Here is a 263,293-nt window from a genome sequence, read left to right as displayed (position 1 = left end):
TGCAACATTATGCCCAATGATTGCAGGGTAGGGGCATTTAGGAAGATGTGTATATATAATAGTAATAGCTATGTAATGCTGCAGTCACCGCGTGGTTCAAAATGTCACCGATATGATAAATGCCTTTAGTTTGTCTCACGCAAAATCGCCGCTATCGACCCAAGAGAAAGACTTAGGGCATGGTTCAGAGGCGAACGCAATGCCGGTGTTCACGCAGCTGAGAAAATGCACAAAAATGTATATAAACTACTATGGCGCATGTGGTACACAGTGTACACACAAAGGCGCTGCCGTGTATAAGAGACAGGTGGTATCAGGTTGTGAAAAAGTGCTGGATGTCGTTGGGTGGTGACTGGGCGGTGGCTGGAAACAATGGCGTATCTATAATGGGTGCAGTGTGTACGGTGCACACGGGCCCCCATACCGCACAGCCTGCACCTTTTTAAATACTCACCTCTCCGGTGTCCCCCGCAGGCGGCAGCATCTCTCAGCAAATCTTCGGTAAATGGCGCTGCGGCCACTTTCCTGAGAATTGCGCAGTAAGGACATCTCTGGGAAAATGGCCACCACGCCATTTCCCCTGGAAATTTGCGCATGTGCAATGGTGTCTTTGTCCCCCTGGTGCTCAGACTTTACTGCGCTGGCTACAGCCTCTTTCCCCAGCACTGCTTAGGGATGGCCATTGGTGGGTTATCCATTGACAGTCACCATCGATGGTATGAAACCCACCAATGGTTATCCCTTCTTTACTATGGAGTGGGCTGCCGGCCAATCAGTGACTTAGGGCAGGGCTTTGCGGATGTCAGGGGTGGAGCTATGATCCGTATCCCAATAATATGTAGATGGGGAAAAAATCTGGTTGGTCTTTACCATTAATGGCAGGAAGCCATCTTGCTCTCCCCATCAATGGCTAAAGTATTCCACGTCGACCATATACCATCGATGATTTTCAATCATCTATGGCCAGCCCTAGACCTGTTGTGTGCTGGACTGTGCTGGGTCCAGGGAGGTTGTTCCTGCTGGGTTTAGCTGCAGTCTCCTCTGATTACCCCATGACATGTTGGGGGGGGGGGACAGGTGTTAGTGACCCCCCCCCCCCCTTCCCGTGCAGATTGTGCATGCGCAGACAGGGGCCACCTGACATCGGTTCACTATCGATGGTAAAACCATGTACAATCGTTGTCAGGCCATCAGGACACCTGCCCCCCTTCTTCACACAATGTCACGATTTTGGTGACTTATACGGCACTACTATAGTAAATACCATGATATCCGTGTCTGTTTATTATTGACCTTTTTATCCAGATAGATTGATTTGAGTCGGCAATAGCAAATGTATTTATTTTTTGTTGTAAAGTTTGCTTATTACAGTCTGTGAAATACAGTAATACATCCTGAGCTCACAGGCCTGGTTCAGAGACTTGCGTCAAGCCGATATTTCTGTAAATGTCCGATGTTTAATGATCAGGAGCCATACAACGCCTGTGCAGATCTGCTCCTGCGACGTCACTCTCAGAGTCCCAAATGCAGCAGCATGATGCTGGCATTTGGGGGCAAGCAATGGGGAGTATTTCAGAAAATGGGAGGGCGTCGACCCCATTTTCTGGGAGTGTCGAAGACAGTGGCTGCGTCCAGGGCCGGTTCCGGGGCTTCTTGCGCCCCGGGCGGCATTAGGGGGCGTGGCTTCATACAGGGGGCGTGGTCAGTTACGCCCCTTGTACTGTAGTAGGATGTGCGGTGCGCTATGACGTCATCGCGCACCGCACAGCAAAGGTCCTCTCCACGAAGGAAAACTAGACGCTAAGAGTCTAGTTCCCTTTGTGGAGAGGACCTTTGCTGTGCGGTGCGCGATGACGTCAACGCGCACCGCACATCATTACAGTAAAGGTCCTCTCCACGAAGGGAAACTAGACACGGGCAGCTGACGAAGGGAAACTAGACGCATAGCGTCTAGTTTCCCTTCACAGCGGGCAGCGGGACAGCAGGCAGCAGCAGCGGGGGGCACAGCAGCAGCGGAAGGCAGCGCCCCGGGCAAAAGTCCTGCTTGCCCGTGGCAAGATCCGCTACTGGCTGCGTCCTTGGGAGAAACCAGCAATGGGTATGCTATAGCGTCCACCTATAAATCAGCACTCATATCTTGAGCAAGGGCTGGCATCATCAAATGCTCCAGATCCTAGTCTACCGTAAAACTGGGATTTCCCAGAGACAGACTTGAGTTTCTGTGAATGACAGCCACGCGGCTGCGGCAATGACGGGCGTGGTTTTGGCAGAACTCCACATGGTTGAGACCGGTCTGGGGTTCTCCTACAGGAATGGCGGCCAGCGTACTAGTGCCCCCATTTATCAAGTCTTGGAGAGTGATAAATTGCACTGTGATAAAGTACCAGCCAATCAGCTCCTAACTGTCACGTTACAGGCTGTGTTTGAAAAATGACGGTTAGGAGCTGATTGGTTGGTACTTTATCACCGTGCAATTTATCACTCTCCAAAGCTTGATAAATCTGGGCCTAGGTTTATACCTAGAAGGCTGTGGCAGGTTGACATTCTCTCCACATGAGACACATTTACAGAAGAGAACGACACAAGTCATAGGGCCTAATTCAGAACTGATCGCAGCAGCAAATTTGATAGCTAATGGGCAAAACCATGTGTACTGCAGGCGGGGCAGATGTAACATTTGCAGAGTGAGTTAGATTTGGGTGGGTTATTCTGTTTCTGTGCAGGGTAAATACTGGCTGCTTTATTTTTACACTGCAATTTAGATTTCAGTTTGAACGCACCTCACCCAAATCTAACTCTCTGCACATGTTACATCTGCCCCCCTGCAGCGCACATGATTTTGCCCATTAGCTAACAAATTTGCTGCTGCCATCAGGTCTCAATTACCCCCCTAAATACAACTTCAAGCGTAAAAAAAATTAAATAAAACTTTTCATACAAAACAGACAGCTACAGAAACTGGAATAATTCTCTAGAAAGAAATCAATCATTGTGCACCGAGAGTGCCAGGTAGACGAGAAAGGGAATGATGTCTTATATAAGAAGTACGTGAATCACACAGTGCTAATACATTATGACAGGTGACCTTATAATCATATTTTAAGGATGTAATCCTCTAATCCGTGTGGGTTAATCACGGTAATCCTGTGTCATATTTCATAAGGGACATTCACCAGGCCTGGTGTTCCTATGCGACTGTGCATCTGGCAGAGCTGACAATTGTCTGGAGGGTGAAAGATGGAGTAAAATAACCTGAAAGCAGAGATAAAGGGGCCCATTTATCAACGAGTGAGAAAACTCGTGGTGGATGATAAATGGTGCCTCAGCCAATCAGCTCCCAGCTGTCTTTTTTTTTTTAAACACATGAAAGTTATGTGCTGATTGGCTGATTACGTTTTATCATCCACAATCAGTTTTATCACTCATTGATAAATGAGCCCCAAAGACATACAGATGTGTCTCCATACACCTAGGGTTAGATTTACCAGAGCTTCTAAAACAGACAGTTGGTGAAGTTGCCCACTGCACCCAATCACAGTCTGTCAATCATTTTGTAGGATGTAGAGAATTGATAGCTGCAATCTGATTGGCTGCTATGCACAACGCCTCCACTTTTCATTGTTAGAAACTGCCCCCTAGTCTCAATACGTCATGCAAAGCGCAAGATGCATGGCGCAATGGACCGGCACTGAACGGTGTAGTGTAGCGTCTCTTGCTTTACATGTAGCATCTTATTCGTATTGCAGCCACAGAAAAACACCATTCGCAGTCACGGACAGACTGAGGCTATGAAACACATCTGAATTAGGCACTTTGAGCGAACAAGATGCGCGGTTCGGCCAAGTAGCCCAGGATTTGGCGCTGACAGGTGCTGTTTGACGCGACTGAAGCCACAGTATATGAGAACACATCTGTAGTGTAGTAACCACACTTAGTTGTTGGAGTCACATTGTATTTGCACACCATAATATGCCAGGCTGTGCCCTCAGGCCATGCCACACCTCTCACGCAGGGCATAAACACACAGCACAAGTGTTGTGACATGAATGGAATATCAGGATCTAACTAGGAAGCGCCGGATTCCCAAAACAGCCACTTTCCAGTTCATCCCTCCTGCATAACTTTGCCGACTCCAAGGCTCTGTGACTGTCAGATTTATCCTTCACACACTTCCTTGTGGCCTGTGATTGGCTGAGGAGGGGGTTTATGTAAATCTGTCACCCTCCTGTGTCACTGTATATATATATATCAGCTGCCTCCTGCAATGATATACAACACTAAACTCTGTGTCTACAGGTACAGCCCCATGTATATACAGTAATCATAAGCCCAGGCTGTCTGCAAATTACACAATAAGTGGCATAAACGTATCAGTGCGACACAAGAGTATAAATATAACTGCAACATTACTATGCAGGCAATATCAGCTATATAAAGGCAGCCACATGTGAAAGACACATAACTCTTAGCTAATCTATAATTCATTATATATCCGATCTGCCTTTAACAGAGCCAGGCAGTACATATACTTCAGGTGCTTCCAGATTTACATAGCTGACCTGGCAATGCACTACAACCTAGGATAGGGATTTGCTTAGAACAAACTATTTCCCCAGCACATTGCAATAAGCCAGCAAACTAGACATGTAGCCTATTATAATAGTAATGCAGCGATCTCAGTTGCATACATTTGCAAACACATCGATCACTGTCCTTGGATAACTATCGCTGTCTCAGGATGGCAATGAGGAGGGGGCAGTGCAGGTACTACAAATACATAGAACAAACTATTTCCCCAGCACATTGCAATAAGCCAGCAAAATAGACATACAGCCTATGATAATAGTAATGCAGAGATCTCAGTTGCATACATTTGCAAACACACGTTAAGCAATCATCCTGGAATTTTTTCCAGCAGTAAACAAATGTAGAAAAAAAATTCTTATTGATTGATTTTCCATAAAAGTGGAGCTGGAAGCCGAATCTATTCTTCGTTTCCACTGGCCCCTGGGGGTATATTTACTAAAGGTCGATTTTTATGTTTTTGTTCGATGTTAGATCTATTTTAATCAATGTTGGTCTTCCATGGTTAAAACACACATTAACTAACATTTAAAAATGAATATTAAAAAATCATCTGCTAGTAAATGTGTGTTTTAACCCTGGAAGCCCCAAATCGATTAAAATCGATATAACATCGAAAAAATAATAATCAAACTTTAGTAAATATACCCCCAGAATTGACTGGTGAAGCGGTAAGAGTCCTCCTACCTCTGCCAGCCAGTACCACCGGGAAGCTGAGCATCACTCATTTCATCAATAAATTGGGGCGACAGAGAATTTTCTATTGCCAGTGTTTGATAAGCTGGCTGCCGTGTTTCATGCAATTAGTCGCATACAATCACACCCGGCCGCAGCAGTGTGTCTTTTCATTAATCACAAGATATTTATATGTGGGACTAAAATTCACCTGTGCAGCTCTCTCAGTATTAATACAATAAAGACGCCATATACTGTTCTAACTTCACAACATTAAACTGTAATTAACATCATAGTGACCTAAGGAACTCATCTAGCCACATACGTTTAAACACAGAGGGCCTGATTATGACTCACACGCAGCAGCGAATATTGGTGGTTGCTCATCTGAGACTTTATGCAAATACTGCTATAAACTCCTTCCCCTGTTTACGTTTATTTGCCCAAATGTGCAAGGACTTAGAAGACCACTTATATAATCTGTGCACGATTTAACACCAATTAGCGCATCCTTGCACGCCACCAACAAAGCTTGCAACAGCCCTATGGCAGATAAAGTTTCTCCGTCTGACCATGACCTTCTATGTCTGCGGCTGGGCATCTGAGAATGCAGCCACTTACACTTACTCGCTTGCGGCATTCCCATAACACACCCAGTGACCAAACCATTTGTGCATGCACTACTGGCCGCCTGCCAGTTACCACCCAGGAACACCCATTTGCAGAAGACTGAAATCCTTTGTAGAGGTTCAGAATGCTCTTCGTCTCACACCCCACTCGTTTAGGCTTCATTTTTGTCACTTTCTCTATTCACTCCCTAACAACGTGGGCCCTGTGGGACTCTCACCCCTGTTAAAACCCTTTGTTTGGCAAGTGGCCCCGCCCAACACTACCAATTGTGTAATGAGCCACCCTCCACCCAGAGGCGTAACTAGGGTTTTTGGAGCCCAGGGCAAGATAAATAATGCCGCCCCCCCAAAAAAAATAAAAAAAACAACAACTACCGGCATGCATTGAAAAAAATGTCCACTGTGTATAAAGATGTCAGGATGTATACATGTAGGTGCAGTGGTCAAAGTGGAATTTTTTAAGTGGGGGTATGGAAAGGTAAAGGGTGCAATTATGTGCGCGCTCCGGAAAAGGGGGCGTGGCCACTCTAAAGGGGCGTGTCCTTCAGTGTAGTAGGACCCCTTATACTATCTAGTACTGGTGCCCCTTTAACATTATAGCACACGGTATGAGCCGAAATTCACATACTAGCACACGGTATCAGCCAAAATTCACATTACAGCACATAGAATGAACCGAAATACACATTACAGTGTGAGGGGATCCTACCCCCTTAATTAACAAGGCCTGCGGGGCACTGTGGTGAGGGGAGCCTACCCCCTTAATTAACTAATCCTGTGGGGCACTGTGGTGAGGGGAGCCTACCCCCTTCATTGACTAATTGCAGAGTTTTGCAGCGGAAGGGTAACAGCAATTTGTCACCCCCAGCTGTGGCGCTTTTGCCACCTCCAACACTCCACGTCTTCGGCGCCACCCGGGATGCAGAGTACTGAACCGGAGATGCACCCTTTTCAGTGTGGTCTGCTGCGCTGCGAAGGGGGATCTTCTCTCCAGCTGCAGGATCCCGATCTGCGCCATCCTCCCCGCTGTTCCACGCCATCTTTTTTAAGCCAGCCGGGGTCTTCTGCGGGTCCTTGCTCTGGTAAGCGGGTGTCCTCCGCAATGCCGATGCTCCCGTCGCTGGTCACTCTCCTCCCTTGCTGCAGGGTCCCGGTCCGCTGAAGGTTGGATGTCCTTCCCCGGTCCTGCAGCTGGATGGACTCCTCTTCTGCGGCGTCTTCTCCACTCAGCGCGGACGGCTCTGGTTGCTCCGGTGACAGGTGTGGGCACCTCCTCCCTGGCGTTGGTCTTCTCCTGGTCCTGCGGCTCGCTCCCTCGCATCTCTTCAGCCGGTGCGCAGGTCTCAGCTCCTCCTTCGGTATTGGGTGTGACCCAGCACTGTTTTCCCGCCGCGAAGTTCACTCCCGGGGTGCGCGGCCAACTCCTTCTTCCAGGGTGAGTCCTCCAGGACCTCCGGACTCCTTCCTATGTGCTGCTGCTGTCTGCACACTGCTAATTAAAAAAAAATATTTATATATATATATATATATATATATATATACACACACACTTCCGGGTCTGTGGAGTAGTGCCGGTATGCCATAGCGCAGCATACCGGCCCACTTCGACCACTGTGTATATATATATATATATATATATATATATAAAACGAGTTTTATGGCAAGAACTTACCTTTGTTAAAACTCTTTCTGCGAGGTACACTGGGCTCCACAAGGATAGACATAGGGGTGTAGAGTAGGATCTTGATCCGAAGCACCAACAGGCTCAAAAGCTTTGACCTTCTTCCCAAGATGCATAGCGCCACCTCCTATATCACCCCGCCTCCGTGCACAGGAGCTCAGTTTTGTTAACCAGCCCAATGCAGTAGCAAGTAAAAGAGACGACAACTGCCAGTTGCCACAAACACCACACTCTCCCGACAGGAGAAGTGTCAGCGGCTAATGCCATACCAACCCAAAGAAGCTAAGTGCGTCAGGGTGGGCGCCTTGTGGAGCTCAGTGTACCTCGCAGAAAGAGTTTTAACAAAGGTAAGTTCTTACCATAAAACTCGTTTTCTGCTGCGGCTCCACTAGGATAGACATAGGGGATGTCCTAAAGCAGTTCATTATGGGAGGGGAAGCACTGTAGCGGGAACAAGAACCCTGCGTCCAAAGGAAGCATCCTGGGAAGCGGCAGTATCGAAGGCATAGAACCTTATGAACGTGTTCACAGAGGACCACGTAGCTGCCTTGCACAATTGTTCAAGGGTCGCACCACGTTGGGCCGCCCAAGAAGGTCCAACAGACCAAGTAGAATGGGCCTTAATGTGATCAGGAGCAGAGAGACCAGCCTTCACATAAGCATGTGCAATCACCATTCTAATCCATCTGGCCAGAGTTTGCTTGTGAGCAGGCCAGCCCCGTTTGTGAAACCCAAACACAACAAAAAGAGAATCAGATTTCCTAATAGGAGCAGTTCTCTTCACATAGATACGGAGAGCCCGTACCACATCCAAAGACCGCTCTTTGGGAGACAGATCAGGAGAAACAAGTGCCGGAACTACAATCTCATGATTAAGGTGGAACGAAGAAACCACCTTAGGTAGATAGCCGGGACGAGTCCTAAGAACCGCCCGGTCACGGTGAAATATCAGATATGGGGAACTACAGGACAAGGCACCCAAATCCGACACTCTTCTGGCTGAAGCAATAGCCAGCAGAAACACCACCTTAAGGGAAAATCACTTAAGGTCAGCTAAACCAAGAGGTTCAAACGGAGACTCTTGTAACGCCTCCAAAACCACCGACAAGTCCCAAGGAGCCATAGGCGGGACATAGGGAGGTTGGATACGCAACACGCCCTGAGTAAAGGTATGCACATCAGGTAAGGTCGCAATCTTTCTCTGAAACCACACCGACAAGGCAGATATTTGAACTTTGAGGGAGGCCAGACGCAGGCCTAAGTCCAGGCCCTGCTGAAGAAAAACCAACAACTTGGCTATACTAAACTTGGAAGCGTCATAATCGTTAGATGCGCACCAAACAAAGTAAGAATGCCAGACCCTATAGTAAATCCGAGCAGAAGCCGGTTTCCGGGCCCACAACGTAGTTTGAATGACCGCCTCAGAAAACACTTTAGCCCTTAAGACGGAAGCTTCAAGAGCCACGCCGTCAAAGACAGCCGGGCTAGGTCCTGGTAGACACAGGGGCCCTGAACGAGGAGGTCTGGGCGTTGTGGAAGTAAAATTGGATGCTCTGACGAGAGGCCTTGCAGGTCTGAGAACCAGTGCCGTCTGGGCCACGCTGGAGCTATGAGAAGCAGAATTCCTTTTTCTTGCTTGAACTTCCGAATTACCCTGGGCAGGAGTGAAACCGGAGAGAACATGTACGGCAGCTGAAACCTCCATGGTACCGCCAGCGCATCCACGAATGCTGCTTGAGGATCCCTTGTCCTTGCTCCGAAGACCGGAACCTTGTGATTGTGTTGAGACGCCATCAGATCTACGCCTGGAAGGCCCCACCTTTCCACTAGGAGTTGAAACACTTCTGGATGGAGGCCCCACTCGTCAGCATGCACGTCCTCACGACTGAGAAAGTCCGCTTCCCAATTCAGGACTCCCGGAATGAATATTGCCGATATGGCCGGTAGATGGTGTTCTGCCCACTGTAGAATCCGTGAGACTTCCTTCATTGCTAGGCGGCTTTGAGTGCCGCCTTGATGCTTTATGTAAGCCACTGTGGTGGCGTTGTCTGACTGTACTTGAACAGGACGGTTCTGAATTAAATGCTGGGCTAGGTTCAAGGCATTGAAGACCGCCCGCAACTCCAGAATATTGATGGAGAGGAGGGACTTCTCCTTTGTCCACCGCCCCTGAAGGGAGTGTTGCTCTAGCACCGCGCCCCAACCTCCTAGACTGGCATCTGTTGTCAACAGGACCCAGTCGGATATCCAGAACGGACGGACCCTGCACAGTTGCTGGTCCCGGAGCCACCAGAGCAGCGACAGACGGACCTCCGGAGTCAATGAGATCATTTGAGACCTGATCCGGTGAGGCAGGCCGTCCCATTTGGCTAGAATCAGCCTCTGGAGAGGGCAAGAATGAAACTGAGCGTACTCCACCATGTCGAATGCTGACACCATGAGGCCCAGCACCTGCATCGCCGAATGTATCGACACTTGCGGACGAGATAGGAAGCAACGAATCCTGTCCTGAAGTTTCAGGACTTTCTCCTGAGACAGGAACAACCGCTGGTTGTGAGTGTCCAATAGTGCTCCCAGATGCACCATGCTCTGAGCAGGGATCAGGAATGACTTCTTCCAGTTGATGTGCCACCCGTGGGCTTGCAGAAACTGGACCGTCACATCTAGATGACGCAGGAGAAGTTCTGGGGAATTTGCCAGGATTAACAAGTCGTCCAAATACGGCAGTATCCTGACCCCTTGACGGCGGAGTACCACCGTCATCACCGCCATGACTTTTGTAAAGACTCGCGGAGCCGTTGTTAAACCAAAAGGTAACGCCCGAAACTGGTAATGGCAGTTGCCAATCGCAAATCTCAGGTATTGCTGATGAGACACTGCTATAGGAATATGCAGGTAAGCATCCTGTATATCCAGGGAGACCATGTAGTCCCCAGGTTCCAAGGCCAGAACTATAGAGCAAAGGGTTTCCTCTAGAAGCCGGCCCCCCACCCTGGGATCCCCCAGAGGGAGGCCCGCCCCCCGTCATGCGGCAAGCTTATCTGTCTTGGAAGCTGGCTGACGGGCCGCCCAGGCTCTTTTGGGCTTAGGCTTACCAGGTTTGGAAGTGCGGGCCTGCTTGTTGTATGCTTGACCTTTTGCTTTACCTGAAGGATGAAAGGGGCGAAAGGAAGTACCTTTAGCCTTCGACACAGAAGGAGCAGTACTTGGCAGACAGGCAGTAGCCAAGTCAGCCACAATCTTATTTAAATCCTCCCCAAACAGAATATCTCCCTTAAAAGGGAGTACCTCCAGGGTTTTTCTAGAGTCCAGATCCACAGACCAGGATCTCAGCCACAATATCCAGCAAGCCAGGACTGACGTAGTAGAGGCCTTGGCTGCCAGGATACCGGCATCAGAAGCCGCCTCTTTAATACAATGAGAAGCTGTGACAATATAAGACAAGCATTGTCTAGCATGGTCAGAGGAGATTTCAGCATCTAACTCCAAGGCCCATGCTTCAATGGCCTCTGCAGCCCAAGTAGCTGCAATAGCGGGCCTTTGTGCAGCACCCGTGAGGGTGTAAATCTCTTTCAGACAACCCTCCACACGTTTATCCGTAGGCTCTTTTAGAGACGTGACGGTGGTGACCGGTAGAAATGAGGAAACCACCATCCTAGCCACATGTGAGTCCACTGGAGGAGGCGTTTCCCAATTCTTAGACAGCTCCGGCGTACCTGGGTTTTCCCAGGGTTCCTGACGTATATCAATTAGGTGGTCAGAGTGAGGTAAATCTTGTTTAATCACCTTCTCACGCTTGAACCTATCTGGTTTCTTAGGAGGAACGGATGGCTCGGGATCATCCGTAATCTGTAAAATTAATTTAATAGCCTCCAAAAGATCAGGAACATCCACATGTGAACCACCCTCCCCCATCAGCCGTATCTGAGTCAGAACCTGTGGGGTCAGTGTAAGTGCCGTCTTCATCCGACGAGGTGTCAGTGACAGCAGTGGATTGTGAGGAGACAAGCGCTCGCTTAGAGGACCACTTGGACGTAGGCGAGCGACGGTCAGACTTTTTAGTAGTCAGGGACTGGTTCAACTTCTTTATTTGAGCAGATAAATCGTCCGCACATGGCGGGTTAGCTGCAGGGACCACAAACGGTTGCACCGGCATTGGGGATCCCATAGGGGGTGTTAGTTTATGAACTAGCGTATGCAGAAGCGTGAAAAAAGCGGCCCACAGCGGGTCATTATTTTACCCCATTGCCACCGTCCCACTGGGGGGCAAGGAGGACCCAGAGCCCAAAGCTGCTATATTCTCCTCATAGGTATCTGTGGCTTCAGCAACACCGGCAGTGTGTTCAGCCCCAGAACCGTTACCCTCAGAAGCAGACATGATATAACTTGCAGTATCAGGTAACACAGTACAATTTGCCAGCAGCACCAGCAGAGATAAAGGAGAGATATGGTGACTAAATCACAGAGAAAAATACATAATACAGTATATCTTTGTGAAAATACTATATCAGATAAAACCTGACGCACCAAGCCCCCTCAGGTTATAGAATATAGGGATAGCAGGATGAGTGAAAGACACGAAATGGACACCACTCAGCTATCAAATGCACACACAAATAGTCACAGTCTGTACAATGCAGTGGTTATTACTAACAATAATACTGCACTGGACTAGCTTACACAGCTATATAACAGTAGATATCACAGTACACAGTAAGAACTGGATGTATATCACAGGGTAATTGTACTAAGTGCACTCTTTCTTAACCAACACTGACTAAAAAAGGCAGGTAGAATACTTAAGTGTCTTGTAAAGTCACAGCACTGACAACCAGGCGGCTTTACATAGGAGGATTTGCCAAAGCATTCCCAGGAACAGTGAGCTGAGGGATAATGGTGCTGCAGACACTGCCACAGAGTGAGGGAGAGACAGATATGCAGCTCCAGGGCGGGAACATTTGCGGGAAATGGCGCCCTGGGGCTGGGGGAGGGGCTCCAGGTCTAAGCCTTATTCCCTCTGCTGGCAAAACCACCGGGTACTGCGGGCTACTTGTAAAAAAAGGTTTCGCGAGAAAACCTGACCTGCACCCATGCCCTGGTGATCTAGTGGGATCGCCTGTACTGCCACAGTGTCCACCGCCAGCGCGCACGGCCTGCCTCCCACCGGCCGCGCCGGATCGCGATAAAGTGCGGGTCCTGCGAGCGGGACCCACTTACCTCCTCCCGAAGTGCAGCCACGCGATCCCGGAGAGCCCCAGCCGTTTGTTACTAACTTGGAAGAAAACCGGAGCCTCCTGCTGTAGGTACCCGGCAACCAGGGCACGGGAGTGTACAGCGCCGTTGGGGGAGAGATGGAGCTGCAGCAGGCAATGTCTACTGACATCCAGCACAATCTGTGCCTCTGCTGCAGCCCTTGTAGTCTTCATTTTTCCTCAGAAAAAGCTTTTTCTAGAGCTGCTGTGAGCAGCTCTTCCTGTTACATGCTTGCACTGCAAGCACCAACTACAAACTGAGCTCCTGTGCACGGAGGCGGGGTGATATAGGAGGCGGCGCTATGCATCTTGGGAAGAAGGTCAAAGCTTTTGAGCCTGTTGGTGCTTCGGATCAAGATCCTACTCTACACCCCTATGTCTATCCTTGTGGAGCCCAGTGTACCCCGCAGCAGAAATACATATACATACATACATACATATACACACACACACAGCCACAGAACACATACACTTACTTATACACACACATAGAGTACATACATGGAACACATACACACACACAAATACACAATTATACACATACACACTGAACACACACACACATAAATATACACACAGATAGAAGAAAATCTACACACACGTAGAAGACATACACACAAACATTATGTAGACAAACACACACTTACACTGTCACTGACACCTGAACGAGGCTGAGGTATGCTGCAGGAGATCACTGGCAGTGCTGTGCTGACTGGAGGCTCGGGCAGGACCAAGGGAACGCTCATCTCTAGGCTCCGCCCCCTCACGGCCGGTTGCTGCAATTTGCGGGTCAGTGGGAGGAGGGGCAGGGCCAATATGACACCCTTCAATGAGAAACGTCATGTTGGCTCCACCACTCACCGACCCGCGAATCGCAGCATATAGCCGTGAGGGGGCAGGGCTCCAATCTCTGGCGGCTGCCTGGACCCTGACGCAACTGTGGGCGGAGGTTGGCTCATGGGGCAAGCGGGCCGTGCAGGTGGTGCCCTCCTCTACTGGGGCTGCCACAGCACCCAGGGCACGTGCCCTGCTCACCCTGTGCTAGTTACGCCTCTGCCTCCACCTCCACCTCCTTACCAGGTGTTGCCACCACATGGTGCAAAGAACTGAATGCTGATATTATGTAAGGGAACTACAGCATTATTGTGTGGGACCCCCTAGAGCCAGTGAGAGGGTCTTCTGTCTATAACAGTCCCGCTTTGTTCCTTTAGTGTATAATGTACACACCGATGCTTAGGTTGCCACCAGGAATTAAACCTCTAGCAGTAAGGGCTTACACAATAGGCTGGAGATCTCAGGATTATTGACTGGAGTAATTCGTAACAATGGAACCGACAAGACTGGAACTCAGAGGGTTAGGACAGGATTCAGTGTGGGCAGAGGAGGCACTGTGAGGTGGAATACACTGTGCAGGTGGTAATACTCTTGCAAGCTGAATTATAGTTAATACACTAAGGAGGAGGACAATGGGTAAACAGAGCTGGAACAAGGCAGGGGCACAAGTTAGGCAAAAGGGCAAGACTTCTGGCAGGCAGATAATCCGGCAGACGGATAGAGTGTCCACAGGACAGGCGGGGTATTCTCTGGAAGGGCAGAGTATCCACAGGATCCTGAGACAGGGACCAGCGACTTACAAGCGGTACAAGCTATAAATGGCAGGGCTTGCTGGTCTGATTGCCTTTTAAAGAGACCAAGACCAATCAGCAGCACTGGAGGGGAGAGCACCTCTAAGGACTAACCTTGTGCAGCTGCTGCGCTGCACTTCTCCCAGGATCCTGTCTGACAGTGGAGACAGCCGCAGAATCCCCTGCAAATCTCGTGCATCCTCATTGCCTAGCGATCGGCTGGGATCACCAGACAGAAATGACATGACTTCTTGTTTGCCTAGCGACGGCCGAGACCTGCAGGAGGAACGAGCTGTGGCAGCGGCTCATAAGATATTGATGAAGTCCAATAGTGTTCCATGTTTCAGTTTATCCATGCCAGTTCCACCTCTGCACAAATTGTAGAGATGCAATATAAAATTTTCTCCAGGTGGTTCCTATGTCCGACCCTTTCCAATAAGATATCCCTAGGCCTTTGTAACGGGTTTAGTTTGAAATACCTACAATAAAAATCCCAAAGGTCAAAATCCCGACAACTATTGACCGACGGTCAAAATCCCGACAAGGTCAAAATACCGACATTTAATTTGTCGACAGGTCAAAAAGTCTAAATGCTTTTTTCAAGATTTTTCAATTGAAACCGACTTGTTCATACTTTACCATCCCAGTGGACCTGGAAGGGGAATATAATAGTGTGCCGGGTGCAGCGAGGCACCGTGCCCGAAGCATGACGAGTGCAGTGGCACACTTATACGGGGTCCATGTCGACTTATGTCGATATACACACACAAAAAATAATAATGAAAGACTTGTGTTGACTTTTTGACCTGTTGACATTTTAAATGTCAGTATTTTGACCTTGTCGGTATTTTAAATGTCGGTATTATGACCTGATCGGTATTTTGACCTTGTCAGGATTTTGACCGTCTGTCAATGGTTGTCAGTATTTTGACGGTCGGGATTTTGATTGTAGGTAAATTGACTGCATCCCTTTCTAACTTGTGTTGGAGATGCAATGTAGCCCCAGGCTCTCCTCTTCATATTTGGTGGCCCTATTCAGCCCCTCTCAGGCTGTAGCCCCCTTCCGTTCACACACGAATTCTGGCTTTTAATCGAATGGATTTACCTCTGTCTACGTTTAAAAAGTTACTCCTCAGGTATCTCTTGAATGAAGCTAAAGCTTGTCACCCTATTTGTCTGTAGATTGTCAACTCCTCCTTCCCTCTCTCATGGGGTTTTGAAGGATAGAACTTTATATTAATAAGGAGGACCTCACTTATTCGATCTTTAACAAAACGTTAGAATACACAGCTGGTTGGTATGACTGGTAAACATTTACAGAATCTGTCTATAAATTGCATGTCTTATCATCCTTTAAGGATGTTCCTTTTTTTTCAAGCTGTGATCCCCAAATTTCTATAATGTTCCATGCTAGTAAATCGCCCTTTATATTCTTACACCTAGAATCACCTTGTTGTCCTTTCTTACACGTTTCCCTCTAAACTTCAGTTCTTCTTTCCCACATACCCCCCCCCCCCCCATCTCTCTTCTGTCATCTCATTTTTTTCCTTCTTTTTCCTTTTCCCTCTTCTCTCTCCTTATTTCTCTCTCTTCCCTTCCATTTGTTTAACTTTCTGCTGCTTTATATTGCAGTTTACTTGCATCAAGTTTCATGGCCTCCCACTTCCCGTGATGCCACTTTTGAGTCCAAATTCTTCATTTCTATTTAATTACTTATTTCTTTAATTATTTAATTTAATATTTGTTTTTATTGTCTGTTTTAGACGCACTTGATGTCATGGTGACGTCAGCTGTTGTTTGTGAACTATATTTTGTCATTGTGCAAAAGAAACGAAATACCAAGGTAATTCGTCCGGCGCTGTCAAGAGAAATTGCTAATCCTTTAAGCTGCTGTATAGAGGGATAGTTAGTCCCTGGTGAGACAATAAGGTAAAAGTGTATAAACAGCGCTAAGAAAAACTGGATATGGAAAATTAATAATCACAATTTATTATAAAAATTGTTGCAACACATTAAAACCTTCAATTCATGTATACATATGAATATATTAATGAAATAAATTTGATAAAAAGATGTCAAGTAGGGCAAGCACAGCACGTTTGTTTTGGTGTATTACCACATGAGGATGCCGGACATGATACGCTGATGATAAACCTTGGAATTATGCCACAGTCCTGGGTGCACTTTGCAATGCTGGCAGATAAACGTCCCAAGAGTTGGATGAACCTTAGTTGCTTGGTACCTTGAGAAAGCTGTGGATACAGCGAAACGCGTTGGTTTGGAGGAGCCGTGTACCCCTAAAATCATCACTTACACCTGGAATAAGCCTAGAAGTCCACCAGCAATTGGGAAACCTGCAGAAGTCCTTACAAGCACCAGAGATCCAGTTATAAATAGGACTACATCTGGTTTGGAACCAAGCAACTAAGGTTTGATTTTTATCAAATTTATTTCATTAATATATTCATATGTATACATGAATTGAAGGTTTTAATGTGTTGCAACAATTTTTATAATAAATTGTTATTATTAATTTTCCATATCCAGTTTTTCTTAGCGCTGTTTATACACTTTTACCTTATATTTTGTCATTGTTTAATAAAAACAGATTGCATAAAAAATAAAAAAATAAAATCATTTGTTGACTTAGCATCACAAGACCTAGACAAGCAAAGTGATCTGCTGTAAAGAACAAAAAGAGCCCTAGAAAAAAGAAGGAAATGAACATAATTTAGAAAGTACATTTATGGCTTGATTTAATAAAAAAAAACCCACTGACAAAGGCAAAAACATTGTTTTGAGGCTCAAGGATACAACTCTATCGGCGAGATATAAAACCTGTTATACACAACCTTCAACCCTAAGATTAATTTTATACAGATTCACCACAACACGACAAAAGAAGCATATAGGTAAGGATTCATCACAAAAGAGGATTATGTATATTTATGCGCAGAATATCTCTTTCCATGCTCTCCCTAAAATACCTTAAACTTGTCATGCACAAAGACAGTAACGGCATACTTGCTGACTTTGCTGCCCCCTCTTCCGGGAGGGGGCAGTCTGGTCGGCGAGCAGGGGGAGTGTCCGGTGGTAAGGGGGCATGTCCGTGGGCGTGGTGGCACGTAAAAACGTCACTGTGGCCCTGCCCCCCACTATCCAGTGCCATCGGATTCGGATCCTCCTCGTACCGTCCACTGGTGCTCCGTTGTGGGAAACCAGGGGGAGGTGTGGGGGCTGGCGTTGGATGCGGAACATTTACTGACCTTTCCGGGAGAGCGGGAGTGCCATCCGATTTTCAGGAGCCTCTTGGCCGTTCCGGGAGGGTAAGCAAGCATGAGTAATGGCTTCCGGTGGCTTTGCAGTACGTGTTGCTCGCTGAATTTCTGCTAGCAGCCCTTGGAGGTGCGAACAGACATCAGCTACCGTGATTACGCTTATGTGCACTGTGCGAGCTGCTGGTAGCGCCTAGCATTTCATGGAGTCTGCCTCACAATTTCTGGGATAAAGGGGGCCATTCCGACTTGATCGCTCGCTAGCAACTTTTTGCAGCCGTGCAAACGCATAGTCGCCGCCCACAGGGGAGTGTATTTTAGCTTTGCAAGTGTGCGAACGCTTTTGCAGCCGAGCACTACAAAAACAGTTTGTGCAGTTTCTGAGTAGGTCCGAATTTACTCAGCCGCTGCGATCACTTCAGCCTGTTCTTGCCCGGAATTGACGTCAGACACCCTCCCTGCAAACACTTGGACACGCCTCGTTTTTCCAAACACTCCCTGAAAATGGTCATTTGTCACCCATAAACGCCTTCTTCCCGTCAATCTCCTTGCGATCGGCTGTGCGAATGGATTCTTTGTTAAATCCATCGCTCAGCAACGATCCACTTTGTACCCATATGATGCGCCTGCGCATTGCGGTGCATACGCATGCGCAGTTTTGATGAGTTTTGACCTGATCGCAGCGCTGCAAAAAGTTGCTAGCGAGCGATAAACTCAGAATGACCCCCAAAATCTCAATTTATGCACATTTGTAACCACTTTACCCTCCTATGTAAAAGCCAAATTGGGCAAAATTTAATAGCCCGCGAGTGACAAGCTGTGCGGGACTTTTTTTTTTTTTTTATGTCATTTTTATTAAGTAAGGCAGAAAAAAAGTTACACCAAATGGATCAGACATCATAGAAAAAGGGACCTCAAGCAAAACAATATTGGCAAGTATAAAGTTGGAGTCGAGGCCTAGTGGATATAAATAAAGATCAGTAAAGGCGTAACTGACATATCAAAATAGTGAAACATAATATAACATTTTGTCTATATGAAGAAGAATAAACTGGTAATAACAACCTGAAAAGTATATAACGGAAAAAGAAAGGTTACATACAAAACTTTTAGGGATGTTCAAGTAAAGAAATAAGAGAAGAAAGAGAATATGAAGAGGGGAAGGGGGAGGGTGGGAAGGAGAATATAGAGTTATAGCCAGTCGAGGTTTTTGCGCTACATCAGTGTAATTTAGTAATCTGCAAAGTGAGATTAAATGGTTGCCAAGGGAGGTTCGGCCTCATTGTAGGTGGTCCAAGGTGACCAAACTCGAGTAAATTGAGTCGGCGTATCATGAATAACTGAGGAGATTTGCTCCAGTCTGTAAGTCTACCATATAGCATTGATAGTAGCAGGGGAGGGGGGAGGGCGGTAGACTTCCAATGTGCTGCAATTTGACATTTAGCTGTATTGAGTATATGGTTGAGCAATTTGTGTGTGGGTCGTGGAAGGTGGGCAATTGGCCTAGCTAAAAGCGAGTAGAAAGGTGAAGGGGGAATATCAAAATCAGTAATATTTTTGATTAATCTATGCAGTTCCTTCCAATATTGACTTATACTACGGCATGTCCACCAAACGTGCAATAAAGTCCATTTCTGGCCACATTGGCGCCAACAGAGATCCGACGCATTAGGGTAAATAACACGGAGTCGAGTTGGAACTAGATACCAGCGAGCATAGAGCTTATAAGCATTTTCTTTAATACGTACTGATATCGAGCATTTCAATATTGCCAGCTTAATTTGAGACCATTCGTCAGGAGTGAGGTCCTCCCCTATATCGTTTTCCCAGGCCAGCTCATGAGCTTCTTTAGGGGGCTGGTTGTTGTAACGATTTCTAGAGTTCTCTGTGTGTGCGTGCTTGGAAAGATGTCAGCTGAAGCCAGGTGAAAATTAAGTAAAGTTTATTGTGGAAAAAGTGGTGGTAAAAATAAATATAAACTGGATGCTTGATTACATGGAACAAAACACGATAAATGGAATATTTCAGGTTAAACATAGATGCAAAATAAACATGAAGAAATCCGGGTTTAAATCAAGCAGGGGAAAAATAACATACCAAAAATGAAGTGATCAGGCAGGAATGGAAACAAACTGCAAATAATAGTCCAGAAATGTAGATGTTGAACTGGCAGGGTAAGAAGTCCAGAAGCAAGGCACATGCGTTTTAGCAAACTGCAGGGAAGTCTCCAAGAAGCAAATAAGGCAGAATCTGGACAGGGTTACTGGAGAGAGCCCAGTCTCACTCCATACGGAACCGCAATGATCTGCAACTAAGTGCCTGTGAGCTGGAGTTAAATAGCAGCAGGGTGTTGGGCTCCAGGTGCACACAATCAGGTAATTACCCTGCAGAGGCAGTGTGCAACTGCCATTCAGACCTGAGGCAACAAGTGAGACCCCTAGAGGCAGGAATGAGGTAATGCAAGGCAAAACAAAACACAAATATTCCTAACATTATCCCCCCCTTAAACAGGCGGATTCCAGACGCCTCAAAGTTCACCTTCTCTTCTTTTTTCCTTTTTTCTTTCTGGGTTGCCTAACCCTATTTGAAGGTGTCACAAAGACACTATTAGGCAATACAGGTCCATCAAAAACGAGTATCGGATCATCCAGAAGCTCACTCTCAGAGTCGGAGCCACCACCCAGCGGTAGAACTGACCTCTTATTTTCCTGGATGGAATCAAGAGCGGATGGTAAACTTGTAGATGTTAAACTTGCCGAGCAATCTGCGTGAACACCTAGAGATACCTGCCCACATCTGAAAAACTGAGGGTGCTCCCCAGACTGCAAAGGCAGGTTCTCAGAGGGGCACACCTTAGTAGATTCATCTAGGAGCGTGAGGACAGTTGGTGGACTGAATCTTTCGGTCACAGCCTTGAGGAAACCGGGCAAATCTTGTAACACTGGATCTCCCTTATCTATAAGACCATTTACCCACTTCAAGGCCCTCCCTCTGAATCTCATACATACGTTAGCAATGATATCAATAGGGGACAAGTCATCAAAACTCAGATAATATCTGAAGAGAGCTAAACAGTGAGAGATATTTCCATAAAAGTAAGGCAGATCCTCGGGCAAATCTTGGATCTCGGGCATGGCAGGCACCTCTATCTGGTGTTGGACAGGCGGAACCCCCTCCTGGGGCTGGGCAGGCAGAACCCCCTCCTGGGGCTGGGCAGGCGGAACCCCCTCCTGGGGCTGGGCAGGCGGAACCCCCTCCTGGGGCTGGGCAGGCGGAACCCCCTCCTGGGGCTGGGCAGGCGGAACCCCCTCCTGGGGCTGGGCAGGCGGAACCCCCTCCTGGGGCTGGACAGGCGGGACCCCCTCCTGGGGCTGGACAGGCGGAACCCCCTCCTGGGGCTGGACAGGCAGAACCCCCTCCTGGGGCTGGACAGGCAGAACCCCCTCCTGGGGCTGGACAGGCAGAACCCCCTCCTGGGGCTGGACAGGCAGAACCCCCTCCTGGGGCTGGACAGGCAGAGCCCCCTCCTGGGGCTGGACAGGCAGAGCCCCCTCCTGGGGCTGGACAGGCCTTGGCCGGACCTCTGGCAAGGTGGACACCTCTCGGACCTCTGGCAAGGCGTGGACCTCTGGCAAGGCGGGCACCTCTCGGACCTCTGGCAAGGCGAGCACCTCTCGGACCTCTGGCAAGGCGTGGACCTCTGGCAAGGCGGGCACCTCTCGGACCTCTGGCAAGGCGGGCACCTCTCGGACCTCTGGCGAAGCGGGCACCTCTCGGACCTCTGGCGAAGCGGGCACCTCTCGGACCTCTGGCGAAGCGGGCACCTCTCGGACCTCTGGCGAAGCGGGCACCTCTCGGACCTCTGGCGAAGCGGGCACCTCTCGGTCCTCATGCCGTGAGGCAAGGGCAACGGGGACCTCATGCCGTGAGGCAAGGGCAACGGGGACCTCATGCCGTGAGGCAAGGGCAACGGGGACCTCATGCCGTGAGGCAAGGGCAACGGGGACCTCATGCCGTGAGGCAAGGGCAGCGGGGACCTCATGCCGTGAGGCAAGGGCAGCAGGGACCTCATGCCGTGAGGCAAGGGCAGCAGGGACCTCATGCCGTGAGGCAAGGGCAGCAGGGACCTCATGCCCAAAGGCAAGGGCAGCAGGGACCTCATGCCCGAAGGCAAGGGCAGCAGGGACCGACACCCCTCCTGGGGTCGCAGGGCCGGACACCCCTCCTGGGGTCGCAGGGCCGGACACCCCTCCTGGGGTCGCAGGGCCGGACACCCCTCCTGGGGTCGCAGGGCCGGACACCCCTCCTGGGGTCGCAGGGCCGGACACCCCTCCTGGGGTCGCAGGGCCGGACACCCCTCCTGGGGTCGCAGGGCCGGACACCCCTCCTGGGGTCGCAGGGCCGGACACCCCTCCTGGGGTCGCTGGGCCGGACACCCCTCCTGGGGTCGCTGGGCCGGACACCCCTCCTGGGGTCGCTGGGCCGGACACCCCTCCTGGGGTCGCTGGGCCGGACACCCCTCCTGGGGTCGCTTGGCCGGACACCCCTCCTGGGGTCGTTTGGCCGGACACCCCTCCTGGGGTCGCTTGGCCGTACACCCCTCCTTTCGAAATTTGAGCACCACAGTGGCATAACTGAGCAGAATTTGGCACTATGGCAGAATGAGGAAAGCTCTTTTTATGTTTGCGAGCAGGACATAACTGAATAAAATGTCCTGACCTGCCGCAATAAAAACAGAGCTTCTTATCCCTTCTATGTCTCCTTTCTTCCTCAGAGAGACTGGGTCGTGGAAAACTCCAAAACTTGCCTTTGCTTACGCTAGAAAAACAGCAGCCAGAATTGAGAGTACCAGACTGATCTTTTCCCCTTTTTTCCTGCGTCTCCTTAAAGGGAGCAGGTAACCTTACTGAATCTTCAGGCAGAGCAGACAGTATCTCTGAAGATAGGATTTGAATACCCTCCAGTTTCTCTCTGAAATCCACCAGCAATGCAGAACTCAAAAACGGCAAAAACTTGAGAGGCAGGGAACCTTTCTGAAGTGAAGCCATTTTATGAGATTCAGCTGAATCAAAACAAAACTCCTGCACACGTTTATTTTGGCAGATCATTCTGTAACGATTTCTAGAGTTCTCTGTGTGTGCGTGCTTGGAAAGATGTCAGCTGAAGCCAGGTGAAAATTAAGTAAAGTTTATTGTGGAAAAAGTGGTGGTAAAAATAAATATAAACTGGATGCTTGATTACATGGAACAAAACACGATAAATGGAATATTTCAGGTTAAACATAGATGCAAAATAAACATGAAGAAATCCGGGTTTAAATCAAGCAGGGGAAAAATAACATACCAAAAATGAAGTGATCAGGCAGGAATGGAAACAAACTGCAAATAATAGTCCAGAAATGTAGATGTTGAACTGGCAGGGTAAGAAGTCCAGAAGCAAGGCACATGCGTTTTAGCAAACTGCAGGGAAGTCTCCAAGAAGCAAATAAGGCAGAATCTGGACAGGGTTACTGGAGAGAGCCCAGTCTCACTCCATACGGAACCGCAATGATCTGCAACTAAGTGCCTGTGAGCTGGAGTTAAATAGCAGCAGGGTGTTGGGCTCCAGGTGCACACAATCAGGTAATTACCCTGCAGAGGCAGTGTGCAACTGCCATTCAGACCTGAGGCAACAAGTGAGACCCCTAGAGGCAGGAATGAGGTAATGCAAGGCAAAACAAAACACAAATATTCCTAACAGTTGTGGGATAACAGAATTTGATATATTGATGTTATGAGCCCTTCAGACGATGGGTGGGAATGACAGAGGGATTTAATAGCTGAAATGGGTGTACCCGGGGTGGGGCGTTCAAGTGAGTGGTAAAAATGTTGGATTTGCAAAAACTGGTAGAAGACTCTATGAGGGAGATTAAAGTGAGATTGAATGCTAGCAAAGTTTGGAAAGGTGTGTAGGGGGGTTATGTCCAAAGGAAATAAGAGCTTATGGGTAGTCCATAGTTGAAATTGACGGTGATCCATACCAGGGATGAAGGCAGGATTGTTCCAGAGAGGGACTAGAAGGGGGTGAAGCGAGCAAAGTTTATAGAAACGCATACATAAGTCCCAGGTGGATAATGAGAAACGTATCATAGGAAGGAGGGAGGTAGTCGGTGGGTGATGTGCACGGGAGCACCATAAGAGGAGAATAGACTGACAGTGTGTGGGCATCAATATAAGTCCTCACTTTCTGATTTGGAGGGGCATGCCAATGAATACAGGGGGTTAATTGAACAGCTCGATAATATTTAATAAGATCAGGGATGCCCACTCCCCCAGAAGTGTGATGTTTCTGTAATATTCGCATTTTAACTATCGGTTTCTTATCTGCCCATATGAAATTCGAAATTTATCGTTGTAGATTCTTCAGGATTGATGTGGGAATATGAATTGGGAGTGTCTGCCATATATACAATAAGCGGGGTAGAACGTTCATTTCAACCGCCGCCGTGCGACCGAACCATGATATAAAATGTTTGTTCCAGGCTGATAGGTCCGATTTGATAAAGGCCAGCAAACTCGGGAAATTAGCAGCATATAGCTGGTGATATGATTTAGTGAGATAAACACCCAAATATTTAAGTTTTTCGGGTTGTCAACGAAAAGGATATTCAGTTTGTAGCAGTGAGAGATCTGAGTGTGGAATATTGATATCTAAAAATTCCGTTTTAACTGCGTTGATGTTGTAATTTGAGTAATGTCCGTATGTGCGAGCTTCATCGAACAGAGTCAGAAGGGAACTAATAGGATTGGTTAGTGTCAATATCACATCGTCCGCGTATAATGCTATCTTATGGTCCGAGTGTCCCACCGTGATACCCGTAATATTGTTATTAAGTCTAAGCTTCACGGCTAGAGGTTCATGACGAGGGCAAACAAAAGTGGAGAAAGGGGACAACCTTGTCGGGTACCGTTATTATTTGGAAGGGTTCGGTGGAGAGGCCATTTACCAGTATGCAGGCTGATGGGTTATGATAAAGAGAGTTAATCCCATGGAGGAAGGGACCCTGAAATCCCATAGTACATAGGGTTTGTTGCAAAAATGGCCAGGCAACCCTGTCAAAGGCCTTTTCAGCATCAAGCGCCAGCACCAGGGCCGACAGTGAGCGGGTCGTCACTATGTGGATGAGGTTTATTAACCGTCTCGTGTTGTCGGAGGCTTGTCTATTGAGGATGAAGCCCAGCTGATCCGGATGGACCAAGGATGGTAGTATAGGGGTTAATCGCATGGCAAGAATTTTAGCAAAGAGTTTCAAATCAACGTTTAGAAGAGAGATTGGCCTGTAATTTCCCATCTCCAAAGGGTCCCTCTGTGGTTTTGGGATAACGATAATGTTGGCCCTGGTGGTGGCGTCATCGAGCGAACCGCCCTCAAATAGTGAGTTGAAAAGGGGGCGAAGCATGAGAAGCAGTGAGTTAGTAAATTTTTTATAGTAAAGGGCAGTGAAGCCGTCAGGGCCTGGTGCTGCAGAGCGGTGTAAAGATTTTATAGCTGTTCTAATTTCCTCATCAGTGATCGCTGAAATAAGGGTTTAAAGTTGAGTCGTGGATAATTTAGGCACAGAGCAGGAATCTAGGTAACGGGTAAGAGAGGCAAGATCTGGGAGCGAGGTAGTGGGGTTATGATAGAGATTGTAGAGAGACTTGTAAAACTGACGGAACTGTTGAGTCATTACCTGAGGATCATCGGTGGTAACGCCGTTGAGGCATTTCAGTGTGTGGATACGATTGCAAGTGCGTTTAGCGCGGAGCTTACGGGCTAGTAGGGTATCAGCTTTATCAGATTTTTCATAAAAAGATTGTCGAACCCAAAAAAGGGTCTGCGCTTCCTTTTTTGACAAAATTTGCAAAAATTGTCCCTTGACAGCGAGGATTTTTAAATGAGTACGTCTGTTAGGGTGTCTGTGGTGGAGATCTGTTAAGAAGGCCAGATAAGTTTCAAGCTCCAATATTCGAGCCATTCTGCCTTTTTAGACAATGCTGCTAAACTGATAAGGGTACCTAGAAGAGTAGCCTTATGAGCTTCCCACAGGGTGGGTGGAGGAATACCAGGGGTGGCATTGAAGGTAAAGAAGTCTGTGAGAGCTGTAGTAAGAGCCTCAACATTGGATTGTTTTAAGAGGAGGGATTCGTTGAGTCACCAGTGATGGGCAGAGCGCGGGCCTATGTGAGCGGAGATTTCCTGTTCAACGGCCATATGATCAGACCATATTCAATAGAATTCAATAGAAGAATTAATATTCATCGAAGGGTGAGAAACTGTAGGTTAGAACAGTGTGTCCTATATACTATGAGGGCAAGGGTGCTCCAATAGGGGAGCCAAATATGTGATTAGAGTGCGTCAAAACTGCCTAAATTGATAACACTAAAAAAAAGAGCAAAGTATAACTTTCCGTAACAGCAAAACAGTTAGGCCGTGGACCAGTCTCGGGAAGGTGCCACGGGTTTGTGTGCTGGAGCAGTCAGTTGTCGGCATATTTCTGGAATGTCGTTTAGGACACCAAACAACTTCAGCAGGTCATAACCTTGGGCTGGAGTCTTAACAGCGTGAGTTGTACCATTTCTAGTAACCAAAAGCTGGAAAGGGAAGCACCACTTATATTTGATAGAGTGGGTTCTCAGAGTCTTGGTGACATTCAGTAGATCTCTTCGTTTCTTAAGTGTCGATGGGGCCAAATCCTGGAACAATTGGAGTTGGGACCCAGAGTAGGAGACAGTTGAAAGTCCTCTAACTGCGGCCATGACCTGGTCTTTTGCTTTAAAGTAATGAAAGTGGAGGATGACGTCCGTGGAGGTTGAGTCGAGGGTGGTTTGGGACGGAGAGCTCTATAAGCTCAGTCCAGATGTAGAAGATCAACAGAAATGTCAGGAGCTAGCTGAAGGAAAAGGCCCTCTATGTAGGTAGGCAGAGAGTCGGCAGCTTACGTTTCCAGGATATTGCAAATGCGGATATTGTTCCGCCTATTTCGATTTTCAATGTCCTCAAGATTATCCTTGTATGACTCTATGTCAGCCCGAAGATCCGTGAATTCTTGGTCCATTACGCTCTGATATTGGCAAATTTCATCTACTTTCTGTTCGAGAGTGTCCGTTCTGGAGCCAAGAACAGCAAGCTCAGACTTGAAGTCTGCAAGGGCTGACCTCATCTCTGATTTAATAATTTTGGTGACTATAGAAATCACATCATTAGCCGACAGAGGGGGATCGGCAGATGATACGCCGACCATGGTTAAGGTACCTTCTTCTGCAGGCAGTTGTTTTGGGAGAGAACCGACTTTTTCCCACGCTCTGATGATACTGGGTTTGGATGGAGCAGGGGTCTTCCGGCGCTTCTGTGGCATACCGTGCAAAGGACCATACACTAGAGCAAAGAGTCTAAAAGTAGCAGGACAAAACAGATAATATGACGCTTCCCTTAATAAAAAGGTAGAGTAGTCACGGTCACACGAGTACAATCGTAATGGAAGCAATAGACAACAGCTATAAAGACGTGCAGTTAGGCCCTTGATCGGGTTCAGGTCATCTCGTGAGTTAAAGGAGAAACATCATCATCATGCGGGCTGGAGGGAGCACATGAAGCGAGGAAACATCAACTGAGGTATAGGTGTGGAGAACGTAGGTGATCAGTACAAGATGGAGGTGAAAAAGGGTGTGACGGTAACCCTAATCGGCAGTGTTCAGTATCTATCGGTGAGTCAGCCAGGGCCCTGGGAATCGTATCCGATCAGGTGAGGCGCCTCCTGTGCGCCAGTCCAGTAGTACACTGTGGCTGAGTTAGGGATAGAACAGGGCCTTCGACTGCACTAGGTGAGAGAGGCAATAAGGCCAGACAGCAATGTTTCCCTACTGTGCAGGTCCGGCTCCCCCCAGGTTACAGAACGGCCACCGGTTATTGGGTAACAGGGAGTCTTTGCCAGGTTGGCAAGGGAGTTTATAGGGATTTGCTGGGAGTGAAATTGGGTCAGGGACTCCAGGTCGACAACAAAAAGGTCGACACACCTTATGTCAACACCAATTGGTCGGCACACCTTAGTTCGTCATGGACAAAAGGTCGACATGAATAAGGTCGACATGAAAAAAGGTCGACATGAGTTTTTATGTTTTTTTTTGTGTCGTTTTCTTCGTAGAGTGACCGGAACCCCAATTAGTGCACCATGTTCGCTCGCCATGGTTCCAATCGTAGTCCACGTGGATCGTTAAGTATGAAATGGTTCCAAAAAAGAAAAAAAAAATCGTGAAAAACTCATGTCGACATTTTCCACGTCGACCTTGTTCATGTTGACCTTTTGTCCATGTCGACCTAAGGTGTGTCGACATTTTTGTTGTCGACCTGGAGTCCGGATACCGTGAAATTTAAACTGAAACACGGGGCACAGAAAAAAATCAATAATAAAGAATGGGAGCAGGTCCCATCTCGTGATCACTCACCAGCCCAGTGGAGCTGTAAAGGACCAGAAATGCAGCTTGCGGGGTCCACAAGAGTGAGCAGCTCTGGGGAGGCAGATGGTGTGGGTCCCGCAGTATTGGCTCGAAAGCCTGACCAGCCGTCTCTTCCGTACAGGCAGCAGCAGCGTGCTGTGTGCGGTGGGCGCCGGGCTCCTTCTAAAATGGCCGCCGGACGTCTTCTGCCCCGGGTGTTTGGTACAGCTCCGGCGGAGCAGGTGAGCAAAGGCAGCGGTGGAGGCCATAGCAAAGGGTCCGGCAGCGGTCAGATCGCTCGGGGCTGGTAGAGTCGCCTCCCCGTAGCGTGCAGGGTGCCAGAGGTGCGCGCCGGTCCAGGTACAAAATTGAGGCCCCGGTCTGAAGTACACGGATAGGCCGCAGTCCGCGGGAGCTCCGAAAAGTTGCTCCCCGACTCCGCGGCAGCTATCCGACCACCCCAGTGGGTACTATAGGGTCAAGGCTGGAGGTAGAGACGGTTAATGGGCTGAGGGAGGAAGGATAAAGGCAGTTAATTCCCCTGGGAGTTTCAGCACAGAATAATCGTGACCTTTCCTCACAGCAGCTGGGCCACGCCCCCGTCTGTGCGGGACTTTGTGCAGGTCTGCCCGTATTATTAAAGTGGCAGTCATTTAGAAGGCAAAACCAGGTTGGTTTTGATGCGTGATTGATTGCCGCTTTAAAAATACTGGCAGGCTCCCACAAAGTCCCACACAGCCTGAAGATTGCAGGCTATTAAATTTCACCCCATTGAATGTTTTAGCTAGAATTAAAGCTGTATTGGTAGGCCCTATTATACCCCTTTTCCACTACCTCAAAAAACACGGGTAAATGCACGGGGGCGCGCATTTACCCGTGTTTTTTGCAAGTGGAAAAGGGTAAACCCGGATCAAGTGACCCGTGAATCCTACCCGGCTATTTACCTGGGTAGGACACGGGAATGATCCGGGTAGGGTTGTAGTGTAAACGGGAGCCGTGTCGATGCGACACGGCTCCCATTTACACTGTATGGAAGGGCGGCGCTGGGAGATCATGTGATCTCCCTGCGCCGCCCCTGCCGCGTCACTAGAAGCGTCACCAACCCGGCATATGCCGGGTTGTGACTGCTGATGGGAAAGGGACCGAGCACGGGTCGCAGCAGGGGGCAGCTCCCGTGTCAGGCTCCCGGCTGCGACCCGTGCTCGTAAGTGGAAAAGGGGTATTACTTGGCATGGAACATGAGATGTAGAAAGCCCATACACAAGTATTAACCATGAAAAGGGCAGGAAATCAGTGAAGTACTTCTTAGACATAGGGGCTAAAGAGAAGATAAACACCTTCCTTTTGAAACTAATCAGGGAGGTACTTTCAAAAGACTATTATGCATTCACTAAGATAATCTCCAGATAAGGGGAACAGCAATAGGGGCAACTTGTGGCCCCGCATATGCTAACCTTTATCTGTGGTGGAGGAAACGTGAACATTTTTTTTTTTTTTAAGTAAAGTGATATTGTGGCAGGGGCAGCAGGATTTCCCTTTTTAAGTATGTAACAGGAGTTGAACATGGATCCAGTTTAAGTTTTCGTTGATTAGTACACACAAATATCAGCGCTTAATTATTTTTAAGTTGATTAGTTGCACCTGTTAGCTGCCTTTTAAGAATGTTGTCTGTACGGGTGTGGTTCATCAAATCGACAGTGTCTAGGTCGACAATGTTTAGGTCAACCACTATAGGTCGACAGTCACTAGGTCGACATGGATGGAAGGTCGACAGGGTTTCTAGGTCGACATGTGCTAGGTCGACAGGTCTGAACGTCGACATGAGGATTTTTTTTTTTGTGTGTGTTGTTTTCTTCGTAGAGTGACCGGGATCCCAAATTAGTGCACCGCTTCGCTCGCCATGCTTCGGGCATGGTGCCTTCGCTCGCCATGCTTCGGGCATGGTGCCTTCGCTCCGCTACCGCATCGCTCGGCACACTTTACCGTTCCAATCGTAGTCCACGTGGATCGTTAAGTATGAAAAAATTCAAAAAAAGAAAAAAAATGTGAAAAACTCATGTCGACCTTTAGACCTGTCGACGTAGCACATGTCGACCTAGAAACACTGTCGACCTTCCATCCATGTCGACCTAGTGACTGTCGACCTATAGTGGTCGACCTAAACATTGTCGACCTAGACACTGTCGATCTTCAGACCGGATCCCGTCTGTACACAGGGATAATGCTCCTGATGCTGGACAAGCTGGCCAGGTGATAGGTTGGGGGTTTGTGGATACATTAGGAGCCATTGGAGTTTGATCCATTTTGATTCTCAGAACGTGGAATGTTATGCTGTAACCTGCTGTGAACTGATGTTATACCATGTGAATGACCAACTGCTGGAGAATGAATAAAATCTGCTGTTTGTATTTTACCTGGTGTATGTGATCCTTGTCACAATACTTATATATACATCAAATATATCATTATGGCTGAGGTACACAGATGATGTCCTGATAATATGTGAATGAGAGAGAAAGCATTTAAGGAATCTATTGCCAAACTAAACAAGATTGATTTCAGAACTCAGTCAGGAACAGGTAAACTTCCTGGATCTCACTATTAAGATCAGATCGGATGGCTCTCTGTCAACAAATATACATACAGAAGAATGGCCACGAAAAGCAAGCTCCTCTTTGAAAGCTCATACTGTACTTTCCACAAACTAAAAAGAGAACCGAAGTACCAAAACGAGGATTCCAAACGTAACTGCTTAGAAAAAGATATATACCATAAAACAAAGTATAATTGAGCTAAAGACTCCCTGCAAGGGGGTACATCACAAGGACTATTGTCAATGTCTACAACAAGACAATCACTTGTATTCCTATTACATGAAACAAAGTCCATGGAGAATGAAGTAAGCTTGATTGGCCACTATTGAACAGTACGGAGGGAAATAACAATATTCCTTGAAAAATGTAGACAAGTCCACTGCACGCCCAGTCCCAGATTCGCAACATTATATAACTGGGGCAGTTGTCCAGAGGCTCCCACACACAACTACATCACCAGTGTGGGGGGCACTGTGGTATAATGTGCACTGGGAGTTCTGTATGCTATAATGTAAACTGGGGGTTCTAGCTAAGAGAGTACTTATAAAATAACACTACTTCATGGAGACATACAATCGATCACAGTATTGGAGCAACATTCTTTGCAACCATATGTGTTCTGCACTGACACTATAGTCTCATCACACCTTACTGTCCCCTGCTTAGACCTAATGAGTGCTGGTGCTGCATGCATAGAGGTGCACAGTAGGTTCCTCTGAAAGGAACCTAGCAGCAATCAGATAAGTATACCCAAATATGTGCGAGAGGCCGGGCTATTGAGCAAATGTAGTGATATAGCACACATCGTATTAATACAGAATGCTATATCCATTCCCACTGCTGTGCCGCAGTTCGCTTTGTGCATTATTTCCAAATCGAAGAATGATTTGGGCAGTGCCCATGCCTTCTGAATAAGAAATCTGAGCACATTAAGCAGGGGATGCATTGTCTCAGAAAGGATGGAAACAGAGAGGCTAATGCAAGGCAGCAGAAACGACTCCAACACTGAGAACGTGGAACTAAGGGCATAATTCAGACCTGATCACTCGCTAGGGTTTGCACTGCTGCGATCAGATAGTCGCCGCACATAGGGGAGTGTATTTTCACTTTGCAAGTGTGCGAACGCTTGTGTAGCAGAGCTGTACAAACAGATTTTGTGCAGTCTCTGCGCAGCTCAGGACTGACTCAGCCGCTGCGATCACTTTAGCCTGTCTGGGACCGGAATTAACGTCAGGAACCCTCCCTGCAAACGCTTGGACACGTCTGCGTTTTTCCAACCACTCCCAGAAAACGGTCAGTTACCACCCACAAATGGCTTCTTCCAGTCAATCTCCTTGCGATCGCCCATGCGAATGGATTCTTCGCACAAACCTATCGCTGAGCGGCGATCCGCTTTATAGCCATGTGACACGCCTACACATTGCAGTGCATACGCATGTGCAGTTCTGACCTGATCGCAGCGTTGCAAAAAACGCCAGCGAGCGATCAGGTTTGAATTATCCCCTAAATGCGCATATTCACCCGAACGCTGAGCTGTACACATCTGATGCGTTGACTCGCGCCATATGCTTGGTTTCGTAGCTTGTATCAGTGTCGGTGCACACGTGCACTGACACCTATCCTTGATGCATGAGATACAGCTAAAAATGTGTGTAGTTATGCACACGCGCATCTCTGCATACAGGTGTAGCCACACATCTAATGCGGCTCCATCGCAAATGTGCACTCCCGGCGCAGCTAGGTGATCCGGCGCATAGCCACGCTACGGGAGTGCACAGAGATGCTCCCATTGCACTGAATGAGACGCGTGCTCGTCCCACACGCACGCACGTCCCAGACGATGCAATAGGCGCGCTTGGGCGGGCACGCCCCGGCGCAGGCGGAGCCACGATTAGCGTGGCTCTTTTTTTTATCTAGCAATTCCAACACACCCTTACCATACCTACCACACAATTATGCCTCTTCAGCTGCAAGAGGTGATGGGACACTCAGCTCCGGAGCATGGGCAAAAACACGGACTATGCATTCGCACAACTGCTTAGTGTATTGCCCTCCATCAGCCACAGAATATCTAATGATGCCAGCAAATTATGAATGTGTGTTACATTGCATCAAGGCTCTAACATACAGTGTACCCAGAAAGTATTCACAGAGCTTCACTTTTTCCACATTTTGTTATATTACAGCCTTATTCCAAACTGGAATAAATTCATTTTTCCCCTCAAAATTCTACACACAATACCCCATTAATGACAACGTGAAAAAAGTGTTTTTGAGATGTTTGAAAATGTATTAAAAATCAAAAACTAAGAAATCACATGTACATAAGTATTCACAGCCTTTGCTCAATACTTTGTTGATGGCAGCAATTACAGCCTCAAGTCTTTTTGAATCTGATGCCACAAGCTTGGCACACCTATCTTTGGGCAGTTTCGCCCATTCCTCTTTGCAGCACCTCTCAAGCTCCATCAGGTTGGATGGGAAGTGTCGGTGCACAGCCATTTTCAGATCTCTCCAGAGATGTTCAATCGGATTCAGGTCTGGGTCACTCAAGGACATTCAGAGTTGTTCTGAAGCAACTCCTTTGATATCTTGGCTGTGTGCTTAGGGTCGTTGTCCTGCTGAAAGATGAACCGTCGCCCCAGTCTGAGGTCAAGAGCGCTCTGGAGCAGGTTTTCATCCAGGATGTCTCTGTATATTGCTGCATTCATCTTTCCCTCTATCCTGACTAGTCTCCCAGTTCCTGACACTGAAAAACATACCCACAGCATGATGCTGCCACCACCATGCTTCACTGTTGGGATGATATTGGCCTGGTAATGAGCGGTGCCTGGTTCCCTCCAAACATGATGCCTGACATTCACGCCAAAGAGTTCAATCTTTGTCTCATAAGACCAGAGACTTTCATTTATCATGGTCTGAGAGTCCTTCGGGTGCATTTTGGCAAACTCCAGGTGGGCTGACATGTGCTTTTTACTAAGGAGAGGCTTCCGTCTGGCCACTCTACCATACAGGCCTGATTTGTGGATTGCTGCAGAGATGATTGTCCTTCGGTTCTCCTCTCCCCAAAGAGGAATGCTGTAGCTCTGACAGAGTGACCATCGAGTTCTTGGTCACCTCCCTGACTAGGGCCTTTCTCCGCCAATCACTCAGTTTAAATGGCCGACCAGCTCTAGGAAGAGTCCTGGTGGTTCTGAACTTCTTCCATTTACGGATGAGGGAGGCCACTGTGCTCATTAGGACCTTCAAAGCAGCAGATATTTTTCTGTACCCTTCCTCAGATTTGTGCCTCGAGACAATCCAAACTCGGAGGTCTACAGACAATTCCTTTGACTTCATGCTTGGTTTGTGCTCAAACATGCACTGTCAAGTGTGGGACCTTATAAAGACAGGTGTGTGCCTTTCCAAAACATGTCCAATCAACTGAATTTACCACAGGTGGACTCCAATTAAGCTGTAGGAACATCTCAAGGATGATCAGTGGAAACAGGATGCACCTGAGCTCAATTTTGAGCTTCATGACAAAGGGTGTGAATACTTTTTTCACATTGTCATTATGTGGTATTGTGTGTAGAATTTGGAGGGAAAAAATAAATGTATTTAATTTTGGAATAACGCTGTAACATAACAAAATGTGGAAAAAGTGAAGCGCTGTAAATACTTTCCAGATGCATTGTATATTCATCTAATTGTAGCAGCCATAAGATATGTTGGGCAGATGTCTTAAGCCTGGAGAAGTGATAAAGTGGAAGGTGATAACACACCAGCCAACTGTCATGTTACAGGCTGGGTTTGAAAAATGACAGTTTGGGGCTGATTGGCTGGTGTGTAATCACGTTCCACTTCATCACTTCTCCAGGCTTAATATATCTGCCCTATTATTGTTCCTACCACAGCTTCCGCAGTCATGGCACATGTAACTGCAAGTGACGGGAGAAATAAAAGCACAGAAGTAATATATATAGAAGATCTGTTCCCAATGGGATCCGGTCAAGATGTCGGTTGTCGGAATACTGAGACCGGAATCTTGACACACCTCAGAATACAGACGCCGAGAATAACAGGAGGGTTAGGTTTAGGCTGTGGGAGGGGAGAGGTTAGGGTTAGGCAGCGGGGAGGGGTTAGGGTTAGGCACTACCGGTAGAAGGTTAGGTTTAGGCACAAGGGGGGAGGGTTAGGTTAAGGCTGCGGGAAAGGGGAGCTTTAGGTAACAACGGGGGGAGGCTAAGCTGCGGGAAGGGAGGGTTAGGGGGTAGGAGAGAGAGGAGAACATAGGTAGCTCACCCCTGTCAGGATTTCAATTGTCGGAAGGCCGGCTTCGGTATACTGAACGCCGGCATCTCAAACGCCGGTAACTCACACTCAACCCGTTCCGAATAAGATCTCCATGAGATCTCTGTAGTTCCTTGTTCTAGAGCAGACATGTCAAACTCGCAGCCCGCCCCACGATCCATACTTTTGTGGCCCAAGCTTACTTGTTTAAAAACAATGGAATGCAGCCCGCCACATTATTGTGGTCCCGTCTGCTGTGCTCAGAGTTTAGCTATGATCGGGCAGCATTCACCGCTCGGCACATGCGCAAGAACATATTGATAGAGATGGAGAAATGTCACACCCTGTATGTGTGTGTACCCGATTGCCCTGTATACCCGGCTGCCCTAATTGCAGGATGATTCTTCAGGAATCTGGATAGAAAAATGTCGACCAACGAAGTAGGTAAATTGGAGGGGTCTGGCACAGGGGTTGGAGGTTGAATAGACATAGGAGGCACAGAGGACTGGAGGGGACACAAGGTGCATGAGGGGATGCCAGGGGGCATGTGGCTGGACTGGAGGGACAGAGCGGGGCTGGTAGTGACACATTTTAGTAGCTCACAATGATATGTATTATAGGGGAGAGGAGACTGCGCAGTGATACGTATTATAGGGGAGAGGAGACTGCGCAGTGATACGTATTATAGGGGAGAGGAGACTGCACAGTGATATGTATTATAGGGGAGAGGAGACTGCACAGTGATATGTATTATAGGGGAGAGGAGACTGCACAGTGATATGTATTATAGGGGAGAGGAGACTGCACAGTGATATGTATTATAGGGGAGAGGAGACTGCGCAGTGATATGTATTATAGGGGAGAGGAGACTGCGCAGTGATATGTATTATACGGGAGAGGAGACTGCGCAGTGATATGTATTATAGGGGAGAGGAGACTGCGCAGTGATATGTATTATAGGGGAGAGGAGACTGCGCAGTGATATGTATTATAGGGGAGAGGAGACTGCACAGTGATATGTATTATAGGGGAGAGGAGACTGCGCAGTGATATGTATTATAGGGGAGAGGAGACTGAGCAGTGATATGTATTATAGGGGAGAGGAGACTGCACAGTTATATGTATTATAGGGGAGAGGAGACTGCGCAGTGATACGTATTATAGGGGAGAGGAGACTGAGCAGTGATATGTATTATAGGGGAGAGGAGACTGCGCAGTGATATGTATTATAGGGGAGAGGAGACTGAGCAGTGATATGTATTATAGGGGAGAGGAGACTGCGCAGTGATACGTATTATACGGGAGAGGAGACTGCACAGTGATATGTATTATAGGGGAGAGGAGACTGAGCAGTGATATGTATTATAGGGGAGAGGAGACTGCACAGTGATATGTATTATAGGGGAGAGGAGACTGAGCAGTGATATGTATTATAGGGGAGAGGAGACTGCGCAGTGATACGTATTATACGGGAGAGGAGACTGAGCAGTGATATGTATTATAGGGGAGAGGAGACTGCACAGTGATATGTATTATAGGGGAGAGGAGACTGCGCAGTGATATGTATTATAGGGGAGAGGAGACTGAGCAGTGATATGTATTATAGGGGAGAGGAGACTGCGCAGTGATACGTATTATACGGGAGAGGAGACTGCACAGTGATATGTATTATAGGGGAGAGGAGACTGAGCAGTGATACGTATTATAGGGGAGAGGAGACTGCGCAGTGATACGTATTATACGGGAGAGGAGACTGAGCAGTGATATGTATTATAGGGGAGAGGAGACTGCACAGTGATATGTATTATAGGGGAGAGGAGACTGCGCAGTGATATGTATTATAGGGGAGAGGAGACTGAGCAGTGATATGTATTATAGGGGAGAGGAGACTGCACAGTTATATGTATTATAGGGGAGAGGAGACTGCGCAGTGATACGTATTATAGGGGAGAGGAGACTGAGCAGTGATATGTATTATAGGGGAGAGGAGACTGCGCAGTGATATGTATTATAGGGGAGAGGAGACTGAGCAGTGATATGTATTATAGGGGAGAGGAGACTGCGCAGTGATACGTATTATACGGGAGAGGAGACTGCACAGTGATATGTATTATAGGGGAGAGGAGACTGAGCAGTGATAAGTGATATGTATTATAGGGGAGAGGAGACTGCACAGTGATATGTATTATAGGGGAGAGGAGACTGAGCAGTGATATGTATTATAGGGGAGAGGAGACTGCACAGTGATACGTATTATACGGGAGAGGAGACTGAGCAGTGATATGTATTATAGGGGAGAGGAGACTGCACAGTGATATGTATAATAGGGGAGAGGAGACTGAGCAGTGATATGTATTATAGGGGAGAGGAGACTGCGCAGTGATACGTATTATACGGGAGAGGAGACTGCGCAGTGATATGTATTATAGGGGAGAGGAGACTGCGCAGTGATACGTATTATAGGGGAGAGGAGACTGCGCAGTGATACGTATTATAGTGGAGAGGAGACTGCGCAGTGATACGTATCCCCTAGGGAGAGGAGACTGCGCAGTGATACGTATTATAGGGGAGAGGAGACTGCACAGTGATATGTATTATAGGGGAGAGGAGACTGCGCAGTGATATGTATTATAGGGGAGAGGAGACTGCGCAGTGATACGTATTATAGGGGAGAGGAGACTGCGCAGTGATACGTATTATAGTGGAGAGGAGACTGCGCAGTGATACGTATTATAGGGGAGAGGAGACTGCACAATGATACGTATTATAGTGGAGAGGAGACTGCACAGTGATACATATTATAGGGGAGAGGAGACTGCGCAGTGATACGTATTATAGGGAAGAGGAGACTGCGCAGTGATACGTATTATAAGGGAGAGGAGACTGCACAGTGATACGTATTATAGGGGAGAGGAGACTGCACAGTGATATGTATTATAGGGGAGAGGAGACTGCACAGTGATATGTATTATAGGGGAGAGGAGACTGCGCAGTAATATGTATTATAGGGAGAGGAGACTGCACAGTGATATGTATTATAGGGGAGAGGAGACTGAGCAGTGATATGTATTATAGGGGAGAGGAGATTGAGCAGTGATATGTATTATAGGGGAGAGGAGACTGCACAGTGATATGTATTATAGTGGAGAGGAGACTGCACAGTGATACATATTATAGGGGAGAGGAGACTGCGCAGTGATACGTATTATAGGGAAGAGGAGACTGCGCAGTGATACGTATTATAAGGGAGAGGAGACTGCACAGTGATACGTATTATAGGGGAGAGGAGACTGCACAGTGATATGTATTATAGGGGAGAGGAGACTGCACAGTGATATGTATTATAGGGGAGAGGAGACTGCGCAGTAATATGTATTATAGGGAGAGGAGACTGCACAGTGATATGTATTATAGGGGAGAGGAGACTGAGCAGTGATATGTATTATAGGGGAGAGGAGATTGAGCAGTGATATGTATTATAGGGGAGAGGAGACTGCGCAGTGATATGTATTATAGGGGAGAGGAGACTGCGCAGTGATATGTATTATATGGGAGAGGAGACTGCACAGTGATATGTATTATAGGGAGGGGAGACTGAGCAGTGATATGTATTATAGGGGAGAGGAGACTGAGCAGTGATATGTATTATAGGGGAGAGGAGACTGCACAGTGATATGTATTATAGGGGAGAGGAGACTGCGCAGTGATATGTATTATAGGGGAGAGGAGACTGCGCAGTGATATGTATTATAGGGGAGAGGAGACTGCGCAGTGATACGTATTATTCGGGAGAGGAGACTGCGCAGTGATATGTATTATAGGGGAGAGGAGACTGCGCAGTGATATGTATTATAGGGGAGAGGAGACTGAGCAGTGATATGTATTATAGGGGAGAGGAGACTGCACAGTGATACAGGTTGAGTATCCCATATCCAAATATTCCGAAATACGGAATATTCCGAAATACGGACTTTTTTGAGTGAGAGTGAGATAGTGAAACCTTTGTTTTTTGATGACTCAATGTACACAAACTTTGTTTAATACACAAAGTTATTAAAAATATTGTATTAAATGACCCCCAGGCTGTGTGTATAAGGGCCCTCATTCCGAGTTGATCGGTCGCAAGGCGAATTTAGCAGAGTTACACACGCTAAGCCGCCGCCTACTGGGAGTGAATCTTAGCTTCTTAAAATTGCGACCGATGTATTCGCAATATTGCGATTACTAACTACTTAGCAGTTTCAGAGTAGCTTCAGACTTACTCTGCCTGTGCGATCAGTTCAGTGCTTGTCGTTCCTGGTTGACGTCACAAACACACCCAGCGTTCGCCCAGGCACTCCCACCGTTTCTCCGGCCACTCCTGCGTTTTTTCCGGAAACGGTAGCGTTTTCAGCCACACGCCCCTGAAACGCCGTGTTTCCGCCCAGTAACACCCATTTCCTGTCAATCACATTACGATCGCCGGAGCGAAGAAAAAGCCGTGAGTAAAAATACTTTCTTCATAGTAAAGTTACTTGGCGCAGTCGCAGTGCGAACATTGCGCATGCGTACTAGGCGGATTTTCACTGCGATGCGATGAAAAAGAACGAGCGAACAACTCGGAATGAGGGCCAAGGTGTATATGAAACATAAATGCATTCTGTGCTTATATTTAGGTCCCATCACCATGATATCTCATTATGGTATGCAATTATTCCAAAACACGGAAAAATCCGATATCCAAAATACCTCTGGTCCCAAGCATTTTGGATAAGGGATACTCAACCTGTATGTATTATAGGTGAGAGGAGACTGCACAGTGATATGTATTATAGGGGAGAGGAGACTGCGCAGTGATATGTATTATAGGGGAGAGGAGACTGCGCAGTGATATGTATTATAGGGGAGAGGAGACTGCACAGTGATATGTATTATAGGGGAGAGGAGACTGCACAGTGATATGTATTATAGGGGAGAGGAGACTGCACAGTGATATGTATTATAGGGGAGAGGAGACTGCACAGTGATATGTATTATAGGGGAGAGGAGACTGCGCAGTGATATGTATTATAGGGGAAAGGAGACTGCACAGTGATATGTATTATAGGGGAGAGGAGACTGCGCAGTGATATGTATTATAGGGGAGAGGAGACTGCGTAGTGATATGTATTATACGGGAGAGGAGACTGCGCAGTGATATGTATTATATGGGAGAGGAGACTGCGCAGTGATATGTATTATAGGGGAGAGGAGACTGCGCAGTGATATGTATTATAGGGGAGAGGAGACTGCGTAGTGATATGTATTATAGGGGAGAGGAGACTGCGCAGTGATATGTATTATAGGGGAGAGGAGACTGCACAGTGATATGTATTATAGGGGAGAGAAGACTGCGCAGTGATATGTATTATAGGGGAGAGGAGACTGCGTAGTGATATGTATTATACGGGAGAGGAGACTGCGCAGTGATATGTATTATATGGGAGAGGAGACTGCGCAGTGATATGTATTATAGGGGAGAGGAGACTGCGCAGTGATATGTATTATAGGGGAGAGGAGACTGCACAGTGATATGTATTATATGGGATAGGAGACTGCGCAGTGATATGTATTATATGGGAGAGGAGACTGCACAGTGATATGTATTATATGGGAGAGGAGACTGCGCAGTGATATGTATTATAGGGGAGAGAAGACTGCGCAGTGATATGTATTATAGGGGAGAGGAGACTGAGCAGTGATATGTATTATAGGGAAGAGGAGACTGCGCAGTGATATGTATTATAGGGGAGAGGAGACTGCGCAGTGATATGTATTATAGGGGAGAGGAGACTGCACAGTGATATGTATTATAGGGGAGAGGAGACTGCGCAGTGATATGTATTATAGGGGAGAGGAGACTGCGCAGTGATATGTATTATAGGGGAGAGAAGACTGCGCAGTGATACGTATTATTCGGGAGAGGAGACTGCGCAGTGATATGTATTATAGGGGAGAGGAGACTGCGCAGTGATATGTATTATAGGGAAGAGAAGACTGCGCAGTGATACGTATTATAGGGGAGAGGAGACTGCACAGTGATATGTATTATAGGGGAGAGAAGACTGAGCAGTGATATGTATTATAGGGGAGAGGAGACTGCGCAGTTATACGTATTATAGGGGAGAGGAGACTGCACAGTGATATGTATTATAGGGGAGAGAAGACTGCGCAGTGATATGTATTATAGGGGAGAGGAGACTGCACAGTGATATGTATTATAGGGGAGAGGAGACTGCACAGTGATATGTATTATAGGGGAGAGGAGACTGCGCAGTGATATGTATTATAGGGGAGAGGAGACTGCACAGTGATATGTATTATAGGGGAGAGGAGACTGCACAGTGATATGTATTATAGGGGAGAGGAGACTGCACAGTGATATGTATTATAGGGGAGAGGAGACTGCACAGTGATATGTATTATAGGGGAGAGGAGACTGCACAGTGATATGTATTATAGGGGAGAGAAGACTGCGCAGTGATACGTATTATAGGGGAGAGGAGACTGCACAGTGATATGTATTATATGGGATAGGAGACTGCGCAGTGATACGTATTATAGGGGAGAGGAGACTGCACAGTGATATGTATTATATGGGATAGGAGACTGCGCAGTGATATGTATTATAGGGGAGAGGAGACTGCACAGTGATATGTATTATAGGGGAGAGGAGACTGCGCAGTGATATGTATTATAGGGGAGAGGAGACTGCACAGTGATATGTATTATAGAGGAGAGAAGACTGCGCAGTGATACGTATTATTCGGGAGAGGAGACTGCGCAGTGATATGTATTATAGGGGAGAGGAGACTGCGCAGTGATACGTATTATAGGGGAGAGGAGACTGCACAGTGATATGTATTATATGGGATAGGAGACTGCGCAGTGATATGTATTATAGGGGAGAGGAGACTGCACAGTGATATGTATTATAGGGGAGAGGAGACTGCGCAGTGATATGTATTATAGGGGAGAGGAGACTGCACAGTGATATGTATTATAGAGGAGAGAAGACTGCGCAGTGATACGTATTATTCGGGAGAGGAGACTGCGCAGTGATATGTATTATAGGGGAGAGGAGACTGCGCAGTGATACGTATTATAGGGGAGAGGAGACTGCGCAGTGATACGTATTATAGGGGAGAGGAGACTGCGCAGTGATATGTATTATAGGGGAGAGGAGACTGCACAGTGATATGTATTATATGGGATAGGAGACTGCGCAGTGATATGTATTATATGGGAGAGGAGACTGCACAGTGATATGTATTATATGGGAGAGGAGACTGCGCAGTGATATGTATTATAGGGGAGAGAAGACTGCGCAGTGATATGTATTATAGGGGAGAGGAGACTGCACAGTGATATGTATTATAGGGGAGAGGAGACTGCGCAGTGATACGTATTATAGGGGAGAGGAGACTGCGCAGTGATACGTATTATAGGGGAGAGGAGACTGCGCAGTGATATATCAGTGCTTACCTATCTAATTACATCCTCTCTGTACAGTACACATAACATCGCATATCTTGTCTTTCTTTACTCTCACACCCTCCTGACACATGGCCAACATTGCTGGGTGATCATATCATACAACCCATTAAGAACCTAGCAATCTGGGGAACCATTATGTAACAGGTAGCATCTATCCCTGTGTATCAATGCCTATTTCCCTATAGATTGTAAGCTTGCGAGCAGGGCCTTCCTACCTCTATGTCTGTCTGTCTTTGCCCAGTTTTGTTCTATAACTGTTGTTCTAATAGTAAAGCGCAACGGAATATGCTGCGCTATATAAGAAACTGCTAATAAATAACAATAATAATAATGAGGGGGATAACACAGCTCACACTGTTACAGTTATTTTCTTCCTGATACTTCACATCTCTTTGATTATACTTTATTGTTGGTTTTTCTAATAAGCCTTTCAAAGTTGCATATAAGACTTTTTCTTTTTTTGCGGACCACACAAGACTTAGATCTTGATTATTCGGCCCAGGTGGAATTTTGAGTTTGACATGCCTGTCCTAGAGACTAATTGGTACTCGTAGGTGGAGGATTTATATCCCACCCTTCCCGAGACAACTTTATTCTCAATATAAGAGGGAAACTGGTCAGAAGTGCTTAGAACTGAACAATATGGAACGAACAACTAGGAATGGATATCAGAGAGCAGTAACATTCATTAGTAAAAATCCTAACTATAGGAGCGTTACATACAGCAGCAACATGGTGCACAGTTTATATACACACACTGGGGTGTATTTACTATGCTCGTCAGTCACAGTTCTGGGCCCAGGATTTAAAAGGTCAATAACATTATATACAAAACATGTCCTTCAAATCTTCTGTCCAGAACGGTCGACAAGAGGCCACTTTCAAATATACAGATGGAACCACGATCATCTTGGCTTCTCTGCTGCACCTAGGTGCACCATGGTTTATTAGCATAAGCCTTTCATCTATTGTTCTCAGCTGCAACACAATACAGAGAGAACAATACATCAGGGGATTAAGGGGGTCATTCTGACCCGTTCGATCGCTGCGTTTTAACGCAGCAGAGCAAACGGGACCCTGCTGCAACATGCGCCGGTGCCTTAGTGCGCCAGCGCATGCCAGACGGCCGAAGGCCGTAGCAGGGATGCGATCGCCTCTGCCTGATTGACAGGCAGATACGATCGCTGGGCGGGAGGGGGAGGAACAGCGGCGTTTGGACGCCGTTTCGTGGGTTTGGTCCAGCCAACGCAGGTGTGGCCGGACCGAACGGGGGGCGGGCCCCAGCGGCTGCGTGACGTCACACGCAGCCGCTGCGGGCCGGGGAGCAATGAGTAGCTCCCGGCCAGCACGCTAAAGCTGCGCTGGCCGGGAGCTACTCTTGAAGTGCAAAGGCATCACCGCTGTGCGATGCCTTTGCACTTCTGCGAGGGGGGGGCGGCACTGACATGCGGGGCGGGCTAGCCCTGTGCTGGGTGTCACCCCGCATGTTAGGGAAGAAGATCGTAGCTGTGCTAAATTTAGCACAGCTACGATCAACTCGGAATGACCCCCTAAGTCATTACAGCAGGAGATTAAGATGGTCATTCCGAGTTGATCGCAGCCAGCAACTTTTTGCTGCTGCTGCGATCAACTAGTACACGCCTATGGGGGAGTGTATTTTATCTTAGCAGGGCTGCGATCGCTTGTTCAGCCCTGTTAAGCTAAAACATTTTCATGCAGAACAAGACTAGCCCTGGACATACTTACCCTGTGCGACGATCTCTGCGATGCTGGGGCCGGCTTTGATGTCAGACATCCGTTCTCCTGGACACGCCTGCGTTTTCTTCACCACTCCCCGAAAACGGCAGGCAACGGTCTGGTGACGCCCAGGAACGCCTTCTTTCTGTCAATCTTCTTGCGGTCCCCTCTGCGACCGCTTTCTTCATTGTCCGCAACGTAACCCGACGCGCGTGCACAGTGCGGCCGTCGCGCATGCGCATTCCAGACCCGTTCTAACCGCAGCGACAAACCACTGCGTGCAAACGGGTCGGAATGACCCCCTAAATCCGACTACACAGGCTCAATTAATCCTATTAAAGGCCAAGATAAAGATGGCTCCATCTGTACCCCAATATCTTTCTTTTCTTCACATTCTTTATATTTTGAAACATTTTCCTGCCACTATAATTCAAATGAAAATCAATAAAAAAAAAAAAGATTTTAAACCTACCGGTAAATCTTTTTCTCCTAGTCCGTAGAGGATGCTGGGGACTCCGCAAGGACCATGGGGTATAGACGGGCTCCACAGGAGATGTGGGCACTATAAAGAACTTTTAGTATGGGTGTGCACTGGCTCCTCCCTCTATGCCCCTCCTCCAGACCTCAGTTAGAGAACTGTGCCCAGAAGAGATGGACAATACGAGGAAAGGATTTTGTTAATCTTAGGGCAAGATTCATACCAGCCCACACCAATCATACCATATAACCTGGAATATACGCAACCAGTTAACAGTATGAACAAAAACAGTATCGGTCAAAGACCGATTCCAACTGTAACATAACCCTTATGTAAGCAACATACATAGTCTTACAGATTTAGACCGCACTGGGACGGGCGCCCAGCATCCTCTACGGACTAGGAGAAAAAGATTTACCGGTAGGTTTAAAATCTTATTTTCTCTTACGTCCTAGAGGATGCTGGGGACTCCGTAAGGACCATGGGGATTATACCAAAGCTCCAGACCGGGCGGGAGAGAGCAGATGACTCTGCAGCACCGACTGAGCAAACGCGAGGTCCTCATCAGCCAGGTTATCAAACTTGTAAAATTTTGCAAAAGTGTTTGAACCCGACCAAGTAGCTGCTCGGCAAAGCTGTAATGCTGAGACGCCTCGGGAAGCCGCCCAAGAAGAGCCCACCTTCCTAGTGGAATGGGCCTTTACTGAATTAAGTAACGGCAATCCAGCCGTAGAATGAGCCTGCTGAATCGTGTTACAGATCCAGCGAGCAATAGTCTGCTTAGAAGCAGGAGCGCCAACCTTGTTGGCTGCATACAGGACAAACAGATCCTCTGTTTTCCGAACCCTAGCCGTCCTGGCTACATAAATCTTTAAGGCCCTGACCACATCCAGGGACTTGGAGTCCTCCCAGTCCCCCGTAGCCACAGGCACCACAATAGGTTGGTTCCTATGAAATGAAGAAACCACCTTAGGTAAAAATTGAGGACGAGTCCTCAACTCAGCTCTATCCACATGGAAAATCAAATAGGGGCTCTTGTGGGACAAGGCCGCCAATTCGGACACCCGCCTTGCAGATGCCAAGGCCAATAACATGACCACCTTCCACGTGAGAAATTTTAATTCAACCGTTTGAAGAGGCTCAAACCAGTGAGATTTCAGGAAACTTAACACCACGTTAAGGTCCCACGGTGCCACTGGGGGCACATAGGGGGGCTGGATGTGCAGCACTCCCGTCACAAAAGTCTGGACTTCTGGGAAAGAAGCCAATTCCCTCTGAAAGAATATAGATAGGGCCGAAATCTGTACCTTAATGGAGTCTAACTTCAGGCCCATATCCACTCCTGTCTGTAGAAAGTGGAGAAACCGGCCCAGATGGAAATCTTCCGTAGGAGCATTCTTGGCTTCACACCAAGATACATACTTCCTCCAGATACGGTGTTAATGCTTTGCCGTCACCTCCTTCCTAGCCTTTATCAGAGTAGGGATGACTTCCTCCGGAATAACTTTCCCAGCTAGGATTCGGTGTTCAACCGTCATGCCGTCAAACGTAACCACGGTATGTCTTGGAACACGCAGGGCCCCTGCTGCAACAGGTCCTCCCTGAGAGGAAGAGGCCACGGATCTTCTGTGAGCATTTCCTGAAGATATGAGTACCAGGCCCTTCGAGTCCAATCTGGAACAATGTGTACTGTCTGTACTCTTTTTCGTCTTATGATTCTCAATATTTTTGTGATGAGAGGAAGAGGAGGAAACACATAGACCGAATGAAACACCCGTGGTGTCACCAGGGCGTCTACTGCTACTGCCTGAGGGTCCCGTGACCTGGCACAATACCTCCGAAGCTTCTTGTTGAGGCGTGATGCCATCATGTCTATTTGAGGAATTCCCCAGAGACTTGTTATCTCTGCAAAAACTTCTTGATGAAGTCCCCACTCTCCTGGATGGAGATCGTGTCTGCTGAGGAAGTCTGCTTCCCAGTTGTCCACTCCCGGAATGAAGACAGCTGACAGAGCGCTTACGTGATTTTCCGCCCAGTGAAGAATCCTGGTGGCTTCCGCCATCGCCATTCTGCTCCTTGTCCCGCCTTGGCAGTTTACATGAGCCACGGCTGTGACGTTGTCTGATTGAATCGGAATCGGTAGGTCGCGAAGAAGATTCTCCACTTGTCGTAGGCCGTTGTATATGGCCCTCAATTCCAGTATGTTGATGTATAGACAAGCCTCCTGGCTTGACCATAGTCCCTGAAAATTTATTCCTTGTGTGACTGCTCCCCATCCTCGGAGGCTCGCGTCCGTGGTCACCAGAGCCCAGTCCTGAATGCCGAACCTCCGACTCTCTATAAGGTGAGCACTCTGCAGCCACCACAGGAGAGACACCCTGGGGGACAGGGTTATTTTCCGATGTATTTGTAGATGGGACCCAGACCACTTGTCCAGAAGGTCCCAAAGAAAAGTCCTCGCATGAAACCTGCCGAAGGGGATGGCCTCGTAGGCTGCCACCATCTTTCCCAGAACAGACACTCTTTTTGGTTTTAGCAGGTCTCTGACCATGTTCTGGAGATCCTGGGCTTTTTCCAATGGGAGAAAAACCCTCTTTTGTTCTGTGTCCAGAATCATGCCTAGGAATGATAGTCGAGTCGTTGGAACCAATTGTGACTTTGGCGGATTGAGGATCCAACCGTGCTGTTGCAGCACTCTCAGGGAGAGCGACACGATCTTGAGCAATTGATCCCTCGATCTCGCCTTTATCAGGAGATCGTCCAAGAATGGGATAATTGTGACTCCCTGCCTGCGCAGGAGCACCATCATCTCCGCCATTACCTTGGTGAAAATCCTCGGGGCCGTGGAAAGCCCAAACGGCAATGTCTGAAACTGGTAATGACAGTCATGTACAGCGAATCTCAGGTACTCCTGATGAGGGGGATATATGGGGACATGAAGGTATGCATCCTTTATGTCTAGTGACACCATAAAATCCCTCCCTTCCAGGCTGGATATTACAGCTCGGAGCGATTCCATCTTGAATTTGAACTTTTTCAAGTACAGGTTTAGGGATTTTAGATTTAAAATGGGTCTGACCGAACCATCCGGCTTCGGGACCACGAACAGGGTTGAATAATACCCTTTTCCCTGTTGGACCAGGGGAACCTTGACAATCACTGGCTCATGACACAGCTTTTGAATTGCAGCTAACACTATTTCCCTCTCCGGGAGTGAAGCTGGCAAGGCCAACTTGAAAAATCGGCGAGGGGGCACCTCTTCTAATTCCAGTTTGTAGCCTTGGGAAACAATTTCCATCGCCCAAGGATCCACGTCTGAAAGAACCCAGATCTGGCTGAAAAGTCGAAGGCGTGCCCCCAGTGGTGCGGACTCCCTTAGGGAAGCCCCAGCGTCATGCGATGGATTTTGTAGAAGCCGGGGAGGGCTTCTGCTCCTGGGAACTGGCCGAAGCCGGTGTTCTCTTTCCTCTACCCTTACCTCTGGCAAGGAAGGAGGAGCCCCGACCTCTTCTGGACTTATGCGACCGAAAGGACTGCATCTGATATTGTGGAGTTTTCTTTTGCTGTTGGTAAAAAGGTAGATTTACCCGCGGTAGCTGTGGAAACCAGGTCCGCGAACCCATCCCCAAACAACACTTCACCCATGTAAGGTAAAACCTCCATATGCTTCTTTGAGTCTGCATCACCCATCCATTGGCGGGTCCATAGAGTTCGTCTCGCACAAATAGCCATGGCATTGGCTCTGGAACCCAGCAGCACCACGTCTCTTTGAGCGTCCCTCATATATAAGACTGCGTCTTTAATGTGGGCTAAGGTTAATAAAATAGTATCCCTGTCCAGGGTATCCAGGTCAGCTGACAAGGTATCTGTCCACGCTGCAACTGCGCTACATACCCATGCCGATGCTATTGCCGGTCTGAGCAAAGCACCTGTATGCACATAAATAGACTTTAAAGTAGTCTCCTGTCTGCGATCAGCAGGATCCTTGAGGGCTGCCGTGTCCGGAGATGGTAGCGCCACCTTCTTGGACAGGCGCGTTAAAGCCTTGTCCATCCTGGGAGAGGATTCCCAACGTACCCTGTCCTGTGCAGGGAAAGGATACGCCATAAGAACCCTTTTGGGAATCTGCCGTTTTTTATCTGGAGTTTCCCAAGCTTTTTCAAATAACTCGTTAAGCTCATGGGATGGGGGAAAGGTTACCTCAGGTTTCTTTTCCTTAAACATGCATACCCTCGTGTCAGGGACAGAGGAGTCATCAGTGATATGCAAAATATCTTTTATTGCGATAATCATACACTGAATACTTTTTGCCACCCTTGGGTGTAATTTTGCATCATCGTAGTCGACACTGGAGTCAGAATCCGTGTCGGTACCAGTGTCTACTATTTGGGATAGGGGACGTTTTTGAGACCCAGAAGGGCCCTGTGACCCAGTCCCATCCGTGGATTGACTCCCTGCTTTCTCCCTGGATTCTGCTTTGTCCAGTCTCTTATGTAATGAGGCCACACTTGCATTTAACATATGCCGCATGTCCATCCAATCATGAGTCGGCGTTGCCGACGGAGACACACCACTCATCTGCTCCACCTCCTCCTTGGACGAGCCTTCCGCTTTAGACATGCCAACACGCACGTACCGACACCCCCACACACACAGGGATATAACTATAAGGGGACAATTCCCCAACAAGGCCCTTTGGAGAGACAGAGAGAGAGTATGCCAGCACACACCCAGCGCCAACTGACACTGGAATAAAACCCAGATAGTGCTTTTATATATATATATCAATGTGTATACACTCACTGCGCCAATAAATGTGCCCCCCCCCCCCTCTTTCCAGCCCTCTGTCACCGAGTTCAGTAGGGGAGAGTCCGGGGAGCCAGCTTCTCTGCAGCGTTCTGTGGAGAAAATGGCGCTGTTAGTGCTGAGGGATCAAGCTCCGCCCCCACCAGCGGCAGGCTTCGGTCCTGCTTCAATATTCAAAAAATGGCGGGGAATATCTGTATTTACTGCCTCCGCAGCCTAATTTGCCCATAAATGCCAGTCCAGAGGTTTATTGCTGCACAGGGCGTCCCCCCTGCGCCCTGCACCCATCAGTGCCTGTCTGTGTGTGTAATGTGTGGGAGCAATGGCGCGCCACGTTACCGCTGCGTGCTTACCTCAGTGAAGATCTGAAGTCTTCTGCCGCCTTTGAAGTCTTCTTTTCTTCTTATACTCACCTGGCTTCTATCTTCCGGCTCTGTGAGGAGGACGGCGGCGCGGCTCCAGGACGAACGGCGGGATGAGACCTGCGTTCCGACTCCCTCTGGAGCTAATGGTGTCCAGTAGCCTAAGAAGCAGAGCCTATCATTTAAGTAGGTCTGCTTCTCTCTCCTCAGTCCCATGATGCAGGGAGCCTGTTGCCAGCAGTGCTCCCTGAAAATAAAAAACCTAACAAAATTCTTTTATCAGAGAAACTCAGTAGAGCTCCCCTGTAGAGCACCCATTCTCCTCTGGGCACAGAATCTAACTGAGGTCTGGAGGAGGGGCATAGAGGGAGGAGCCAGTGCACACCCATACTAAAAGATCTTTATAGTGCCCATGTCTCCTGCGGAGCCCGTCTATACCCCATGGTCCTTACGGAGTCCCCAGCATCCTCTAGGACGTAAGAGAAAATGTATTCTTATTTTGTGTATATCTACCTAAAAGTAATGAGCCGGCTTTGGTTTCCTCTAGCAGGGAATAGATGTGGTAGCAGCCCTGACATTCTGTAAAAATGATATTCACAAAGTTTCTGCCAATAAAACGTCTAAGAATAACTCTGTTTAGAGCAGCTTTCTGTGTGGATGGACCCCCCTTAAGGCAAGGCCCTTATAAATAGGCATACACTCCTCAAATGGAATTTTGTGCCATGGAAATGGCCTTTGCAAATGAAAGCATTGCAATCACTGTTCGGAAATGATCCTCATGAAACTGCTGGATTGCAGTTTATAAAACAACAGCACATAAAAACAGTGCTAAGAACTGCCAGTCCCACATTAGTCCACGAGCTTCTGTCTCAGTCACTTCTGCAGGGTGTCATAGAAGGGTAACTGGGGGTCATTCCGAGTTGATCATAGCTGTGCTAAATTTAGCACAGCTACGATCATTCACACTGACATGCGGGGGGACACCCATCACAGGGCTAGTCCACCCCCACCCCCCAGCAGAAGTGCAAAGGCATCGCACAGCGGCGATGCCTGTGCACTTAAAGAGTAGCTCCCGGCCAGTGCAGCTTTAGCGTGCTGGCCAAGAGCTACTCGTCGCCCCCCCGGCCCGCAACGGCTGCATGTGACATCATGCAGCCGAAGCGGCCTGCCCCCCGTTCGGTCCAACCACGCTTGCGTTGGCCGGACCGCACCAACGAAACGGCGGCCAAATGCTGCCGTTCCGCCCCCTCCCGCCCAGCGATCGCATCTGCCTGTCAGTCAGGCAGAGGCGATCGCGTCCCTGCTACGGCCTTCGGCCGTCTGCCATGCACCGGTGCACTACGGCGCTGGTGTAGTAGGGACCCATTCACTCTGCTGCGTTAAAAAGCAGCGAGCGAACGGGTCAGAATGACCCCCATTGTTCCTCCTAGTAGTGATTTCAGATGGTGCCCAAATCTAGCATTAACCCCCGAAACCCCATGAACACTGGTACTGTAGAAGTGTAATGCATGTCACCTACAGTCCACAGGTTCTCAAACTCTGTCCTCAGGAACCCACGCAGGTCATGTTTTCCAAGTCACCTGTGATCGGAAAAACGTGACAGTTGGTGATACACAGTGCAGCTGCCGGGAGACCTGGAAAACATGAACTGTGCGGTGGTCTGAGGACCGAGTTTGAGTATCACTGGCTTACACCATTCAGTCAAGAAAGTGAATTGCCACAAAGAAATTGTATTTCATGTTCTCAGTGTAATAAATGATGTGCAATTACATATTACACACAGATCGATATGACATATTCATTAAAAAAAAAATATGGTATGAGTTCTGTCTTGCGCCCTGCCTTGGCCACTGCACTTTGGCCCTGCTTATGTGCACTGGATGCCTATTGTCATGGTATATTATTATTGTCTTTTTTATGTCTGTGAATTTAAGATCTCAATAAAGTTTACATGCAAATTAAAATCTGATTTACCCCCCATGAAAATGAACATTCCTTGTCATCACGTATCACAATAAAAGCTGCCACTTTACATCCGAGTTCAGACCCAGCCGCGTAACTGCGCATGCACAGCCATCCAGTCGCACATGTACGAAGCAAAGGACTTGTGCTTGCAATAGTCACTCCAACCCAGAGGAGAAGGATTGCAAGATCCCGCTGCGGCGGCTCCCCCCACAGGGCACAGCAGGCAAAAGCAATCCTAAATTGGCGAAGCCATTCGGAAGCTTGCTAATAGGCCCTACACACTGAGCGATATTACTCAAAGATACGAATGATCTCGTTCATTAATGAATGAGATACCGTGCATATCTTTGAGTGTGGAGGCACCAGCGATGAACGATGCGCGGCCCCGCACTCAGTCATCGCTGGTGCCCCGTCGGCTGCATGCAGGCCAATATGGACGATCTCGTCCATATTTGCCTGCAGTTCTATGGAGCCGTGTGACGGGGGGAGTGAAGGAACTTCACTCCCCCCCGTCACTACCTCCCCCCTCCCCCCGCGGGGTCGCCCATCGGCCGTATAGCTCGGCGGCGGATCACTTAACGTGTAGGGCCCTTAAGTCGCTGTCCCCATAGAAAGCTATGAGGATGGCTGTTGTGAGCAGTTTCCTCTTCGATATCTCCTGCTTTATAGCTCATATAAATGTTACAACCTTATTTAGTTTAATGAAGAGCTGATAAGACAGATACGCTGACCTGTACGTTACCTTAAATCCGGGACATGTAAGAATTACACAGGTTCTGTGGCTGGCTGAACTCAAAACTATATTTCACCTGGTTTTAGCCACAAAACCTGTGTCGTTCATATGTGTCTATATATCATAGGCCTGCCTGCTATATAATGGGTGCAAAGAGTGCGGTGCACACGGTCCCCTGGGTCCGGGGGGGGCCACACCACCCACCCTGCACCCATGTAATTATACTTACGCGTCTGGAGTTCCATGGAGGCCGGCAGGGACGGATTGGCATGCCGGGACGCCGGACCAGATTCCGTTTGGCTGGTCCGGTCGTCCCCCTCAGTGGCTGCCTCTGCCTGTCATCCCCCACGCCAGCTGGCTGCCGCGATGTGTTCTGTGTGCTGCATGTAGTGTGTGCTGTCTGCTTCCGCCATGTGTACTGGGCTGTACGTAGTGTATCCCCCCTGGAGCCGCCATGTATGTAGTGTGTGCCCCCTACTGCCGCCATGTGTGTAGTATATTGTATGTAGTGTGTGCCCTCTGCTGCCGCCATGTGTGTAGTATATTGTATGTAGTGTGTGCACTCTGTTGCCGCTATGTGTGTAGTGTGCTGTATGTAGTATTTCCCCTCTGTCGCCATGTGCGTAGTATGATATACGTAGTGTGTGCTCCCTTCTGCCACCATGTGTGTAGTGTGCTGTATGTAGTGTGTGCCCCTTGCTGCCGCCATGTATGTAGTGTGCTGTATTTAGTGTGTGTCCCCTGCCACCATATGTGTAGTGTGCTGTATGTAGTGTGTGCCCCTTGCTGCCGCCATGTATGTAGTGTGCTGTATTTAGTGTGTGTCCCCTGCCGCCATGTGTGTAGTGTGCTGTATGTAGTGTGTGCCCCTTGCTGCCGCCATGTATGTAGTGTGCTGTATTTAGTGTGTGTCCCCTGCCGCCATGTGTGTAGTGTGCCCCTTGCTGCCGCCATGTATGTAGTGTGCTGTATGCAGTGTGTGCCCCTTGCTGCCGCCATGTATGTAGTGTGCTGTATGCAGTGTGTGCCCCTTGCTGCCACCATGTATGTAGTGTGCTGTATGTAGTGTGTGCCCCTTGCTGCCGCCATGTATGTAGTGTGCTGTATTTAGTGTGTGTCCCCTGCCGCCATGTGTGTAGTGTGTGCCCCTTGCTGCCGCCATGTATGTAGTATGCTGTATGTAGTGTGTGCCCCTTGCTGCCGCCATGTATGTAGTGTGCTGTATGTAGTGTGTGCCCCTTGCTGCCGCCATGTATGTAGTGTGCTGTATTTAGTGTGTGTCCCCTGCCGCCATGTGTGTAGTGTGCTGTATGTAGTGTGTGCCCCTTGCTGCCGCCATGTATGTAGTGTGCTGTATTTAGTGTGTGTCCCCTGCCGCCATGTGTGTAGTGTGTGCCCCTTGCTGCCGCCATGTATGTAGTGTGCTGTATGCAGTGTGTGCCCCTTGCTGCCGCCATGTATGTAGTGTGCTGTATGCAGTGTGTGCCCCTTGCTGCCACCATGTATGTAGTGTGCTATATGTAGTGTGTGCCCCTTGCTGCCGCCATGTATGTAGTGTGCTGTATTTAGTGTGTGTCCCCTGCCGCCATGTGTGTAGTGTGTGCCCCTTGCTGCCGCCATGTATGTAGTATGCTGTATGTAGTGTGTGCCCCTTGCTGCCGCCATGTATGTAGTGTGCTGTATGTAGTGTGTGCCCCTTGCTGCCGCCATGTATGTAGTGTGCTGTATGTAGTGTGTGCCCCTTGCTGCCGCCATGTATGTAGTGTGCTGTATGTAGTGTGTGCCCCTTGCTGCCGCCATGTATGTAGTGTGCTGTATGTAGTGTGTGCCCCTTGCTGCCGCCATGTATGAAGTGTGCTGTATGTAGTGTGTGCCCCTTGCTGCCGCCATGTATGTAGTGTGCTGTATGTAGTGTGTGCCCCTTGCTGCTGCCATGTATGTAGTGTGCTGTATGCAGTGTGTGCCCCTTGCTGCTGCCATGTATGTAGTGTGCTGTATGCAGTGTGTGCCCCTTGCTGCCGCCATGTATGTAGTGTGCTGTTTGCAGTGTGTGCCCCTTGCTGCTGCCATGTATGTAGTGTGCTGTATGTAGTGTGTGCCCCTTGCTGCTGCCATGTATGTAGTGTGCTGTATGCAGTGTGTGTCCCTTGCTGCCGCCATTTATGTAGTGTGCTGTATTTAGTGTGTGTCCCCTGCCGCCATGTGTGTAGTGTGTGCCCCTTGCTGCCGCCATGTATGTAGTGTGCTGTATGCAGTGTGTGCCCCTTGCTGCCGCCATGTATATAGTGTGCTGTATTTAGTGTGTGTCCCCTGCCGCCATGTATGTAGTGTGCTGTATGTAGTGTGTGCCCCTTGCTGCTGCCATGTATGTAGTGTGCTGTATGCAGTGTGTGCCCCTTGCTGCCGCCATGTATGTAGTGTGCTGTATTTAGTGTGTGTCCCCTGCCGCCATGTGTGTAGTGTGCTGTATGTAGTGTGTGCCCCTTGCTGCCGCCATGTATGTAGTATGCTGTATGTAGTGAATGCCCCTTGCTGCCGCCATATATGTAGTGTGCTGTATTTAGTGTGTGTCCCCTGCCGCCATGTGTGTAGTGTGTGCCCCTTGCTGCCGCCATGTATGTAGTATGCTGTATGTAGTGTGTGCCCCTTGCTGCCGCCATATATGTAGTGTGCTGTATTTAGTGTGTGTCCCCTGCCGCCATGTGTGTAGTGTGTGCCCCTTGCTGCCGCCATGTATGTAGTATGCTGTATGTAGTGTGTGCCCCTTGCTGCCGCCATGTATGTAGTGTGCTGTATGTAGTGTGTGCCCCTTGCTGCCGCCATGTATGTAGTGTGCTGTATGTAGTGTGTGCCCCTTGCTGCCGCCATGTATGTAGTGTGCTGTATGTAGTGTGTGCCCCTTGCTGCTGCCATGTATGTAGTGTGCTGTATGCAGTGTGTGCCCCTTGCTGCCGCCATGTATGTAGTGTGCTGTATTTAGTGTGTGTCCCCTGCCGCCATGTGTGTAGTGTGCTTTAAGAGTTTGGTTTTTCCCTGTGTGGGCCATTGTGTATAATTTTCTACTGTTTGAGGCCAATGTGTTTTTGTTTTATTTTCCTCAGACGCCTGATCTGGGCCTAGCATAGGGCTGGTGCAGGTTACAATTGCATGACCGATGGTGGCGTCTAAAGACGCACAAACTGCAACTATATACACCGACAGAGGCATCTCAGTCCTTGCACAATCCTTGTCAGGTGTATGGATGTACACCAGAGAAGGGCTATATAGTGGCACTAGCAATAAGTTGCAGACACAACTGCACAAAAGAAGCAAGGAGGCCGCAACTGTGTACAACTCAAAATCAGGCCATTTAAGCAGTGATCTTGACAGACTCCACCCCCTCAGACCCCACCCACATTAGGACTGCTTCCATAAATTTCCCGGGCTGGTTTTCAATCCCAAGCCGCCCCTGGCGACCGGTACTGCATACATAAATCACTGAGAAAATGGCTGCCGCGTCCATTCTCTCTGTGATTCGTGCATGCGCAATAGAGATGTACCTGGGAACAAGACACGGGTGCCATGTTCCTGGAGACCTGCTCACATGCAGCAGACTGGCACAAAGCCAGCGCCTACTCGCTACCAAAGAGGAGATGACCCACACTGAGCCTGTACATGGGCCCTCTCCTCTCTTAAACACACCTGTGATATATAAACTGCTCAAAAAAATAAAGGGAACACTTAAACACAATGTAACTCCAAGTCAAGCACACTTCTGTGAAATCAAACTGTCCACTTAGGAAGCAACACTGATTGACAATCAATTTCACATGCTGTTGTGCAAATGGAATAGACAACAGGTGGAAATTATAGGCAATTAGCAAGACACCCCCAATAAAGGAGTTGTTCTGCAGGTAGTGACCACAGACCACTTCTCAGCTCTTATGCTTTATGGCTGATGTTTTGGTCACTTTTGAAAGCTGGCGGTGCTTTCACTTTAGTGGTAGCATGAGACGGAGTCTACAACCCACACAAGTGGTTCAGGTAGTGCAGCTCATCCAGAATGGCACATCAATGCGAGCTGTGGCAACAAGGTTTTCTGTGTCTGTCAGCGTAGTGTCCAGAGCATGGAGGCGCTACCAGGAGACAGGCCAGTACATCAGTAGACGTGGAGGAGGCCGTAGGAGGGCAACAACCCAGCAGCAGGACCGCTACCTCCGCCTTTGTGCAAGGAGGAACAGGAGGAGCACTGCCAGAGCCCTGCAAAAATGACCTCCAGCAAGCCACAAATGTGCAGGTGTCTACTCAAACGATCAGAAACAGACTTCATGAGGGTGGTATGAGGGCCCGACGTCCACAGGTGGGGGTTGTGCTAACAGCCCAACACCGTGCAGGGCGTTTGGCATTTGCCAGAGAACACCAAGATTGGCAAATTCGCCACTGACGCCCTGTGCTCTTCACAGATAAAAGCAGGTACTCACTGAGCACATGTGACAGACGTGACAGAGTCTGGAGACGCCAAGGAGAACGTTCTGCTGCCTGCAACATCCTCCAGCATGACCGGTTTGGCAGTGGGTCAGTAATGGTGTGAGGTGGCATTTCTTTGGGGGGCCGCACAGCCCTCTATGTGCTCACCAGAGGTAGCCTGACTGCCATTAGGTACCGAGATGAGATCCTCAGACCCCTTGTGAGACCATATGCTGGTGCGGTTGGCCCTGGGTTCCTCCTAATGCAAGACAATGCTAGACCTCATGTGGCTGGAGTGTGTCAGCAGTTCCTGCAAGACGAAGGCATTGATGCTATGGACTGGCCCGCCCGTTCCCCAGACCTGAATCCAATTGAGCACATCTGGGACATCATGTCTCCCTCCATCCACCAACGCCACGTTTCTCCACAGACTGTCCAGGAGTAGGCGGATGCTTTAGTCCAGGTCTGGGAGGAGATCCCTCAGGAGACCATTCGCCACCTCATCAGGAGCATGCCCAGGCGTTGTAGGGAGGTCATACAAGCACGTGGAGGCCACACACTACTGAGCCTCATTTTGACTTGTTTTAAGGACATTACATCAAAGTTGGATCAGCCTGTAGTGTGTTCCACTTTAAATTTGAGTGTGACTTCAAATCCAGACCTCCATGGGTTAATACATTTGATTTCCATTGATAATTTTTGTGTGATTTTGTTGTCCGCACATTCAACTATGTAAAGAACAAAGTATTTAATAAGAATATTTCATTCATTTAGATCTAGGATGTGTTATTTTAGTGTTCCCTTTATTTTTTGAGCAATATATGACATTATATTATTATTGGATGGAGCACCTGAGCCTGTTTGCTTTGAGTACCGGCTGCTTGTGGAGGCTATCTATCTATCTATCTATCTATCTATCTATATATATATATATATATATATATATATATATATATATATATATATATATATATATATATACACACACACACCTGCAGCCTCTTATATAATTACCTGAGCCCTAGAAATTAGGAATAAGGCAGGAAAAGCAGAGGAGCATTCGTACAAGCACCCTGTGAGGCTGCCATCATCACCTGCTCTAAGGTGCATGCATAATACGCTGCATGCAGGTAGGTACTTGTGTGTTACCACACCGCGACAGATATGTATAGCAGCCATAACAACAGGGCCACACAGGTGAGCTGCCGGAAGTGACGCGCTTCCGTACAGGTGCGTTACCCGGAAGTGCTGTGCGGGCTCCGTACACACAGGTGACGCGCAGGGTGTACCCGGAAGTGGCTGTGGCGCTCAGGTGCGAGGGCGGAGGAGGGAGGGAGGTCACATGACTAAGCGGCCGTGTGGGCGGAGCCGGCTAGTTTCGGCCAGGTAAGAAGCGTCCTGGATGAAATAGGTGCCTGTGTGTGGATGAGTATCGCCCACAGGGACAGGTGAGCAGCGTCCTGCTGGGGGTAAACCGGGTGTAATGCTATATAATGTGTATAATATACATATATATGTATATGTACCTAGTGCTTGATAGCAGGTGCAGTATTTCCCACCTTGTACACAGGTGGATACAGCAGCTGCAGTGTAATATACTGACCTGTTCTTCCTCAGCACCTGCACCTCCGGCGCCGTCTGTGTCCTCACCTGCGTGACTGATGGATCTGTCTGTGTTACTGGCGCTACTCACCACTACGCTCTCCAGCCTGTCACTGGTCTTGGGTGAGTATTCGCACTACTGTATTATTACTATTATATTGTGTTATTATATCATCCCTGGGACAGTAATCCTTGGCGTCTTGGTTCTCCGCTAACATAGTATTGCAGTAACCCCTGCGCTCGCGTGCGTTGTTACCCCTACAGAATGCCGCAATACGGAATCTTTTGATAGTGACTGTTATAGTGACACCTTTTGCTTTCTGATGTACAAAATGATTACAAATATTGTATAAAATGACCTTCAAGCTGTGTGTATGTGAAATATAAATGCATTCTGTGTTCAGACTTGGGTCCAACACATACAAACGTACCTGTAGTGTTGTATGCTATGTGTGTACTTCACAGCCGCCAAACGGCACTCGGCATGTCCTTCCGGTAGATGCTAGAATCAAGTGGGCTAAGGGACCTTTTCCATTTGGGGGAGGAGTTACGACACAAGTGGGAGGAGCTACGCCAGCGGGATAGTTCCTCTACTGTCCACGCCACCAACTATTACCTTTAGTAATTAGGTGGTGAGCGAAGCGGAGCGAGCCACCGTGCCCGAAGCGTGGCGAGCGAAGCGAGCCCGCGAGGGTACTTTTTGGGTACCCTGTTCGCCCGTAGCTCCTCCCCCTGGTGACGTAGCTCCTCCCCTAGATACGTCACAAGGTCCCTTCAGCCACTCCAAAATAGAACCAACCATGTCCTTCCTGTATAGCCGTCCTCCCAGACTCCCATTGGCTGGTTTTGCAGGTGTCTGGGGGTGGGCTTATATAGGAGGGAGGAGCTGAGTGCTGCGACTGTGAAACACACAGACGGCGCTTATATCCGTGGTCAGGCAGCCAGCACAGATATTACATACAGCATTACAGGTATGTTTCTATGTGTTGACCGCCCCAAACTGCCACTGCTTGGGTCCCATTCCCGAGATTCCTCATCATGGTATGCAGATATTCCAAAATACAGAAAAGTCCGATATCCAAAATAGTTTTAAGTCCCATGCATTTTATATATGGGAGACTTTGCCTGTATTTCCTTTACCCAGCTCCTAAGTGTAATACTAACTATGTAACGTCGTATTATGCTAAGCCAGTTCACGGGTGCTTTAATGGGTTCCAGTCCACAATCATAATGTTGACATTTTTTATGATGGTGGTTTAGATGGAGCTAAGACCCGGGTAGTGGTGCAGAGCCCTTGCTAATGTGGAGCAAAGGGTATAAATACACATTAGCAAATAACAAACATATAAATGGAGAAAATCATAGGGCTGTTGTAGGGAGAGATTTATTGAAACAGAATTGTATACTGTATGTATTGATCTCATGGCACCTGTCCAGGTGAGTGTGAGGACGTAGGAACCCAGTGAGTATGTGCCAATATCCAGCTGTAAGCAGCAGAGATGCTCCTGCTGGGGCCAGTCCTGGTGTTCTCCTGCCTTCCACCACAGCCCAGACCGATGTTCTTCCCCTGGTTTCCTGCTCACCCAGAGGGCTGGAGTCAGAGCTAGTGCTGGGGCTGGTCCCACTGTTCTCCCTCCTCTGGGGTTATTCCTGATGTTCTTCTCCTTCACTCAGAAAAGGGGTAGCTGCCCCCTTGCCAGATGGGTAGACTCACAGGGTCCTGACATCATCCAGTGGCCGATGCTGGCTATCTGTCTTAGCGGGTTCAGTATATAAAGCCAGCGTCGGGATGCCGGCGGTAAGTATACAGATGCCGGCATCCCAATCGCGGCTATGCCGACAAGGGTGCCTAACCCTAAACCCACCCCTCCTCTCTCTCTGCAGCCTATCCCTAACTCCCCCACCCCCAGAGTGTGCCGAACCCTAACCCCCCTCCCGCTGCCTAAACCTAACTCAGCAGTTCATACTTACCTTCGGGATCCTGTTTTCTTCGGGATGCCGCCGTCTGTTTTCTGCCGGCTGGCAGGGTTCCCATACCTGTATTATGGCCGCTGGAATCCCACCAGCCGGGACCCTGAATGCATACCGTCTCAGCCATGCCCAGGCAGTGTAGGTGGAGGGAGCACAGGCCCTGGCAGATGTGGCCGGAGATTGTATGCTTCCCATCCAATCACTGCATGGAAGCCACGTCAGGAAGATGATGTCAGGCGTTCATCATAACCCCAGGGAGTCTCCGCACCAGTTGGAACTCATTGGGGAAGTACTTCCCCCTTGTAGACAGAGCTGGTCCAGCTTGGCCACTGCGCCATGAAGCCGCAGATCACCCGGTATAATTTGGTTCTATTGTAGTAGCCCTTAGGTTGCTGCATGGCTTTTTTGATCAATGTAAGGTTGAGGCTGCCTAAGGTATGTGCATAAGGACAGCCTGCACACCCTGGGCATGGTTGGCTCACCCCGTGCACGCAGTAGTAACAATGTTCACACATACAAATAGGTGTAGGGGGGTTAGGTAGTCAGGATGCCAGTGGTCTGAATACCCATTCCGGCATCCTGCCTGCTTGAAATCCAGACAGGTGCACCGAGGTAAAGGCATACCTCCCAACTGTTCCAATTTTCGTGGAACTGTCCCTCCTGCGGGACACAGTGTCCCGTGGGAGGGGCAGTTGGGGGGCTTCTCTGCCACTCGCTGCGGTGAAAAGACGCTGTGTGCATGCGCAGGTGTGGCAGGCTGTTCCGGCATCCCTGCAAAGCCACACCCATTTTACTGAGGCCACACCCCTTTCCCCTTTTTCTACTGCGAGCGGCTCCGCCACGTAGAGCAGCCCCGGCTGGGACATCGTAAAAGTTTGGAGGTATGGTAAAGGTACTCTAACCCTCCCCTGCATACTTGCGTTCGGAATTCTGGCATCGGCATTTTGACGGCTATTGGGATTCTGTGCCGGCATTCTGATCCCGAACGCCGGGATGCCAACTACATCCCCTAAAATAATACTGTTGACATTCTGAAAATGTTTACATTTTGAAGATTGTGAATGTCGACATATTGAATATCGACCTTCTGCATGTCAACGTATCATACACCACTCGCCTTATTTCCCCTATATCCTCTTGTTACAGGGATCTAGCTGCAGAGGGGATCCGGTCTGAAGATCGACAGTATCTAGGTCGACAATGTTTAGGTCGACCACTATAGGTCGACAGTCACTAGGTCGACATGGATGGAAGGTCGACAGGGTTTCTAGGTCGACAGGTCTAAAGGTCGACATGAGTTTTTCACATTTTTTTTTTTTATTTTTTTGAATTTTTTCATACTTAACGATCCATGTGGACTACGATTGAAACGGTAAAGTGTGCCGAGCGAAGCGGTAGCGGAGCGAAGGCACCATGCCCGAAGCATGGCGAGCGAAGCGAGCCATGCACTAATTTGGGATCCCGGTCACTCTACGAAGACACCAAAAAAACACAAAAAACCTCATGTCGACCTTTAGACCTGTCGACCTAGCACATGTCGACCTAGAAACCCTGTCGACCTTCCATCCATGTCGACCTAGTGACTGTCGACCTAAACATTGTCGACCTAGATACTGTCGATTTGATGAACCATATCCCTGCAGAGTGCCGTATTACCCCAGTAACATCTTATTACAGTAACCCAGCTCCTGAGTGTCTTATTACCCGTGAAATGGGTGTAGTACTGGTGACCGGCGGTCTCTTGACCGCCGGTCACCTTACCGACGCCGGGATCCCGACATCATACCGACGCCGGGATCCCGGCGGGGAGGGGCGAGTGCAGCAAGCCCCTTGCGGGCTCGCTGCGCTCGCCACGCTGCGCTCGCCACGCTGCGGGCTCGGTGGCGACCTGCGGTCGCCACAGGTTCTATTCCCACTCTATGGGTGTCGTGGACACCCACGAGTGGAAATAGTCCCTGTTGGTCGGCATGCCGACCATTGGGATAGTGAGCCGTCGGGCTCACGGAGGAGGTCATGTGACTGTCGGTCAGCTGACCGGCGGTCACATGAATACCACCCCCGTGAAACACCTACATATAGTAATTCTGCTAATACATTAGTTTGCTGTATTATCCTTTAATATCTATTTGCCCCTGATATGATGGGCACTGCATGTGGATTATTGCTGTGCATCATTTGTTGACCATGTAATATTATATTTCCGTTACATAACTATTTGTTTTTGTTGGGTGCAATAACTGCAGCCTTATAAATCCTCATAAACCAAGGATGCGTGGAAAATTTCAGATAAAACCTAGTAATTCATTGTCCTGAGGTGGTCATATTACATGAGGTCCTAATTAGTATTACCCTTGTACCGTGCTACAGCAGTCACCTATCCCCTTGGTGGCTTTTGCAGTTGTGACTTCCCTCTTGTCACATCCTCTTCCCCCCTCCTCCTCCTCCTCCTCCTCCTCCTCCTAAAGGCCCATACACACTGGGCGATTTTGAGCTGAGAGCAGGTCACTTTTGGTGTGTTGAGCTGCTTTCAGCTCAAAGCCGCCCAGTGTGTATGGCCACACAATGAGCGGTGATGCGCGCTCCCGCTTCATCGCTGGGAGCCGCCGTTCATCTGCTGGTATTACCAGTAGATGAATGGCGCGGTGAGCGGCTTTCCATAGCGTACTGCTATGGAAAGCCGCTGACATCGCTGGGCAGCGGGGAAAAGCGCTTAGTGTGTATGCACTGAGCGCTTTTCAGCCCAGCGGTGTCGGCGATCATCGCTGTTCATACACTCTAGGCAAAAACGCCCAGTGTGTATGGACCTTAACAGTTTTTCTGTGCAATACAGGAAAAAGAAAATGCAGGTGCACAGTCTAAGCACTAAGAATACTGATGATCTAAATAATTATAATAAACTCTACAGTTTAACATGGAGTAAAATTGAGGTTCTTAGCACAATTTTGGTCAAGTATGTGGGCCCACCTACCATGTCACGGTGACCTCATCAGGTGGGTCCCTAACACTGACATATTATATAAATATATCCATGTTAAATTGTAGAGTTTATTGTAATTATTTAGATTATTAGTATTCTTAGTGTTTAGAGTGCAACTGTATATTTTTTTTTTTCCTGTATGGCACTACAAGCCTCAGCAAGATAGTACTTATGTTTTAAATTGGAATTTGTAGTGTAAGGTTTGTGATTTGCCTGTGAGTCACCCAGGCTGTCGGGGAGGGTGACGGCACAGGTGTAACCCTTCGCTGCTACATAATGTGTAGGTGACAAGTCTGAGTGCTGCTGTTGCCTGTTACAGCCCCTCCGACGGGCTGTGCCGTGGTGCACTCTGTTTTGGTGTTGTTGCTCGGCACATGATGTGGAACAAGTGTAATCATTTGTGTCTCCAAGTGTCAGGCGGTTCATTATTAATGAACATAAACTATGACGCTGTCCTCTAGCCTGCTGCATGAGCAATGAAAGCATTTCCAGGCAGACATTCCATGTGGGACCGCCTGCCAAGCTGCACAGCTGGCCTTTACAAAGCTCTCTGTTCACGCTGCCATTAAATAACCCTGTTATAGGTCCGTCTGCCTGTGCATGCCCTGTACTCTGTCTTCTCTTTATGTTGGCAGTGGCCGGAGATATTCTGCAGTGACAGATACCAGCCTGGCAATGGTACACAGTGGGATAGTGGCTGGAATATTGTAGCATAGCCAGCTGCAGTTACACTGTAGTATTCATTCCATAAGGATGAAAGGGTCCCAGGGACATTAGAGAAAAGATCTGCAGATTGTAAAGGACTTTCAGTAAGTAGTTTCTCACCCATTTGTTGAAGGTTCATATCCTCGGGATCCGTCACCTTAAGGATGAGTAATGCGAATATAATCTGTATCAGCTGTCCAATGGAAATTGTTCTGTCGGGGGCTCTGTTCTGCTGCTGTATGCTGTCTAATATACATCTAGCTGCATTTCTAGACCACTTCTTGTTGTTTCTGTTATTATGGATTTAAAATACTTACCTACTCTTGCAGAACTCAGGATGGATACCGTAGATTGATCTAAGCGTTTTTTATTTTAATTTTTCCTGGAGGTGTGATGGATAAATCCAAAAATCGTATGCGTGCAGCGATGTACTTAGCGTCTCTTGCTCCACTGTGCACATGTGACATATATATATATATATATATATATATTTTGTAAGCGGTGCATGTGTGCCCTTTCCCTAACTCTTCCCCCCCCCCCCCCCCCCCCACCGTGCACGTGTGTGCCCTTTCCCTAACTCTCCCCCCCCCCCCCCCCCCCACCGTGCACGTGTGTGCCCTTTCCCTTAACTCTTTCCCCCCCCCCCCCCCCCACCGTGCACGTGTGTGCCCTTTCCCCAACTCTCCCCCCCACCGTGCACGTGTGTGCCCTTTCCCCAACTCTCCCCCCCACCGTGCACGTGTGAATATAGTATCTTGGAGAAGATCAGTATTCTTTTCATGATTATTGGCTGTATTTGGGCACTAGGCATGCCTGGTGCACTGTCCTTTTTCCTCTCCAGTCCCCTTCCCATCACAGTACCACGCTGCACACACCAGTGGCAGGTGCACGTGGAACACATTCCAGGGACAAATGTAGGATTTCTAGAGGGGGGTTTCCATATTCAATCCATAATCTGCCGCTCTGCAGAACAATGGAGTAAGTGCGGGAGTCTTGGTCTTTTTATACACTGAATAGTGTATGAAAAACATTATTAATAATTAACACTGTAGCTGGTCTATTGTATAGACTTTATCAAACATACTTAACTTATACTTATAAATGGCATAAGTGGTCAGGAAAAGGTTAAGCATCCCATAATTACTAATTGCATAAATATAATAGCACTTTTTAAATGCACATTCTCCCACCTCATGGTAAAGCACCTGTCTCCTCTTCTTGGTAGCGACTCTCTGGTCCACCGCGCTGATTGAGCACCCAGATCCACACACACGGCAAGCTCTGTAGAAGAAGCTGCTACACTGGGTATGTGCAGCAGCTCTGTTCTGTTCCTTAAATTTATGTTGCAGCAGCTCTAGTAATCGTATTATATACGATTGCTAACGTGGTCAAAATTTGAGCAGCTGTGCAATAGGAGGGTGGTATCCGGGCAACCAGAACCCCCCCACCCCCTTTGCATTTGCCTATGCATTCACTGCTGTTGAGCTGTGCCTGGCAGGATGAATGGGTCACTCCTGCTAACTCGCAGGCAGATTGGGGCAGTACAGTCCTGATTGTGACTGTCTTGCTGAAATTGGGACTGTTGGGGGGGGGGGGGGTATGAATTTAGGCCTCAATATTTTAGAATTAAGGAGCGATTTACTTAATCACTTACAGATAGTGAACGATGCTAATTAGCCTGATCTGCTTTAGGTGCAATTGTTGGTCCCATTATAATTACTGAATCATCATGAGAGTTGATGTCAGAACCCGACAGCTGTTTTGGTGCCATGGCAATCGCTTCCGCAAGGTTCTTAGCATGGCAGCGAAAGGCAACAGTCTGGTTCTGACATCATCTCTCTTCTTAAATAGATGATTACTTTTTGTTGCCTGGTGCTTTTTCATTTAATTGTTATGTTGCAATAAATGATTATGTCTCACATATACAAATAGTGCGCTGGCTGCCAAGATTTCTTCTTGGATGGATGTGATATTATTAATTTATCCGTGCAGCGGGTGGTCTGTTTTACATGTAAGTTAGTATTGTGCCTGTCCTGTGCAGTGCTGTCACTAGGGGGGAGGGGGGGGGGGGGGGGGGGTGGACGCACTGGGTGTCACTAGGGGGTTGCGCTGATATTTTGCTGTATCCCCCTTGAATGGTGTCACGGAGCAGCAGTGATGGATGAGTCCGCCAAACTGTGTCGGGAGAAGCTGCGGGCAGCATGATGAAAACGGGGGCATGACACACGATCACATGCCCAACATGGTATACACCAGGGGGAGTGGCATCAAGTTCATGCCTCCTTTCGCACTGGGTGACGCTAACCCCAGTCCTTACTTCCTATCTATCTGTCCATCCTCGCAAGTAGCCAGAATGCTATCCTGAGATGGCATTATTGTTTCCACAAACTGCGATAAGGGTAGCCTATCAAAGGTTTGTAAATTGCAAACACGTTTTTGTCTCCATAGCGGCTATGCTAAACTCGTAGATAAAAGAGACTGCATGAGAAATCAGCGATGTCTCCACCATAACCCTGTAGATAAATAGCCGGAAGCAGTGATAAAACCTTTTCCTGCTGAAAACGACTGAATGGGGGTAATCACTGCCAGATAGACCCTAGGTTACCTCCCTGCTTAATCTATAGCAGTAAGCTTCTAGGGAGCAAACAGACATCAGTGTGTCGTGTAACTTATGCAGTGACGGTAATGACATTTGATACGTGATGTTCTAGATGACACAAGATAAATGTTCTTGTGCCATTGAATTATACTGCCTGGGATTTCCGCAGTACTTCCCCCTATATGTGAATAAAAGTCCTTTGGTTATGTCATGTAGTAAGGAAGCTGGCTGCTTGCATATGTGTGTTAGGTAAGATAATGGTTTCCTCTTCACGGTGACGCATGAAATTTCACAGTACCTTACACTACTGCAGAATGAATGAGCTAATTATACATGGTGCAAGCAGTCACCAAGTGGCCTGTCATGATAAGGTCTAGAAAAATGTAGATAGACGTGTCGACATAGTGAAAATGTTGACGTTTGGCTGAAAACTGCTTGTCAGCATTGAGTCGGTGTTCACCTGCTGCATGTCCACATTATGCTATTGACATAATGAAAGTCAACATGGTGACTGTCTATAGGATAAACCATATATGGGATTATACTCTCGCTACTCTAACTGATAAGATATTAGACGTTTCACAGTCGGCCTGTTCTCTTTATGTGGACAGACCTCGGGGTCAAATAGTAATAGCCATGATTTATTAATTACTGCTTATGTCTATAACACTACCTTATCATGCAGTGCTGTACAGAGACTATTGTGTACATTGCTGTCTGCTGCTGCCGCTTCTCTAGAGCTTACATTCTAAATATTTTCTACCAAATCAATATACATAGCTAGGGCCCGTGTAAGTGGTTGTATATCACAATCGCAGCAATTTTGTGATGGGAGCTTCCTGGTACCTCTGTTCCTGCTGCCTCTATTTCCTCCTCATATCATTGCTCTGTGCTGTTGGGGATCCCGGTCCTTCTTCTATAAATCTCACCCTATGACTTCCCTGCTGCCTCCATTCCCCTCCTCATACCACTACGCTGTGCTTATACCACTACTCCGTGCTGTTGGGGATCCTGTTCCTTCTACTATATAACGCTCTCACTCTATGACTTCTCTGCTGCCTCCATTCCCCTCCTCATACCACTACGCTGTGCTTATACCACTACTCCGTGCTGTTGGGGATCCTGTTCCTTCTACTATATAACGCTCTCACTCTATGACTTCCTTGCTGCCTCTTCCTCTCCTCCTACCACTACTCTGTTCTCATACCACTTCTCTGTGCTGTTGGGGATCCTGCTCCTTCTACTATATAACTCTCTCACTCTCTGACTTCCTTGCTGCCTCTTCCTCTCCTCCTACCACTACTCTGTTCTCATACCACTACTCTGTGCTGTTGGGGTTCCTGCTCCTTCTACTATATAACTCTCTCACTCTATGACTTCCTTGCTGCCTCTTCCTCTCCTCATACCACTACTCCATGTTGTTGGGGTTCCTGCTCCTTCTACTATATAACTCTCACTCTGACTTCCTTGCTGCCTCTTCCTCTCCTCCTGCTACTACTCTGTGCTCATACCACTACTCCGTGTTGTTGGGGTTCCTGCTCCTTCTCCTATATAACAGTCTCTCACTCTGACTTCCTTGCTGCCTCTTCCTCTCCTCCTGCTACTACTCTGTGCTCATACCACTACTCCGTGTTGTTGGGGTTCCTGCTCCTTCTACTATATAACAGTCTCTCACTCTGACTTCCTTGCTGCCTCTTCCTCTCCTCATACCACTACTCCGTGCTGTTGGGGATCCTGCTCCTTCTACTGTATAACTTTGTAGCTTCTTGCTTTTATATATCAGCCCCCAAGCTGCTGTTTGTTTGATAGTGAATGCACACAGAGCTGGCCCTAACCAATATGATGCCCTAGGCAAGATTTTGGCTGGTGTCTCCTAGCACCGCCACTAGTTCTACCTTTAACCCTGCACCCCTTTCCCATCACCCATAGCAGTCCTCATTTTGGTGGTCCTACCCCCTCATTTAAAATGTCGCCACACAGTAGTGCAACTTTATTCACATTATATCATGCGATAGTGTACCTTAATCACGATACATCACACAGTAGTACCACTTTAACTTATATACGTTACTCCTCACAGTAGTGTCCCTTATTCACATTACATCACACCGAATTGCTCCTTATTCACATTACAGCACACAAACTTGCTCTTTATTCATATTAGACCACACAGTAGTGCCCTTTCTGTACGTTACGCCACACAGTAGAGCACCTCATACACATAATGCCACACATTATTAATGCATTTATACACATAATACCACACAGTAATGCCCCTTACACACATGACGTACATTTTCTCTGACGTCCTAAGTGGATGCTGGGACTCCATAAGGACCATGGGGAATAGCGGCTCCGCAGGAGACAGGGCACAAAAGTAAAGCTTTAGGATCAGATGGTGTGCACTGGCTCCTCCCCCTATGACCCTCCTCCAAGCCTCAGTTAGATTTTTGTGCCCGAACGAGAAGGGTGCAGGCTAGGTGGCTCTCCTGAGCTGCTTAGAAGTAAAGTTTAAATAGGTTTTTTATTTTCAGTGAGACCTGCTGGCAACAGGCTCACTGCATCGAGGGACTAAGGGGAGAAGAAGCGAACTCACCTGCGTGCAGAGTGGATTGGGCTTCTTGGCTACTGGACATTAGCTCCAGAGGGACGATCACAGGTACAGCCTGGATGGGTCCCGGAGCCGCGCCGCCGGCCCCCTTACAGATGCTGAAGAGTGAAGAGGTCCAGAAAGCGGCGGCAGAAGACGTTCCTGTCTTCATTAAGGTAGCGCACAGCACTGCAGCTGTGCGCCATTGCTCCCAGCACACTTCACACTGCGGTCACTGAGGGTGCAGGGCGCTGGGGGGGGGCGCCCTGGGCAGCAATGTAAATACCTCCTATGGCAAAAAATACATCACATATAGCCCCTGGGCTATATGGATGTATTTAACCCCTGCCAGTTTTCCAGATAAAAGCGGGAGAAGAGCCCGCCGAGAAGGAGGCGGGGCCTATCTCCTCAGCACACGGCGCCATTTTCCCACACAGCTCCGCTGGTAGGAAGGCTCCCAGACTCTCCCCTGCACTACAGAAACAGGGTACAACAGAGAGGGGGGGCACTTATTTGGCTAAAAATATATATATAAGCAGCTATAAGGGATAGACACTTATTATAAGGTTGTCCCTATACAGTTTATAGCGCTTTGGTGTGTGCTGGCAAACTCTCCCTCGGTCTCCCCAAAGGGCTAGTGGGGTCCTGTCCTCTATCAGAGCATTCCCTGTGTGTGTGCTGTGTGTCGGTACATTTGTGTCGACATGTATGAGGAGAAAAATTATGTGGAGACGGAGCAGATTGTCTGTAATAGTGATGTCACCCCCTAGGGGGTCGACACCTGAGTGGATGTACTGTTGAAAATTACGTGACAGTGTCAGCTCTGTATAAAGACAGTGGTTGACATGAGACAGCCGGCTACTCAGCTTGTGCCTGTCCAAACGTCTCATAGGCCGTCAGGGGCTCTAAAGCGCCCGTTACCTCAGATGGCAGATACAGACGCCGACACGGATACTGACTCCTGTGTCGACGGTGAAGAGACAACCGTGATTTCCAATAGGGCCACACGTTACATGATTGAGGCAAGGGAAAATGTTTACACATTTCTGATAATGAGTACCACCAAAAAGGGGTATTATGTTTGGTGAGGAAAAACTACCTGTAGTTTTCCTGAATCTGAGAAATAAAATGAGGTGTGTGATGATGCGTGGGTTTCCCCCCGATAACAATTGATAATTTCTAAAAAGTTATTGGCAGTATACCTTTTCCCGCCAGAGGTTAGGGTGCGTTGGGAAACACCCCCTAGGGGGGATAAGGCGCTCACACGCTTGGAAGAACAAGGGCTCTACCCTCTCCTGAGATGGCCGCCCTTAAGGATCCTGCTGATAGAAAGCAGGAGGGTATCCTAAAATGTATTTACACACATACTGGTGTTATACTGCGACCAGCAATCGCCTCAGCCTGGATGTGCAGTGCTGGGTTGGCGTGGTCGGATTCCCTGACTGGAAATATTGATATCCTAGATAAGGACAGTATATTATTGCCTATAGAGCATTTAAAATATATGCGAGATGCACAGCGGAATATTGCCGACTGGCATCAAGTATAAGTGCGTTGTCCAATTCTGCCAGAAAAGTGGTCCGGTGAGGCGGATTCCAAACGGCATTTGGAAGTATTGCCTTAAAAAAAAGGCATTTGGGGTCGGTCTTTCAGACCTGGTGGCCACGGGAACAGCTGGGATATCCACGTTTGTACCCCAGGTCGCCTCTCAAAATAAGACGCAGTATTATCAGGCGCAGTCCTTTGTTGGCAAGCGGACAAAAGGTTCCTCTTTTCTGCTCGTGACAGAGGGAGAGGAAAAAGGCTACAGAGATGAGCCAGTTCCCAGGAACAGAAACCCTTTCCCGCCTCTGCCAAGCCCTCAGTATGATGCTAGGGCTTTACAAGCTCAGGCACGGTGGGGGCCCGTTCTCAATGAATTTCAGTGCGCAGTGGGCTCACTCGCAAGTAGACCCCTGGATCCTTCAGGTAATATTTCAGGGGTACAAATTGGAATTCGAGACGTCTCCCCCTCGCCGTTTCCAAAAGTCGGTTTTACCGACGTCTCCCTCTGACAGGGAGGCAGTTTTGGAAGCCATTCACAAGCTGTATTCCCAGCAGGTGATAATCAAGGTACCCCTCCTGCAAAAGGAAACGGGGTATTATTCCACACTATTGTGGTACCGAAGCCAGACGGCTCGGTGAGACTGATTCTAAATCTAAAATCTTTGAATACAGAGGTTCAAATTCAAGATTGAGTCACTCAGAGCAGTGATTGCGAACCTGAAAGAAGGGGACTACATGATGTCTCGGGACATCAAGGATGCTTACCTTCATGTCAAAAAATTTACCCTTCTCACCAAGGGTACCTCAGGTTATGGTACGGAACTGTCACTATCAGTTCAGACGCTGCCGTAGGGATGGTCCACGGCACCCCGGGTCTTTACTAAAGTAAGGACCGAAATGATGATATTCCTTCGAAGGAAGGGAATTTTAGTTATTCTTTACTTGGACGATTCCCTGATAAGGGTAAGATCCAGGGAACAGTTGGAGGTCAGTGTAGCACTATCTCAGGTAGTGTTGCGGCAGCACGATTGGATTCTCAATATTCCAAAATCGCAGCTGGTTCCGACGACTTGTCTTCTGTTCCTAGGTATGATCCTGGACACAGTCCAGAAAGAAGGTGTTTCTCCGGGAGGAGAAAGCCAGGGAGTTATCCGAGCTAGTCAGGAACCTCCTAAAACCGAGCCAAGTCTCAGTGCATCAATGCACAAGGGTTCTGTGTAAAAATGGTGGCTTCCTACGAAGCAATCCCATTTGGCAGATTCCACGCAAGGACTTTCCAGTGGGACCTACTGGAAAAATGGTCCGGGTCGCATCTTCAGAAGCTGCCGCCTCTGCCCTCGTGTCGGTTGCTGTAGTTGCGACGACGATAATATGCAAATGCATCTCTGCGTCGCCTGTAACACAGCCAATAATTCATGAGTATGGTCATCCGTGGCATTGGCTGTGCATCTGGGACTTATGCGCGTGCGACATTCCCATAACGCGCCCATAAGACGTGCATTCACTTCAGGCCACCTCCCGGTCACCGTCCAGAACGCACCTCACTTTACAGCTCCGTTACTGATACTGTCTGACCCAGTCGCAGCAGCCCCTTTGTGCGTACACTCTGCGTAACCCATGCTCCGTAGGAGTTTTGCATGCGCATTTGCAAATAATTAACAATGAGATCATCTGCATTGCATGCCGCTGTGAATCCGGACGGTTATCTCACGGTGACTTCCTTCTCTTCATCCAGCAGTCCAGAGACACAACTGTATCCAAAAGCAGATCTGTGATCTAACCAAGCGCAACAGAGAAGAAATAAAAACCTTTTATAGTAATATTCATACAAGCTTAAATCAAAAACATAAAATGCAGCCAAAAGACAAATCAATGTAAAGATTATGCGTGACTTGTGGCCTGGACGTGGACGGCTACTCTAAAGGATGGAGGTTGTGGCTGAACCAGTCTGTGGCCCTGACTGTGTTACAGTCTCACATCTTTGTGTCTTATACCTGTGTGCTAACCTGCAGCACTTTGCACAAACCAGATTATACTGACAATGATTGTATAAACTCTAAGCCAGCTCTGTAACCACACGTTTTGGAGGACCCGTGCCCTGTGGCTGTGGGCATTTGGCCCAATAATGTACTTAACCCCTGATCTCCCAGTACAGTACACATCCTAAGCCTTGCAGAACCGTACAGGAATTTCCTGCTAAATCTAGCCCAGCACTTCTGGCTCAAGGCGTCCTCTAATGTTTAACCGTGTGAAATATTCTTTATACTTAATACTAGCACCGCATAATATGGCGGTTAATAAGTAAGAATGCAGAACATTGTGTTTTGAACATTGTTGTGCTTCATTTTCTTGCACTTTGGAATTCTGTACGTAGAATAATGCTGTTTCCTATTACACAAAGTTCTCGGGACTAGGGCATCCTCCTAGGTTAGTTACATGCCAGGTGCATGGAATTACATGTACCAGGCTTGCATCGTGTGCCCTCCAGCTGGGTGTGCCGTGGAATAAGGTTATTGGGCTTGCAGGTAATTCTGTGCTGAGCTGGTGGTGGTGTAAAACTGTAAAGCTTTACAGAGTAACTTGTCCTTCTCAAGGTCACTATGAAGGCTGGATGGCACAGGACCTCACCAGTAATGGGTGGCAGAACCCTGTTGACTATTTGAGCGTTTTGGCCTCTGTGCTTTTTATTCATTGTGTACTAGCTGTTCTGTATTCCTTTTATGTTCTTTCCTGAACTGTGTTGGTTAAGTAAAAGCAAATTCTATGAATTTATGGTTATAAGAAATGAATAGATCTAAAAAAAAAAAAAAAAAGATATAAAATGAACGAGAAAAGAATAGTAAACAAAATGATTGGGGGTCAGATGTGTTTGTGTGCTGGTGGGGTCCTCCCCCCTCCCCTAGTCTGGTTTTGGTAGATGTCCAGTGTAGGTCATGTTGGCTTGTATTACTGGTGCCTCCTAGGTCCAGTGTACCTTTTTAGTAAATACGGTAGGTTCAGCTATTTGTAAATGGATATGGTCCAAGTCCACCTGGGACACCGGCTGTAGGAGTCGCGCTTGGGCAACTAGAAGACGATCCAGTGACCCCTGACTGGAGGCTGGAGCACAGCACCATACCAAACGTGGACTAGGCAGGATCATATGCTGTCATTTCAGGATTTTTTTTCTCTGACGTCCTAGTGGATGCTGGGGACTCCGTAAGGACCATGGGGAATAGACTGGCTCCGCAGGAGACTGGGCACTCTAAAAGAAAGATTAGGTACTATCTGGTGTGCACTGGCTCCTCCCTCTATGCCCCTCCTCCAGACCTCAGTTAGAATCTGTGCCCGGCCAGAGCTGGGTGCTCCTAGTGGGCTCTCCTGAGCCTGCTAGTAAAGAAAGTAATGTTAGGTTTTTTATTTTCAGTGAGATCTGCTGGCAACAGACTCACTGCTACGTGGGACCGAGGGGAGAGAAGCAAACATACCTGTTCACAGCTAGGTTGCGCTTCTTAGGCTACTGGACACCATTAGCTCCAGAGGGTTCGAACACAGGCAAAGGTCCTCGGTCGTCCGTTCCCGGAGCCGCGCCGCCGTCCCCCTCGCAGAGCCAGAAGATCAGAAGATGAAATCGGCGGCTGAAGACTCCTGTCTTCATTAAGGTAGCGCACAGCACCGCAGCTGTGCGCCATTGCTCCCACTGCACACCACACACTCCGGTCACTGTAGGGTGCAGGGCGCTGGGGGGGGGGGGGGGGGGGCGCCCTGGGCAGCAATAAGAATACCTTTGGCATAAAAAAGACACATAATACAGTCTGTGACTGTATATGTGTAAAACCCCCGCCATTTTTTAGTCAGAAACAGCGGGACAGAAGCCTGCCGCTGAGGGGGCGGGGCCTTCTTCCTCAGCACACCAGCGCCATTTCTCTTCACAGCTCCGCTGGAAGGACGCTCCCCAGGCTCTCCCCTGCAGTCTCCTGGCACTAAGAGGGTAAAAAGAGAGGGGGGGCACATAAATTTAGGCAAAAGGTGTATTGATACAGCAGCTATTGGGAAAAATTCACTTCTGGTAGTGTGTATCCCTGTGTATATAGCGCTGTGGTGTGTGCTGGCATACTCTTTCTCTGTCTCCCCAAAGACCTTGTGGGGTCCTGTCCTCAGTCAGAGCATTCCCTGTGTGTGCTGTGTGTCGGTACGGCTGTGTCGACATGTTTGATGAGGAGGGTTACGTGGAGGCGGAGCAAGTGCAGATAAATGTGGTGTCGGTGCCGACACCTGATTGGATGGATATGTGGAAGGTCTTAAATGACAATGTAAACTCATTACATAAGAGATTTGATTATGTTGCTGCTGGGGGACAGCCGGGCTCTCAACCCGTGCCTGCCCAGGCGCCTCAGAGGCCGTCAGCGTCTCAAAAACGCCCACTATCTCAGTTGGCTGACACAGATGTCGACACGGAGTCCGACTCCAGCGTCGACGAGGATGAGGCACTATTACAGCCCAAAATGACTAAGGCCATCCGATACATGATTATTGCAATGAAAAATGTATTACACATTTCAGAGGCTGACCCCGTCCCTGACAAGAGGGTAAATATGTTTGGGGAGAAAAAGCAGCCAGTGACTTTTCCCCCGTCACATGAATTAAATGAGTTATGTGAAGAAGCGTGGTCTTCCCCTGATAAGAAAGTGGTGATTCCCAAGAGAATAGTAATGGCGTACCCTTTCCCGCCAACGGATAGGTTACGCTGGGAATCCTCCCCTAGGGTTGACAAGGCCCTGACGCGCTTATCTAAAAGAGTGGCCCTGCCGTCTCAGGATACGGCCGCCCTAAAGGAACCTGCGGATAGGAAGCAGGAAGGTATCTTGAAGTCTGTGTATACACACTCTGGTACTCTACTGAGACCGGCTATTGCTTCAGCTTGGATGTGCAGTGCTGTTGCAGCATGGACAGATACTCTGTCAGAGGGGTTGGATACCCTGGACAGGGATACCGTATTGCTAACACTTAGCCATATTAAAGACGTCGTCTTATATATGCGGGATGCCCAGAGGGACATTTGCCTGCTGGGCTCTCGAATAAATGCAATGTCCATTTCTGCCAGGAGGGTCTTATGGACTCTGCAATGGACAGGGGATGCCAACTCTAAAAAAAAAACACATGGAGGTTTTGCCTTATAAGGGTGAGGAATTGTTTGGGGACGGTCTCTCGGACCTCGTATCCACAGCGACAGCTGGAAAGTCGACTTTCTTGCCACAGGTTTCCTCCCAGCCTAAGAAAGCACCGTATTACCAAATGCAGTCCTTTTGTTCTCAAAAAAGCAAGAGAGTCAGAGGTGCATCCTTTCTTACCAGAGGCAGGGGTAGAGGAAAGAAGCTGCAACATGCAGCCAGTTCTCAGGAACAAAAGTCCTCCCCTGCTTCCACTAAGTCCACCGCATGACGCTGGGGTACACAGGCGGAGCCAGGAGCAGTGGGAGCGCGTCTCCGAAATTTCTGCAACCAGTGGGTTCGCTCACAAGTGGATCCTTGGGCTATACAAATTGTATCTCAGGGATACAAGCTGGAATTTGAAGTGACGCCCCCTCACCGTTACCTAAAATCCGCCTTGCCAGCTTCTCCCACGGGGAGGGAGATAGTCCTGACGGCTATTCACAAGCTGTACCTCCAGCAAGTGATAATAATGGTACCCCCCCTTCAGCAGGGAAGGGGGTTACTATTCCACACTGTTTGTGGTACCGAAACCGGATGGTTCGGTAAGACCCATTCTAAATTTAAAATCCTTGAACATTTACATGAAAAAGTTCAGGTTCAAAATGGAATCGCTCAGAGCGGTCATTGCCAGCCTGGAAGAGGGGGATTTTATGGTATATCTGGACATCAAGGATGCGTACTTGCATGTCCCCATTTATCCGCCTCACCAGGAGGTACAGGACTGTCCTTACCAATTCCAGACGTTGCCGTTTGGTCTATCCACGGCACCGAGAGTCTTTACCAAGGTAATGGCGGAGATGATGGTACTTCTCCGGAAGCAAGGAGTTAGTTATCCTGTACTTGGACGATCTCCTCATAAAGGCGAGGTCCAGAGAGCAGTTGTTGGTCAGCGTAGCGCACTCTCAGGAAGTGTTGCTACGGCACGGCTGGATTCTGAATATTCCAAAGTCTCAGCTGATTCCTACGACGCGTCTGCCCTTCCTGGGCATGATTCTGGACACAGAACAGAAGAAGGTATTTCTCCCGGAGGAGAAGGCTCAGGAGTTAGTGACCATGGTCAGGGATCTCCTGAAACCAAAGCAGGTGTCGGTGCATCACTGCACGCGAGTCCTGGGAAAGATGGTAGCGTCATACGAAGCCATTCCTTTCGGCAGGTTCCATGCCAGGATCTTTCAGTGGGATCTGTTGGACAAGTGGTCCGGATCGCATCTTCAGATGCATCGGCTGATCGCCCTGTCCCCGAGGGCCAGGGTGTCTCTTCTGTGGTGGCTGCAGAGTGCTCATCTTCTCGAGGGCCGCAGGTTCGGCATACAGGACTGGGTCCTGGTGACCACGGATGCAAGCCTCCGCGGATGGGGGGCAGTCACTCAGGGAAGAAACTTCCAGGGGCTGTGGTCAAGTCGGGAGACTTGTCTGCACATAAACATACTGGAATTAAGGGCCATATACAACGCCCTGAGTCAAGCGGAGCCCCTGCTTCGAGACCAACCAGTGCTGATTCAGTCAGACAACATCACAGCAGTCGCCCATGTAAACCGACAGGGCGGCACAAGAAGCAGGGTGGCGATGGCGGAAGCCACAAGGATTCTTCGTTGGGCGGAGAATCACGTACCCAGTTGTCCACTCCGGGAGTGGACAACTGGGAAGCAGACTTCCTCAGCAGGCACGACCTCCACCCGGGAGAGTGGGGACTTCATCAAGAAGTCTTCGAGTAGATTGCAAATCGCTGGGAACGGCCACAGGTGGACATGATGACGTCCCGCCTAAACAAAAAGCTAAAAAAATATTGCGCCAGGTCAAGGGACCCTCAGGCGATAGCTGTGGACGCACTGGTAACTCCGTGGGTGTTCCAGTCGGTATATGTGTTTCCTCCTCTTCCTCTTATACACAAGGTACTGAGAATAGTAAGAAAAAGAGGAGTGAGAACAATACTCATTGTTCCGGATTGGCCAAGAAGGACTTGGTACCCAGAACTTCAAGAGATGGTCACAGAGGACCCATGGCCTCTGCCTCTCAGACAGGACCTGTTGCAGCAGGGGCCCTGTCTGTTCCAAGACTTACCGCGGCTGCGTTTGACGGCATGGCGGTTGAACGCCGGATCCTAGCGGAAAAGGGTATACCGGATGAAGTAATTCCTACGCTGATAAGAGCTAGGAAGGATGTGACAGCAAAGCATTATCACCGCATATGGCGGAAATATGTTGCTTGGTGTGAGGCCAGGAAGGCCCCTACAGAGGACTTCCAGTTGGGTCGTTTTCTGCATTTCCTACAGTCAGGTGTGACTATGGGCCTCAAAATTAGGGTCCATAAAGGTTCAGATCTCAGCCCTATCCATTTTCTTTCAAAAAGAACTGGCTTCACTGCCTGAGGTTCAGACGTTTGTAAAGGGAGTGCTGCATATTCAGCCTCCTTTTGTGCCACCAGTGGCACCTTGGGATCTTAACGTTGTGTTGGATTTCCTGAAATCCCACTGGTTTGAGCCACTTAAGACGTGGAGCTAAAATATCTCACGTGGAAAGTGGTCATGCTATTGGCCTTAGCTTCGGCTAGGCGTGTGTCAGAATTGGCGGCTTTGTCATGTAAAAGCCCGTATCTGATCTTCCATATGGACAGGGTAGAATTGAGGACTCATCCCCACTTTCTCCCTAAGGTGGTATCATCGTTTCATTTGAACCAACCTATTGTGGTGCCTGCGGCTACTAGGGACTTGGAGGATTCCAAGTTGCTGGACGTAGTCCGGGCTTTGAAAATTTATGTTTCCAGAACAGCGGGAGTCAGAAAGTCTGACTCGCTGTTTATTCTGTATGCAGCCAACAAGGTTGGCGCTCCTGCTTCGAAGCAGACTATTGCTCACTGGATCTGTAGCACGATTCAGCTGGCTCACTCTGCGGCTGGATTGCCGCATCCAAAATCAGTAAAAGCCCATTCCACAAGGAAGGTGGGCTCTTCTTGGGCGGCTGCCCGAGGGGTCTCGGCTTTACAGCTTTGCCGAGCTGCTACTTGGTCGGGTTCAAACACATTTGCTAAGTTCTACAAGTTTGATACCCTGGCTGAGGAGGACCTTGAGTTTGCTCATTCGGTGCTGCAGAGTCATCCGCACTCTCCCGCCCGTTTGGGAGCTTTGGTATAATCCCTATGGTCCTTACGGAGTCCCCAGCATCCACTAGGACGTCAGAGAAAATAAGAATTTACTTACCGGTAATTCTATTTCTCGTAGTCCGTAGTGGATGCTGGGCGCCCGTCCCAAGTGCGGACTTCTTCTGCAATACGTGTATATAGTTATTGCTTACTAAAGGGTTATTGTTATGAGCCATCCGTTGATTGAGGCTCAGTTGTTGTTCATACTGTTAACTGGGTATGGTTATCACAAGTTGTACGGTGTGGTTGGTGTGGCTGGTATGAGTCTTACCCTGGATTCCAAATCCTTTCCTTGTAGTGTCAGCTCTTCCGGGCACAATTTCCCTAACTGAGGTCTGGAGGAGGGGCATAGAGGGAGGAGTCAGTGCACACCAGATAGTACCTAATCTTTCTTTTAGAGTGCCCAGTCTCCTGCGGAGCCCGTCTATTCCCCATGGTCCTTACGGAGTCCCCAGCATCCACTACGGACTACGAGAAATAGAATTACCGGTGAGTAAATTCTTATTTTTTCTTTTACCTTTTTAATTCTGTGTACTAATGTGGTTCATAGAGGGGGGAAAACAGTACATAACGACCCCACCAAAATTTTATAAAATATCTGTCCGCTGCTTTTGCCTGCTCTTGAGAGGGAGAAAGATAACAGTACTGTGAGTTAAAGAACAAGCTTCTCACCCCCTGCAATTATCGGGTGCAGAGCTTGTCACATACAAATACCGGCCGGTGAACTTGCATCACTCATACCCCAGTGCACAGGGTTAAGAGTGTTTTTAAAGCGTTGGTGACCCTTTTCATGCTGCTAGCTTTGGCAGCTGGACAGGATAATATCTAAATTGAGCACGTTGGCTATATGTGCTCTAATCCTGGATCAATGTTTTATAAAGAAAGAGGGGGCTAAGCTAATTTACTAACCTTGCTTCCGTCACTGATAATCGGCTGTTTGATTTTACGGGACAATATTCCAAAAGTGTGCTCCTTCCAGAAGTGTGTGCAGTTGCATAACAATACTAACCCTGCCTGATTCACTGATAATCGGCTGTTTGATTTTACGGGACAATATTCCAAAAGTGTGCTACTTCTAGAAGTGTGTGCAGTTGTATAACAATACTAACCCTGCCTGATTCGGATGACTGAAAGGCTATTTGGAGAAGGAAAGTCATACTTGTTCATTGAAGCGTAACAAACCATTGTGCCTAATTATCGGGACTGTCATTGCAGCATTCACCAATATTAAGTTCAGAGATATATATTATTTATTTGTTAATATGATTTTCAATTAATAAAATTTAGCATATTGTTGGATTATATAGAAATAATATGGGATACTGGCCGGTATCCTTCTTGTATGTATTTATATATTTTTATATTTATATTCAATTTTTTATTATTGTGTGTGTGTATATGTATTTTTAAAAAAAGATAAATGTGAATCTCACAAACTTAAGTGGACAGCGCTGTCTCATTCTTTGTTGTTTTGCCTGCTCTGCCCCACCCCGATGTGTCCCTCCCCCCTCCCTGCTGTATATACTTATTTATCCTGACACAAAGTGCATTGCTGCCCTCCAGCCTGTCCCGTCGCGCTGCAGTGGGGAACCACTGGATGGGGGATTGGACCTGCCTTCACTGCACATGCAAGTAGGAGAAGGGACATACATTAATAATAATAATAATAATGCATGTTTCCCCAGAAGAATATATTTAGCGGTTTAATATTACTTTATTATCTAGCACAGTAACTTGTGTTAAACAATTTTATTTTGCTTTGTTTCAGGAGAATAAGAAGGGGGTTAAAGGGACATGTTTAAGCACAGTAATTAGGTTCTGTCATACAGTCACATACATTCGGCTGATTGTAATCTCAATGTATGATCTACTTAGTACAGATACCAGAATTACTGATTCCCAGGCTTGCAGTCTGAAACATTACCAAAAATGGCCTTCAGATACCGATCTTTACAAACCAATTACCTTTGCTGGGAGTTTTGAATAAGAACTTAAGTAGCTTTGTCTTCTAGGAGAGGATGGTGGCTAGAGCGCTAAGGCCGCAGTGCTTGGGTTTTACGGAGGCGATATCCTCCCACGTGTGTGTGTGTGTGTGTGTGTGTGTGTGTGTGTGTGTGCGCGCCTATGTGTTCTGTGATATCCTCCCACGTGTGTGTGTGCCTATGTGTTCTGTGATATCCTCCCACGTGTGTGTGTGTGTGTGTGTGTGTGTGTGTGTGTGTGTGTGTGTGTGTGTGTGTGTGTGTGTGTGCGCCAATGTGTTCTGTGATATCCTCCCACGTGTGTGTGTGTGTGCTAAGCTTTACTTGTGGCAATTAATATTAAGGAATACTTTCCGCAGGTACTGAGGAATTATAGGTATTGTGAATGACATTCTGTGGAGTAATGTTCTTTTCTCATACGTCCTAGAGGATGCTGGGGTCCATTTCATGACCATGGGGTATAGACTGTTTCGCAGGAGCCATGGGCACTTTAAGACTTTTCAAGGGTGTGAACTGGCTCCTCCCTCTATGCCCCTCCTCCAGACCTCAGTTTTAGAGATGTGCCCAGGCAGACTGGATGCACTCCAGAGGAGCTCTGAGTTTCTTTGAAAAGACTTATGTTAGGTTTTTTATTTTCAGGGAGATCTGCTGGCAACAGTCTCCCTGCTTCGTGGGACTGAGGGGGCAGAAGTAGGAACCAACTTTCTAAAGAGTTTCATGGCTCTGCTTCTGGCTGACAGGACACCATTAGCTCCTGAAGGGAACTGAACTGAACGCTAGCCGTGCCTAGATGCTCACTCCCACAGCGCGCCGTCACCCCCCTCACAGAGCCAGAAGTCAGAAGACAGGTGAGTGTTAGACAGATCTTCAATCAAGAAAGTGACGGCTAAAGGTACCGTGCGGCGGGCGGGAGCGCAGCGTGCCATGTTGCCCACACATACACAGGCACTGCAGGGGGGGCGCCCTGGGCAGCATGAAACCTATGGAAACTGCCATAAATAAGGGGCATAAGTTGCTGAGGCACAGTCCTAACCCCGCCAGTATAAAAAATTACCTCCATAAAAGCTGAGGAGAAACACGCCATTGAAGAGTGGAGCTTCCTCAGTCAGCCAGCCAGCACACTGCTCAGCGCCATATTCTCTCTCTCCTCAGGCTGCAGAGACAACGCTGGTCCTCCTCCACTACTGAACAAGTATCAGGGTACAAAACAGGGGGGGCACAGTGAATTTGGTGCTATATAATTGTGTGATTAGCATTATAAAAGCGCTGCATGTCAGTGGGCATTTTGTATTCACAGACCTTGTGTTACTGGCGCTGGGTTGTGAACTGGCAAATCCTATCTGTGTCCCTCTGACAGATTTTACTGTGGGTCTGTCCCCTATAAGTCCCGGAGTGTCTGTGGTGTGGTTGTGCATGTGTGTGACATGTCTGTGGCAGGGAATCTCTTCCTCTGTGGAGACATGTTAGAGACACAGTGGTGTAATATGACACCAAGAGCCTGACTGGGTGAAAGGTTACATGATAGTGTGAATCACTACTGAATCTCCTACAGAAAACTGAATATAATCGGTTGAAGATGTGATTTTTAATAGTTCTGCCTTTTATCCACAGGGACCCCTCTGGGTCACATACAAATTTGCACAAGTAGTACAAACTGATACCGACATGGACTCTGATTCCTGTGTCGACACTAGTGATTCCAGGGGAATAGGTCCTAAGTTAGCAAAAAGCATTCAAAACATGTTTTAGCTATAAAGGAGGTGTTAGAAGTTACGAAGCCCCCTCTTTTACCACAAGGAGAGGGTTTACATTAGTAAAGAAGTAATGTAATTTTCCTTCCACCTCAGGAGTTGAACAGTCTCTTGGAGGGAGTCTGATTTAACCTGAAAAGAAATTTCAGATTCCCAAAAGAAATTCAGGCAGCTTACCATTTTCCAAAAGGTGGGAGTCACCCCGCATTTTAGACAGGGCCCTGTCATAAAAGAGAAAAGGTGTTTCTCCCTTCGCCTGGAATGGCTTCACTTAAGGAGCCGACAGACCGCAAGTGAGTGAGGTGATCTGTTGATGTGGCCAATGGGACACTACTCAGGCCTACCATTGTCTGTGCGTGGGTGAGTAGTGCTATTGAAAAGTGGTCAGAAAACTTGTCATTAGACATTGACACAATAGATGGAGATGAGATACTCCTAACGTTAGGTCATATCAAAGACGCTGCTGCGTACGTACTAGAAACCATGAAATATATTGGTCTCTTGGGATCAAGAACTGCTACCATGGCAGTATCTGCTCGGAGGGCGTTGTGGATTCGCCAGTGGAATGCTGACGCAGATTCCAAAAGAAATATGGAGGCTCTCCCGTATAAAGGTGAGGCCTTGTTTGGTGATGGGCTGGATGCGTTAGTCTAGGCGGCTACCGCAGGTAAGTCGACATTCTCGCCTTCTGCACCAGCAAAAAAGACACATCGCTCTCACATGCAGTCCTTTTAGCCCAACAAATACAAAAATGCCAAAGGTTCCCCCTTTTTTGCAGTTAGGGGAAGGGGAAAAGGAAAGAAGTCTGCAGCGTCTCCAGAATCCCAGGAGCAGAAGTCAACCCCTGCTCCTGCCAATTCTGCAGCATGACGCTGGGGCTCCCTTGCGGGAGTCCGCTCTGGTGGGAGCTCATCTGAAACTTTTCAGCCAAATCTGGATTCAATCTGGCCTGGACCCATGGGTCTCACAAATAGTGTCCCATGGGTACAAAGGTACAAACTATAGTTTCAAGACGTCTCTTCCCCCCCCCCCCCCCCACCCCATGACGATTTTTCAAATCGACCATGCCAGCTTCTCTTCCAGGAAGAGAGGCATTAACAACGGCAATTCAAAAATGATGTCAGGATCAGGTCATTGTCTTGGTATCCTTGGCACAGTAAGGAGAAGGTTTTTATTCAAGCCTCTTCTTAGTTCCGAAGCCGGACGGCTCGGTCAGACCGATTTTAAACCTTACAAATCTGAATCTCTACCTGAAAAGGTTCAAGTTCAAGATGGAATCCCTGAGGGTAGTGATTTCCAGTCTGGAGGGCTGGGGGACTTCATGGTGTCAGTAGACATAAAGGATGCTTACTTGCATGTTCCCATTTATCTTCTTCATCCAGCTTATCTGAGATTCGCAGTACAGGATTGCCATTACCAGTTCCAGACGTTGCCGTTCGGACTCTCCACGGCACCGAGGGTATTCACCAAGGTGATGGCGGAGATGATGGTCCTCCTTCGTCAAATAGGAGTCAATATAATTCCTTATCTGGACGATCTCCTGATAAAAGCGAGATCCAGGGAACAGTTGGTGCAGAACATTGCACTCTCCCTGTCAATACTCCAACAACACGGTTGGATCATGAATTTTCCAAAGTCGCAGTTGGAACCGACGACAAGATTGTCCTTTTTAGGGATGATTCTGGACACAGAAGTACGGAGAGTATTTCTTCCAGTGGAAAAGGCTCTGGAAATCCAGAAAATGGTCAAACAAATATTGAAACCAACAAGCGTGTCGATCCATCAATGCATTTGGTTGTTGGGGAAAATGGTAGCGGCCTACGAGGCCATATAGTTTGGCCGATTTCATGCCAGAGTATTCCAGTGGGACCTGTTGGACAAGTGGTCCGGATCCCACCTACACATGCACCAGAAAATAATCCTGTCCCCCAAAGCCAGGATTTCGCTCCTGTGGTGGCTACACCGTTCTCACCTACTAGGGGGACGCAGGTTCGGGATTCACGACTGGGTCCTAATAACCACAGATGCAAGTCTCCGAGGCTGGGGAGCTGTCACACAGGGGTAAAGCTTCCAAGGAAAATGGTCAAGTCGGCAAGCCTGCCTTCACATAAACGTTCTTGAATTGAGAGCCATTTACAACGGCCTTCTACAAGCGGTACATCTTCTTCAAGATCATCCCGTGCAGATCCAGTCGGACAATGTAACAGCAGTCGCGTACATAAACAGGCAAGGCAGAACGAAAAGCAGAGCGGCAATGGCAGAGGTGACAAGGATTCTCCTCTGGGCAGAAAGACATGTTAGATCTCTGTCAGCAATTTTCATTCCGGGAGTGTACAACTGGGAAGCAGACTTCCTCAGCAGACACTATCTCCATCCAGGAGAGTGGGGCCTCCACCAAGAAGTCTTTGCAGAGGTGACAAGTCTTTGGGGAGTTCCTCAAGTAGACATGATGGCATCTCGTCTAAACAAGAAGCTTCAGAGATATTGTTCCAGGTCGAGAGACCCTCAAGCAATAGCAGTGGATACACTGGTGACCCAGTGGGTGTTTCGGTCGGTATGTTTTCCCACCACTTCCACTGATTCCAAAAGTTCTCAAAATAATAACAAGAGTTTGAGCAATCGTCATTGCCCCAGACTGGCCAAAGAGGGCTTGGTATCCAGATCTTCAGGAGTTGCTCATAGAAGATCCTCGGCCTCTTCCTCCTCGAGAGGACCTACTACAGCAGGGGCCGTGTGTGTATCAAGACTTAACGCGGCTACGTTTGATGGCATGGCTGTTGAGCGCCGGATCCTAGCCCGAAAGGGTATTCCCAAGGAAGTCATCCCCACTCTTATTCAGGCCAGGAAAGGAGTAACGTCTAAACATTACCACCGTATTTGGAGAAAATATGTGTCTTGGTGTGAATCCAAGAAGGCTCCTACGGAAGAGTTTGAGTTGGGACGTTTTCTCCATTTTCTGCAGGCTGGTGTGGATGCGGGCCTTAGATTAGGGTCAATCAAGGTCCAGATTTCGGCCTTATCAGTTTTCTTTCAAAAACAATTGCCTTCTCTTCCAGAAGTTCAGACCTTCGTGAAAGGGGTTTTGCACATCCAGCCTCCATTTGTGCCTCCAGTGGCACCATGGGACCTTAATGTGATGTTGCAGTTCCTTCAATCGAGTTGGTTTGAACCTCTACAGGAGATAGTTGAAGTTTCTCACTTGAAAAGTGGTGATGCTTTTAGCCTTGGCATCCGCAAGGCGGGTGTCTGAGATGGGGGTCTTGTCTCACAAGAGCCCTTACCTGATCTTCCATGAAGATAGGGCGGAGTTGAGAACCATCCAACATTTTCTTCCGAAGGTGGTTTCATCTTTCCACATAAACCAACCTATTGTGGTGCCAGTGGCTACTGACACGTTCACTGAGTCAAAGTCTCTAGATGTGGTTAGGGCTTTGAAGATTTATGTCGCTAGAACAGCTCAGATACGGAAAACAGAGGCTCTGTTTGTCCTGTATGCTCCCAACAAGATTGGGTGTCCTGCTTCCAAGCAGACCTTTGCGCGCTGGATCAGAGGTATGATTCAGCACGCTCATTCTTCGGCTGGTTTGCCGTTGCCGAAATCGGTGAAGGCCCATTCTAGGAAGGTGAGCTTGTCCTGGGCGGCTGCCCGGGGGGGTCTCGGCATTACAACTTTGCCGAGCAGCTACTTGGTCAGGGTCAGACACTTTTAGCTAAATTTTATAAGTTTGACACTTTGGCCGATGAGGACCTCAAGTTTGGTCAATCGGTGCTGCAGGGTCATCCGCACTCTCCCGCCCGTACTGGAGTTTTGGTATAAACCCCATGGTCATGAAATGGACCCCAAAATCCTCTAGGACGTATGAGAAAACAGGATTTTAATACCTACCGGTAAATCCTTTTCTCCTAGTCCGTAGAGGATGCTGGGCGCCCAACCCAGTGCGTACTTTACCTGCAGTTTTGTTCAGTTAGTTACACAAGTTGTGTTACATTTGTTTTCAGCATGTTGCTGTAAATGGTTCATGCCTGTTGGTGTGTGTTATGTTGAATGCCATGTTGTGCGGCATGGTTGAGGTGTGAGCTGGTATGATTCTCACCGTTGGTATAAATGTAAATCCTTTCCTCGAAATGTCCGTCTCCCTGGGCACAGTTCCTATAACTGAGGTCTGGAGGAGGGGCATAGAGGGAGGAGCCAGTTCACACCCTTGAAAAGTCTTAAAGTGCCCATGGCTCCTGCGGAACAGTCTATACCCCATGGTCATGAAATGGACCCCAGCATCCTCTACGGACTAGGAGAAAAGGATTTACTGGTAGGTATTAAAATCCTGTTTTTTTTGGGGGGGTTTTTTGCTCACAAGTTGAGCAGTGTTTTACCCACTATAATACCCGGATGTATAAGCAACCATTCTCTCATAAGAGAGGGATAGATGGCAGAAACATGCACAGACACAACAGGGGGATAGTAAGAAGTGGGGGCACAAGAAATGAGTAAGCTAGAGGGACACGCAAAGTAAGGGAACAGAGACGCACATGGGGGGAGGTGGAGGTACGTACACATGGGAGAGGCGATGCACGCAGACGGCAATAGAGGCACACATACAAAATATAGTAGATAAGCATATTCAAAGTGGGGGACAGTGAGGCACACATACATAGTGTGGGGCAGAGGATCACCTGGTGAGTTGGTTACAGAAAAATGTACACATACAGATTGTGAGACAGAGAGATGGGGAAACGACAAGATGAAAAAAAAACAATACACTTGGGTGGGCTGCAGTGAAACTCAATTTCTGAAAAAATTGTGAGTTGAACATGGAGTAGGAATGGCCATCAACCACTGATGTCCAGCATCCATCAATAGTTTGGCTCCGATGGTCGATGGTTTTGCATTTGTAGGCAGCGATATAATAGTTATCCGCCATTAATGGCATAGTGCTCCGCAATGTGTGTTTGTTTTTTCTTTTTTGCTTTGTTTTTCCCACCAGCGCTGAGCCCCCCCCCCCCCCCAATGTGCACCCTGCTTATCCCTGCCCTCTTTTCTGATTGGCCTGCTAAGTCCTGCCTCCCAGACAGTGAGGGCCTGTGCAGTGCGATAGTGTAAACCATCAATGGAAGACTGCTTGATGGCCATCTCTAAATTGAAGTCAGGGGTCGGCAAGGGAAGCTACTTACATTGCATACTGCTGAAACCGTGCAGTTGAGCCCCTACAGAGGGCGGCCACATGATGCATGTGTGGGGACCAGTTACCTATTGGGAAGACTCCTGGTAAGACCTTTGGAATCTTGTTTGTAGGTTTCGGCATGGATACCTGATGCACTCTACCTGTATAATGAGTCTGTGAACCTGTACATTGCTACTATAAAAGTTTCTCTATCGTCCTAGTGGATGCTGGGGTTCCTGAAAGGACCATGGGGAATAGCGGCTCCGCAGGAGACAGGGCACAAAAGTAAAGCTTTCCGATCAGGTGGTGTGCACTGGCTCCTCCCCCTATGACCCTCCTCCAAGCCAGTTAGATTTTTGTGCCCGGCCGAGAAGGGTGCAATCTAGGTGGCTCTCCTAAAGAGCTGCTTAGAGAAAGTTTAGCTTAGGTTTTTTATTTTACAGTGAGTCCTGCTGGCAACAGGATCACTGCAACGAGGGACTTAGGGGAGAAGAAGTGAACTCACCTGCGTGCAGGATGGATTGGCTTCTTGGCTACTGGACATCAGCTCCAGAGGGACGATCACAGGTACAGCCTGGATGGTCACCGGAGCCTCGCCGCCGGCCCCCTTGCAGATGCTGAAACATGAAGAGGTCCAGAATCGGCGGCAGAAGACTCCTCAGTCTTCTAAAGGTAGCGCACAGCACTGCAGCTGTGCGCCATTTTCCTCTCAGCACACTTCACACGGCAGTCACTGAGGGTGCAGGGCGCTGGGAGGGGAGCGCCCTGGGAGGCAAATGAAAACCTATTTGGCTAAAAACTACCTCACATATAGCCTCCGGGGCTATATGGAGATATTTAACCCCTGCCAGAATACACTAAAGAGCGGGAGACGAGCCCGCCGGAAAAGGGGCGGGGCCTATCTCCTCAGCACACAGCGCCATTTTCCTTACACAGCTCCGCTGGTCAGGACGGCTCCCAGGTCTCTCCCCTGCACTGCACTACAGAAACAGGGTAAAACAAGAGAGGGGGGGCAAAATAGTGGCAAAAATTATATTATAAAAGCAGCTATACAGGGAGCACTTATTATAAGGCTATCCCTGTCATATATAGCGCTTTTGGTGTGTGCTGGCAAACTCTCCCTCTGTCTCCCCAAAGGGCTAGTGGGGTCCTGTCTTCGTTAAGAGCATTCCCTGTGTGTCTGCTGTGTGTCAGTACGTGTGTGTCGACATGTATGAGGACGATATTGGTGTGGAGGCGGAGCAATTGCCAAATATGGGGATGTCACCTCCTAGGGGGTCGACACCAGAATGGATGCCTTTATTTATGGAATTACGGGATAGTGTCAACACGCTAAAGCAGTCGTTTGTCGACATGAGACGGCCGGACAATCAGTTAGTGCCTGTCCAGGCGCCTCAAACACCGTCAGGGGCTGTAAAACGCCCTTTGCCTCAGTCGGTCGACACAGACCCAGACACAGGCACTGATTCCAGTGGCGACGGTGACGAATCAACCGTATTTTCCAGTAGGGCCACACGTTATATGATTTTGGCAATGAAGGAGGCGTTACATTTAGCTGATACTACTGGTACCACTAAACAGGGTATTATGTGGGGTGTGAAAAAACTACCTATAGTTTTTCCTGAATCAGAAGAACTAAATGATGTATGTGATGAAGCGTGGGTTGCCCCCGATAAAAAGATGCTAATTTCAAAGAAGTTATTAGCTTTATACCCTTTCCCGTCAGAGGTTAGGGCGCGCTGGGAAACACCTCCTAGGGTGGATAAGGCGCTCACACGCTTATCTAAACAAGTGGCGTTACCCTCTCCTGAGACGGCCGCACTTAAAGATCCAACAGATAGGAGGATGGAAAATATCCAAAAAAGTATATACACACATACAGGTGTTATACTACGACCAGCTATAGCGTCAGCCTGGATGTGCAGTGCTGGAGTAGTTTGGTCAGAGTCCCTGATTGAAAATATTGATACCCTGGATAGGGACAATGTTTTACTGTCTTTAGAGCAAATAAAGGATGCATTTCTTTATATGCGTGATGCACAGAGGGATATCTGCACACTGGCATCACGGGTAAATGCTATGTCCATTTCGGCCAGAAGAAGTTTATGGACGCGACAGTGGTCAGGCGATGCGGACTCAAAACGGCATATGGAAGTTTTGCCGTATAAAGGGGAGGAGTTATTTGGAGTCGGTCTATCAGATTTGGTGGCCACGGCTACAGCCGGGAAATCCACCTTTTTACCTCAAGCTACTCCCCAACAGAAAAAGACACCGACTTTTCAACCGCAGTCCTTTCGTTCCTTTAAAAACAAGAAAGCAAAGGGATATTCATATCTGCCACGAGGCAGAGGAAGGGGGAAGAGACACCAACAGGCAGCTCCTTCCCAGGAACAGAAGCCCTCCCCCGCTTCTACAAAAGCCTCAGCATGACGCTGGGGCTTCTCAAGCGGACTCGGGGGCGGTGGGCGGTCGTCTCAAGCATTTCAGCGCGCAGTGGGCTCACTCGCAGGTAGATCCCTGGATCCTGCAGATAATATCTCAGGGGTACAGGTTGGAACTAGAGACAGATCCGCCTCGCCGTTTCCTGAAGTCTGCTTTACCAACGTCCCCCTCCGAAAGGGAGACGGTTTTGGAAGCCATTCACAAGCTGTACTCTCAGCAGGTGATAGTCAAGGTACCTCTTCTACAACAGGGAAAGGGGTATTATTCCACTCTATTTCTGGTACCGAAGCCGGACGGCTCGGTAAGACCTATTCTAAATCTGAAGTCCTTGAACCTGTACATAAAGAAGTTCAAGTTCTAAATGGAGTCACTCAGAGCAGTGATAGCGAACCTGGAAGAAGGGGACTTTATGGTGTCCTTGGACATCAAGGATGCGTACCTCCACGTTCCAATTTACCCCTCACACCAGGGGTACCTCAGGTTCGTTGTACAAAACTGTCACTATCAGTTTCAGACGCTGCCGTTCGGATTGTCCACGGCACCTCGGGTCTTTACAAAGGTAATGGCCGAGATGATGATTCTTCTTCGAAGAAAAGGCGTATTAATTATCCCATACTTGGACGATCTCCTAATAAGGGCAAGGTCCAGAGAACAGCTAGAGAGGGGATTAGCACTGTCTCAAGAAGTGCTAAAACAACACGGCTGGATTCTGAATATTCCAAAATCCCAGTTAATGCCGACAACTCGTCTGCTGTTCCTAGGGATGATTCTGGACACGGTTCAGAAAAAGGTTTTTCTCCCGGAGGAAAAAGCCAAGGAGTTGTCCGAGCTTGTCAGGAACCTCCTAAAACCAGGAAAGGTGTCTGTACATCAATGCACAAGAGTCCTGGGAAAAATGGTGGCTTCTTACGAAGCAATTCCATTCGGCAGATTCCATGCACGAATTTTCCAGAGGGATCTGTTAGACAAATGGTCAGGGTCGCATCTTCAGATGCACCAGCGGATAACCCTGTCTCCAAGGACAAGGGTATCTCTTCTGTGGTGGTTGCAGAGTGCTCATCTATTGGAGGGCCGCAGATTCGGCATACAGGATTGGATCCTGGTGACCACGGACGCCAGCCTGAGAGGCTGGGGAGCAGTCACACAAGGAAGAAACTTCCAGGGAGTGTGGACGAGCCTGGAAACGTCTCTTCACATAAACATTCTGGAACTAAGAGCAATCTACAATGCTCTAAGCCAGGCAGAACCTCTGCTTCAAGGAAAACCGGTGTTGATCCAGTCGGACAACATCACGGCAGTCGCCCATGTGAACAGACAGGGCGGCACAAGAAGCAGGAGTGCAATGGCAGAAGCTGCAAGGATTCTTCGCTGGGCAGAGAATCATGTGATAGCACTGTCAGCAGTGTTCATCCCGGGAGTGGACAACTGGGAAGCAGACTTCCTCAGCAGACACGACCTTCACCCGGGAGAGTGGGGACTTCATCCGGAAGTCTTCCACATGCTGGTAACCCGTTGGGAAAGACCAATGGTGGACATGATGGCGTCTCGCCTCAACAAAAAACTGGACAGGTATTGCGCCAGGTCAAGAGATCCGCAGGCAATAGCTGTGGACGCGCTGGTAACGCCTTGGGTGTACCAGTCGGTGTATGTGTTTCCTCCTCTGCCTCTCATACCAAAAGTATTGAGAATTATATGGCAAAGAGGCGTAAGAACGATACTAGTGGTTCCGGATTGGCCAAGAAGGACTTGGTACCCGGAACTTCAAGAGATGATCACGGAAGATCCGTGGCCTCTACCTCTAAGGAGGGACTTGCTTCAGCAGGGTCCCTGTCTGTTTCAAGACTTACCGCGGCTGCGTTTGACGGCATGGCGGTTGAACGCCGGATCCTAAAGGAAAAAGGCATGCCGGAAGAAGTCATTCCTACTTTGATTAAAGCAAGGAAGGAAGTAACCGTGCAACACTATCACCGCATTTGGCGAAGATATGTTGCGTGGTGCGAGGATCGGAGTGCTCCGACGGAGGAATTTCAACTGGGTCGATTCCTACATTTCCTGCAATCAGGATTGTCTATGGGTCTCAAATTGGGATCTATTAAGGTTCAAATTTCGGCCCTGTCGATTTTCTTTCAAAAAGAATTGGCTTCAGTTCCTGAAGTCCAGACTTTTGTTAAGGGAGTGCTGCATATACAGCCTCCTGTGGTGCCTCCAGTGGCACCGTGGGATCTCAATGTGGTTTTGGAATTTCTAAAATCTCATTGGTTTGAACCACTAAAAAAGGTGGATTTAAAATATCTCACATGGAAAGTGACCATGTTACTAGCCCTGGCTTCGGCCAGGAGAGTGTCAGAACTGGCAGCTTTATCTTACAAAAGCCCATATCTGATTTTCCATTCGGACAGGGCAGAACTGCGGACTCGTCCGCATTTTCTCCCTAAGGTGGTGTCAGCATTTCATCTGAACCAGCCTATTGTAGTGCCTGCGGCTACAAGTGACTTGGAGGACTCCAAGTTACTGGACGTTGTCAGAGCATTAAAAATATATATTGCAAGGACAGCTGGAGTCAGAAAATCTGACTCGTTGTTTATATTGTATGCACCCAACAAGATGGGTGCTCCTGCGTCTAAGCAGACGATTGCTCGTTGGATCTGTAGCACAATCCAACTTGCACATTCTGTGGCAGGCCTGCCACAGCCTAAATCTGTAAAGGCCCACTCCACAAGGAAGGTGGGCTCATCTTGGGCGGCTGCCCGAGGGGTCTCGGCATTACAACTTTGCCGAGCAGCTACGTGGTCAGGGGAGAACACGTTTGTAAAATTTTACAAATTTGATACTCTGGCTAAGGAGGACCTGGAGTTCTCTCATTCGGTGCTGCAGAGTCATCCGCACTCTCCCGCCCGTTTGGGAGCTTTGGTATAATCCCCATGGTCCTTTCAGGAACCCCAGCATCCACTAGGACGATAGAGAAAATAAGAATTTACTTACCGATAATTCTATTTCTCGGAGTCCGTAGTGGATGCTGGGCGCCCATCCCAAGTGCGGATTATCTGCAATAATTGTACATAGTTATTGTTAACTAATTCGGGTTATTGTTAAGAAGCCATCTTTCAGAGGCTCCTCTGTTATCATACTGTTAACTGGTTTTGATCACAAGTTGTACGGTGTGATTGGTGTGGCTGGTATGAGTCTTACCCGGGATTCAAAATTCCTCCCTTATTGTGTACGCTCGTCCGGGCACAGTACCTAACTGGCTTGGAGGAGGGTCATAGGGGGAGGAGCCAGTGCACACCACCTGATCGGAAAGCTTTACTTTTGTGCCCTGTCTCCTGCGGAGCCGCTATTCCCCATGGTCCTTTCAGGAACCCCAGCATCCACTACGGACTCCGAGAAATAGAATTATCGGTAAGTAAATTCTTATTTTTCTCTGACGTCCTAGTGGATGCTGGGACTCCGTCAGGACCATGGGGAATAGCGGCTCCGCAGGAGACAGGGCACAAAATTTAAAAGTTTGACCACTAGGTGGTGTGTACTGGCTCCTCCCCCTATGACCCTCCTCCAAGCCTCAGTTAGGTTTTTGTGCCCGTCCGAGCAGGGTGCAATCTAGGTGGCTCTCATAAAGAGCTGCTTAGAGTAAAAGTTTTGATAGTTTTATTATTTTCAGTGAGTCCTGCTGGCAACAGGCTCACTGCAACGAGGGACCTAGGGGAGAAGAAGTGAACTCACCTGCGTGCAGGATGGATTTGCTTCTTAGGCTACTGGACACTAGCTCCAGAGGGACGATCACAGGTACAGCCTGGATGGGTCACCGGAGCCGCGCCGCCGACCCCCTTGCAGATGCCGAAGTAAGAAGAGGTCCAGAAACCGGCGGCTGAAGGCTTTTCAGTCTTCATGAGGTAGCGCACAGCACTGCAGCTGTGCGCCATTGCGCTCAGGCACACTTCACACCGGCGGTCACTGAGGGTGCAGGGCGCTGGGGGGGGCGCCCTGGGCAGCAATGTTAATACCTTTCTGGCTAAAAAGAATACATCACATATAGTCCATGAGGCTATATGGATGTATTTCACCCCTGCCAGGTCTCAGAAAAACCGGGAGAAGAGCCCGCCGGAATAGGGGGCGGGGCCTATCTCCTCAGCACACAGCGCCATTTTCCTACACAGCTCCGCTGCTAGGAAGGCTCCCAGGCTCTCCCCTGCACTGCACTACAGAAACAGGGTAAAAAACAGAGAGGGGGGGCATTTTTTGGCGATATTATATATATATTTAAGCAGCTATAAGGAAACAACACTTATATAAGGTTGTTCCTATATAATTATAGCGCTTTGGTGTGTGCTGGCAAACTCTCCCTCTGTCTCCCCAAAGGGCTAGTGGGGTCCTGTCTTCTATCAGAGCATTCCCTGTGTGTCTGGTGTGTGTCGACATGTATGAGGACGATGTTGGTGTGGAGGCGGAGCAATTGCCGGTAATGGTGATGTCACCCCCTAGGGCAGGCTTTCCCAACCGCGGTCCTCAAGGCACACCAACAGTGCAGGTTTTAGTGATATCCAGGCTGCAGCACAGATGGTTAAATCAAAGTAACTGAGCTACTAATTAAGTCACCTGTGCTGTAGCCTGGATATCACTAAAACCTGCACTGTTGGTGTGCCTTGAGGACCGCGGTTGGGAAAGCCTGCCCTAGGGAGTCGACACCGGAATGGATGGCTTTGTTTATGGAATTACGTGATAATGTCAGCACGCTGCAAAAGTCGGTTGACGACATGAGACGACCGGCAAACCAGTTAGTACCTGTACAGGCGTCTCAAACACCGTCAGGGGCTGTAAAACGCCCTTTGCCTCAGTCGGTCGACACAGACCCAGACACGGACACCGAATCTAGTGTCGACGGTGAAGAAACGAACGTATTTTCCAGTAGGGCCACACGTTATATGATCACGGCAATGAAGGAGGCTTTGCATATCTCTGACACTGCAAGTACCACAAAAAGGGGTATTATGTGGGGTCTGAAAAAACTACCTGTAGTTTTTCCTGAATCAGAGGAATTGAATGACGTGTGTGATGAAGCGTGGGTTACCCCTGATAAAAAACTGCTTATTTCAAAGAAGTTATTGGCGTTATACCCTTTCCCGCCAGAGGTTAGGGCGCGCTGGGAAACACCCCCTAGGGTGGACAAGGCGCTCACACGTTTATCCAAACAAGTGGCGTTACCGTCTCCTGATACGGCTGCCCTCAAGGATCCAGCTGATAGGAGGCTGGAAAATACTCTAAAAAGTATATACACACATACTGGTGTTATACTGCGACCAGCAATCGCCTCAGCCTGGATATGCAGTGCTGGGGTGGCTTGGTCGGATTCCCTGACTGAAAATATTGATACCCTGGATAGGGACAGTATTTTATTGACTATAGAGCAATTAAAGGATGCATTCCTTTATATGCGAGATGCACAGAGGGATATCTGCACTCTGGCATCAAGAGTAAGTGCGATGTCCATATCTGCCAGAAGAAGTCTATGGACACAACAGTGGTCAGGCGATGCGGATTCCAAACGGCATATGGAAGTATTGCCGTATAAAGGGGAGGAATTATTTGGGGTCGGTCTATCGGATTTGGTAGCCACGGCAACAGCCGGGAAGTCCACCTTTTTACCTCAAGTCCCCTCCCAGCAGAAAAAGACGCAGTCTTTTCAGCCGCAGTCCTTTCGTTCCTATAAGAACAAGCGAGCAAAAGGACATTCATATTTGCCCCGAGGCAAAGGAAAGGGTAAGAGACTGCAGCAAGCAGCCCCTTCCCAGGAGCAGAAGTCCTCGCCGGCTTCTGCAAAGGCCTCAGCATGACGCTGGGACCTTACAAGCGGACTCAGGGGCGGTGGGGGGTCGCCTCAAGAATTTCAGCGCACAGTGGGCTCACTCGCAGGTGGACCCCTGGATCCTGCAGGTAGTATCTCAGGGTTACAGGTTGGAATTCGAGAAGTCTCCCCCTCGCCGGTTCCTAAAATCTGCTTTGCCAACGTCTCCCTCAGACAGGGCGACGGTATTGGAAGCCATTCACAAGCTGTATTCTCAGCAGGTGATAATCAAGGTACCCCTTCTACAACAGGGAAAGGGGTATTACTCCACGCTATTTATGGTACCGAAGCCGGACGGCTCGGTAAGACCTATTCTAAATCTGAAATCTCTGAACCTGTACATACAAAAATTCAAGTTCAAGATGGAATCACTCAGAGCAGTGATAGCGAATCTGGAAGAACGGGATTTTATGGTGTCCTTGGACATCAAGGATGCTTACCTTCATGTCCCAATTTGCCCTTCACACCAAGGGTACCTCAGGTTCGTGGTACAAAACTGTCATTATCAGTTTCAGACGCTGCCGTTTGGATTGTCCATGGCACCCAGGGTCTTTACCAAGGTAATGGCCGAAATGATGATCCTTCTTCGAAGAGAAGGCGTATTAATTATCCCTTACTTGGACGATCTCCTGATAAGGGCAAGATCCAGAGAACAGCTGGAGGTCGGAGTAGCACTAACTCAAGTAGTGCTCCAACAGCACGGGTGGATTCTGAATTTTCCAAAATCCCAACTGATCCCGACGACACGTCTGCTGTTCCTAGGGATGATTCTGGACACTGTTCAGAAAAAGGTATTTCTTCCGGAGGAGAAAGCCAGGGAGTTATCCGAACTCGTCAGGAACCTCCTAAAACCAGGGACAGTGTCTGTGCATCAATGCACAAGAGTCCTGGGAAAAATGGTGGCTTCTTACGAAGCGATTCCATTCGGCAGATTCCATGCACGAATTTTTCAGTGGGATCTGCTAGACAAATGGTCCGGATCGCATCTGCAGATGCATCAGCGGATAAAATTGTCGACAAGGACAAGGGTCTCTCTGCTATGGTGGTTGCAGAGTGCTCATCTGTTAGAGGGCCGCAGATTCGGCATACAGAACTGGGTCCTAGTGACCACGGATGCCAGCCTGAGAGGCTGGGGAGCGGTCACACAAGGAAGAAACTTCCAGGGCGTGTGGTCAAGCCTGGAAACGTCTCTTCACATAAATATACTGGAACTAAGAGCAATCTACAATGCTCTAAGCCTGGCAAAACCTCTGCTTCAGGGTCAGCCGGTGTTGATCCAGTCGGACAACATCATGGCAGTCGCCCACGTAAACAGACAGGGCGGCACAAGAAGCAGGAGGGCAATGGCAGAAGCTGCAAGGATTCTTCGCTGGGCGGAAAATCATGTGATAGCACTGTCAGCAGTGTTCACCACATGATTGTAGTCCATTGGGAAAGACCAATGGTGGACATGATGGCGTCCCGCCTCAACAAAAAACTGGACAGGTATTGCGCCAGGTCAAGAGACCCTCAGGCAATAGCTGTGGACGCTCTGGTAACACCATGGGTGTACCAGTCAGTGTATGTGTTCCCTCCTCTGCCTCTCATACCCAAGGTACTGAGAATTATACGGCAAAGGGGAGTAAGAACGATACTAGTGGCTCCGGACTGGCCAAGAAGGACTTGGTACCCGGAACTTCAGGAGATGCTCACGGAAGATCCGTGGCCTCTACCTCTAAGAAGGGATCTGCTTCAGCAGAGACCGTGTCTATTCCAAGACTTACCGCGGCTGCGTTTGTCGGCATGGCGGTTGAACGCCGGATCCTAAGGGAAAAAGGCATTCCGGAAGAGGTCATCCCTACCCTGGTCAAAGCCAGGAAGGAGGTGACTGCACAACATTATCACCGCATTTGGAGAAAATATGTTGCATGGTGTGAGGCCAGGAAGGCCTCGACAGAGGAATTTCAACTGGGTCGATTCCTACATTTCCTGCAAACAGGATTATCTATGGGCCTCAAATTAGGGTCCATTAAGGTTCAAATTTCGGCCCTGTCGATTTTCTTCCAGAAAGAATTGGCTTCAGTTCCTGAAGTCCAGACTTTTGTAAAAGGAGTACTACATATACAGCCCCCGGTTGTGCCCCCAGTGGCACCGTGGGATCTCAATGTAGTTTTGGATTTTCTCAAATCCCATTGGTTTGAGCCACTGAAATCGGTAGATTTGAAATATCTTACATGGAAAGTAACCATGCTACTGGCCCTGGCTTCAGCCAGGAGAGTGTCGGAATTGGCGGCTTTATCGTATAAAAGCCCATATCTGATTTTCCATTCGGACAGGGCAGAATTGAGGACACGTCCTCATTTTCTGCCTAAGGTGGTATCAGCGTTTAACCTGAACCAGCCTATTGTGGTGCCTGCGGCTACTAGCGATTTGGAGGATTCCAAGTTGCTGGACGTTGTCAGAGCATTGAAAATATATATTTCAAGGACGGCTGGAGTCAGAAAATCTGACTCGCTGTTTATACTGTATGCACCCAACAAGCTGGGTGCTCCTGCTTCTAAGCAGACGATTGCTCGTTGGATTTGTAGCACAATTCAACTGGCACATTCTGTGGCAGGCCTGCCACAGCCTAAATCTGTCAATGCCCACTCCACAAGGAAGGTGGGCTCATCTTGGGCGGCTGCCCGAGGGGTCTCGGCATTACAACTCTGCCGAGCAGCTACGTGGTCAGGGGAGAACACGTTTGTAAAATTCTACAAATTTGATACCCTGGCTAAGGAGGACCTGGAGTTCTCTCATTCGGTGCTGCAGAGTCATCCGCACTCTCCCGCCCGTTTGGGATCTTTGGTATAATCCCCATGGTCCTGACGGAGTCCCCAGCATCCACTAGGACGTCGGAGAAAATAAGAATTTACTCACCGGTAATTCTATTTCTCGTAGTCCGTAGTGGATGCTGGGCGCCCATCCCAAGTGCGGATTGTCTGCAATACTTGTACATAGTTATTGTTACAAAAAAATCGGGTTGTTTATTGTTGTGAGCCATCTTTTCAGAGGCTCCTACGTTATCATACTGTTAACTGGGTTCAGATCACAAGTTGTACGGTGTGATTGGTGTGGCTGGTATGAGTCTTACCCGGGATTCAAAATCCTTCCTTATTGTGTACGCTCGTCCGGGCACAGTATCCTAACTGAGGCTTGGAGGAGGGTCATAGGGGGAGGAGCCAGTACACACCACCTAGTGGTCAAACTTTTAAATTTTGTGCCCTGTCTCCTGCGGAGCCGCTATTCCCCATGGTCCTGACGGAGTGCCCAGCATCCACTACTGACTACGAGAAATAGAATTACCGGTGAGTAAATTCTTATTACTTTGTAATTTGTAGTGCAGCCCCGCTGTATAGAGAGGTACAGATGTGTCTTCATAGTCCTATCCTGTTTGCGCCATATGGCACTAGACGCCTGGTGTGTTTCCTGCACATTTCCTTCAGTTTTTTGTTACTTTTTCCTCCATTGTGCTTCTCGGCTCGCTTACAGTGTACTAAGTGCTTATTGAAGCGATTCAATTCGGCGCGGAATGAATAGCATCGGGAAGGAGGTCCCAGTAGCTATTCAATTGACTAGCACTGTTATGCCCAGCTAGAGGATTTCTACTCGCACCCCTCCTGAGGTGTGAGCAGAAATCCGACTGTACTAGTGCCCCAATGCTGATTTCCGCCTCAAGTGCGAAAACAGCATCGCGGCTGGCACTTTAAGTCTGAGGATTCCGGTTACCACAACTAAACACCAGGCTTAAGGCACGGTGACCGGCATCTCCCGTCTAAATGCAGTGGGGACAATTGAATAGCTCCGGGACCTCCTTCCCTGGCACTAATCGTATCACACTGAATTGAATTGCCTTCCTATGATTACAGTTTGGTGCAGCTAAGTCTCAAACTCTGTGGTATGCAAAATGGGGCTGTTTGGTACAATTTGAGGATAGGTGTATGATGAGTCATCTGTACACTACAGTCTGCTGCATCAGTGTAATAGGAGTAGATGACACTACTCTGGCCCCTCCCACTCCTCCCTCTCAGAAAATGTAACTGGCTACATGTTGTCCTCCCCAGGCTCACTTCTAACCTGAGGACTTCCTAGTCCTGCGTAGGCGTAAAAGATAAAGACCTATGAATAAGGTGTTATTTCCCTGGTCAGTCGTTTCTCCTTGTGTGTCCATCTCCAGCTTCAGACCTTTATGTACAGCCCTCCTCCCAGTTGTCTTTTGGTCCTATTTAATCTTCTCTGATACTCTGATAAATGTTTTGCATACTATAATGTACAGTCTTACTGACACACAGCTGTTTTTTTCTGTGCAGCATCAAATGACACGAGCACCACAGAAGCGCCACGAGGATTGTCGGTGAGTGTTGTGGGGCTTGCGTTTGGAGTCGGGGAGCAGCAATAAGGTCTCGGGTGACTTATTAAAATTATTGCTCAGGGTGTTATTATCAGAGAAGTTGAAAACACAGAAGGAGTAAGAGATCTGGGTATGTGTATGACTTATGGGAGTATAGTAATGGGAAAGTGTGTTGCAATAGTCCAGGGGGGAAATTCATAAAGCGCTACGGTCACTTACACGCAGCGGTGATCTGCTGTAGAGCAAAATGTGACCGGTGTGCCATGTATAATGTTTTTTAAATGTTTTTGACACTGATATATATCGCAGAACTGAACTTATACTTATTGTCTTTCTTACTCTCGCAGGAGTCTGAGCGACTGGCAGCGATAATCGTCCCGTCTATTGTGGGCGGCCTCATCTTAATCGGCATCCTCGCTTTCATAATCGTCAAAGTGAAAGAGAAGCGTCAGACGGAGGGGACTTACCGGCCCAGCAGTGAAGAGCAGGCAGGATCCAGGACAGAACCCAATGCGGCCTTAAAACTTCCCCCTGAGGAAAGGCTGATCTAATCGTGGGCCTTTGCTGGTGGCAGCAGGAGTAGGTGACCAATCCTCAGACTCCCCAATTCTGTACAATGACTCTGCTGAGGCCAGTTTCAACTCAAGAGCAAGGAGATGACCAAACACCAGAGACAAACCTGAGATGATGTTTACTGCTCTGTAGCTGGAGAAGTCTTCTTTCTCTTAGTCTTGATGAATCCATCAGCAAGACCTGCCCAAGAATGATGGCAAGGACAGTTGTGACGTAACTCAGCCCATCTAATCTTTAGCCAGACTTGCGGTCACGCCATTCGATGGAGGAGAATAGCGTATCGCCACTGAAGTCGTCCAATTTCATGGGCACAACTACTGATTTAAAGGTTACTGGCTTCCTAGCACCACACAGCTGTCACACATGGACTCAATGAGAAGAAAGATGGTGTAGCAGCCTCCATTTCTCATTAAGCAGTATTAGATGCGGAGGGAAACCTAAGAGGTGGGGAGTTGCATCTTATAAGGGGTCAGTGCCATGACGGCTCCTTATTCGAGCAGGGTAATACGTACTACTGAGCGACTGCTGGGACAACCCGTCACAAAATAGGGTTTAGAACCGTCCCCAAAATGTTCACATGAGGTTTTTAAGGTTTCATTATGTTTTTAGTGATATTACAATTGTAGATAGCAGAATTATTTCTCTATCGTCCTAGTGGATGCTGGGGTTCCTGAAAGGACCATGGGGAATAGCGGCTCCGCAGGAGACAGGGCACAAAAAGTAAAGCTTTTCCAGATCAGGTGGTGTGCACTGGCTCCTCCCCCTATGACCCTCCTCCAGACTCCAGTTAGATTTTTGTGCCCGGCCGAGAAGGGTGCAATCTAGGTGGCTCTCCTAAAGAGCTGCTTAGAAAAAGTTTAGCTTAGGTTGTTTATTTTACAGTGAGTCCTGCTGGCAACAGGATCACTGCAACGAGGGACTGAGGGGAGAAGAAGTGAACTCACCTGCGTGCAGGATGGATTGGCTTCTTGGCTACTGGACATCAGCTCCAGAGGGACGATCACAGGTACAGCCTGGATGGTCACCGGAGCCGCGCCGCCGGCCCCCTTGCAGATGCTGAAGTCAGAAGAGGTCCAGAATCGGCGGCTGAAGACTCCTGCAGTCTTCTAAAGGTAGCGCACAGCACTGCAGCTGTGCGCCATTTTCCTCTCAGCACACTTCACACGCAGTCACTGAGGGTGCAGGGCGCTGGGGGGGGGCGCCCTGGGAGGCAAATGTAACCTATATAAAGGCTAAAAATACCTCACATATAGCCCCCAGAGGCTATATGGAGATATTTTACCCCTGCCTGGATTCACTAAATAGCGGGAGACGAGCCCGCCGGAAAAGGGGCGGGGCCTATCTCCTCAGCACACGGCGCCATTTCCTCTCACAGCTCCGCTGGTCAGGACGGCTCCCAGGTCTCTCCCCTGCACTGCACTACAGAAACAGGGTAAAACAGAGAGGGGGGGCAAATTTATGGCGATATTTTGATATATATAAAGCGGCTATAAGGGAGCACTTATTATAAGGCTATCCCTGTTATATATAGCGCTTTTGGTGTGTGCTGGCAAACTCTCCCTCTGTCTCCCCAAAGGGCTAGTGGGTCCTGTCTTCGTTAGGAGCATTCCCTGTGTGTCTGCTGTGTGTCGGTACGTGTGTGTCGACATGTATGAGGACGATATTGGTGTGGAGGCGGAGCAATTGCCAAATATGAGGATGTCACCCCCTAGGGAGTCGACACCAGAATGGATGCCTTTATTTATGGAACTACGGGATAGTGTCAACACACTAAAGCAGTCGTTTGACGACATGAGACGGCCGGACAATCAATTAGTGCCTGTCCAGGCGACTCAAACACCGTCAGGGGCTGTGAAACGCCCTTTGCCTCAGTCGGTCGACACAGACCCAGACACAGGCACTGACTCCAGTGGTGACGGTGACGAATCAACCGTATTTTCCAGTAGGGCCACACGTTATATGATTTTGGCAATGAAGGAGGCGTTACATTTAGCTGATACTACAGGTACCACTAAACAGGGTATTATGTGGGGTGTGAAAAAACTACCTATAGTTTTTCCTGAATCAGAAGAATTAAATGACGTGTGTAATGAAGCGTGGGTTGCCCCTGATAAAAAGCTGATAATTTCAAAGAAATTATTGGCATTATACCCTTTCCCGCCAGAGGTTAGGGAGCGCTGGGAAACACCTCCTAGGGTGGACAAGGCGCTAACACGCTTATCTAAACAAGTGGCGTTACCCTCTCCTGAGACGGCCGCACTTAAAGATCCATCAGATAGGAGGATGGAAAATATCCAAAAAAGTATATACACACATGCAGGTGTTATACTACGACCAGCTATAGCGACTGCCTGGATGTGCAGTGCTGGGGTAGTTTGGTCAGAGTCCCTGATTGAAAATATTGATACCCTGGACAGGGACAATATTTTACTGTCGTTAGAACAAATAAAGGATGCATTTCTTTATATGCGTGATGCACAGAGGGATATCTGCACACTGGCATCACGGGTAAGTGCTATGTCCATTTCGGCCAGAAGAGCTTTATGGACGCGACAGTGGACAGGCGATGCGGATTCAAAACGACATATGGAAGTTTTGCCGTATAAAGGGGAGGAGTTATTTGGAGTCGGTCTATCAGATTTGGTGGCCACGGCTACAGCCGGGAAATCCACCTTTCTACCTCAAGTCACTCCCCAACAGAAAAAGGCACCGACTTTTCAACCGCAGCCCTTTCGTTCCTTTAAAAATAAGAGAGCAAAGGGCTATTCATATCTGCCACGAGGCAGAGGTCGAGGGAAGAGACAGCAACAGGCAGCTCCTTCCCAGGAACAGAAGCCTTCCCCGGCTTCTACAAAAGCCTCAGCATGACGCTGGGGCTTCTCAAGCGGACTCGGGGACGGTGGGTGGTCGTCTCAAAAATTACAGCGCGCAGTGGGCTCACTCGCAGGTAGATCCCTGGATCCTGCAGATAATATCTCAGGGGTACAGGTTGGAATTAGAGACAGATCCACCTCGCCGTTTCCTGAAGTCTGCTTTACCAACGTCCCCCTCCGAAAGGGAGACGGTTTTGGAAGCCATTCACAAGCTGTACTCTCAGCAGGTGATAGTCAAGGTACCTCTTCTACAACAAGGGAAGGGGTATTATTCCACTCTTTTTGTGGTACCGAAGCCGGATGGCTCGGTAAGGCCTATTCTAAATCTGAAGTCCTTGAACCTGTACATAAAGAAGTTCAAGTTCAAGATGGAGTCACTCAGAGCAGTGATAGCGAACCTGGAAGAGGGGGACTTTATGGTATCCTTGGACATCAAGGATGCGTATCTCCACGTTCCAATTTACCCCTCACACCAGGGGTACCTCAGGTTCGTTGTACAAAACTGTCACTATCAGTTTCAGACGCTGCCGTTCGGATTGTCCACGGCACCTCGGGTCTTTACAAAGGTAATGGCCGAGATGATGATTCTTCTTCGAAGAAAAGGCATATTAATTATCCCATACTTGGACGATCTCCTAATAAGGGCAAGGTCCAGAGAACAGCTAGAGATGGGATTAGCACTGTCTCAAGAAGTGCTAAAACAGCACGGGTGGATTCTGAATATTCCAAAATCCCAGTTAATGCCGACAACTCGTCTGCTGTTCCTAGGGATGATTCTGGACACGGTTCAGAAAAAGGTTTTTCTCCCGGAGGAAAAAGCCAAGGAGTTATCCGAGCTTGTCAGGAACCTCCTAAAACCAGGAAAGGTGTCTGTACATCAATGCACAAGAGTCCTGGGAAAAATGGTGGCTTCTTACGAAGCAATTCCATTCGGCAGATTCCACGCAAGAATTTTCCAAAGGGATCTGTTGGACAAATGGTCAGGGTCGCATCTTCAGATGCACCTGCGGATAACCCTGTCTCCAAGGACAAGGGTGTCTCTTCTGTGGTGGTTGCAGAGTGCTCATCTATTGGAGGGCCGCAGATTCGGCATACAGGATTGGATCCTGGTGACCACGGACGCCAGCCTGAGAGGCTGGGGAGCAGTCACACAAGGAAGAAACTTCCAGGGAGTATGGACGAGCCTGGAAACGTCTCTTCACATAAACATTCTGGAACTAAGAGCAATATACAATGCTCTAAGCCAGGCAGAACCTCTGCTTCAGGGAAAACCGGTGTTGATCCAGTCGGACAACATCACGGCAGTCGCCCATGTGAACAGACAGGGCGGCACAAGAAGCAGGAGTGCAATGGCAGAAGCTGCAAGGATTCTTCGCTGGGCAGAGAATCATGTGATAGCACTGTCAGCAGTGTTCATCCCGGGAGTGGACAACTGGGAAGCAGACTTCCTCAGCAGACACGATCTTCACCCGGGAGAGTGGGGACTTCATCCAGAAGTCTTCCACTTGCTGGTAACCCGTTGGGAAAGACCAATGGTGGACATGATGGCGTCTCGCCTCAACAAAAAACTGGACAGGTATTGCGCCAGGTCAAGAGATCCGCAGGCAATAGCTGTGGACGCGCTGGTAACGCCTTGGGTGTACCAGTCGGTGTATGTGTTTCCTCCTCTGCCTCTCATACCAAAAGTATTGAGAATTATACGGCAAAGAGGCGTAAGGACGATACTAGTGGTTCCGGATTGGCCAAGAAGGACTTGGTACCCGGAACTTCAACAGATGATCACGGAAGATCCGTGGCCTCTACCTCTAAGGAGGGACTTGCTTCAGCAGGGTCCCTGTCTGTTTCAAGACTTACCGCGGCTGCGTTTGACGGCATGGCGGTTGAACGCCGGATCCTAAAGGAAAAAGGCATGCCGGAAGAAGTCATTCCTACTTTGATTAAAGCAAGGAAGGAAGTAACCGTGCAACATTATCACCGAATTTGGCGAAAATATGTTGCGTGGTGCGAAGATCGGAGTGCTCCGACGGAGGAATTTCAACTGGGTCGATTCCTACATTTCCTGCAATCAGGATTGTCTATGGGTCTCAAATTGGGATCTATTAAGGTTCAAATTTCGGCCCTGTCGATTTTCTTTCAAAAAGAATTGGCTTCAGTCCCTGAAGTCCAGACCTTTGTTAAGGGAGTGCTACATATACAGCCTCCTGTGGTGCCTCCAGTGGCACCGTGGGATCTCAATGTGGTTTTGGACTTTCTAAAATCTCATTGGTTTGAACCACTAAAGAAGGTGGATTTGAAATATCTCACATGGAAAGTGACCATGCTTCTAGCCCTGGCTTCGGCCAGGAGAGTGTCAGAACTGGCAGCTTTATCTTACAAAAGCCCATATCTGATTTTCCATTCGGACAGGGCAGAACTGCGGACTCGTCCGCATTTTCTCCCTAAGGTGGTGTCAGCATTTCATCTGAACCAGCCTATTGTAGTGCCTGCGGCTACAAGTGACTTGGAGGACTCCAAGTTACTGGACGTTGTCAGAGCATTAAAAATATATATTGCAAGGACAGCTGGAGTCAGAAAATCTGACTCGTTGTTTATATTGTATGCACCCAACAAGATGGGTGCTCCTGCGTCTAAGCAGACGATTGCTCGTTGGATCTGTAGCACAATCCAACTTGCACATTCTGTGGCAGGCCTGCCACAGCCTAAATCTGTAAAGGCCCACTCCACAAGGAAGGTGGGCTCATCTTGGGCGGCTGCCCGAGGGGTCTCGGCATTACAACTTTGCCGAGCAGCTACGTGGTCAGGGGAGAACACGTTTGTAAAATTTTACAAATTTGATACTCTGGCTAAGGAGGACCTGGAGTTCTCTCATTCGGTGCTGCAGAGTCATCCGCACTCTCCCGCCCGTTTGGGAGCTTTGGTATAATCCCCATGGTCCTTTCAGGAACCCCAGCATCCACTAGGACGATAGAGAAAATAAGATTTTACTTACCGATAAATCTATTTCTCGGAGTCCGTAGTGGATGCTGGGCGCCCATCCCAAGTGCGGATTATCTGCAATAATTGTACATAGTTATTGTTAACTAATTCGGGTTATTGTTGAAGGAAGCCATCTTTCAGAGGCTCCGCTGTTATCATACTGTTAACTGGGTTTAGATCACAAGTTGTACGGTGTGATTGGTGTGGCTGGTATGAGTCTTACCCGGGATTCAAAATCCTCCCTTATTGTGTACGCTCGTCCGGGCACAGTACCTAACTGGAGTCTGGAGGAGGGTCATAGGGGGAGGAGCCAGTGCACACCACCTGATCTGGAAAAGCTTTACTTTTTGTGCCCTGTCTCCTGCGGAGCCGCTATTCCCCATGGTCCTTTCAGGAACCCCAGCATCCACTACGGACTCCGAGAAATAGATTTATCGGTAAGTAAAATCTTATTTTTTGTATTTATACACCCAAAATCAAGGTATTAATGCTAACATATATTGAAATGTATATTTAATCTATCAACATATTTTTTTTTTCATGATGTTTTTTTTTGTTTGTTTTTTTAATTCACAGATCTAATATCAATTAATATTTACTATACCAGGTGAGGGGTTACTTATTTGACAAAGTCACACAAAGAGCCTTCTGAAGCTACATATTCTGGGCGAACTACCTATAATATCATTATTTAATCCTGTGCATTCTTTTATTTCTCAAAGTTTCTATCCTGGAGCTATATTTTTTTTTTTTTTGTGGAGTGGGGGTTTGCAGGTCAATGTACAACCATTGGCCCATTACCTGTGTTTTTTTTGCCCCTTACTCCCCCCAAACCAAGGCATGCTCCATAGGGAAGGGAGTAAAATGCATAGTTCTCTTTCTAATATGGCATACGGGTGCTGTAAACTTGGTGGATCAGCCACAGGTAGCTGGTAATTCCGCACGAGGGTAGACAGGATCCCAAAGTAACGTACAACGTGTGTTGGGGTCCTATGCTCTGGTCCTTCTAAACAGGTCAGATGTCTCTTCTATACTTCTTGTCACTAGGAACATTCTGAGTGATTTTGCTGTAGGACCACCTGGGAAAACAGCTCAACATCCTCAAAAACACAAGGGTATTTATTAATATTGCTCAAGGGTGCTGAACAGCAATAACAGAACGGCAAACAACCTCTAGCGGGCTCTTATCTGTCTATTGTCAGACAACTAAAGCAAACGTTGTGATGTTGACAACACATTTGCACCTATTTGAGCGTTGCTATTAAGAAGCCCACAATGACCTTTTCACTGGTGGCTTCTGGCCTTCAGGAGCATGTGATCGGTGTACATTGTGTCCATGTTGCTTTGTTTTCACGGTGTCATTGTGTGAATTACTTTTGTAACCTCATTTGGACTCGTCTAAAGTATTGACACAATTAACACAATCAATGTCTGAAATCTTATTGACCCGATGACCACTTACAGTGACTGTCCGCCTCCAGCTGGCCCCGATATGTTGGCCTCTACATGACATCCTGTACCCAGTAGTTACTCAGAGCTTTTACTTCCAAGGCTCCATCTGTGCTGTTTTGGCCATATCTTTATACCGGGAGGCTTAGTTTTTTGTTTTTGCAAGCTGTTGTGTAGATACAATTATATCCAAAGCAGGGAGCACATCAAGGTTGTGTCCTATACCAGGGTAACGCACATAAACAACTCTGCCTAAATACAGATATACGTTGTGAAATGCAGAGAGAATTTCGGGATGCCACATACATGTTGGTGCTTGCTAAGCAATCTGGAGAAGGGGGGAAAACACTTTAATGAAGTTGCCGCATAGTTATAATGAAGGCACTTTGAAGTTGAGGGTGTCTGCTCCAGGGCTTCCCAAACTCATGTGCCTTACCTACTGCATGCTGGAAATCTGCACTCCTAGACCCTCATCCTGTTGCGCCAAATAACCATTTACTCTCCACTGTCTGTCCATTCTGTGTAAGCCATTTTGTACCAATCCAGTGATTTTACACCATTTAGTTGTAAAGACAATAAAAGTATTTTACCAAATGTTTTGCAACGTGTGTTTGCTTCTGAATCTTTCGGATACAGATTTATTGCTGTGTTTGGCTGTTCAGAAATTTCAATAGGAGATAAAAAAATTTTTTTTATTCATATCGCCCCTTTCTCCAAGTAACACAAAGTGCTTTGCCGTGTTCGATTTAATAAACACATGATTAAACTAAACTTAAGTATTAATAGACTACAGAAAAGAGAGCGAAGCATTTTGCTTGTATCTTTGATTTTAGAGACCAAATGAAACGTGTTTGGAAACAGGTCGTTTTCTGTCTGTGTGGTGTTTTTTTTTTTTTTTTTAAGGTTTTTTTAGAGTGGAGCAAGTTCCAGAGTCGCAGAGCTAAAAGCTGGACCCCCAAATGAAGTAAGGATGATTCTAGGTACTGATATTGGTCCTTCATCCGCGGATCAAAGTAAGCGAGTCGGGGTGTAAGGAATAGGAAGCTGCTTCGGGTACCTTGGCAGATCCAAGTTGGCTAAAGGACTTCTGACGTCAGGGGGCAGGAGCAAGGCTGGGGGGATAGCACTTTCACTATCCATGTCAACAACTATTCCCTCCGCTCGCCACCGAGGCCGAAGTGTGGCAAGAGAAGTGACCCCGCGAGGGTACATTTCGGGTCACCATGTCCTGACTATGCTACTCCCCTGGTGATGTCAGATGTCCTATACCCAACTTGTATTTAGTCATAACCATATAGAAATAGGCAGAATATGTATTACATTGATTTTACATGGAAGCATTTCTTTTTAAAATTCTGAGGGATCCTTGCTCCATAATTAACTTACCGTTGGGCACTGGGATCATCGTTGCGTTGAAGTTTTATGAACGGTATTTATTCTGCAATGTATTTACAGGGGGCTACCAAAGGGCATTGCAGGGCTATGTTGGCTGTTAATATACCGGAATGCTTGTGTATCACTTAACTATGTGGGTAATTCCAAGTTGATCGCAGCAGGAAATTTTTTAGCAGTTGGGCAAAACCATGTGCACTGTAGGGGGGGGGGGGGGGGGGGGGCAGATATAACATGTGCAGAGAGAGTTAGATTTGGGTGGGTTATATTATTTTTGTGCAGGGTAAATACTGGCTGCTTTATTTTTACACTGCAATTTAGATTTCAGTTTGAACACACCCCACCCAAATCTAACTCTCTCTGCACATGTTATATCTGCCTCCCCTGCAGTGCACATGGTTTTGCCCAACTGCTAACAAAGTTCCTTCTGCGATCAACTCAGAATTACCCCCTATATGTGAAATTTCTGAAGTGTTTACACCTCCCTGCTGAATGTATGTTAATGCTTGTAAAAAGAGTTTTACGACTAATTGCTTTGGAATGTACATGAGCTTTAAAGCTTCAGGACTGACTTACCAGCTTCTGCAGCCTTTTAAATCTTCTCGGTGTAGATGAAATTGGTTCATACTTTGGCACGCCCAGCGATGTGACAGCAAGTGTCAAGTGACGCCATTTGTAAAACATCTTTATTTTAAACCGAACAAGAAAATTCCAAACTATAGTTCCATGGTTATCCTGTACCAGGGGGTGGTCTTCAGTATGCCGAATGACGGGATCCCGGCGCACAGTATACCGGCGCCGGAATCCTGACACCCGACAGATATTCTCCCTCGTGGGGGTCCACGACCCCCCAGGAGGGAGAATAAATAGAGTGGCGAGCGCAGCGACCCCGCAAGGGGCTCCTTTGCGCTCGCCATGCTGTCGTTATGCCAGCGGTCGGGCTCCCGGCGCCGGTATGCTGGTCGCCGGGAGCCCGGGCACCGGCATACCATACTGCACCCGTACCAGGAACAAGTTACATCCAATCTTAAAAGCGTAAAAGTATGCATTGAGGTTTTTTTTTGTCTTTTATTATTCTGCTAAAACGTTTAGCTATTAACTAGGTACTGTTAAGTGGGGTACACATGGAGAGATCCGTGCTAAAATTCTAAGCAATCTGACTAGATTGCTCACTTGACGGCTGGGTGAAATGAGTGGCACCACCGCCCCCCCCTCCTCGCTCAGCACACATGGCGCTGAGTGGGGGGAGAGGTGTGCTGAGCTGTCACTGATAGATTGCTCAGCACACATCTCCCCCTCCCTACTTGGCAATATTGTGGTGGGATGTCACATAGACCATGTTTTTATGGTTAGAATTAATGTATAAAACTTTTAGCTTTCTATATTTTAATTGCCTTTTTTTAATTCTTAATAATAATAATAGTATATCACCTAAGGGGTGACATAATAGTTCAAAATTGCTTGGTTGTTGCTGGTTTCTAAGGCTGGGTGACCACTAGTCCAACAGGATCGGCTGACCTGTCTAATGATTGGTAAGGTTTGTGCACAAACGTTCTGGTGCATACACACTTACCAATCCACTGCCCGATGTCTGGCCAGCAGACCCATTTGAATAAGCCCGCCCACTTGTGACATCACATTCAGTGGATTCTGCAGCCAATACATCATCCGGTTGGTGGGTCACCTGTGCACACAGATGTACCAATATATCTTCATGTTTGCATCGGCCATGCTGATGTCTGTGAACTAGGCCATTCAGATATAGCTGTACACACGAGACGATGGTCCAGCCGATATATTGTTCATTGCCCGTACGAATTGTATATCGGCACATTTGTACCCAGCCTAAGCCTTTGTTATAGTATGTAAGCTATATTAGCAGATACCTAGACTTGAATACCAAGGCTGCTTATGCTTCGAACTTCTTCTTCAGCTCTGAAACCTTTGTGGGTAAGCTCCAGTCAGCTGGTTGTGGAGGAAGGAGATTGCCCTGGTCAGCATTGGTTCTGTTGGGTGTTGCAGATGTTGTGTCATGCAATTGGGTGGAGAGTTTAGGTATGGCAGATGTGGGGCTGCTTTGTGTTTCTAATTTTGGTGTGCTCTGGGTCCTAAGGAAAGGTGGGCGGATACTATGTGTTTGAGTGTTTGGTTTTGGGGTGCAGTAAGTCTGAGAGATGGGTCTTTGGGTGTTAAAAGAGCGCAAACTATATCCAGCTCTCGGGGACTCTGTGGAATCTCTCTTAGTCCCAGTCCATACCAATCTAGGGTCCAATGGGCCTGCCTGAAAATGAGAGAGAGCTGCACGTACAAAGGGTCCAGACACAGTGTGGGAGGTGTCCCCAGTATCCTTATTGGTCAATGTTGGCACTGCTGACAAAAGATTCTTCTGCTTTTCAGCTTCTTTCAATGGGGGAAGAATTTCAGGCTCTGGGGTTGGAGTAGTTGCATTCTGCTCAGTTGTGACCTTGGGTTCCTGCAGAGTCCGCTTAAGGGCTATTGATATAACCTCTGGAGATGTTGCCGTGATGATCTCAGGGATGGATACCTCAGGAGTCTGGAATGTTACTTCTGAGGTTAATTCAGTGTCTTCTACTGCCTGAAAAGAGTCTTCTTGAATGGATGACTTGTTCTCTAGTGATTTGACTTCAGTGGTATCTGAGGTGTTTGAAATGTCCTCAGCTACTGTGGAGAGGGATTCCAGGGATTCCAGGCAGTCCAAAGAACCTTCATCCTCTTCTTGCAGGTACCAGAGGTCGGAATTTCTAGGCTGGCTCAAACTGAGGCTGAGATTCTCATCACTGGGGGAGTTAATGGAGTGGAACTGGAGGAGAGAGAGAAATCGCTCATATTTATCATTATAATATGGATTTGCGTATGAAAATAGAGAGTCATCAACAGACAAAGGTCCTAATTCAAACCTGACCGCTGTGCTGCAAATTTGCAGGGGTCTGCGATCAGATAGTCGCTGCCCAGGGAGAGTGAAAACCCGCCCTGTGCAAATGCATGTGTACGCCGTGCGAAAACTTCATCATGCAGCGGACATCTGCAAATCCGTTTGCAACTCACTCACCATTGAATGATTTTTCTATACTGCGCAGTCTGTGCGTAGCCTAAGACTTACACTTACAGTGTGATAGAATCGGGCTGATCGGGGCCGGAGCTGACGTCACACACCCACCAAGAAAACGCTTGTGAACGCCTGCGTTTTTCCTGACACTCCAAGAAAATGGCCAGTTACCACCCACAAACGTCCGCTTCCTGTCAATCACCTTGCAAACGCCTTGAGATCTAAACGTTCGCACCATCCTGTCACTGTTTGGCGTTGCACCTGCGCATTGTGGTGCATGCGCAGTCATTCGATAATTGTCCGCTGTGCGATCAGGTCTGAATCGGGCCCAAAGTCATAGCTGAAGAAGATTGTCAGTGGATAGAGATTTGGTATAAAACACTCAAAGCTAGACCTTCTTAAATAAAGTCACTATGTTTATGGTAATAAAAATATGCTTGAATATTTTTATCATTGCAGCTTCTGGCGGCAGAAGTAATTTTCAGTGCACGATAGGACAAAGTTGGAGGGGGGAGGGAGTCCATGGAAATTTCACCAAATCTGTAAAGAGTGTTGCAGTGTGGTGGTTTAAGGATCTTGACCTTTGAGTTTTTGTGTTCACGCTCAGCAAGTTTACTATTCTAAATCTGTCCAGCTTGTCCTCTTGACCTGTCCCTGAAATACTCGCTTATCAATGTTGCTGACCTCTGTGACCATTTCCTGCTGTGGACAGCTGCTGTAAGCACGTAACCACATGATGCAGCTAAGTATACGTCATATGCAGGAGAATGCAATGTTCTGTATTTCTTAGCAGTATTATTGTAGAAACATGGAATTTGGTATAAAAGCAGCTGAAGTACCCATACCTTTCACCGGTATCTGGTTGATAGATAGACAGTGTCTAGTTAGACAGTCAATAGACAGACACCATATGCTAGACAGACATTAGGTCGACATGAAAATGGTCGACATATAAAAGCTAGACAAATGTTTTTTTTTTTTAACTGTAACATGTTTTTGGACTATTTCATACTTTCTCTATCCATGTCGGCATAGAGTTGGTTATAAACCTTGTGGCGAGCGCAGCGAGCCACCGTGCCCAAAGCGTGGCGAGCGTATGCCTTTCTACAATTGGGGGTCCCAGATGACAAAACTATCCACACAAACCACAAAAATGCAAAACACATGGTGTCGACCATTTTTATGTCGACCTTTTGACCCTGTCGACCTAATGTCTGTCTAACATATGGTGTCTATCTATTGACTGTCTAACTAGACACTGTCTATCTTTTATACCGGAACCCCTTTCACCAACACCATAAGGGAGCGGGTTTAGGGGCCCATTTATTAATATTATTTTTACTAAGATAATGTGAAAAGGGGGGTTTTCTGTTTTCACACCCTTTTCGCATTATTTTAGTATCACCTGAATGTATTAAAAGGGCTTTTGGAGCAGTTTTCATGAAAAACTGTTCCAAACCCTTTAATTGTCATTTTATTATACCCTTTTCACACCGCACAAATAACCCGGTATCGACCCGGCATATTGCCGGGTCGACACGGGTCAGCATGCGGTGTGAAAGCGCCATAGCCGAAATGGCCAGGTCGTCTGACCCGTCAATTCAACCCGGGAATAAAGCAGTGTTATTCCCGGGTTGAATACCGGGTCAATGGCAGCGTAAACGGGCTCCCAGGTCCATGAGTCCCGGGACCCATTTACTACACCAGGGAGAGGCGGTGCAGAGATGATGTCATATCCCAGCTCCGTCTCCGCCCCCACTGCCGGCTCTGCTCCCCGTCGCTATGGCAACCCGCCCGGCATATTGCCGGGTCGGGGAAACCAGCAGCAGCGTCCAACGCTGGATCACACCCAGGAAGAATCCGTTTCCAATTCCCGCGTGGGATCCGGCATTGGCGGTGTGAAAGGGGGTATTAGTAACCCAGATCGCATTCGCCATACTAATAATGGGGGATGCAATCTGGGCCGAATTTGCTTAAAAAATTGCAAAATACCGCAGTGTGTCCTGTGATAATTACGCCAGCTCAGGCTGGCGAATTCACAGAGCAGCACTGCAATCTGCACCCTTTTTGCCCAGCTTTCCCTGGCAGAGAAATCTGTGCGGGGACCCTGGGCTCCAGTGATCCGGTGGACACACAAGCTGATCACAGTGTAAAAAACCCCAAAACATACCGGTCCAGGGATCCGGTGTCCACTGCTCCAGTGAGCGCATGTAGCATGTATTTCAGCACTTGTGGTTTGTTTGGCTGCAAATTCCTGTCTAACGAAATCGGCTTCATAGGACGATATTCGATTGATTATTGCACCTGATCCCCCGTCTAACGTGATGGGAGATCACGGGGGCGATATTAATCCGTCTCTCTTTTTTTTTTTGTGCTGATTGCGCCCATAGAGGTCAGGTTTAGCTGCTTTATGCAGGCTGGGTGCAATCGCGAAAAGTGTAGTATGGGTCCCTTTTCATGCATTTCAGCTCACCACCCCCAGGGGTGTGAGCTGAAATACATAAGCCAGTAGCCATCGTGCCCAAACGGAGCTACAATTGAATAGCTCCGTTTGGGCGCCATCTAGTGGCTGCCAGCGTGATAAGTTGAATTTCAGCCACAGTGTCAGACTGTTGCAATACAGCCAAAACATTATCATGTACAGAAAGTATTTACCCATCCCCTTTACCTTAGTGATGGGCCAAACGCCCCACACCTCCTCCCCGTTCCTTCGTGACAGTAGGAGGAATGTGATGTCCAGTGTCTTACTGGGGTATGATAGGGGCCCATACTTAGGGGTGTGGTCAGTCTACAAAGTGGGTGTGGCCTGCTTCCACAGAGGCTTGAAATGTACAATAGTCTTGTGCAGTGTAATGCAACATATCTACCATGTATATTACAAGTACTCAGTCTGGAACCTGATCCCTAGAGGAAGGAGTGGGGCCTACCGGTGGTTTCCCTGGCACCCCTGTGGGCCAGTCCGACCCTGGTAATGTCTGCCTCCCCTTCACTCTGTATCATAATATTACTTTACCCACACAAAGCAACTACATTTCCAAGTTCCAGCATCAATATCTACTAAAAAGTTGTTTGTAGGTTGCTCACTCCATGCTGCCGAGTACTGGCATCAGATTGTGAGTGTTCATCTGTCAACTTTACTGACTTTATCCCACTAATTAGTAATTACCAGGTGTATGTGATACCAGACCTATATTCATTAATTAACAGTGTGTTGGTACACCAGGAACAATTGTTATTGGGCCTAATTCAGACCTGATCACATCTATACGATCAGTCACACAGACATGTGGGGGGACGCCCAGCACAGGGCTAGTCAGGCCCGACGAGTGACGATGCTTTTGTACTTTAGGAGTAGCTCCCTGCCAGCGCAGCTCCTGCGCGCTGGCAGGAGCTACTCGTTGCTGTGAGGGTCGCAGCGGCTGCGTGTGATGTCACACAGCTGCCGCGGCTCATCTGGGCACGCCTGTGTTGCCCGGACTGTGCCCCCTAAACGGCTGCCAGATGCCGCCGGCCTGTCCCCACCCGCCCAGCAACAGCCTCTGCCTATCAATCAAGCAGAGGCGATCACAGGGCTGAGACAGCAGTCAGCGCGCATGCGCAGTTCAGACCTGACTGGCTGCTGTGCGAAAACGCACAGCAGCGATCAGGCCCATAGAGTAGCCCAACGCTTTTTATATTCAGAATAGATGGGGCTTTATTTTAGTGTAGCGCTGCAATAAATATTGCGGTAAGTGCTATATACAAGAAAAATAGAGGGAAAACATACTTTCACATGAAATGCTAATTTACCTCAAACGTTAATTAGTTAATAGATAACCTTGTTTTCGAACATGATGTAGTTACAGAGGAGGGAAACTGGTGGCCATGTTGTTTTTTAGGCTAAGAGATACCTTGATGAGTTACAAGAATTCCCTATTGCTCTCAATGTAAATGGGATCTAACATTGTTTTCCTGATCTGATATTGCAGGCTGGTGGCGAAGACCAGACTGACACAGGGGGTAATTCTGAGTAGATCGCAGCAGCAAGTTTGTTAGCTAATGGGAAAAACCACATGCACTGCTGGGGGGGGGGGGGACGACGACAGATATAACATGTGTAGAGAGAGTTAGATTTGGGTGGGTTATATTGTTTCTGTGCAGGGTTAAATACTGGCTGCTTATTTTTACACTGCAATTTAGATATCAGTTTGAATACACCCCACCCAAATCTAACTCTCTCTACACACGTTCTATCTGGCCCCCCTGCAGTGCACATGGTTTTGCCCAACTGCTAACAAATTTGCTGCTGCGATCAACTCAGAATTAGGCTCACAGTCTCTGCTTTCCTAAGTCACCTTGTACCCAACCCTGAGCTGTGTGCTCCTGTATTAAAAAAATATGCTTGGATTAGGACAGAGCCAGACAAAATGTGTGATTTCACTTCTGCGCATGGCTGTGTGCCAAAAATGCCTATTTGTGTTCCTACATAAAGATCGACCTATGGGCCTCATTCCGAGTTGATCGCTCGCTAGCTGCTTTTAGCAGCAGTGCACACGCTAAGCCGCCGCCCTCTGGGAGTGTATTTTAGCATAGTAGAAGTGCGAACAAAAGATTAGCAGAACTGCACAGGTAATATTTCATGCCGTTTCTGAGTAGCTCCAGACCTACTCCTTCCTTGCGATCACTTCAGTCAGTTTAGTTCCTGGTTTGATGTCACAAACACGCCCTGCGTTCGGCCAATCACTCCCCCGTTTCTCCAGTCACTCCTGCGTTTTTGCCTGGCATGCCTGCGTTTTTTAGCACACTCCCTGAAAACGCAGAGTTGCCGCCCAGAAACACCCACTTCCTGTCAATCATACTACGAACACTCGAGCGACTGAAAAACGTCGCTCGAGCTTGGGTAAAACTGCAAACTTTTGTGTGAAAGTACTTAGCGCATGCGCGCTGTGTACCATGTGCATAAATGCCATTTTTTCACCTAATCGCTGCGCTGCGAAAAACGGCAGCGTGCGATCAGCTCGGAATGAGGGCCAATGTGCAGAGATCATATAATTTATTTGTAGGGCAACAGTAAACAGACATATACATGAGAACAAGTTAAGCATCCTAGCACAATAGCACAAAACAAGTAGCTATTCTGTACATGTAAGGTGAATGTAGCAGATCAGTACTTACATAAAATTGCCTTATAAATCAAGAAGTACAACCAGGGCAGACATGAGCTGTAAGGCAGCGAGGGTTCTGCCCTTGAGAGGTAACAAGCTAGACGGAAGGGGCAGTTGAAGACAGTGGGACACAGGTGGACAAAGCAGAGGGGCTAATGGGGAGTGACATATGAAGGGGTAGTGTAGGCAAAAGTGAAGTGACGGGTTTTGAGGGAACACTTGAAAGACTAAGTTAGAGGAGAGTCTGGCCAGGCGATCAGGAAGTTCCATAGGTGGAAGAAGTCTTGGAGGCGGGAGGCAATGAGTGGTGGTGAGGAGAGACACTGGTTAGAGGCAGGGCAGTGAGGTCAGGCTGGGGTGTATCTAGTGATGAGGTGTATGAAGGGGAAGTGTTGGTGAGAGCTTTGCAGGTGAGTGTAAGCTGCAGGAAATGCATTCTGGGAGGAATGAGGAACAGCGGAGGGATTTACAGAGAGGTGCTTGCTTCAGCAGTGGCTGGAGCGAAAGATTTTTATTATTACCAGTTATTTATATAATGCATACATATTCCGCAGCGCATTACAGAGAATATTTGGCCATTCACACCAGATCAGCCTTATACCTGCATTCTGCACCATTGGAAGGAAAGAGAGGGGGAGATCAACAAGGGGAAAGAATGTATTATTATTATTATTTCTGGTCTATGTGCATCCTCCTTTTACATACTCCATTCCATTGCTATATAGCAGTCTACAAAAATATCTCCTCCACCTCACTGCGTTATACATGAAGTACTATCTCTCTTCTCCACCTCACTGCCTCATACATGAAGTACTATCTCTCTTCTCCATCCTCCTCCACCTCACTGCGTCATACACAGAGGCGTATCTAGGGTAGGGCGAGTGGGGCATGTGCCCTGGGCGCCTTGGCAGGCCAAGGAGAGGGGGGCGCCGGCGGCGGCCAGGGCATCATGCCCCACTCGCCCCCGTCAACCCGAAATGTGAGGGGAGGAGAGCGCAGCGTCTCTCCCTCCCCCCACCGCCGCTGCCAGCACTACTGCTGCCAGCGCTGCTGTGTCCGGTCTCCGGCGTTAGCCAATCGGAGCTTGCGGCCTGGAGCGGTGAGGGGACGGAGTGGCGCTGCGCTCTCCTCCCCTCACATATCAACAACAAGGCGGCCGGTGAGTGACCGGGGGGGGGGGGGGGGGGGGGGTCGGCGGCACAGTGGGGCATGTATCTGGCACCAAATGGGGCATGTAACTGGCACTGAGTGGGGCCTGGCACTGTGGGGCAATGTATCTGGCACTGTGGGGCAATGTATCTGGCACTGTGGGGCAATGTAACTGGCACTGTGGGGCAATGTAACTGGCACTGAGTGGGGCATGTATCCGGCACTGAGTGGGGCAATGTAACTGGCACTGAGTGGGGCAATGTAACTGGCACTGAGTGGGGCATTGTAACTGGCACTGTGGGGCAATGTAACTGGCACTGTGGGCCATTTTCAGTGGCCACACCCCTTTTGGAGCATGGCCACACCCCTTCTGGTGTGTGGCCATGCCCATTTTTTCAGCGCGCGCACATCCTTCTTTTTGTGTGGGTTTTTTTTTTTTGTTGGGGTGGGGGTGGGGGTGGGGGTGGGGGTGGGGGGGGGGGGGGCATTTTCCATCTTGCCCTGGGCTCCGAAAACCCTAGCTATGCCTCTGGTCATACATGAAGTACTATCTCTCTTCACCTAACTGCGTCTTACATGAAGTACTATCTCTCTTCTCCACCTAACTGCGTCTTACATGAAGTACTCTCTCTCTTCTCCACCTCACTGCGTCATACATGAAGTACTCTCTCTCTTCTCCACCTCACTGCGTCATACATGAAGTACTATCTCTCTTCTCCACCTAACTGCGTCTTACATGAAGTACTATCTCTCTTCTCCACCTAACTGCGTCTTACATGAAGTACTATCTCTCTTCTCCACCTAACTGCGTCTTACATGAAGTACTATCTCTCTTCTCCACCTAACTGCATCTTACATGAAGTACTGTCTCCCTTCTCCACCTCACTGCGTCATACATGAAGTACTATCTCTCTTCTCCGTACTTCTCCATTTCACTGTGTCATACATGAATAACAGTCTCTCTTCTCCATCCTCCTCCACCTCACTGTGTCATACATGAAGTACTATCTCTCTTCTCTCTCTCTCCCTCTTGCCTTTCTATATATCTTGCCTGGCCACCATTTCCTCTGTTTGAGGTACATGTATTGCAGGCTGATAAGCCCTGTTATTTAGCACTCTCCTATCTGCACTTCACTTTACCTGTGAGGTGTACTGCTCTCCAGGGTTATCTTAACATATAGGCACACTGGGCAGCTGCCTAGGACCCCACAATTATAAGGGCTTTCTAGCAGGGTCAAGTGGTGGTCGCATAATATGGCAAGGCAGCATTCTCTAACTGCCTCCCAGCCTGCAGCTGGACAGAGAATGCTGATTGGTCGATAGCTCCAACCATCTCCACCAATCAGAGTGTAGACAGCCATTCACTGTATGAAAGCATGTATAGAGATGGCGCTGCACCGCAGGATGGACAGATTATGTTTTATTAATTGGTTCCCTTGAATGGGTGTGTATGGCGTACCGTTAAGAATTTAGCCGTGGGTACGATGTACCCACCGCCGCCGGGCTGCCGTTCCCCTTTACCGCTGACGTAGTGCGCTGACACTGCCAAGCCTCCTCCTCGGCGCCTCCCCTTCCCAGCCTGCTGGGAGCGAGATCGTGCTATAATCACGCTCCCGCGGCTTGAGCGGCAGGCCCGCAGAAGACACTGGGGGCTAGCTGGGCGCTTCTCTCAGTCTCACTCTCTCCTTGAGGGGAGCCTGACTGCCTGAGGTGTAGTCAGGGCCGGCAAGAGAAATCTTGGGGCCCGGTACACCAATTTCTCCGGGGCCCCCCCCCCTGCCTTGACTCCTCCTCCCCCCCCCCCCTTATAAAGCACAAAGTCGCTGTAAAAAAATTTATATATATATATATATATATATATATATATACACACACATACACACACACATATATACTGTATATATATATATATATATATATATATATATATATATAAAATATACAGTATATATATATTATAATTTATACATAAATATACACACACACATATATATATATGGTCCTTGTATGGGCGGCATACAAGGACCATATACACAGATGCAAATCTGAGGGGAGGGCACCGGAGCAAGGTGAACGGAAGTCCGGAGTGCCAGGGACATTTTTTATACATTATATATATATATATATATATATATATATATATATATATATATATATATATACACACACACACATAGAACTCACCATACACACATTTATATAGAATAATATGGCAGTACCTTGACATAGTATACAGTATGACGGGCTGTGAGGGTGCCATCCAGGCACGTAGGGAGCAGGGTTGGACAGAGGTAGTGCTGCGGGTAGCTGCTATAAGGAGCCCTGACTCACACAGGCTCTTCAGCGGCAGCGGCAGCAGATCGTCAGACAGGGACGGGGCGGCAGAGAGGCATGCCGCAAGCATAATGAAGGCAACAAAGCGAAGACCAACCAGACCAAGCAAGTGATGGGGCCAGGGCCGGTGCTAGGGTGTTCGGCGCCCCCCTGCAAACTATAAATTTGCGCCCTCCCATATTCCTTTGGCGCGCACCGGGAAAAGGGGTGTGGTCTCACAAGTAAGGGGCATAGCCACACAATAGTACCCCCATTCAAAATTACGCCACAATGTAGCACAATCTTATTCATCTTATACGTAATGCCCCACAAGTAGTAGTAGCGTCCTTATATGTAATGCACCCCAGTAGTAGTAGCATCCCTATGCATAATGCCCCCCCAGTAGTAGTAGCAGCATCCTTATACATAGTGCACCCCCAGTAGTAGTAGCATCCCTATGCATAATGCCCCCCAGTAGTAGTAGCATCCTTATACATAGTGCACCCCCAGCAGTAGTAGCATCCCTATGCATAATGCCCCCCCAGTAGTAGTAGCATCCTTATACATAGTGCACCCCCAGTAGTAGTAGCATCCCTATGCATAATGCCCCCCAGTAGTAGTAGCATCCTTATACATAGTGCACCCCCAGCAGTAGTAGCATCCCTATGCATAATGCCCCCCCAGTAGTAGTAGCATCCTTATACATAGTGCACCCCCAGCAGTAGTAGCATCCCTATGCATAATGCCCCCCCAGTAGTAGTAGCATCCTTATACATAGTGCACCCCCAGCAGTAGTAGCATCCCTATGCATAATGCCCCCCCAGTAGTAGTAGCATCCTTATACATAGTGCACCCCCAGCAGTAGTAGCATCCCTATGCATAATGCCCCCCAGTAGTAGTAGCATCCTTATACATAGTGCACCCCCAGCAGTAGTAGCATCCCTATGCATAATGCCCCCCCAGTAGTAGTAGCATCCTTATACATAGTGCACCCCCAGCAGTAGTAGCATCCCTATGCATAATGCCCCCCCCCCCAGTAGTAGTAGCATCCTTATACATAGTGCACCCCCAGTAGTAGGAGCGTCCTTATACGTAAGCCCCCCCCAAGTAGTAGTAGTATTGTTATATGTAATGCCCCCCAAGTAATAGTAGCATCCTATACATAATGCCCCCCCCCCCCAAGTACAGGTTGAGTCTCCCTTATCCAAAATGCTTGGGACCAGAGGTATTTTGGATATGGGATTTTTCCGTATTTTGGAATAATTGCATACCATAATGAGATATCATGGTGATGGGACCTAAATATAAGCACAGAATGCATTTATGTTACATATACACCTTATACACACAGCCTGAAGATCATTTTAGCCAATATTTTTTATAGCTTTGTGCATTAAACAAAGTGTGTCTACATTCACACAATTCATTTATGTTTCATATACACCTTATACACACAGCCTGAAGGTCATTTAATACAATATTTTTAATAACTTTGTGTATTAAACAAAGTTTGTGTACATTGAGCCATCAAAAAACAAAGGTTTCACTATCTCACTCTCACTCAAAAAAGTCCGTATTTCGGAATATTCCGTATTTCGGAATATTTGGATATGGGATACTCAACCTGTAGTAGTATCGTCCTCATACGTAATGACCCCCCTAGTAGTAGCGTTGTTACACGTAATGGCCCCCCCATTAGTAGCGACGTTACACGTAATGCCCCCCCTGTAGTAGTAGCGTCCTTAAAGCACACATAAACGCACACAGACATACCACACACACACACACACACACAGACACAATACACACACACTTCCCTCTCACCCTTCACTTACCTAAGCCAGTCTCCCTCTGAGTCTGTACACTATAGCAGCCTGGTCTGTGTAGCTCCGCCCCCTTCAAGCCTGTTTAGCCCCGCCCCTTCCGTCCCACGTAGCTCCGCCCCTTTTGTCCCATACACATCGCTGTCCTGTCACACAGGTGAGGGGAGGGAAGCGGAGGGAGGAGGATTTTAATGCTACAAGCGCCGCTGCCAGTGCCTGTCATACAGGCACAGCAGCAGCAGCAGCAGCAGCAGTGGGGACAGGACGGCGCAGCAGGGAAGGAATGCAGAGCAGGGGGAGCGCCTCTCCGTCCCAGCGCCTCCCTGCACTGCATCCCTTCGCTGAGCAGGTAGCGCCGGGCATAGATGGGGGCCCCCTGAAGCTCGGGGCCCGGGAGGGTTGTCCCCTTTGACCCCCCCTGTCGCCGGGCCTGGGTGTAGTACATACTATTTTAACAGTCACAGTGTCAGCGGCCTGGGGTAGTGTATGTGGGGGCATGTGTATCTGACACTGTGTGGCAATGTGTATCTGATACTGTGGGGGCATTTGCGTATCTGGCATTGTGGGTCAATGTGTATCTGACACTGTGGGGCAATGTATATCTTGCACTGTGGGGGCATTTGTGTATCTGCCACTGTGGGGCAATGTGTATTTGGCACTGTGGGGGCATTTGTGTATCTGCCACTGTGGGGCAATGTATATCTGTCACTGTGGTGCAATTTGTGTATCTGGCACTGTGGGGCAACGTGTATCTGGCACTATTGGGGTCATATGTGTATCTGCCCCCCTCCCCCCCCATATGTGTACCACGCCCCATTTTTTTGGTGCGCGCACACAGTACCTATAAGACATTTTTTCTACTTGCACCACTGGTGTAGGGGCACCAGTGCATTGCTTTGCCAGGGGCCTACAGTGCTTTCAAGACAGCCCTGTTGCTCTCCTTTTTCCGACAACCACTCACCTGGTTGAAGTATTGACTGTCCTCTAGGTGGAAGCAGTCCAGACTGTGTGCCCCGTATAATGCACATTTCTCTCCAGGTGTTCTTGTGTTTAGGGTTTCAAAGATTTCATTTAGTAGATCCATACCATCGTCTAGGAGGGGGAACTCCATTTGTTCAGTAGACTCAGGATCCTTCTCCTCACATGTTCCTTCAACATCTCTGAGAAAAGATAGATGGCGGGGTTAACAAGGTACTTACATGGGTAATATGATGTTACAGGGATAGAATGAACCTTCATGAACTGGGGTAGTGTTAGTAGGTGTTACAGGGGGAATAAGACACTCAGGAGCTTACTTCCTGTAATAACAAGTTACGAGGAAACAAGGCACCATGGTCTTCAGGTTGCCGGCGGCCGGGCTCCCGATGACCACCATAACGGCGCCGGAATCCCGACCACTGGCATACCGACAGATTTACTCCCTCTTGGGGGTCCACGAGCCCCCTGGAGGGAGAATAGATAGCGTGTTGCGCGTAGCGATCCCACAAGGGGCTAATTTGCGCTTGCCCAGCTGTCGGTATTCCGGCGCCGGTATGCTGGTCGCCGGGAGCCCGATTGCCGGCAACACATACTACACCCCCAAGAGGCTGTATATATTGTACATTGTGGTTGACTACAATAATAACAAAAAAGGTATTTGGTGATTTAGGGGTCTATTTACTAAGCCTAAGATGGAGATAAAGTGGACTGAGATAAAGGGGAACATGTACTAAGCAGTGATAAAAGTGAAGTAAGCCAGTGGAGAAGTTGCCCATGGCAACCAATCAGCTGCTCTGTATAGTTTCTCTGACGTCCTAGTGGATGCTGGGGACTCCGTAAGGACCATGGGGAATAGACGGCTCTGCAGGAGACTGGGCACATCTAAAGAAAGATTCAGGACTATCTGGTGTGCACTGGCTCCTCCCCCTATGACCCTCCTCCAAGCCTCAGTTAGATTTCTGTGCCCGGCCGAGCTGGATGCACACTAGGGGCTCTCCTGAGCTCCTAGAAAGAAAGTATAGTTTAGGTTTTTTATTTTACAGTGAGACCTACTGGCAACAGACTCACTGCATCGAGGGACTAAGGGGAGAAGAAGCGAACCTACCTGCTTGCAGCTAGCTTGGGCTTCTTAGGCTACTGGACACCATTAGCTCCAGAGGGATCGACCGCATGGAACTGGCCTTGGTGTTCGTTCCCGGAGCCGCGCCGCCGTCCCCCTTACAGAGCCAGAAGCACGAAGAAGGTCCAGAAAATCGGCGGCTGAAGACTTCTGTCTTCTCCAAGGTAGCGCACAGCACTGCAGCTGTGCGCCATTGCTCCTCATGCACACCACACACTGCGGTCACTGATGGGTGCAGGGCGCTGGGGGGGGGGGCGCCCTGAGCAGCAATATTAACACCTTGGCTGGCAAACTAACACCATATATAACCCCAGAGGCTATATAGGTGTATATTAACCCTTGCCAGATATATTAAAATAGTGGGAGAAAGCCCGCCGAAAAAGGGGCGGGGCCATCTCCCTCAGCACACTGGCGCCATTTTCCCTCACAGTTTCGCTGGAGGAATCGCTCCCTGGCTCTCCCCTGCAGTCCTACGCTACAGAAAGGGTTAAAAAGAGAGGGGGGGGCACAAAATTAGGCGCAGTATAGAATATATATGCAGCTATAAGGGAAAACACTCTCTATAGGTGATATCCCTGTGATATATAGCGCTCTGGTGTGTGCTGGCATACTCTCCCTCTGTCTCCCCAAAGGGCTTTGTGGGGTCCTGTCCTCTGTCAGAGCATTCCCTGTGTGTGTGCTGTGTGTCGGTACTGCTGTGTCGACATGTATGATGAGGATAATGATGTTGAGGCGGAGCAAATGCCTGTGAATGGGATGTCACCCCCTGCAGGGTCGACACCGGTGTGGATGGACTTATGGAAGGAATTACGTGACACTGTCAACTCCTTACATAAAAGGTTTGACGACATAGGACAGCCGGCTACTCAGCTTGTGCCTGTCCAAGCGTCTCAAATGTCATCAGGGGCTCTAAAACGCCCGCTACCTCAGATGGCAGACACAGATGTTGACACGGATACCGACTCCAGTGTCGACGACGATGAGACTAGTGTACCTTCCAATAGGGCCACCCGTTACACGATTGAGGCAATGAAAAATGTATTACACATTTCTGATAATACCCCAGGTACCACAAAAAAGGGTATTATGTTTGGTGAGAGAAAACTACCAGTAATTTTTCCTGCATCTGAGGAATTGATATGAGGTGTGTGAGGAAGCGTGGACTTCCCCCGATAAGAAATTGATAATTTCTAAGCAGCGTACCCTTTTCCGCCAGAGGATAGGTCACGTTGGGAAATACCCCCTAGGGTAGAAAAAGCGGTTACACGCTTATTAAAAAAGGTGGCACTACCGTCACGGATACGGCCGCCCTAAAGGACCTGCTGATAGAAAGCAGAAAACTACCCTTAAAGCTATATACACACACACGTGCATTATATTGAGACCTGCTATTGCCTCGGCATGGATGTGCAGTGCGGCAGCTGCGTGGTCAGATTCCCTGTCGGATAATATTAATACTATAGATAGGGACAATATTTTGCTGAAAATAGAGCATATAAAAGACGCTGTCTTATACATGCGTGATGCACAGAGGGATATTTGCCGACTGGCATCACAAATAAGCGCTATGTAAAACCATTGCCGCCAGGCGGGGGTTATGGACTCGGCAATGGTCGGGCGATGCCGATTCAAAACGGCACACGGAAGTTTGCCCTATAAGAGGGTGGAACTGTTTGGGGATAGTCTTTCAGACCTCGTTTCCACAGCTACGACTGGGAAATCAAAACTTTTGCCACAAGCTACCCCACAGCAAAAGAAAGCACTGTATTATCAGGTACAGTCCCTTCGGCCCCAAAAAAGTAGAGGACTAGAGGCTCATCTTTTCTGCCAAGAGGAAAAGGTAGAGGGAAAAAGCTGCAGCACACAGCTAGTTCCCAAGAGCAGAAGTCCTCCCCTGCGTCCGGTAAGTCCACAGCATGACGCTGGGGCTGCTCAGGCGGACCCGGGTACGGTGGGGGCCCGTCTCAGAAATTTCAGCGCACAGTGGGCTCTCTCACAGGTGGATCCCTGGGTTCTTCAATCAGTATCTCAGGGGTACAGGCTGGAATTCGAGTCGTCTCCCCCCCGCCGTTTCCTAAAATCTGCCGTACCGGCAACTCCCTCTGCCAGGGAGGCAGTGTTGGTGGCTGTCCAAAAACTGTATTCACAGCAAGTGATTATCAAGGTACCCCTCCTTCAACAGGAAAGGGGTTACTATTCCACAATGTTTGTGGTACCGAAACCGGATGGTTTGGTGAGACCCATCTTAAATTTAAAATCCTTGAACACATATAACAAAAGATTCAAGTTCAAGATGGAATCGCTCAGGGCGATTACTGCGAACCTGGACGAGGGGGATTACAGGGTCTCTCTGGACATCAAGGATGCTTACCTACATGTCCCCATTTACCCTCCTCACCAGGAGTACCTCAGGGTTGTGGTACAGGACTGTCACTATCAGTTCCATACGCTGCCGTTTGGATTATCCACGGCACCGAGGGTCTTTACCAGGGTAATGACCGAAATGATGATACTCCTTCGCAAGAAGGGAGTTTTAATTATCCCGTACTTGGACGATCTCCTGATAAAGGCAAGGTCCAAGGAGCAGTTGGTAGTGGGGGTAGCACTTTCTCGGGAAGTGCTGCAACAGCACGGCTGGATTCTCAATATTCCAAAGTCACAGCTGGTCCCGACGACACGTCTTCTGTTCCTGGGAATGATTCTGGAAACAGACCAGTGGAAAAAGCAGAGGAGTTGTCATCTCTAGTCAGAAACCTCCTAAGACCGGGACAGGTGTCGGTACATCAATGCACACGAGTCCTGGGAAAAATGGTAGCTTCGTACGAAGAAATTCCATTCGGAAAGTTCCACGCAAGGATTTTCCAGTGGGACCTGTTGGACAAATGGTCCGGGTCCCATCTCCAGATACAGCAGCGGATAACCCGGTCGGCAAGAACCAGGGTGTCGCTGCGGTGGTGGCTGCAAAGGGCTCATCTACTAGAGGGCCGCAGATTCGGAATACAGGACTGGGTCCTGGTAAACACGGATGCCAGCCTTCGGGGCTGGGGTGCAGTCACACAGGGAATAAAATTCCAAGGACTGTGGTCCAAACAGGAGATTTCACTTCACATAAATTTTCTGGAGCTAAGAGCCCTTTACAAGGCCGTAAGCCAAACAAGGCCCCTGCTTCAAAACCAGCCGTACTGATCCAATCAGACAACATCACGGCGCTCGCCCATGTAAACAGGCAGGGCGGCACAAGAAGCAGGAGGGCAATGGCAGAAGCCACAAGGATTCCCCGTTGGGCGGGAAATTCACGTGGTAGCACTGGCAGCAGTGTTCATTCCGGGAGTGGACAACTGGGAAGCAGACTTCCGCAGCAGACTCCACCCGGGAGAATAGGGACTTCATCCAGAAGTCTTCCAAATGCTGGTAAACCGTTGGGAAAGACCACAGGTGGACATGCTGGCGTCCCGCCTCAATAAAAAAAGATATTGCGCCAGGTCAAGGGAACCTCAGGCGATCGCTGTGGACGCTCTAGTGACACCGCGGGTGTACCAGTCGGTTTATGTGTTCCCTCCTCTCCCTCTCATACCCAAGGTACTGAGGATAATAAGAAAAAGAGGAGTAAGAACTATACTCATTGTTCCGGATTGGCCAAGAAGGGCTTGCTACTCGGAACTTCAAGAAATGATCTCAGAGGACCCATGGCCTCTGCCACTCAGACAGGATCTGCTGCAGCAGGGGCCCTGTCTGTTCCAAGACTTACTGCGGCTGCGTTGACGGCATGGCGGTTGAACACCGGATCCTCAGTGAAAAAGGCATTCCGGAGGAAGTCATTCCTACCCTGATCAAAGCCAGGAAGGATGTCAGCCTGAAGTTCAGACGTTGTAAGGGATTGCTGCATATTCAGCCCCTTTTTTGTGCCCCCAGTGGCACCTTGGGTTCTCAATGTGGTTTTGGAGTTCCTGGAATCACATTGGTTTGAGCCACTTAAAACCGTGGATTTGAAATATCTCCCATGGAAAGTGGTCATGTGTTGGCTCTGGCTTCAGCCAGGCATGTGTCAGAATTGGCGGCTTTGTCATGAAAAAGCCCTTACCTGATTTTCCATATGGATAGGGCAGAGTTGAGGACTCGTCCTCACCTTCTCCCGAAGGTGGTATCAGGTTTTCACTTGAACCAACCTATTGTGGTGCCTGCGGCTACTAGGGACTTGGAGGATTCTAAGTTACTGGACGTAGTCAGGGCCCTGAAAATCTATATTTCCAGGACGGCTGGAGTCAAGAAAACTGACTCGCTGTTTATCCTGGATGCACCCAACAAGCTGGGTGCTCCTGCTTCTAAGCAGACTATAGCGCGCTGGATTTGTAGCACTATACAGCTTGCGTATTCTGCGGTGGGACTACCGCAGCCTAAATCTGTAAAAGCCCATTCCACAAGGAAGGTGGGCTCATCTTGGGCGGCTGCCCGAGGGGTCTCGGCTTTACAACTTGGCCGAGCTGCTACTGGGTCAGGGGCAAACACGTTTGCAAAATTCTACAAATTTGATACCCTGGCTGAGCAGGACCTTGAGTTCTCTCATTCGGTGCTGCAGAGTCATCCGCACTCTCCCGCCCGTTTGGGAGCTTTGGTATACTCCCCATGGTCCTTACGGAGTCCCCAGCATCCACTAGGACGTCAGAGAAAATAAGATTTTACTCACCGGTAAATCTATTTCTCGTAGTCCGTAGTGGATGCTGGGCACCCATCCCAAGTGCGGATTGTTTGCAATACTTGTAAATAGTTATTGTTACAAAAATCGGGTTGTTATTGCGAACCATCTATTCAGAGGTTCCATTGTTATCATACTGTTTACCGGGGTTCCTATCACGAGTTATATGGTGTGATTGGTGTGGCTGGTATGAGTCTTACCCGGGATTCAAAATCCTTCCTTATTGTGTCAGCTCTTCCGGGCACAGTGTCCTAACTGAGGCTTGGAGGAGGGTCATAGGGGGAGGAGCCAGTGCACACCAGATAGTCCTAAAGCTTTCTTTAGATGTGCCCAGTCTCCTGCGGAGCCGTCTATTCCCCGTGGTCCTTACGGAGTCCCCAGCATCCACTACGGACTACGAGAAATAAATTTACCGGTGAGTAAAATCTTATTTTTATAATATGCAAATTATAAATGTTACGTCAGTGCTGTTTGGTTGCCATGAGCAACTTCTCCATTGGCTCATTTCTCCACTTTTATCACTGCTTAGTACATGTTCCCCAAAGTACCAGCCAACCATCTCCTAACTGTCATGTCACAGACTGGGTTTGGAAAATGACAGTTAGGAGTTGATTGGCTGGTACTTTATCTACATCTAAGGCTTAGTAAATAGACCCCTTAGTGCATATGCTTTGCCAAGGCTTGTCTCTATATTGCTGGTTTGGTTATAGAATCCTCGGCTATCACTCACCTCTGGCATTCCCAGGTGTTCTCTTCCACATACGGCTTTCCCGGTCTCTTGGGACGAGGCTGCAAGAGACCATAAAGCTCATTGAGATACAACTACAAAAATATAGGCCCTCATTCCGAGTTGTTCGCTCGCTAGCTGCTTTTAGCAGCATTGCACACGCTAAGCCGCCGCCCTCTGGGAGTGAATCTTAGCATAGCAGAATTGCGAACGAAAGATTCGCAAAATTGCGAATAGAAATTTCTTAGCAGTTTCTGAGTAGCTCGGGACTTACTCTGCCACTGCGATTAGTTCAGTCAGTTTCGTTCCTGGTTTGACGTCACAAACACACCCAGCGTTCGCCCAGGCACTCCCCCCGTTTTTCCAGCCACTCCCGCGTTTTTCCCAGAAACGGCAGCGGTTTTTCACACACACCCATAAAACGGCCAGTTTCCGCCCAGAAACACCCACTTCCTGTCAATCACACTCCGATCACCAGAACGAAGAAAATTCCTCGTAATGCCGTGAGTAAAATACCTAACTTTTGAGTAAAATAACTAAGCGCATGCGCTCTGCGAACATTGCGCATGCGCAGTAAGCGACTAATCGCAATATAGCGAAATTCGGCAACGAGCGAACAACTCGGAATGAGGGCCATAGAACTGACCTTCTGCTTTAATTCACATACTCGTCTACCAAGCACATTATAAGGCACACACCTACTCTCCTGCCCTCACTCTTGAGCCCAGTTACACCGTGTCCATGGAAATTGGATCCAAATATTAACATGATGGACAGTAATTCCAAGGGGCCAATTTATTGATTATCTGCTGCGGTTCTCTGTAGATACATTTGGAGGATACTTAATATTTGCATTGTGATGACACAAATATTAATTGATAATAATAGGTCCCTAAGACCATGCTTCATGAATGATACATTCACTATAAGCTGAGGGAGCATCGCTCTCCTCTTAACCTCGGTCAGTGGCGGTGTGAAACGTTCTCACAATGTATCCCTCAAATGTTCTGGCATTTTTGCGCTCACACCCCTAATCTAGGTAGGGAACACCCTGATCTGTCATCTTTTTCCCATAAGGCAAAGTCTAGAGTAAATCTATTAAAGATTCTAAAAATAAGTGGAGGCGTTGCCCATAGCAACCAATCACATTCTGTCTATCCTCTTCCAGGATGCAATAGAGAAATATTAGCTAGAATCTGATTGGTTGATATGGCCAACACCACCACTTTTGATTTTTAGAAGCTGTAGCCATTGGCCTTAGTCAAAACTGCTCCTTTAGTGTCTCTGCCTCCAATCCCTCCCTGTGTTGGGGCCCCACTAGGCTCTGTAAATGCCCCCCCTGCTTTTCTCACTGTTTGCTTATTTGGGGTCTGAATCTGAGTCGCACCGCATGCAGATGCAAAACATGCATTAGTATGGGCAGTATGGATGGTGTAATGGTTAGCATTACTGCCTCACAGCACTGAGGTCATGGGTTAGAGTCCCACCATGGCTCTACTTGTGCGGAGTTTGTATATTCTCCCTATACTTGCGTGGGTTTCCTCCGAGTACTCCAGTTTCCTCCCACAATCCAAAAACATACTGGTAGGTTAATTGGCTTCCAACAAAAATTAACGAATGCAGGCATGTCCAGGCGGTTTGAGGGCGGATGTCTGACGTCAAATCCGGGACCTCCATCGCTGGATCCGTCGCACTGGGTAAGAAGCTGCAGGGCTAGTCTTGTTTTGCTAGAAACTTTTTTAGCATAGCAGGGATGCACAAGCGTTCACAGCCCTGCTATGCTAAAATACACTCCCCCATAGACGGCGTCAGGTTGATCGCACGAGCAGCAAAAAGTTGCTACGTGCGATCAACTCGGAATGACCCCCATAGATTGTAAGCTCCATTGGGGCAGAGACTGATGTGAATGGCCAAATATTCTTTGTAAAGCGCTGCGGAAAATGTGTGCGCTAAACTGGCAATAAATAATAATAAATTATGTATTAAGTCAGGCCCTCACGGTTGCCAGCAAATACAGTCACTTTGATTGCGGCTCAGAATAAGCTCCTTGGTCTCCAGTACAAACTCTATATTAGCATTCATATGCAACCCTCCTTCCCTAACCTCTCCCCTTCTGCACCCCTCCTGCCCTAACCTCTCCCCTTCTGCACCCCTCCTGCCCTAACCTCTCCTTTTTTGTACCCCATCTGCCCTAACCTCTCCTTTTCTGCACCCCTCCTGCCATAACCTCTGATTTTCTGTACCACTCCCACCCTAACCTCTCCTCTTCTGTACACTACCTGCCCTAACCTCCCCTTTTCTGTACCCCTCCTGTCCTAACCTCTCCTCTTCTGTAATGCTCCTGTCCTAACCTCTCCCCTTCTTTTTTTTATTTTTTTTATTTAAACTGTTTTTATTAAGGCAGCAGACAAATCATCACAACAGTACATTTCCAAAAGAAGGGGACAAGATTGTCGCATATCATATATGTCAATATAAAACATTTAAAGCACCCAAAGCATGGAAAAAAGTTGTCTGCTTATTTTTCGACATCAAAACATGTAAAAGGGGAACATTCTAACAAAACAGCTTAGGAAAATAGGAAAGGAGAGAAAGAGAGGGAAGAGGTAGAAGAAAGAGAAAGGGAAATTTATGAAATGTAGGGACAGGTGAGAGTATCTGCATAGAGAGGATGAGTCCTTTGGGAGATAAGGGTAGGACCTTTTCAAGTAGGGATCTGAAACATGTTAGATAGACACATTGGCCCTCATTCCGAGTTGTTCGCTCGGTAAATTTCATCGCATCGCAGCGATTTTCCGCTTAGTGCGCATGCGCAATGTTCGCACTGCGACTGCGCCAAGTAAATTTGCTATGCACTTAGTAATTTTACTCACGGCTTTTTCATCGTTCTGGCGATCGTAATGTGATTGACAGGAAATGGGTGTTACTGGGCGGAAACAGGCCGTTTTATGGGCGTGTGGGAAAAAACGCTACCGTTTCCGGAAAAAACGCAGGAGTGGCCGGAGAAACGGAGGAGTGTCTGGGCGAACGCTGGGTGTGTTTGTGACGTCAAACCAGGAACGACAAGCACTGAACTGATCGCAGATGCCGAGTAAGTGTGGAGCTACTCTGAAACTGCGAAGAAGTTTGTAATCGCAATATTGCGAATACATCGTTCGCAATTTTAAGAAGCTAAGATTCACTCCCAGTAGGCGTAGGCTTAGCGTGTGTAACTCTGCTAAAATCGCCTTGCGAGCGATCAACTCGGAATGAGGGCCCTTATACGTAATGAGAGAAGAACTAAGTAGTTATATAAGACCGATACACAGGTGACTCCCTGAAATCATACCAGGGAAACCAGATGGCTGTAAAGTTGATGGTTTGCCTGATGAGAAGGAGATAAGGTCTTCCATATCTAAAAAGTAATCAATCTTTTTAAACCATAATTTAATCGAGGGCGGTGATGTGGACCTCCAAAGAGTTGGAATAACCGCTTTTGCAGCATTGCTAAGATGTCTCAATAGGGAGCATTTGTAAGAATGCGCGCCCATGGAGGTATGATTAAGGAGCCAAAAACCCGGGTCCTTTGGGACTACATCCCTCACTATCAGTTCGGAACATTTAACTACCTCTGTCCAAAATGGAGTTATAAGAGGGCAGTCCCACCATATGTGCACGTAGCTCCCTGGGACGTTTCTACATCTCCAGCAAAGATTCGAGAGAGAGGGAAACATTTAAGAACAAGAGGTGTCCTATACCACCTATATATGAGTTTATAAAGAGTCTCTAGTGTTGATAAACATAAAGAGCTCGGCTGGGCGTTACTAAATACGGAATCCCAATTGATCTGTGTAGGTAGCCCTGACAGTTCCCTCTCCCAGGAAGCAATAAAAGTAGGCAGTTGCTGGAACAAGTCTTCCATGATAAGCGCGTAAATTTGAGAGATAGTATGTGTAGGAGAACTAGGCAAGACGCACATTTTTTCAAATACGGTGAGAGCTCTAGTTATGCCAGAAAAGTTCTTGGAAGATGTTATGAAATGGTGAACCTGCAGGAACTACCAAAAATCAGAACTATGTATATTCCAATGGGACTGAATATCTGAGAATGAACGTATCCTACCTGAGCTCACCAGCTGACCGACCCTGAAAATCCCGGCTTCCGCCCATGGCGCAAAAGCTGTCCCATGGAGACCTGGAACAAATTCGGGATTATGGAGAAAAGAAGTAAAAGGGGACCATTTGGAGGATATATGGCTCTTAGACCTCAACGTGGCCCATAATTTAAGTGTGGGGGAGACTGTGGGGTGGGTGATCTTTGGAAGGATAGGAAGCCAAGGTACAATTTCAATATAATGTGGGAGACAACCTTCCTCCAGAAGAACCCATTGTTTGCGATCTTTAGCCCGTGACCATTCCAGAATCCTATTCAAATGTACTGCATGATAGTAGCTAGAAATATGTGGTAGTTGTTGCCCACCTTGATGCTTTCTCCTAAATAAAATGTCGTGTTTAAATCTAGGCATTTTGCATCCCCAAACAAATGCATGAATAAGAGTCTGGATGTCTCGGAACCAAAGTAGGGGGATATGTATAGGAAGGGTTTGGAGAAAGAATAATATCCTAGGAAGGGCATTCATTTTGACAACATTGATCCTGCCAAACCACGATAATCGCAATTTCCTCCACCTCTGGAAGTCTAGGCGAAGCTTCGCCAACAGGGGGCTAAAATTCAGGGAGAACAATTTGGATAAGTTGTTGGACAGTAGCACCCCCAAATATTTTAATTTGTGGTCGTGCCAAGTAAAAGGGAAGGAACGTTTCAAACCCTCTACTATATCAGGAGAGGTAGTTAAGTTCATAGATTTGGAATAGTTTATTTTAAAATTAGAGAGGGCTCCAAACTTCTGAAATTCTGCCATTAGATTTGGTAATGAGGTGACCGGTTTTGAAATTATAGCGAGTAAGGCATATAAAGCCAATTTGTTTTCAGTCCCCTTTATCAGCAAGCCAGAAATATTTGGATTGGCCCTAATGCTTCGAGCTAATATTTCCATGCAAAGGACAAAAAGCAACGGGGATAGTGGGCAACCTTGTCGTGTGCCGTTGGTAATAAAAAAGGAATCAGAAAGGGAGCCATTAATCCTGATTTTGGCGGACGGGGAAGCATGAAGAGATAGGATTCTATGAAGACAGGTATTGCCAAGCCCTAGATGTTTCAGTATGCCAGACAAAAAGTACCAGTCCACCCTGTCAAATGCTTTTTCAGCATCGGTCGACAGCATGATTGAGGGGGACGTAATCTGGCCAGCATAGTGAATCATATTGAGCACTTTAGAGGTGTTATCTCTGGCTTCCCAGGCCTAGAACAAATCCAGCCTGATCTCCATGAATCAAACCGGGCAATAATAGTTTAAGACGATTTGCAATTAGTTTGGCAAAAAGTTTTATGTCTATGTTCAATAGTGAAATTGGCCGATAGCTAGAGCAAAGACTGGGATCTTTGCCCTCCTTAGGTAAAACTGCAATGTGGGCTTCGAGAGATTGCGGGGAAAAGGGCGAGTGCTCTGATACAGTATTAATTGCTCTCGTGAGATGAGGGACCAATTTCTCCTTGAAAGCTTTATAATATGCAATGGTATACCCATCAGGGCCTGGACTCTTGCCGTTGGGAGAAGAGTCAATGACTTTCATAACCTCCTCAGTAGAGAAAGGGGCGTCTAGATCTTCTACCTCTTTTGTGGACAGCGTAGGGAAGTCTAAGGCCTGCAAGTAGTCAGCTATGGCTGTTCGGTGGGACGGCTTATCAACTCTTCCAGTCGGACCAGAAAGGTTGTACAAGGTGGAATAGTATGCCTGAAAGGCCCTAGCAATATGAGGTGTTTCATGTTGGGGCTGACCTTAACTAGCTTTAATTGTATGAATAAAAGTGAGTGCACGTTGTTCTCTGAGGGCTTTGGCCAGTAATTTCCCGGGTTTGTTACCCCATTGATAGTATCTGCTACGGCACTTCCGATATGAAAATTTGACTCTATCAGAGAGTAGTTTATTCAGATCGGCCCTGGCAGCCTCAAGATCTGCATAATGTTGTGGGGTTTGGGATTTCTTATGTAAAAGCTCGAGAGATTTTATCCTAGATAATAAGTCACCACTGAGTTTCTCCCTCTGCCTTTTACGGAAAGAGCCTATCTGGACACAAACCCCTCTAATGACACATTTATGTGCCTCCCAGACCGAGACCTTAGATGTATCGTCTAGATCATTAGTACAGATATAGGAGTCTAAGGCGTTGTCAATTCGAGACCGACACTCCGCGTCCTGTAAAAAAGTGTTGTTAAAACGCCAGGACCATTGTCGGCGTGTACAGGGTGGAAGGCGTAATGTGAGGTTAACAGGGGCGTGGCCTGACCACACAATTTGTCCTATAGAGGCATCAGACAGAAGATGCAGGTGTCGGTGGCTCAAAAACAAATAATCAATTCTGGAGTATGTCTGATGTGGATGCGAGAAAAAGGAATAATCTACCTCGGCAGGATGTGTCAGTCTCCATGTGTCAATCAGCTGGTGGTCGAGCAAGGTGCGTCTCACCCCCCTATGCTCCCTCTCTGGCCTGCAAGAAATCTTTTTAGAGTTGTCATGAAGGGGATCGAGAGTCCAATTTAAGTTGTCTCCCATTACTACCACCCCTTCTAGGAGAGACTCAGCAATTTCCAAAACTGAGGACAAAAAGGAAGGTTGTTTAGCATTGGGAGCATATACGTTCAAAAAAGAAAAGCGTTGGCCGTATATATCGCATTTTACCAGCAACCCCCTACCTTCAGCTAGTCTATGGGAAGTAACATTCAGGATAGGCAGGTGGCGAGCCAATAAAACAGCCACACCTAATGTCTTACTGGAAGGATTATTAGACAGGAAAACATGAGGATAGTAGTGACATTTCAAAGACGGCGCATGTCCCATCTTAAAATGCGTTTCCTGAATAAAAGCAACGTCAACTCTCTCATCTCTAAGCCATTTAAGGAGTTTAGACCTTTTCTCAGGGACATTCAACCCTTTAACATTAAGGGTAGTGACATGTAAATCGTTCAACCCCATCGTTACAGCAGACCGAAGAGATTCACAATGGTCATCCCTACAACAGATACTTGAGGGGGGAAAGGAAGAACAGCAAGGAAAGGAAATAGAAAGAGAAGGAAATCAGAGAAAGGAGGAGAAGAAGATGCAGTGTGGAAAGCCACACCACAAAGTACTACGATATTTAACAAAGATGATAACAATAGTAGAAAAAGGACAGCTGCAAAAAGGACAGGAGCGGAATCCTGCCGACTCCCAGCCCAAAGAGACGAGGGATGCAGCATAATGGGGTCCTACGGGGGGCCAAGGACAGCGACCATCCACAATATACAAGCTAATCTAATATGGGTATTACCAAGGAGTGCGCATAGGCACAGAGTGAAACGTATAGAAAAAAAAAAAATATATATATATATATAATCCATAAACCTTTTAGCAAAGTTTCATGAAAGCTGAACAATTATATAAATGAGTATCGTCACGGAAATAAAGAACGCAGCTTAAACAAAATCAAAATAACATACCCACGATACCCCATCACTCATCTATGAAACCATTACAACATTACAAAAACCGATCTCACGTGTGAGCAACATACAACAACATTTAAGGAGAGACAAAAAAAAAAAAAAACAAGTGTACGACAAGAGTGACAGGAGAATTCACGTCAGCACGAGACGAAACCCCCCCGTCATGGAGGCTCAGAGGAACGGGAACCAGCAGAAGTAGACCCCCGCATCCGTGGGGAGCGCACTTGTTGCCACGCGCCGTCCGGAGGAATCACAATAGGCAAATCCGGCAGGTGGTGAAAAGCTTCCCAATCAGGTAGCGGAACCGGAGGTATACCTAATGTCGTGAAGAAGGCCTGTAAGTCCGAAGGTCTGGAGAGACTCGCAACTTTGCCACTATGAGAAACCTGAAGGGAAAAAGGGAAGCCCCATCTGTATTTCAGTTCAAGTTTCCTAAGGGAATCCGTGAGAGGCTTCAAGGCTCGACGCTGCTGCAAGGTCGACCAGGCGAGATCAGGAAATAACTGAATCTTGTCTCCTTGAAAGTCAATACTATCCAGCTGACGGGCTGACCTCATTATTTCCTCTTTTTGGACATAATAGTGGAGCCTTCAAATCACATCGCGTGGTCTGTCAGACGACAAGCCGCGAGGGCGGAGGGCACGGTGTGCTCTATCAAATATAATGTCCTTGTTTGGATCCAGGTCAATAAGTTCTCCAAATATTGTAGTTAAAGCATTCGTCAGGTCAGCCTGTTGGACGCTCTCGGGCAGGCCCCGGACCCTGATATTATTTCGCCGGCCGCGATTATCCATATCTTCGATACGTGATTTGAGAAAAGAGATATCACCCCTCTGATGAGAAAGCACCTCCCGAAATTTAGTAAGGGTATCCATGCTAGACGACTCATGGCGTTCCAGTATATCTACCCGGGCCGCAATTTGAGACATGTCTTGTCGAAGAGCTGCCACTTCCTGAGTGATGGTGGAAAGCAAGCGGGTCTCCAAGGCCGAAAAATCTTGTTTCGTGGGAAGTGATTTAACATGAGATAGGATCTCGCTAATCTCTGCAGACAAAGAGGAGGCCTGTGGAGGCTGCGAATTCCCGGGGGACGACATGTCGCTTACCAGACCGTGTAGGCTCGGGGAGGCCGGGACAGTAGAGGAAGCGGCAGGGCTTGAGGTTGGAGTAGTTAAGAACTGACGTAGGTCCGGCGAATGTCGGGTAGCGGGGGATGGGATCGCGTCCGGTTTGGTCTTGGCCTTTTTTTTCTTTATCCCTCTCACCATGAGATTGGTCTTCAAATAAGGCAGTGCAGTATTACACTTTCACATAACCTCGGCACTATAAAAACACATGGACCGTCGTCGTGCAAAAGCCCCCCACGCGGCCCTAGGGCAACATCAGGCAGGCAGACACATAGCTAGGGAGCTATATGGCTATGCACAGCGACATAACATCAGGGCTCGATCCAGTCTGGGTGTAGATACCGGACACCAGGCGATAGAGAGTATGCAGCTGTAACACCGCTCTTCAGGCTCCGTGGTCCCCCCTGGCCAGGAGGGTCAATCTGTATTTGGATGGCAGCAGCGGGTGAAGATTCAGTTATAGCTCCGGTAGGGACACGGAGCTAATTGGAGCAACAACCTCTCCCCTTCTGTACCCATCCTGTCCTAACCTCTCCCCTTCTGCACCCCTCCTGATCCAACCTCTCCCCTTCTGGAACCCTCCTGCCCTAACCTCTCCCCTTCTGTACACTTCCTGCCATAACCTCTCCTCTTCTGTACCCCTCCTGTCCTAACCTCTCCTCTTCTGTACCCCTCCTGCCATAACCTCTCTCCTTCTGTACCCCTCCTGCCCTAACCTCTCCTTTTCTGTACCCCTCCTGCCCTAACCTCTCCTCTTCTGTACCCCTCCTGCCATAACCTCTCTCCTTCTGTACCCCTCCTGCCCTAACCTCTCCTTTTCTGTACCCCTCCTGCCCTAACCTCTCCTCTTCTGTACCCCTCCTGCCCTAACCTCTCTCCTTCTGTATTATCTTGCACTGAACACTCTATTAGTCTCCCCCCATGGATGTCCTTATGGCATTGGTAGGTGTCAGCAGTGTGCGATGGATGTCAGTCCACATGGCAGATACTTTATTAACCGGCAGATAACAGGATGCAGAGTAATACAGGGTTAATGTAATTATGCACATACAACAATTAGAAACAGTTCCAGCCCAGAGCTTATGGGGTTAATGCAGGTGGTGTGCATAGAATGACCAGACACACCTGCATATATACATTCAGTGGTGATGGCACAGTGGTATTTGTAGTTCCTCTGCTGTAATACAGGCTCTATATGAAAGACTCGGGCACATCCTCTTCTAATGGAGGATGGCGAAGGTAGATGCGTAGACAAGCTGCACATGCCCAGTAGTGCATTTGGGTCAGAGGTCACATCAGCAGACCACTGTCTGAGTTACGGGGTCCCGGAACAAGCACTATAGGGAGAGACAGCATGGAGCGCCCTGCCCTCTTAACAGTCCCACCACGCCCTAAAGCTCAGCGTGTCCAGAACAGGGCTTAAGGCCAGTACTCACAGCCCGATTTGGGAGAGATGTGTGCTGAGCGAACCGCTCAGCACGCATCTCTCCCACCGCTCAGCAAAGCGCGATGTGTGCTGAGTGTGCGGGGGCAGGCCAATCTAGCACCAGCGATAGCCCCGCGCATCGCTTTCGCTGTGGGGGGGTACACACGGAGCGATCATGCTTAAAATCTAAGCAATCTAGTCAGATTGCTTAGATTTTAAGCAGCGATCGCTCCGTGAGTACCCCCCTTTATTCGCCCTACTCCCATAGACAGCAGCTCCCCTCAAATCTCCCTCACCATCAATAACCCACAAGTCCTCTGGTCTCCCAAGCCCGCTGCGCTGGTGTCACACTTGCCTCTGCGCTATTCTACACATGCAGTTTCTTTCCCAGCCCTGGCTCATCCACCTTATAATAAACCCGTCTCTTACCCAGAACTCTTATACATTCTCTCATCATTTATCTCCTTGACGACTGCAACCTCCTCCTACTGTATGTGGTATTCCCCTCACCCATCTATCCAGCTTCAGCCTGTATTCCATGCCTTGCTCTAGCACTGCATCACTCTGCTAATCTCCAGTCCTACAGACTCTAATTCATACCTACCATGCCTGATCAGACTCTCCCACGGACTTCATATCTCGAAATGCTGCTGGAAAGCCCTTATATTTCCTAGAGCTTACACTACTCCCAAGGACTGTATACTAGCAGAGCTGGTGCACCCTCGCAACTGTCCCTCCTGAAGTTAGCTTCTTATTCGCCCAGCTTCTTATTCACTTCTTATTCAAGCTCTAGCTTCTTACTCACTTCTTATTCGAGCTCCAGCTTCTTATTCAGATCATTCAGTTTTGCAAGGGTTAGTGAGTCTAGGGTCACAAATTTGACACCTGAAATCAACAGAGTAGGGTCCCTTGCATGTGACCCACTTGTATTTTGCCTGGCCCACTGTTTTGGGCATGAAATACACTGGCAAATTTGGCACAAACACCGTTATATAAATTGCCATTTTGAATAAGTAGCTGTAGTTTTGCAAGGGTTAACTAGTCTTGGGCCACAAATTTGATACCTGAAATCAACAAAGCGTGGTCACTTACATATGACCCACTTGTATTTTTCTTGGCCCAACGCTGTTTTGGGCATGAAATACACTGGTAAAATGGGCACAAACACCATATTTTACCATTTTGAATAAGTAGCTGTAGTTTTGCAAGGGTTAACTAGTCTTGGGCCACAAATTTGACACCTGTAATCAGGAGCTTGCAATACAGGCTCTGCGCACAAAGCTTTTCTTAAATTCTGCAAAGCAGTCTCTGCGGGCCTAGGGGGTCATTCAGACTGCATCACTGCAGCGGCAGCGATCGCAGTCTGAATTACTTTATGGAGTGCGTCCTGCTCGTGCACACCCCGGGAGCCCAGTGAGATGCTATCAGCAACTCAGGGCTACGATCGCCTCTGCCGGATTGATAGGCAGAGGCGGTCACGGGGCGGGAGGTGGCGTGCTAACAATGTAAGAACTGCGGTCGGGACAATGGAGGCCTGGCAAGGAGCTACTCATCAGATACAAAATCATCGCCACTGTGCAATGGTTTTGTACCTGTGCGAGGGAAGGAGGGGGGGGAGTCTAAGGCCAGTCATGCGGGGCGGACTAACCCTGTGCTGGGCGTCCCCCCGCATGTTAGATTAAATGATCGTAGATGTGCTCCTGATATACGTTACTACACACAGTAGAGCTCCTTATACACATTACAACACACAGTAGTGCCTCCTATACATGTTTCACCACACAGTAGTACCCCTTATACACTTTACACGACACAGTAATGCATCTTATATACGTTACACCACACAGTAGTACCCCTTATACAAGTTACGCTACACAGTAGAGCTCCTTATACACATTACGCCACACAGCAGTGCTCCTTTTACAATTAACGCCAATATAGGAGGAACTACGGGTAAGTTTAGGGTTAGGCTGCGTGGGGGGGAGGCACTGGGGGGTTGGGTTTCTAGGGTTAGGCTGCGGGGAGGGGGAAAGGTTAAGGTTAGCTACTAGGGGGAGGTTTAGGGATTAGGGATAGTACTCACCAGAACACTGCTGAGACAACGGCAATGCAATTTGATCCAGAAAAAGGCTCTTCTGCCACCGGTACAAAGGACGAAACTGCTAGATCACAAGGGACTGTTTGTTGACAGTTCTTCATGTCGACATAATGAATGTCAATATGATAACTGTCGGCCAATTATATGTATCCAACTCCCACAAAAACTCAGGAGGCTTCTCACTGTATAAAGATGGGACAATTCCTTTGTACAAGGATACACACGGCCCGTGGAGACAGATGCCCACACTATGCATCATGCAGCCAGCAGCAGCACACACATGCACCCTGGGTGACAATACATGACTTTGTGCCTGGCTGCCTTAGTGGGGTCACTCTATGCTGTGCTGTATGTTATATGTCACTGCACAGTCACCATTACTGTTTGCAGAGAGCCCAGATTACTGTAACAACCCCGCCCACCACCTCCCAATCTCCGCCCCCCTCAATGTAGGCTCCGCCTCTTCGAGGTCAGCGATTCTGAGTTTGCAGGATGAAATGTACAATTAGAAAATGTATAATAAAATAAAACGAAATAAACACACAGCTGCCTGACTGCCTTACAAGGAATGCTGCTGCACTACCTCAGATACTCTACAGTTTAGCCGCATGGTCACGTGATGTTCCGGCGCCAGTAGCCAAAAGAAACAGCTGGGCTGCCTGTGAATGAGAGGGGAAGATGGCCCCTTCTCCTTCTCCAGACTCCTCCACTGCATCCTCCTCCCCCTCTGGCCAGACCGCAGCTCTGCACACCAGCTCAGCCTCATTCTGTTAAGGTGAACCGGCGGCTTGCAGCATGCCGACGGGTAGCATATAATGAGTCAGTCTGACTCATTGCAGTGACTCTGGCTGTGGGCCCCTTCAATGTAGCGGGGCCCTGGTGCATTGCACCGGTTGCACCGCTGTAAGTTCTGCCCCTGAACCTACGATAATAGCCCACCAGACCAAAGAATGTCCTGAGTTGCGACTTACATTTTAGCCTAGGCCATGTGAGGACTGCTTCCACCTTGTGGGTTGAGGTTTAACTTGCCCTTGGCGTACAATAAACCCCAGATACTTTGCCTCCTCAGTTATGATGGCACACTTCTCCACGTTAGCTGTGAACCCTTGTGCCTGTAGAGACTGTAACACTGCACCCACCTTTGGAAGGTGCGACTTTATACTGGAACAAACCCACTGGGGTATAGAAGACTGTCGTTGCTTTGGCAGCTTCCAGCAGAGGAATTTGCCAGTACCCCTTTCAATAAATCTAGCGTGGTGAAATACTGGCTTATTGCTAAGTTTCTACCAGTTCATCAACCCGGGGCATAGGATAGGAATCAAACTGAGGAACTTTAGTTAACTTTCTGAAGTCATTACAGAATCTCAAAGCTCCAAAAGGCTTGGGCCCTAAAACAGTGGGATTATTCCATTCACTGTTTGACTCCTCTATGACCCAAGCGCCAGTTCCCGTTTTACTGCTGCCTGTTGTGCCTCAGATATACAATATGGCCTTTGTTTCATCACCACCCCGGGTGGAGTAGCATAGTCATACTGTATGATTTGAGTTTTCCCCGGGAGGGCATAGAACACAACCTGGAACTATGCTACTAAGTTTACCACTTCTTGTTTCTGGCTAGGACTCAGCACCTGACATTCTGGGGTTTTCACGGCCACTAAAGAGGGCTTACTGGCACTTTCTTTCCAAGGCTTCAACAAATTCACATGGTAGACTTGTACCTCTTTCCTTCTACCTTCCTGCCATACCTAGACACAAGTATCAATACCTTGTTGCCCCTATTAAAGGTCCGGTTGACAGCAGTAACGTCATGACTGCGTTTTTGATGCTGTTGAGCCTTAGACAGACATACAATTGGGACACAAACTGAACGATGATAGGCTCTTGGGACAATTGCTGCTCCCACCCTTTTAATAGATCTAGTATCCCTCTGCGTTGTCTACCATAGAGGAGTTTGAAGGGGCTAAACCCCATAGAGGCTTGGGGTACCTCTCAAGCTGCAAACATTAGCATTAGCTAAGGTAAGAGTAGGTCCCAATCTCGCTTCTCTTGTGACACTGCCCTGTTCATCATCTGCATAAGGGTTCTGTTAAAGCATTTGACCAAGCCATCTGTCTGCGGGTGGTAAACCGAAGTGGTAATTCTATCCACCTTTAACAGGCGACATAGGAATTTCATTAATTTAGACACAAAAGGGGTACCTTAGTCGGTCAGGACCTTTATTGGTATTCCTAGATGGGTATACAGCATCAACAACTCCCGGACAATAGTGCTTGATTTCATGTTACGTAGTGGTATGGCCTCCGGGTACCCGGTGGCATAGTCCACCGTCACCAATATATACTGATGCCCATGATCCGATTTTTCTACTGGCCATAAAAATTGGCTCAATAGGCACGGAAATTATAGGTAGGAAAACCAAGGGCGCCCAAAATTCTGTCTGGGGTGCAATCTTTTGGTACACTGGGTATTCCTGACAATATTTTTTTCCTGCAGCATGAATGCCTGGCCAGGAGAACCATAGCTGGATACGCTGGAGAGTTTTCTCCTCCTCTACATGGCCACCCCATAAATGCATGTGAGCCGCCCTCAGTACCAGCTGCTCGTGTTTTCGGGGAATCAGCAACTGGTCTACCCTTTTACCTTGCAAATAAGTTACAAGGTAAAACAAATCATTTTTCACATAAAGTAAGGTACACCTTCAGGTGGTAAAGCAGAGTTTACCTTACCATTTACCATTACCACATTTTATAATGTATTGGACAAGTTGCCATCTTTATGTTGATCTCGCCTAAAGTCCTGCAAAGACACTCTTTCACGAATGAGGGACCAATGTGTCTCAATCTTACTGGCAAGAGAAGGCTTTAAAGTCATACAACCTTGGCTTCCAGTAGATCTTGGCCCCTGGGACAACTCAACCTCTGTCTGTCTGCCAATGTCATGCCAGGTAACAAATTCCTTCAACAGTGGGAGGTCCTGGACCAGGATTAGTGGATAAGGAGGTTTGGAAGCTGCTGCGAGTACCATTTTTACTGGTCTTCCTTTAATCACCACCGGCAAGTGCACTCGTGGGCATTCTTCTATGTCCCCAAGTATACATAGCACCTTTACCAGAAGTACAACCTGGCCAGACCAGGGAGGAACCAGGTTAGCAGAGATGAAAGACAATTCACTACCAGTATCAACCAAAGCCCAGATATCCCAGCCTTCAATCTGTACAATAAGACAAAACAGGGTAGTTTTAGCTGGGAAAATAATTCCAGCGCCATACTGACTACAGGTTGTGCTGTTTTTCCTGAGCTGCAATCCACTAGCTCACCCTGCTTTAGGCAGTACCACGGTGCATGACTGGGCTCCCTGCACTCAAAACATATGACTGGACACGGGCTGTTTGGTTTAACAATGGGGATCTGGGTACTGGGCTTAGGTACTGGCTGTAACCCTTTTTTTGGCTTTATTAAATTTTCCCATGTTCAAGTACCTCTCAATCACCACTACTAACTCCTTAATTGTCTGGTGATCAGCCAACAGGGCCCAGTGTTTTACACCACGGTCTAATACCCATATAGCCTGGTCTAGAACCACCACTTCCACTACCCACTGAGCAGAGTTTTTATCTGTCTGTAGCCAGGTTTTACTCAGTCTGGCCAATTATGCCAGTTTGACCATTGGAGGCTCAGATGGGTTCAGCTGCAACTCATAATATTCTTGGGCTTTGCTGGGACCCGTCACCCCAATCCTGCTGAGTTTAGCCTCCTTCAAGCAAGGATAGGAGCTGCATTCAGACAACTTTAACTCAACATAGGCTCTCTGTGAATCCCCTGTGCTATAAGGAGCTAATCTAACCCTTGATTTCTGGTATCAAATATATCGCCCAAGACTAGTTAATCCTTGCAAAACTAAAGCTACAGTACTTATTCAAAATTGTAAATTATAATATGGTGTTTGCTCCCTCTTTGCCAGTGTATTTCATGTCCAAAACAGCGTTGGGCCAGGCAAAATACAAGTGGGTCATATGCAAGTGACCACGCTCTGTTGATTTCATGTGTCAAATTTGTGGCCCAACACTAGTTAATCCTTGCAAAACTACAGCTATTTATTCAAAATGGTAAAATATGGTGTGTGTGCCCACTTTGCCAGTGTATTTCGTGCCCAAAACAGTGTTGGGCCAGAAAAAGTACAAGCGGGTCATGTGCAAGTAACCACGCTCTGTTGATTTCAGGGGTCAAATTTGTGGCCCAAGACTAGTTAACCCTTGCAAAACTACAGCTACTTATTCAAAATGGTAAAATATAGTGTGTGTGCCCACTTTGCCAGTGTATTTCATGGACAAAACAGTGTTGGGCCAGAAAAATTACAAGCGGGTCATATGCAAGTGACCACGCTCTGTTGATTTCAGGGGTCAAATTTGTGGCCCAAGACTAGTTAATCCTTGCACAACTACAGCTACTTATTCAAAATGGTAAAATATGGTGTATGTGCCCACTTTGCCAGTGTATTTCATGGACAAAACAGCGTTGGGCCAGATAAAATACAAGTGGGTCATATGCAAGTGACCACGCTCTGTTGATTTCAGGGGTCAAATTTGTGGCCCAAAACTAGTTAACTCTTGCAAAACTACAGCTACTTATTCAAAATGGTAAAATATGGTGTGTGTGCCCACTTTGCCAGTGTATTTCATGGACAAAATAGCGTTGGGCCAAGCAAAATACAAGTGGGTCATATGTAAGTGACCATGCTTTGTTGATTTCAGGTGTCCTATTTGTGGCCCAAGACTAGTTAACCCTTGCAAAACTACAGCTACTTATTCAAAATGGTAAAATATGGTATGTGTGCCCACTTTGCCAGTGTATTTCATGGACAAAACAGCGTTGGGCCAGAGAAAATACAAGTGGGTCATATGCAAGTGACCACGCTCTGTTGATTTCAGGGGTCAAATTTGTGGGCCAAGACTAGTTAACCCTTGCAAAACTACAGCTACTTATTCAAAATGGTAAAATATGGTGTGTGTGCCCACTTTGCCAGTGTATTTCATGGACAAAACTGCGTTGGGCCAGAGAAAATACAAGTGGGTCATATGCAAGTGACCACGCTCTGTTGAATTCAGGGGTCAAATTTGTGGCCCAAAACTAGTTAACCCTTGCAAAACTACAGCTACTTATTTAAAATGGTAAAATATGGTATGTGTGCCCACTTTGCCAGTGTATTTCACGGACAAAACAGCGTTGGGCCAGATAAAATACAAGTGGGTCATATGCAAGTGACCACGCTCTGTTGATTTCAGGGGTCAAATTTGTGGCCCAAAACTAGTTAACCCTTGCAAAAACTACAGCTACTTATTCAAAATGGTAAACTATGGTGTGTGTGCCCACTTTGCCAGTGTATTTCATGCCCAAAAACAGCGTTGGGCCAATCAAAATACAAGTGGGTCATATGTAAGTGACCATGCTTTGTTGATTTCAGGTGTCATATTTGTGGCCCAAGACTAGTTAACCCTTGCAAAACTACAACTACTTATTCAAAATGGCAATTTATAAAATGGTGTTTGTGCCCACTTTGCCAGTGTATTTCATGCCCAAAACAGCGTTGGGCCAGGCAAAATACAAATGGATCATATGTAAGTGACCACGCTCTGTTGATTTCAGGTATCAAATTTGTGGGCCAAGACTAGTTAACCCTTGCAAAACTACAGCTACTTATTCAAAATGGCAATTTATAAAATGGTGTTTGTGCCCACTTTGCCAGTGTATTTCATGCCCAAAACTGCATTGGGCCAGAAAAAATACAAGTGGGTCATATGTAAGTGACCACCCTCTGTTGATTTCAGGTGTCAAATTTGTGGCCCAAGACTGGTTAACCCTTGCAAAACTACAGCTACTTATTCTAAATTGTAAAATATGGTGTTTGTGCCCACTTTGCCAGTGTATTTCTTGCCCAAAACAGCGTTGGGCCAGGCAAAATACAAGTGGATCATATGTAAGTGACCACGCTCTGTTGAATTCAGGGGTCAAATTTGTGGCCCAAGACTAGTTAATACTTGCAAAACTACAGCTACTTATTCAAAATGGCAATTTATAAAATGGTGTTTGTGCCCACTTTGCCAGTGTATTTCATGCCCAAAACAGCGTTGGGCCAGGCAAAATACAAATGGATCATATGTAAGTGACCACGCTCTGTTGATTTCATGTGTCAAATTTGTGGCCCAACACTAGTTAATACTTGCAAAACTACAGCTACTTATTCAAAATGGTAAAATATGGTGTGTGCCCACTTTGCCAGTGTATTTCATGCCCAAAACAGTGTTGGGCCAGAAAAAATACAAGCGGGTCATATGCAAGTGACCACGCTCTGTTGATTTCAGGGGTCAAATTTGTGGCCCAAGACTAGTTAACCCTTGCAAAACTACAGCTACTTATTCAAAATGGTAAAATATGGTGTGTGTGCCCACTTTGCCAGCGTATTTCATGCCCAAAACAGTGTTGGGCCAGAAAAAATACAAGCAGGTCATATGCAAGTGACCACGCTCTGTTGATTTCAGGGGTCAAATTTGTGGCCCAAGACTAGTTAACCCTTGCAAAACTACAGCTACTTATTCAAAATGGTAAAATATGGTGTGTGTGCCCACTTTGCCAGTGTATTTCATGGACAAAACAGTGTTGGGCCAGAAAAAATTAGAGATGAGCGCCTGAAATTTTTCGGGTTTTGTGTTTTGGTTTTGGGTTCGGTTCCGCGGCCGTGTTTTGGGTTCGAACGCGTTTTGGCAAAACCTCACCGAATTTTTTTTGTCGGATTCGGGTGTGTTTTGGATTCGGGTGTTTTTTTCAAAAAACACTAAAAAACAGCTTAAATCATAGAATTTGGGGGTCATTTTGATCCCAAAGTATTATTAACCTCAAAAACCATAATTTACACTCATTTTCAGTCTATTCTGAATACCTCACACCTCACAATATTATTTTTAGTCCTAAAATTTGCACCGAGGTCGCTGTGTGAGTAAGATAAGCGACCCTAGTGGCCGACACAAACACCGGGCCCATCTAGGAGTGGCACTGCAGTGTCACGCAGGATGTCCCTTCCAAAAAACCCTCCCCAAACAGCACATGACGCAAAGAAAAAAAGAGGCGCAATGAGGTAGCTGTGTGAGTAAGATTAGCGACCCTAGTGGCCGACACAAACACCGGGCCCATCTAGGAGTGGCACTGCAGTGTCACGCAGGATGGCCCTTCCAAAAAACCCTCCCCAAACAGCACATGACGCAAAGAAAAAAAGAGGCGCAATGAGGTAGCTGTGTGAGTAAGATTAGCGACCCTAGTGGCCGACACAAACACCGGGCCCATCTAGGAGTGGCACTGCAGTGTCACGCAGGATGTCCCTTCCAAAAAACCCTCCCCAAACAGCACATGACGCAAAGAAAAAAAGAGGCGCAATGAGGTAGCTGACTGTGTGAGTAAGATTAGCGACCCTAGTGGCCGACACAAACGCCGGGCCCATCTAGGAGTGGCACTGCAGTGTCACGCAGGATGTCCCTTCCAAAAAACCCTCCCCAATCAGCACATGATGCAAAGAAAAAGAAAAGAAAAAAGAGGTGCAAGATGGAATTGTCCTTGGGCCCTCCCACCCACCCTTATGTTGTATAAACAAAACAGGACATGCACACTTTAACCAACCCATCATTTCAGTGACAGGGTCTGCCACACGACTGTGACTGATATGACGGGTTGGTTTGGACCCCCCCCAAAAAAGAAGCAATTAATCTCTCCTTGCACAAACTGGCTCTACAGAGGCAAGATGTCCACCTCATCTTCACCCTCCGATATATCACCGTGTACATCCCCCTCCTCACAGATTATCAATTCGTCCCCACTGGAATCCACCATCTCAGCTCCCTGTGTACTTTGTGGAGGCAATTGCTGCTGGTCAATGTCTCCGCGGAGGAATTGATTATAATTCATTTTAATGAACATCATCTTCTCCACATTTTCTGGATGTAACCTCGTACGCCGATTGCTGACAAGGTGAGCGGCGGCACTAAACACTCTTTCGGAGTACACACTTGTGGGAGGGCAACTTAGGTAGAATAAAGCCAGTTTGTGCAAGGGCCTCCAAATTGCCTCTTTTTCCTGCCAGTATAAGTACGGACTGTGTGACGTGCCTACTTGGATGCGGTCACTCATATAATCCTCCACCATTCTATCAATGTTGAGAGAATCATATGCAGTGACAGTAGACGACATGTCCGTAATCGTTGTCAGGTCCTTCAGTCCGGACCAGATGTCAGCATCAGCAGTCGCTCCAGACTGCCCTGCATCACCGCCAGCGGGTGGGCTCGGAATTCTGAGCCTTTTCCTCGCACCCCCAGTTGCGGGAGAATGTGAAGGAGGAGATGTTGACAGGTCGCGTTCCGCTTGACTTGACAATTTTGTCACCAGCAGGTCTTTCAACCCCAGCAGACCTGTGTCTGCCGGAAAGAGAGATCCAAGGTAGGCTTTAAATCTAGGATCGAGCACGGTGGCCAAAATGTAGTGCTCTGATTTCAACAGATTGACCACCCGTGAATCCTTGTTAAGCGAATTAAGGGCTGCATCCACAAGTCCCACATGCCTAGCGGAATCGCTCCCTTTTAGCTCCTTCTTCAATGCCTCCAGCTTCTTCTGCAAAAGCCTGATGAGGGGAATGACCTGACTCAGGCTGGCAGTGTCTGAACTGACTTCACGTGTGGCAAGTTCAAAGGGCATCAGAACCTTGCACAACGTTGAAATCATTCTCCACTGCACTTGAGACAGGTGCATTCCACCTACTATATCGTGCTCAATTGTATAGGCTTGAATGGCCTTTTGCTGCTCCTCCAACCTCTGAAGCATATAGAGGGTTGAATTCCACCTCGTTACCACTTCTTGCTTCAGATGATGGCAGGGCAGGTTCAGTAGTTTTTGGTGGTGCTCCAGTCTTCTGTACGTGGTGCCTGTACGCCGAAAGTGTCCCGCAACTTTTCTGGCCACCGACAGCATCTCTTGCACGCCCCTGTCGTTTTTTAAAAAATTCTGCACCACCAAATTCAAGGTATGTGCAAAACATGGGACGTGCTGGAATTTGCCCATATTTAATGCACACACAATATTGCTGGCGTTGTCCGATGCCACAAATCCACAGGAGAGTCCAATTGGGGTAAGCCATTCCGCGATGATCTTCCTCAGTTGCCGTAAGAGGTTTTCAGCTGTGTGCGTATTCTGGAAAGCGGTGATACAAAGCGTAGCCTGCCTAGGAAAGAGTTGGCGTTTGCGAGATGCTGCTACTGGTGCCGCCGCTGCTGTTCTTGCGGCGGGAGTCCATACATCTACCCAGTGGGCTGTCACAGTCATATAGTCCTGACCCTGCCCTGCTCCACTTGTCCACATGTCCGTGGTTAAGTGGACATTGGGTACAACTGCATTTCTTAGGACACTGGTGAGTCTTTTTCTGACGTCCGTGTACATTCTCGGTATCGCCTGCCTAGAGAAGTGGAACCTAGATGGTATTTGGTAACGGGGGCACACTGCCTCAATAAATTGTCTAGTTCCCTGTGAACTAACGGCGGATACCGGACGCACGTCTAACACCAACATAGTTGTCAAGGACTCAGTTATCCGCTTTGCAGTAGGATGACTGCTGTGATATTTCATCTTCCTCGCAAAGGACTGTTGAACAGTCAATTGCTTACTGGAAGTAGTACAAGTGGGCTTACGACTTCCCCTCTGGGATGACCATCGACTCCCAGCGGCAACAACAGCAGCGCCAGCAGCAGTAGGCGTTACACGCAAGGATGCATCGGAGGAATCCCAGGCAGGAGAGGACTCGTCAGAATTGCCAGTGACATGGCCTGCAGGACTATTGGCATTCCTGGGGAAGGAGGAAATTGACACTGAGGGAGTTGGTGGGGTGGTTTGCGTGAGCTTGGTTACAAGAGGAAGGGATTTACTGGTCAGTGGACTGCTTCCGCGGTCACCCAAAGTTTTTGAACTTGTCACTGACTTATTATGAATGCGCTGCAGGTGACGTATAAGGGAGGATGTTCCGAGGTGGTTAACGTCCTTACCCCTACTTATTACAGCTTGACAAAGGGAACACACGGCTTGACACCTGTTGTCCGCATTTCTGGTGAAATACCTCCACACCGAAGAGCTGATTTTTTTGGTATTTTCACCTGGCATGTCAACGGCCATATTCCTCCCACGGACAACAGGTGTCTCCCCGGGTGCCTGACTTAAACAAACCACCTCACCATCAGAATCCTCCTGGTCAATTTCCTCCCCAGCGCCAGCAACACCCATATCCTCCTCATCCTGGTGTACTTCAACACTGACATCTTCAATCTGACTATCAGGAACTGGACTGCGGGTGCTCCTTCCAGCACTTGCAGGGGGCGTGCAAATGGTGGAAGGCGCATGCTCTTCACGTCCAGTGTTGGGAAGGTCAGGCATCGCAACCGACACAATTGGACTCTCCTTGTGGATTTGGGATTTCAAAGAACGCACAGTTCTTTGCGGTGCTTTTGCCAGCTTGAGTCTTTTCAGTTTTCTAGCGAGAGGCTGAGTGCTTCCATCCTCATGTGAAGCTGAACCACTAGCCATGAACATAGGCCAGGGCCTCAGCCGTTCCTTGCCACTCCGTGTGGTAAATGGCATATTGGCAAGTTTACGCTTCTCCTCCGACAATTTTATTTTAGGTTTTGGAGTCCTTTTTTTACTGATATTTGGTGTTTTGGTTTTGACATGCTCTGTACTATGCCATTGGGCATCGGCCTTGGCAGACGACGTTGCTGGCATTTCATCGTCTCGGCCATGACTAGTGGCAGCAGCTTCAGCACGAGGTGGAAGTGGATCTTGATCTTTCCCTAATTTTGGAACCTCAACATTTTTGTTCTCCATATTTTAATAGGCACAACTAAAAGGCACCTCAGGTAAACAATGGAGATGGATGGATTGGATACTAGTATACAATTATGGACGGGCTGCCGAGTGCCGACACAGAGGTAGCCACAGCTGTGAACTACCGCACTGTACTGTGTCTGCTGCTAATATAGACTGGTTGATAAAGAGATAGTATACTCGTAACTAGTATGTATGTATAAAGAAAGAAAAAAAAACCACGGTTAGGTGGTATATACAATTATGGACGGGCTGCCGAGTGCCGACACAGAGGTAGCCACAGCCGTGAACTACCGCACTGTACTGTGTCTGCTGCTAATATATAGACTGGTTGATAAAGAGATAGTATACTCGTAACTAGTATGTATGTATAAAGAAAGAAAAAAAAACCACGGTTAGGTGGTATATACAATTATGGACGGGCTGCCGAGTGCCGACACAGAGGTAGCCACAGCCGTGAACTACCGCACTGTACTGTGTCTGCTGCTAATATATAGACTGGTTGATAAAGAGATAGTATACTCGTAACTAGTATGTATGTATAAAGAAAGAAAAAAAAACCACGGTTAGGTGGTATATACAATTATGGACGGGCTGCCGAGTGCCGACACAGAGGTAGCCACAGCCGTGAACTACCGCACTGTACTGTGTCTGCTGCTAATATATAGACTGGTTGATAAAGAGATAGTATACTCGTAACTAGTATGTATGTATAAAGAAAGAAAAAAAAACCACGGTTAGGTGGTATATACAATTATGGACGGGCTGCCGAGTGCCGACACAGAGGTAGCCACAGCCGTGAACTACCGCACTGTACTGTGTCTGCTGCTAATATAGACTGGTTGATAAAGAGATAGTATACTCGTAACTAGTATGTATGTATAAAGAAAGAAAAAAAAACCACGGTTAGGTGGTATATACAATTATGGACGGGCTGCCGAGTGCCGACACAGAGGTAGCCACAGCCGTGAACTACCGCACTGTACTGTGTCTGCTGCTAATATATAGACTGGTTGATAAAGAGATAGTATACTCGTAACTAGTATGTATGTATAAAGAAAGAAAAAAAAACCACGGTTAGGTGGTATATACAATTATGGACGGGCTGCCGAGTGCCGACACAGAGGTAGCCACAGCCGTGAACTACCGCACTGTACTGTGTCTGCTGCTAATATAGACTGGTTGATAAAGAGATAGTATACTCGTAACTAGTATGTATGTATAAAGAAAGAAAAAAAAAAACACGGTTAGGTGGTATATACAATTATGGACGGGCTGCCGAGTGCCGACACAGAGGTAGCCACAGCCGTGAACTACCGCACTGTACTGTGTCTGCTGCTAATATATAGACTGGTTGATAAAGAGATAGTATACTCGTAACTAGTATGTATGTATAAAGAAAGAAAAAAAAACCACGGTTAGGTGGTATATACAATTATGGACGGGCTGCCGAGTGCCGACACAGAGGTAGCCACAGCCGTGAACTACCGCACTGTACTGTGTCTGCTGCTAATATAGACTGGTTGATAAAGAGATAGTATACTACTAATATTATATACTGGTGGTCAGGTCACTAGTCACACTGGCAGTGGCACTCCTGCAGCAAAAGTGTGCACTGTTTAATTTTAATATAATATTATGTACTCCTGGCTCCTGCTATAACCTATAACTGGCACTGCAGTAGTGCTCCCCAGTCTCCCCCACAATTATAAGCTGTGTGAGCTGAGCAGTCAGACAGATATATAATATATATAGATGATGCAGCACACTGGCCTGAGCCTGAGCAGTGCACACAGATATGGTATGTGACTGACTGAGTCACTGTGTGTATCGCTTTTTTCAGGCAGAGAACGGATATATTAAATAAACTGCACTGTGTGTCTGGTGGTCACTCACTATATAATATATTATGTACTCCTGGCTCCTGCTATAACCTATAACTGGCACTGCAGTAGTGCTCCCCAGTCTCCCCCACAATTATAAGCTGTGTGAGCTGAGCAGTCAGACAGATATATATAATATTATATATAGATAATAGATGATGCAGCACACTGGCCTGAGCCTGAGCAGTGCACACAGATATGGTATGTGACTGAGTCACTGTGTGCTGTGTATCGCTTTTTTCAGGCAGAGAACGGATTATAAATAAAAGTGGTGGTCACTGGTCACTATCAGCAAAACTCTGCACTGTACACTACTGAGTACTCCTAATGCTCCCCAAAATTAGTAAATCAAGTGTCTCTCTAATCTATTCTAATTCTAAACGGAGAGGACGCCAGCCACGTCCTCTCCCTATCAATCTCAATGCACGTGTGAAAATGGCGGCGACGCGCGGCTCCTTATATAGAATCCGAGTCTCGCGATAGAATCCGAGCCTCGCGAGAATCCGACAGCGTCATGATGACGTTCGGGCGCGCTCGGGTTAACCGAGCAAGGCGGGAAGATCCGAGTCGCTCGGACCCGTGAAAAAAAACATGAAGTTCTGGCGGGTTCGGATTCAGAGAAACCGAACCCGCTCATCTCTAGAAAAAATACAAGCGAGTCATATGCAAGTGACCACGCTCTGTTGATTTCAGGGGTCAAATTTGTGGCCCAATACTAGTTAACCCTTGCAAAACTACAGCTACTTATTCAAAATGGTAAAATATAGTGTGTGTGCCCACTTTGCCAGTGTATTTCATGCCCAAAACAGCGTTGGGCCAAGCAAAATACAAGTGGGTCATATGTAAGTGACCATGCTTTGTTGATTTCAGGTGTCATATTTGTGGCCCAAGACTAGTTAACCCTTGCAAAACTACAGCTACTTATTCAAAATGGCTATTTATATAATGGTGTTTGTGCCCACTTTGCCGGTGTATTTCATGCCCAAAACAGTGTTGGGCCAAGCAAAATACAAGTGGGTATCTTTTTATTAAGAAAATTGCAACATATATTATATATATATGGTAAAATTCATAAAACAAGACACACAGTATACACTGAATTGTTGTCTAGCTAACCAAACAGAAATCAACAAAGCTTGCATGGCTGCACATACTGCCAGTACAGCTTAACATATATCATCTAGACAAAACCAACCTACTATACAAACAATACACATCATAACCAGAAGCAATGAAAAAATGAATGAAACCTTTTAGCCACATGTAAACCGTCTCAACAAAAGAACCAGAAAAAGAAAATCTACGGGGAGGTGAAGAACAGAAAGCCAAAAGATGAACAAGAAAATGATTTCTGCTACCCACTCAAGGGGGTTTCAAGTGGCACCAGAGCCTGGACCACTCGACAGCATCCAACCTCCTCCTGTCCATATCCATCATCCCCCTAATCTCGTGTAGAATATTTCCCACCACCACTTCACAGGGGAGGACCTTTGCTCTGAGGGAAACCTGACACCGTGCACATGGTGTGAAACCTAACTGCTAAACTAACTAAAAAAATTGTGGTTAAATCATATCCTTTATACCCTTTGAACGTCCCATAAACCCACTCAGGGTAACTATGCCCCGAAAGGCACGGGATGCGTAAGGCCCTTGAAACCGCTTTACAAACCTTTATATTGAAGGGACACTCAAGGAGGAAGTGGTCCATTGTCTCCTCCTCCCCTAGACATTCCTCACGTGGGCAACCACGATCATCGGCACTTGAGATTACCCCGCACATAAAGTCTCCCTTGGAAGGAAAGCCAGGCAATATCTCTGAACTTCAGTGGGATTCTCTGAGAATTAATCAGAGACAAGACAACCCATCTGAGCAGACACTGCCCGGGCAGTCCCTTAACGACAGCGGAGCATAGAAGTGAGTCTGTAACATTCTTCTCTCCAACTCCCTTCTAGAGAAGTTTTTGACTTCACACACCTCCAGCCCCCAAAGCCTTGTCATCTTCAAGCACAGTATAACGTAGATCGGGAGGTAGCCATGCCGGACTCCAAGGGTTTTTACTCGGCCACCATCCATCCATAACCCGAGGAAGGGAGACACCCAGGCCCTAAAACTTTCTACCCATCGAGGGGGAGTTTCTAGAAACAAACTCCCTAGATTTAGCTTTAAAAAAAGTTGTAGCGAAAAACACTACAGGGTTGACCATACACAGCCCCCCTTGTTCCCTCGATCTGTATGTGATCCCTCTCTTGACCAGATTCATTCCATTCCCCCATAACATCAGGAAGAATAAAGAATACATCTTGGTCCACAAAGATTGTGGCAAAAAGCACACATAACTGACATACAAGAAAAGCGGAACCAAGTAGGTTTTGCACAAATCAACCCTTTCCCTGAAAGAGAGCTGCCACCCTCTCCAGGACTGCACCTTTCTAGTAGCATCTTCCAGCCTCTTATCCCAATTTTGAGTGGCATAATCACCACGGCCAAATTTAATACCTAGAATTTTTATCTCTGGACTGGCGCAGGGGAGACTATCCGGAAGGGCAAACTCGTCACCTTCCTCCCCCATCCAGAAAGCTTCACACTTGTCCTGATTGATCCTGGAGCACGAAGCCTCAGAATACTCGCAGATAAGACGTTCCATGTCACGTGCCTCTGCCACAGACGACACGACCACAGTAATGTCATCCGCGTAGGCCGCCACCCTCAGTGGTAGCCCAGGGCCCAGCTGCACCCCTGCAACAGTACTGCACTCAATCCTCCGCACAAAGGGGTCAATTGCGAATACGTACAGAAGGGGGCTCAGGGGACACCCCTGACGGACACATCGAGTCAACCGAAAACGTGGGCCCAACCCAACCATTGACAAGCGGGAAGCTCTCAGCCTGATTGTAAATGACACGTAGCCAATCTACCACCCTTACTGGAAGACCATACCTTTCCAGCACAGCCCACAGGTACTGATGATTAACCCGGTCAAAAGCCTTGGACTGGTCCAATGCCAGCAAATACTTACCCCATTTTTCAGCACGACATTGCTCCACGGCCTCCCGGATGCCAAGGAGAGCACTAAAGGTGCTTCGACCCTTTACAGTGCAATGCTGAGACGGGGAAAGTAACAGCCCGGAAACTTCCATCAGCCGATTAAAGAGTACCTTTGCCAGAATCTTTCTGTCCGTATTGAGAAGAGCGATGGGGCGCCAATTCTCAATACGGGCTGGGTCCTTACCTTTAGACAATAATATGAGAGCAGAGGATCTCATAGAGGGAGGGAGCACTCTCTCATCCAGGCTTTCATTAAATACCTCTACAAGATGAGGAGCCAAGAAGTCTGAGAAAACTTTAAAAAATTCAGATGTTAACCCATCTGGGCCTGGAGATTTTTTTTATAGACAAACCGTCTATAGCCTTCTTGACCACCTCCACTGTCACATCATTCCCCAAAGAGTCAAAAGAAGGATCAAGCTGCTCAAGCCCAGGTGTCTCCCCCAGGAACCGATCCATCCTCTCTCTAATGAGTGGCTGCTCAGACAAAAGGTCGGAGTAATAAGACCTGATGACTCCCAAAATACCCTCCCTGTCTCCATGAAGAGTACCCTGGTCATCAAACAGGCCCCGGACCTCCCTCAAATCAACTGATTTTCTGCAACTCTGGTAGGGATCAGGCGAGTGGTATTTTCCATAATCCCTCTCCAAAATCAAAGAAGCCAGACGATCATACTGATATTCTCTCATCTGAGCCTTCACCCGGGAGATTTCCCCACAATCCCCACGCCCAGAGATCAAGAAATCTAGTTCCTTTCTCAGGCTCTGGTAGATACATCTTTTTGTCAAGTTTCTCCTGGCTACCCAGCCTTTGAAAAAACCTTTGAGTCCTCTTTTTACACTCCTCCCACCACTCAGATCTACTCCAACCAGCCTCCAGAAGTGTTTCCTGCAGTTGAAAAAAGTCTCTAAAGGACTGTCTAACTCCCTCCTCCTTCAGGAGCCCAGAATTCAAACGCCAAAGGCCCCGCCCTTTCTGAGGGGTTTCTGAGACGTTTAAAGCAACACACAGAAAAACGTGGTCGGAGAACTCTACTGGCTTTGTCTCAGGAGGCAAAGTTTTCGAGGACTGCTTAACAAAAAACCTATCTATCCTAGAACTACGGCTACCACAATGATAGGTGAAACCAGTGAGGTCTGGGAAATGGCGAACATGCACATCGACCAGACCAGCCTCTCTAATCATGCTAACTAAAAAATTGGAATCATAGCCCAGGGTCATCTTTGTGTCTCCCCTATCTTTTGGCCTAATGACGGTGTTAAAATCACCACCAAAGATGATCTGCCGAGCCGTAAAGAGAAACGGTTTTATCTCCCTGAAAAGATATTTCCTGTCCCAAGCTGTTTGGGGCCCATAGATGTTTATTAATCTCAGGTCATGTCCTCTCAGGTTGACATCCAAAACCATGCACCTACCTACCTGTAATTCTATAATCCTGTGCACGTTTACCATATCAGTAAAAAGCACTGCCAACCCACCGTACGGCTCGGCCGCAAGAGACCAGAAGGAAGGCCCACGCCTCCACTGACCCTTGGCCCGATGAAGTGTGGCCAGGTCATCTATCCTGGTCTCCTGCAAAAATAAAAAATCAACATCAACCGTGTTGAAAAAATCAAAGGCCAAGAAACGAGCACGTTCGGAAAACACGGAAGCCACATTAATGGTGGCACATCGCATAGGTTGGGGATCCATGTTTCCTGGATTATAGAAGTAGGATCCCATTCACTTTTTCTTTGCTTGTCTTTTAGAGTCCTCATCCGAGGATCCAACTCTTTTACATGCCACCCCAAAAGGGATAGCATCCTCGTCAGACAGGGAGATCTCTTCCTCCTCCCCCTCCTCCTCACTCACACTATCAGCAACAGGGACCACAGTCTCACTAAGTAGACTCTCTGACCCCTTCCAACCAATCCCCTCCCCAACAACACACCCCTCCACCTTTACTACATCGTCCGGGGGAGGATCCGGATCAGGAGCCTTTGGGGTACTAATAAAGGAGCCGCCTCCGGGACCATCCCCACCAGGGGACCCAGGAGTTTCATCAACCACCAACACCTTATCTGAAGAATGAGGGACTTCCCCCTTCTGGACACTGAGCTACTTCAACCACGTCTAACAGGGATCCTACAGCCTGGCTCAACTCTATCCCCACAGGGTCCCACTCCAGCTCCCCCTGAGAACCATTTCTTTCCAAGTGCTTAGTTTTGCTTTGGGCTTTACCTTGTCCCATTTTTCCCTGTTTATCCTTAGCTACAACCTCCTTCCCAGCAACTGACAGATTAGAGGCCTGCTTTGGCTTTCTATTTTTTGAGACATTTGGGACAAAAACTAATTCTTTGCCCCCAACCATGACCACCTCCCCCTCTTCTTCATCATCAGAAGAAGACAGGACATCGAACCTATTTGAGCAAATAAAATCTGCCTCCTTTTTTTTAGGCTTCCTCCTCCTCGCTTTATTGACGATCTGAAAGAATGCCTCCCCCTTTTCAGGCTGAACCTTCTCTTTCCCACCATCTTCTATTCTCTTCGAGATGTCCTGATGCTGCACAGTATCCGGTACGCTACTTTCTCGACCAGGACCAACCTCCGGCACCACTTCTTCCACCCCTGCACTATAATTATGCGAAGCCTTAGGGCATCGACTGTAGGGATGACCAACTGTACCGCAAAGATTACACCTGACCTTGCTGCATTCCCGGGACCCATGCCCCAACTGGCCACACAAAGTACATTTAATCACCCCACAATCGCTACTGAGGTGACGGAAGTCACCACACTTATGACAGGTTCTGGGTTGCCCAGGGTAAAAACACTGGAGTCGATCACGGCCAATGTAAGCGGCGGAAGGTAATTGTCTAGTCTCAGCCCCTACCTGGTGTAACCTCACAAAGGCCGAATAGGCAGAGCCGGCCCTAACCAATATGATGCCCTAGGCAAGATTTTGGCTGGTGCCCCCTAGCACCACCGCTAGTTCCGCCTCTGTCCTTGCACCTCTTTCCCAGCACCATCACCCATATCAGTCCTTATTTTGGTGTTTATACCCCCTATATTTTAAATAGGAACAGTTCGCACATTTGGCAAGGGGCATGGCCACACAATAGTAACCCAAATTCCAATTACGCCACACAGTAATGCAACTTTATTCACATTTGATCATGCAATAGTTTCCATAATTCATATTACATCCCACAGTAGTATCACTTTACCTTATAAACGTTACTCCTCACAGTAGAGCCCCTTATTCATAATACATCACACTGAATTGCTCCTTATTCACATTACACCACACCCTATTGCTCTTTATTCACATTAGACAACACAGTAGTGCCCTTTCTATATGCAATGCCACATAGTAGAGCACCTTGTACACATAATGCAACAGAGTAATGCCCCTTACACATGAGACACATTATTAATGTCCTTATAAACATAATTTACCTTATGCATTATGACAACCTTTATTAATGTCCTTTTACACATAATGTCCCTTACACATATGCCGCACATTATTAATGCCCTTATACACATAGTGACACACATAGTGCCCCTTACACATATGCTGCACATTATTAATGCATTTTTACATGACACACATAATGCTTCTTACACCTATTCTGAACACCACTGCACAACCAACCCACTCACATGCACACAACACTCACACTTCCACTAACACTGTGACCTCTGCCTCTGCTTGGATACAGATGTGTCCTCATAAATCTTGCCTCAATGCTAACGTCGGGCACCTTTTTTTAATTAAAATGCATCTTATTTGCATTGCTATGTGGCTAGGATGCACAAGCAGCTTCTGCTGATTAAAATGATATGCAGCATGCCTATATACTGTGTGAGACTGTGGCTGTATCTGCATATGAAATGCTACACACAGAATATAGGCATGCCGCATATCATTTTAATCAGCAGAAGCTGTTGATGCCCCTAGGCATATCAAATGCCCTAGGCAATTGCCTAGTTTGCCTATGCCTATAGCCGGCTCTGCGAATAGGCACCACCCCAGACCCCCCTTGTATGATCAAACTTTACCAAAGGAGAGAGTACTGTACAAGACCTAGACAACCAATATATAATATCAGCAGGGGGCAGTGATTCGTTACGCACCAACACAGTGATCTTAACCCTGTCCTGCCTCGTGATGGTATGGGCTTTGAAAAAACAATATGGTTCCTTCATCTTGTTTTTCTCCCAACGGGAGCCAAAGGCCTGCAGGCCATTCAGGGAGAGGAAGCTCAGGTCGAAATCTGGAGTTCTCACTGGGTGAATGCATGCAAAAAGATCTGCAGCCTCAAACCCCAGTGAGAAGATCATACCTAAGAACTCCTACTTCGAAGGAGCCTCCCCATCCCCTACCCATTTGAACTGCACCACATTTCTTCTTTTTATGGGCTGACCCCCACTCACCCCGAACTGAGGACCAGCACTCGGCCGACCAGGAGCCGCCAAAGAATTAGCATATGAACCAGCACCCGGCCTAACCTCAGAGGGAGTTACAGGGAGCCCTTCAGGTGCCAGACCACTACAAGCCCCTATTCCCACATTCCCCACCCCACCAGTCATCCTGACCTGGTTCGCCTGAAACAAATTCACAGCTGCTAGAGCCCTCACCGGCATATCCATGTTACCATATACAGTTTCTACTAACATAACTTCTTCAGGGGTTAATTTGCTCTTATCTACAGCTGGCAGTCCTTGAGCCAATCTCTGCCCCTCTTTCGGCATCGCTTCATACTTTGAAACACCCATCGATGTGGATAATGATGTCACCTGCGATGTCATACCTGATGAGTCTTTGGCCCCGCCTCCCTCAGCCACCACGGCGACTAAGCCAGAGCCAGCCACCGCAGGCTTACAGGGATGGCCAGCCTCAGCATCAACCACGGCCCGCGCCGCACCCACACTTGCAACTTTAGAGGCGAGCGTTTCGGGGACAAGTCCACAGGGAGCAGCGACAGTCACAAGAGTCCCAGCATCAGCCAAGACCCCAGCAACCGCCAAGACCCCAGCAACCGCCACGCCCCCCGCACCGTCACCACCCAGCACTCCCTCCAGGAGAGACGCCTCCCCCGTTTGGAAGCCACCAGATACTGCCATCATTGGCCTTTCCACGATATCTGCAGCATCATGCACGATCTTAGAAACATCACTTCCATCACAGCTCCCGACAGCCACTTCCTTCTCCATAGGCTGGACTCCCACCTCCATACACTCCACTGGAGGCTCTGATGCCGCTACTGAACTTGCCAGAACCAGGCCGCCATCTGTTCAGGCAGAGATTCCTGCAACTCCTTTTTCCCTTGAGACAGAACCTGACGACACAATGCCGACGCAGCCAAGAACTGCTGGGACCGACCTGCTACTGCCCCCACAATCCTGCTCAGGTAAGGACTTTATCAACACTTCTTTCTCCTGAGAAAGAGCCAGATTACATAGCACTTTAATTCTTTCCTTTACTGCAGCCAGGCTAGTACTTAGCTCCCAAATCTCATCCTTTAGGAGAGCTCTCTCACGACTGCTACAAGTATTTCGTTTCCTTCTCTTGAGGGAAAGACGAGAGGTTAAACGAGACTGCTCCGTTTTTAACTCTTCCAGGCTCATATTCATCCATAGAGGATTCTGAGCTGCTATCAGAGACCACAGCATCCCCGGCTTCACCACAGGCAGATACCGTCGCCATATCACCCCCCCGGGTTTCCTCACCTGGAGAGCCAGAGTCCCGTGGTTTGGGGGTCACCAGTTGGGGATCCTGTTTCTTCACAAGGTCCACAATCACTGGGGCTGCCACACTGACCGAATCTCCCAATGCTGGAACTTCCACGGCTGTATGCAGGCCAGAAATCCCGGGGCCTCCTTCGGGACCAGCAGCCCGGGACTCGCCATCATCGTCCTCCCCAGGAGGATCCATCCTCCCCTGGGAGGCTCCCAGGGGAAACACTGCAGGCTTCAGAAAAGGACCAGGGCCTAAGAGCTCTCTCCTGTGCAGCCTCCTCCAGTCTCAGGTGTCAAATTTGTGGCCCAAGACTAGTTAACCCTTGCAAAACTACAGCTACTTATTCAAAATGGCAATTTATAAAATGGTGTTTGTGCCCACTTTGCCAGTGTATTTCATGCCCAAAACAGCGTTGGGCCAAGCAAAATACAAATGGATCATATGTAAGTGACCACGCTCTGTTGAATTCAGGGGTCAAATTTGTGGCCCAAGACTAGTTAACCCTTGCAAAACTGAATGATCTGAATAAGAAGCTGGAGCTCGAATAAGAAGTGAATAAGAAGCTAGAGCTTGAATAAGAAGTGAATAAGAAGCTGGCCGAATAAGAACCTAACTTCAGCCTCGTCCCTTACTCTCTGTTTTTGTGTCTACGTTTATTTAGTTTACCCTACATGTTTCTGTTTTACTCCCTATCTGGCACTGTGAAGCACTCTTGCACCCCTGTAGACGTGGCCATTGTGCCCTATAAACCTGGTAAAAATTTACAAGTGCACTGTCAACAGCAGGTGGTATAGGGATGGTCTAAAATCCCTTAATACATAGCAAATACAAGAAAACAGGTGGGCATACCTGCGCTGGCTGAATTACATAAATAATGAATGGACGGTTGGTTTAAAATTAAAATAATCTGATTTTATTATCTAAAATAACTAAGAGAACAAAATCCTTTCTATAAAATATGCAGATGCAAAAATATTAAACAGTACATTGATTATTATGGATTCTTGCCACCAATAGAGATGTATATGTATATTGCAATACAAAAAAGTTCCACTTCTGTACTCCTGTATAGTTCAGGAAACTTGGCTAGGACACTTTCCAGTGTAAACAGTCACTAGGTATGCAATGGGTTTACCGGATATGTTGAAGCATAGGCCTTCATTCCGAGTTGATCGCTTGCTAGCTGCTTTTAGCAGCAATGCAAACGCTAAGCCGCCGCCCTCTGGGAGTGTATCTTAGCTTAGCAGAAGTGCGACCGAAAGGTTTGCAGAACTGCTCCAAAATATTTTCATGCAGTTTCTGAGTAGCTGCAGACCTTCAGTCTATTTAGTTCCTGCTTTGACGTCACAAACACGCCCTGCGTTCGGCCAGCCACACCTGCGTTTCCCCCGGCACGCCTGCGTTTGTATCTGACACGCCTGCGTTTTTCCACACACTCCCCAAAATCGGTCAGTTACCTCCCAGAAACGCCCCATTCATGTCAATCACTCACCGATCAGCAGAGCGACAGAAAAGAGAGTCGCTCGACCTTGTGTGAAACTGCATAGTTTTTTGTGAAAGTACGTCGGGCGTGCGCACTGCAGGCCATACGCATGCGCAGAAATGCCGATTTTTAGCCTGATTGCTGCGCAGCAAACAACGGCAGCTAGCGATCAACTCGGAATGAGGGCCTTAAATCCCATGATGTAGCATCAGCCTTAAGTGGAGTCCAATTATGGTCGGAGGGATGATCCGGAATTAAAGTGCTGTAGTGCAAAGTCCCAAAATGGAGCAGGTGTCCAAGAGTGTGCCAAGATGTAGCAGGAGTTAAAATCACAGCAGAGTGGAAAGGCTCAAGCTCTACGCGTTACGCTGGTTCCAGAGCATCCAGCTTCCTCAGTAGCATGCTGGCACACTTTTGGACACCTGCTCCTCTATTGGTGGCAATAATCCATGTACTCTTTATTATTTTTGCATCTGCATATTTTAGAGAAGGAATTTTATTCTCTTAGAATTTATTTTAGATAATAAATTCAGATTATTCTAATTTTAAACCAACCGTCCATTCATTATTTATGTAATTCAGCCAGCGCTGGTATACCCACCTGTTTTCTTGCCCTATAAACCTACTTGGTTGCCCATGAAACCACATTCATTTGTGTAAATATACTTGCCTACCCTCCCGGAACGACCGGGAAGCTCACGAAAATCGCGTTTCACTCCCCCCCCCCCCCCCCCCCCCCCCCACCGGAAAGGAGGGTAAGTCTCCCAGAGCGTGTTTATGCCAGATGACCAGCTCCTCCAGCCGCTCGTACACCCCTGCAGCCACCGCTTATCTATAGCAAGTGGGCGGGGCAATGACACGAACTTGCGTCATCATAGCCTGCTGTACAAAGCTGGTAAATGGTCATTGTAGAGCGGGCTACGATGACGCGAACACGCCTACACTCCATTGATAGAAGATGATTGGCTGGTGCATTATCACCTTGCACTTATCACTGCTTTATCACTTCTCCAGGCTTAATACATCTTCCCCATAGGGGCCTGGTGTCACACAGCGGTATCTACACTGCACATACGTAACTGAGACTTACAGGTAGATTTACTAAACAACCAATCAGATTCTAGCTATAATTTCTCTATTGCAGCCTAGAAAATGATAGCCATACTCTGATTGGTTGCTATGGAAAACACCACCACTTATCTGATTTAGAAGCTTTAGTAAATCTCACAGAGAGACAGATTTATTTAGACTTGGGAATGCATCATGGAAAAACTTTCACAGGTTCATACTATAGTCAGGTGTTTCAATACATTACTTTATGTCGGACACTGTTGCTTCTCATTAGTTAAACACTGTCATGCTCTCTCTTTCCCTTTGTGTTCTTAGGGATCTATTTATTAAGCCTTGGAGAGAGATAAGCGGAGAGAAATAAAGTACAAGCCAATCAGCTCCTAACTGCCATGTTACAGGCTGTTTTTGAAAAATGACAGTTAGGAGCTGATTGGCTGGTACTTTATCTCGCTACACTTTACCACTCTCCAAGGCTTTGTACATCTGCCCCATAGTCATTTCCTTATATCCTGTTCCTCATGTTGCTGTGTCTCCCATGCTGTCATCTATCACTCACTATCCTGATTGATTGATTGATTGATTGATGGGGCAATGAATCTTCTATTCTGTATGCTATAAACCTCCCAACCACACTGCCACTTTGTCTTACCTGTCCAAAGTGCTCTGTGATGGGCATCCGGTTCTGCAGCCTCTCGTGGTTCTGGGTAGGACTTCGGTCAGCTTTGAATGAACCCAAACGCTGAAGCGGATGCTGTTCCTGGTGTGGAACACAGGTCAAAATGCCAGCCAGAAACAAACATGGCTGAGTCATGGATAGTTTATTCTTGACATGGCTGAAACAGTTGGATGAATGAACCTTGTTTCATATAGTATTTCGTCTGACATCACTACTTCCACTTTGACAGAAGAATGTCATTACTACTGTGCTGTTGGGAGGACCCTGCTGTTTCCACTACCTAATTCCTTTCTTCACATCATGAGACACTGGCCCTGTCACATGCACCCATGTTCCTGCTTACACAGTCACACAAGTATACAGGACCACACTTCCGGGCACATTCTCTGTAAACATTCAGATTTATGATATGACTGCCCATTTTGTGATCCAGGGGTGTAACTAGGAAATTGTAGGCCCTCTAGCAAAATTATTATAGGTAAGTCCTAGATCATTTGATATAATGTGCTAGCATTAATGATGTAGGGACCCATCTGATGGGGTTCACCTTGACGTGGTAGGTGGGCATGCATTTTTTGCCAAACATGTGCCAATAAACTTATTTTGTACTCCAAGCTAACTGTAGAGTTTGTTATAATTGTTTCAATTATCAGTCATCTTAGTACTTAGAGTGTGCACCTGCATTTTCTTTTTTTTCTGCATGGAGTTGGTGGCCAGACAGTAGGAAACTCCCTACTGACCATGGACAGTGCGCTATTCTCTTGTGCGTGCAGATCTTAGAGAAGACGGCAGAGGGGAGCAGGGCTTAGGGCAACGTGAGTGGTAGCTGCACGTGGCCCAGCAGCTGAGAGGGGCTGCTAAGACTGTTGTTATAATCCTTCTGCAAACCATCTGATGATCTAACTAGCTAGCCATGGTGTCACCCTGGGTGAGCAGGAGATGATGTCTGAATGCCACAACATGCTCTGGCCCTAATTAAAAGCGCATTAGTGAAAGTTATAAAGCAATCATTTGGAGGAAGCCAAAAGACTTGAAACCTGCAGTGATAAGACACCAGATCAGGGATTCCCAAACTCATTCCTCAGGGCACTCTAACAGTTCAGAGTTTGAGCTATCCATACTTGAGCATAGACCAGAGGTTCCCAAACTGTGTGCCGTGGCTCCCTGGGGTGCCTCGGCACACTTGCAGGGGTGCCCTGGGTTGGTGGTCCAGGACCAATTCAAATTATTCATGGTCAATATAATAGGCAAAACCAGTGCTGGTGGCTGCCAGTCATAAAATATGTGGCCAAACAGAAGCAAATCTTATCCCTCACCACACAACTGACCCTAAGGATGACATATAAACGCGATCTACTTAATGTAATATTTCTTTCTAAATTTCTCAATAAGAAACTTTTGGCCTAGGGGTGCCGTGAAAATGTTTTTGATATTCTAGGGCGCCGTGATTCCAAAAAGTTTGGAAACCACTGGCATAGACCGTTAAATCAAACTGACTATGGTCCCTAAAACCTGGATTGAATTCGGGAAGCACTGCCCCGGAAGATGCTGGGAGAAGCTTTAGGTGTTACATTGTGAGCGTGTACCTTGGGTTTTATACGTCTCTTCATTCCTTGCAGACCTGTTTTGGCTTGTCCTTTAGCCTGAGATGACAGGAAGACAGATAATGTGGACAGCTGAGCAGTCTTATTTGACATTTGCAGCAGAAATACTCTTACATATCTCAGCATGTTCTTGACTGTGGGGTGTGTCCGGTTTTTCATGTTATTGATAAGGGTTCCACCTCCTTTCTGGGGGAGGAATACAGACACATCCATGAGACTGTATAATACATTACATACATGGGGAAGATTTATCACATATATCAGTATGTACAGAGATGACGGGGAAGAGTGGACACGTAAGTTGCTCAATTCCCTCGATCCAAAATTAAACCTATTAGTTCTTACTGGGGAACACAAGGGGGTTGGTAAAGGTTATGCAGCTAATGGCAATAAATAGCATAAAATAAATTGATAAAAATAAATAAATAAACACAACATTCCCTATTTAATACATATACGTCGGAAACTAGTGCCATTTCCACATATTTGTTTTGTACAAAAAAATCTTCATTGACAATGAAAGTAGCAAAAAATATATTCTAAAGTAATGTACAGAGAATCATAGCATATGAGGGTGGTGCAACAAGTTCCCGCCAGGCCGGAGCAGGTAGACCACTGCTCCCCCTAATGGCCAATAGACTGCGCCTCATATCAGTCATACTGTCCCAACATCAGGTGTAAGATGATGGGGCTGGTGGGAACATGGGGGCAGATGTATTAACCTGGAGAAGGGATAAAGAAGTGATAAGTGGAAGGTGATAACGCACCAGCCAATCATTATGGATTTGAAAAATGACAGTTAGGAGCTGATTGGCTGGTGTGTCATCACCTTCCACTTATCACTTCTTCATCCCTTCTCCAGGCTTAATACATCTGCCACAAGGTCACACATTGAGGTGCGAAGTGTGATCAGATTCCTGCGTCTATGGGCACATCAGCAGCTGGAATCCATTGCCAACTTGTCGAGGTGTACGGTGATAACGTCATGTCACGGAAACAGGTTTAGGTTTGGTGCACTGCCACTGATAACTGCAGGACAGACGTTCAAGATGATCACCCTTGGGAGGTACAGGATCATCCTCCCTACAGCCCTGACCTGGCACCGTGAGTGATTGCCACTCTTTGGACCACTGAAGAAGCACCTGGAGGTAAGGGGATTCACAACCGATGGTGAAGTTCAGCAAGCCGTCATGTCCTGGCTTCAGGCGCTTGACACTAATTCCTTCTATGCCGGGATAGTTGCCTGGGCGTACCGTTGGAACAAATGCTTAGACAAGTATGGGGATTATGGATAAACCATGATCTGCACCAAGGTCATACTATCGGTTATACGTATATGTGCCAGTTGAATACATTTACACAATGAGACATCTTGTTACATTATTTATTGAACCACCCTCGTATATGAACCAGCAATGGAAATAAGCACCTATCAGCGTCAGAAGTTAATCCACAATCACAAACTGCTAGCAACTAGCACGATCATCACGTAGTATATCTGTATCAGCTATTCCGCGCACGCAATTAATATGGACAGTGTAAACATTTGCAAGTACCAAGTCTCGTGCACTCTCCTACTGTGTCTGTGTGTGATCCCAACACTCTACACCCCCACTTCCCCACTGTGTCTGTGTGATCCCAACACTCTACACCCCCACTCTCCTACTGTCTGTGCGTGACCCCAACACTCTACACCCTCACTCTCCTACTGTATACAGTATGTGTGTGATCCCAACACTCTACACCCTCACTCTACTACTGTGTCTGTGTGATCCCAACACTCTACACCCCCACTCTCCTACTGTCTGTGCGTGACCCCAACACTCTACACCCTCACTCTCCTACTGTATACAGTATGTGTGTGATCCCAACACTCTACACCCTCACTCTACTACTGTGTCTGTGTGATCCCAACACTCTACACCCCCACTCTCCGACTATGTCTGTGTGATCCGAACACTCATACACCCTCACTCTCCTGCTGTGTCTGTGTGATCCCAACACTCTACACCCTCACTCTACTACTGTGTCTGTGTGATACCAACACTCTACACCCCCACTCTCCTACTGTCTGTGCGTGACCCCAACACTCTACACCCCCACTTTCCCACTGTGTCTGTGTGATCCCAACACTCTACACCCCCACTCTCCGACTATGTCTGTGTGATCCGAACACTCATACACCCTCACTCTCCTACTGTATACAGTATGTGTGTGATCCCAACACTCTACACTCACACTCTCCTACTGTGTCTGTGTGATCCCAACACTCTAGATCCCCACTCTCCTACTATGTCTGTGTGATCCGAACACTCATACACCCTCACTCTCCTACTGTATACAGTATGTGTGTGATCCCAACACTCTACACCCTCACTCTCCTACTGTGTCTGTGTGATCCCAACACTCTATACCCTCACTCTCCTACTGTGTCTGTGTGATCCCAACACTCTGCACCCCCACTCTCCTACTGCGTCTGTGTGATCCCAACACTCTACACCCACACTCTCCTACTGCGTCTGTGTGATCCCAACACTCTACACCCCCACTCTCCTACTGTGTCTGTGTGATCCCAACACTCTACACCCCCACTCTCCTACTGCGTCTGTGTGATCCCAACACTCTACACCCCCACTCTCCTACTGTGTCTGTGTGATCCCAACACTCTACACCCCCACTCTCCTACTGTCTGTGTGTGATCCCAACACTCTGCACCCCCACTCTCCTACTGCGTCTGTGTGATCCCAACACTCTACACCCCCACTCTCCTACTGTCTGTGTGTGATCCCAACACTCTACACCCCCACTCGCCTGCTGTGTCTGTGTGATCCCAACACTCTATACCCTCACTCTCCTACTGTGTCTGTGTGATCCCAACACTCTATACCCTCACTCTCCTACTATGTCTGTGTGATCCCAACACTCTACACCCTCACTCTCCTACTGTGTCTGTGTGATCCCAACACTCTATACCCTCACTCTCCTACTGTGTCTGTGTGATCCCAACACTCTACACCCTCACTCTCCTACTGCGTCTGTGTGATCCCAACACTCTACACCCCCACTCTCCTACTGCGTCTGTGTGATCCCAACACTCTGCACCCCCACTCTCCTACTGCGTCTGTGTGATCCCAACACTCTACACCCCCACTCTCCTACTGTATATGTGTGTGATCCCAACACTCTACACCCCCACTTTCCCACTGTGTCTGTGTGACCCCAACACTCTACACCCCCACTCTCCTACTGTGTCTGTGTGATCCCAACACTCTACACCCCCACTCTCCTACTGTGTCTGTGTGATCCCAACACTCTACACCCCCACTCGCCTGCTGTGTCTGTGTGATCACAACACTCATACACCCTCACTCTCCTACTGTATATGTGTGTGATCCCAAAACTGTACACCCCCACTCTCCTACTGCGTCTGTGTGATCCCAACACTCATACACCCTCACTCTCCTACTGCGTCTGTGTGATCCCAACACTCTACACCCACACTCTCCTGCTGTGTCTGTGTGATCCCAACACTCTACACCCCCACTTTCCTGCTGTGTCTGTGTGATCCCAACACTCTACACCCCCACTCTCCTGCTGTGTCTGTGTGATCCCAACACTCTACACCCCCACTTTCCCACTGTGTCTGTGTGTGACCCCAACACTCATACACCCTCACTCTCCTACTGCGTCTGTGTGATCCCAACACTCTACACCCACACTCTCCTGCTGTGTCTGTGTGATCCCAACACTCTACACCCCCACTTTCCCACTGTGTCATCCCAACATTCTACACACCCACTCTCCTACTGCGTCTGTGTGATCCCAACACTCATACACCCTCACTCTCCTACTGCGTCTGTGTGATCCCAACACTCTACACCCACACTCTCCTGCTGTGTCTGTGTGATCCCAACACTCTACACCCCCACTTTCCCACTGTGTCATCCCAACATTCTACACCCCCACTCTCCTACTGCGTCTGTGTGATCCCAACACTCATACACCCTCACTCTCCTACTGCGTCTGTGTGATCCCAACACTCTACACCCACACTCTCCTGCTGTGTCTGTGTGATCCCAACACTCTACACCCCCACTTTCCCACTGTGTCTGTGTGTGACCCCAACACTCTACACCCCCACTCTCCTACTGTGTTTGTGTGATCCCAACATTCATACACCCCCACTCTCCTACGGGGGTAAATTTACTAAGATGGGAGTTCTATTTAAGATGGGATGTTGCCCAGAGCAACCAATCAGATTCCAGGTATTATCCTCTAGAAGGTGCTAGATAAATGAGAAGTAGAATCTGATTGGTTGCTATGGGCAACAGCCCATCTTAAATAGAACTCCCATCTTAGTAAATTTACGCTCCTGTGTCTGTGTGTGACCCCAACATTCTACACCCCCACTCTCCTACTGTGTCTATGTGTGACCCCAACACTCTACACCCCCACTCTCCTACTGTCTGTGCGTGACCCCAACACTCTACACCCCCACTTTCCCACTGTGTCTGTGTGATCCCAACACTCTACACACTCACTCTACTACTGTGTTTGTGTGATCACAACATTCATACACCCCCACTCTCCTACGGGGGTAAATTTACTAAGATGGGAGTTCTATTTAAAATGGGATGTTGCCCAGAGTAACCAATCAGATTCCAGGTATTATCCGCTAGAGGGTGCTAGATAAATGAGAAGTAGAATCTGATTGGTTGCTATGGGCAACAGCCCATCTTAAATAGAACTCCCATCTTAGTAAATTTACCCTCCTGTGTCTGTGTGTGATCCCAACACTCTACACCCCCACTCTCCTACTGTCTGTGTATGACCCCAACACTCTACACCCCCACTCTCCTACTGTCTGTGTGTGACCCCAACAATCTACACCCCCACTTTCTCACTGTGTCTGTGTGATCCCAACACTCTGCACCCTCACTCTCCTACTGTATACAGTATGGGTGTGATCCAAACACTCTACACCCCCACTCTCCTACTGTGTCTGTGTCATCCCAACACTCATAAACCCTCACTCTCCTACTGTGTCTGTGTGAGACCAACACTCTACACTAGAGATGGCTACTGACTCACTGTCTCAACACAGTGACTCGAATCATCAGGAAGTGTGAATGATTCGAGTCACTCACTGTTTAATGAGTGGAGACAGCTGCAGCAGTAGCCTCTCTCAGAGGGAGGAAACTCAGTGTGTCCTTCAGTCAGTGTCTTCTGCTGAGTGTCTTTAGCTCTGATTGGCCAGAGGCTATACCAGGTGACACCCAGTGGGAGGGGGGAGGGAGCAGTCACGACTCACCAGTCAGTGAGTGCTCTGCTGCTGTGTCTGATCCATTTCATGAATCATGATTCATCCTGAGTCTGCCAGTGAGTTGAGACATTTGTACACAGGGGGTCATTCCGAGTTGTTCGCTCGGTAAATTTCTTCGCATCGCAGCGATTTTCCGCTTAGTGCGCATGCGCAATGTCCGCACTGCGACTGCGCCAAGTAAATTTGCTATGCAGTTAGGAATTTTACTCACGGATTTTTCCTCGTTCTGGTGATCGTAATGTGATTGACAGGAAGTGGGTGTTACTGGGCGGAAACTGTCCGTTTTATGGGAGTGTGCGAAAAAACGCTACCGTTTCTGGGAAAAACGTGGGAGTGGCTGGAGAAATGGAGGAGTGTCTGGGCGAACGCTGGGTGTGTTTGTGACGTCAAACCAGGAACGACAAGCACTGAACTGATCGCAGATGCCGAGTAAGTCTGGAGCTACTCAGAAACTGCACAGAGATGTCTTATCGCAATATTGCGAATCTTTCGTTCGCAATTTTGATAAGCTAAGATTCACTCCCAGTAGGCGGCGGCTTAGCGTGTGCAAAGCTGCTAAAAGCAGCTTGCGAGCGAACAACTCGGAATGACCCCCACTGTGTAGACTCAGTGACTCAGTGGATGGATCTGATTCATGCACCATAAGCCTGCAGGAGGTGGAGCCCCTGTGGTACAGGGCTCTCAGCTCAGTGCTCACTGATCCTGCTCAGTGTGATTGTGGGTGGCAAACTCCCTGGAGGCTAGATAGTGGATAATATAATGAATCCAAGCCCACCTAAAATCATCCAATTAGCAAAGTATGCAAAATAAAAAATAAAAATTTTATTTGGTTTAGTTACAGACTGAATGATGTGTTTCATGGCTGGTAAGCTTTCTCTCCTCAACCAGAAGTAATGTCATATTCTGTAACTAGTATGCAATAAGTGGTTATTAATAATATATCAACATAACAGTGAATCTATGTTAATATATTATTAACAATCAGTGCACAAGCAGCTGCTCCCCCAGATGCACTGCACAATCACTGCAGCTGAACTCCCTCCATGAGTCCAGCACTGATCTGCCAGCACTGGCAACTCACTGATTCATGGGGGTCATTCCGAGTTGTTCGCTCGCAAGCTGCTTTTAGCAGCTATGCACACGCTAAGCCGCCGCCTACTGGGAGTGAATCTTAGCTTATCAAAATTGCGAACGAAAGATTCGCAATATTGCGAAAAGACTTCTCTGTGCAGTTTCTGAGTAGCTCGAGACTTACTCTTCCAGTGCGATCAGTTCAGTGCTTGTCGTTCCTGGTTTGACATCACAAACACACCCAGCGTTCGCCCAGACACTCCTCCGTTTCTCCAGCCACTCCCGCGTTTTTCCCAGAAACGGTAGCGTTTTTTCACACACTCCCATAAAACGGCCAGTTTCCGCCCAGAAACACCCACTTCCTGTCAATCATATTACGATCACCAGAACGAAGAAAAAACCTTGTAATGCCGTGAGAAAAATACCTAACTGCATAGCAAATTTACTTGGCGCAGTCGCACTGCGGACATTGCGCATGCGCATTAGCGACTAATCGCTCCCTTGCGAGAAAAAAATAACGAGCGAACAACTCAGAATGACCCCCCATGTGCAGTCTCTGCAATACATTAAAATACAAATGAGTCATGACTCATGTGCCGAGACACTGACTCGAGATACTTCACTGAACTGAGTCATGTGTCTCAACTCAGTTCAGTGAATCACTTTGCCCATGACCACTCTACACCCCCACTTTCCCACTTTGTCTGTGTGATCCCAACACTCTACACCCCCACTCTCCTACTGTGTCTGTGTGATCACAACACTCATACACCCTTACTCTCCTACTGTATATGTGTGTGATTCCAAGACTTTTCACCCCCACTCTCCTACTGTGTCTGTGTAATCCCAACACTCATACACCCTCACTCTCCTACTGTGTCTTTGTGATCCCAACACTCAAACACCCTCACTCTCCTACTGTGTCTGTGTGATCCCAACGGCGGTATTAAAACTCTGTGAAAATTGCCCAGCGGCCATTTTCACGGAGTTCTACGCATGCGCAGTAGAGAAATCTCAGGGAAAATGGCCGCCACGCCATTTTCCTGGAGATCTGCGCATGCATAGTAGAGTCTGAGCGCTCTATTGCTCAGACTCTCAGCGCTGCCGGCAGAGAGGAGTGGGTTCGAACGGAGGAGGCTGCACCTGGGCCTCCTCCTCTCTTAAAGCGCCCCTGCTCATACCGTTGCCAGCATTTACATACCATCACAACAGCATCCTGCCCCCCTTGTCTACATGGGTGAGTTCAGGGGCGGATCCAGAAGAAAATGATAGGGGGGGCACCATAGAAGGGGCAAGTACATTTGCGTGCGGCTTCGGTGCATGTGAGGTGGCGCTTCTTATACAATGCCCACAGTTGTAGCGCTCATTATGCAATGTCCAGTGTACTGGTAGTGCCCGTTATATAGACCCCATAGTAGTGGTGCCCCTTATGCAATGCTCGTATTGCCCCCAGTAGTAATGTTGCCTGTAGTAATGCCTTCAGTCATTTAGCGCCCTAGTAGTTATGCCCCCAGTGGTAATGCCCCTGCAGTTATGACCCCAGTAGTTTACACCCACCCCTTTAATTTAGCCTCCCAGTGGTAATGCCCCCTGTAGTTTGCCCCATTGTAGTTTATCCCCTGTAGTTATGCCCCCCTTGTAGTTTAGCCCCCCAGTAGTAATGCCCCCAGTAGTTTGGCCCCTGTAGTTATCCCCCAGTAGTTTGGCCCCTGTAGTTATCCCCCAGTAGTTTGCCCCCCTGTAGTTTAGCCCCCAAGTAGTAATGCCCCTGTAGTTACGCCGCCAGTAGTAATGCCCTCCTGTAGTATGCCCCCAGTAGTTTGGCCCCTGTAGTTATGCCCCCAGTAGTTTGCCCCCATGTAGTTTAGCCCCCAAGTAGTAATGCCCCTGTAGTTACGCCGCCAGTAGTAATGCCCTCCTGTAGTATGCCCCCAGTAGTTTGGCCCCTGTAGTTATGCCCCCAGTAGTTTGCCCCCATGTAGTTTAGCCCCCAAGTAGTAATGCCCCTGTAGTTACGCCGCCAGTAGTAATGCCCTCCTGTAGTATGCCCCCAGTAGTTAGCCCCTTTGTAGTTGACCCCCAGTAATAATGTACCCCAGTAGTTTGCCCCCAGTAGATGCCCCCCAGTAATAATGTCCCCCAGTAGTTTGCCCCCAGTAGATGCCCCCCAGTAATAATGTCCTCCCAGTAGTTTGCCCCCAGTAGTAATGCCCCCTAGGAGTTTGCCCCCAATAGATGACCCCCCCAGTAGTAATGCCCCCAGTAGATGCCCCCCAGTAATAATTCCCCCAGTAGATGGCCCCCAGTAAAAATGTCCCCAGTAGCTGCCCCCAGTAGTAATGCCCCCAATAGATGACCCCCCAGTAGTAATGCCCCCTGTAGATGCCCCCCAGTAATAATGCCCCCCCCAGTAGTAATGCCCCTTGTTGATGCCCCCCCAGTAGTAATGTCCCCCCGTAGTTTGCCCCCAGTAGATGCCCCCGCTGCATTAAGGAAGATAAAAAACTTCATACTTACCGAACCCCGTTCCCGCTTCCAGACTTCCTCCTGGCGTCCTCTCCTCAGCACTATGAGAAAGACGTCATGACTGACGTCTCTCCCATAGCGCACGCCGCACAGTGACAGCGCCGGAAGCCGAAGCTCAGTACTGAGCTCCTGCCTCCGGCTGCCGCTGTGCAGGGAGACGGTCGCCCGCTGGTAACACAATCTCAGCGGGTGCCCGTCATCTCCCTGTGCGGCGCTGGCGCCGGGGGAGAACAGGGGACGGAGGCCACAAATGACAGGGGGGGCACGGGCCCGAGTGCCCCCCCCCCCTGGATCCGCCACTGGGTGAGTTAATTGGACTAAGTCCTCTGATTGGCTCTGCTTGTGATCCCAAACAATGATATTACACTACTAATCCCACGTGTGAGACACAAATTACTTAGAATTCCAACAAATTTATTTGTAATCTTATTTAAAAAATAATAATTTCAAAGAAATCTTTACAATGAAAATCACAATAGGGTATTTTGGTTTGCTGAAAATTAAGACTCAATCTTCCCCATCCATTTGACCAACTCTGACTTATTTCTCCCCAGTATCTGGAGATGAGGTCATGGCCCTCATTCGGTACTGCTCTTCTGTCCCCCTCCTTCTTTGACCCTATCCATTCCTTCCTCCTCTGCTCCCTCTCTTTTATTACCTTGCTCATCTCTTCAATCTCTCCCTCTCACCAGGCACTGTGCCCCCTGCATTGAAGCATGTCCTTGTCTCCCCATTCTTAAAGAACCCACTTCTTTCTCCTCCCATTTGCCTCCAAACTCCTGGAGCATATTGTCTACAACCTCCTTATTGCCTTTCTTTTACCCACTCCCTGCTTGACTACTTGACCCACCTTTTAGTCCAGTTTTCATCTTCTCCACTCCATGGAGATCCACAGGCCACTACTGTTTGCTCCTATTCTCCCTCTATACATCCTCTTTAGGTTAGCTCATCAGCTCCTTTGGCCTCCAATGTCATCTCTATGCTGATGACACTCAGAACTATCTTTTCTCTCCTGACCTTTCCTCCTCTCTCCTCACTTGTTTCTCCAACTGTCTCTCGGCTTTTTCCTCCTGGAAGTCCCAGTGCTTTATTAAACTTAACATGCCTGAGACTGAGCTAATCATCTTCCCACCCTCCCACATAACCTCACTTTCCACAATTTGAGGTAAATGGCTGTGGAGGCACTGGTTAGCAGCAGAGCCAGATTTGTACACAATATATTAGCCAAGGGGTTCATGTGAGCAGTATGCACAGGTGCATCGGTATACACATGTGAGCAGTATACACAGGTGCAGCAGTATATACATGTGGTCATTATACACAGGTGCAGCAGTATATACATGTGGTCATTATACACAGGTGCAGCAGTATATACATGTGGTCATTATACACAGGTGCAGCGGTATATACATGTAGTCAGTATACAGAGGTGTAGCAGTATATACATGTGGTTATTATACACAGGTGCAGCTTTATATACATGGGGTCAGTATACACAGGTGCAGCAGCATATACATGTGGTCATTATACACAGGTGCAGCAGTATATACTGCTGGAAATTTGGTGAGTTTTTATCAGAGATGTGCGGGCAAGGTAGGCGGGGGGTGGGGTGGGGTGAGGTGTGGGGGCACTGCCTCACCTGTCATAGACTTTTTACTCCAGAGTTTTGATTCTAAAAATTATTAGAATAATACAAAGAAGCTATTTCTAACATATTCTTTGTATTTTTCACATACTTTATATAGTCAAAATTCTGGTGCAAATGTTAGTATGACAGGAAAGACTCTGCCTCACCTGCCTCACCCCACAGCACGTCACTGCTACAACGGCACCTAACCTTTGGGTTCTGCAGCACTTACTGCTTCAGTATTGATTACTAATGATGTAGTTATGTTTATAAACCACGTCCTGCAATGTTCTGTACTGTAAGTTACTTAGTTTCTTGTTTTGGCCATACCGATTCTGTTTATGTACTTATGTAAAATCTAGGGGCGTGGCTTCATGGGGAAGGAACGTGGCCACAAAATATTACCAATTCAGATTACGCTGCACAGTAGTCTCCATTATTCAAATGACACCACACAGTAGCACAGTGTGATGGGCTCTACACCAGGTAGAGCCCATCACACACTACGCCAGGTAGAGCCCCATTTTACACATTACAGCATGCAGAGTCCCCCTTTTACACATTACGGCAGGCAGAGCTCCCTTTCACACATTACGGCAGGTAGAGTCCCCCTTTTTACACATTACGGCAGCAGAGTCCCCCTTTTTACACATTACAGCAGCAGAGTCCCCTTTTAACACATTACGGCAGCAGAGTCCCCTTTTAACAAATTACGGCAACAGAGTCCCCTTTTAACACAATACGGCAGCAGAGTCCCCCTTTTTACACATTACATCAGCAGAGTCCCCCTTTTTACACATTAGGCAGGTAGAGCCCCCTTTTTATACATTATGGCAGGCAGAGTCCCTGTTTTTACACTTTACGGCAGCTGAGTCCCCCTTTTTACACATTACAAGCAGCAGAGTTCACCTTTTACACATTACGACAGTAGAGTCCCCTTTTTACACATTATGGTAGCAGAGTGCCCCTTTTTACACATTACAGCAGCAGAGTTCCCTTTTTACACATTATGGCAGATATAAGTATTTCTGGAATAATATCACTTACAAGCGCCTCTAGTAAGAGGACCAGGCAATGGGCTGTAGTTATAGGATGCAGCAGCCAGTGGAGGGACTGTGGCAGTCGGAGGTTACAGCAGCTGCCAAGTGCCAAGACACACAGCAAAAGTGCACAACTCACAATTCGCAGGTCTTTGAAGGGGGCAGAGCCAAATTCCGGAGGGGTGTGGCTTAAATAGCTGCCCGTGGCTCCGGCTTCTTTACATAAAAAAGATCAGAGACGCCCTCCTGTGTGCAGGGCAGCGCTGCAGCGGCGGGAGGCAGGCGGCAGTGAGAGAGAGCGGGCAGCGGCCGTGCGGGTGGTGCTGCCAGATGGTGCGCCCACAGTGCAGTTGTGCTGTGTGCAAGGCACTACTGGCACACACCTAGTAACAGCCCTGTTATAGTGCCCTCCACAATACAACGAGCAGATCAGATTGTGCCACATTACAGTCCTTCTTATCATTATAACATCCACTACACATACCTCTCACTCAGTAACGTACAGCCAGGTGAGGCATGTGAGGCAGAGCCTTTCCTGTCATACTAACGTGTAAACCAGAGGTTTGACTATATAAAGTATATGAAAAATACAAAAAATATATTATAAATATCTTCTTTGTATTATTCTAATAATTTTTTATAGTAAGAACTCAGGAGTAAAAAGTCTATGGCAGGTGAGGCAGCCTTCCGTGTCCACACATCTCTGTTCAAAACTCACTGAATTTCCAGCAGTATATACTGATACACCTGTGTGTAATGCTCACATGAACCCCCTGGCTCATATATTGTGTGCCTCCTCAGCCATTAACCTCATCGCACGTCCCTGCTAGTCAGTGCCTCCTGAGCAATTTACCTCACTGCACGTTCATGCTAGCCAGTGCCTCCTCAGCCATTTACCTCACTGCACGTCCCTGCTAGCCAGTGCCTCCTGAGCCATTTACCTCACTGCATGTCCATGCTAGCCAGTGCCTCCTGAGCCAATTACCTCATCGCACGTCCTTGCTCTCACTGCAAATGCAAATGTAATGTCACCCTAATAATCTAACTTCACCTGCCATGCCTCATTAATACCTGTGCTTCCCAGTAATCCCTGGCCAGATCATTGCTGTTGGTCCGCTCTGAGCTCTGGCACTGCCTGAATCTTCCCTGGGTGACCCTGCAATATTGCTTTATTTCCCAAGTGTTTGCCCACTGTCCTAGATTTCCGTGGAACATCCATATACTCTGATGTGTGTACAAATTCCCAGCCTGTCTGATCACTCTTGCTTTTGCATATTGGACTATGGAGGTCATTCCGAGTTGTTCGCTCGCAAGGCGATTTTAGCAGAGTTGCTCACGCTAAGCCGCCGCCTACTGGGAGTGAATCTTAGCATCTTAAAATTGCGAACGAAGTAATAGCAATATTGCGATTACACACCTCGTAGCAGTTTCTGAGTAGTTTCAGACTTACTCGGCATCTGCGATCAGTTCAGTGCTTGTCGTTCCTGGTTTGACGTCACAAACACACCCAGCGTTCGCCCAGACACTCCTCCGTTTCTCCGGCCACTCCTGCGTTTTTTCCGGAAACGGTAGCGTTTTTTCCCACACGCCCATAAAACGGCCTGTTTCCGCCCAGTAACACCCATTTCCTATCAATCACATTACGATCGCCAGAACGATGAAAAAGCCGTGAGTAAAATTACTAAGTGCATAGCAAATTTACTTGGCGCAGTCGCAGTGTGGACATTGCGCATGCGCATTAAGCGGAAAATCGCTGCGATGCGAAGATTTTTACCGAGCGAACAACTCGGAATGAGGGCCTATATCCTGCTCTCTGGAATAGATATCAGCTATCATCCGTTCTGCAAAACAGTGCCACTATGCCCATTTCCCAGTGCCATTATCTTCAAGTCATACTTCTGCTAAACATGGTACGTCTTGGTAAGGAACCTGCCAGCTTCATCATCATCTATTTCCTGCCAGCTGTGTCAATATCTGTATTCCTAGACCTGTGTTACTATCACATTCCTGGATTGCTTTGCACCCTGTTGCAGAGCATTGCCAGTCTGTACTGTCATGCCGTTGTGTTTATCCTGCATACGCTGACTTCAGTTACACCAGACCCCTGCTTCAGTTCACCGCAAGTGATGTCATTGCTGTCCTGGATCTACATGTCTAATTAGTCACCTGTGTCTGCTTAATAACCGTTACCTAGCTTTCCCCTACTTACTGTGCTTTCACCTACAATGGGTAAATCATACATCCCAACATGACCCTCTCCAGGAGGGACAGAATGCTCTGCTCCTCGAATTCCCTCCTAATTGATGATTGCCATCACCTGTGCTGAGACACCTTTCTTACCCATTAACCTGTTCAAAACAGATGTCGGCAATCACAAATTAAAAAAAAAGTCCAGAAGCAGAGCATTGTGTCCCTCCTGGAGAGGGTCTTGTTGGGAGGTATGGGTAAATGTCATGACTTAACAGGCATACAAGTAAATCTCTTGGAAACCGTGACATGAACATATTAATATATTACGTCAACCATTGGTCAATAGACTTTCCTATTCCATAAAGACACTCTGATGAGAGAAAGTTTCCTCTGGCAACCCACTTTGAATTAGTCATAAATAATAGGTCAATCTTACAGAAAATTACTCACCGGTGATTCGGAGGCCATAACTGCAGTCTCGGAGAGTTACATTTAGTACACAAGGCCTAATTCAGGCCTGATCGCTCCGATTTTGCAGAGGTCTGTGAGCAGATAGCCGCCGCCCATAGAGAGTGAAAACCCGCCCCGTGCTAGTGTGCGTATGCAGGTGTACGCCGCACTAAAACTTCGCCAGACAGCGGACATCTGCAAATATGCAAATGATTTTTCTAGTCTGTGCAGTCTGTGCATAGCCCAGGACTAAAGGGCCCTACACATTGGCCGATCCGCCGCCGAGCTGCCCGACGGCGGTTACGGCCGACGGGCGACCCGGCGGCGGAGGGGCAGTGACGGGAGGAGTGAAGTTTCTTCACTCCCCCCGTCACCCGGCTGCATTGAAGTGCAGGCAAATATGGACGAGATCGTCCATATTGGCCTGCATGTACAGCCAACGGGGGACCAGAGATGAACAAGCGCGGGGCCGCGCATCGTTCATCGCTGGAGCCTCCACACTCAAAGATATGAACGGTATCTCATTCATTTATGAACAAGATCGTTCATATCTTTGACTGATGTCGGCCAGTGTGTAGGGCCTATTACTCCTACAGTGCGATACAAAACAACAACAGGCTGACGTCAGACCCCCCCCTGAAAATGCTTGGGAAAGCCTGCGTTTTTCCTGACCCTTTCCAGAAAACGGCCAGTTGTCACCCCCAAACGTCCACTTCCTGTCAATCAGCCTGTGTTCGCCTAGCGATAAAACAAACACAGATTTTTTCGCAGTTTGGCATCACGCCTGTGCATTATGATCCGTACACATGTGCAGTCATTTGATAATCGGCCGCCATGTGATCAGGTCTGAATTAGGCCCTCAGTCTGTCGTGATCAGAGGCGTAGCTAGGGTTTTCGGAGCCCAGGGCAAGATGGAAAATGGCGCCCCCCTCCCCCCCCAAAAAAAAACACACCAAAAGAAGCATGTGCACGCGCCGCTGCGAAAAAAAAATGGGCGTGGCCACACACCAGAAGGGGTGTGGCCACTGAAAATGGCGCACAGTGCCAGTTACATTGCCCCACAGTGCCAGATACAATGCCCCACAGTGCCGGATACATGCCCCACAGTGCCAGATACATTGCCCCACAGTGCCAGTTACATTGCCCCACAGTGCCAGATACATTGCCCCACAGTGCCAGTTACATTGCCCCACAGTGCCAGTTACATTGCCCCACAGTGCCAGTTACATTGCCCCACAGTGCCAGATACATGCCCCACAGTGCCAGTTACATTGCCCCACAGTGCCAGATACAATGCCCCACAGTGCCAGATACAATGCCCCACAGTGCCAGTTGCATTGCCCCACAGTGCCAGTTGCATTGCCCCACAGTGCCAGATACAATGCCCCATAGTGCCGGATACATGCCCCACAGTGCCAGATACATTGCCCCACAGTGCCAGATACATTGCCCCACAGTGCCAGTTACATTTCCCCACAGTGCCAGTTACATTGCCCCACAGTGCAAGATACATGCCCCACAGTGCCAGTTACATTGCCCCACAGTGCCGGATACAATGCCCCACAGTGCCGGATACATTGCCCCACAGTGCCAGTTACACTGCCCCACAGTGCCAGTTACATTGCCCCACAGTGCAAGATACATGCCCCACAGTGCCAGTTACATTGCCCCACAGTGCCAAATACAATGCCCCACAGTGCCAGATACAATGCCCCACAGTGCCAGTTACATTGCCCCACAGTGCCAGTTACATTGCCCCACAGTGCCAGATACATGCCCCACAGTGCCAGTTACATTGCCCCACAGTGCCAGATAGATGCCCCACAGAGCCAGATACAATACCCCACAGTGCCAGTTACATTGCCCCACAGTGCCAGTTACATTGCCCCACAGTGCCAGATACATGCCCCACAGTGCCAGTTACATTGCCCCACAGTGCCAGTTACATGCCCCACAGTGCCAGATACATGCCCCACTCAGTGCCAGATACATGCCCCACTCAGTGCCAGTTACATGCCACACTCAGTGCCAGTTACATGCCCCACTCAGTGCCAGATACATGCCCCACTGTGCCAGTTACATGCCCCACTAAGTGCCAGTTACATGCCCCACTCAGTGCCAGTTACATGCCCCACTTAGTGCCAGTTACATGCCCCACTCAGTGCCAGTTACATGCCCCATTTAGTGCCAGTTACATGCCCCATTTAGTGCCAGTTACATGCCCCACTCAGTGCCAGTTCTATGCCCCATTTAGTGCCAGTTACATGCCACACTGTGCGGCACCCCCCGGTCACTCACCGCTTGTTGATGATATGTGAGGGGAGGAGAGCGCAGCGCAGCGCCTCTCCTTCCCCTCACCGCTCCAGGTCTCCGGCGGCTGTCTGGTGCCGGTTTGCTAGCCAATCAGAGCTCGCGGACCGGCAGCCAATCAGGAGCCGGTCCGCAAGCTCTGATTGGCTAACGCCGCCGGAGACCGGACACAGCAGCGCTGCTGGCAGCGCTGCTAGTTCTGATGCGGCGGTGAGGGGAGGGAGAGACGCTGCGCTCTCCTCCCCTCACATTTCGGCTTGACGGGGACGAGTGGGGCATGATGCCCTGGCTGCCGGCGGCGCCCCCCTCTCCTGGGCCTGCCAAGGCGCCCAGGGCACATGCCCCACTCGCCCTACCCTAGATACGCCTCTAGTCGTGATACAAACTTTTAATTGTGCCACTGCCGCGATTATTAATTCATAAAGTTTTTTACTTCATCATTTTATATATATATATATATATATATATATACAATTTTTTTTTAGAGGACTTGAACAGGCAGCTGTATGGAATGGCCATTAGAACTTGCATCCCCCTGTGCCAACCTCTGCCATGGCTGATGTGAGAGCACCAAGATCTTGGCTTACGGCTATTGTTGTTGCCGTATCACCAAATCTCAGCATTGCCGCTTTAATTGCTGGAAGGCTTGTCATTTTATAAAGACTATACACATATTTTATTTGCTTTATAACTACAGAATATTTCGGCATCATAGAATAATACAGTGTAATTATTAAACCACAAGGAAGTTACCTGGCTATTTTACACAAAACTTGCCCTGGAAGTGGCCAAGAGAAGTCTGTGGTCTCATGGATAGGTCTATGACTGCCACCAGAAATTGTGAGGCCTGGGACAGACAAAATAGACAGGGCCCCCCCATCTCCCAAAAAAGAGATTCTGCCATACCGCTCCACCCTTACATGATGTCATGCATTGTGACGTTACACATAGGAGGAATGTTGCAGACCTACAGGAACGGTTTACAGAGAGCTGATGCACAGATCAGGATTGTTTTAAGAAATCCTCACTGCGCATCAGACTGCTGCTGATTCACAGACTGGTGCAGCTCTACCAGTATTGGCGGTAGCAGCTTGGTGTGGGCCTCCCTTTCTGCAAGGGCCCGGGATACCAGTCCCCACAGTCCCCCCCTGATGACTGCTCTGGATAGGACCACTGAACTCACCACTGTTAGAAGTTGAGCTGACCCGACATGGTCAGTGCGGCTGTAGCCCAGTCCGGCGTGGGTGTGAGGCAGGCAAGTGACTACTGGAGGGCATTACAATTATGTAATATGTGGCCGACCAGATCACTGGTCGCATCTCATGCGCCCTGCCACTTTATCGCTTAATACTACAGTATGCTACTAGGATTAGATTGATGTTCGGTTTGGCATTATGTAATGATGTGTATGATTATATCTAGTGATGAGCGGGTTCGGTTCGTCGGAATCCGAACCCCCCCGAACTTCACCTTTTTTTGCACGGGTCCGAGCAACTCGGATCCTCCCGCCTTGCTCGGTTAACCCGAGCGCGCCCGAATGTCATCATCCCGCTGTCGGATTCTCACGAGATTCGGATTCTATATAAGGAGCCTCGCGTCGCCGCCATTTTTCACTCGTGCATTGGAAATGATAGTGAGAGAACGTGGCTGGCGTCCTCTCAGTTTCTATGTTCAGTGTGCTGCAAATATCTGTGCTCAGTGTGCTGCAAATATCTGTGCTCAGTGTGCTGCAAATATCTGTGCTCAGTGTGCTGCAAATATCTGTGCTCGGTGTGCTGCAAATATCTACGTTCTCTGCCTGAAAAACGCTCCATATCTGTGCTCAGTGTGCTGCAAATATCTGTGCTCACACTGCTTTATTGTGGGGACTGGGGACCACCAGTATTATATAGGAGGAGTACAATGCAGAGTTTTGCTGACCAGTGACCACCAGTATTATACGTTCTCTGCCTGAAAAACGCTCCATATCTGTGCTGCATTGTAGTATATATACTTATATAGTAGGAGTACAGTGCATAATTTTGCTGACCACCAGTATATAATATATAGCAGTACGGTACCGTAGGCCACTGCTCTACCTACCTCTGTGTCGTCAAGTATACTATCCATCCATACCTGTGGTGCATTTCAGTTTTGCACAGTTTGCTGACCACCAGTATATAATATATAGCAGTACGGTACAGTAGGCCACTGCTCTACCTACCTCTGTGTCGTCAAGTATACTATCCATCCATACCTGTGGTGCATTTCAGTTTTGCACAGTTTGCTGACCATCAGTATATAATATATAGCAGTACGGTACAGTAGGCCACTGCTCTAGCTACACAAGCAGACAAACAATTTGGCAGTTGCTCAATCATACCTGGAGATAATTATATATCAGGTGCTGGAAGGGGGAGGGGTCACAGACAAACAACAGACAGAGAGGAGGGGGGTGCAAATCCCCACCCCTAAATTCCCTTCCGCACACTGAAAATTACCTGTAACCATCCCTGAACCTATCTGGTAATAAAATTCAGAGAATTAGTCACAAATGTTTGCAAACACATGTTTAGCTGCTGGCCACGTCACGGCTTCTCTGATACAGCAGTCCTAACCTACATAATAGCAGTGCCCACATAGGGCCATGTAATTTGTCACAGTAGGCCTCATGATAAAGGCTATTACTAAAACACTTCCAGACAGAGAGCTAACTTACCCAGGAGCCACCCCCAGGATCTCCCATTGGCACTACAAGGAACAGCATGCCTTCCAAATGCTGCTCCCATTCAATGCCTCTTGCACACAAGCAGACAAACAATTTGGCAGTTGCTCAATCATACCTGGAGATAATTATATATCAGGTGCTGGAAGGGGGAGGGATCACAGACAAACAACAGACAGAGGTTGTCCTGGGGGTGGCTCCTGGGTAAGTTAGCTCTCTGTCTGGAAGTGTTTTAGTAACAGTCTTTATCATGAGGCCTACTGTGACAAATTACATAACCCTATGTGGGCACTGCTATTATGTAGGTTAGGACTGCTGTATCAGAGAAGCCGTGACATGGCCAGCAGCTAAACATGTGTTTGCAAACATTTGTGACTAATTCTCTGAATTTTATTACCAGATAGGTTCAGGGATGGTTACAGGTAATTTTCAGTGTGCGGAAGGGAATTTAGGGGTGGGGATTTTCACCCCCTCCTCTCTGTCTGTTGTTTGTCTGTGACCCCTCCCCCTTCCAGCACCTGATATATAATTATCTCCAGGTATGATTGAGCAACTGCCAAATTGTTTGTCTGCTTGTGTGCAAGAGGCATTGAATGGGAGCAGCATTTGGAAGGCATGCTGTTCCTTGTAGTGCCAATGGGAGATCCTGGGGGTGGCTCCTGGGTAAGTTAGCTCTCTGTCTGGAAGTGTTTTAGTAATAGCCTTTATCATGAGGCCTACTGTGACAAATTACATAACCCTATGTGGGCACTGCTATTATGTAGGTTAGGACTGCTGTATCAGAGAAGCCGTGACGTGGCCAGCAGCTAAACATGTGTTTGCAAACATTTGTGACTAATTCTCTGAATTTTATTACCAGATAGGTTCAGGGATGGTTACAGGTAATTTTCAGTGTGCAGAAGGGAATTTAAGGGTGGGGATTTGCACCCCCCTCCTCTCTGTCTGTTCACTGCTCTAGCTACCTCTGTGTCATCAAGTATACTATCCATCCATACCTGTGGTGCATTTAAGTTGTGCACAGTATATATATAGTAGTAGGACAGTGCATTGCCACTCCTAGATGGGCCAGGTGTTTGTGTCGGCCACTTGGGTCGCTTAGCTTAGTCACACAGCTACCTCATTGCACCTCTTTTTTTCTTTGCATCATGTGCTGTTTGGGGACTATTTTTTAAATCTGCCATCCTGTCTGACACTGCAGTGCCACTCCTAGATGGGCCAGGTGTTTGTGTCGGCCACTTGGGTCGCTTAGATTAGTCACACAGCTACCTCATTGCACCTCTTTTTTTCTTTGCATCATGTGCTGTTTGGGGACTATTTTTTTGAAGTGCCATCCTGTCTGACACTGCAGTGCCACTCCTAGATGGGCCAGGTGTTTGTGTCGGCCACTTGGGTCACTTAGCTTAGCCATCCAGCGACCTTGGTGCACCTCTTTTTTTTCTTTGCATCATGTGCTGTTTGGGGACTATTTTTTAAATCTGCCATCCTGTCTGACACTGCAGTGCCACTCCTAGGTGGGCCAGGTGTTTGTGTCGGCCACTTGGGTCGCTTAACTTAGCCATCCAGCGACCTTGGTGCACCTCTTTCTTTCTTTGCATCATGTGCTGTTTGGGGACTATTTTTTAAATCTGCCATCCTGCCTGACACTGCAGTGCCACTCCTAGATGGGCCAGGTGTTTGTGTCGGCCACTTGGGTCGCTTAGCTTAGCCATCCAGCGACCTCGGTGCAAATTGTAGGACTAAAAATAATATTGTGAGGTGTGAGGTGTTCAGAATATACTGAAAATGAGTGTAAATTATGGTTATTGAGGTTAATAATACTATGGGATCAAAATGACCCCCAAATTCTATGATTTAAGCTGTTTTTGAGGGTTTTTTGTAAAAAAACACCCGAATCCAAAACACACCCGAATCCGACAAAAATTTTTCAGGGAGGTTTTGCCAAAACGCGTTCGAATCCAAAACACCGCCGCGGAACCGAATCCAAAACCAAAACACATAACCCGAAAAATTTCCGGTGCACATCACTAATTATATTACAATATTGTGTTAGATGTTCACGGTGCTGGATTAAACCCTGTGCCGGATTAAACAATTTAAGAAAGTTTGATTGTAATTTTCTATTAAGATCAAATCAATATTATATGGATCCATTGTTACAAGGCCCCTAGGCCAGTGCCTGCTCTGCCTATTTGGTAATCCAGCACTGGATGTTCATCTATCCCAATTTCCACATTGATCCAGATTCTTACTTTCCTATATTATCTTGTTTTCCAGCTACTTTCAGCATCCTGACACTATATTAGGTCTCCTGCCTGTTACAACATCTGGCATTAAGCTAACGTTCTTTCTCAACCTAAACCCCAGAACGAACAAATGCTAAAGGAATTCGCCATTGCCCTGGAGTCAGTGTGGGAAGGCCCCATGCCAACAGTCTGGATTGTGTCCATGACATCACTGTGGATCTTTGTTCTTCATGAAGTTGTACAATAAAGCATTTTGAAAGTACTATAATACTATCTGGTGGCAAGTGGAGATCTCCATATTTACTGTGGGCAGTGACAGTTTCTTCCTGTCATAAGACATGTGTACTGTTGCACGTTTGGGGCATGTCTTTCTCTGCATACAATCGATTACATTGAGTGCCGATTATGCGTTTCAGCAACAAAGTGCTTTGCAGATCTGAAGCACTGCATGCTGGGGAATCTGTCAGTTTGTGGTGCAACAATGGGGCAGAAAACTGCATATTAACTTGATCCATTATCATATTATTACCCCTCCTATAATTAGGCTTATCATACTATTGGGCTCATTTATCAATGAGTGATAAATTTCACTGTAAGTGATAAAATGCACCAGCCAATCAGCTCCTAGCTGCCATGTTACAGAGTGTGTTTGAAAAATTACAGTTAGGAGCTGATTGGTGCAATTTCTCACTCACAGTGAAATGTATCACTCATTGATAAATGAGCCCATATGCCTTTAAACTGGGACGCTCATGGATTACACAGGTTCTATGGCTGATTGAAAGATCAAGGGGGGTAATTCTGAGTTGATCGCAGCAGGAACTTTGTTAGCAGTTGGGCAAAACCATGTGCACTGCAGGGGAGGCAGATATAACATGTGCAGAGAGAGATAGATTTGGGTGGGGTGAGTTCAATCTGCAATCTAAATTGCAGTGTAAAAATAAAGCAGCCAGTATTTACCCTGCACAGAAACAAAATAACCCACCCACATCTAACTCTCTCTGCAAATGTTATATCTGCCCCCCCTGCAGTGCACATGGATTTGCCCAACTGCTAAAAAATTTCCTGCTGCGATCAACTTGGAATTACCCCCATGGTGTAATGCTGGCTCGAAGTCAGCCAGCCACAGAACCTCTGGAATTCATTAGTGACCCAGTTTAAAGATTAAGGGCCAAATTTACTTAGACGCAAAATCACAGTAATTTACCGTGATTCCTGTTATCACCATTTTTCTGTCATTTTTACGGCAACATTTTACTTTTCCCAGGTATGCGTGCTCCTGCGATTTGCCCTATTCAATTGCAAATTTGCAAAAACGGGATTACTGTGAAAATTGGTGCTGAAAGTGAAAAGTGAAAAATGGGAAAATCTGTCCGTACCCCCTAAAAAAGCTTAACCAATATTGGATAACGGTATAAACGTTTATTATTGGTTATAATAAACGTATTTCTGGTACATAAATTGGGTCAAATGGCTGTAATATGCATTTTTTTAAAATATAATAAATGCTATAAAGTTATTTTTTTCAGCAAAATAAATGTTAAAATTAAAAACTTGGGGTACATAAAATAAGAATTTACTTACCGATAATTCTATTTCTCATAGTCCGTAGTGGATGCTGGGACTCCGTAAGGACCATGGGGAATAGCGGCTCCGCAGGAGACTGGGCACAAAAGTAAAAGCTTGAACTAGCTGGTGTGCACTGGCTCCTCCCCCTATGACCCTCCTCCAAGCCTCAGTTAGGATACTGTGCCCGGACGAGCGTACATAATAAGGAAGGAGATTGAATCCCGGGTAAGACTCATACCAGCCACACCAATCACACCGTACAACCTGTGATCTGAACCCAGTTAACAGTATGATAAACGAAGGAGCCTCTGAAAAGATGGCTCACAACAATAATAACCCGAATTTTGTAACAATAACTATATACAAGTATTGCAGACAATCCGCACTTGGGATGGGCGCCCAGCATCCACTACGGACTATGAGAAATAGAATTATCGGTAAGTAAATTCTTATTTTCTCTAACGTCCTAAGTGGATGCTGGGACTCCGTAAGGACCATGGGGATTATACCAAAGCTCCCAAACGGGCGGGAGAGTGCGGATGACTCTGCAGCACCGAATGAGAGAACTCCAGGTCCTCCTCAGCCAGGGTATCAAATTTGTAGAATTTAGCAAACGTGTTTGCCCCTGACCAAGTAGCTGCTCGGCAAAGTTGTAAAGCCGAGACCCCTCGGGCAGCCGCCCAAGATGAGCCCACCTTCCTTGTGGAATGGGCTTTTACAGATTTTGGCTGTGGCAGGCCTGCCACAGAATGTGCAAGCTGAATTGTACTACAAATCCAACGAGCAATCGTCTGCTTAGAAGCAGGAACACCCAGCTTGTTGGGTGCATACAGGATAAACAGCGAGTCAGATTTCCTGACTCCAGCCGTCCTGGAAATATATATTTTCAGGGCCCTGACTACGTCCAGTAACTTGGAGTCCTCCAAGTCCCTAGTAGCCGCAGGCACCACAATAGGCTGGTTCACGTGAAACGCTGAAACCACCTTTGGGAGAAATTGAGGACGAGTCCTCAATTCTGCCCTATCCGTGTGAAAAATCAGGTATGGGCTTTTATAAGATAAAGCCGCCAATTCTGAGACACGCCTGGCTGAAGCCAGGGCTAACAGCATTACCACCTTCCATGTGAGATATTTTAATTCCACAGTGGTGAGTGGTTCAAACCAATGTGATTTTAGGAACCCCAAAACCACATTGAGATCCCAAGGTGCCACCGGGGGCACAAAAGGAGGCTGTATATGCAGTACCCCTTTGACAAACGTCTGGACTTCAGGCACTGAAGCCAGTTCTTTTTGGAAGAAAATCGACAGGGCCGAAATTTGAACCTTAATGGACCCTAATTTTAGGCCCATAGACAGTCCTGTTTGCAGGAAATGTAGGAAGCGACCCAGTTGAAATTCCTCTGTAGGGGCCTCTTTGGCCTCCACCACGCAACATATTTTCGCCAAATGCGGTGATAATGTTTTGCGGTTACATCCTTCCTGGCCTTTATCAGGGTAGGGATGACTTCTTCTGGAATGCCTTTTTCCTTCAGGATCCGGCGTTCAACCGCCATGCCGTCAAACGCAGCCGCGGTAAGTCTTGGAACAGACAAGGTCCCTGCTGGAGCAGGTCCTTTCTTAGAGGTAGAGGCCACGGGTCCTCCGTGAGCATCTCTTGAAGTTCCGGGTACCAAGTCCTTCTTGGCCAATCCGGAACCACGAGTATAGTTCTTACTCCTCTCCTTTTTATGATTCTCAGTACTTTTGGTATGAGAGGCAGAGGAGGGAACACATACACTGACTGGTACACCCATGGTGTTACCAGAGCGTCCACCGCTATTGCCTGAGGGTCCCTTGACCTGGCGCAATATCTGTCTAGTTTTTTGTTGAGACGGGACGCCATCATGTCCACCTTTGGTTTTTCCCAACGGTTTACCATCTCTTGGAAGACTTCTGGATGAAGTCCCCACTCCCCCGGGTGAAGGTCGTGTCTGCTGAGGAAGTCCGCTTCCCAGTTGTCCACTCCCGGAATGAACACTGCTGACAGTGCTATCACATGATTCTCCGCCCAGCGAAGAATCCTTGCAGCTTCTGCCATCGCCCTCCTGCTTCTCGTGCCGCCCTGTCTGTTTACATGGGCGACTGACGTGATGTTGTCCGATTGGATCAATACCGCCTGACCCTGAAGCAGGGGTTTTGCTTGACTTAGGGCATTGTAAATGGCCCTTAGTTCCAGAATGTTTATATGAAGAGATGTTTCCATGCTTGACCACAAGCCCTGGAATTTTTTTTTTTTTCCTGTGTGACTGCTCCCCAGCCTCTCAGGCTGGCATCTGTGGTCACCAGGATCCAATCCTGAATGCCGAATCTGCGGCCCTCTAGTAGATGAGCACTCTGCAGCCACCAGAGAAGAGACACCCTTGTCCTTGGTGACAGGGTTATCCGCTGATGCATCTGAAGATGCGATCCGGACCATTTGTCCAGAAGATCCCACTGAAACGTTCTTGCATGGAATCTTCCGAATGGAATCGCTTCGTAAGAAGCCACCATTTTTCCCAGGACCCTCGTGCACTGATGCACTGACACCTGGCCTGGTTTTAGGAGATTCCTGACTAGCTCGGATAACTCCCTGGCCTTCTCCTCTGGGAGAAACACCTTTTTCTGGACTGTGTCCAGAATCTTTCCTAGGAACAGGAGACGTGTCGTTGGAATCAGCTGCGGTTTTGGAATATTTAGAATCCACCCGTGCTGACGTAACACTAACTGAGATAGTGCTACTCCGACTTCTAACTGTTCCCTGGACCTTGCCCTTATCAGGAGATCGTCCAAGTAAGGGATAATTAAAACGCCTTTTCTTCGAAGAAGAATCATCATTTCGGCCATTACCTTGGTAAAGACCCGAGGTGCCGTGGACAACCCAAACGGCAGCGTCTGAAACTGATAATGACAGTTTTGTACTACAAACCTGAGGTACCCTTGGTGAGAAGGGTAGATTGGGACGTGGAGATAAGCATCTTTGATGTCCAGAGACACCATATAGTCCCCTTCTTCCAGGTTTGCTATCACTGCTCTGAGTGACTCCATCTTGAATTTGAACCTCTTTATGTAAGTGTTCAAGGATTTTAGATTTAAAATTGGTCTCACCGAGCCGTCCGGCTTCGGTACCACAAACAGCGTGGAATAATACCCCTTTCCCTGTTGTAGGAGAGGTACCTTGATTATCACCTGCTGGGAATACAGCTTGTGAATGGCTTCCAAAACGAGGGAGACTTTGGTAGAGCAGACTTCAGGAACCGGCGAGGGGGAGACGTCTCGAATTCCAGTTTGTACCCCTGTGATACTACCTGCAGAATCCAGGGGTCCACTTGCGAGTGAGCCCACTGCGCGTTGAAATTTTTGAGACGGGCCCCCACCGTGTCCGAGTCCGCTTGTAAAGCCCCAGCGTCATGCTGAAGACTTGGCAGAAGCAGAGGAGGGCTTCTGCTCCTGGGAAGAGGCTGCCTGGTGCAGTCTTTTTCCTCTTCCTCTGCCCCGGGGCAGAAATGAGTGGCCTTTTGCCCGCTTGTACTTATGGGAACGAAAGGACTGAGTTTGAAAAGACGGTGTCTTTTTCTGCTGAGAGGTGACCTGGGGTAAAAAGGTGGACTTTCCGGCCGTTGCCGTGGCCACCAGGTCCGATAGACCGGCCCCAAATAACTCCTCCCCTTTATACGGCAATACTTCCATATGTCGTTTTGAATCCGCATCCCCTGACCACTGTCGCGTCCATAACGCTCTTCTGGCAGAAATGGACATAGCACTCACTCTTGATGCCAGGGTGCAAATATCCCTCTGTGCATCACGCATATATAGTAATGCATCCTTCAAATGCTCTATAGTTAGTAATATACTGTCCCTATCCAGGGTATCAATATTTTCAGTCAGGGAATCCGACCACGCCACTCCCGCACTGCACATCCAGGCTGAGGCGATTGCTGGTCGCAGTATAACACCAGTATGTGTGTATATACCCTTCAGGATATTTTCCAGCCTTCTATCCGCTGGTTCTTTGAGGGCGGCCGTATCAGGAGACGGTAACGCTACTTGTTTAGATAAACGTGTGAGCGCTTTATCTACTCTAGGGGGTGTTTCCCAACGCGCCCTAACCTCTGGCGGGAAAGGGTATAGTGCCAATAATTTATTAGAAATTAGCACTTTTTTATCGGGGGAAACCCACGCTTTATCACACACCTCATTTAATTCATCTGACTCAGGAAAAGCTACTGGTAGTTTTTTCACTCCCCACATAATACCCTTCTTTGTGGTACTTGTAGTGTCAGAAATGTTCAATGCCTCCTTCATTGCCGTGATCATGTAACGTGTGGCCCTACTGGACATTACGTTTGTCTCCTCACCGTCGACACTGGACTCAGTATCCGTGTCTGGGTCTGTGTCGACCCACTGAGGTAACGGGCGTTTTATCGCCCCTGACGGTGTCTGAGACGCCTGGACAGGCACTAATTGATTTGTCGGCTGTCTCATGTCGTCAACAGTTTTTTATAAAGTGCTGACATTGTCACGTAGTTCTTTAAATACAACCATCCAGTCAGGTGTCGACTCCCTAGGGGGTGACATCACTAACACAGGCAATTGCTCTGCTTCCACATCATTTTCCTCCTCATACATGTCGACACAATCGTACCGACACCCAGCACACACACAGGGAATGCTCTGATAGAGGACAGGACCCCACTAGCCCTTTGGGGAGACAGAGGGAGAGTTTGCCAGCACACACCAGAGCGCTATATATATATATAGGGATAACCTTATATAAGTGTTACTCCCTTTTATAGCTGCTGTTTATAATTTAGCTGCCAATAGTGCCCCCCCTCTCTCGTTTTTACCCTGATTCTGTAGGGACTGCAGGGGAGAGTCAGGGAGCCGTCCTTCCAGCGGAACTGTGAGGGAAAATGGCGCTTGTGTGCTGAGGAGATAGGCTCCGCCCCTTCACGACGGCCTTATCTCCCGCTTTTTTCTGGAAAACTGGCAGGGGTTAAATACATCCATATAGCCCAGGAGCTATATGTGATGTATTTCTTTTGCCATCCTAAGGTATTTCTGTTTTTTATTGCGTCTCAGGGCGCTCCCCCCCAGCGCCCTGCACCCTCAGTGACCGGAGTGTGAAGTGTGCTGAGAGCAATGGCGCACAGCTGCAGTGCTGTGCGCTACCTTAGTTGAAGACAGGAACGTCTTCTGCCGCCGATTTCACCGGACCTCTTCGTTCTTCTGGCTCTGTAAGGGGGCCGGCGGCGCGGCTCCGGAACCCATCCAGGCTGAACCTGTGATCGTCCCTCTGGAGCTAATGTCCAGTAGCCTAAGAAACCCAATCCACTCTGCACGCAGGTGAGTTCGTTTCTTCTCCCCTTAGTCCTACGATGCAGTGAGCCTGTTGCCAGCAGGACTCACTGAAAATAAAAAACCTAAAATAAACTTTTACTCTAAGCAGCTCAGGAGAGCCACCTAGCATGCACCCTTCTCGTTCGGGCACAAAAATCTAACTGAGGCTTGGAGGAGGGTCATAGGGGGAGGAGCCAGTGCACACCAGCTAGTTCAAGCTTTTACTTTTGTGCCCAGTCTCCTGCGGAGCCGCTATTCCCCATGGTCCTTACGGAGTCCCAGCATCCACTTAGGACGTTAGAGAAAAATGGGTATAAGTAGTGCAAGTCCAAACATATTTGTCCCACTCACAAAGCACCCCAATATACCTATCCCATAACTTGTACCCCAATTTCCATCATTTAGCATTTTTTTTTTACCCCAAAAATTGGCAAATAAAACATATATTAAAAACTTCTAAGTACCTAATTAGGGGGATGTCCCAGGGGTTCAGAACCAAATCATGACATTTTTTACTTAAAATAGGGATTATCCCCTGCTCAGAGTTGGTGAATTGAAATTCATGGTAAAAGTACATTTTTGCGGACAATTGAATAGGCGATTTCGCAAATTTACTGCGATTCGCTGTAAATTCACTTTTTTTTTTACGTGAAATATGATAAGCCTACCTGTAATACACCTTTCATTTATTTTTTAATTATCAGTACTGAGGACTCGTCTTCGTAAGAATTCCTAAATGAATCCAATGCCATGCCAACATGTAACTCTGTAAAATATTCCAATGTAATTACTACTTTTTATTTTTTTAATTTTTTTATACCTCCTGTACTATAAATATAATAGTAAAGTGAACATACTGTATACCCTCATGTTAAATAGGTTCTAATGAATTTCCTGATGAACACTTCTGATGAATTGACAGAGCCGTGTATGGTAAATCTGTACCTATTAAAGTGTCAGAATAATGCAGCCACATGATTCCATTGATACCTCTGAATATAGAGGGGTTTATTGATGAAGCAGTGAAAAGAGGGGAGAAGTGAGCCTGTGGAGAAGTTGCCCATGGCGACCAATCAGCTGCTCTGTACAATTGTATAGTATGCAAACTATAAATGTTACTTCAGTGCTGATTGGTTGCCATGGGCTACTTCTCCACTGGCACACTTCTCCACACTTTTCACTGCTTCATGAATAGACCCCAAAGTGTCCACGACACCCTCGCAGGGTGACTCATTTCCTAGCAGGTGGAATTAATCAGATGAGCTCGCTAGTGATTTGGGAGCACTTGACAAAGGCCTTTATTCATGAAGCGGCGACTATTACAAGCCTATTATGGTGGATTGCAGGTGAAAATTTAAAGAGACACTCACAGTCAGTGTAAGGGAGGGCATGCTTTACACTGACTGATCACCGCTTAGTAAATAAAGCTCAAAGTGCTGTTTTTGCTTTAAACCGTCCACATGTAGGATCTTGTTCCAATAGCACTCGTAATATAACATAACTTTTCTCTGCTGATTCCGTTCCATTATCATTATTAATAATAATATTAGCAGTATTATTATTATTTTTTTTACATGGGGCCTAATTCAAGGTTGCTCGCAAAAGTAAAATCTTCCTCTAATGGGCAAAACCATGTGCACTGCAGGTTGGGGGGGGGGGGGGGGGGGGGAGCAGATATAACATGTGCAGAGAGAGATAGATTTGGGTGGGGTGTGTTCAAACTGAAATCTAAATTGCAGTGTAAAAATAAAGCAGCCAGTATTTACCCTGCACAGAAACAAAATAACCCACCCAAATCTAACTCTCTCTGTAAATGTTATATCTGCCCCCCCCTGCAGTGCACACGGTGTTGCCCATTAGAGGAAGATTTTGCTTTTGCAATCAACCTTCAATTAGGCCTTAGGCAGCACAAATTTGCTCAGTGCTGTACATAGCAAAGACCTATTCTGTTCATTCCTATAAATCAAGAGTTTTCCAAAGTCCGCCATTAAAGTCCAGGTTTTAAGGATATCCACGCTTGAATCAAGATGGACTGAGGTACCGTACTAATTAAGTCACCTGCGCTTAAGCGCGGATATCCTTAAAACCTGGACTGTAATTTGGAAAACTGATCACTGTAGCGTCGATATTACATGTGACTAAAAGTCTACCTTATCAGCAACCAAAAAATACGTAATACTGATGGACAGGGAGCATGTAAATGACTTAGACATTGCCAGCCTGAATGTATAATGAATAGATAATATCCATATACAAAAGGCTCTCTGAGGCCACATAGTGTGAAGAATGGGCTGCAGCTGTGAACACTGCAACAATTACACTAAATCAGTACAAGACGGCTGACGAGACCAGGCTGCACGAATTGAACAGCAACTTGTGCGTCGTGTGTACCAAGACGTAGCTGGAAGACATTATTCTGCTGTATCAGAATAGCCACATCTGCAGGAACTATTAGGCCCCTGACTGACATTAGCACTACACAATTTCTACCAATATTTAAAGGCATATTGGACCCTATTTATCAAGCCTTGGAGAGTGACAAAGAGCACAGTGATAACGTACCAACCAATCAGCTCCTAACTGACAGTAAGGAGCTAATTGGTTGGTACTTTATCACTGTGCTATTTATCACTCTCCAAAGCTTGATAAATCTGGGCCATTGTATGAATGACTGATATTCAAAGGGCAATAAAAGGTTTGAGAGCAGAGTATTACGGACATTATTCAGGTTGAGCTGTAAAATTGCAAATCACAGATCAGCCTATTATTGGCCGTTTGCTCATGCGCTGCGAACGCATTCTACATGCGCGACCCGCACGGGATGTGACCACAGGTTGATTGACAGGGGGCGGGCGTACGTGGGCGTACATATGATGTTTATGGGGAGTGGTCAGAAAAACGCAGGCGTGTCATGGCTGTTTTCAGGGCATGTTATTGACGTCAGCTGCGAACGCTGCAATTGGGAAAATGGCGCCACAGTGACTAATGCCGCGGGCAGCTAGCGTATGCACGGGTCAACCAGTATGGCCGATGGTACTCGATTTTTGCGATGCATTCTGAATTCTGCTGCTACAGTCACAGAATTGCAAATGCATTAGTGGGCGGCTTGTTCTGTGCTGGGCGGACTTTTATCATGCTGGGAGGCTCTTACTGTGTGATTGGGGTGTGGTATGTTGGGTCGACTAGACTTAGGTCAACAGTGTCTAGGTCGACCACTATTGGTCGACAGTAAGTAGGTCAACATGGTTTCTAGGTCGACAGGGACTCTAGGTCAACATGTTCAACATGTTTCTGACCACTCCCCATGTGGTCGACCTAGACAGTGCCGACATAAGTGTGGTCGACCTAAAGACCGGATACTGTGTGATTCTTAGCAGTTGCAGTTGTGCTACAATCGCAGAGCTGCAACTGAAGCTGAATGAGGTCCTAAAGCTCTCCTAAAGATGCAACTTCCATAATAGGGTTTAATAATAAAGACATTTGTAGAAATGAAATCTTACTCTTGCGATGCTTATGCTTTGGTACACAAGTCACTGCTTACCCTTTGGTATTCTGAGCCCTATCCCTGGCTGAATACACAGAAATACGTCTTCCCAGTGATATTCAGAAAGTTCAGCAAAATGGTCATTGTGCAAAGAAGTATTTAGTGGAAGAGCAGAGCAGATGTGAGAAACTGTATGGCTGGACTGGAACATTGCTCCTCTGCGCAGTGGCCTGTTCTGCTGCGAAACGCGTGGTATTCCATACAATTTCTCTAATCTCTACTGAAGCAATTTGTAGGAGAATAGGAATTGTTTGGGATGAGCCTTTGTAAAGGTAAGCCCCCTTTATTTTGATAGCACAATATAAAACGGGTGGTCTTCAGTATGCCGACTGTCGGGATCCCGGCGCACAGTATACCGGCGCCGGAATCCCGACAGCCGGCATACTGACACTTATTCTCCCTCGTGGGGGTCCACGACCCCCCTGGAGGGAGAATAAATAAAGGGGCTCATTTGCGCTCACCACGCTGTCGGTATGCCGGCGCCGATATGCTGGTCGCCGGTAGCCCGGCCGCCGGCGTACCATACCACACCCTATAAAACATTACTAACAGGCTTTACAATGTTGGTATACAAGTCTCATATTACCTTGAGGTTTTCCAGCCACATCTGATAAGATTTGGAGCCTCCTAGCGATGAACAAAAATAAATAAATCCACAACAATACATTAAAGAACGGTACTTAAGCAATAAGTCCATATGCTACAGTGTTTTATTAGAAAGACAAGCCTGACAATAAGACGCCTGACATGGCAATCTTTTATTTTTGTTAACCTGAGCTTGTGGTTCTTAAATTACAATGTACAGTACACTTGGATAACATGGATACAATATCATACTGGCAAGTTAGGGCTGTAATTATCATTATGCAGTGATTGTCACCACTTATCTCAGCAATAGGAACTGTTCTGTTAACTCAAATTAACGAATCAGATCAGCGGGTGAGGCGCAATGTTCAACACCCTGGCGGTGAGATGAGACTTCTGCACCTCTGAAGGATTCACATACTCTACGGGGTGATTCTGCACGTAACTGAGCACCTTGGTAACGACTGCACTGTGGATGGGGGCAGATGTAAACTGTACATAGAGATGGAAACTGTACATATTTGGGAGGGACGTGTCCGGACTCAAATATAAATTGCAGTGTAAAAGTAAACTGCACAGTTTTTGTGGGCTACATGCAAAAGCAGTCAGTATTTACCCTGCATGCAAAAGAGTAAATGTATTTGTATGGCTAGCAGGCCTAGGAGTATCTATAGTGCATACCTCCCAACATTTGGGGATCCATAAGCGAGACTCCTGCGCGCATGTAGCGCTTGCATACAAAAAGGAGGTGTGGTCTAAATTAAAGGAGGCGTGGTCTCGCAGCAGCGATCTGTGAGCTGCTTGCATGCCCCCTCTCCCTCTGTCTTCACTGAATAGACGCTGTGCGCATGTACCAGAGTCTACAGGAACCATGCGCCGGCAAAAGAGGATGAGGTCCGCAGGGAGACCACAAACAGTCCCTCTCCTCTGATAAACCTCTCCTGCTGGCAGTAATTGCACATAACGTCAACTGCACATGGCATAACATGGTGTAATGGACTCCAGACTTTGTGACCCTGAGATCTCTCTATAATACCCGAGACCCTGGACTGTACCCTGGTGCAGACACAGTACCTGATAGACCACGTGTGGTAACTTCCTGCTCAAAGACATCTGTGAATTCCTCACCGGAATTCAGCTTCTCCAACCGGCTGTCTATGAACTGAGAGGAAAACGTATGATGTTAATTGCGTCTTTATAAATAACAACGTTCCTTGGTGTAATGGAGAAGTAATACAAGAGTGCCAGCATTTCCCATCTTTGCTGCCTCTAATGAGCCCATCTAGGCAGGATAGCTGGCAGCACTGTGCGCCATGGGGCACAGTGCTGAGTGTTCCTGCCAATAAGTGTCTCGCCGGAGATCAGAGGCAGAGACTTGGGTCTGTATTATTTATTAGGAGATTGCAGTGTGGTGTGTAACAGCTGCGGCCTTACTAGAGTTTATATTGTTGGACTGCAGTGTGCTTTTCTGTTAACGCTACAATGCTAACAGCTAATACACGAATGGTTTCGGCATTAAGATAAGCCCCAAATGTTCCTCATTTAAGGAAACGCCCCCCTAGGTTGAATTCTTGATGTGCATCCGTGACCTAAACAGTGTAGGCGGCCATTTTGTGGGCAGACTGGCTAGTCATGAGAATGCAGCCTATGAAGGCACAGGAAACTGGTCACATGACAGCGGTCTGCACAGTGCCAGTTCCACCTCCCTGGAGATGTGTACTGTGCTATACTCAGTAGTACTTGTTACTACTCTGAGTGTACAGACTTCTACACAGTGATAATTGCCTTGTCCTATATGTTATATACACTCCTAAATATATGGGGGTCTATTCATGAAGCAGTGAAAACAGTAGAAAAAAAGACCAGTGGAGAAGCCCATGGCAACCAATCAGCATCTTCGTTACATTTTATAGACTGTACTTGATAAAGGCTTCTTTCAAAGCTGATTGGGCAACTTCTCCACTGATCCTTTTCTGCACTCTTTTCACTGCTTCATGAAGAGACCCCATGGTCTTATGTATGACTATTGCATAGTATCACTTCCCTATAACTGTATACTGGATGCTATTCTCAGTCTGTACTCCTAAGGGCTGATATGGGGGGTTGAACGGAAGCCAGCTGTGATTGCGCCCACATTGCTGTCACAGAGAAATTGCTGGATATATATCTTTCAGTGACACATCCACGTCAGATAAGGGGTCTATTCATGAAGCAGTGAAAAAAGTGGAGAAGTGAGCCTGTGGAGAAGTTGCCCATGGCAACCAATCAGCCGCTCCGTACAATTGCATAGTATGCAAATTATCCCGACTGCCGGAATGCTGGCAGCGGGGCGAGCGCAAAAGAGCCCCTTGCAGGCTCGCTGCGCTCGCCATGCTGCGGGCACGGTGCTGCGCTATTTATTCTCCCCCCAAAAAGGGAGAATAGTTGTCTGTATCCTGGCAGTTCGGGATCTCTGTGCCGGTATGCAGAGCGCCGGGAACCCGTCAGCCGGGATATTGAGTGCCTCCCGTATTTTACTTTGGTGGCTGCATGTAGTCATCATGTCGGCATTCAGAATGTTGATATAGTTGACGTGTCGACAGTGAAAATGTAACATTCACATATTTGACACTGACATAATGATGAGATGGTCATTATGGAAACATTGTGAATGTCGGCAGTCCCAGTGTCGACAGAACATGTCATTGTTAGGTTTAGGGGTAGGGTTAGGCTGCGGCTAACACTATGAAAACGCTATGTCGCCATGCCGACTGTCAACATACCTAATTTCGATACTATGACAATATCCACATTATGACTGTGTCGACACTCTGCTCACTACCTCTGGGAGCTGTTGCTAAGCATTACACTCCTGTAGATGCCACCATCTTAACCAGCCAGTGTGACCACCCAGTGTGTGCTGCAGTAGTGCTGAGCTGCCCTCGCTAATATAGGTGTCAGAGAGTGTCGGCCATTTTATGCAGCAACTGCTTCAATGTCATGCCCACCCGCCGGCGTTACTCCCACCCATGCTTTCCCCCAGACCTGCGTGAAGAGCTGGAGGTGCACTGCGTTCTGCAGGAAGTTCCTCATCGAGCTGGACTTGTGCTTCAGGAAGGTCTCCTGGCAGAAAGACAGCGGCTCCCCCTGTGTGGACAAGAACCATGGCAGACAGTGAGAAGTCAGTGGGCACTGGAGGATACTGCTGGCTGGATTACATTGTAGGGGACCGGAGGAGCCAGAAAGAGCTTACACTAACAAGTTATTGACATGGCTAATCTCTGACCCCCATAGTTCATGGTAATTTGGTTACATGGGCACATTCCATTGCACCTGTAGGTGAGACACCATTTAGGTGGATATCCACTCAGGAATATTTTCTGCTGAGGTTGTGTCACCGTTCTGCTTAGTATTACTGGTTGGGATACAGGTAACCGGAGAGGTCCCAAAGACCGGTCATTATAATGGGTGTTGTATGTTAGGTAGATTAGACTTAGGTCGATAGTGTCTAGGTCGACCACTATTCGTCGACAGTACGTAGGTCGACAAGGACTCTAGGTTGACATGAGAAAAGGGGAACCTGAGTTTTTTTTACTTTTTTTGGTGTCAATTTCTCCAAACAGTGACCGGGAACCCTAATTAGTGCATTGTAGCTGCAAACAATTCCTAGTATACGCGAGTATACCTGGCCAATAAAGCTGATTCTGATTCTGACAAGGATTACCTGGATTCTGGACAGGCAAAGTAATCCTAAGTGACGATAGTAGCACATACCGGACTGCAGATGAGGGCATCCCTGTAGCTTCCGAACAGCAGAGCCTGGGCACCAAGGAAGGCATAAGACACCCTGTCACCCATGAATGCTGACTGCTTTGTCAGACGCAGCCTCAGTAGGGAGACCTGGGGAGGAGAAGGATGACTGTGTGTCAGTACAGAGGGACACTGGGGCAGATGTATTAACCTGGAGAAGGGATAAAGAAGTGATAAGTGGAAGGTGATAACGCACCAGCCAGCCAGCTCCTAACTGTCATTTTTGAAAGTCGTAATGATTGGTTGGTGAGTTATCACCTTGCACTTATCACTGCTTTAGCACTTCTTTATCCCTTCTCCAGGTTAATACATCTGCCCCAGTTACTGTATCATAGTGTAACATATAGACACTTCATACATCTTTTACACTACGTGATGCCTCTATGGATATTGTGGAGATGAAATGGTAGGAGGTAGGTGATAGGCATGACCCACCGATACGACCCCTTGCACTGGGTACAAAGCGCTCGGGTTCTGGTCTTCCCACTTCATTTATGATTGAAATCACCTCTGTCTTGGGATGCCATTGGGGGGGGGGGGGGGGGGGGGACTGCTGGGATTGCAGTCCAGGCCCTGGACACCCTGACAGAGAGGGAGGGCCCTGACCTGACCGTTTCTACCACCCGCCCACTACTACCACCAAAAAGTAAGAGGGGTCCCCGTCCAATTGCCCACTGGCCACTGCTTTCCTGCCTGCCATGCAATAAAGTTTGTTTGCTAACCAGTAAACATGACATCACGCCGCGCCACTGTAGGAGAGAGGAAATGTGGTGCATGAGAGCAGCCGGGACAGAAGAGGACAGGTAAGTGTCACATCATGTGGGTAAGGAGACTGGCTCGGGCTGCAAACGACAGAGCACAGGGCTGGAGAGAGTGAGACAGAAGGGGGCTGGAAACTAGTGTATGGCTATAGAGAGACAGAAGGGGTAACTGGTGTTATCAATATTACAGTGGAGGTTTCAGTCCTTCTTACCACATGTGGGGGCAGATTATCCAGGTCTTCAAATGGAGTCTCCAGGTTGTTTGTGTCCATATTGAATACTACAACGCCTTCCAGAGCTCCGGTGGTGACTTGCTGTAGAAGAGAGAGACGGGTCAGAAAAGCGAGGCTTGGATGAGAGCTGCCCCTGTGGGTGTAGGTCCAGCAGCACCAGGACAGAGACTCTTTATACTGCTGATAATTATCTGTAATGCACTGACCTCCATCAGACTGCTGTGAACCCCGATCAGATAAGGCATGGGAGCGCTGGGAGAGAATGGATAACCTGGGGTCAGGGTAAGACTATAGGGACAGAGACACAAACTGACACAGTGACATTCACCGGCCGACTGACCTGCAGTAATCCAGCAGATGGGGTGGTAGTGTGGGGATGTAGATATGCTGCCAGTACATGGGGTACAGGAGGGCGGCAGAGGCGTGGACACAGGCTGTCAGCTGCGGGAAGAGACACATGAAACATGCATTGTAAGAACCTTGCCGAGAAATAAAGCGGAGAGAGATAAAGTACCAACCAATCAGCTCCCTGCTGTCATTTTTTCAAACGCAGCCTGTAACGTGGCAGTTAGCAGCTGATTGGTTGGTTCTTTATCTCTCCAAGCTTTGATACATCTCCCTCTCTGTGAGGATATTCTATCACAATCTCACAAGTAGGATGCTTTGTTCCTTGCATGGACTCATATGTGATCCTGTGATTGGTAGTAAAGTCCCCCATTCCTTCTCCCACCCCATTACCTGACCCCTGGATCCCATCAAATTAAAATACATTTTCAATATTATGTCTTATCTCCGCTCCCTGTATGATTTGCAGTGTCCTGTGGGGGAGATGTATCAAGCCTTGGAGAGAGATGAAGTACCAGCCCATCAGCCTAGGAGCCATGTTACAGACCGTGTTTAAAAAATGACAGGAGCTGAATGGCTGGTGCTTTATCTCTTTCCTCCTTATCTCTCTCCAAACTTTGATTCATCTCCTCTTATAGCCCACCTGGGGATGGTATGGGGATGCTTGGGATGCCGGTAGTCAAAATACCGACAGTAGCAACTCGATGCTTAGGATCCCGACACTAAAGTGGTAAGTAGACTAGCCCTAATCCCCAACCCCCTAACCCTAAACCCTCGTTACCCACAGCCTGACTCTAACCCTCCCCCACCCACAGCCTAACCCTAACCCTCCCCGGAGGTGCATCCTAACCTCACTGCATCCTCCTAACCTCCCCTACCTGCAGCCTAAACCTAACCCTCCCTCCCACGCAGCTTAACCCTAACCCTCCCTACCACACAGCCTAACCCTAACCTCCCCTCCCCGCAGCCTAACCCTAACCCTCCATCCGATGCAGCAGAGCCGGACCTAACAAATATGATGCCCTAGGCAAGATTTTGGCTGGTGCCCCCTAGCACCACCGTTAGATCCGCCTCTGACCCTGCACCCCTTTCCCAACACCATCACCCCTCATCCATAGCAGTCCTCATTTTGGTGTTCCTACCCCCTATATTTTAATTCGGCGCACAACCCAAAAAAGGGTGTCATCTTGCTGGGAAGGGGCATGGCCACACAATAGTACTCCCAAATCAAAATACACCGCACAGTGGTGCAACTTTATTCACATTATATCATGCAATAGTGTCCCTAATTCACGTTACATCACACAGTAGTACAACTTTACCTTATATACGTTACTCCTCACAGTAGTGCCCCTTATTCACATTACATCACACTGAATTGCTCCTTATTCACATTACACCACACCATATTGCTCTTTATTCACATTAGACCACACAGTAGTGCCCTTTCTATACGTTACGCCACACAGTAGAGCACCTTATAGACATAATGCCACACATTAGTATTACCTTTATACACATAATACCACACAGTAATGCCCCTTACACATATAACACACATTAATAATGTCCTTATAAACATAATGTGCCTTACACATTATGCCAACCTTTATTAATGCCCTTATATACATAATGTCCCTTTCACATATAATGCACATTATTAGTTCACTTATACACATAATATGACACACTTATATCCCTTTCACATCGCACAAATAACCCGGTATCGACACGGCATATTGCAGTGTCGAAACGGGTCAGTGTGCGATGTGAAAGCACTTTAGCGGGTCGCCTGACCCAGTAATTCAACCCGGTAAAAAAGAAGGGTTATTACCGGGTTGAATACCGGGTCAGGCGCAGTGTGAGTGGGAGCCGTGTCGATGCGACACGGCTACCATTCACAGCATAGGGAGAGGCGGCGCAGGAGATGAGCTTATCTCCCAGCGCCACCTCTAACCCCGCCCCTGCTGCTGCTGCGCCCCCCGCTGCTATGGCAACCGACCCGGTATATTGCCAGGTCGGAAAGTCAGCAAAGAAGAGCAAATGCCAGATCCCACCCGGTAAGGACACGTTTCTCTTCCCGAGTGGGATCCGGCATTTGCGATCTGAAAGCGGTAATAGTGCCCCTTACACATGTGCCGCACATTATTAATGCATTTATACACATGGCACACATAATGCCCCTTACACATATGCCAAACACTACTGCACAACCAACCCACCCGCACACAGCACTCACACAGCCGCTAACACTGTGACCTCTGCCTCTGCTTGGGTACAGATGTGTCCTCATACATCTTGCCACAATACGCCATGCAGCAGGAGATGCCTGGTGTGAGTCAGCTGGCAGCTCTGCTAACGTCAGGCGCCTTTTTTTGATAAAAATGTTTCTTAGTTGCATTATTATGTGAATAGAATGCACAAGCAGCTTCTGTTGATTAAAATGATATGCGGCATGCCTATATTCTGTGTGCAACTGTGACTGCATCTGCATAAAAAAATGCTACATTACAGTGATTTCCTGGAATACACAGTAACGTAGCATTTCGTATGGAGATACAGTCGCAGTCACACACAGAATATAAACATGCTGCATATCATTTTAATCAACAGGAGCTGCTTGTGCCCCTAGGCATACCAAATGCCCTAGGCAATTGCCTAGTTTGCCTATGACTAGGACCGGCTCTGCCACGCAGCCTAACCCCAACCCCCCCTCCCTGCAGCCTAAACCTAACCCCTCTCCCCCGCAGCCTGGCCCTAAACTTCCCCTGTGGTGCCTAACCCCAACCCTCCCTCCTTCCTAACCCTCACCCCCCTCCTACACACAGCCCAACCCTCCCTGGCGGATCCTAACCCTGCCTCCCCGCAGTCTGACCCCAACTCCCCCCCCCCCCCCCCCCCCCCAGTTCGCCCGGGTCACCAGTACAGAGTGGCGACAGACCTCGATCGGGATTCCGGTATGCAGGATCCCCGTGCCGGCATTTCAGTCCATGACGGGATGCCGGCGTCAGCATTCTGAACAGTGGGCCTTTTGGGTGGGTTATATTTTTTCTGTGCAGGATAAATACTGGCTGCTTAATTTCTACACTGCAACTGAGATTTCAGTTTGAACAAACCCCACCCAAATCTAACTCTATCTGCACATGTTACATCTGCCCCCCCTGCACTGTAGCATGGTTTTGCCCAATTGCTTACTTTTTTGGTTTGCTAACAAACCTGAATAACCCCTAGTGTCGGGATTCCGGCAAACCGGATTCCGGCATTGGTGTTTCGACTGCTGGGACTGTGAACGAGGGGATCCTGACCAAGATCCCCCCACCTGTGATCTCCCTCTCTTACCACTAGACACTGTCTTTAAGTTGTCTCAACCTTGATATACTCTTTCTATCTTACCTTGCTTTAGAATGCTCAATTCCTCTTCCCCCATCTACCACTAATATTACTGCATGTGAAATTTCTGTTTAAGAAACTTTAGAATTCCTATCACTTTATGTTATCTTGATTGATTCTTATACATCAATATCACTTTTGTATGTTACCACAATTATAACCGGACAATACGATTTCAGTCATTTCCATTGCTACCATTACAAAGAGAGATAACTGGTACAGCTGCCAGAGGTACCATAAGGGGCACTACCCAGCAAGGACGACAGGACTGTAACACTTACGGTGCTGAGTTTGCTGGAGGTAATGAGGATCCTCCTCTCACACAACAGGCTGGCGTATAACTGCAGCATGGTATCCACTTGGACAGCCACAAGGAACTCTGTGAGATTTCTCTGAGAAAGACACCAGAGGATATAGAAGGTTTGACAAAAAGTTACAAAGTTATATATTGGACAGCAAGGGACAGATCTATAGAGAGGAATAGAGACACTGGCAACATGAGATTGGCCAGTAGTGTTCAACCATTTACAGCTTGGATCCCAAGTGTCAGTGCACCATTGTTCTGTGACCCCAAGTGTCAGTGCATCATTGTTCTGTGACCCCAAGGGTCATTACACAATTGTTCTGTGACCCCAAGTGTCAGTGCAACATTGTTTTGTGACTCCGTTTCATTGCACCATTGTTCTGTGACCCTAAGTGTCAGTGCACCATTGTTCTGTGACCCCAAGTGTCAGTGCACCATTGTTCTGTGACCCCAAGTGTCAGTGCACCATTGTTCTGTGACCCCAAGTGTCAGTGCACCATTGTTCTGTGACCCAAAGTGTCAGTGCACCATTGTTCTGTGACCCCAAGTGTCAGTGCACCATTGTTCTGTGACCCCAAATGTCATGCACCATTGTTCTGTAAACCCCAAGTGCCAGTGTGCTTTTTGTTCTGTGACCCCAACTGTCAGTGCACCATTATTCTATGACCCCAAGTGCCAGTGCGCCATTGTTCTGTGACCCCAAGTGTCTGTGCGCCAATATTCTGTAACCCCCCCCAAGTGCCAGTGCACGATTGTTTTGTGACCCCAAGTGTGAATGTGTCACCGCTTTGACCCCAACAGTTGACTCCCAATAGAAAGTATTGCACGTCTCACAATCCTGAAGCCTTTTGGGGTCCTGACCTACTGGTGTCACACCACTGCGAAAGACCATCAGAGAAGAAGTAACACATGTACAGGAAGATGCCGTTCATCAGGGCAGCCATGGTATAGGGACTCACATTTTCAGGAATTGATGGAAGTTTTGCAGGATTCGGAGCAGTGAAATAAGAAAACTGGGGATTAACAGACACGTTAGTACTGAGACCCTGCTATTCCAAACACTATGCAATGTACATCAAGCTGCTACGTTTCACAAGAGACTAAGGGGGAGATATCTCAAGTCTTGGAGAGAGATAAAGTTCCAACCAATCAGCCAGCTGGCTGTGCTTTAAAAATGACAGAAGCTGATTGGCTGGTACTTTATCACTCTCCAAAACCTTGATACATCTCCCCTGAATGAGGCATCCTCAGTTACATGCATGTAATGTCCACATATCCCCAAAGCGTCATGTTTCTGGGAGTATGAAGAAGACGTGGTTTCACTGATAACCCAGTATATAATATATAAAGTCTCCTGTGCTTGATGATGAAAATCCTTAACACATTTGTGCTTTATAAGGACTGGAGTTTACAAACCCTGGACTGTGTAATAGCCAGACAGAGTATATATGTAATGGTCAGACAGGTCCATAACCTTATCATCTCCATATATTAGCTATGTGTTGGTGCCTGTCCTATCAGAGTTCCTGTGCTGCTCCTATAGCATGACATCAGAAGACGCACCATCTCCAGGTCCAGAGCCTGGTTCACCTCCGGCACCGGGTGGTCGTAGAGAGACTGTAGGACGTCAGTTACCTCAGTGACCTGCCGGGGGCGGGAGAGGAGACATTGTGAGAGGATGGAGACAACATGTAGTGGACACAGGGAAAGGTGTCACAGATGAAGAAGAGATACGTCACCTGGTCCTTCACTAGATACTCTGCAATATTGTTGAGGAGCTTGTAGAAAAATTCAAACCAGGGCAGACAGCTGAGAACAAGAGAGATGGTGCAGTGTTTAATAATGCACAGACAAGATCCCTCTGTCATATCCATACCCCACCAATACGTCTCCCAATCTCACTGTGTCATGTACTGTATGAGGACCACCTTCCATCTCAGTCATGGCCTGCACAAAAATTTACATATAAGTTCTGTGACTCTCAGACATATACCCCAGGTTCCAAAGTCTGTTGTATTCTATTCCCAGTGGCTACTCTGCTTTGCATATATTATATGTTTACTGTACATTGGGCCTGATTCAGCATGGATCCAAAAAACAAAGTCTTTATATACTGGGAAAAACCATGGGGGGGATTCAGACCTGATCGCTTGGCTGCGTTTTCGTCCAGCGGGCGATCAGGTCTAAGCTGCGCATGCGTATGCACCGCAATGTGCAGGCACGTTGCACAGGTACAAAGTGGATCGCCACTCAGCGATGGGTTTGTGCGAAAAATCCATTCGCACAGGCGATCGCTAGGACATTTACAGGAAGAAGGCGTTTGTGGGTGGCAACTGACCGTTTTCAGGGAGTGGTTGGAAAAACGCAGGCGTGCCCAAGTGTTTGCAGGGCGGGTGTCTGACGTCAGTTCCGGTCCCGGACAGGCTGATGTGATCGCAGCGGCAGACTAAGTCCTGGGCTGTGCAGGGAATGCACAAGATCTGTTCGTACAGCTCTGCTACACATGCGTTCGCACACCTAAAATACACTCACCCTGTAGGCGGCGACAATCTGATTGCAGCAGTGCAAAAATCGCCTGCTAGTGATCAGGTCTTAATTAGGCCCCATATGCCGTGCAGAGAGAGTTAGATTTGGGTGGGGTGTGTTCAAACTGAAATCTAAATTGCAGTATAAAAATAAAGCAGCCAGTATTTAACCTGCACAGAAACAATATAACCCACCCAAATCTAACTCTCTCTGCATGTGTTACATCTGCCCCACCTGCAGTGCACATGGGCCCTCATTCCGAGTTGTTCGCTCTGTAAATTTCTTTGCATCGCAGCGATTTTCCGCTTAATGCGCATGCGCAATGTCCGCAGTGCGACTGCACCAAGTAAATTTGCTATGCAGCTAGGTATTTTACTCACGGCTTTTTCTTCGCTCAGGCGATCGGAGTGTGATTGACAGGAAGTGGGTGTTTGTGGGCGGAAACAGGGCATTTTAGGGGCGTGTGGGAAAAAACGCTTCCGTTTCTGGGAAAAACGCGGGAGTGGCTGGAGAAACGGAGGAGTGTCTGGGCGAACGCTGGGTGTGTTTGTGACGTCAAACCAGGAACGACAAGCACTGAACTGATCGCAGATGCAGAGTAAGTCTGGAGCTACTCAGAAACTGCTAAGAGGTGTGTAATCGCAATTTTGAGAATCTTTCGTTCGCAATTTTAAGAAGCTAAGATTCTCTCCCAGTAGGCGGCGCTTAGCGCTGCGTGAGTAAATCTGCTAAAAGCAGCTTGCGAGCGAACAACTCGGAATGAGGGCCCTGGTTTTTTACCGATTAGAGAAAGATTTTGCTTTTGCCATCCGTGCTGAACCAGGCCCTTTGTGCTATGACTGACATGTCTTTATATTCGTTATGTCCTGAAAATACATAGTGATGTAAAAACAGATTCATTTCCATGTTATTTCAGGGGTAAAGTAATAGCGGCACCCACCTCAGGATACAAGTGCAAATTTTGGCCTGTACAGAAAGGCGACAAAACCCAAATCTCTGGAAGCCCTGGAGATCGGTCAGAGTAAAGCTGAAGTGCTGGACTGACGAGTTCTGCCATCTGGACCATAGGATTGAGGGGTTGATTAATGGCGATAAAAAAGAAGAGAGAGGAAGAGAATAGAGAGGGTAGATCATATATGGGTGGGGGGTGAGAGAGGGAAAAAGGGAGAGAGGGGAAGAGGAAAAGAGAGGAGAGAGACAGATAACGAGGAGAGATAGAGAGAGAGAGAGAGAGAGAGAGAGAGAGAGAGAGAGAGAGAGAAGAACATGAGGAGATAAAAGAGACAGGAAAGGTGGACAGAATAGAGAAAGAGATAGGGAGTGGGTGAGACTATACACTGGTAAGGGTAGAAGGGATTTAGGGAGAAGTACAGAATATCAGGAGGATTGGGCAGTGGAGTAGAAGCTCGGACATAAGGTGAGGAACACAGAAGCCTCAGTGACACTCAGACATTGTTCTTTACCTTTCTACATGGAAGGGAAAGCAGAACTTTGTGAGCGTTGTTACAGAGTCCTGGGAAATAATCAGAGATATCAGTGTGGTGAATATATATATATATGTATATATATATATATATATATATATATATATAATTCCAAGCAAGGTAGCACTCACATCTTCATGATACGCAAACACTGGGGTGTCCACTCAAATACAGAGGTATCCAAATTGTATATAAAATTCAGAGGGGGCACTCTCCAGACTTATTTGTAGATATATCAAATCATTTTATTCGTAGTATACATTACATATTCCAGCATAATAGCCAAATTTCCTCAAGCGCTTTCGGCCCTGCACGGGCCTTCCTCAGGAGGCACTGCACATCAGTAGCAACTTCCAATACAGAACTCCAGGCATCCAGCAGTCACACTGCTAATCGGAGCTATTGCATTACTATGTGACCATCTGAGAGATGTGCATTAAACATATAGGAATCATTGTCTCATTTTGATGACATCAGCATCTGTTTTGGCGCCGTTTGGAGCCATGAGCGTATTTAGAGCCAGTCAGGCAGGACCAGTGTGACTGCTGGATGCCTGGAGTTCTGTATTGGAAGTTGCTACTGATGTGCAGTGCCTCCTGAGGAAGGCCCGTGCAGGGCCGAAAGCACTTGAGGAAATTTGGCTATTATGCTGGAATATGTAATGTATACTACGAATAAAATGATTTGATATATCTACAAATAAGTCTGGAGAGTCCCCCCTCTGAATTTTATATATATATATATATATATATATATATATATATATCATTATTATTATTATTATTATTATTATTATTATTATTAGCTAACATACTGATACACAGGCTTCATTACACATCCACCATATAGGTAGCATTCTTAGTTTGTAAATGTATCAACAACTGGAGGAACTTATATGTGGTCCTGAAGCTGACTGGATACAGCTAATCTTCAACAACTAATAATGAATGGCGAGCATCATTTGTAGGATTGTATTCCGTTTATTAATGAATATACTGTAAATGACAATTGTGTAGCCTGATGCTGTGCATCGCCTTCTGCTCTGTGGGGACCGAGGCCGGCTCATAGGATACTATATACACAATGCATCTTCTCACCTGGTCATCAAAATGCTCAGGGAATTGTCTTTTTAGCACTGGATCTGAAAAAGAAAATGACCATAGTGAAATGATGACCTAGCTGTTAGAACTGGGAACAGGGGTGTGAGCTTCTTATATCACTGAGAAGGAAAGTGACTAAGCTTCACTGCACCTCCAGGATGTCCACCTAGAGCATGGGTCTTCAACGCCGGCCCTACATTATGTGGAACTACACATCCCAGCATGCCCTGCCACAGTTTTGCTATTGAGGCATACTAAAACTGAGGCAGGGCATGCTGGGATGTGTAGTTCCACCTCAGCTGGAGGTCCGAGGTTGAAGACCCATGACCTAGAGGTATGAATCAGGTAACTCAGGGGATGGGATGTGCCTACCAAAAGCAAATCTGAGGCACCTCTCGGCAGTGGCGAAGCTGGGGGGCTGGTGGGGCTGTGGCTAGTGCTACACGTATGTAGAGGCCTAAATATCAAGGTTAGGGGGTAATCCAGCAGATATAGATCACCATTTATATATTTAAAAATTATAACTTTATGTCAAAATAAAAACTGTACAATTAAAAGTGCTGTAAGTGGAAGCTGATAACGTGCATTGTAGGTCCCACCGCAGGCAGCAGAATGATTAGGCACACACCTTACAGAGAAGATTCATGTCTTGGGTAAAGAAGGGCAGACAGACAGTGGCGGGGGTATCGTCTCAAACTCTAAAGCAAATTGACACCCTGTGCCAGTGCAGCCATCAGGGGGGGCTGTGGGGACTGGTGGCTCAGGCACATACAGAGAGGGGGGCCCAACCCTGGCTCCTACCGCCAATACCTGTAGATCTGCACCAGTCTGTGAATCAACAAGCTGATGCGCAGGGAGGACTTCTTAAAACAATCCTTATCTGCGCATCAGATCTCTGAGAACCATTCCTGTGGGTACGCAACACTCCACCTATATGTAACGTCACAACGTATGACATCACAAAGGGGTGGAGTATTGCGGCAGAGGGAGGGGCCCTGTCTATTTTGTCAGTCCTGGGCTCCATAATTTCTAATGGCAGTCCTGCCCTGTGCCATTAGCAGCCTACAATGGGCATGGTACATAGATAGATCAGAGCAGGCACGCTGGAGGAGAGCAGATTCCGACATGAAGTCACTAGAGGAAGGAGTGTGGCAATAGTCGTGCGGGTTAGGTGCTTCCTCTTCCCTAAACCATCCTCAGATCCTCTCACATTATATGATGAAATCGCACTCTCAAAGCAGGAAGTCTATGTCATACAGAACACTCAGTGCTTTCACAGCACCAGTAACAACAGCGGAAGTACCTGAGACAGGATCACCTGATGCCGCCTTCAGAGCCGGCCCTAACCAATATGATGCCCTAGGCAAGATTTTGGCTGGTGCCCCCTAGCACCGCCGCTAGTTCTGCAGGAGATGCCTGGCATGAGTCAGCTAACAGCTCTGCTAACGTTGGGCGACATTTGTTTATGAAAATGCACCTTATTTTCATTACTATGTGGCTAGGATGCACAAGCAGCTTCTGCTGATTAAAATGATATGCAGCATGCCTATATTCTGTGTGCGACTGCGGCTGTATTTGCATATGAAATGCTACATTACAGTGATTTCCAGGAATAAACTGCAACGTAGCATTTCGTATGCAGATACAGCCGCAGTCACAGACAGAATATAGGCATGCCGCATATCATTTTAATCAGCAGAAGCTGCTGGTGCCCCTAAGCATACCAAATGCCCTAGGCATTTGCCTAGTTTGTCTATGCCTAAGGCCGGCTCTGGCCGCCTTCACCGCCCTCCACGCATTCAAATGCCACCATTCGGCTTTGACCCTGAAATTCAAAACGGCAATAATATTAAATGCAAAGCCAGGAGTTTTGCATTTAATATTGTTACTGTTTTAAATTTCAGGGGTAAAAATGACAGAGATTTGACGGTCTGCTAAAGCCAGCGCTTAGTAAATCTACCGCTCAGTCTTAGTTTATTATTTCTGGAAATTAACTGGTTTGCAGTCAGTGTAGGAATGCCTTCAATGGACCCTAGGTTTGGAGCATTATTCTGCATACAGAATTACTAAACCACTTAGTTCTGCATGCATTACGGCGTGTTATGGTGGGCATTCCGAGTTGATCGCTAGCAACATTTGTTTGCAGCGCAGCGATCAGGCTAAAAAACGTCAGTTCTGCGTATGCGGCGCAATGCGCACGCGCGTCGTACGGGCACAACGAACTATGTAGTTTTGCACAGGGTCTAGCGAAGCATTTCAGTCGCACTGGTGTCCGCAGAGTGATTGACATGAAGTGGGCGTTTCTGGGTGTCAACTGACCGTTTTCAGGGAGTGTTGGGAAAAAACGCAGGCGTGCCAGGAAAAACGCAGGGCGGGTTTGTGACGTCAAAACAGGAACTGAACAGTCTGAGGTGATCGCAAGCGCTGAGTAGGTTTTGAGCTACTCTGAAACTGCACAAAAAAACTTTGTAGCCGCTCTGCGATACATTCGTTCGCACTTCTGCTAAGCAACAATACACTCCCAGTGGGCGGCGGCTTAGCGTTTGCACGGCTGCAAAAAAATGCTAGTGAGCGATCAACTCGGAATGACCACCTATGTCATCATAATAGTGAGTCACGGACTCTAGGACCCTATATAAGAAAACTACTGATGAAAATAAAATATGATTATAAGCTATCCAAGTTCAAGGGGTGGATATTCTTTAATGCCACAGAATAACTGCCATGTTACAGGCAGTGGACCCGAAAGGGGAAGGGTGTGAGCGGGTAAAAATTACCAGGGCCCGGGCTGCTAGAGGGAGCCTGGGTCCGATTCCCCCTTCCCAGTATACCTGTGCTGTTGCAGCGTTGGTGGCATCATCTTCTCGGTGATCTCTTCAGGAAGATGGCGCCGCACATCGAAAAGCAAAGATTCTGGGACTGTGCCAGAGTGTTTGCTCTCTAGTGCCCAGCGTCATCTTCCCAAATATCACTGGGATTATGGCGCTGGCCGGAGAGGAGGGACCCGCTTCCTGTATAAAGTAACGTGGAAAGTGGGTCTCCGTTCCCGTCCCCTCTATGTTAAAATTGTGCCCTCCTGTGTATTATTATCTCAATATTTTAATAGTAAAGGGTCCCCTTTACCGGGGGCCCGGCGTGGCTCTCTACGGCCCTGGTTATAGGCTATGTTTGAACAATTACAGCTAGGATCTGATTGGTTGGTAGATTATCTCTCTCCACTTTATCTTTCTCCAGCTTTGATAAATCTCCCATTAAACTCAGGCACTCCTCAACTCGGTCAAACCTGCAAACCTAGAAAGTTGGTGGACAGGCCACTTAGATCCCAATTGACAGGAAAAACCTGATATTACTTGAGAGGAGCCAAAGTTCAAGGAGCATGACAGGCCTTCAAAATTACCTGAGAAGTATACGGTGGTTTTATACAGAGAAATGTACGTCACCTTTTTGAGAGCTAGTGACAAGATAAGCCTCCACATCCAGAGAGCTACTAAAACAACCCATATCGTTTGTGCACAAGAAAGCATTGGCATCATATATACAAATGGGATGCAGTAAATTTGCCGGCTGTCGGGATCCCGCGGTCAGGATAATAAACACGATCATAAACAGTCATTGTGATGTCACTCAGCTCTAGTATGCCAGTCACTGCTTGGTACAGAACAGTCAGTGATTCGTTGAGTATGAGCTGCATGTTATACACATACATTGTTCATTGCTGTGACTGTGTCTGCTGATTGGACTTCCCACAGACTAAGGTAAGCTAATTTTAACCTACATGTAGTATGAAAATAATATTAAAATAATTTACACATTTCCTGTATGTATGTAAATCTAGTTTAACACATTTATAGGCAGAAAGACATCAGGGGAAAAATAACTCCAACATTTTAGATCCTTTATTTGTGGATCTTTCATCAGGGATAAAAATATATAAATCTATAGGGAGGCCGGGTGAGGTATAGAACTATTTATTAATATATACAGGACAGTTGGTGAATGTGTACTTTTAGCATAGTCATTACAGCAGGGGATTAAGTCCAACTGGCCAGTCTCTCAAAGGTCAAGATAAACTTGGACCCATCTGTATTACTGTTGATTTTTATATTCAGTGTTGCTGGAGGACTCACACTTTTATTGTGTTAATATAATATATGTAAAACGTCCAAAATAATTCAACCCACTTCCATAAGTCCTAGAACTTTTAGGTCACAAGTGACAGGAACCAAAACATCTTTATTTCAGCCTAGGTTATAGTCTAAGAACACGTTCTGTTTCCTTGAATTCCTTGAATCATTACATACAGTCAGTGATAAAATGCAGCAGAATGACATACATTAGTTAGAGATGTGCACGGACATCCGTGTTTTGGGTTTGGTTCTAATTCATCATCATGTTTTGGTAAAACCACCCTCAAGTGTTTTGGTATGGATTCTGTTTTCGGTTCGGCAAAAAAATTTATCAAAAAAATCGATGCTCATTGGTAAAAAAAATCAATTAAAATACAAAAACAGCTAAAATCATATTTAATTTAAAATCCAAATTCCGAACAGCGGAAAGATCCAAACTGGACTTGGTTCGGATTGGTTCTTCTTGGGAGATCCAGACCGTGTTTTGATTCGGTTCGGTTCCACAAAACTTGGGTGGATTTGGATTTATGGAGATCCAAACCACACATCTCTAACATAAGCTGAGTAGGCTGCTGATGTGATCGCTAACATCATAAATAGCCTTTATGATGTCACTCAGCCCTATTACTAAGTCTGTGTGTGAGCACATGCATGCATATTGGGGGTCATTCCGAGTTGATCGCTAGCTGCATTTGTTCGCAGCGCAGCGATCAGGCTAAAAACCGGCAGTTCTGAGCATGCGTATGCGGCGCAATGCGCACGTGCGACGTACGGGCACAACGACCGATGCAGTTTTGCACAGGGTCTAGCGATGCATTTCAGTCGCACTGGTTGCCGGAGAGTGATTGGCATGAAGTGGGTGTTTCTGGGTGGCAACTGACCGTTTCAGGGAGTGTTAGGAAAAACGCAGGCGTGCCAGGAAAAACGCAGGCGTGGTTGGGCGAACGCTGGGCAGGTGTGTGACGTCAAATCCGAAACTGATCGCAAGCGCTGAGTAGGTTTTGAGCTACTCTGAAACTACACAACATTTTTTTGCAGGAGCTCTGCGAAACAACCGTTCGCACTTCTGCTAAGCTAAAATACGGCGGCATAGCGTTTGCATGGCTGCTAAAAGCTGCTAGCGAGCGATCAACTTGGAATGACCCCCATAGTACACTACACACAATGTGTAATATTATTTATTACCATACCTTCCAACTGTCCCAATTTTCGCGGGACAGTCCCATTTTATTGGGATGGAATGTCTCGCTGTCCCACCCGCGGGCCACAGTGTCCCGCGGTGGGAGGGGGGGGGGAGGGGCAGTTGGGAGACTCCTGCACTCGCTGCTCTGCACAGAGTCTATTCACAAGAGACAGAGGGACTGGGGGCATAACCAGCAGCTCACAGAGCGATGGCCTTGCCTCCACAGCTACGAAAATTGGAGGCGTGGCTAGAGATCGCGACCTGCCCGTGAAGCCATGGCGCCTTTCTTTAAGCCATGCCCCTTTTTGGGCGGGCGCGGCTTCGTTGCGGATGAAGTGTCCCTCTTTGCGGGCTCCATATGTTAGGAGGTATGTATTACTGGGGTGTGGTTCATCAAATCGACAGTGTCTAGGTCGACAATGTTTAGGTCGACCACTATAGGTCGACAGTCACTAGGTCGACATGGATGGAAGGTCGACAGGGTTTCTAGGTCGACATGTGCTAGGTCGACAGGTCTAAAGGTCGACATGAGGATTTATTTATTTTTGGTGTCGTTTTCTTCGTAGAGTGACCGGGATCCCAAATTAGTGCACCGCGTCCCCTCGCATGGCTCGCTTCGCTCGCCTTACTTCGGGCATGGTGCCTTCTCTCCACTACCGCTTAGCTCGGCACACTTTACCGTTCCAATCGTAGTCCACGTGGATCGTTAAGTATGAAAAAATTCAAAAAAAGAAAAAAAAATTGAAAAACTCATGTCGACCTTTAGACCTGTCGACCTAGCACATGTCGACCTAGAAACCCTGTCGACCTTCCATCCATGTCGACCTAGTGACTGTCGACTTATAGTGGTCGACCTAAACGTTGTCGACCTAGACACTGTCGATCTTCAGACCGGATCCCCTATTACTGTGACTGTGCTTGTGCATATCTCACAGACTGAGGTAAGCTGAGTTTTAACCTATATGTACACCTGCATTTCACACGCCACTCCCCCCAATCCCCCCTCCCCCCCGACCAACCACTGCCTGTCAATCACCATGCGATCGCATCCACCTGTTTTCATAGTGTTAGACTTTCATTGGCCACTAGAGGGTGTTGAGCATCCAGGTATAAGAGGAACAGGTTTTACAGAGACATGGGGGGTAATTCCAAGTTGATCGCAGCAGGTTTTTTGTTAGCAATTGGGCAAAACCATGTGCACTGCAGGGGAGGCAGATATAACATGTGCAGAGAGAATTAGATTTGGGTGTGGTGTGTTCAATCTGCAATCTAATTTGCAGTGTAAAAATAAAGCAGCCAGTATTTACCCTGCACAGAAACAAAATAGCCCACCCAAATCTAACTCTTTCTGCACGTTATTTCTGCCCCCCCTGCAGTGCACATGGTTTTGCCCAATTGCTATCAAAAATCCTGCAGCGATCAACTTGGAATTACCCCCACGGTTTTGAATAACTGTGGGGGTGATGAATCAAGCAGTGAAAAGAGTGCTTTAGGCAGGGGGTGGCTCTGAGACAAAACTGGAAATATTGACGTTATTCTGACATATGGATATGATAAACCACTTTGATTTTCTCAAAATGAGCTCATGTGATAAATGGGGCATGCACAGAGCTGTTTCTAGCCAATTTGGCTCCCAGTGCGAGATATAAAAATGCGCCCCCCCCCCCCCATGAAAGAAAAAAATGCCCCCCCCCCCAGATTAAAAAAACAAAACCTTGCCCGCACGCTCCCGGCAGAGGGGGAAGGGGGGGCATGGCCTCATTTTTAATGGGTGTGGTCTCATTTTAATGGGCATGGCCTCATCTGAAAAGAGTACCTCACACCCCAGTTTTTGACCCTGCACCAACAGATCACGCCCACCATAGGAAAAAAAAATTTCTATCATATTAAGCCCCACACAGTAATGCTCCCTGCACCATATTATGTCGCACACCGCAATGCCCTTGATTCATTAAATCCCCATTTTACGGCAGGCAGAGTCCCCATTTTCCACATCACGGCAGGCAAGAGTCCCCATTATCCACATCACGGCAGGCAAGAGTCCCCATTTTACAAATTACGGCAGGCAAGAGTCCCCATTTTGTACATTACGCTGGCAAGAGTCCACATTTTATACATTACGGCAGGCAAGAGTCCCCTTTTAACACATTACGGCAGGCAAGAGTCCCCATTTTATACATTTTAACACACCACAAAGGACAGCTGTCATCGGGAGGGCTCTTCTTTGCTGAAGTCTTCATGCCAGTGGCGCACACAGGGGGGGTTTCCGAGTACCTGGAAACCCCCCCTGATGACCCCAAAAAATGTTTTGAGACGGAGACACAGCTGTCTCCGTCTCAACAAAAGCAAAAGCCGCGACCGCAATCGCGATCGCGGACGGAGCTGCAGCAAGAGCAGAGAGCTATGCAGCTCTCTGCTTAGAAAATGTCCCGGGTGCCGGGGGAGCTGCTGGCTGCGCATGCTCAGCCACAGCAGCTCCCTCCGTCCTCACTCTGCCTCACACTGCCGTGGCCGCCCCTCTGTATGTAAGTTTGAAATCATTGTTTAAGTGTGTTTTTGTATGAATGTATGTATGTATGTATGTATGTATGTATGTATGTGGGTTTGTGTGTGTGCTTGTATGTACAGTATGTATGTATGTATGTATGTATGTGTGTTTACATGTGTGAGTGTATGTATGTGTGTTTAACTTTACATGTGTGAATATATATATATATATATATATATAAATGTGATATATATATATATATATATATATATATATATATATAAAACGGTAATCCTCCTTGGGTCCTGTGATAGGACCTCTATTGAAGAAAAATAGGCGGCACTCCAGGGACTTAAATAAAGTCAAACTGTATTCAAAAAATAAATTTCATGGTGCAAAAAACAACGTTTCAAGGCTCTACGGCCTTTTCATCTGGTTATGCATTATAGGTGAGATCAATAAACAAAATACCTCTGTTTTTTTCCTCCTCACCTATAATGCATAACCTGATGGAAAGGCTGTAGAGCCTTGAAACGTTGTTTTTTGATCCATGAAATTATTATTTTTTAATACAGTTTGACTTTATTTAAGTCCTTGGAGTGCCACCTATTTCTCTGACGTCCTAGTGGATGCTGGGAACTCCGTAAGGACCATGGGGAATAGCGGCTCCGCAGGAGACTGGGCACATCTAAAGAAAGCTTTAGGATCACCTGGTGTGCACTGGCTCCTCCCCCTATGACCCTCCTCCAAGCCTCAGTTAGATTTCTGTGCCCGACGAGAAGGGTGCACACTAGGGGCTCTCCTGAGCTCTTTGTGAAAGTTTTAGTTTAGGTTTATTATTTTCAGTGAGACCTGCTGGCAACAGGCTCACTGCATCGAGGGACTAAGGGGAGAAGAAGCGAACTCACCTGCGTGCAGAGTGGATTGGGCTTCTTAGGCTACTGGACATTAGCTCCAGAGGGACGATCACAGGTTCAGCCTGGATGGGTCACCGGAGCCGCGCCGCCGTCCCCCTTACAGAGCCAGAAGAGCGAAGAGGTCCGGAAAAATCGGCGGCAGAAGACGATCCTGTCTTCAGATAAGGTAGCGCACAGCACCGCAGCTGTGCGCCATTGCTCTCAGCACACTTCACACTCCGGTCACTGAGGGTGCAGGGCGCTGGGGGGGGCAGCGCCCTGAGACGCAATAAATCGATAAAAAAACCTTATATGGCTAAAATAAATGCATCACATATAACTCCTGGGCTATATGGATGCATTTAACCCCTGCCAAAACATACAGAAAAAGGATGATAAGGACGCCGAGAAAGGGGCGGAGCCTATCTCCTCAGCACACTGGCGCCATTTTCCCTCACAGCTCAGTTGGAGGGAAGCTCCCTGGCTCTCCCCTGCAGTCACTACACTACAGAAAGGGGTTAAAAAAGAGAGGGGGGCACAAATTAGGCGCAGTATATAACAATACAGCAGCTATAAAGGGAAAAACACTTATATAAGGTTATCCCTGTATATATATAGCGCTCTGGTGTGTGCTGGCAAACTCTCCCTCTGTCTCCCCAAAGGGCTAGTGGGGTCCTGTCCTCTATCAGAGCATTCCCTGTGTGTGTGCTGTGTGTCGGTACGTTGGTGTCGACATGTATGAGGAGAAAAATGATGAGGAGACGGAGTAGAGTGTCTGAAATAGTGTTGTCACCCCCTAGGGGGTCGACACCTGAGTGGATGTACTGTTGAAATTGCGTGACAGTGTCAGCTTTGTATAAAAGACAGTGGTTGACATGAGACAGCCGGCTACTCAGCTTGTGCATGTCCAGACGTCTCATACAGGGGCCCTAAAGCGCCCGTTACCTCAGATACAGACGCCGACAGGGGTACTGACTCCTGTGTCGACGGTGAAGAGACAACCGTGATTTCCAATAGGGCCACACATTGCATGATTGAGGCAATGGAAAAAGTTTACACTTTTCTGATAATATGAATACCACCAAAAAAAAGGGGTATTATGTTTGGTGAGGAAAAACTTCCTGTAGTTTTCCTGAATCTGAGAAATAAAATGAGGTGTGTGATGATGCGTGGGTTTCCCCCCGATAACAATTGATATTTTCTAAAAAGTTATTGGCAGTATACCTTTTCCCGCCAGAGGTTAGGGTGCGTTGGGAAACACCCCCTAGGGTGGATAAAGCGCTCACACGCTTGTAAAAACAAGGGCTCTACCCTCTCCTGAGATGGCCGCCCTTAAGGATCCTGCTGATAGAAAGCAGGAGCGTATCCTAAAATGTATTTACACACATACTGGTGTTATACTGCGACCAGCAATCGCCTCAGCCTGGATGTGCAGTGCTGGGTTGGCGTGGTCGGATTCCCTGACTGGAAATATGATATCCTAGATAAGGACAGTATATTATTGCCTATAGAGCAATTAAAAGATGCATTTCTATATATGCAGGATGCACAGCGGAATATTTGCCGACTGGCATCAAGTATAAGTGCGTTGTCCAATTATTCCAGTAAAGTGGTCAGGTGATGCGGATTCCAAACGGCATTTGGAAGTATTGCCTTAAAAGAGGGGATGTACCCCAGGTCGCCTCTCAAAATAAGACGCCGTATTATCAGGCGCAGTCCTGGTTGGCAAGCGGACAAAAGGGTTCCTCTTTTCTGCTCGTGACAGAGGGAGAGGAAAATGGCTGCAGAGATCAGCCAGTTCCAAGGAACAGAAACCCTTTTCCGTCGCTGCCAAGCCCTCAGTATGACGCTAGGGCTTTACAAGTTCAGGCACGGTGGGGTCCCGTTCTCAATGAATTTCAGTGCGCAGTGGGCTCACTCGCAAGTAGACCCCTGGATCCTTCAGATAATATTTCAGGGGTACAAATTGGAATTCGAGACGTATTCCCCTCGCCGTTTCCAAAAGTCTGTTTTACCGACGTCTCCCGCTGACAGGGAGGCAGTTTTGGAAGCCATTCACAAGCTGTATTCCCAGCAGGTGATAATCAAGGTACCCCTCCTGCAACAGGGAACGGGGTATTATTCCACACTATTGTGGTACCGAAGCCAGACGGCTCGGTGAGACCGATTTTAAAATCTAAAATCTAAAATCTTTGAACACTTGCATACAGAGGTTCAAATTCAAAATTGAGTCACTCAGAGCAGTGATTGCAAACCTGGAAGAAGGGGACTACATGATGTCTCGGGACATCAAGGAGGCTTACCTTCATGTCAAAATTTACCCTTCTCACCAAGGGTATTTCAGGTTATGGTACAGAACTGTATCAGTTCGGACGCTGCCGTAGGGATGGTCCACGGCACCCCGGGTCTTTACTGAAGTAATGACCGAAATGATGATATTCCTTCGAAGGAAGGGAATTTTAGTTATCCTTTACTTGGACGATTCCCTGATAAGGGTAAGATCCAGGGAACAGTTGGAGATCGGTGTAGCACTATATAAGGTAGTGTTGCGGCAGCACGATTGGATTTTCAATATTCCAAAATCGCAGCTGGTTCCGACGACTTGTCTTCTGTTCCTAGGGATGATTCTGGACATAGTCCAGAAAGAAGGTGCTTCTCCCGGAGGAGAAAGCCAGGGAGTTATCCGAGCTAGTCAGGAACCTCCTAAAACCGAACCAAGTCTCAGTGCATCAATGCACAAGGGTTCTGGGTAAAAATGGTGGCTTCCTACGAAGCAATCCCATTCGGCAGATTCCACGCACAGTGGAACCTTCTGGACAAATGGTCCGGGTCGCATCTTCAGATGCTTCAGCGGATAACCCTGTCACCAGGGACAAGGGTATCCCTCCTGTGGTGGTTGCAGAGTGCTCATCTTCTAGAGGGCCGCAGATTCGGCATTCGGGACTGGGTCCTGGTGGCCACGGATGCCAGCCTGCGAGGCTGGGGAGCAGTCACACAGGGAAGGAATTTCCAGGGCTTATGGTCAAGCCTGGAGACATCTCTTCATATAAACATTCTGGAACTAAGGGCCATTTACAATGCCCTAAGTCAAGCGAAACCCCTGCTTCAGGGTCAGGCGGTATTGATCCAATCGGGCAACATCACGTCAGTCGCCCACGTAAACAGACAGGGCGGCACGAGAAGCAGGAGAGCAATGGCAGAAGCTGCAAGGATTTTCGCTGGGCGGAAAATCATGTGATAGCACTGTCAGCAGTGTTCATTCCGGGAGTGGACAACTGGGAAGCAGACTTCCTCAGCAGACACGACCTTCACCCGGGAGAGTGGGGACTTCACCCAGAAGTCTTCCACCTGATTGTAAACCGTTGGGAAAAACAAAAGGTGGACATAATGGCGTCCCGTCTAAACAAAAAACTAGACAGATATTGCGCCAGGTCAAGGGACCCTCAGGCAATAGCGGTAGACGCTCTGGTAACACCGTGGGTGTACCAGTCAGTGTATGTGTTCCCTCCTCTGCCCCTCATACCAAAAGTACTGAGAATCATAAGAAGGAGAGGAGTAAGAACTATACTCGTGGTTCCGGATTGGCCAAGAAGGACTTGGTATCCGGAACTTCAAGAGATGCTCACGGACGAACCGTGGCCTCTACCTCTAAGAAAGGACCTGCTCCAGCAAGGGCCTTGTCTGTTCCAAGACTTACCGCGGCTGCGTTTGACGGCATGGCGGTTGAACGCCGGATCCTGAAGATCCCTACCCTGGTCAAGGCCAGGAAAGACGTAACCGCAAAACATTATCACCGCATTTGGCGAAAATATGTTGCGTGGGGTGAGGCCAAGAAGGCCCCTACAGAGGAATTTCAACTGGGTTGTTTCCTCCATTTCCTGCAAACAGGACTGTCTATGGGCCTAAAATTAGGGTCCATTAAGGTTCAAATTTCGGCCCTGTCGATTTTCTTCCAAAAAGAACTGGCTTCAGTGCCTGAAGTTCAGACATTTGTAAAAGGGGTACTGCATATACAGTCTCCTTTTGTGCCTCCAGTGGCACCTTGGGGATCTCAATGTTGTGTTGAGTTTCCTAAAGTCACATTGGTTTGAACCACTCACCACTGTGGACTTAAAATATCTCACATGGAAGTGACGAGTTAGCCCTGGTTTCAGCCAGGCGGGTGTCAGAATTGGCGGTTTTATCATATAAAAGCCCTTACTTAATATTTCATTCTGAAAGGGCAGAATTGAGGACTCGTCCTCAAATTTTCTACCTAAGGTGGTTTCTGCATTTCACATGAACCAACCTATTGTGGTACCTGCGGCTACTAAGGACTTGGAGGATTCCAAGTTGCTTGACGTGGTCAGGACCCTGAAAATACATGTTTCCAGGACGGCTGGAGTAAGAAAATCTGACTCGCTGTTTATCCTGTATGCACCCAACAAACTGGGTGCTCCTGCTTCTAAGCAGACGATTGCTCGTTGGATTTGTAGTACAATTCAGCTTGCACATTCTGTGGCAGGCCTGCCACAGCCAAAAATCTTAAAATGCCCACTCCACAAGGAAGGTGGGCTCATCTTGGGCAGCTGCCCGAGGGGTCTCGGCTTTACAACTTTGCCGAGCAGTTACTTGGTCAGGAGCAAATACGTTTGTAAAATTCTACAAATTTGATATCTTGGCTGAGGAGGACCTGGAGTTCTCTCATTCGGTGCTGCAGAGTCATCCGCACTCTCCCGCCCGTTTGGGAGCTTTGGTATAATCCCCATGGTCCTTACGGAGTTCCCAGCATCCACTAGGACGTCAGAGAAAATAAGAATTTACTTACCGATAATTCTATTTCTCGTAGTCCGTAGTGGATGCTGGGCACCCATCCCAAGTGCGGATTGTCTGCAATACTGGTACATAATTATTGTTACCAAAAAAAAAAAAAAAATTCGGGTTATTGTTGTAGTGAGCCATCTTTTCTAGAGGCTCCTCTATTATCATGCTGTTAACTGGGTTCAGATCACAAGTTGTACAGTGTGATTGGTGTGGCTGGTATGAGTCTTACCCGGGATTCAAAATCCTTCCTTATTGTGTACGCTCGTCCGGGCACAGTATCCTAACTGAGGCTTGGAGGAGGGTCATAGGGGGAGGAGCCAGTGCACACCAGGTGATCCTAAAGCTTTCTTTAGATGTGCCCAGTCTCCTGCGGAGCCGCTATTCCCCATGGTCCTTACGGAGTTCCCAGCATCCACTACGGACTACGAGAAATAGAATTATCGGTAAGTAAATTCTTATTTTTTCTTCAATAGAGGTCCTATCACAGGACCCAAGGAGGATTACCAGATATATTAATTTCAGGAGGCCACCCTGGCATCTTTGCTTTTTATCATCCAGAGTGCCAGACGACCACACAAATATATATATATATATATATATATATATATATATCTCTGCAAATGATGAATGGCACGTCAGAATCAGATAAAATGTACGGAAGCAGGATGGCACTCATAGAGACTAGTAAACCATAGAAAATCAGCACAGAACGCTGTAGCTGTATGTCAATGTTTCAGAGTTAGACTCTTTTAAAGGAGTCTAACTCTGAAACGTTGACAAACAGCTTCAGCGTCCTGTGCTGATTTTCTATGGTTTACCAGTCTCAATGAGTGCCGTCCTGCCTCCGTACATATATATCAGTGATGTGCGGATATTATATGTATGTATGTTTGTGTGTGTGTATATTAGAGATGAGCGGGTTCGGTTCCTCGGAATCCGAACCCGCCCGAACTTCATGTTTTTTTCACGGGTCCGAGCGACTCGGATCTTCCCGCCTTGCTCGGTTAACCCGAGCGCGCCCGAACGTCATCATGACGCTGTCGGATTCTCGCGAGACTCGGATTCTATATAAGGAGCCGCGCGTCGCCGCCATTTTCACACGTGCATTGAGATTGATAGGGAGAGGACGTGGCTGGCGTCCTCTCCATTTAGATTAGAAGAGAGAGAGTGAGATTGATTTGAGACAGAGACACTTGATTTACTGGAGCTTAGGAGTACTGTAGAGAGTGCAGAGTTTAGTAGTGACTGACCACAGTGACCACCAGACAGTGCAGTTTTATTTAATATAATCCGTTCTCTGCCTGAAAAAAACGATACACAGTGACTCAGTCACATACCATATCTGTGTGCACTGCTCAGCCCAGTGTGCTGCATCATCTATGTATATATCTGACTGTGCTCACACAGCTTATAATTGTGGGGGAGACTGGGGAGCAGTGCCAGTTATAGGTTATAGCAGGAGCCAGGAGTACATATTATTAAAATTAAACAGTGCACACTTTTGCTGCAGGAGTGCCACTGCCAGTGTGACTGACCAGTGACCTGACCACACTGACCACCAGTATAGTTAGTAGTATACTATATTGTGATTGCCTGAAAAAGTTAAACACTCGTCGTGTGACTTGTGTGGTGTTTTTTTTTTTATTCTATAAAAAACTCATTCTGCTGACAGACAGTGTCCAGCAGGTCCGTCATTATATAATATATACCTGTCCGGCTGCAGTAGTGATATATATATATTTTTTATATCATTATTTATCATCCAGTCGCAGCAGACACAGTACGGTAGTTCACGGCTGTAGCTACCTCTGTGTCGGCACTCGGCAGTCCATCCATAATTGTATACCACCTACCCGTGGTTTTTTTTTCTTTCTTCTTTATACATACATACTACATCTCTTTATCAACCAGTCTATATTAGCAGCAGACACAGTACAGTAGTCCACGGCTGTAGCTACCTCTGTGTCGGCACTCGGCAGTCCATCCATAATTGTATACCACCTACCCGTGGTTTTTTTTTCTTTCTTCTTTATACATACATACTACATCTCTTTATCAACCAGTCTATATTAGCAGCAGACACAGTACAGTACGGTAGTCCACGGCTGTAGCTACCTCTGTGTCGGCACTCGGCAGTCCGTCCATAATTGTATACCACCTACCCGTGGTTTTTTTTTCTTTCTTCTTTATACATACATACTACATCTCTTTATCAACCAGTCTATATTAGCAGCAGACACAGTACAGTAGTCCACGGCTGTAGCTACCTCTGTGTCGGCACTCGGCAGTCCATCCATAATTGTATACCACCTACCCGTGGTTTTATTTCTTTCTTCTTTATACATACATACTACATCTCTTTATCAACCAGTCTATATTAGCAGCAGACACAGTACAGTACGGTAGTCCACGGCTGTAGCTACCTCTGTGTCGGCACTCGGCAGTCCGTCCATAATTGTATACCACCTACCCGTGTTTTTTTTTTCTTTCTTCTTTATACATACATACTACATCTCTTTATCAACCAGTCTATATTAGCAGCAGACACAGTACAGTAGTCCACGGCTGTAGCTACCTCTGTGTCGGCACTCGGCAGTCCATCCATAATTGTATACCACCTACCCGTGGTTTTTTTTTCTTTCTTCTTTATACATACATACTACATCTCTTTATCAACCAGTCTATATTAGCAGCAGACACAGTACAGTACGGTAGTCCACGGCTGTAGCTACCTCTGTGTCGGCACTCGGCAGTCCGTCCATAATTGTATACCACCTACCCGTGGTTTTTTTTTCTTTCTTCTTTATACATACATACTACATCTCTTTATCATCCAGTCTATATTAGCAGCAGACACAGTACAGTACGGTAGTCCACGGCTGTAGCTACCTCTGTGTCGGCACTCGGCAGTCCGTCCATAATTGTATACCACCTACCCGTGGTTTTTTTCTTTCTTCTTTATACATACTACATCTCATTATCATCCAGTCTATATTAGCAGCGGACACAGTACAGTACGGTAGTCCACGGCTGTAGCTACCTCTGTGTCGGCACTCGGCAGTCCGTCCATAATTGTATACCACCTACCCGTGTTTTTTTTTTCTTTCTTCTTTATACATACTACATCTCATTATCAACCAGTCTATATTAGCAGCAGACACAGTACGGTAGTCCACGGCTGTAGCTACCTCTGTGTCGGCACTCGGCAGTCCGTCCATAATTGTATACCACCTACCCGTGGTTTTTTTTTTCTTTCTTCTTTATACATACTACATCTCATTATCAACCAGTCTATATTAGCAGCAGACACAGTACGGTAGTCCACGGCTGTAGCTACCTCTGTGTCGGCACTCGGCAGTCCGTCCATAATTGTATACCACCTACCCGTGGTTTTTTTTTCTCTTTCTTCTTTATACATACTACATCTCATTATCAACCAGTCTATATTAGCAGCAGACACAGTACGGTAGTCCACGGCTGTAGCTACCTCTGTGTCGGCACTCGGCAGTCCATCCATAATTGTATACCACCTACCCGTGGTTTTTTTTTCTATCTTCTTTATACATACATACTACATCTCATTATCATCCAGTCTATATTAGCAGCAGACACAGTACAGTACAATAGTCCACGGCTGTAGCTACCTCTGTGTCGGCACTCGGCAGTCCATCCATAATTGTATACTAGTATCCATCCATCTCCATTGTTTACCTGAGGTGCCTTTTAGTTGTGCCTATTAAAATATGGAGAACAAAAATGTTGAGGTTCCAAAATTAGGGAAAGATCAAGATCCACTTCCACCTCGTGCTGAAGCTGCTGCCACTAGTCATGGCCGAGACGATGAAATGCCAGCAACGTCGTCTGCCAAGGCCGATGCCCAATGTCATAGTACAGAGCATGTCAAATCCAAAACACCAAATATCAGTAAAAAAAGGACTCCAAAACCTAAAATAAAATTGTCGGAGGAGAAGCGTAAACTTGCCAATATGCCATTTACCACACGGAGTGGCAAGGAACGGCTGAGGCCCTGGCCTATGTTCATGGCTAGTGGTTCAGCTTCACATGAGGATGGAAGCACTCAGCCTCTCGCTAGAAAACTGAAAAGACTCAAGCTGGCAAAAGCACCGCAAAGAACTGTGCGTTCTTCGAAATCCCAAATCCACAAGGAGAGTCCAATTGTGTCGGTTGCGATGCCTGACCTTCCCAACACTGGACGTGAAGAGCATGCGCCTTCCACCATTTGCACGCCCCCTGCAAGTGCTGGAAGGAGCACCCGCAGTCCAGTTCCTGATAGTCAGATTGAAGATGTCAGTGTTGAAGTACACCAGGATGAGGAGGATATGGGTGTTGCTGGCGCTGGGGAGGAAATTGACCAGGAGGATTCTGATGGTGAGGTGGTTTGTTTAAGTCAGGCACCCGGGGAGACACCTGTTGTCCGTGGGAGGAATATGGCCGTTGACATGCCTGGTGAAAATACCAAAAAAATCAGCTCTTCGGTGTGGAAGTATTTCACCAGAAATGCGGACAACATTTGTCAAGCCGTGTGTTCCCTTTGTCAAGCTGTAATAAGTAGGGGTAAGGACGTTAACCACCTCGGAACATCCTCCCTTATACGTCACCTGCAGCGCATTCATAATAAGTCAGTGACAAGTTCAAAAACTTTGGGCGACAGCGGAAGCAGTCCACTGACCAGTAAATCCCTTCCTCTTGTAACCAAGCTCACGCAAACCACCCCACCAACTCCCTCAGTGTCAATTTCCTCCTTCCCCAGGAATGCCAATAGTCCTGCAGGCCATGTCACTGGCAATTCTGACGAGTCCTCTCCTGCCTGGGATTCCTCCGATGCATCCTTGCGTGTAACGCCTACTGCTGCTGGCGCTGCTGTTGTTGCTGCTGGGAGTCGATGGTCATCCCAGAGGGGAAGTCGTAAGCCCACTTGTACTACTTCCAGTAAGCAATTGACTGTCCAACAGTCCTTTGCGAGGAAGATGAAATATCACAGCAGTCATCCTGCTGCAAAGCGGATAACTGAGGCCTTGACAACTATGTTGGTGTTAGACATGCGTCCGGTATCCGCCGTTAGTTCACAGGGAACTAGACAATTTATTGAGGCAGTGTGCCCCCGTTACCAAATACCATCTAGGTTCCACTTCTGTAGGCAGGCGATACCGAGAATGTACACGGACGTCAGAAAAAGACTCACCAGTGTCCTAAAAAATGCAGTTGTACCCAATGTCCACTTAACCACGGACATGTGGACAAGTGGAGCAGGGCAGGGTCAGGACTATATGACTGTGACAGCCCACTGGGTAGATGTATGGACTCCCGCCGCAAGAACAGCAGCGGCGGCACCAGTAGCAGCATCTCGCAAACGCCAACTCTTTCCTAGGCAGGCTACGCTTTGTATCACCGCTTTCCAGAATACGCACACAGCTAAAAACCTCTTACGGCAACTGAGGAAGATCATCGCAGAATGGCTTACCCCAATTGGACTCTCCTGTGGATTTGTGGCATCGGACAACGCCAGCAATATTGTGTGTGCATTAAATATGGGCAAATTCCAGCACGTCCCATGTTTTGCACATACCTTGAATTTGGTGGTGCAGAATTTTTTAAAAAACGACAGGGGCGTGCAAGAGATGCTGTCGGTGGCCAGAAGAATTGCGGGACACTTTCGGCGTACAGGCACCACGTACAAAAGACTGGAGCACCACCAAAAACTACTGAACCTGCCCTGCCATCATCTGAAGCAAGAAGTGGTAACGAGGTGGAATTCAACCCTCTATATGCTTCAGAGGTTGGAGGAGCAGCAAAAGGCCATTCAAGCCTATACAATTGAGCACGATATAGGAGGTGGAATGCACCTGTCTCAAGTGCAGTGGAGAATGATTTCAACGTTGTGCAAGGTTCTGATGCCCTTTGAACTTGCCACACGTGAAGTCAGTTCAGACACTGCCAGCCTGAGTCAGGTCATTCCCCTCATCAGGCTTTTGCAGAAGAAGCTGGAGACATTGAAGGAGGAGCTAACACGGAGCGATTCCGCTAGGCATGTGGGACTTGTGGATGGAGCCCTTAATTCGCTTAACAAGGATTCACGGGTGGTCAATCTGTTGAAATCAGAGCACTACATTTTGGCCACCGTGCTCGATCCTAGATTTAAAACCTACCTTGGATCTCTCTTTCCGGCAGACACAAGTCTGTGGAGACCTGCTGGTGAGAAAATTGTCAAGTCAAGCGGAACGCGACCTGTCAACATCTCCTCCTTCACATTCTCCCGCAACTGGGGGTGCGAGGAAAAGGCTCAGAATTCCGAGCCCACCCGCTGGCGGTGATGCAGGGCAGTCTGGAGCGACTGCTGATGCTGACATCTGGTCCGGACTGAAGGACCTGACAACGATTACGGACATGTCGTCTACTGTCACTGCATATGATTCTCTCAACATTGAAAGAATGGTGGAGGATTATATGAGTGACCGCATCCAAGTAGGCACGTCACACAGTCCGTACTTATACTGGCAGGAAAAAGAGGCAATTTGGAGGCCCTTGCACAAACTGGCTTTATTCTACCTAAGTTGCCCTCCCACAAGTGTGTACTCCGAAAGAGTGTTTAGTGCCGCCGCTCACCTTGTCAGCAATCGGCGTACGAGGTTACATCCAGAAAATGTGGAGAAGATGATGTTCATTAAAATGAATTATAATCAATTCCTCCGCGGAGACATTGACCAGCAGCAATTGCCTCCACAAAGTACACAGGGAGCTGAGATGGTGGATTCCAGTGGGGACGAATTGATAATCTGTGAGGAGGGGGATGTACACGGTGATATATCGGAGGATGATGATGAGGTGGACATCTTGCCTCTGTAGAGCCAGTTTGTGCAAGGAGAGATTAATTGCTTCTTTTTTGGGGGGGGTCCAAACCAACCCGTCATATCAGTCACAGTCGTGTGGCAGACCCTGTCACTGAAATGATGGGTTGGTTAAAGTGTGCATGTCCTGTTTATACAACATAAGGGTGGGTGGGAGGGCCCAAGGACAATTCCATCTTGCACCTCTTTTTTCTTTTATTTTTCTTTGCGTCATGTGCTGTTTGGGGAGGGTTTTTTGGAAGGGCCATCCTGCGTGACACTGCAGTGCCACTCCTAGATGGGCCCGGTGTTTGTGTCGGCCACTAGGGTCGCTTATCTTACTCACACAGTCAGCTACCTCATTGCGCCTCTTTTTTTCTTTGCGTCATGTGCTGTTTGGGGAGGGTTTTTTGGAAGGGCCATCCTGCGTGACACTGCAGTGCCACTCCTAGATGGGCCCGGTGTTTGTGTCGGCCACTAGGGTCGCTTATCTTACTCACACAGTCAGCTACCTCATTGCGCCTCTTTTTTTCTTTGCGTCATGTGCTGTTTGGGGAGGGTTTTTTGGAAGGGCCATCCTGCGTGACACTGCAGTGCCACTCCTAGATGGGCCCGGTGTTTGTGTCGGCCACTAGGGTCGCTTATCTTACTCACACAGTCAGCTACCTCATTGCGCCTCTTTTTTTCTTTGCGTCATGTGCTGTTTGGGGAGGGTTTTTTGGAAGGGCCATCCTGCGTGACACTGCAGTGCCACTCCTAGATGGGCCCGGTGTTTGTGTCGGCCACTAGGGTCGCTTATCTTACTCACACAGTCAGCTACCTCATTGCGCCTCTTTTTTTCTTTGCGTCATGTGCTGTTTGGGGAGGGTTTTTTGGAAGGGACATCCTGCGTGACACTGCAGTGCCACTCCTAGATGGGCCCGGTGTTTGTGTCGGCCACTAGGGTCGCTTATCTTACTCACACAGCGACCTCGGTGCAAATTTTAGGACTAAAAATAATATTGTGAGGTGTGAGGTATTCAGAATAGACTGAAAATGAGTGTAAATTATGGTTTTTGAGGTTAATAATACTTTGGGATCAAAATGACCCCCAAATTCTATGATTTAAGCTGTTTTTTAGGGTTTTTTGAAAAAAACACCCGAATCCAAAACACACCCGAATCCGACAAAAAAAATTCGGTGAGGTTTTGCCAAAACGCGGTCGAACCCAAAACACGGCCGCGGAACCGAACCCAAAACCAAAACACAAAACCCGAAAAATTTCCGGCGCTCATCTCTAGTGTATATATCTATATATATATTTATTACACATACCTGCGCATATACATACACACCCACCCACCCACCCACCCACCCACGGAAACCCCCCTCGCTAAATCCTGCGTTTGCCACTGCATGCGTATGGCATTAGTAATGCGATGAGTGTCAGGATGCATGTATCCCGCACTCCATCTCTCAGGGCTCGTTGTTTGAGGTGCATGTCCAGGGCCGTTTCTTGGGGCGGGCGAGCGAGCCATGCAATTGCACGGGGCGCCTGCCGCGGCACTGACTGCGGCTCCCTGGCTTCCCCCTCCTCCCTCTCCCCGAGTACCCAGCTCGGGGGGCAGAGTTTCACGGAATGAAGCGGATGCGTCGTGACGTCACGACGTAACCGCGTCATTACGCAAAACTCCCCCCCCCCCCGAGCGGAGTACTGAGGAGAAGGGGGAGCCAAGCTACGAAGAGGGAGAGGTGAGGCGGGCCGAAGAGCGGGAATCACCTCTGTAAGTAATCTCTTTCTTTCTCTCTCTCTCTCTCTCTGTAAAATGGGGACTCTTGCCTGCCGTAATGTGTAAATTGGGGACTCTTGTCTGCCGTAATGTGTAAAATGGGGACTCTTGCCTGCCGTGATGTATAAAATGGGGACTCTTGCCTGCCGTAATGTGTAAAATGGGGACTCTTGCCTGCCATAATGTATAAAATGGGGACTCTTGCCTGCCGTAATGTGTAAAAAGGGGACTCTTGTGGTGTGGGGACTTCTGGATTTTAGACCCAGGACTCCGTCTGCGCATGCCTCAAAAGATGAACGTGCCGCAGCGGTTGCTGGGAGGGCAATGTGGACAGAAGCACATAGGGTTTAGTGGACAACACCACCCATTGGGTCCAAGCTCCAGTATGTATCGCATTCCAGAGCTTGGTGCATATGCGATAATCGGCCAATCCTCTGAAGACAGTATATTTGGAGGTTTGACTGTAAAACACTATTTAATGCACCCTGCCCGGAGTGAAAGCCACCTTGTTACAATTGTAGTAGTTTGTATTCCTGGACTGGTATCTGGGGTAGGAGTCGGTTGAGAGGCTATATGAAGGAAGCATGGTGGCTTATTAAAGTTCCTAACCTTGGACTGGAACCCGTGAGGAGAACTGGCTAGAACTGGTTGTTCTAGAGTTGACAAGCAGCTTGGGACTGGTAGAATACTCGGCAGGCAAAGACTTGTAGTTTGGAGTAAAACTGGTCTGCAGAGGATAGCACAGCAGTTTGGTCTATAGGTCTGGAACTGGATTTGCTGTACCAGGGCTGAAATAAGAATGGCTGAGAACCAGGGAGGAACCAGAATGGCTGGAAACCAGGCTCCAACCGGAATGGCTGGAAACCAGGCTGGAACCGGAATGGCTGGAAATCAGGCTGGAACCGGAATGGCTGGAAATCAGGCTGGAACCGGAATGGCAGGAAACCAGACTGGAACCGGATTTGCTGCCAGATACAGGATAGGAACTTAGTTCCCCAATGGAAGTCTCAGAGTAGGCAGGCTGTGAGCGATGTTGCACTGGCAATCAGTTAGCCCTTCAGAAGTGCTCTTATAGAAACCACCACATGGAAAACGTCAGGGACACCCACGTCTTGAGTACACTGATGCCGGCGGGCAGAGAATCCAGGAGCTGCGGCTGCGACTAGAGGATGGCAGCTCCCTGGGAATCCTCTGAGAAGCCGGGACAGCATCCAGAGTGGCAGGTAATGGGCTATGTGGCTGAGTCCTCCAGTATGTTTTGTGACACACCTACTCCTACAGTTTTGAAAAATCAGTCTCCTAAGACTCATCTGCATCACATACTGGGCCAAGGGCATAACTACCATGGGGGGCCCGAGCTAAATCCATGTTCGGAGTGCAAAATGCTTTTAAAACTAGATGTAGCCAACTGTCTTCCATTTTTCATTTTATTTGTTTTACTGTCTCTGGACTCCCAACAGAATCATCTTTTGAGGTAAGATGAACCTGATTTAATGTCCAGTAAAGCATTCAGAACAGCATATAACGTATCTGGCACCCAAATCAACCTACAAGACCATCTACCTGTTTGTGATCTTTTTAAAATAATGTTTTATTTTGTTTTGTTTTGCTGCTATATATTACATCTCCCATTAGCTGTATGTTTGTCCCATCATTTCTGGAATTCTTTTACTGTATGATGCCCCAACACTGCAGGTGGACAATTCTTAGGCCCAGCGATACCATTAGGCATCTTATGGAAACTGCCTATGGCGCCAGGATTTGGGGTGCGTACTGATTACCTGGGCCCAGGCAGATTAGAGGAGGGGAGCAAACATATCACACAGGCCGAAACCCTCAGCAGCATTTGCTGTGTTACCATTGGCTGAGTAACAGTCAGACAGTCACTTGGCCAATCAGAGCAAAGACTCGTCCTGTCTCTTACACTACCTGCACTGCTAAACCATGGAGGCAGGGTCGGACTGGCCCACAGGGGTACCAAGAAAACCACCGGTAGGCCCCACTGCCTGAGGGCCCACTCCTTCCTCTAGGGATCAGGTTCCAGACTGTGCACTTGTATTATACGTGGTAGAAATGTTGCATTATATTGCACTAAACTATTGTCTATTTCAAGCCTCTGTGGAGGCTGGCCACAACCCCTTTGTAGGCTGGCCACACCCCTACGTATGGGCCCCTATAACTGCATTCCCCTGGTGGGCCCTTCATGTCCCAGTCCGACACTGCATGGAGGTAGCGCATCAGCAAGAGGAAAAGTAAGTTTATGTGTATATATTCTTGTTGGTTGCTATGGACAACACACCATACTTGCCTACTCTCCCGGAAATTGCGAGAGGCCCATTTTAGCCTAGCCCCCTTCCCAGGGACCTGCGAATCGCAGAGTTTTCCAAAGGTGGGGGCGGGGCTTGATGATGTCAGAGGCCGGCCCTGCCCACCAAAGTTTCCTGCAGTGTCTCCTCTCCGGGGTTCTCTATAAAGAGCCGAACGCAGCCGGGCGTCTGTATGCAGCGGCTGCATTCGGCAGGTCTGCGCACACGCATCGGACGCAGTGAGCATGCGCCACCCTACACCTTGCGGCCGCATCGCACAGGAGCCATATATCTATATAAATATTTACAAGTCAAAGTAATTATTGACAGTTACACATACCCTTCATTATCCAACTTAAAATACCGGCAGGGTTTTGATTTAAAAAATCTACCCCTTTCGGGGCGAGGGTCCCAGTCACAAAAATGCATATAGAAAATGCATTGGTCTGTGTGTGTGTCTGTCTGTCCGGTCTGCCTGTGAGGTCACGCTGTGATGTCATAATGGTAACACCTGCCTATAGCAGGACTTTGCTGCTGCCCGGTCTCACACTCCTCCAGAGCCCTGGCAACACACAGCTCACCAGCAGGAGGTGATATCTCCGGAAAAGCTACTCACATAAGGTTAGTGACTGGACAGTAGGGGTCTATTTACTAAGCCTTGGATGGAGATAAAGTCGCTGGAGATAAAGTACCAGCCAATCAGCTCCTGTCATTTTTCTAACCCAGTCTGTGACATGACAGTTAGAAGCCGATTGGCTGGTACTTTATCGCCAGCGACTTTATCTGGGTATTAGGATGCGGTGGTATCCAGCTAGCTTTGCCTAGGAAGCCGAGAAACTTTGGCTTGGCCCTGACTATATAATGGCTCTGCTTTCATACTTTCTGTAGAAATGTTTTCCTTTACCTTTCTGAACACTATTCTTAACTTTGATATATTGATATATCTTCCACGGGATCCGATTACCATCACAACAGTCAGCATACCGACGCCGGGATCCTGGCCACCAGAATGCCGGCAGGGGCCCCAGGACTATTCCAACTTGTAGGTGTTCATGACACCCATAGAGTAGGAATAGAACCTACGGCAAGCACAACGAGCCACTGAGCCTGCAGCGTGGCGAACACAGCGAGCCCACTCCACTGCCGGCATTCTGACACCCGGGATCCCGGCGTCAGTATGTCGACCGATAGGATTCCGGCCACTGGTCGCCCGGCCCCAACCCATCTTCCACATAGTCACTTGGAGGTGTATGGTGTGGTGGGTTCAGTATGATTTCCCCATGGACGGGTGATGCGGTCAAGATCCCGTCGGACGGAATCCCGGCGGTCGAAATACCGATACCGGGATCCCGACCGGCACAATCCCAACATATTCTCCCTCTGTGGGTGTCCACGACACCCATAGAAGGAGAATAAATTAGTGTGCCGAGCGTAGCGAACCTGAAAGGGGTTGCGTTGCACTCGCCCCACTGTCGGGATTGTGCCAGTCGGGATCCCGGTGTCAGTATTCCGACTGCCGGGATCCCGTCCGGCAGGATTTCGTACTGATCCTATGGACGGGATGCCGGTAGTCAGAATACCGACATCGGCATCCCGTCCAACAGAATCCCGACAGTCCCCGTTGGTATCTAGACGCCGGGATTGCATCCTCCTTCGGGATCCCGACGTCAGTATATCGACCACCGGGATCCTGTCCGTTGGGAAGCTAACGGCTTCCCGGTGAGGTATGGGTTGTCTAAATGTCCATTGCCAGGTATTATAGCATTTCCAGACACCACATGCTCTTTGCATAACTAGGTATAACCTGCTAAAACAAGATTTGCAAATCTCCACTTGAAAACACACTCCTTTACATAGAGAACCATACATGTCTTTCTCAGTTAGATCTTTAAAATGTGCCACAGTATATACAGAAAAATATAGTACTATAGGGGTGTATTATACAAAGAAATAAACTATCTGTAAAGAACTTACCTTTGTCCAAAGATGTAGGGCACAAAACCTCAAAGTATCCTTCAAATATCCTTTCTGGGTTCTCTCTGCAATAGAGTACAAAAGGTATGAGAACACCAGGTTCTGTATATGCCTATAGTTATACAACAAGACACACACAAATAAAACGGGATCCGGTTACCATTCTGACGCCAGAATCCAGAAAGGGGACAGAACACTGATACTGGAATCCCGACCGTCGGAATCGAAGATCGTCAACACAGCGGCCCAGGTAAGTTCTACGTCGGGGATGGGGAGGGGAGTTAGGTTTAGCCACCCCCCAGGGGACTAAGGGTTAGGGTATGGGGGGTTGGATGGTTAGGTTTAGGGTGCGGGAAGGGGGGGCTAGGGTTGGCACCACCAGTGGGGGTTAGGGTTAGGCTGTGGGGGGAGATGGTTAGGTTTAGGGTGCGGAGAGGGGGAGTTACGTTTATGCACCACCGAGGAGGGTTAGGGTTAGGCTGCGTGGGAGGGGGGTGGGGGGTTAGGGTTGGGGTAGGATGGGGGGGAATAGAGTCCTTAACACCCCATGTTGGGATTTCGGCATTATGTTCCCAACCCAATAAAGCCATTGTCATTCTTAAACATTCATACTGTAGCCCAGTTGCCAGGTTGATTGCAGCGCTATCCCTGTATTATGCGGTCAATATCTATTCACATATAATTTATGGAACACAATTAACAATACAAATATTACAACACCGACAAACAAATAGATGGATATAGATTCTATGGGGTAAATTTACTATAGCTTCTAAAACAGTACGGCAGTACGGATGGTGTAATGGTTAGCAGGGCCGAAACTAGGATTTTTGGCACACGGGGCAAGGTAGCCATTCGGCATCAGGCACTATCCCCGTCAGCTCCCGCTCTGCACACTACGTACCCCCGGTCCACTTCACTCTCTCTCAGTGGCAGCGGCATCAGGCACTACCCCCGTCAGCTCCCGCTCTGCTTTTACACCAGGTCCCCCCATCCCTGCACGCAGATCACTATGGTGAGATTAGCTGTCTCCCTTCCACACAAGGCAGGATGTGAGGGGGGGGGAGCGTAACCTTGCAAGGCGGCTGGTGAACGCAGCTCAACTCCGGCACCCGGGGCACGTGACCCCTTAGCCCCCCCCTAGTTACGGCCCTGTGGTTAGCATTACTCGCAGCGCTGAAGTTGTGGGTTTGATTCCCACCATCGCTCTACCTGTGTGGAGTTTGTATATTCTCCCTATACTTGTGTGGGTTTCCTCCGGGTATTCCGGTTTCCTCCCACAATCCAAAAATATACTGGTAGGTCAACTGGATCTCAACAAAAACTAACCCTAGGGTGAATGTGTACATGTGGTAGGGAATATAGATTGTAATCTGCACTGGAGCAGGGACTTATGTGAATGGGCAAATATTCTCTCTGTACAGCGCTGCGGAATATGTGTGCGCTATATAAATAACTGGTAATAAATAAATAATAAATAAAACAGAGAATTGGTGATGTTGGCCATAGCAACCAATCAGACGCTTTCTATCATTTTCTAAAAGGCAATAGAGAAATGATAGACAGCATCTGATTGGTTGCTATGAGCAACATCACCAATTCTCTGTTTAAGAAGCTTTAGTAAATTTACCCCTTGTCTTAGTCTTCAATAACCTTAGCTACATCACATGAAAGAACTTACTTTATACTATTAATATCCTGTGGCCACAGGTAAGTCTTGAAGATGTACATTTTTAAGTCTGTAGAAGAGGCTACTATGATTAATGGATGTATAAGCTGATGTATGGAGTCTTTGCCTGTAGAAATTTCACTGATTATTTGGTTACACTCAAAGCTAAAAGTTCATAGGGCATGTTTATTAAGAGGTAACAGTTTAGGGGGCATATTTATTAATTATCAGGACTTGGGGCCTAATTCAGACCTGATCATAGCTGCAAATTTGTTAGCAGTTGAGCAAAACCATGGGGGGTAATTCCAAGTTGACCGCAGCAGGATTTTTGATAGCAATTGGGCAAAACCATGTGCACTGCAGGGGAGGCAGATAATAAGAATTTACTTACCGATAATTCTATTTCTCGTAGTCCGTAGTGGATGCTGGGGACTCCGTCAGGACCATGGGGGGATAGCGGCTCCGCAGGAGACAGGGCACAAAAATAAAGCTTTAGGATCAGGTGGTGTGTACTGGCTCCTCCCCCTATGACCCTCCTCCAAGCCTCAGTTAGGATACTGTGCCCGGACGAGCGTACACAATAAGGAAGGATATTGAACCCCGGGTAAGACTCATACCAGCCACACCAATCACACCGTATAACTTGTGATCTGAACCCAGTTAACAGTATGACAAACGTAGGAGCCTCTGAACAGACGGCTCACAACAAATAACAACCCGATTTTTTTGTAACAATAACTATGTACAAGTATTGCAGACAATCCGCACTTGGGATGGGCGCCCAGCATCCACTACGGACTACGAGAAATAGAATTATCGGTAAGTAAATTCTTATTTTCTCTAACGTCCTAAGTGGATGCTGGGGACTCCGTCAGGACCATGGGGATTATACCAAAGCTCCCAAACGGGCGGGAGAGTGCGGATGACTCTGCAGCACCGAATGAGAGAACTCAAGGTCCTCCTCAGCCAGGGTATCAAATTTGTAGAATTTTGCAAACGTATTTGCCCCTGACCAAGTAGCAGCTCGGCAGAGTTGTAATGCCGAGACTCCCCGGGCAGCCGCCCAGGATGAGCCCACTTTCCTTGTGGAATGGGCCTTGACAGATTTAGGTTGTGGCAAGCCTGCCACAGAATGTGCAAGTTGAATTGTGCTACAAATCCAACCATCAATCGTCTGCTTAGAAGCAGGAGCACCCATCTTGTTGGGTGCATACAATATAAGCAGTGAGTCAGACTTTCTGACTCCCGCCGTTCTTGAAATATATATTTTCAATGCCCGGACCACGTCCAACAACTTGGAATCCTCCAACTCGTTAGTAGCCGCAGGCACCACAATAGGCTGGTTCAGGTGAAACGCTGACACCACCTTAGGCAGAAAATGAGGACGCGTCCGCAGTTCTGCCCTGTCCGTATGGAAAATCAGATATGGGCTCTTATATGATAAAGCCGCCAATTCTGATACTCTCCTGGCTGAAGCCAGGGCCAGTAGCAAGGTTACTTTCCATGTGAGATACTTCAGCTCCACCGATTTGAGCGGCTCAAACCAATGGGATTTGAGAAAATCCAAGACTACATTAAGATCCCACGGTGCCACTGGGGGCACAACCGGGGGCTGTATATGTAGTACTCCTTTTACAAAGGTCTGGACTTCAGGAACTGAAGCCAATTCTTTCTGGAAGAAAATCGACAGGGCCGAAATTTGAACCTTAATGGACCCCAATTTGAGGCCCATAGACAATCCTGTTTGCAGGAAATGTAGGAATCGACCCAGTTGAAATTCCTCCGTGGGGGCCTTCCTGGCCTCACACCACGCAACATATTTTCTCCAAATGCGGTGATAATGTTGTGCAGTCACCTCCTTCCTGGCTTTTACCAGTGTAGGAATGACCTCTTCCGGAATGCCTTTTTCCTTTAGAATTCGGCGTTCAACCGCCATGCCGTCAAACGCAGCCGCGGTAAGTCTTGGAATAGACACGGTCCCTGCTGAAGCAGGTCCCGTCTTAGAGGTAGAGGCCACGGATCCTCCGTGAGCATCTCTTGAAGTTCCGGGTACCAAGTTCTTCTTGGCCAATCCGGAGCCCCTAGTATCGTTCTTACTCCCTTCTGCCGTATAATTCTCAGTACTTTTGGTATGAGAGGCAGAGGAGGGAACACATACACTGACTGGTACACCCACGGTGTTACCAGAGCGTCCACAGCTATTGCCTGAGGATCTCTTGACCTGGCGCAATACCTGTCGAGTTTTTTGTTGAGGCGGGACGCCATCATATCCACCATTGGTTTTCCCAACGGTTCACAATCATGTGGAAGACTTCTGGATGAAGTCCCCACTCTCCCGGGTGTAGATCGTGTCTGCTGAGGAAGTCTGCTTCCCAGTTGTCCACTCCCGGAATGAATACTGCTGACAGTGCTATCACATGATCTTCCGCCCAGCGAAGAATCCTTGCAGCTTCTGCCATTGCTGTCCTGCTTCTTGTGCCGCCCTGTCTGTTTACGTGGGCGACTGCCGTGATGTTGTCCGACTGGATCAACACCGGCTGACCCTGAAGCAGGGGTTTTGCCAGACTTAGAGCATTGTAAATCGCTCTTAGCTCCAGTATATTTATGTGAAGAGACATCTCCAGGCTTGACCATACTCCCTGGAAGTTTCTTCCTTGTGTGACCGCTCCCCAGCCTCTCAGACTGGCATCCGTGGTCACCAGGACCCAGTCCTGTATGCCGAATCTGCGGCCCTCTAACAGATGAGCACTCTGCAACCACCACAGAAGAGACACCCTTGTCCGTGGCGATAAGGTTATCCGCTGATGCATCTGCAGATGCGATCCGGACCATTTGTCCAGCAGATCCCACTGAAAAGTTAGTGCGTGGAATCTGCCGAATGGAATCGCTTCGTAAGAAGCCACCATCTTTCCCAGGACTCTTGTGCATTGATGTACAGACACTGTCCCTGGTTTTAGGAGGTTCCTGACAAGTTCGGATAACTCCCTGGCTTTCTCCTCCGGAAGAAACACCTTTTTCTGAACCGTGTCCAGAATCATTCCCAGGAACAGCAGACGTGTTGTCGGGGTCAACTGAGATTTTGGAAAATTCAGAATCCACCCGTGTTGTTGCAGCACTACTTGGGTTAGTGCTACTCCGTCCTCCAGCTGTTCTCTGGACCTTGCCCTTATCAGGAGATCGTCCAAGTAAGGGATAATTAATACGCCTCTTCTTCGCAGAAGAATCATCATTTCGGCCATTACCTTGGTAAAGACCCGAGGTGCCGTGGACAATCCAAACGGCAGCGTCTGAAACTGATAATGACAGTTTTGCACCACGAACCTGAGGTACCCTTGATGTGAACAGCACGTTTATAAAAGTTAGATACAGTGTTTCTATTTACACTTGCAAGAGGTGAAATACCTCCGGTTTTTATACTGCTATATATATATATGTATTGTTTGTCTTATTTACTTTGTTTTGTGTTATTAACTGTTTTATAAAATATTTTTCACTATAAAAAAGGTCAAGTTTCATTGAGTCAATCATTCTCCTTGCTAGACTGCACTTAATTAATCAATCAATCAATTCAAAGTGATTTTTGGTGCGCAGAGCATTTCTTTCACCCTTGATGTGAAGGGCAAATTGGGACATGCAGGTAAGCATCCTTTATGTCCAGGGACACCATAAAGTCCCCTTCTTCCAGATTCGCTATCACTGCTCTGAGTGACTCCATCTTGAACTTGAATTTTTGTATGTACAGGTTCAAAGATTTCAGATTTAGAATAGGTCTTACCGAGCCGTCCGGCTTCGGTACCACAAATAGCGTGGAGTAATACCCCTTTCCCTGTTGTAGGAGGGGTACCTTGACTATCACCTGCTGAGCAAACAGCTTGTGAATGGCTTCCAATACCGTCGCCCTGTCTGAGGGAGACGTTGGCAAAGCAGACTTTAGGAACCGGCGAGGGGGAGACTTCTCGAATTCCAACCTGTAACCCTGAGATACTACCTGCAGAATCCAGGGGTCCACCTGTGAGCAAACCCACTGTGCGCTGAAATTCTTGAGTCGACCCCCCACCGTTCCTGAGTCCGCTTGTAAGGCCCCAGCGTCATGCTGAGGGCTTTGCAGAACCCTGGGAGGGCTTCTGTTCCTGGGCAGGGGCTGCTTGCTGCCCTCTCTTACCCCTTCCTCTGCCCCTAGGCAGATATGACTGTCCTTTTGTCCGCTTTTTCTTATAGGACCGAAAGGACTGCGGCTGAAAAGACGGTGTCTTTTTCTGTTGGGAGGGGGTCTGAGGTAAAAAGGTGGATTTTCCGGCAGTTGCCGTGGCCACCAGATCCGATAGACCGACGCCAAATAATTCCTCCCCTTTATACGGCAATACTTCCATATGTCGTTTGGAATCCGCATCACCTGACCACTGTCGCGTCCATAAACTCCTTCTGGCAGATATGGACATCACATTTACTCTCGATGCCAGAGTGCAAATATCTCTCTGCGCATCTCGCATATAAAGGAAAGCATCCTTTAATTGCTCTATAGTCAATAAAATACTGTCCCTATCCAGGGTATCAATATTTTCAGTCAGGGAATCCAACCAGACGACCCCAGCACTGCACATCCAGGCTGAGGCGATGGCCGGTCGCAGTATAACACCAGTATGTGTGTATATACTTTTTAGGGTAGTTTCCAGTCTCCTATCTGCTGGATCCTTGAGGGCGGCCGTATCCGGAGACGGTAACGCCACTTGTTTTGATAAGCGTGTGAGCGCCTTATCCACCCTAGGGGGTGTTTCCCAGCGCGCCCTAACCTCTGGCGGGAAAGGGTATAATGCTAATAACTTTTTTGAAATTAGCATTTTTCTATCTGGGTTAAACCACGCTTCATCACATACATCATTTAATTCCTCTGATTCAGGAAAAACTACAGGTAGTTTTTTCACCCCCCACATAATACCCCTTTTTGTGGTACTTGCAGCATCAGAGATATGCAAAGCCTCCTTCATTGCCGTGATCATATAACGTGTGGCCCTACTTGAAAATACGTTTGTTTCATCACCGTCGACACTAGATTCAGTGTCTGTGTCTGGGTCTGTGTCGACCGACTGAGGTAAAGGGCGCTTTACAGCCCCTGACGGTGTCTGAGACGCCTGGGCAGGTACTAACTGGTTTGCCGGCCGTCTCATGTCGTCAACTGATTTTTGTAATGTGCTGACATTATCACGTAATTCCATAAACAAAGCCATCCATTCCGGTGTCGACTCCCTGGGGGGTGACATCACCATTATCGGCAATTGCTCTGCCTCCACGCCAACATCGTCCTCATACATGTCGACACACACGTACCGACACACAGCAGACACACAGGGAATGCTCTTATCGAAGACAGGACCCCACTAGCCCTTTGGGGAGACAGAGGGAGAGTTTGCCAGCACACACCCAAGCGCTATAATATATATGGGAACAACCTTATATAAGTGTTGTTCCTTATAGCAGCTTAAATATATCCAGTATATCGCCAAAAAATGCCCCCCCCTCTCTGTTTTACCCTGTTTCTGTAGTGCAGTGCAGGGGAGAGCCCTGGGAGCCTTCCTCACAGCGGAGCTGAGCAGGAAAATGGCGCTGTGTGCTGAGGAGAATAAGCCCCGCCCCCTATTTCGGCGGGCTTTCCTCCCGTGGATTTAGATAATTGGCATGGGTTAAATACGTTACATATAGCCTTAATGGCTATATGTGATGTATTCTTTTGCCTTAAGGTAATAAAATATTGCTGCCCAGGGCGCCCCCAGCAGCGCCCTGCACCATCCGTGACCGCTTGGTGTGAAGTGTGTGACAACAATGGCGCACAGCTGCAGTGCTGTGCGCTACCTTCATGAAGACTGAAGAGCCTTCTGCCGCCTGTTTCCGGACCTTCAATCTTCAGCATCTGTAAGGGGGGTCGGCGGCGCGGCTCCGGGACGAACCCCAGGGTGAGACCTGTGTTCCGACTCCCTCTGGAGCTAATGGTGTCCAGTAGCCTAAGAATCCAATCCATCCTGCACGCAGGTGAGTTGAAATTCTCTCCCCTAAGTCCCTCGATGCAGTGAGCCTGTTGCCAGCAGGACTCACTGAAAATAAAAAACCTAAAAAACTTTTTCTAAGCAGCTCTTTAAGAGAGCCACCTAGATTGCACCCTGCTCGGACGGGCACAAAAACCTAACTGAGGCTTGGAGGAGGGTCATAGGGGGAGGAGCCAGTACACACCACCTGATCCTAAAGCTTTATTTTTGTGCCCTGTCTCCTGCGGAGCCGCTATCCCCCCATGGTCCTGACGGAGTCCCCAGCATCCACTTAGGACGTTAGAGAAATAACATGTGCAGAGAGAGTTAGATTTGGGTGGGGTGTGTTCAATCTGCAATCTAAATTGCAGTGTAAAAATAAAGCAGCCAGTGCTATTTACCCTGCACAGAAATAAAATAACCCACCCAAATCTAACTCTTTATGCACATTATATCTGCCTCCCCTGTAGTGCACATGGTTTTGCCCAATTGCTATCAAAAATCCTGCTGCGATCAACTTGGAATTACCCCCCAAGTGCACTGCAGGGGGGTGGGGGGGGGGGGGTGTATTCAAACTAAAATCTATATTGCAGTGTAAAAATAAAGCAGCCAGTATTTACCCTGCACAGAAACAATATAACCCACCCAAATCTTACTCTCTCTGCACATGTTACATCTGCCCCCCCTGCAGTGCACATGCTTTTGCCCATCTGCTAACAAACTTGCTGCTACGATCAGGTCTGAATTAGGCCTTTGGTCTGATACCTAATTTTATAAGAAAAGTGATTGGTGTAATGGACGATTTTTCCGTTTCTAACCACCACCTAGTCACCACCCAGCAATGTCCATCGCACCAGTGGGATGCGAAAGCATCTCACCGGTGCGATCACCTCTGCCTGATTGACAGGCAGAGGCGGTCGCGGGACGGGAGGGGTCGTGCCGGCGGTGTTCGGACGGCATTGGGGGGCACGGTCCGGACAACGCAGGCATGTCCGGGCTGTTGGTGGGGTGGGTCGTGGCGGCTGAGTGATGTCACACGCAGCCGCTTGTGCAAGCAGGGAGCTACTCGGCAGGGGTGGGGTGCGGGCAGGGCCTGGTGTGCAGGGCAGACTAGACCTGTGCTGGGTCCCCCCCCCACATGTCAGAGATTTTTTCACACGATCAGCTCTGAACTAGGCCCTGAAACTGCACCTTTCATTCATTTAACCTTCTTATGTTTTGTTCTATAGTACTTCTTGTTTTGACTTCCTTTATGGCCTACATTAATTATCAAAACAATGGAAGATCAGCACTTTTTGTACTTTGGAGTTTCTTTTTTTACATTGACCCAAGTGTGCCTACAAATGAGCTTCTCCCCCAATATGAGACGTCGTGCAACTATACAGGGCATCATATTATAGTATAGGGCGAGACCAGGTCCCCTTTTGGCTGTGGAAATGGTGGTGTCCCACCAGAACATTAAGGAATGCCCTTGAAAATGTCCCTTCTAGGTCGCTTTACCTCATTTCAGTAACCTGGCTCCACACAAAGCAATCTCTACTTTCCACTGCTACGGAGCTACCCCGTTTACTTTACTCCACCCACCCCTCCCTCTGCCGTAACCCCAGGCTCTTTGGTGGAAATGTAGGTACACCGGCAAGGCTTTTGCCCCATGCCATCACTATTTTGTGTGCCGTGGCAATACACTGTGCTTCTCATGTCCATAATGAACGACATAACTCTATGCAGATGTATATTTAGTGCACAGTTAATGGCTGGACTCTTACTAGGAAGCAGCAGTGAAAGAGGAAGACGGTGAGCGAGATTTTCTTAGAAGAGAATAGAAATAAATCTAAAAGAGTTGACATGTTACTTACTTAATTCTGGAGCCCATGATGCTGGTGTGCAGTCTCCTGTGGATGTGTGGACCCTTACAGTCTTATTTCATCGTTGCTGTGTCTGGTCATGTCTTGTCCATGTGTGGCACGCTCGTTGTGGCAAAGGTGAAGGCTCTTCGCTGAGTCGCTGCCAGGCCTACTGCCTGCCCATGGATACTTCTTGCCTCACAGGTTCCCCCGGCAATGGTCCTGACTGCTGGGTCAGGTCTGCAAATTGTGGAGGCTGTAGACACGGCGGTGGTGAGCGCAGCTTGTCAGATTTCCTGTGTGGCTTTGTAGAGGAAGTTGTGTGACATGGCTTTAAAATTCAGAATATTCTGTAGCTGTAGGTACCTATACAGAGTCTGGACAGACGTGCCGCGTCTTATACAGGGGAAGCATAAACCTGAAGGCAGGGTGGTCGCCTCACACCTGTGTCAGCTGTTCCTAGAGAATAATGCTACCTTCATATAGTACACAGTATATATGTGACTCCTCTCCCTATTGCTCAATAGACGTTATCACTTTCTCTATTACTTCTCACTTCTCCCTCTGTACAGTGTTATTACCTCTGACATTTTCTCTCTCCTCTATGTATGTGTGTGTATATATACTTTCTATATAGGAGAATTGGCAGCGGTACGGTGTTAGGGTGCTCAATAAGGATCTGCACATAGCTCGTCCAGGTTTAAACAAGTAAATCATGCATTACGGTCAGCAGCTCATTAGTTCAGCCCTCTATATCAATGGGCAGCTAGCCAGCAAAGTGCAAACCGCTGCACACAAATGGGGCTGATTCTGGGGCGGGAGAAAAAATAAGCAAGTAACTGTGTACCTGGAACAACCCAAGGGGGTGATTCAGATCTGATTGCTGGGCTGCTAAAATTGTTGTCCTGTGATCAAATAGTCTCCGCCCAAGAGGAGTGTATATTCACCATGCAAGTGTGCGATCGCATATGTACGCCGAGCAGCTAAAAAATCCCTCAGTCAGCGGGCAGCTGCAAATCCATTCGTACCTCACTCACCAGTGGACGCTTTTCACCAGTGTGTGCAGTCTGTACCATACTTGCCTACTCTCCCGGAATGGCCGGGAGGCTCCCGAAAATCGGGTGACCCTCCCGGCACCCCAGAAGGGCAGGCAAGTCTCCAAATTTGAGGGGTCCCTCCTGCCCGTCCACCCACTTTGTGTGTAAAGTGGGCGGTCCGAGCAGTCAATGACGCGATTCTTGCTGAATCGCGTCATCATAGCCACTCCCCCTGCAGTGTAATGCCGGTGATCGCGGCATTAGAGAGTGGGGGCGTGGCTTCAAGGAGGCATCACCATCCCACCCTTGCTCCACCCCTGTCCCGCCTCCGACCCACCCCCTCCTTACATCACAGCACTCCCCTGCCCGCCTGCTGAGCCGACCTGGCTGCTCTCTCCCGCGGAGAGCAGCCAGAATGTCGGTAAGTATGGTCTGTGCGCAGCCCAGGACTTACTCCTACAGTGTGATCGGAACGGGCTGATCAGGGCCGGAGCTGACGTCACACACCCTCCCTGAAAACATTTGAGAACGCCTGCGTTTTCCCTCACATTACCAGAAAATGGTCAGTTACCACCCACAAACGGGCTCTTCCTGTCAGTCAGCATGTGAATGGCTGTGCCATTAGAATTTTCGCACCAGCCTGTCACTGACCGGCGATGCCTGTTGTTGTTTGCCGATGCGCATGCGCATTGCAGTGTATACACATGCGCAGTTAATAGCTGATCGCCCTCTGTGCGAAAACGCACAGCAGCGATCAGGTCTGAATCGAGCCCCAAGTTATGATACAAGAGGTGCTAATATATTTTTTTGCATGCAGGGTAAATACTGGCTGCTTCTGCTTATTTATTATTTATTCTGCTTATTTATTAAGCCTTGGATGGAGATAAAGTAGATGGAGATAAAGGGCCCGATTCAGATCTGATCGCTGTTGTGCGAATTCGCAGGGCGTACGATTATCGATTGACCATGCATGTGTGCAGATCGTAGTGTGCATGCGCTGGGCCAAACTGCGAAATAATTCAGCGTCTTTATTTGATTGCTAGGCATACGCAAGTTGATTGACAAGAAGCAGGCGTTTGGGGGTGGTACCTGGCCGTTTTCTGGGAGGGTGTGTGATGTCAGCTCCGGCCCCGATCAGCCTGTTTGTATCGCACTGTATGAGTAGGTCCTGGGCTACGCACAGACTGGAAAAAACATTAGATGATGAGTGAGTTGCGAATGGATTTGCAGCTGACCGGCGATTTTTGCACCGCATACGCAGACTTGCATGAGGCTGATTTTCACTCTGTCTGGGTGGCGACTATCTGATTGCAAACCTCTGCAGATTAACAGAGGAGGGATCAGGTCTGATGTGGGCCCAAAAGTCCCAACCAACCAGCTCCTAATGATAATTTTTCAAGCACAGGCTGTAACATGGCAGTTAGGAGCTGACTCGCTGGTTTTTAATATCTGTCCACTTTATCCCTGCCCAAGGCTTAGTATATAGACCCCTAAATCTTTCTGCACATTGTCAATGTCCCCCAGCTGCAGTGCAACACGGTTTTGCCAAGGTGCAAAGTTACTTGCTCTTTTTAGCTTTACTTCCTACTCAGAATAAGCCCCAGTCTTTCACGCTTCAGCCTGCTTATTGCAGGTCTAGCCTCTGGCCTGGGCTCAGTCCCAATTAGCTCCTCCGTCTATTGCAGGATTTCAGTATTTTTTTGGGACAGACATCCTGCGGTATCTGAGGGTGATTCAGTAAGGATCGCAATGGTGACCCTCTGTGAAGTTATCTGATGGCGGGGAAACGACACAGTCACGAGTATGCAAACGCCTCTGCCTGATTGACAGGCAGAGGCATTTGGAGGGAGGGAGGGGCGGGCGCGGCCAGCGTTGCTGAAAATGGGGGCATGTAGCCTCATGGGCCTGGGGCTCAAAAATGTTCAAGGGCCTAGTATGAGAAGCAGAGGAGGTGTGACAAGTGCTGTGTGGGTGCGGCCAGTGCTATGTAGTTATTTAGATTTTGTACACTATCAGCCCCAATGTCTCCATTCATATGTAAAAGTACGAAAATTGCATCATTTTGTGTAGAAAATAGAAATGTAATTTAACACTTATGAATTATGGTCGACCATGTGGCCAGCTGGTAGCTGGTCATCATAATGCTGTCATGATGATAGGCCTATTTTCTTGTGGATGCCTGGAGCTGGAGCTCCATTTGCCTCATTGTTAATCTGGCCCTGTGTGTAGCCCCATTTCCGGGAGTTACGAGGCCAAGGATTGCGTCGTGGACCCTTCTTCCTTGGTCTCCCAAGGCCACCTGTGACGGCAAGTCTGAGTAAACCTGCCGCTGCAGATGGTCACGATGTTCATCACAGATATATGTGTATAAGAGGCTCTACCTGGCGCAACCTGTATAAGAAGCTCTTCATGGCACAAAGGGCCTAATTCTGAGTTGATCGCAGCAGCAATTTTGTTAGCAGTTGGGCAAAACCATGTGCATTGCAGGGGGGACAGATATAACATGTGCAGAGAGAATTAGATTTGGGTGGGGTGTGTTCAAACTGAAATCTAAATTGCAGTGTAAAAATAAAGCAGCCAGTATTTACCCTGCAGGGAAACAAAATAACCCACCCAAATCTAACTCTCTCTGCAAATGTTATATCTGCCCCCCCTGCAGTGCACATGGTTTTGCCCAATTGCTAACAAACTTGCTGCTGCGATCAACTCAGAATTACCCCCAAAGTTTCTAAGGGGCCCTACCTAGCACAAAGTGTATAAGGGGCTCTACCTGGTGTAACATGTGTAAGGGTTTCTACATGGCATAATGTGTATAAGGGGCTCTGCTCTACTGTGGTGTAATGCGTGTAAGGGGTTCTAACATGGCATAATGTGTATAAGGGGTACTACTGTGGGGTGTACGGTGTAATATGAATTGGTACTATTCTGTGGACATGCCCCTATATTTTTGTTGTGTGCGCTGTCCCTATTTTCACTGGGTTGTGGCGCAAAAGGAAATAATCGCCCTGGGCGCCACAAGGTCTACAACCGGCCCTGTGTACAAGTTCCGATGGTAGAAACACTGCGCATGTGCAGAACAGATCCTGGATCTTTGCACACAGTGCCCCCTAAGCCTCAGCCTGATTAACAAGCTGAGGGCATTTTCGGGGGTATGGAAGGCGCCGCGGCTGGGTCCGTCCTTCAAAACAAAGGCACGCTACATCCGTTTTGTGGCAGTGCCGAAATCTGTCTGCATCAGGTGACTCAAATCTACTAACCACGGCTGCGGACCTCAGATGGAAATCTAAGTAACCTGAAAGTTACTCAGATGATCGATAGTTGTGCAGAGTGATCCAGTGGTGGGTCTTGGGTCATAGCAGCAGAGGCGTAACTCTGGGAGGCAATGGAGTCACCTGCCGCCGGGCTCCTGCTCTGAAGGGGGCACCTCTCCTCCCATTCTGTGACACCACTGAATTAAGTTAATCGATAGCTGATGCTATCTCTTCAGTGGCCGACTTCCTCACTGGTCCCTGCACCTTACAAATCACACACTTTTTATTATACTGTAGATACACATTTTACAAGTATCACACCCAGGATTAGAAACCACACCCTATTACACTGGAAGCAGGCACCTAAGTGATGGAGCTATTTGCTCCTGTATAGGAAATATGATAATTCTAACTATATGAAGTAACTTCTCTGACAATTACACGTAACTTGATATACAGTAGTTAGAATTCTCAGGCTTATTGTACAGGAGCAAATAGCTCCATCAGTAAAGTGTCTGCTGTCAGTGTAACAGGTCATGGGTTGTAATCCTGAGCATGACTGCTAAGAAATGTGTGATGTCAAATAAAAGACAATGAAATGTGTATATGTACAGTATATACATTTTTTTTCCAGAACACTCCATACACACACATACATATATCTATATATATATATATATATCTATATATATATATATATATATATATATATATATGTATGTGTGTGTGTATATATATATATATATATATGTGTGTGTGTGTATATATATATATATACGCACACATACATATATTTATCTAAATATGGGGGGCACCAATATTTATCTTGCCTCCGGGCAACTGATACGAACTTACGCCTCTGCACAGCAGTGAATCGTGGAAGCAGTCAGGACTTTACACCAGAAGCCTCCTGCTGCATTAGCATATTAGTAACATAGTAACATAGTTTCTGAGGTTTAAAAAAGACAATTTGTCCATTGAGTTCAACCTATTTATGGTCTCCTACGCTGTATTATTTTTAGGAATAATTGTGTCTGTTGGTAATGTCGTCCGTTGTGTTTATTCCTCTTGTTTTTTTTAAATAGCTATAGTGCGTGACTACGCACCATAACCCTGTATATCCTTACCCATTAGCTATTTATCTAGCCAATTCTTAAAAGTGTTGACTGAGTAACATAGTAACATAGTAATTGAGGTTGAAAAGAGGCAAATTGCCCATCGTGTTCAACCTGTATTAAGTTGTGATGAACCTACATAACCGCTGAATAATGTTTTATGACTAGTTAACGACTATAACTCATATAACCCCCGGATTAACCATGTTGATATTTTAAATATTATAACCTTGGATATCATTTTCATTCAGAAATGTATCCATTCCTTTTTTAAATCCATTTACAGAGTCCGCCATTACCACCTTCCCTAGCAGGGAATTCCACATAATAATTGCCCTAACAGTGAAGAACCCTTTCCTCCCTCGCGTTCGGAACTTTCTCTCCTCCAGCCGCAGCGAGTGCCCACTTGTCCTAAACTGTGTTCTTTTAATAAATAATTCCTCTGATAACTCTTTGTGATGTCCCTTTACATATTTGAAGATATTAATAATATCTCCTCTTAGACGCCTCTTTTTTAGTGTATACATATTCATCCTAGTAAGCCTTTCCTCATAAACCAGTCCCTCTAGGCCTTTAATCAATTTAGTAGCTCGCCTTTAAACCCTTTCGAGTTCACCGATATCTTTTTTATACAGTGGTGCCCAAAACTGAACACAATATTCCAGGTGTTGACGTACCAATGCTTTATACAGCGGCAGGATTACATCCGAGTCCCTTGACTCAATTTCCCGTTTTATGCACGCTAGCACCTTACTTGCCTTCTTTACTGCGCTTTGACATTGTGTATGGTTATTAAGCCTATTATCAATGAGTACCCCCAAATCTTTTTCCAATTCTGTTTCCCCTAGGCGTTCCCCATTTAATATGTAGGCTGCGAGTTTGTTTTTAGTCCCTAAAATACATAACCTTGCATTTGTCTGTATTGAACCTTATTTTCCATTTAGATGCCCAGAGTTCAAGTTTAGATAGATCATTCTGCAAGGACTCCACATCCAATTCCGAGTTAATTACCTTACACAGTTTAGTGTCATATGCAAAGATTGTCACTGTGCTTTCCAGGCCTATTGATAAATATGTTGAACAGTAGTGGTCCGAGTACAGACCCTTGTGGTATTCCGCTGACTACTGGCGACCAGGTTAAGGAGTTCCCGTTGACCACTACTCGCTGTACCCTGCTATCCAACCAGTTGCTTATCCATGTGCAAATAGTTTTTCCTAGGCCAAGCTCCTTTAATTTGATGATCAGTCTCCTGTGAGGCACTGTATCGAAGGCTTTAGCAAAATCTATGAAGACCACATCCACTGCTTTTCCCTGATCATGATTATTGCTCACTTCCTCATAGAAGCTAATTAAGTTAGTCTGACATGAGCTGTCCCTCACAAACCCATGCTGGTTCTTGCTAATAATCCTAGTGGTCTGAAGATACTCCTGTATGCTGTCCCTTAGAATTCTTTCCAATATTTTCTCCACTATAGACGTCAAACTAACTGGTCTATAGTTAAATGAAGATTTTTGTATCCCTTTTTAAATAATGGCACTACCTCAGCTATACGCCAATCCTTCAGTACCATGCCTGATCTAATTGAACTATTAAAAATCAAGTATAGGGGTCTTGCTAGTTGTGAACTAAGCTCCATAAGAACCCTCGGATGAAGTCCATCAGGACCAGGTGATTTAGTAACCTTAATTTTGCTTATTCTCTCTCGGACTACTTCTTCACTTAAACAAGTATCTAACCATGAATCATTACTGTCACAATTGTTATGCTCTACTCCCACCATCAGTACTTCTCTGGAGTCCACCATTCTAGTACTCTCTCAGGCAGGGAATTCCAAACACGTATTGTCCTTACTGTGAAGAAACCCTTACATCTCTGTGTGAAAAATCTCCTCTCCTCTAACCTAAGCAGGTGTCCACATGTCCTCTGTGTTGATCTTACCAAAAACAGATCCCCCGCAAGCTCTGTGTATTGTCCCCTTATATATTTGTCAATGTTGATCATGCCCTCTCTTAGTCTCCTCTTTTCCAGTGTAAACATGCCTAGTCTCGCAAGCCTTTCCTTGTTTTCCAGCGTCTCCATCCCTTTAATTAGTTTGGTCGCCCGCTTCTGAACCTTTTCTAGTTCCATGATATCCTTTTTGTAGTATAGTGCCCAAAATTGTGCACAGTATTCAAGATGTAGCCTCACTAGGGATTCATATAATGGGAGTATAACACTCTCATTCCTTGCATCAATTCTCCGCTTTATACTTGCTAATACCTTGTTAGCTTTCTTTGCTGCAATCCTACTTTGGGTACTGCTGCTTAGTTTGTTATCTATGTGAAAACCTAAGTCTTTTTCCAGTACAGAATCCCCCAATTTTACCCCATTTAGTATGTTAGTGTTATTTTTGTTCTTGCTACCAAAATGCATTACCTTACACTTGTCTGTATTGAAGCTCATTCTCCATTTTGCTGCCCATGCTTCCAGTTTAACTAAGTCACTCTGAAGAGACTCAGCATCCCCCTCCATATTTATAACCTTACACAATTTGTTATTGTCTGCAAAAATTGACACCATGCTCTCTAGATCTACTGCTAGATCATTAATGAAAATGTTGAACAATAGTGGTCCAAGTACAAACCTTTCTGGCACACCACTAAGTACTTTAGTCCAATTTGAAAAAGTTCCATTTACCACAACGCGCTGCTCCCTATTATCTAACCAATTACTAACCCAAGTGCATATTGTGCTCCCTAGCCCCGGGTCTTGTAACTTATAGATAAGTCTCATGTGTGGTACTGTGTTGAAAGCTTTAGCAAAGTCTAAAAAGATTATATCCACCACCTTACCCTGATCAAGGTTCGTACTAACTGTTTCATAAAAGCCAAGTAAGTTTGTTTGACATGATCTATCCTTCACAAATCCATGTTGATTCCTATTAATAACCTTATTGGCTTCCATGAACTTCTGTATACTATCCCTTAGAATTCCTTCCAATACTTTCCACACTATAGATGTAAGATTAACTGGTCTATAATTACCTGGTTCAGCTTCACTTCCCGTTTTAAATATCGGCACTACTTCTGCTATATGCCAGTCTTTGGGAACCATGCCTGATGTAAGTGAGTCATTGAAGATCAAAAATAGCAGTCTTGCTAGTTCAGAGTGAAGCTCCATGAGAACCCTTGGGTGAATTCCATCGGGACCTGGTGACTTATTAATCTTAATTTTTTTTAATCGGTCACAGACTACCTCCTCACTTAAATAAGCACTTAGCAGTGAGACAATGGGGTAAATTTACTAAGGTGGGAGATTTTTAGAACTGGTGATGTTGCCCATAGCAACCAATCAATCAGATTGTATCTATTATCTTCTAGAAGCAGCTAGACAAATGTTAAGTAGAATCTGATTGATTGGTTGCTATGGGCAACATCACCAGTTCTAAAAAAACTCCCACCTTAGTAAATTTACCCCATTATCTTTGTTGAGATTGTGTGTTAATCTGGTCCTCTCTTGTGAACACCGATGAGAAAAACTCATTTAATTTGTCCGCTATGTCATTATCGTTTTTGATTAAGATTCCCAGCTTGCCCTTTAAAGGGCCTATACTCTCCTTCTTTAATATTTTGCTTTTGATATATTTAAATAAAAATTGAGGGTTTGATTTGCTTTCCTTTGCTACTAGTTTTTCAGTTTCTAGTTTAGCCGCTCTTATTTATTTTTTGCATATTTTGTTACAATAATTATAGTGCTGGAATAACTTCGCATTCCCGTCTGATTTGTGTTTTCTTTAAATCTGGCCTTTTTTTGGCAATTAGTTTTTAATCTTTTTGTTAAGGCACATTGGTTTGGAATTTTTAGTCCTTTGGGGGTAACTAAGACCTGTTCGCTAGGCTGCGTTTTCTCACAGACTGTGATCAGGTCCGAACTGCGCATGCGTAAGCACTGCCATGCGTAGGCGCGTCGAACGACTGCACCGGGCATTGGTGCATAGCGACGGGATGGTGTGAAAAAAAGCGTTTGCAAGGAGATTGACAGGAAGAAGGCATTTGTGGGTGGCAACTGACCATTTTCAGGTATTGTCTGGAAAAACTCAGGCGTGTCCAAGCGTTTGCAGGTGGGTGTCTGACGTCAATTCCGGCCCCGAACAGGCTGAAGTGATCGCAGCGGCTGAGTAAGTCCTGGGCTGAGCAGACACTGCACAAAATCAGTTTGTGCAGCTCGGTAGCACATGCGACCGCACACTTGCTCAGCTAAAATACACTCCCCCAGTAGGCGGCGACTTTCTGATGGCAGCAGTGCAAAATTCGCTGCCTAGTGATCAGGTCTGAATTAGGCCCTTTGCTGCCCATGGGGATAAATGTGCGAGTATTATTAACGAGCAGTGATTTTAATACCTCCCATTTTTCCGTAGTATTTTTTCCTTGAAACAAAATTTACCATTCAATGTCTCTTAACGCTTCCCTCATCATGTCAAAGTTGGCTTTGCTAAAGTTTAGAGTCCTAATTGAGCCAATATAGGACTGTTTATGAAAACTGATATTGAATGTGACCATATTGTGGTCGCTGTTTCCTATGGGCTCCCCTACTATAATTTTTGATATCAATTCCCCATTGTTAGTTAATACCAGGTCTACGATTGCATTGTACCTGATAGGTTCCTCAATTAGTTGAAGTAAGTAGTTATCATTTAGTGTGTTTAAAAACATATTACCCCTAGCAGTATCACATGAATCATTTGTCCAATTTATCTCCGGATAGTTAAACTCTCCCATCACTATTACATCTCCTACTGCTGCTGCTTTTTCAATTTGCTTCAGTAACATTTCCTCATCAGACACATTAATACCAGGCGGTTTGTAGCATCTTTTGTTCCCTTTCTCCCGCATGCAATTTCTACCCATCACGTCTCAACAGTATTTACAGTCCCTTCTTGAATATCTTCAGGTATATCAGGTTTTAAAAACGGCTTTACGTAAAGACACACCCCTCCACCCCGTTTATTTAATGTGTCTCTCCTGAACAGCGTATAGCCCTCTAGATTGACTGTCCAATCATGAGATTCGCCTCACCAAGTTTCAGTAATGCCTATAATATCATACTGTTTGCTTGCTGCAAGTATTTCTAGTTCGCCCTTTATACCTGTAAGTATTGTAGCGTTTACATACATACAATTAAGATAAGTATTTCCCCTTGTACTAGGGACATCATTTTCTATATGCAGTAATAATGACCCATAATCGTCGTTAGCTAGTGTTTTGGCAATACCTTTGGTAATACCCTTGTTGGTACCCATGTAAATACCCTTGCCGGCTGCTCTTTTTCTCCCCCCTTCTCCACCCCCATTTTGTTTGCTACCTCCATCCTCACTGCATGGACGGTATTCCACAGCCGCTTCCTTGTGCTTCCCTGCCGCTGTGCAATATCGTACAACTCTTAACCAGGCCCATAGTGTATACTGCTTTACCAATATAGGGCCTAATTCATGTTTGTACACAAATGCAATTGCTGTTCTATAGGCCACTGAGCTGCTAATGTTAGCAAGTGAAGCTGCAGCCCAGGAATGAAAACAGACGCCCACCGGAGCCATCACACACACATATGCAGGCTATATGCTAAATAGAGGAACGTCGGGGCTAGGGACTGGTCTATGGCTACGTAGACTTGACACAG

General features: G+C 47.6%; 2 protein-coding genes across 4 annotated transcripts; one reads left to right on the top strand and one right to left on the bottom strand.

Moving 5' to 3' along the window:
• The first annotated feature begins 58,370 nt into the window (after positions 1-58,370).
• On the top strand, positions 58,371-102,200 carry CRB3 (crumbs cell polarity complex component 3). Of its 2 annotated transcripts, none has more exons than XM_063930168.1 (4): positions 58,371-58,469; positions 58,701-58,808; positions 100,904-100,947; positions 101,292-102,200. In XM_063930168.1, the coding sequence occupies exons 2-4, from the start codon at positions 58,745-58,747 to the stop codon at positions 101,493-101,495; spliced, it is 312 nt and encodes a 103-aa protein (XP_063786238.1). In that variant the 5' UTR covers positions 58,371-58,469; positions 58,701-58,744; the 3' UTR covers positions 101,496-102,200. The 2 variants fall into 2 exon arrangements, with proteins under 2 accessions (XP_063786238.1, XP_063786237.1); XM_063930167.1 differs by having other exon boundaries at positions 58,385-58,531.
• A 9,376-nt stretch (positions 102,201-111,576) lies between these two features.
• On the bottom strand, positions 111,577-252,497 carry LOC134936135 (DENN domain-containing protein 1B-like). Of its 2 annotated transcripts, XM_063931051.1 has the most exons (22): positions 252,246-252,497; positions 242,704-242,768; positions 216,310-216,353; positions 215,192-215,241; positions 214,669-214,785; positions 212,942-213,011; positions 212,766-212,846; positions 212,162-212,215; positions 211,180-211,290; positions 207,504-207,604; positions 207,370-207,415; positions 207,143-207,244; positions 206,134-206,259; positions 205,405-205,506; positions 203,455-203,542; positions 202,382-202,422; positions 169,959-170,030; positions 169,827-169,883; positions 168,214-168,321; positions 131,225-131,283; positions 124,665-124,863; positions 111,577-113,028 (listed from the first exon to the last, which is right to left on the bottom strand). In XM_063931051.1, exons 1-22 carry the CDS (start codon positions 252,260-252,262, stop codon positions 112,117-112,119), a joined length of 2,622 nt encoding a protein of 873 aa, XP_063787121.1. In that variant the 5' UTR covers positions 252,263-252,497; the 3' UTR covers positions 111,577-112,116. The 2 variants fall into 2 exon arrangements, with proteins under 2 accessions (XP_063787121.1, XP_063787122.1); XM_063931052.1 differs by lacking the exon at positions 168,214-168,321.
• Positions 252,498-263,293: the final 10,796 nt, after the last annotated feature.

Source organism: Pseudophryne corroboree, chromosome 6, assembly GCF_028390025.1.
Source record: "Pseudophryne corroboree isolate aPseCor3 chromosome 6, aPseCor3.hap2, whole genome shotgun sequence".
Taxonomy (NCBI): domain Eukaryota; kingdom Metazoa; phylum Chordata; class Amphibia; order Anura; family Myobatrachidae; genus Pseudophryne; species Pseudophryne corroboree.
Note: the sequence above shows the minus strand (reverse complement) of the source record. Positions and strands in the feature narration are given on the sequence as shown.

Bases quoted from the DNA above. Each gene is read 5' to 3' on its own strand.
- CRB3 (XM_063930168.1), top strand. From the start codon at position 58,745: ATGGATCTGTCTGTGTTACTGGCGCTACTCACCACTACGCTCTCCAGC. The intron at 58,809-100,903 runs GTGAGTATTCGC...TTTTCTGTGCAG, and splicing joins CAGCCTGTCACTGGTCTTGG to CATCAAATGACACGAGCACC. The intron at 100,948-101,291 runs GTGAGTGTTGTG...TTACTCTCGCAG, and splicing joins AAGCGCCACGAGGATTGTCG to GAGTCTGAGCGACTGGCAGC.
- LOC134936135 (XM_063931051.1), bottom strand. The intron at 211,291-212,161 runs GTGAGTCCCTAT...TGTCTTTCTCAG, and splicing joins TTCCATCAATTCCTGAAAAT to AGAAATCTCACAGAGTTCCT. The intron at 113,029-124,664 runs GTGAGTGGTTGT...TCTCTCCTCCAG, and splicing joins ACAGTCAATACTTCAACCAG to TTCCACTCCATTAACTCCCC.